Source organism: Camelus dromedarius, chromosome 26, assembly GCF_036321535.1.
Source record: "Camelus dromedarius isolate mCamDro1 chromosome 26, mCamDro1.pat, whole genome shotgun sequence".
Taxonomy (NCBI): domain Eukaryota; kingdom Metazoa; phylum Chordata; class Mammalia; order Artiodactyla; family Camelidae; genus Camelus; species Camelus dromedarius.
Window position 1 is genome coordinate 23669451 of NC_087461.1, and position 235747 is coordinate 23905197.

The following is a 235747-nucleotide window of genomic DNA, read 5'->3' on the forward strand; positions in this document are numbered from 1 at the left end:
TCCTCAGAAATAAAGGTTTCGGTTTTAGAAAGCAGTATCAGAAGATTTAAGAAAATGCGTGTAGTTTGTGGGAGATGGCCAAATATGGGAGGAACCCCAAAACTTAGGCCGGAGGTCAGAACACTTGAGCCCTAATGTTAATTCTGGTTAATTTTATATTGGTTTAGCCTGAATGTACTAAAGTATAAAATGAAGATACTACGTTTTCCACAAATGTGCCTTATGCTACTAAGATTTTTTTTTAAATGTGAAAGTAACAATTGCTATTGCTAAAGCTAGAAAAAAATGCTAAGTAAGAACACTTGGCAGAAATCTTAATCCATTCTATTGGACTTATTTGAGTGTAGTTAAAAATATAAGTAATTTTAACTTTCTAATAATAATAATAATAAAAAGAAACCTTCATTTTAAGCCTTTTGCTATTTTACCAAGGAACCTGACATTTCAGAACAAATATTGGTCAGTTTTTGAAAACAGAGATTGCTTTTAAACTCTCTTTTCCAGTTATTACTTAGAAGCAATGAAATGAGTTACAAAGCCCAGGAATGACGGTTGCTTCCCATCCAAAGAGTATAAAGTAATAAATTTATGAAAAAATAGCAGGTCCACCTCACGGTAGGCCAGTTTGTCTTGTAAAGATACACACTGCCTACGGGAAGCAGCGGAACACGTGGTGAAAGACGCAGCTCCAGAAACATCGGGACTGAACTCGGAGAAGGGGTGGCCCGAGAGCATCTCACGAGGCATTTCTGCTTTATGATTTCATGTTAATTGTATGCATAATACAGAATAAACTCTCTCAGAGAGGGCCTTCTCCATAAATTCAGTCTCAAAAATCAAAGAACAGGGTACAAGTGAAAGTTCCTCCTCAGCCAGCTCCACCCAATCACACTCCTCCGAGGCAACACCGAGAGGTGGTCGAGCTGCATTCTTTCGACCTTTTTCTTTGTAATTCACATACATGAATACAAACAAGACTTTATAGTCTTGTTTTATGAGTTTTTGAAATAAATGAGGCCACACTTTATTGGTGTACACACACACACACACACACACACACACAGAGTATTAAACTAAAACTTGCTTTTTCGCTCAGTAATTTCATAGAGAACTTTCATATTGGTCCATATAAATGGAACTCCATCTTTTTATCTGCTTCATAATGCTCCATAATCTATTTATCCATTCCCCTATGAACGTTTCTGTCTTTTCAATTTTCGCTATTTTAAACACGAAATACCCTTGTGTGTGGTTCTTTCTGCACCTGTGTAAGTATTTCTCAAGGAATAGCTACACAGAAGTAGAATTGCTGGGCTAAAGGAAACAGTATTTACAATTTTTGATAGATCCTTTCAAATTCCTCCCCCTCCCCAACTTACATTCCCTACAAAGTCCCCATTTCCTCACATGCTACACAGCATTTCATATGTTTGGTCTTCATTATGTTTCCCCGTGGTGTGAGTAAAATAATGCCTGATTGTTTGAGAGACTTTTCATTTATTTATAAGCCGTTTGTATTTATTAATTGAAGAAATTTGCTTATATCCATATTGATATAAATGCCTTATTATTATGCCTTATGTGATACCTTATTCACTTATAAACAGATGCTCTAAAAATCATTTTTCCATGAAATATATACTTTATATATTGAGACTGTGGATTGAGAGGACTGCCTTTTTACCTGTTTTGTCTTTTGTCTTACAGAAGGCTTAAAAGTAAATAAAAGTCAATAGATCTGTCTTTTCCTTTATGGAGTCTGGATTTCATGTCTCCCTCACAAAGACTTTTTCTATATTTTCTTCTAAAAAATTGTTTTCCCTCGGCTCCTTAATCCTTCTGGCATGAATTTGTTTATGTTGTGAGGGAGAAATCGAGTTTGATTTTCTTCCTTCTCCAATCGAAAGGCCAATTATTCCCATGGAATTTATTAAAGAGTTTCCCCCCATCACCTTGAAATAACTTTTCTCATATATGCGGTGGATTCCTTTCCATATGGATTCCTGCATATCCATATGTAGGTTGGTCTAACAAGGATTTGAGAGATGTTGCAAAACACCCAATAGACCATAATAAGCTTAATCTTCAAAATTTTAAAACCATCTTGAGCTCCAAAGACTTCCAATATTATTCTGTTTCTAATTTCGGAACATGTCAAGTATCAGAATAGTAATGTGCATGGCCTGGTTGTGGTTCTAATTTAGAAGGCTAATTCAATACTGTTCTATGTTGAGGTTGCCCTTTTTTCTGTCATGGTCCTGCTCGGAAACAGGAGAGCGGTTTCAGGCAGCCATGTTCTCCAGAACAGAGTCTGGCCGATCAGAGCCCTTCAAACATATCCCAGAGCCAAGTGATAGCCAACCGCCAGCAATATAAGGTTACTTGTAAAAGTGATGAGTCTCTGCCATCCACAATTTGAAAAAGGAAAATGTGTCTTCCTTCATGCTCAACTCCTTATGGAACATGAATGAATTTTTTTCACAAAGGAGCAAGTTAAGAGGAGAAACTTCGGTATGATTGCACAATAGGCAGATTCACTCTGGGCAAAAATGCAAAAACTTTATCACTGCAGTTTCTAAAAAACATTAGCTCCATATAAGTGCAGAAAATAAAGTAACTGGCAGTCAGCAGAGCTGAGATCCAGGTGGGTTAATGTCTTCTTCGACTTCATAGATCTTGAGACAGGACCTGAGAGCACTGACTACGACTTCATCTTTTCTCTTGATTCCAAAATATCTTCAGTAACTGCCAATAACTACTGAGTGTTCACTGCATTGCACCCATGAAAATACAGTGTATCCTGGGTCCTGAGGGAAATCTGGAGAACATTTTGTCCTCAAAGTGTGCATTGAAATATTAGAATTTCTTACAGAAATTTATTCTATCTTGAAAATCAATTTGCCGTCACATCAAACAGTGGCCATTTTAATATAATGAAGACTTTTGATCATAGGCCAGTATGACTCTCTGTATTTGGAACCTAATGGACTCCAGGTACTCAGCAGACTTTTAAGACTCAGTTACCACATGTACTCCACGCTGTATCAAGCTTTAGGTTGCCCCCCACCCCCTCCTCAGTCCCTACTCCCTGCTTCCGTTTTCACTCTCCTTGCTTTCAACCTCTGTGTAGGATATTTGAATACGCTCACCAGAGGAATGCATGTGAACAAAAGTGATGTCTGCAACTTTTGTTTACCATGCTTAAGAAGTTGCTTGCTCTCGTTTTTTTTAACTCTTCCTGTTACTAAGGGCTGGGATATGGATGTGGGAGTGGCCCGAATCTGCGGATCAGATAACACCCTTTAGAATAGCAGAGCTGCAAGAGGAAAGGGACCTGGGGCCTTGCAGGGACCACTTGAGTGAGAGCTCCCTGGCCTGAGCTCAGTAGACTTTTTCTGTAAGGAACCAGGTAGTAAATGCTATAGACTTAGTGGATCATAAGGTCTCCATTCAACTCTGCCATTTGTGGCGCAGAAGTAACCACAGATAATACACAGCTATGAATGAATCATGAATAAGAGCTGCTGTGTCCCAGTAAGACTTTGTTAAATGGATGCTGAAGCTTGAATTTTATATAATTTTTCATGTGCCACAAAATATTATGCTCCCTTTGATTTTTCCCCCAGCCATTTAAAGATGTAAAAACTATTCTTACCTTCTAAACAGAAACAGACAGCAGGCTAGATTTAACCCCAGGCTGTGTCTGCTGGCCCCCGAACTCTAGACTGTAATGGGACACAAATAAACTTCCCTTTCTTGAAGTCACTATATTTTTGGGTTTCCTGGCTAAAGGAGCTTAGCCTGTACCCTGCATAATACACACCTGTGCAAAGATGATCTCAATTAACACGGGTGAGCTTAAGAAAAGTGCTTTTAACACGACTAGAGGCTGCCACAGACAAGAACTAAAAAGGGATGACATGAAAAGTGCTGTCTCCTCTCTTCTCCTGCAAACATGCTACATGTGTTTAAAGAATCAGCCTAATTATTTTCACAGTATTTTTGACGCCATGTACGTCTCATTTTTTAAAGGTATTGACATACCTTTAGATCCAGTATTGATATTTGGGTTTTGATGCTTATTTCTTTTGTAGTCATGGCAAATGGTGATTAATTGATAAGAATTACTATTTTTTAGTTCTCCTCCCCCCCTGAAAAAAAAAAACCTCCACAAAATTTGCACTGTTTTTTCATTGTTTTCTTTTTAAAATACTCAACAATAAATATTTATGGGGCACCTGCATGCAAAATCCTGCCAAGAACTGCATCAAATTTGATTTAAAAGACATGATCGTTGCCTAGCTTACAAACCTGTTAAGAAAACACAGGGAAACAAAGATACCTCATCTAAAAAGTTTTAAGAGTGTCTGATATAAAGATTGTTTGAATCAAGTAACTGGCAAATCATCTGCAGAAATGCATGAGGGACCTTGAAGACAATAGAAGAGCCATTTTGTGTGTCTGCTAAATATTTTGTAACCATATTACTGACAATCCTTCCCAAAAACATGCAAAAAGAGATCATTATATCAGAAACTTGAGCCTGATTGAAAAACAGCATTTTCACCTCTTACATCAGACTTTTTCCAGTTTTATGCCAAAAACTTCTGGGTTTCAAGAGAGATTTTTAGGGTTTCCTTTGAAAAAAAAAAATACAGTAAGAGTAAGTAAGTATACTAAGGTTACTGCATGATCTTTCTTCCTTCCCTTGTTGAGGCCTTCCTTGAACCTGCCTCCCCTTTTATACCTTTTGGAAAAGTGAAGGGAGAGAGGGATTGGAGGGGAGAAGTTGCGAGTGACTCTGGCCCAAGTGTCTGGGCCACAGAGCGGCAGGCAGCTGGTGGGGAGGCCGCCGCCAGGGCTGCACCTTGGACTACACTGTGATCCTAAGTGCATCACCGTCTCTTTGTTCTGGTGTTACTGATCTTTGTCATGTGGGCTTTGATGTTGTGGGCACCACAAATCCTGTTTAGATGGGAGCTTGGGCTCTAAGAGATAAAAAAGAAAAAGGTGTTATGCCAATTAATTATGCCATTTAAATAATCCAAATTCTAGGATGAGGGGAGCCGTGCAATAGCCAAAATGACACAATTTTTTTTCTTGGACCTTCAGTAGTGGCCAGTTCACGTCGTAGGACCTTATTTACAACAACAAGGATGGGCCTGGGGGGTGTTGTGCTTAGAGAAATAAGTCAGACAGAGAAAGACAAATACTGTGTGTTTTCACTTATACGTGGAATCTAAAAACTAAAACAGATGCATGAATAAACAAAACAGAAACAGACTTACAGAGAACAAGCTGGTGGTTCCCAGTGGGGAGAGGGAGGGGTAGAGGATCGAGGTATCACTAGTATGGATAAAATAAGTAAGATGCAAAGATGCAATGTACAGCACAGGGTCTCTAGCTAATATTTTATAATAACTTTAAACGGAGTATAATCTATAAAAAAAATTGAATCACTCTGCTTTCCACCTGAAACTAATATTGTAAATCTACTATCTTTAATAAAGACATATGTCCTAATACTGCTCTTCCAGACTCTTATAAATGGGGGCATAATTAAGGGCTTTTTTTTTTTTTAAACTCCATTTCCATCAAGTCTTCAGTTTTCTGGGAGGACTCCGCCTGCCCTCGGGCCTCGGCAGCCCAGCTCCTGCAGTGTTGACAGCCACTTTCGGTCAGCTCGTGGGCGCCTCTGCTGGGACTGGACGGAGCCGCGCTGGGGGCAGGGCTTTGTGCCTCACACCTGCGCCTGGTCCCCTGGAGAGCAGGCTGTGGGGGAGACTGTAAGGATGTTTTCATTTTCACAAGATGCGCGCAGGACTTACAATCTGTCCATGCACTATCCTAGGAACTTAATACATTTAATTCTCATAGCTGTCCTTTGGGATAATTTTATAGAAGAGGCTATCTAGGCATAGAATTGCTCCAAGTGACAAGTTGGTAACTGGTGGAGCCAGGATTTGAATGGAGTGAGGCAGGTACCAGAGCTTGTTTGCTGAGTCACCTGATTAACTGGCGCTACCTACCTAACTGCCCCTTTGAAGGCACATAGGAAAGCTCCAGAGAAAGAGCTTTAAACACTGGCTGGCATAATGGTAGGCACAGCTGACTATCTTGTTGCACATCTTTCGGCTCTCACTCAACAGCAGCACATTCAGTGCCAGTGTGTTCAGTTTTCCTTCTGCAAGTGACCTTTGTCTTGGATGTGGGGAGACTGGAATCTCAGTGTCACCTGGGATGACGTCCCAGAGCTCTGACAGCGTGGTTAAAAAGTCTGTACTTCCGTGACTCTTCCTTTGTGAACTCACACTCGGAAGCCCCTGACTGCTGAATCTTCTGTGGGTTCTCTCAGTTCCGAGAGCATCCTTCCCACTGGGCAAGGAAGTGGTCCAGCAATGAAAAACAGCATGCTTTTGAATAACCTCAGCAATCTGGAATGGTGCCTTTACTGTAGGAGTGGACACAGCATGATTTTAAGTGGCATTTACCTCGAAGTGGGTAAAAACCAGCAGCTTTGATTAAGAAGCCTAAGGGGAGAATGGCGGCCCCTACGACTTCCTGATCCTCTTCTTGCTGTTTTGTCTCTGTTCTGTTTTGTTTTGTCTTGTTTTCCTTTGTCAGGCCTGCCGCTAACATTTGCATAGCCCAAGGCAAGAGTGCAAATGAACGCCCACATACCATATGTCTAAATAGTTAAAAGTAATAAAATCAAGCTAAAACACAGTTAAATAAAACATGTCCCACCCTTCTACCTTGACAAATATACCATCATAATGAAAAATGGGAAATGAAAGTTATGGTTTGGTTGGGAAAATATCAAAGATAAGTTAGTTTAATTGTTATTGCACATGTCTGAGTGTTTTGTCGTTGGGTTGGAAATGTTTAAAAGTGTAATGAAAAAGACATATTTCATAATTTACTATGTATTCCACTGAATTTTTCTTGTCTTCATTTCAGCAAAAATTACTAATGTGTCATTATAATCAATATTCTATCATACTTTGTGTTTTGAAGGATGACAAATAAAATGTAATTCTATTAAAAGTGCCCCAAATTTGAATATATTTTTTATCAAGAATGTACATTAATATAAGTATAGACATTTTTAAGTTAAATTTATTTAATACATGTTTATAAAATGCTGTGTTTACTTCTGTAATACTCAAATTACACATACAATTCAAAAAGAAAAGGAAAATTATAATTAATGAATATAAGATTTTAAATAAAGCTGAAATTTTATTTAATTTTTTTGAAAATTAATTTGAAATATTTTATACAAATAAAAATATTTGCTAATGCTGGAGTTTAATGTATACCTGGTTTTCAAGGTAAAGTATTGGTATCAGATTTCATGAAGAATTTGTGTAGATCTACAGACTTACCAATCTAGGAGTCATAGAAATTGTTTAATATTGCAGAATGTTCTGCGGCGTCCAGGTGCAACTGCTGCAAAGATTGGCTCAGTATTAAATACTCCCAGAAGCAAGAAACGATGCCAGTCCTACTGGGAAACCATGAGATAACGCTATATTGCATTCATAGGATCTGTCAGGTTGATTAATTTGTCTTTTCTTCCTGCTCTTGGAAGCAGTGTTCACCCCCAGTGTTCTTAGCACAACCCAAGCCTTTACAACACTTGGATGTGATCACCTTTTACTTTGAGGACATACAGCAAACGCTGTGTAGAAGCATTTCCGTGGGTCCTGAATGGTGTTAGTTACAGGAAAAGACGTGTAAGTTGAAAGTTGTACTGTACCTGTTAAGCCCTAAATCCCAAAGGACAGAGTCCTGGTGTGTTCTTCAACTTCCCTCCGTGTGTGTGGGTGTGAGGGGGTTTGATGTATGTCCTTTAAAAGAAGGACTCAGAGCAGTGGCCCTTTGCCTGGGTCTAAGAGTGGTAACAGTTTGGGGAATATTTTTAAATTTTTATTTAAAATTTTTTTTTACTTACTTATTTAAAAAAATTATTAAACTAGGGCCCTCTGATGCATCGAAATGAAATCACATTTATGGGAGCCTTTTCATGAGTTTTTCCTCTGATAATCCTGTAATGATTAGCACAAACCACAGTATATGAAATCTCAGAAAGCAGAGACCTTTTTAAAGCCCTTCCTGGGGGCAACATACATTTTTAACAGGGGCAATTATTCCAGAATCATCCTTTAGGACAGAATGTCTTTACTGAAGGTCAGAGGCTTATACACTTGGCAGAAGTCAGTTTTGCAAATTCTTTGTTCAACTTTCAGCAAGACAAACAGCTGACCACGGTCACTGCCCACGGCACGTGACTACCACTTAAATGACGCACTGGCAGGCCCTTGGGGTCTCCAAAGGATGCTTTTTATTTCCCTCAGTGCCGTCCTTTTCAACATGTGGCCTATGAATCACCTTAAGCTGGGGTGTTTGTTAAAAATGCAGGTCCCAGATCCCAACTACACAAGCTCCAAGTGAGGTTTTCTGAGCTTTGGCTCTATCTATGGTGATGCTGACACAGAAGCTTCTCAAACCAGGCTTTGAGAAAAATTACTCTAGAGCAATGACCTTTAAGCTTTTTTATTATTCACCCTTATCATTAAAATATTTTGGGCGGGCGGCTCTGATACATGATCATGTATTTATCAGCAGTATACGTGCACTACTGCGCTAAAACATCACATAAACTATAAGACACAGGATACGGTTTCCAAAAGACAAAAATGAAAACAATATTTTAAAATAATTTTGGTTTATATCTCAATGATACAAAAATATTTTTTGCTCTCACCAAAATGTCATTTTTTATGAGTAAGTAATTATTAATATGATCAACAGGACCATTTTTAGTGAATGCAATGTAATTTGAATTGCTTTATACTTAAAAAAAATCTTGATTGAATGAGGATTTAAAGATTGGGACTCAAATTCAGGTTACTTAGAGACTCGTTTTTAATGGCATCACTGAAAGAGATACTTCAGGACAGAAACAGTCTAACATGGAAGAGGTGGGTTTCTGACTGTGTTTGCTGCCTGTTTTCAGCCCCATTCACAAATTATATAAAGGGTTTGGTTGAAACTATGCTTATAAGGTTTTGAGATCAGTCAATTCTTGTAAATTAGTCACAAAGTGTGACATTTTTACTTTCAAAAATTCAAATTAATAATTTGCTGAAACTCTTTGAGAGATTTTAAAATAGTTTTGAAAATTCTGTTTCCAAGTTTTTAAAATGTGATAAGAGTTTCAACAGGCAATACAGTCTTTTTCAGGAACAAAATCACGCCACGGTGGGTACGTTTTTAATCACATGTCTTTTGGAAAGCAATTATATTCCCAATTATTGTTAAATGTCATCTTTACCTGAAGGGGGCAGATGAAGAGTGTTTTATGGTTTTTGTTTTTAAATAACTGTAAAGTAGATTCTCACTGAGATGAACAAATTACTGCAGTTTAGGGCTGACGTTTAGGAGGTATTAAGAAAATAGTGAAAATCATGAGACTGCCAAGAAATGGGCAAAGGCTGGATGATGAGGAGCCTGGGTTTTATGCCCACTGCTTTCATTTTTATCCTGTAAGAATGGAGCAATCATAAATGCCAGTCGTGGACACCACCAATTCACTGGGGGAAGGGCACGGGGGCCTCTGGGATGGCTGTCAGCCCTAAGTGGGATCCTCACTGTGAGAGGGAACAGTAACAGTAACCAGGGCTGAGAACAGTGGGGCTCTTAGGTGCAAGGCATTGCGCTAGGACTCCCACGTGTGGCACTTCATTTACTACTCACACCAATGTCCTCGGCACAGTCCAAGTATCAGCATTTTTATGAACGAGGAATCTGAGCCCCAGGTCATACAGCTGCTAAGTAATGGGGTCAGGAGTCCAGCAAGTCTGGGGATGACAGCGACATCAGTCATGGACACGAGGGGTTAAAGTGCGGGTCTGGCCCTGGAGCTATTCATTACCACTCAACTCTGCCTTCACAGTCGGATGGAGGAGGTAGTTGAGGGCACCCGCCTCCCTCCGGGGCTGAATGCTGCACACTCAAGAAGACCTCCTTCTGGCTGAAGCTGCCCTCTGCAGTCTTAAATCTGCAAACAGAGGATCTGAAGCCGTCAGCTGGTCTTGCGGAGCATCGATTTCCTGGAGTCTACAGACTTCTTGGCAAGAATCCTGTCTGGTTGTATTGGCTATCATTTACTCCAGAATGTGTTTCTTAAGTTTCTGTGACATACAGAGATGGAATGTTAGTGGCTGGGGCCTTTCCTCGGACTGCTGTAATTATCAGTTGGTGTTTGCTTGGAGGGCTTCCTCTGAGTGAGTCAGTGTATAAGCATGCATCCTGTTCCAGGCGTTGTGCTGGGTCCTTGAGGTATAGTGGTTTCAAAGATCTGTCCCTGATTCTCAGGAAAATTACAACCTAGAGGGAAACAGGTACGTGGGTATGTGGTTCATGTAGTGTGTTGAGATTGCTTATGGGGTATAAGGCTGTGCACAGACTTGGGAAGACAGAATAGGCTTCTAGAAGGAATGATTTGCATTTGGCTGGGTGGAGTGGTGGCCTTTCGTTTGCTCATCACAGAACTTAAAAATGGGTACCATGTGCTCCCTCCTACTCCCCAGCACCCTCCCCTATTTCCTCTTCACAGATTTCCTCCCATCTGCCCCTCTGTTCTTTTCTTTCTTCTTTTCATTAAAACAGAATCCTTTCTTCTCATCAGAAGATGTATTATTAGCCGTAAACAAGAGAAGGCCGAGCAAATCTTCACCACTAGTCCTTACCTAGTATTCAAAGTTCTCTGTTTAAAGTCATTTAAATTTATTACAGTAAGCAGTGCTAGGTACCAGAAAGGTCTAAAACTTAAAGGTCACTGAATCAAGGCACTCCCATCCTTAGCACACAATGCTTGCTTTTTTTTTTTAGAAAGAAGTTAATTTTATTGTTACAAAAAAGGTATATGTGCCTTGAGAAAGCTAGAAAATTAAGATAAAGAAAAATAAGAAAATAAAAGTGCTGATTCCTACCACTGGAGATTATCTTTAATATCTTTTTGATTATGTTTTCAGATATGTCATATATATATATCATATATATATAGGATAAGTATTACCCCATATATATACTACATATTATATATATATATATATAAGTGGGATAATACTTTGCAAGTTATTTTATATTTTGATTTTCTGAATTAATTATCTTTAACTTTATAAGTCAGAAAAATTTCTTTTTGGTGGGGGATTTATTTATTTTAAATTTTTTATTTAATTTATTTAATATTTAAATAAATAATTAGATTTATTTATTTATTCATTCATTTGTTTATTTTTAATGGAGGTACTGGGGATTGAACCTGGGACCTCACCCTAAGCACGCACTCTACCACTGAGCTGTAACCCTCCCCACCTTAAGTCAAAATTTTTCTCTTACCTAATAGTCTATCCACATATAAATTTCCTCAGTTATCCCCTGAATACCCTTTAGAGCTAGTCAGCTCCGACTTGAGTGTAATTCAGGCCCACATATTGAATCTAGTTTTTATGTCCCTCCCTGTTCTTCTAATGTGGAACCGTCCCTAATTCTTCTCCCATCATACGCTGACTTTTTGAATAGACCAGACCAAGGATCCCAGCAGAATGAGTCATCTTCTTAGTTTGTCTGGGTGCCTTCTGGTCCTGCCCTGGAACTTTCCCCATTCACTCTACTTTCTTATGGTGAAAATTAGGTTTAAAAGTTTTCTGGATTCACATTAAACATTTTCACCAGAATATGCCACAGGCGGCGTTTGTGCTTTATTGTGCATCACATGGAGACATGCCATCTGATGGTTCCACCATTCGTTGGGGCTAAATTTGACCACTGGGTTAGGGTGATGAAAATCTGATCCCTTGATGAACGTACACTTATGTTTTACTCCTGTGACTAGAAAGAAATCTTTGTGGTGTAACTTTGGCACCCAGTGAATGTCAGGTTCCCCATAAAGCACGCACTTAATGCTTTTAGCACTAGTTGACAGTCCTTGCCCGGGTCAATAATTTCATTGGGGATTGACAATGATTAAAATCTAATTCATTTCTTCCATTTCTTTTAATAGATGGCATGCTTCTGTAAAATAAAGCTTTCTCTCGTCACAAGTTTTTTTTTTTTTTTTTTTGGTTACTCTGAAATATAGTCTTACTGGAAACACAAGATAAATGTTTAATTTTTCCCATCAGGTGCATGTTTTCAAAGGAAGAAGCTGACTCAATAACTGCTTCCAATGATGAAATATGACTTGGAGGGAGGTACTTTCTCTATTTTATGTATCTTTATCTATTCATGGATATTCACTGATTCAATCAATACCCCTATATCCCTGAAATATTTTTGGTCTGAGAAGTTATAGGTTGAATAATTCAGCATTCAGTGTTTTACACCAAAGTGTTATTTAAAAGAAACCAATACAACAGCCAAATCTACAATGTTAGGAACACTTTGAAAAAATGTGATTGACCAAACAGTGAAAATCCCTTCCATCACACGTGATGAGCCACCAGCCCAGAAAGTGCCCTCCACCAGTTGCGGTCTGTCAGCCTCCCACGATTAAAGCGGACTTGCCCTTGGACAATGAGCTACTGAGACCGAAAAGGAAACATCACGTCAAGAACCTTCACCTGTGCCACAGTTAAGACATGATGTCTCTATCTGGGGAATTTTTCTTTTTTATCTAACACTATGGCTATTGAACTTTGGATTTTTTTTCTTTCCTTTTTAAAAAAGTGAGTTGATAAATAGCTAACTGCTGGCATAATTTCACAGTTCATTACGTAGCACATACATTGAAAAGAGCTTTATATTTGGCCATTATTCTGTCCTCTAAAGTGACGTTAAGCCCAGAAGAAAATAATGGTAAATGTGTGTGAGCAGGTACACGCGAGCGCGCACACACACACACACACACACACACACACACACACACACTGGGAGATGGATTACTACATTGTGGAGTGACCAGCTGTCTCGGTTTTAGCCCTGAAAGTCACATGTCCCATTAAACCCTCCAGTCCAAGGCAAAATGGGGTCATTGGTCACCCTAAGATTGTCAGGTAAGATACAGCTTTGGATTTCAAGCAACAGACTCCGATGAATCTTCCCGGTCTTGACTCAGACGTTTAACAAAGTCTTTAAGTCAGACACAAACTGATTCGTCAAACTGGCAGAAAAACAGCCTTTTAAGTACATAAGGATATGAATTGTTAGAGGTATCAGGAATGCACTAAAGTTCTCTGAAACTGCCAATATAAAAGGGCCATGCATCTCACTATTTCAGAAGAGGTAATATAATTGCTAGTATTTTGAATATTTCAGTCAAAGCTTAGGAAACAGAATAATGTGAGGTACAATGTGCTTGAGTTGATTCTTACTGTGCAATTTTATCTGTAGTTAAATTCTACTTACATGGAAACTATTCGCTGAATGTTACGCTGAAAGGGACCTTGAGAAGGTATATAGAGTCTGTCTTTCCACATCTAGTCAACACCACAATTAGACCATGATGGAATTCTACCCAGCATCTTTTAAAATACCCTCAAAGAAGGGGGTATTCTATTATTAATTTTAAATCTTACCTAAATTTCTCATGCTTTATAGGAGACTAATTTTTTTTTTCTGGTTGATGCTAGAAGTTGTGAACAGCAGGGAATCACCCTTTGACAAGGGTTAGGAGTTATTTTTCAATTTCTTTTCAGTATTTTAATTCTGGAAGCTTTTAAATGTTTTTCAAAGTTTATATTTTCAAACCCCTAGTTAACATTTGCGGCTCCCCTCTGAATTCCTGAAGCATAGATTTGGGTGGATCCACCAAGGGGGGCTTGCAAGCAGAGTTTTTCTTTGGGAGAAAACAATTTCTACTTTGTAATACAAGTTTTTATATTTAAATTATACCACTCATGAAACTGACGTATTTGTAGCGAAGATGGTGTTCTATAATAGCCTATTGTTGCAAATCATTAATAAATTGATGTCTCAAGGAACAAAACTATTAGTTTAATTTGTCAGAGTTTAATAGATTTTGTGGGGTGTCTACATGGTGCTACAGGAATGACATCTGATTGTTAGGATTTATCACTGAAACCTCATTCTCCATCCTCAGGAGCAGAGATGAGCCTAATACTGGGCACTTTAGTAAAAAGAAGTGCTTTGAGCCCATAAAAGGGAAAGCACATGATGCTATGAGACGTAAGTTTTAATTTTAGTCTTTCCTCTGGTTTCTAGAGCTTTGACCTGATTGATCGCATTTGGTGGGTAGTTTAGGGATCCAGAAGTATTTTATTTAGGTGGTTAGCAGTTTTGAGACTGAAAGAGCTAACAGAAGGTAAAGGGTACTTGCCACCTGATGTCGGTGTAGAAGAATTGAAAAAAGTGTCCCCTAACTTTAACGCATGTGCAGTCACCTGGGGATCTGATTAAAATTCAATTCTGATGCAGGGTAGCCCAAGTTCCCAGCAAGCTCCTAAGTGGTGCTGAATGGTCCATGGCCTATAGTTTGAATAGCACGACTTTAAAGAATTCACCTATAGCCTAATTGAGCATTTCTCTTTAACCTAGAAGAAAATAGCACACAATAAGATACTGTCACCAAGAGAGGTGGGGACATGGGTAGGGGTAAGAAAAATACCTTTATGGTGTTATTGGTATAGAGAAATATTTGACTTTCTAATTAAAACTAATTAGGAAAGCTATTGGTAAACTAATTTACAAAATTTGTAAAATTAATTAAGAAAGCTATTTCTATAGCACAATGACTAGAATGTGGATATAAATCTGAACACTGTATACGATGGCAGCTTAGCCCATAATTGCTGAATGTTTCAGTTTGAATTTTAAATCCACATTTTATAACTAGAGTTAGACTTGTTTTACTCCCTTTTAATGAAATTTTTCTCTATTTCATATCATGAAAATACCAAATAACTTTCTACACAGAAACTTCAAATACAGAAATTTGGTATTGCAAATACCATAAACCAAATAAAATTTTATGTTCTGTACCCAAAGTTGACATTTAGATCTTTTGAGCCAGGCCCAATAGCCTTATTTCATGTAGTGCTTCTTTCAATTCTTGGTCATTTATTAATTCAGTAAAACTTATTTATTGAGCAGCTCTTTATTCATTTGCTATAATTTTTGAATTTTCGCCTGATCTGTTAGGATTGTTTGGCTGACAGAAAAAAAAAAAAAACTGATCAAAATGGTTTAAACAATGGTTTACTTCTTTCCTATCTCCAGGAGTCTACATGACATTCCAAGATATCAGGGCTCTCGTGACCTTCTCCCCTGTTGCTTCCCAATGCCTGGTTTTCTGTCCTGAGCATATTATCTGGTCCAAAGTGGCTGCTGGAGTTTCAGCCATTAGGACCACATCCCAACCTGAAGAAAGGGAGAACAGGAGATAAAAATGCATGCTTCCTCCACCCTCAGAGTACCTCTCTTGGTATCCCGTAGGTCATGTGTAATCACGTGGCCACACTTAGCTGCAAGGGAGGTTGGGAAATGTCTTTATTCCAGGTGGCCATGTGCCCTTCTACAACACTGAGGATACTGTTACTGTGAAAGAGGGACTGGCAGACTATGGTTGGTAGACCAAATCTGGCCAATGTGTATTTTTGTGTGTGAAGTTTTATTAGGACGTAACCACACCCATTCACTTCCATAATGTCCAGTGTTGCTTTCACAGTACAATGGACAGAGCTGAGTAGTTGAGAAAGAGACCATACGGCCACAAAGTCCAAAATATTTTCTGTCTGGCCCTTTACAAAAACTGTTTGCTGATTCCTGCTACGGAAGGGAAGGCGGGACGACTTGCAGCCTCTTACATTTCTTAGGCTATTTTCCCCTCCTCTCTGTCTTTAGTCAAGTTCAACTTGTTTGTAAAATCCAACCTCTACAAAGTGTTAAACGGGGTCTGAGCAGGAGTTGCACTTACTGTGGTACGGGGTGTTGGGAAGGCCATTTGAGTAAATTACCAAGATGTTTCCCCACATTGCTGTCTTCTTTATTTTATCAAGATATGATTTATAATTGTCCTGCATTGGGGTCTGACATCAGTCTGGCCTTAATTGATGCAAACAGAATCCACATTAGCTAGTTTAATCAGGAAGGAATTTATTACAGGACGTTAAATGACAGACAAAATCATTAAGAGCTTCAGAGTGTGGAGATGGGAGGTACTAAATAAGTAAACTCTAGGTGGATTTCTCAGAAATGGCTCTGTAAGTATACCGCAGAGCAGGGCCACCAACAGGGCTTCTGTCTTGTCCGTGATCCGGGAGCTGCTCACTCCCCATGGCACAGTCAGGAGCCACTAGTGCTGACTCCAGAGCTGTGACTCACACAGCCTCAGGGGCCCTCACGGTGCCTCTGACACCCGTGGACCTTGCGTGTGGACCTTGACACACGCTGGCAGGAAAAACTTCAGATGTCTCTGGGGGTGGCCTACCAGAAGCAGCAGCAGAGCTGCAGAGGCCAGGCCTCCATCTTACTTCCAAATGCCAAATCTCACGCAGAGTACATCTAATGTGTCAAATCTAGGTTGCATTTAGAATCCAAGCTGCAAGGCAGTCTGGAAAGTGTAGATCTTCGTTTTCCAGTTTCTGTAGCATGAGAAGGCCACCTAGAAAAAGGGGTAGAATGGATCTTGGGCACCAATACCTTATGCCCTCCTGTTCTAGAATGAGAACAGAATGCAACATTTATACATGAGCATCCTTTTTTCTTAATTCTGATGAGTCAGTATGTTCATCTATCAAGTCTCCCTCAACTTGGTCAAACCATGAAAGTTTTATATTTTCAGAAGTATACCAAAATCAGGTGATCTAAGAGTCAAAATACTCATTTTTATCATTGGATCAGTGCCTTTATACATTTTTTTAGCCAGAGAACTTTCTTCATGTAAAATATCCTTTGGAAACATTATATACAAGTAAATAAATAAATAGCTGCTCTCATTTGAAGCAGCTGCAGGTCCTTGTGGCAGAAATATCTTGTGTTCCTTGTGTATTCCAGAGGCTTGCTTAGGTCCCCCCGATTCCCTTGAAGTTAGCTTGGTGCCGTGTGACTGCCTTCTGGCCAGCGTCATTGCCGTGCTGGTCCTCAACATGAGGGTCCGTAGGCTGATACAGTGGAATCATGCAGTGGTAACAGCCAGACCCTGGGTTTACCAGATGGACAAGAAGGCCCTCTGATCTGGGATGAGGAAGAAATCTTGGTGGTATGATGCCACTGAGACTGTGTGCTGTCGCAGCACAGCCTGTCCCTCTTGACCCACACACGCCTGGGGTCCTGCAGTCACCACCTCTCATCACTCCAGCTCCAGCCGCTCTGCTTCTTCCCTCCCTGTTCTCTGCCCACCTCCTAGGGCAGCTCCACTCAGCCGTTTCTGCAGAGCACAATTTGTAAACCTTAGGCTTTTAATGTGCTCTCTCCTCTGATTTTGGAATGTAAAAATACTATTTAAAGAATGAATACTACAAGTAGAGATAATCTTGGCATCATAGAAGGGGAGTGGGGAGGGCAGGTTCTGATTTCCTATCACGACTCATTGAGAATTTATGTTTTTACATATAGAACTTCCACTGCTCACAAAAAGTGTAAAAAACTATTGTTTACAGATTTTCAAATTATTATACATGGAATCCAGTTTCTTTTTCTGGAAAGAGCTTTGTTTGTCAAAGTAATACAATTTGCTGTCATAAGTCTGACTTTTCCATAGAAACCATGTTAAAATCAGGATTAAGGGTACTGATTAAAAGCCCAATTTATGAAATAAAAATGATGACGGACACAATAGAAAGAGTATAACTGATTAGCATATAGAGATAAAGTCATGCTATTCAAACAAATGGGAAGGTGCATTAACCAATCACAGCACATTTTATTTAATAAGGTACATTATCGTCATACACAGTAACTAACTCATCAGCCCAGGAAAGGCGGTCTCAACAAATGGGTCACAGAAGTCAGAAGGGCTTCTCTGAATGACAGACCTTTGAGGGGAAGCTCAGATCACACACTCACTCCGTGACTCATGCAGGGAGTTGATGACTTTCTTTTCCTCATCAAACACAATTCTGTAACAACCTCAGGCATCGGAGATCAAGCAGCTGATCTGCCCGATACATCAGAGGTCGAACTCTGTCTCCTTCAGCGTCTCTGGGGTCCGAGGTATTCGTGCACACTTAGAGGGTCAGGAGCGAAAGGGTGACTACAGATCGAGCTTCTGATCCATTCAGGCCTCAGCTCGGATGCCACCTCCCCGGGGAGAGCTTCCCTGACCACCTGGTCTGAAATAGCCCTGCTGTCCTTCCCCGTCTCTTTCCAGGCCTTGCTGTACCTTATTTTCTTTGTATCACTTGTCACTGATTGGCATTATGTCCTGTTTCTCCACTAGCATATACATTCCAGGAGGGGAGAGCTTTCATTTAGCACCACTGTACTTCCAACAAATGTATGGCCTGGCACTCAGTATTTTGTAGGTTTCCCTAGAGGCTTATTCATAAGTATCATCTGAGATGCTGTTCTTGCTGTTGATTTTCTCTGTTGTTACACAGGAGCCCTGTTGACAGGGTGGCGTGGTGTGGAGGGAGGCATTCCAAGCCCTTCTGTGATCAGGTCTCGGTCTTTTAATGGGCCTGTGACCCTGGGCTGTGACCTTCACACTTGCTTCTCCGTGACCTCCCCCTGCCCACCCTCCCCCCCCCCCCCGCGTTGGGGCAGGATTTCTGGAATGGGGTGGAGGTGGATTTTTCCCTTCCTGCAAGTCACTCCAGCTCTGGCATCACTTCAGTAGATTAAGCTCTTGAAAAACAGTCTCTCTCGAGGGCAGGCCTTGTTGAGGACAACAGATGCACCAGGCAAATGACCGTCTTCTTCTCCTCTTGCCGGAAACAAGAGGGGAATTTTCTCTGCTCTTTATTATGAGAACCTGGTAGGGCTCCTAGAGGTAAAGCCCATAAAAGTACTGCCCCCACCCCGCTCCCTGACCCTGGAATTTTTCATTTTCAAGCTTGTGCACACAGAGCCTCCAGCAATTTGTCAATCACAATTTGGGTTCCCTACCCTGGCTCTGGTTCCCCAGGACATTTTCCCTGGTCAGATCCACCCATCTGTCTCTACAGTTTGGGGGGCAGAGGTTTGCCCTGTGACCGCAGTTCTCTGATGGATTTAAGAAGAGTTGCTGGTACTCAGATTGCTCAGCTTTTTTCTTTTGAGTGGATGGGAAAGATGACTTACGTGCTAGACTGGAAACTGGAAATCCTTCAGTGTTTTTTTTAAATACATTGAATAAGGGCGCTAAGAAGGGATAGCTGTTGGTTGCTTCACTAGACAGGTTTACTGTAGTCTTGCAAATCTGGACTGTGCTTTAATCAGTCACAACATAATTGTACAGGAAGAGATGCATTTTCTTCAACATGATGATGGTCCCTAGTGATTGAATTTTTTACTACACCAGACTGTTTGTATAATACAGAAAGTAGTATATATGTTATGTTACCCACTAGTCAATAACTCCCCAAAATGAAAGCAGCATATAATTCTAAATGTACTGATCATGCTGTAGGCTAGGCTACAGTAACAGATACTTCTTATGGTCCCTACACGGCAGAGGTATACCTCTCTCTCACGGAAACAGTCTGGAGGGAAGCAGCTGCCCAGGATGGATGGGCAGACCACGTAGAGACCTGGGTTTCTTCTGTGCTGTGGCTACGGTGGTCTCCTGTCCACGTGGTTGCAACTGGTTCAGCTCCTTGTCCACAATTCGGCCTGCAGAGAGGGGCAGTGAGAAAATCTAGAGAGCAGGCAGTTTTCTTGTGAGCGATGCAGGACTTGCACAATCACCTCTGCGCACTTCGCACTGGCACACACTTAGTCCAGTGGCCAGCTAGCTGCAAGGGAGGCCAGGAAATGTAGTCTCTAGACGTGTGGCTCGACACGGGGAGGGTGGTCTGAAGATCAGTTAACTGTCTTCTTCAACACTCTGGGACTCTTTGTCTATGTACAAAATAGCTTTGCTTAGAAGTTTAAAATGCATTTCCGGTGAAGGGTATAGCTCAGTGACAGAGTGCATGTCTAACATGCACAAGGTCCTGGGTTCAATCCCTAGCACCACCATTATAAATAAATAAATAAATACCCTAATTACCACCCCCCAAAATAAATAAAATGCATTTTGAAGTTTGACAAAAAGTACCTGTGTTTATAGGTGGTATCAATATTAGTAACTTTTTCTTCTTGAACGTATGTTCCAATGAAAATCTTATTCTAAATACACAGAAGACACTCTGGAAAATGAGCTTTAGTGGTTTTGCTGAGTTTTAAAGAGTGATCAGTATATAATCTTGATGCTGGCTGTTTAGTTAGGAAGGATTGCCTATGATCAGAATATAAAGTGTGTGACTCTGTGTGTGTCTGTGTGTTGGGGTGAGTGGTTTCCGATGAATCAGTTTTAGCATACTGCTCCATCTGAAGAAATATACACTCCAGTAGCCCAAAGTGACTTAAAAGGAATTTTAATATTTTATGTGCATTTCTAAAGAAATGTTTAGGAGATCTGAGTTACTATAACCCACAACAATCATTTAAAAATATTATCTGTCTTCCACATTTTTTCATTCTCCAGAGTTCCTGGAGCTCCCCCAGTTCTCCCTTCTGCCTCCTACCTCCTGCCCCCACATCAAGCTCTTTCTTATTTACATCAATTTGGAATTGAGCTTCTTTTTATAGTTTGATTTCTGCTTTGCTCATTACCTGGATTCGCTCAAGAAAGAACCCAGGGCTGACCCAGAAAGCAGCAATCCTTTCCCTTTTCTTCCTGCATCACCCTATCTCCTAATTTTGCATTCCCCAAATACCAGGAACTAGTCTGGCAAAGAGAGCCTGCCAGAGGTGGGGGAGGAGGGGCAGGACCTGCTGGGACAGAGCGGGGCGGAGGCCGTGAACACTTACACGTGGAAACGGCTCGTTTCCATCACACATATATCATTAAAAAGCTCAAGTGAGGATAATGTGGGCTGCTGTAACTCCAAGACAGATGGAAAATCTCTCAGTTTAAAAATATTCACAAAGCTGGATTTATACAGATGTTCCACCTGAAGGCAGAGCCGGACAAATTAATGCTCACAGTGGACTATGAAACTCTCATCTATAAAGTGCAAAGGGAAGGGAAGGGAACTAAAAATTAACTCAAGTATTGTGTTAAGCTCTTTAAACAATGTTGTGTCATTTAAAACCCCCAATAACCCTTCAGATCAATGTTCTCAACTTGGGCTCTACACCGTGTTCTTGCTAAAGTCCATGAGTGCTGAGGTTTAAAACTGCTTGTGTGTTCACATCAGGAATAATATGAAAATGTTTAACATGATGTAGTGTAAACGCCTGACAAAGAGTTTCTTGAATCCAAGCGTCTGGCATTAAGCTTTTGATTGCAGAAGCATTGGTTTCAAAGGCATCCATTCTCATGTGAATAGATTGCCAGCTGTGTGACAGTCACTAGCTAACAACTAGATAAGGAACCAGGCTGAGTGGGGGGGGGGGGGGGGGAGGCAATTCCCATGAAGTTCCACTCTTAGAAAGTCCCAGATAGTCCTGATAACTGACCCCTGGAGTGATCCCCTTTCCCCTTCCTGCACGCGAGTTCCCACCCTTACATTTTGAATTTGCCAATAAAGAGTGAACCCACAAAACCCTAGTCACCCCACCCTCAGACCCCGATAAAGGCAGAACACCCCCATCCATGCTGTCTCCCCACCCTGTGACCTTGCTGTGTGGCCCTTGGGTGTGCTGTGTACCCACCAGAACGTGTGTGTAATAAATGTTTGTTCAGACTTCCAGGATGCTTGTTGCTGAGATGCGTCTTGCAATCATAATAAGAATGACAAGGGTGGGTCCAGCCACAACATTGGCTCCCACCGGTGCATGCCTGTGGGTGCTCGCCACAGGTAATGTGGGCCCAGGTGAGTGCCCTCTGGCATGCTTAGGGATAGCATCACTGTTAATAGGATGGAACCAACACTAACCCCGTAAGCATATCTGGATCACCAGGAGGATTGTTTTATAATCAAATGCTTACCACCAGAGTCATCCAGTATCTCAGTGTGCTGCTTTAATTGAGGTAGACCAATAAGAAAGGCATAAGGCATGTTTAATATGTAAATAACACATGTATGCCAAGTAGAGTCCAAAAGACCTCACACTGTGTGAAATGAATGACGGTTTTGCGGGAGTTGAGATTCACAATAGGGTTAAGAGGTTTGCGTCATCACCTGGTGTGTGGTAGCAAAGTCGTTCTACAGGACATGCACCACGGCAGTGCCACATTAATTGGTGAAGCTGTGATTTGGTACAAGCAAGGCAACATTGTCACATTGTTAATGCTGTTGCTTTGGGTTGTATTGTTTTTATGAGCATGGTAACAAGTTTACAAATTTGTGTTTATACCAGCGTGGTAAATTGGATTATTCTTCCCCATTCTTCACTCCCTCTCTAATATAGACTTATACAGCCAGGCTTGTGTCCTGTGACTTTCCAGGACCTTTCACTCAAGAAGGTAGAATGTTATAGGAGGCTGGAAAAAGCAACCTGTATTACATGGCAGTGAAACGGGAGCAAAACTGTCACCGTCAATAACATGAAGGCCCCCAGACAACATACATACCTAGTGGACTTAGAGCATTGGCAAGGGGGTTCTGAATCAGAGTGCTGGTCATGTGGACAGGCTGCAAATTCACTGCATTTGGAAAGGTACAGCAAGAAAGGGATGAGCTCAGAAAAGAACTGGCCAGTTTGTAGGCAAAACTGAGAGGAAATGTGGGGAGCCTAGACGTTCCAGCAGCTGTAGGGCTGATAGGTAAAATAGTTTCTCATTTTCAATCAGTAAAATGTAAAATTGAAAAATACCTTGTATTTGAAAGACCTACTAAAATAGCCTCCAGGAAATGACAAAATCCAGGGATAACCCTATTAAGACAAACCTCAGGGCAACATCTGACAGTAGATACTATAACCTGGACAAAATGACTCTGAGAAAAGTGGCTAAGCGGTCCCACTGGAGCGTGATGCATCAGAAGTACTTGTAATTAAGTCTAGAGAGAGACATGCCTCACGAAAATTGCAACTGTGGTTTCTGGCACACGGAACTGGCTGTAGTTAACTGTATCAAGACCCAACTCGTTTCTGAGAGCTTTGTTTGCAAAAGTGTCATCACGTCACATTAAAAGAGACAGACTCCAAAATGGGTTAAAGGGCTCTGGGCTCCCAAGTGTCTGCAGGTAGGAAGTAGATGAGAGAGCTGCTCATGTTCTCCAGTGTGCTGTTCAGATGTGGCCAGGAAGAATGATGGAGAAGGAAGGTCATGTCCAGGCAGAGCGGGGCCATGGAGAACGTGGACTGGAGAGTTATTCCCAGGGATCAAAGCCCAAGCCTAACGGGGGAAACTGGTCAGTGCTTTCATAAGAGGATTTCAGAGGTCCTGTGGACCAGTGGCCACTACACGTCTCCTAGTCTTCCTTCTTTCGCATAAGAGCATTTACTGCTGTTCATTGCCCGTTTCATGAGTGCATATTGGCAAGGAGTCTATTGGTGACAGATTCCTTGTTTATCAATATCTGAATTAAGAAAAGTCACGTCTGGCCTCAGTGTGGAGCACAAGTCCCGAACTTTGAGCCTGGTGCCATGACTGCATTAGGCTTTTGGCTTGTTTTGAGAGGCAGGGGGAGTACATCGTGTAAGGAAGCCTGATGAATAATTACTGTGGGGGAGTCTATGGGGGCCTGCCCTTCTCAGTTCCTCACTTCCTCCCCGTCATAGAGTCACACCTCTGCACTCTTTGCCATGGGTTTTCTGTTCCTCCACGGGAGCACGAAGAGTGTCTTTCACTGCCCCATGGAGGGTGGGCTTAGCCGGAGTGTTAATGAACATGACACAAGATGAGGCTTCCAATGGGCGCGTGATTTGGTTTGGACTTTACAGTCCTGTGATACATCTTTAAAAAAAAAAAAAACAAAACCCTGAAATCAAGGCAAACAAACACACTCACAACCCACAAGGAAACTGTATCTACTTGTAACCTGGTGCTAACTCCTGGCTAGTGCAGCCGAGACCAGCCAAACCCAACTGTGAGTAAGAGAAACAAGTATTTAATTTGTAAGCCACTGAGATCTGGGGGCTTGTCAGCTACGCTGCATTATTCTAGGGGCGGTGGCCTGATACATAAGAAGCAGACACGCCAAGAATTTCATACCTAGCTTTACACTGACACTGGCTCAGGAGCAGTGAGAAAGCTTTTCGAGTCAACACTACTACGGCTCTATTTTTGAAAAAGGTTTCTAAGTGTATTAATCAAGTCTTAGACACCCTGCCTCGGAGAGTTCTGCTTTATCCCATTTTATGGATAAGGAACCTGAGGCAACTCAGAGAGGTCAGTGGCTCCTTCAGATCACAGGGTCTGATCAGGGCCTGCCCGGCTTCAGCATGATTTTTCTACTCTCTGCCTTACTGCGTCTTTATCAGTTTTAAGTAGCTTCCCTTTTGTTTCAGCAACTATTAAGGTAACATATTAACTATTAACTTAATTAACATTTGACATAAGAACATACAGAGATCAAAGTAAAGAAGAAAAGTGTTTTCCAGAAAGAAAGACAGAAAGGACAAAGGTGAACTGCCAAGTTCAGTTGATGAATCCTGGCAGAAGAACTACACACAGAACCTGAAGTTACCCAAATGCAGCTGGGTTTTTTCACCATCAGGGGACTGACTTCCCAAGCTCGCGTGTCCCCACTGCTTGCAGACAAGAACTGCTTTCAGGATACTTGACCTCCTGCGAGCATCCACCAGTATTGATACGAACATCAGAGCACACAGCCCGGAGAAAGGCAGCGCTAGAGGACCCCGCAGGATGCGCCCGGGACCTGGACCTGGACCTGGACGGGGACTACTTCTGGAAACAAAGGCGCAGATTCCAAAACAAGGAGATTCCTTTAATGTTCAAGAGAGGTTATCTTGTCTAAGTTTTCCTCATTGGAGCATAATTTGAGTAGTTGCAGATGTGAATCGCAACACGGAGGAGAGGGGAAAGGAACCCCCTCCAGAGTATAATTTTTCCATGTGACTTGGTGTTAACAGGCCCTTTTAAACGTGGAAGAAACTCATGAGCTCCTTGGGGTAGTTTTTCACAAACTGTCCATTCGGAACCCTGTCGTCAGTCAGGCGGTGATGAGAGTCTTGGCTTCCTCCTCTCCGGGTGAGGAGAGGCCCTGAGCTGGACAGACGTGTGAGCAGCCCCAGCTCCTCCCTGCCTGTGTCAAGGGAGCCTCGGGGACCCCACAGAGGCCAGGTGATAACAACACGTGGTTTATGAGCGTTGCTTCCCCCAGGAGTGCCGTGGGAGTGCCGCGTGGTGAAAAGAGAAGGGAAAAGCCACAAGGAAGGAGGGAGGTTAAATCCTCTCCCCCAGCTACTGACGCCCACTTTCTTTCCTTTTAGAAAACTGCTTTATTTCTGAAACATCTCAAAAGATGCCCACTTCTTAATTTACTGATCATCTCTTGGCAAACGGACTTCCTTCTTTCATATGGCACACTGGACACAATGTGAATCAGAGAAGGACCGTTACCCCAAGGCTTGGGGTCTCTTTCAGGAGAAAAAGCACGGTGGTTCCGGCTTGGGAGGTGCAACTCTTTGCAGAGGCCCCCTTGCAGACTCACCGTCCTGGACAGTGACTCTGACGGTTGCAGTTTTCTCTGTTTTGTCACTGATGGCCTTGGCTGGCTTTGTTCTGCAACATAATGAGGAAAATAACAGCTCAAATTGGCATCGATGAAAATCATAGATTTTTTTTTGTCAAAATTGAGACTCCCAAGAATATTTTTATGATGGATTGCTCTTCCCATGATCGTAGTTGCGACCACTTTGTTTTCATCTCTGCCTCTTCTCCATCCTCCCAACTCTTCCCTGGGAGTGCTGGTCCAAGTGCTCGGTGTGGGGGGAGCAGGGACAGAAAAGGAGGAGAGCTGTGAGTTCTGGAAGGAGCCAGGGTACCAGTCTTCTTCTCAGTGTCAGTTTTGCAGTAGACTTCCTTTAAAAACCACGTCGAGCTTCTAAGATGTTTGAAACAAACAGATACGAGCAAAATGGACATAAACATGTATTTTGTCAATTTTAAAACCTATTTGAGTTTGTTTAATTCAGTGAAACATCAAAATACTTCAAAATACATGTCTAATATTTTTTATTAAATTAGACTGTTTTCTCTGATCTAAAGTTAGATGTGAAGCGATTACAATAATTGTTAGATACTTGACATACTGAGGCATAAATCAGAAATTAACACAGAAATGGGATATACTTATGTCTTATGTAGGACACTGCATGTATCCTTATCTTCAGTAGCTCATTTTGGGTAGATATATTAGTTTCTTTTTATTTTAAACTTCTTTTAAAATTAAAAAAAAATTGCTTTTTACGAAGTATTTTAACAAATGTATTGTTATAAAAAATAGAGCTTTTTTATTGAAAAATAGCAATTACTCAGAGGTACATACAAAATACATGGACCTCCCTGACGGCAGTTTGACACTTTGATGTGTACTCTACCAGATGCATTTATATGGAGCTCTAACAAGCTTTTCTCCTCTACTTTTCATTGGTACATAATTGACTTCTTTCTTCTAAACAATTATATAGTATTGCATGTACTAAAAATGTCTTTAACTGTCCTCTATCAGTTGGGTGTTTAGGTAATTTCCAATTAAATTTCTGTTGCAAACAATATTAAAACAAACATCTGTGTACATACACATTTTTACTCACCTTGAAAACTTTTTGTAGGAAAGATTCCTGGAATCAAGTGGTATAGTTGATTAGACTCTGGGCATTTAAATTTTAGTAGGTGCTGTCTAGCTCTCCCCCAAAAAACTTTACCAGTTTTCAATTACATCAAAAAATAGATAATTTTTTTTCTAAATACATTTGGATTTTTGTACAGTTATATCATTTACCAAAAAAAAAGAACATTTTAAATATTTTCTGTCCAGTTCTTGTATAATTTTTTTCTCATTCTGTTTACTAGGACTTCTGATTGAATGAAAGCGATGGTATCAAGCATCCTTGTCTTGGTCTTAGTTACAGTGGGACTGTTTCTATAGTTTTACCAGCAAATATGGTATTTACTGTGGGTTTTGAGAGATATCCTTGATGAGAGTAAAGGAGTTGTTATGGGCTGAGTGTGTCCCCGCCCCAAATTCACATGTTGAAGCCCTAAGCCCTGGTGTTATGACATTTGGAGGTAGAGGCCGTTGGGAGGTAATTAGGTTTAGATGGAGTCATAAGGGTGGGGCTCCCATGATGGGATGAGTGTCCTTCTAAGAAGAGAAAGCTCTCCCTCTCTCTGTGTGCCACGTGGAGACACTGAGATGGTGGCCACGTGCCAACCAGGAGGAAGGTCCTCACCAGAACCAGAGCATGCCGGCACCCTGATCTCAGGCTTTTATCCTCAAGAACTGTGAGAAACAGATTTCTGTTGTTTAAGCCACCCCATCTGAGGCATTGTGTTATGGCAACCCGAGGTGACTAATACAGGAGTTTGCTTCTGAATTAATCAGGGTGCCCGCAACTGCAAGTAAACAGGAAGCCCCACGCAGAGGGGTCCAGTCCTTGACGGCATTTGTTATCTCCCTTAAGAACTTCAATATTCAATGAATCGTATTTAGTGACTGAGTTCTGATCGTTCTTCTATAATTTAACATAAAGTCCAAGAATGGATCAATTCTGTCCAGGCAGTCATGTTTCCTAGTCCCTCGGATAGTTTCCTGAGCCTTCAGACCCCTCCCCCAAGCCGGCATTTCGCCCCTCTGCTGACTCACTTCCTGCACCTTGATCTCTTCTCTGGCTTTGTCTGTAAAATAATTCACACACCGTAAAATTCATTCTTTTATAGTGTACAATTCCGTGTTTTTTGTGTATTCACAGAGTTGTGCAGCCATCACCCCTAGCTAATTTTAGAACAATTTCAGTACCCCAAAAAGCAACCCTCTGCCCATTAGCAAGCCCTCCGCATTGGCCCTTCCTCCCCGTCCTGCATCCCAGTTTCCTGGGAATCACTAAACAACTTTCTCAGGATTTGCACTCTCAGGACATTTTACACACATGGAATCATGCAGTATGTGACCTTTTGTGAATGGCTTCTTTCGCTTGGCAGGATGTCTTCAAGGTTCATCCGTGTTTTCTATTGTTGCTGTTTTTTGAATTGTGGTAGGAGCAGTTACATTAGAGCTACCCTCTTGACAGGACTACAAGTGCACACCACAATACTGTTGTCTACAGGCACAGCGCTGTACAGCAGGCCTCTAGAGCTCATTCATCGTGCACAACTGAAATTTTGTGCACACTGATTAGCTTCTCCCCACCTCCCCCACCCCCAGCCCCTGACACCCACTGTCCTATTCTTTGCTTTTATAGATTTGACTATTCTGGATCCCTCATTTAGGTGGACTCCTGTAGTATTTGTCCTTTTGTGACTGGCTTATTTAACTTGGCATAATGTCTTCAAGGTTCATCCATGTTATGGTATGTGTGAGAACTTCCTTCCTTTTTAAGCTGAGCAATGCTCCGCTGTGCATAAGTACCGCATTGCCTTTATCCACACTGATAGCACGTAGTGGGTAGATGTACTTCATCTCTTTCAGTTTTTAAATAATATTCCATTCTACTGCTATAGCACGTTTTGCTTATTTATCATCAGGTAATGGGCATTTGGGTTACTTTCCCTTTTACCTTTTGTGAATAATGCTGGGATGTTTCAGGAGTCTTAAAAGGGGAAAATCCCAAGGGTTTTGGTTCAGTCATTCTTAGGGGTGCAGGAGGGCAGAGGGTGGTCAGGGTTCCTCTGGGTCCCTCCACTCCATCCTCCAACTCCTGCAAATGGACTTGCCTTCTTTTCCTTTCTCCTTTGCTTTCTTTCCTGGTAAATCCTTGTTTACTGCTGTGCCTCATGTGGACTGCTCCCCACTGTCTGCCGTGTCTTCTGTTCACGAAAATCAAGAGCAGTGAGCCAGATGCCTTCTCCAGTCACTGGTGAGATACTGACAACGTGTTCTTCCTTCTGCAAGAGTTTGCTGCTTCCCTTTGTCCGTACTGTCTCCCCTCTGTCCCAAGTGAGCCTCTCCCCAAACTGAGTAGGATTCTCAAGAATGTTCAGGATTCCATCAGCTCTCCTTTTTCACTTCCTGACTGCCCGGGAGTGGAGAGCTAGGAACTCATCCAAATGGCATAATTCATTGGTCTCTCTCTTGCCCCAACTGCCACTTTTTAAGTATTATAAGAAGTTGGCCTTCTGAGTGCTGGGTTTTTTTCCTTCTGTTTTTACCTATTTTTGCTCATTTCATTAGTTTTAAGGGGAAGGACATTTTGCAATGTGGCATCACTTTTTCTGGGAAAGTCTTTAGGTGATTCTCCAAAAAAAGACTACAAATTATTTATTTAATTGCTAGATAACAGTCCACTGAGTGAATGTAACATGATTTATTTAGGAACTCCCCTATTTTTGGACCTTAAATTTGTTTCCATTTCTGGCTATTATAAATAATGCTTGAAGGAGCAATCTCTGTAAAAATCTTTTTGTTTTGAGATCATTTTCTTAGGCCAAACTGCCAAATGTGTAATTATCTGACCAAAAACTGGATGATTTTTAAGATCCTTGGAACATCTATGCCAAATTATGTCCCAGAAAGATTGTTCTAATTTGCACTCCCACCAGCATGGATTAAACATACCTCTCTGATTGAATTTTTGCTTTTACTAAAACAAAGCTAGTCAATAAAACACGCAATGAACTTCTTGTTGTTTACAGTACTGTGGGTTAGAAAGACCATAGAAATAATTGCAATTACCTTAAAAGGCATAAAGGTGTGACAGTGCTATTGATATTTATCATTATTGTTTTTAATATGAGTACTTCTAAATTATTTATTTCAACCAAAAAAGTAGAAAGACAGTGTGTGGAGAAAAAGGAACCCAGCAGCACTGTTGGCAGGAATGTAAACTGGTGTAGCCACTCTGGAGAACAGTATGTAGATTCCTTAAAAAGCTAAGAACAGAGTTACCATATGATCCAGCAACCCCACTCCTGGGCATATATCCAGAGATAATTCCTAACTTGAAAAGATTCATGCACCCCAGTGTTCATAGCAGCACTATTTACAATAGCCAAGACATGGAGGAAACCTAAATGCCCATCAACAGGTGACTGGATAAAGAGGATGTGGTGATATACATATCTATATATACACACACATGATGGAGTAAAGAAGGAATGAAATTATGCCTTTTGCAGCAACATGAGTGGACCCAGAGATGATCATATTAAGTGAAGTAAGTCAGACAGAGAAAGACAACTATCATATGGTATCACTTATATACGGAATCTAAAAAAAATGATACAAATGAACTTATTTACAAACCACAAATAGACTCACAGACATAGAAAACAAACTATGATTACCAAAGGGGAAAGGGGTGGTGGGGAGAGAAAAATTAGGAGTTTGGGATTAACATATAGATACTACTATGTATAAAGTAGGTAAACAACAAGGACTTACTTATAACATAGGGAACTATATTCAGTATCTTGTAATTCTTTATAATGGAAAAGAATCTGAAAAAGAATACATATATATGTATATGTATAACTTAATCACTTTGCTGTTCACCTGAAACTAAAACATCGTAAAACAACTATACTTCAAAAAACAAACAAACAAACAAAAAGTAGAAAGACGCTTGTTGGATCAGTGTGAGCTAGCAAGTTTGGGTATAAAATTAAGTAGATTTTTCAGAATCTTGACTTTGTGCCTCTTTTTCATAGTTTCATCAAGGGAGGCATACCTACTGAGAAATAGGATACTGCATATTTTTAAGTGTACAATTTGATAAATTTTGACATATATACACACTCATGGAAGCATCACGACCCTCAACAATAAACATTTCCATCACCCTCAAGGTTTCTCTTGGCCTTTTGTATTCTTTCCAGATCCTTTCTGCACTCCCATTACCCCGCTGGCTTTTTGTCACTAAAGATTAGTTTGAATTTATGGAGTTTTAAATGCATGAAATCATAAATTATCTGTTCTTTTTTGTCTGGCTTTTCTTTCAGTGAGCACAGTTGTTTTGAGAGTCATCTACGTTGTGTTTCCAGTTTGGGGCCATTTGAAAAAAGTTGCTGTGGACATTGTGCTGTAAAGCCTTTGTAGAATGTATGCTTTCTCTTCTCTTGGGTAGATACTTAAGAGTGGAAAGAGTAGGCATAGGTAAGCTGAAGTTTTAAAGACACTGCCAGGCGGTTATCCAAAATGGCTATAGTATGTCACGTCCCACCGCAAAGTGTGAGTTCCACTTCCCCCACATCCTCACCAACGCTTGGTACAGTCAGTCTTTTTGCGTTTAGAAATTCTAATTCTAATGGGTGTGTAGTGGCATCTCACTGTGGTTTTAGCTTGTCAACTGGGCTACTTAGATGCTGTAGGAAGCAGAAGAGGTATATGAGGGAACTCTCATGTCCCTTTAGAGTTTGGTGACATTGGGTAAATTATTTAATATCTCTGTGCTTTGTTTTCCTCATCAAAAAAATAAAGATGATGAAAACTGTACTGCATACTTTAATAGAGTTGTTATTAAAATTAGTGGACACTGTGAATGTAAAATGCTTTGTAGATGACACAAGTATTAGATATTATCATGATGATGGTTAAATTGCTGCATGATTTTAGGCAAATCACTTCAACTTATTTGAGGATTACTCTCCAGCTCTATAAATTGAGAGGCTAAATAAGGTGACCTCTAGGTTTCCTTCAAGTACAAAAATGCTCTTGTCGAAAGAGTATACTGATGTTCTAATACCACATGTATATAACACAGTTATGGAAAAGTACTCTTTAATGTGGAAAAAATGATAGCTAAACATTAAAAAACCATGTGTGCTTTGTAATTTCTTATTATCTTAGCTATGCCAGATTTTTAGAATTCTACCACAGATTTCTATTTTAATGTGTCCTATGTGGAAGTAGTAATAAGTCATTTCTTTATTTCTGTAATTAGTCTGATCCAAAGATAAAGCAATTTAGCATTTACACAGAAGCTCATCTTTTGTATTCCAAGTCTTCAAAATAATGTGATAATTTCACTAAATATCATGCAGTCAGTTCAGAGTATTTTTGCAAAGTTTAAAAAACTATCTGTTTATTCAGATCAAGAGCCAGGCCAAATTTGGGGATGATAAAAGGTCTAAGAACCACTTTTATTTGGACTTGTATATAAATGAAATCATTTAAAGGAATACTTCACTGAAATTTAGAAGGCCAAAAGAACTGTGGTCTAAGCTGTTAGAAAGATGCCGGGCTCCTGATGTTAATAATAGCTGTCAAGCATCTGTTTCATTACTTAAAATCAGGTAAACAAATAATGTGAAATTTGATAGAATGGCATCTCAAAGTTGATTGTCAAATTATTAAGAGATTGAAGAATATAGCCTGTTGTACCTAATTTCATGTATTTCTTGGTAGGTGACTCAAATACATTTTTATTCCCTGTTGACTTCAGTGACTTCACTGATATATTATCTTACAGTTTAACTGTGTGGTTTGAAATTACTCAACAGTAATATGATTTTTTTTTGCCTTGAATACACTATAATTTATCCATATTCCATAAGGTTTAACAGTCATATATTAAATAGAAAATGGGTGGCGGAAAGTAGGAACTGATTTCTTCCTTCGTATTCCCCAGTAGTTAGCAGATTGAAAGCTCACAAAAAAGCATACCATTGGTCCTCATTTCTGTTTAAAACCTCTGTCATTCCAACATTTTTTCCCCACCATTTTTAACTGAATGTATTTGACATCATAACATTGTGTAAATTTAAGGTGTACGACTTGTTACTTTGATACATTTTTATAATGTAGTGTGATTGCTGTCATAGTAGTGTTTATTACATTACATAATTATAATTCAATAGTTTATTACATTACATAATTATAATTCAATATTGTCGTATATATTTATTATATTATACATTGGATCTCTTTGGCTTATTTACTACAAATTGCAAGATTGTAGTCTTAAACAACATCAGTCTTATCCCTGACTCCTGTCCTCTGGTAATAGCCACTTCACTTTCTGATATTTAAGAGTTTGACTTTTTTAGATTCCTCATATAAGATTAATCACACAGTACTTGTCTTTCTTTGTCTGACTTATCTCACTTAGCATAATGCCATGTTGTCACAAATGGCAGGATATCTTTCTTTTTCATGGCTGAATAAAATTCCATTTTGTATGTCTACCAGATCTTTTATTTATTCATCCTATGATAAGCATTTAAGTTGTTTGTGTATTGTGAATATGGGAGTGCATATATCTCTTTGAAATACTGTTTTTATTTCTTTTGAATATATACCAAGTAGTGGAATTGTTGGGTCATATGGTAGATGTATTTTTAATTTTGGAGGGAACCATAGTGATTGGACCAGTTTACCTTCCCACCAACAGTGTGTAATGGTTCTCTTTTCAACATCCTCACCAGCATCTGTTGTTTATTGTTTTCTTGATGTTAGTCTTTATAGCAGATATGAGGTGATATCTCATTGTGGGTTTGATTTGAATTTCCCTGATGATTAGTGATACTGAGCATTTTTTCACATGCCCATTGGCCATTTTGATGTCCTCTTTGGAAAAATGTCTCATTAGATTTTTCCCCCATTCTTTACTGGATGGTTTTTTTTTTTGTTATTAAGTTATACAAGTTCTTTATATATTTTGGATATGAACCCCTTATCTGATACACAGTTTGCAAATGTTTTCTCCCATTCTGTAGGTTTTCTTTTTGTTAATTGTTTCCTTGGCTGTGTGGGAGCTTTTGGAATTTGATGTAATCCAATTTGTTAATTTTTGCTCTTATTGTTTGTGCTTTTAGTGTCAGGTCGAAAAAAAATCATCTCCAAGACCGTTATCGAGGAACTTTTCCCCTATGTTTTCTTCTAGGAGTTTTGTGGCATCAGGTCTTATATTTAAATCTTTGATCCATTTTGAGTTAATTTTTGTGAGTGGCGTGAGATAGGGGTAGTTTCATTCTGCTTCTTGCACCTCTCCAGTGTTCCCAGCCCATTTGTTGAAGGGATTCTCCTTTCCCCATTGGGTGTTCTCGACTCCCTTGTTGAATATGAGTTATCCTGTATGGTGGGATTTAATTCTGTGCTCTCTCCTCTGCACTGTTGGTCCATTTTTGTGCCAGTACCATATTGTTTTTATTACTGTAGATTTGTAGTATACTTTGAAGTCAGGAAGGTAGGTTCTTTTTTCTCAGGACTTTTCCTTTGACTGTTCAGTTTCATGCAGACTTTAGGATTGCTTCTTCCATTTCTATAAAGAATGTCTTTGGTATTTGGGGGGGTGTTCTGTGAATTTGTAGATAGCTTTGAGTGAGCATCGATATTTTAGCAGTATTATTCGTGAATGTGAGATGTCTTCCATTTGTCTGTCTTCTTTGATTTCTTTCAGCACAGTCTTGTGCTTTTCATTGTACAGAGCTGTCATTTCCTTGGTTAAATGTATTCTTGAGTATTTCGTTGTTTTTGACACCATTGTCAATGTTCTCTTCATTTTCTTTTCAGATGTTTCATCATTCATGTCAAGGAATGCAACTGATTTCTGTATGTTGATTTTATATCCTGCAACTTTTCTGAAATTGTTGCTTAGTTCCAACAGTTTTTTTGTTTGCTTGTTTGTTTACTGTTTGGGATTTTCTGTATATAAAATCCTAGCATCAGCAAACAGCAACAGTTTTATTTCTTCCTTTCTAATTTGTATACTTTTATTTTTCTGTCTTGCCTAATTGCCCCAGCTAGACTATCAAAAGATATATTGAATAGGAGTGGTGAGAGAAAGCATCCTTATCTTGTTGCTGATATTACAGGAAGAGCTTTCAGTTTTTCTCCATTTAGGATAAAATGTTGGCTGTGGATTTATCATATATGGCCTTTGTTATGTGGAGATATTTCCAACATTTTATTTCACCACATATTCATCTTTTTCTAGTTCCTGTCCTCTATGACAGGGCTTGATGTTACTGGACTTGTTTTTTCCAACAGTTGTAAAATTACAGTGAGGGCTCCAATTCTTTCCCCCTCCCTGTATTCACGCCTTTTGCCCTCTCACTGCCAGGTGGGTGGAGTGACTGCCTGTCCTTTACCACTGGGCTTAGCCTGGTGACTTGTTTTGGCTAATGGGATGTTAGTTGACTCGACACAAGCGAAGTCTTGAGAAGGTCATGCAAATTTGTGACTTGCTTGCCAGCACCTCTGCTATCACCACAAGACTGTCTTTGAGCTAACTTGCTAGAGGACGTGAGAAATGTGGGCAGAGCCAAGTCACCCCAGTCACTCCTAGTCCCCTGGATCAGACAGTGGCCAGCTGACCCTCAGTTGTGTGAGCTAGTCCAGCCAAGATCAGCAGAGCCGCTAAGCTAATCCTTTAGTCACCCCAGATTCAGGGACAGTGAACATTTAACATTCTCTGCCAGTGAGGGCGGAGAAGAAGTTTCATACCCATGTTGTTTGACAGGATGGATTCCTTAATATCATCAGATCTTTTATCAGGAAGGATAAAAGCACGAGTCAGAGTTTGATGCTTTTCTGACTTTAAAAGTCAGATAGGTTACTTAAAGAAAAATGGAGTTTCATTATTAGTTTGAGGTGCAGTTAGATTATATAGTTCTTAGGCAGTGGTTCTCAAACTTGTCTGCATATTACAAGCACTGGGGGAGTGTTCCAGAAATACCCATGCCTAGGCCCCATCCCAGGCCCCATCCCAGGCCAACTGAGTTATCATTCCTGGGAATGAAGCCCAGGCTTATATATTGTTTAAAAGCTTTCCCGGGTTTTTTGCACTGCCTTGACTGGCAGAGGCAACCCCAAGAGGAATGATTGCAGTATATAGGATATGGTGCTGAAAATTTCAGTCTGACCTCAAAAAGTAGACTTCTTAGGAAAAAAATTGGCACTGGGTCACTTCTTTGGTTACAGGGTGCAGAACAGAATGGTTTTAAGATATGAAATATACAAACTACTGACTTGAGGACTTTTCTCCTGACACAGATAGGAGTTAAATATCTTGTGAATATTCCCAGCATTTGTTTTAATCTAACCATTTCTACCTGGTTTATACAGTACAGCACACAGTTCAGCCTTCCAGAGCTGTTCACTAACAACCACTCTGTAAGCGTCACATTCTCTGCTTCCCCCAAGAACGTCCTAACCAGGGCTGAAACATAGAAAAGTACACAGCCCCTGGAGATCAGAGCTGAAACAGAGATCCCAGGTTTGGAAAATGTCAGTGGTGGTATCTTCCCCTACAGCAAGTTGAGCCACTGTTTGAACACTTTTAATGGTAGTGTTGCTTGCTAGGGGGAGAATTCTAGCTCCAAGTCTAGTTAGACCTGGGTTCAAAATCTGCTTTTATCACTTACTAATTTTAGTTTTATTATTTTAAAAATGGGAACATAATAATGGTCACTTGCTCATGAGGCTCTTGGGTTATCAAATAACATAATCTGGGAAAGTGTCCCCCACAGTTCCTGGCACATGGTGGTTAAATGTGCTAGTATTATGTGTTACTTGGCACATATTAAATTAAAAAAAAAAACTCAGTGAGTGCTACCTGTAATGATGATAATCATTGCTTTAATTTCTATCATATTACAAGGCAACTGATTCTGTTCTATTCTACTGGGCAGCTTTTTATCATATTCAAGCAATTATGTATTTTCTCAGAACTTCCAGTGATACTAATTTTCTTTCATGGAATAGCACAGAATAACTTTAAAATTTCCTCCAACTGAGGAGCCTTCAGTGATTTGGAGCAATGTACCACGTTTTGTGTTTTGAACATTTCTCCCCCTTCTTTTTCCCCCCGCTTCTTTTGGCAGGTTGCCTCTGCTTCATTGCATGCAGTCTTAAGAAAAAGATAAGCCCAGTGAATTAGTTTGCTCAGGCTGCCCTGGGAAAGCAGCACAGACAGGGCGGCTTAAACAACAGAACTTTCTTCCCTAACAGTTCTGGAGGCTAGAAGTCCAGGATCAAGACGTCCACGGGGTTGGTTTCTTCTGAGGCTTCTCTCCTTAGCTTTCAGGTGTATCTTCATGCTCACATGGAATTCTCCCTTTGCAGACGTCTGCGTCTAAACTTCCTCTTCTTGTTAGGACACGCGTCATATTGGATTAGGGCCACCCTGATGACCTCATTATAACTTAATTGCCTCCTTTTAAGATGCTCTCCACTTTTAGTCGTCTTCTGAGGCACTGGGAGTTAGGACTTTAACATACGAGCAGGGAAGCAGGGAGGGGAGGGCACAATTCAGCCCTTAACACCAAGCTCCAGACTCTTCTCCTAGGACTTTGAATCCAGAGCATAATGACCAAGGAAAGAACAGGACAAGAGCTGATTTTCTGTGGCAGGAGTGTCCTGAGGGTCTTTCTGTGAGATTCCCTAGGGCTGCCTTGCCGTGATTTCTGTCCTTCTTGAGACCTGGTTCTTTTGCTTTCTCTCCTTTTCTATGAATAACTCTAATTTTATTGTGATAAATTTCTTTCTTTTCCCCTTTAAGCTAGCCAGAGTCCATTTCTATTATTTGCAGCAAAAAGACTAACTGATACCTTCCCCTAAATCTGCTCCCCAAATGTATTCTCTAGACAGCTGGTACTCAGCACTTGGAGGATCCTGTTACCAGAACCAGCAAGTTCCCAATGTGAGTTGGACCTAAAGAAAACTCTCTAATTGTGTACGTGCACCTGTAGATATGTTGCTTTACCATTGGACTAAATTATGTATATGCTTAGTACTAATCTGTTCAAAGAACATGTGCTGTGAAAATATTAGCAGAAGGTGCTCCATGATTTTTTGAAATTTCTGTGTATCATCGAAAACCCTTATTATAGACAAATAATCTTTTTTTGTTTGTTTAGTTAACAATTGTGATCCATGATGAATACCAGAAAAAAGGTTGAGTTAGAAGCAGTTCTGCTGGAGCACAAGTTCTATGTGCAAATACAGGTACTGCTAAGAAATAGAAGGTTACAGCTGAAGGTCAAAGCCATAATGCTTGATCTGCAGGGAATAACTGGTGGCTCTGACAGAGACTGCTAAATATATTCACTATCCATTTTCTCTCTTTTTTATTGTATTAGGCTATTTTAGCTGGGCACATGGCCACCCAGATTAAAGGTGGCATTTTCCAGCATCTCTTGCAGCTAGATACAGCCATATGACTGTGCTCACCTGGATGAGATGCATACACATCATGTGTGCAACTTCTAAAGTTTGTGTCTTGTCCTTCTGTTTTATAATTATGGATCTGGTGGCTCCCCTGGGTTACGCAGACAAGGGTAACACTCTAGCAAAGCACTAGCCATGAGAGAAGGAGCATGGACATCTGATGTTTGTATGAGACAGAGCCTTGGTACCAGCTTGGATGTTTGTGTGATACAGAAAAATAAGCATCTCTCTTCTTTCAGACTCTGTGTTTTGGTTTGACTTGCAGCAGTATCTATGTCCTAACTGCTCTAGTGACCATTAATATGTTTCCTTGATTAAATGTTAAGTGATAGTGGAAAATGGGAATATAATCAAATTATAGGCATTGGTCATAAGTTGTATTTGTAAGTGTGCTCCATGAACAAATAAACACCATGTATAATACTCAGTTTTATCACATGTTTAAAGTGAGAGGAAAGGCCTCAACTTCAGTGAGGGATGTCAGATTGTATATTTCAATTTCTCATTAAAAATGTCAGTAAAGACCATTTCCATGACTTCCAGTGCTAAAGGAACATGTGTTCCAGTCTAGTTGTTATTGTTAATAGCCCAATTCTATCACCTCAGAGCCAAAAGTAACTTAATTTTTAATGTTGAAGATAAGAGAATTTCTTAAGAAAACCAAACTATGGTGCAAGCAGCTCTATCACTGTATATATGACTTTTCAAACACCAAGTATTCAATTTTCTTCCTTCTTCAGAGGAAAAGAAATAATGATCTCATGTTGGGCACATTATAAAACCACATACACATGCTGTAACAGAAGTGGGACTCCTTTCCAGAGTCAAATGCAACCGAAGAATGGAAACCATTTGCCCCTAACTCCCAAGTCAAAGCATAGAACAGTCCAGCTTTTGAGTGTGTTATATTCCATGATTTAGTCTTTGACAGAATGCTGAAAGTAGTCCTCAGTTGGAAATTTCTCTGTAATTTCAATCCAAATATCCAGAATCATTTGTCAAAACCATAAAACATTTTCTGCCAGTTGTGATGATCTATAGTTGTGACTTAGAATTTTCTTATCTAGTAGAATAAAGAAGGAAAAATAAAACCATTTGGACATGAAACCTGACCTAACACTTCAGCTATTTATTTTTGAGATTGATGTAGATTTTTGGTAAAAAGATTACAAATGTGAAAATGTCTCTAACAATTACATATGTATTTTCTTTAAAAATCCTCATGTATCTTTTTAAAGAAATTTACCTAAAATGGATGGTCCCTGTATATATCCACTGTTCAGTAAGAGGATCTTGTATTCCAAAAGTTAAAGAAAAGGCTACTCTAAATCTTCTTTTCTCTTGAGTTTACATTCTCAGATTCCTTAAAATCCAGATTCTTAACTGGAATCCATGAGTGGATTTATGGGTCCATGATATGGACAGAAATGACAGGCACCATTTTGCGGTTACAGACCCATAGCTTTCATCAGATGCACGTAAGTGTGTGTGACCTCTAAATAGATTAAGACACCGTAAGGTATTGAATGATAGATACTAAATAAGAGTCTAATACAACCCTCGCTCTACAGCATTAGGAGATTAAAGCAGCTTAATCCTAATGGAATGACAAAAGCAGACATCTGTTCCAACAGTACATGGTTTTCAAAACCTTGCAATTTTCCTCAAGTGTACAAAATCTTGCTTGCTCTCTGTGATACTGAAGCCAGAGCCTTGCAGAGGCTGCCTCACGGAGACTATAACCCAAGGCTGGGATAAGAGCTTGATGTTTGCTGCATCAGTTCCAAAGTCCAGCTGTAAATATACTATAGTTGAGAGATGGAGCAGTATAATCTTTTCAAGTTTGAGGAAACAGTGATGCATAGCCAAATACTTTGAACTGTTTGCTTGTTTAAGAAGAAATCTATTTCAAGATTTGCTTACCACTAACTCAGACAACTTTTTCATCACTAAGGCCTTTCAATTCCATATCATGTGTTTCAAATTTAGTCTGCATAACTTATTTTTGTTCTACTTTTCTGTCAAAAACAACGTGGAAATCCCAGGTTATATAATTGAGGTCTTGGAGAGGCAATCTACATCTAGCCAACCAAAATAAAATGAAAGCTATTATCATGAAACATGCTTAAGGAGGTCTATCCTTTGTTCGCTTAAGAGTGCCAACGTTTGTGATCTTAGAATGAAGTCAAAGGAAACTAAAATGGGTTTTCCTTAATGCAGCCATGTGCAAAATCGCTCTTTATCATGACAGATGATCTGTAAAAATATGTGTGGATTTTCAAATACCCATGAGAAGAAATCAACTTAAAATATAACAGGAATGTATTATTTTTATAAAGTACGTGGAAGCTGAAATCATTCTGTTCATCTTCCTTATTTAAGTTTATTATCATCCACATTAGACAAGTCAAGTGAAAGACTCTTCTGCAAACCTTCTCTTTATAGGGCAGACACTGAAATGTTAATTTCTTCCTTTGTCTTTCCTTGCAACAGGTTGATCATGCAATCTATTTGAGTTACTGCTAGAAGGGAAATGTTGCATGACTTTGAACTAATGCCTCTTCTTCCATTGATTTTTAAATTCACATACGTGGATGTTCCAGCAAGAGAAGATCACCAGCATGCAGAGTTTTGAAGCTAATGATAAGAGTCCACAAGGAAATGGTTAAGTTGGCAGTACCTGGGGCATCTTAGACTTCTTCACAGAGTGGTCCAAGAAGGGAGTAAGAGGCTCTTCTGATAATCACCTAATAGAATAAAGAAAACATTCCTCTGTCGGGTGGCCATACAGAAAGACTGACCATCACTGGACTGGCTATTTCTATAAAATTGCCACAAAAATGCTTAATAAAGAGAAAATGAACAGCGTATGGACTCTAGCTGAGACTTCATGGAAACACCCAGGGAAAAGAAAAAACAGAGGGCATCTCCCAATGTGCATGGAAGAAGTAAAATGTTTCCCTAAATCTTTATATCAATGTCAACATTTTGGACGGAAATACACTCTTAGAAAAAGATTAGTTCTGGTTTGCTTAGAAAGAATTTTCCCAGCGCATAATCCTGTGTGAATTTTTAATATGTAGAGTTTACATTGTCAGTCAGTTCCATTTGGTTATTTTCAATACGATTTCTTTTTGACCTATGAATTATTTGGAAGTGGGTTTTAAAATTTCTGAATATATTGATTTCTTGGCTATCTTTAGTTACTGATTTTCTAATTTTAATGCACTGTTTTTTGTTGAGTAGTGCCTTGTGGTCAAGAATATGATCAATTTTTGAAGATGTTCAATGTGTGCTTGAAAATAGTATGTATTTACTATATTTTTGTAGGACTATGTACATATACAGTGTATACACACATATATCAATTATGTCAAACTTAACTCTGTTGTCCATATTTTCTCAGTTCTTTCTAAGTTTTGGTGTGGTCAGTCTGTCTTTGAGAAAGGTATGTTAAAAATCTTCCAGTGTAATCTGTAATTGTAGATTGTTAATGTCTCCAGTGTGTTTCTGCTTATTTTTTTGCTGCATGTATTTTGAGGTTATGTTTTTTAGGTGGCCACAGAATCAGAATAATTATGTCTTCATGGTGAATTTATCATTAAATAGAGCAGCCCTTGATCCTTACTTTTTTTTGCCCTTAAGTCTGTTGCATTTATGTAAGCTTTCCTTTGGTGAGCATTCATCTGGTGTGATCATCAGTGGTTGCCCAACCAAAATCCATGTATCCCTCTTCCTTCCAGTGGAACCTCTGTTTTGTTCAGGTAGCCATCTATGTCTCTTTCACACAGCTAAGCGTCTCAGTTTGATTGTTCTAAGGGTGAGTCCATTCTGTTCCCCAGTTGGTTGGTTATTAGGCATGAAATCCAGTGCTGGCCAGAATGAAGTGTGCTGGTAGGTAGGAAGCCTCCGGGAAAGCGTCCTTCTGAGCAAAAGCCATGGTCTCTCATCACCACCTGCGTACTGCTGTTTGTGGCATCATCCCTGGAATTGCTGCAGGCATCTTGCTACAAGCCTAAAAGCCAATGCAGAGCAGGGAGAAGGAAAGCACCCCAGTCCTTTGTGCAAACATTTGCCCAATTTCTTTTTACATATCCTTTGAATTTTCTTGTGTAATTTTTCATTTAGTGCCTTATATAAATTGACAAAAGTTGGGTTGCTTTGGACCCAAACACGTAGGGCTTTAAAAAAAAAAAATCTGTCAAAAGGTACATTCATCCATTTACATTCATTTAGTTATATATCTGCTCTTCTGTCATCTTGTTTTGCTGTTTTCAACTTCTCTGCAATTCCTTTCACTTTCTAATCTTTTGTTATACATACTTGGTTTTATTTGCTTTCTTCCTTATAATTTTTGAAAATTCTATTTTTCATTATGCAAGCAGTTTTTTTTTTTAAAATAAGAAAAACCCTTGCTGTTCCATGCCAATTTGGTAAAAGCAAAAATTGATGCAATCTAAATGTTAGCAAGAATTAAATAAGTCATTATACATACAAAGAATGAGTTGTTTATAAGCAGTTGAAGTGGTAATATTGATATTCACCTAGAAAAAATGTTAAGACAAACTGCTGGATGATAAAAGCAGTTTATAAAACTCTGTGTACAGTTGACCTTCAGTGACTTCCTTTACTCTGTTTCTATTCCAGTTATGTTTGGCAGAGGTTCTGTTATGTTTCTGACATGTAAATCCACCTTTCCCCAGTTTCCACAGCTAGTTCAGGCTTTCTACCATACTTCTATTCCTTTAGTCCTATCATTGGCCCGAGTGGTGGTATAAGAATTAGGGTTTCTATTTTTCTAGGAAGCCTTTTTTTCCTTCATAAATCCATGTTGTGCTTCATCCCTTCAATCAGTATTAATGGCCGTTTACTAAGTGCCACATATTTAAGTGTAATTCTAAGGCCAGATGTTTACATGTAACTATAAGATTATGTAATCTATAAACTAAAAATAACCAAAGGAAAAGACTGGAAGATAGGTGTCTAGAAAATAAAAGCCCAGGAGGGTAGCTTTGACCAGGAATGAATAAGAGATAGTCTCTCATTCATGCATTGGCTGTGTTTCATCTGAGTACTAAGTACTAACTAGGGTACTGAGTACTAAGTACTTAATAGGGTAAACACAGCAGAATGATGTTCAAGGAAAGTAAAAGAGAGGAGTAAGTCTGAAGTTACTTGTGACCTGTGAGTGTTACTCAGGAACTCACCAAGAGAAAAATCCTGCCACTTCCATACCTTAGAAAACCAATAGCTTTATTATCTGCTTCAGTTTCCTCCTTTGTAAAATGAGGTAATAAATAATGCCAACCCCCGAGATCTAGTCTGAGGACTGAGTGAACACAGGTAAAATGGGGTAACAATTATACCACTATCATATATTATAATGGTATTATTATGTATTAGATATATAACATGTGACAGTGATATAAAATATTATATAATATTAGATATATCAGGCACTGCTCTACCTACCTTTCATGTTAGCGCCTTCAATCCTCATGACACTCTGTTGTTTTTTGCAGATGGGGTTAAAGAGGCTAACTCTAAACATTTTCTTTAAGAAATAAAAATGTTTTTCTAGAAATTTCAGAGACATCAGGACTAGTCATTATAAACTGGGAAAAACTGAAATTGTTTTTTAAAGAGAAAAAAACACTGTTACTCTAAGAGCATAGAAGTGTGTCATGCACATTTACTCTTACCAATTAAATTCTATTGCAGTTAAAATAGAACTTATTCAGGCAGTAATTACATATGGGACAACAGAATTTGCACTGAAGTGTTTTTAGCTTTATTACAAAGTCAGCTGTTACGTCTGACCCTTTCGAAGATACAGGGTGGGAGCTCTTCTTCCATAGCCCAGACTCCCCGAGGCAGGCATTTTGCTGGCTGTATCCACTGCACACTTTCCCCACTGAGTACCAGCCATGTGGATGGGTGACATGGAGCCACCCAGATTCTAGTCTATATGGCCCAAGGAAATCAGCTTAAATCCATCCTCTTATTTAATTATTCAGGGATGGACACATTTAGTCCTAAGCCAATCTATATTGTCTTTGCCTGAGTAAGTTCAATCAGCATGAAGCCCAGACATCTTCCTTAGTGACTGGAGAAAGGGATAGTCCTCTGAAGGGTGTGGTGTGAGGAGATGAGATTTGGAATTGCTGCTGCCATTTTGCAACCATGAGGAAACCTAGCTGATCATAAAGCCAACATTCAGAAAAGGACATAGCCCAGATAATTTCAGAAAAGTACAATTCAGACCCGGATGAAATTTAACATAAAGATCACTCTTATCTTTGGACTTTTCAGTCACACGAACCAATAAATTCCTTTTATTTTAAAGCCATTTTGAGTTAGGGTTTCTGCCCTTTGCAACAGAATGCATCTTAGTCGGTGCTGGTTGTGGTGTCAGGCAACAGGTTTGCAGGGAAATATATGAAATCCAGGAGTGGTTATTTAACCAAATGGTAACATAATCAGTAATAACTTGGTTTTTTATTAATGCAACTGATTGACTACTTTCAATGTCTTTTAAGTCTAGCCTACACTTACTATCTTTCTCACTTTTGATGTGGTCCCTCCACGTTTGTTCATTCTTGGTGATCTGGCTGGACAGCCTTTCTTAGTTTCCTAATTTGCCTTTCAGAACTTTGCACAGTTCTGTTTTGCCAATTTGGCAGGCTTTTCCCTGTCCCGCGCTCGCATATAGTCTGTTCACCTGCCAGAATTGTTTGTTTAAAGACCATCCAGCTCTTTGGACTCCTTTCTTCCCATCAAGTCTTTTTTTTGCCAATGCCCTGAACTTGCTGAAATTTGCTTTCCCAGAGCTGATTATTTTTTCCTCATCAGCGTCTTTCCTTTTCCTTAGGAAAGGAATGTTACGCTTTTTAAAAAAAATTACTTTCACAGAAGTTTCCGTTCTCTTTTAGTTCTTTACTAACTCTGTCATTATCAAAAATTGAATTAGAAAGGATCTTTGCCTTATAACGCATTTTGTGACAGGTAATTAGTGGTTTTTAAATCTGTTTCAGTTTGTGGGTGACACGTTTTCTACAGCAAATATCAGGATAGTTAGAAACCTGTCTGATTACCGCATGGGGGTTAGGATATGTGTCCTCATGTGGTTCTGTGTGGGATAAAAATACTAAAGCAGCTGTAAATACGTATTTACATTGTTGGCATATCTTAAGACGCTATAGTAACGTGTTTTGAAAATGAAAAATTACCACCATGGTCCCAGAAGCCAAAATAATGACTTTAGTTTTAACAATTCCCTCCCCTTCCCCAACACACACACACTGGCTTTATTTCTATGTGTTCTTGGGAAGGAGAAACCCAGAGGTTTAAGAGGTGGCCACAGAATTCTTCTGAAGGGGAAGAAGATAATTTTTGTAAAAGCAATTTAAAGATTATTGATTGTGGAAAGGTAGCCCTAGGATTTGTCCTGGATGGGTTCAGAGTGAGAATTAAATGGCTCTGTATCAGGGAAATAAGAAACTGCAGTGAATTATGAGCGAAGTGCTGTTATGATGCGCCCCCACCCCCAGGCCGTCGTATGCACATCTCCTGCAGTGTGACTTGTAGCTCGCTCTGTCGAGTGGGAACCTTGTGACTTGCTTTGACCAGTAGAACACAGTGGAGAGATGGTGGACCAGTTGCTCCTAAGGTTCAAGAAGCCTTGTGTGCTTCTGCTTGTTTGCAAGGGACCCAGTCCGACCTCCTATGAACAAGCCCAGGCTAGCCTCCTAGAGGACAGGAGATGCATGGGGCAGATTCAGGGCAGCCCACTTGTCCCAGCTGAGGCCCCAGGTACGTGACAGCCCAGCCTATGAAAAACATAGCTGATCTGCCAGTGACAGCAGAGCATGAGGTGCTCAGCTGAGTCCGGTCCAGATTGCAACCCAGCAGACTCATGAACTAAATAAATGGTTATTTGGAATGGCTGGTAAAGCAACAAAAGCTGATAGATACAGAAATATTTAAATTTCTGAGGATAGCATCATGGTGGCAGGGGGTGGTGCTGGGAACGGGTGAGACTCTGGGAAAGGAACAGAGATGGTGAAGGAGACAGAGCCCAAGAAGGCAGGTGATGTCAGTGAGAGGTTCGTTGTTTGTTTTTTTTTTTTTTCCAATTAAAATGTGGTTGATTTACAATATTGTGTTAGTTTTAGGTGTACAGCAAAGTGATTCAGTTATATATATATTTTTTTCAGATTATTTTCCATTATAGATTATTATAAGATGTTGAATATATTTCCCTGTGCTATACAGTAAATCCTCATTGTTTATCTATTTTATGTATAGAAGTTTATATCTGTTAATCCCTTACTTCTAATTTATCCCTCCCCCTTCCCTCTTCCCTTTGGTAACCGTAAGTTTGTTTTCTATGTCTCCGAGTCTGTCTCTGTTTTGTATATAGATTCATTTGTATTATTTTTTAGATTCTACATACAAGCGATATCATATAATATTTGTCTTTCTCTGTCTGACTTATTTCACTTAGTATGATAATCTCTAGGTCCATCCATGTTGCTGCAAATGGTATTATTTTATTCTTTCTTATGGCTGAGTACTATTCCATTGCATAAATATACCACAGCTTCTTTATCCAGTCATCTGGATAAAGTTGCTTCCATGTCTTGGCTATTGTATATAGTGCTGCTATGAACATTGGGGTGCATGTGCCTTTTCAAATTAGAGTTTTCATCTTCTCAGGACATTTGCCCAGGAGTGGGATTGCTAGAAGTTCTTGATGGGGAAAATGTCTGGAAGACAGAACTTAGGTTGGGATCACAGAGTGATACTTTCTTCACTTCTGCCCTAACCCCAGAATTTTCTGCAAATGTCTCTCACTCATATGTACCTTGGACAAATGCCATTTTTCAGAAATCAGAGAAAACAAGTTGTGTTGTACATACCTGTGATCACAAGGGGAGGAAGGGAGGAAGGAAAGGGGAGTAGTTGCCAGAGGTGAGGCTGGAGAGAACCAAACATTTAGAGGAAACACACAATGACCAGAATTGTGGAGTAACCTGGAAGAATATGTCCCGCTCAAGAATTCCTGGAAATACTTGAAGAGTGTTGAGTTTTTCACTCTATGGAGGTTCAAGCCAATTGTGTCCAAATCTTAGTGGTAAGGTCACATCCACAAACCAGAGAACTTTCAGCCACTAGAGGCTGGCATCAGGCTCTGTGGAGTTTCTGTCTACTGTAATGTTTCATATTTCGTTCCTTTTGAAAGTGTGTGACGCAGCGGTTCAGCTCCAGAGTCAGTAAGCACCAGTTTTCATTGCTTCACTGCTGATTTGTTTTTAATACATCTGGAATAAAATGAGAAACTGCTCATCAACCAATGTGAAAAGCCAGACAACAGCGAAGCAAGTGTGAAGTTGAAACCAAATTCCTGGATGTATTTGAAGGGAAGGGAGCAACTCAGGCAAGATGTGGAAGCGGACGGTCCAGCATATTTGGGGGAAGAGAAACAGCTTAGTTTGGCTGATTACAGTGGGCAGTGTTTTGAAATGCCATGTGATGTCTTTTTCCTCCGTAGTATTTCCAGACTCGGTTTTCTTGTTTGTTTGGTTGGTTAGTTGGTTGTTTTTAAAACCCTGCAGCCTTCCCCTGCATTGAGCCAAGAAGCTGAAGATAATGTTTTACAGGGAAAGGGAGGTGGAACGCTACCAAGAACAAAAGAAGTCCTTGCTCAGCATTGAGTTTCAAACTAGATTTTTAACATGAAGTCAGTAGATAAATAGTAGTCTCAAAACAACAGACTTTGAAGCAGGAGTAGGAATTTTCCCAGACTTCTTCAAGCAGAGTTTTTCTATAATGAACCAAAGCTTGGAGGTTTGGCCTCACAGGAAACTGAAGGGGCATACGGTTCTAGAGTGCCTGCCTCACAGAGGAGAGTAAAGCCCCTCTGGTTTGGGAGGAGTGAGCACCTGGCAGCAGCAGAAAGGAGGGAAAGAGGTTTCCATGAATGCCGGGCCTACTTGGGAGTTTGTGGGAAATTAAAAAAAATAATAATTAAGAATGGCCTGGAGCAGGGTCATGCCTCTTGGAGAAATTCCAGTGTTGGAAAAGCACCAGATGTGGACTGGCTGAGGGGACTCGGGGAGCCCCACAGGTCCCCACACATGGCTCTGGGGTGCTGGGGAAGTAGCCAGCAGGTCCCAGCTCCCGGGGAGGGCATGGCCATGCTGACAAGACCCACCTGGAGGCCAGAAGAGGCCAGGGTTCTCAAGTGAAGCCACAGAGGATGCATGGATGACTCCAGGCATCAGCACGGGTGCCATGGACACCTGTCACATGGCCACAGCCACCATCGCAGGAGGCCCAACCACTGGGAGAGGATAAACTCTCTGCAGTGGAACAAGTTGAGGCAGGCTGGTGATGAGGGAGCAAAGGGCCACCAAACTTACCCCAAGGTTCCTCCATGTCTCCCAGGACTCCCACTGGGGAAGGGGAGGATACTTGAGTAGGGGGGAAACTGTGAAACATGTGGGAGCAATTTTATTTTATTATTTATTTATTAGAAATTTTTTTCAGCTTTATTGAGGTATAACTGACAAAAATTATACAAGATTAACATTCAAAAATCAGTTGCATTTCTTTCCACTAATGATGAATCAACAGAAAAAGAGAGTAAAGAAACAATCCCCTTTAAAATAGCACCCAGAGTAATAAAATACCTAGGAATAAATCTAACCAAGGAGGTGAAAGAATTATACACAGAAAACTATAAACCATTGATGAAGGAAATTAAAGAAGACTGTAAAAAATGGAAAGATATCCCATGCTCCTGGATTGGAAGAATCAACATTGTTAAAATGGTCACACTGCCCAAGGCAATCTACAGATTAATGCAATCCCTATCAAATTATCCAGGACATTTTTCACAGAACTAGAACAAATCATAATCAAATTTATATGGAACCACAAAAGACCTAGAATTGCCAAAGCATTACTGAAGAAAAAGAAAGAGGCTTGAGGAATAACTCTCCTAAATTTCAGACAATACTATAGAGCTACAGTCATCCAGACAGCATGGTAAAACAGACATATAGACCAAAGGAACAGAATAGAGAGCCCAGAAATAAACCCACAAACTTTCGGTCAACTAATCTTCAACAAAGGAAGCAAGAATATACAATGGAATAAAGACAGCCTCTTCAGCAAATGGTGTTGGGAAAACTGGACAGCAGCATGTAAAGCAATGAAGCTAGAACACTCCCTCACACCATACACAAAAATAAACTCAAAATGGATCAAAGACTTAAACATAAGACAAGATACAGTAAACCTCCTTGAAGAAAATATAAGCAAAACATTATCTGACATACATCTCAAAAATGTTCTCCTAGAACAGTCTACCCAAGCAATAGAAATAAAAGAATAGAATAAACAAATGGGACCTAATGAAACTTACAAGCTTCTGCACAGCAAAGGAGACCGTAAGTAAAACAAAATGACAACCTATGGAATGGGAGAAAATTTTTGCAAATGAAACCAACAAAGGCTTGATCTCCAGAATATATAAGCAGCTCAAGTGACTTAATAAGAAAAAAACAAACAACCCAATCCAAAAATGGGCAGAAGACCTAAACAAGCAATTCTTCAAGGAAGAAATACAAATGATCAATAGGCACATTAAAAAATGCTCAATATCACTAATTATCAGAGAAATGCAAATCAAAACTACAATGAGGTATCACCTCACACCAGTCAGAATGGCCATCATTAAAAAGTCCACAAATGACAAATGCTGGAGAGACTGTGGAGAAAAAGGGAACCCTCCTACACTGCTGGTGGGAATGCAGATTGGCGCAGCCACTGTGGAAAACAGTATGGAGATTCCTCAAAAGACTAGGAATAGACTTAGCATATGACCCAGCAATCCCACTCCTGGGCAGATATCCAGAAGGAACCCTACTTCAGGATGACACCTGCACCCCAATGTTCATAGCAGCACTATTTACAATAGCCAAGACATGGAAACAGCCTAAATGTCCATCAACAGATGACTGGATAAAAAAGAAGTGATATATTTATACAATGGAATACTATTCAACCATAAAAACCGACAACGTAACGTTATTTGCAGCAACATGGATGTTCCTGGAGAATGTCATTCTAAGTGAAGTAAGCCAGAAAGAGAAAGAAAAATACCATATGAGATCGCTCATATGTGCAATCTAAAAAACAAAACAAAACAAAACATAAATACATAACAGAAACAGACTCATAGACATAGAATACAAACTTGTGGTTGCCAGGGGGACAGGGGGTGGGAAGGGACAGACTGGGATTTCAAAATGTAGAATAGATTAACAAGATTATACTGTATAGCACAGGGAAATATATGCAAGATCTTATGGTAGCTCACAGAAAAAAATGTGACAATGAATATATATATTCATGTATAACTGAAAAATGATGCTGTATACTGGAATTTGACACAACATTGTAAAATGTTTAAAAAATTGTATATATTTAAGGTGTCCAGTGTGACAGCTTCATATAAATATACATTATGAAATGATCACCACGAAGAAGCCAAAAGATCTGTTTTAAACCAAGAGATGCTAAACCAATTTTAATTTGTAAAGTCAACCATCAGTGGAAAGACAAGTGAAAATGTAAGGAAGTTACATAAATTTTTGCACATCTGAGTGAATGCATGTGATTTTTTTTTGACCAGAGTGCATGTAGAATATATTTGAAGGAGAATAATGAGAGTGAAAACTGGGGAGGTAGGTGGAAATTTGAATACTAAGGTCTTCTTTGAAAGAAAGGGAATCTAAGACACTCCTTTCGGTTCCCCTGGTCTCTGAGCAGAAGGGCCAGGGCTATAGCTGATAATGTCAGAATAGATGGAAGGGTTTCTCCTGGAGGGTGTTGTGCTAAGTGACATAAGTCTGTCCCAGGAGCACAGATACTGCATGATTCCACTTCCGGGAGGTTATCTAAACTAGTCAGACTCGTAGAAGCAGAGAGCACAGTAGTGGTTGCCAGGGGCTGGGGGTGGGAGAATGGGGAGATAGATGCTCAGTGGGTATGGAGTTTCAGTGATGCTGCACAGATAAGTTCTAGAGTTCTGCTGCGCACCACAGTGCCTGCAGTTAACAGTGATGTGCACTTCCCACTTCTGAGGGTGGGTCTCCTGTTAAGTGCCCCCTCACCCCCGCACAGACACACATACACAAAAGTGATGAGCAAACGCCCGGAGGTGTTGATATGCCTGTTACCTTGACTGTGGTGCTAGTGTGACCAGTTTGGTATGTCCAGACTTGTCAAATTGTGCGTGTTAAAAATGTGCAGTTCTTTGTACATCAGTTAAACCTCAACAGAGCTGGGGTTTTTATTTTTTAAAGAATAAATTAAGGGTTTTTAATGCTCATAAGGAATTCTTCATTCTTTCTCTGAAATATCAGCCCTCTGCTTAAAGGGTATAAGGAAATATCCTTTCGAAGTAGATTATTAACCATATCATCCCCTCAGATGAAATCCCCACCATCCAGAGTGGAGGGAAGGTCCATTTGAGCACCTTTGAGCCCCTGAGCAGAGTCTGCAGAGCCTGGAGGAGGTGGACCATGATCTCGGCTGGAGCACATCTGTCTCCCCCATTCACGACACTCCTAGGCAGGGAAGAAAAGACTCGCCTTTCCTTCACACCCTTGACTTTGTTGTTTTAGCATGTATTATGCTCCAGTTAAGAGAATAATCCACAGAAATCGACCTCCGAGATTACCGTGTGGCCACCTGTCTTCTGTTTTAACTCAGCATCACCAGCTGATTGCTTCAAAACAGGAACAAAATAGTGAAGGTGGCCCCATAATGTTTCACAGCTTGTGAGTGAAGATCAGGAAGGACTGTCAGAGCTGAAAAAAGCAACACATGTCCTTCAAAGCCAAATCCAGGTCCAGCCATGACATCCTCCTCACGAGTGCACAGCATTCGAGTGAGGCAGGGTTTGGTTGGGGCCACCATTTCTCTGCCGTGGAGGCATGGAGAGCTGGAGGGGAGGACTGTGCAGAAGCAGACAGAGGCATCTGTAGGCTGCCCGGGAACTGGTCTCACCATCTCTGTGCACCTGTCTGCATGTACATTTGGGCCATGTCCAGTCCACAGTGCAAACTGACCACATTCTCATGACAGCTCCCACCCTAGGCATAGTTCTCACGACTCTGGCATGAACTTTTCAGAGACCTTCAGCCTTGTTTTCTCTCTAGAAGTGCTGGATTGTACACCGGAGTTGCAGAAAACTCACGTTTGCCTTTTAGCACAAGCTTAAATACCCAGTGGAACTTACGAGAGTTATGTTCATTTTTTTAGACCATTTTGGTACTATTAGTGGCACAGTTATAAGACCTTAATTATTTTCCAAAAGTATGACTATACCTTCTTAAATGCCTAATTTGCACTCACTGAATCACACACTAGGAGAACTTGGCTCATTCAGAATTAAAAATACACTGAACAGACTGCAGTCACTTGAGGGGATTCTTTGTCCGCGAGTCAGTCAGTGACTGTGAAACGGTTGGAAAGCTTAACAGAGTCCCACTGAAGACTCTGGTGGACTCTGTCTCACGTCCAGTGACTCTGCTGGTGCAGGCGCCCAGACTACCTTTTCTTCTTACAGATTTGAATTGTTAGGCTTAAAAAATAATTGTATCCAAGCCAGCTGTTCCCCTCTTGGGTGTATACCAAAGAGAATTGAAAGCAAGACCTGGAATACACGTTTGTAAACCCATGCTTATGGCAGCATTATTCACAATAGCCAAATGATGGAAACAACCCAAATGCCCACCAGTGCAGGAACAGATAAACAAAATGTGGCATACGCATTCAGTGAAGTGTTACCGACCCGTGAAATGGAAGGAAATTCTGACACATACTCAACATGGATAAACCTTGAAGACAACATGCTGAATGAAATAAAACAGACACAAAGGGACAAATATTGTATGGTTTCACTCATATGAGGTTCCTAGGGACGTCAAATTTATAGAGACAGAAAGTGGTAACCAGGGGCTGGAGGAAGGGGATCTTGAGGGGTTAGTGTTTAATGGATGCAGAGTTTAAGCGTGGGAAGATGAAATATTCTCGAGATGGATGGTGGCGATGGTCACACAACAATGTTAATGTGCTTAATGCCATTAAGCTGTACACAAAAAATGGTAGAAATGGTTAGATTTTATGTTACTTAAACATATGGTGTATTTTACTACAAAAAAATTTTAAAATAACTGTACCCAAAATATAAAGTTGACTGGAGTCTTCTGGGTGAATTCCATTTGAAATTCATATAAATTTGAATTTAAAAAGCCATCATGCCAATAGAAAGAGCGTGACTCGGAGATCTGTCAGGACGGGGAAAAGCACTGAGACAATATGACTGATGATCTGGCACAAGCCAAAGGAATAATGAAAACTCACATAAATTGAAATAGTATTGATAAAAGAAATCCTTTAACTTGACCAAGTGGATAGACTGAGACTTAACCGACACAGTACCAGTGGCCATATGCGACTAGCACTTAAAACGTGGCTAGTCTGAACTGAACTGTGCTGTAAGTGTAAAATACACACCAACTTCAAAGATTTAGTGAAAAAATGTAATATATCTCACTAGTCATTTTTATATTGATTAAATGTTTAAATGTTAATATTTGGGCTACCCTTGGTTAAATGAAGCATATTAAAATGAATTTCACCTGTTTTCTTTTTATTTTTTTATTATAGCTACTAGAAAATTTTATTTTATTTGTGTATGCATGTATTTTTGTTTTTGAAGTATAATTGACATATAGCATTATATTAGTTTTGTGTGTACAACATAATATTTTGATATTTGTATATATTGTGAAATAATCACCACAATAAGTCTACTTAACATCTGTCACCATACATAGTTAAAAACACTCTTTTTCTTGTGATGAGAACTTTTAAGATTTACTCTCTTAGCAACTTTCAGATGTGCAGTCCATTATTATTAACTATAATCATGTTGTGCATCACATCCCCAACCAAGACTGATTTGTTTTATAGCTGATAGTTTGTACCTTTTGAAGTTTGATCCATTTTGCCCACCTCAGCGCCTTGCCTCTGACAACCACTGAACTGTTCTCTGTATCTATGAGCTTGGTTTTGTGGGGTTTTTTGCTTTTTTTTTTTTAATTCCACATATAAGAGAGATCATATGGTATTTATCTTTCTGTCTGATTTCACTTAGCTTAATGCCCTCAAAATCCAACCATGTTGTAGCAGATGGCTGAATATATATATATAATGGCTAAATAATATTCCATTGTATTTATTTATACCACATTTTCTTTATCCATTCATCTACTGATGAACACTTAGGCTGCTTACATATCTTGGCTATTTAAATAATGCTGCAGTGAACAAAGGGGTGCGTATATCTTTGCAGATTAGCATTTTCACTTTCTTTAGATGAATACACAGGAGTGGAATTGCTAGATCACATGGTAGTTCTAGTTTTAATTTTCTGAGGAGCCGCCACACAGCTTTTCATGGTGGCTTCACCAGTTAACGTTCGCGCCAGCAGCGCCTGAGGGTTCCCTTTTCTCAACCTCCTTGCCAACGCTTCTTTCTTGTCTTTTTGATAACAGCCATTCTGATGGGTGTGAGGTGGTGTTTCGTTATGGTTTTGATTTGCATTTCCCTGACGATTAGTGATGTTGAGCAGCAAATTTTAAATTAAGCAGTGGCTCGTCTTGTGTTTCTGTTGGACAGCAGGTTCTAGAGGAGTGTGGGGTGGTTCATGGTATAACAGCACAGAGGTGGAGTTCATTTCATGACTGCAGGCTCCTTTCCTAAGGTGTAAGAAGAGGCCAACGTTGTTACTTTTAAGACTTTGTCAGCTCTGATACCCTTCTCATCCTATTCCCTAGTCTTAACCCTCTATAGGAGGCCCAGAACAACAGATTGTTTATGAGTCTCATTCTTTACTATATTCTATTCATTGTACCCCTCCCAGATTAGTTTTTAGGAAACCCTTGTATACATATTTTTTCCCCTAAGCTCAAAATCCAGTGGCTATAGTCCGGGAAGTTTGCAGGTTCTGGGCTTCCCAGAGATTCTGAATCAGTAGGGTGGGGGCGGGACTGAGGCACTGCATTTCAACAGACACCCCAGACTGGTTTTATGCAGGAGGTCTGGGGAACACTGGCCTGTAGGATTAAGCTCGGATCCCTCAAAGTAATTGTCAAGTCTCTTTTTACCTTCATAGGCCGGTTAGTCCAATCTGATGGAGGGGGAATGGGAAGCACATACCTAGAGAACCTTAGGAGGAAACTAGGCCTCTGACCTGAGCAGCTTTGATACTCGCTTAGCTGAGGGCAGGAAGATGGCCCTAAAGATGTCTCCAGCTCTGCTATTTTATGACCCTAAACTTAATTATGATTACCTACATCTTCAGAGTAATTTTTCCAAGCTTCCGCCTGATTCTGGGGAAGTCAGCCTGTTCACTGCTGGCATTTTGTAGTGCTGACATCATAATAGGATTCTATGTGGACCAAATGGTTTTGACATGTGTGTGCCCTTTGTCACAAATCATTTTCCTTGGCTTTCTATTGATTAGCTCCAGGCATCTTTAGGGACACCAATGTCAGGCCTTAAACAAACTCTTGTTCTAATAGATGAAGATGCTGACATTGCAGACTGGTGAGCTCAAGGCCATATCTGGCTCACACAATCATTTTGACTTTTTCTACATGGTTGCTATTATGGACTGTGTCCCCCAACCCAAATTCATATTTTGAAGCCCTATATTTAATGTGGCTATATTTGGAGATAGTCCTGTGAAGGAGGTAATTAAGATTGCAAGAGGCATAAGGGTAGGGCCCTAACCCCATAGGACTAGTGGCCTTATGAGAGGAAAAGACACCAAAGATTAATTTCTTTGTGTGTGCACAGAGGGAAGGCTGTGTGAACACTGAACACACAGAGACAAGGTGTCTGTCTGCAAGCCAGGAAAGAGGTCTCACCAGAAACCAACCTATTGGCACCTTGACCTTGGACTTCCAGCCTCTAGAACTGGGAGAAAATAAACATCTGTCTGTGGTGTTCTGTTATGGCAAAATAATTGCCAATACTTAAAATTTGGGAGATGGCTTATAAAAATCTGAATTTCTTTTGAAGAGTTATAAGATCTGGCAACAATTGGCTAGAGATGAGTAGTAATTTGTATGCATTCTCCATTTCTCCACAGTCTCCACCACTCCCTTTTGTCTCCCAGACATGGAGGCTAAAAGTCAATTGGCAATTGTGTCAGTATTTTTTTTTTAATCTAGCTCTTTTCACTCATTTACCTTACTTGCTTTATTTACCCTAGTGGATTTAGGTTTGTAACTGCTAACGTAACTAATCTATTGACAAAGTTCAATATTTTTTCCCATTAGTGAAATAGGATTTGCATTTATAACACTTTCTTGTCTGAACTCCCTTTTGATACATTGTCTTTCTTTATGAGCAAGCTAACTAGCTATGGATTCTGAATATATATGAACCATACTGATACACACTAATATAACTTTCAATCATGAAAATAAATTAGGACATAAATCTAAACTAATGGCAAATCTTAATTCTCAACATCATGGGCCAATTACATAATTTGCAAAGGATGTCTTTTATCGGCTAATAAATTAGAGTGGCATGAACGGGCAAAAGAAACGCTCCCTTTTGTCTTGACAGGTGCAAATAAAGAATAAATTACTTTTACTTGAAAATTTGAAAATAATGGATTGGGAGTATAAAGATTCCATCTGTTATATGACTTCAGGTCAGCCAGGACAGTTGTGCATCAGAAACATATTGAAGTATTTATTAACTTTACATCTTGCATTTATAGAAATTAAAGCATAAAACATTTTAAGAGTCAGAAAATGTAATAACCATTTGTTAGAGAAAATGGGAGCAGAAGCTGGAGACTTGAAAGCTAGACTGAGGGGAAAAAAGCAGGAAAACAATTGCTGGAATGAGAGGAAATTAATGTAACAATCAGAGCAGAAAAAAATAGCGCAAAGGAGAAAAACACGATGCTTTGAAGGAAAACAGAAGTCTGTGAAACTGTACTACATTTATTGGTTGGGAGTGTATTTCTATTGGACTAATGCAAGCAGAATATATAAAGAGAACTAGTAAATCTCAGGCATCTATAATAATAAACAAATGAATGGCTCAAAATCATTCTTTTCTTTTCAGAATAACCATATTGTATAAAGCAATCTATCAATGATCTTTTGAGTTTTTTCATTTCTCTACTTTCTATGCTCTTAGAGTAGAATTCAGCTGTTTAGACAAAAAACAAAGTTCAGAATTTACATACGGGCTATTTCAGTATGCTTCAATTGCACTGTACTATTATTAGTTGTAGTTGAAGCTATTACAAATGTGTATTTTGCAGGTTAAAACTATTTTATAGTGTGTGTAGATGTTGAAGCGACCATTCTTATTTTGTTAAAAACAAACAAAAAAAACCCCACCTCATTTATTTTATGTATGGGTTGTGTCTCCCACTTGTAAACTGAAGATCTCGCTTTTAAAGTTACCATTAGGAAGTATATCTGCCTTAGAAGTTTCCAGAGAATAAAAAAGTAAGATTCACTGGAAGTGTTTTTATTTAAAGAAAAGTAATTCATGTTCATTGTGAAACAGCTTAGAAAACACAGACAAGCAAAAGAGACAACAAAAATCACTCTTCTTCCACTGTTTAGAAATGACCACTTCTTTGAACAATGAGTTTGGTGTTTGCAAATCGGGTCTTCTTTCATTGTGACTAGCTACGTGTGTGTCATTTTTTAATGCTCACAATGTATACACTGCGTCAGAACCTGCTTCCCAATTTGACAACACCTTATGAAAAGCTTCCCATGTCATTAACTATTATTCTACAATATGTTTTCATGGTGTGGTTGAACCATAGTTGAATCAACCAGTTTTCCCCCTAACATTTTTGCTATTATAAACAGTGATGTGGTGAACATTCGTGTACATGAACCTTTGGGCATCACCCAGAAGGCTCACAAAATTATAAAGCCTTGGGTGTGCATTGCCAAATTGTCCCTGCAGAACAATTGTGCCCATTTAGATAGACCCTAGTTTTTTTTTTTTTTTTTTACTGAGTTATAGTCAGTTTACAATGCTGTGTCATTTTCCAGTGCAGAGCACAATTTTTCAGTTATACATGAACATACATGTATTCATTGTCGCATTCTTTTCACTGTGAGCTACCACACGCTCTTGTATATATTTCCCTGTGCTCTACAGTATAGTCTTGTCTATCTAGTCTGCATATGCCCGTCAGTATCTGCAAATTTTGAACTCCCAGTCTGTCCCTTCCCCCCCGGCAACCACAGGCTTGTAGTCTATGGACAGACCCTGCTATGAGACGAGATTAGCTTTTTCACCACTTCTCCTGTCTTTTCAGTGAGATCACGAGTAGGAAGCACCTGAGACAGTGCCAGCGTTTGGTAGCATCATATAAAATGTGGTTCTCTTTCTACTCCTTTCTCACTGAGGAAGAGAACATAGGGGTTTGGGGGGGCACTTAATGCATTTGAGGCAGTGAAGTTCCTCAATAAGTGGGTTTCCTTTTTGTTTTCACTGAATTATGAGAATGGACATGGCCTATTCCATTCCAAGTCTTCTATGGAATGAGATTACACATCTTCAGTTATTTGGACTATGAAATTTTCTTTATTGTTTTTAACCTAATCTCATTAGATGGTTATCTGTTTATCAACTGCTGAATTTCTCAATTTCCTAAACAGAAATAAATTTTCCAAATATTTTGAATCATTGTCTTTCAAGTCCGTGCAAATGGCTTAGAGATGCATTATGATAACACCAAAACCTATCAAAATAATAGGCTTTGCAGTGTCATTCCTAAGAAATCTAACCCTCCTTCACCTTCTTTAAAAAGAAAGGTTAATTTAGCACAAGTCATCCTGAGAGCAACGAAAGAGCAATGACTGCAAACAGCAGAATGATCGTGGCTAGGATTTCTAAAAGGAAACCTGCAAACTAGAGACAGTGAAAGATCAAAGAATATCTGTTTAAAATTCCTTCCACCTTAACCTCCTTCCAGACTGAAACAGCCCGCTGTCATGGAGCACCTATTGGATTGCCAGGATGTCCTGGGGAGGAATAAAACCTAGAAAAGAACCTCGTCACTGAAAACTGAGAAAGAATTAATGTCGCCAGCTTTAAACATGAAAATAATTACAACACAAAACAATCTTACACAAAAAGTAATGCCCCCTCCCACCCCAAAAAGTGAGTGCTTTCCGAGCACGGAGTAGCAAAGAAACAGTGTGATGCTCTGCGTGTTTGTTCTCTGATCGCTGTGGCTGTTTTCACTCACTGCTTTTGACATTTTTCTAGTAAGATCAGAGTTTTCTGTTACGCCATTTCCCACACACACACACACAAAGCCAAAAACTGACCTTTAAATTCAGCTTCTCTTTTGTTTACTCTAAGTGTACTGCATTTCTGGTACTTAAGAATTATATACAAAAAAAAAAAATCTTAGAAATACACAAGATGATTTTCGTGTTAATTTCCTTCTTCTGTTTCCAGAGCTTAGTTGCTTTTCAAAAGACACTGTTGCTTTTGTGTCATGCATTTATTCATCATGCAGAGGAAGCCCTAGCTTGCTTCTACCAAGCACATGGGAAACAAACAGTCCTTCTCCACTGCTTACCCAGTTTTCTCTGTGCTGCTGCTCTGCTTTGTTTGTTGCTTCTCCCCACTCCCAGGACCCACTAATTCCAAGAATATTTAAAAATCTTAAAATGATGTTGAAAGCTTCCTTTTAATAATAATATAGCAATAATGTATTTATTCATTTTCTATAGCTGTCATAATCCATGATTTCTAGATGTTTTTAATGTTAGTGAAACACAGCTAGCCAATGACTTTAACATTAGAACCATTTAGAACATCAGAACATTTAACCTACCATTGAAAGTTAAAGGATTTACACTATTGTTTGAATTCAGTTCTTCATTAGCGTTAATACTGTTTCCTTGTTTCTAGTATCCTCTTTTATAACCCCCTTTGAAAAGCAGCAAAGATGGTGTTTTACAAAACCTTCGAATTCTCAGAAATGCCTTATCTTTTTATCAGAGAATCTATCACTGGTATAATTTTCATCCTGTACAGGCTTTTCATTTCATACAAATTATTTACATTTAATTCACTTAAGTTTATGATCTTCTCCAAATTATGACAGTGCTTAATATTCTTCAATAAAACCTTGCAGCCTGCTCTTTAAAAGCATTAACTGGGATTGTCGGTTTACGGATGCATACAAAGCTCTTTTCCTAACTAATTTTAGATGCTGGGGACGGTTAGTTCCCAAACATTTCAGCACACCGAGGTTACACATGTGATTCTTTTAAGTGGCTTCTAATGTTTCTATAACCTGATAAAGTACCATTAATCCTCTGTAACCACTTTTTAAAAAGTACTTTGTGTGCTGAAAATAAGTTCAGAAATTGAAAGCAACTTGCAACTTTTTGTGAAGTAATATTATCCTTACATCAGCATAAATTAATTCTTTCAATAAAAGTGTTGGTGAATCCTGTGAGGGAAATAAAACATCTTATTGTTTATGCTTTAGAAACCCGAGAGTGAAAATCTCACTCATTGCTTATGTTTTTGTGATCTGCATTCTCTGGTGCAGTGACGGTTCTGCACTGTCTTCTCGGGTGTTTGATAGGATTTAAGAGAAACTTGGAATGACCTCAGGATGTCCTGAGCCCAGCTGCTCAACTCTAAGTTCTATTTAATAACAGTTTGTGAAATCAGCACATTTCCTCAGAGCTCTCCCGTGGGTTGCAAGTGATCAAACAAACAAAACCACAATGACAGAACAGTTAGATTGGTTTAACAGAAAGGGAATTCTAAAGACATTCATGAGTGACTATAAAAATGCACACTGGGAAGGCCATGTCTTTTATTAAAACCATCAGAAATACAGAAGCATTCCTGAAATATACATATGTGCTCTACACATATATTCTCAATTCCTGGAAAATTATCACAAATAAATTGGCTTTACAGGTGACTACGTGGCATATCCCTAAAATAGAACAAAAATGCCCATGCAGGTTTTGGATAAACAGCATCCTTTGCATTTCTAAATTCCTGTGTTTTCAGGCAAACATTTGTCTGTCTGTAAAGGATTTGCTACAAAATGTTTCCCAATTTAGGGTTCCTGGGCATGGGAGTGACATGTTCTATGTTGTGTAATACTTGGTAGCTTGTAATGTCTGTTTGAGTTGTAAGTGTATCTCGCCTTGTCTATAGCAAGAGCCAACCTGCGAATGTTGGATATGCAGCCAGCCGCGGCTTCCTGGAGATCGTGGTCAGAGGACCCAATCATGTCCAGCAGCAGCTGTCACACATGGAGAAGGAGGAAGACAAGGGAAATAAGAATGAAATCATTACTCTAAACACGTACAGTTAGGCTATGAAAACAATGATACTTTGGACATATTTTTTAAAGTCACAAAAAAAGTTCAAGAAATTCCACTGAGGCAAATGCCTGTATAAATGGAACTTAATCAGATGCAAGAATTTCTTTTTTTTTTAATGTATTATTACTTAATATTATTTAGCATGCATTAACACAAATAGGAAAACTACTCAATTATTGTGAACTATTCAAACAACATCGGTAAAGTTAAAAGCTCCTCTTAACCCTCGTCCAGTCCCATTCATCACACTGGTTATGCTTTGCGATTGGTCCTATAAGACCATTCTCCCTACACTTACAGTTCATATATGAACACAGAGCAGCTCCTATGATTTTCTTTTATCTTATAGATGCAGAAATTTCTCATGAAATTCTTACCTTTTTCATTTTTGGAGCCAAACTAGACCTGTTTCTCTCTACTTTCTTTGGTCATCTAACTGCTAGGGATTCTGCTTTGAAATTTCTCTTGCATCTTTTGTGGCTTTTCGGCTTCCCAGGACAAGCCAACAGCATCTCGTGCTTAGGCTCTTGGTGCATCCTCTTATATTTAATCGCTCTGCATTCCAGTCCACCCAATCATGCCACAACCCAATTATATCGTTCCCTTAATAGAGACTTTCACTGACTCCCAATGCCAGCTAACTAGAGCCCAGTCTGCTTACCTGCCCTTAAAGAATTTCTGAGCTCTGGCCTCAGCTTACTTTTCTAGCCATTCATCTTTCTCCTGTTCCATCCTGTGCCCCAAAGTCCACAAGGTCATGCTTCCCCTCTTCTTTTGTGTTGATTGATGCCATCCCTCTACCAAAGATGCCCTCCCATCTCCTTCTCTTTCTAAATTTTATCCACCTTTCATGACCCAGTTAACTCATCTACAAAGACTCCACTGATTTCTGTCAAATGAAATGCCTTTTCTCCCTCATCAGGACTCTGAGAGCCATTTACTCAAATGTCTGTTGCTACACTGATATTCTTCTTTTCCACAGAAATTTGGATGAATGCTTTCTGTCCCTTAGATTGTAAACTCAAGAAGAAACTTACAATCCATAGAGTGCCTGATACACAATAGTTGCCAAATAAATATCAAATAAATGAATTCTAACTTTAAAAAACCTACCAGTTATGCTTCTAATAGTTCTCATGAAAGATATAAAATTTAATTTGAATTGTATTTTTCATGCAGTAGCATTTGAGGACAAATGTAGATAATGTCATAGAATAAGGATGTCTTGATAAGCAAGAAATATTGTTAAGAAAAATATTGTGAAACTTCTTAAATATGACAGGCTTAGGATTTTGGCTTTTATTCTGTAAGTAATAAAAGGAAGTTATTTAAGCATTTTAATCAGGAGAGTGGCATGGTCATATTTGTATTTTATTTTTTATTTTTATTTATTTATTTTTTAAATACACTTTATTCTTTTAGAGCAGTTTCAGGTTCACAGCAGAATTGAGCAGAAAATACAGAGAGTTCACACATAGCCCTCCCCACCCACACATAAATACTCCCCTACCCTCAGCATCCCTCATCAGTGTGGCATATTTGGTACAATTGACAAACCAACGTGGGCACATTATTATCAACCAAAGTCCACAGTTTACATTAGGGCTCACTCTTGATGTTGTACATTCTGTGGGTTTTGACAAATGTGTAATAACATGTAGCCACCACTATAGTATCAAACAGAATAATTTCATTGCCCTAAAAATCCCTTGTGCTCCATCTATTCATTCCTCCCTCCCTCCCTCTCCCCAAACCCCTGGAAACTTAAAAGACAGATCACTAAATGAAAGAAGCCAGTCTGAAAAGTCTACAAACTGTACGATTCCAACCAAATGACCTTCTGGAAAAGGCACAGCTACAGGAACAATAAAAAGATCGTGGTTTCCAAGAGTTCCACATTTGTATTTTAAAAGGTAACTTTTATGACAACTTAATAGAATATGGACTGTAGAGGGAAGACTGATGGGCGCTGCAGTACTTCGGGCCAGAGGTGGTAAGGACTGAGTAAAGCAGCAACCAGGAACAGCATGGAAGGAATGGCTTCAAGGGATATTTAAGGACTAAACTCTTCAACAATTGCCCAAGGACAGGTGGTTATCCAAACAGAGGAAACTAGAAATGGTAATCTCACAGCACCCAGAAACAGCCATTCCAGGTAGAATAATGAGTCAGCTCAGAAAGCAAAAATATGAAACATTTAGAAGGTTGTACATGAGAAGACCTTGGTCGGGCTGTAATGAAGGCTGTCTGGCTTCTCAGCCCCTTGGCCTCTTCATTGTCGGTGATCTTCACACACTTTGGCCCCCACTTTCGGGGCTGCTTCTGGGCCCTGGATTAGGGCACCTGATGCCACATTAGAAGCTTAATTCGCACAAGCAAATGGGGTGGAGAAATAATCTGGTGTCCAACCGCCCTAGATACGTTGTTCAGGAAAGTGGAGGAAATGGATTGCCAGCTACACAGAGCTCACCTAAAGCCCGCCTCGCGGGGCCAGCCAGCCTCGCTTCTGCTCTGGTCCCCATCTCTCCTTTGATAGGTTTTGTTGTTGATTTTTCAGATCTGGGAAGGGGTGAAATGGAGCTCTAGCTGTGAGCCCCAACTCTCTGAGTGAGGAATGATAGAGCCGCCTTATGCTGTTCAGCTCCTTTGTAGAAAAGGCAGCTCCAAACAGTAGTCAAGGGCGTGGGCTTTGGGTCACAGCTCCTAGGATTTGTGTCCTGACTCTTCCACTGATTGGCTGAGTTACCAAACCTCTTAGTTCTGCCTTCTCGCACATCTAACAGGATCACCTACCTCTGAGGGTCATCGTGAGGATGAATGAGACAATACACTCCTTTAAAAAGTACGTGAACATCTATATTTCCACACTCTTTCTGTCTTTGGACCTTTGGATACCCGCTCTCCCAGCCCCTCTTGCCATTTTGTCTGACTGTTCCCTGAGTCCTGTATGGACCCAGGTACACAGTGTGTGAGAGGGAAAACTGGAGAAGCCCCAAGACCCAGGTGTGGAGATTACACCAGACAGGGCAGAGGGTTCCTTGTGGGAGAGAGGAAAACAACAGGTGGGGAAGGAGAGGAGGAAGGCGGAGAGAGGGAAGAACTTCCACCCTGCTTTGAAGGGAGAGTTTGGAGAGGTTGGCATGGGGGGTTGTTTTCGGAGCAGCTTCAGAGAGAGACAGCCACACCGAGTGGAACAAGATAAGAGATTTTAAAGAGCTTAACTGCATGACTGTGCTCCCCATCTGCAAGAGTGAAGCAAGGATTACAGTTCCTTTCAGTTGCTCCTTGGTGGCCAGGCTTCTGTGTCTCAGGCTGCATGTCCCCGCCACGAGTGGACCATGAGGAGCCTGGCTTCATAAGGATTGCGCATTTGAATCCCATAAACCCAGGGCCCAGGACACAGTGAGTGCTCCATAAATGCTATTCATTATCACGGTGATGACTTCACCAGTCCTGAGGTCTGGTTCTGGCATTTATTCCCTGGAGCCCAGCCCTGGTTAGTTCGGGAGGAATGAGGAAGCAGGGATTTTGACCCCGCGGTCAGTCTGTCCCCGTCAGCACTTGCTCCAGGCCCCACCTCATCTCTAGTTGACCTCCGTGGGTACCAACGGCCCAGGCTTCATTTGGCATCAGCCGTTGCCGCCAGCATCGCCTCGCATGGCTCCCTTGGAAAGCAGCCCCTTGGCCAGATGCCTGCCCCAAATGAACCTGTGTCTTGCCCATACTCTCCCTCAGACCTGGTTGTTGTTCTGCAGTCCCCCTCCAGCTTTCCAAGATTCAGATGCCTTTATCCCAAACCCTTGATGCCAGTTACGTAATTTCACATCACATAAACCAATGAACGGTGAGTGTGAAATGTACTAGGCACGATGTCTGGCATGCTGTTGGCATCTGCTCTTTTGACAGAGAGCCTGTGGCATGTTGGCCGTTCTAAGAGTCGGCCAGAGAGGGCTGCTGGGAAGAGCGTGGGCTGTGCAGTCACGTGCTTTATGTTAGAACATGATGTTTAATCAGCGCCAGCGCCTTTTATGACTCAACTCCGTCAACGACTTTGTCTGTTACCTAACTTCTAGACCTGAGTGCATTAAAAGGACTACTACTTTTGGGGAATTAATTTTGCCCAAGTTTCCTGCATTGACCACGAGGTTTTCTTCTATGTCCCATATTGGTGGTTAGTGAATGTTTGTCCTCAAAACTTGATCAGTGGAGCCCAGCAGTCTAGTATTTTAAATGACTATATAGGCAAGGATGAGAGTTTTAAAAATAGATGAGAGGACAAAAGTATGGCTTAGAAAGGTAAGTGTGGTGGGCAGTGAGAGTTTCTTCCTTAAACATAGCTTCAGTGACTCACTGGCCTCAGGCCACTGGTTACCTAACGTTTGTACAACGTGAAATGATTTTATTAGCTACCAAGCTTACTGTGTGCCAGACACTGTGATTTATTCTTTATTGGTTAATTTTGTCCTGCTCTGGCCATTTTCTGTAGCCAGGAACATTCTCAATCAAGGGTACAGAGTTGGAAGTGTAAAATTGTCTGCGTGCTCAAGGAAAATGAATGGCTTGATACTTGAGAGGCACTCCTAAGGACCCTCTGTTGGGGCTGCTCTCTCCAAATTTATTTTTCCTAAACTTTATTTTGCTGTCAATGAATGCTACTCATTGCATTGTTAATGCACCCAGAAGCAGTGTGGCTAGTGCTGCTTTACAAATCAAATAAGGTTGTGCTGTTTTCCCAAACCATGCTCTGCATATGTCTTAGTTTGGAGTCAGGTTCAGAAATATATGCTTTTATTTTTCTTAATAGCTTCACAAGCAAACTAGGGCACTCAGAGGAATGCTTTAAAATGACTATAAACAACCACACAACGGAAACTTAGTGCAAAATCCTGCATTTGAGGGGCGGCTCACAGAAAGCGAGAATCAGTGTGTTTTCAGATCACACACATGGCAAGGGAAAGTGGTTTGTGATACTTTGCAATAATTGCTTAAAAGAACTACTTTTCTTAGAAAGGCAAGATGCAAACTGGGCACAAATGATTATGGAACTGGTATGCATTTTTTTCCAGTATATATATTTTTTTGATCTGTACACTTTTTCCAACCATGAAAACATTAAAAACCTTATAAGGAGGAAAAACACCTCAGGTTTACCTTTTTGAAGTATTCGTTCCTTCCAAAAACTCTCCTCTTTTTAATCCTGCCCCTCCCCCAAACACACCCAGAGACCTTAAATTTATTGGGAGTTTCATATACACACTGAAGGAAAACCAGCTCCCTTGTTTTAGAAGTTAATTGCACAGAGCGCTTTAAAACGTCATTCAAACACATAACTTTTTACAATGTTGGCGTGAATGAGAACGTGGGGAGGGGCAGGGAGAGTGGACTGTGGGTCAGGCTCGCATGAATAACTTCCTCCAGTGGCAAAGGCTTTGATCACAAGGCACGTGCCCTCAGAATGCAGCTGTGACCCAAGCTTCACACACCCTGGAAGGTGAGACGGAGGTAGCAAGGGACTCGGTGTCTGCATCCAATTTCTACTTTTATATCTAACAGTTCATGACTTTATATAATGTTTCGGTTTTGTGAAAAGTATGTACCAATTTGAGTGATAACAGATTTTCTTGTGGTTTGACTCGACATTGTTTGGGCGAACCCAGACTGGAAATAGGAGTTTTCATTAGAGCCGGAGGAACACTGAAATACCTGCATGCACACCAAGCTTAGTGGGTTTTCCAGAAAGATCTGGAGGTCCCAGAGCTGATTTGAAGGATCCCTTGTTTCCCAGACATCGAGGTGAGGTTTGCACGACCCGGGAAGAAGCAGTGCCTTCGTGACTGCGTCCGCCCTGCACTGTGGCTTCCCGGTTGTCCAGGTTGGCTGGCCTCTGCTGCAGGGAGTCCCAGATGTTTCTCCCCATCCCGACTCTGAGCCTTGGTAATTCATTTCATGTGGCAGCTCCCCAGTGTTGTGGGCCTCAAAACACATCTTGCATTTGCTGGTTAGGGCAAAACCTTTGATTCTGTTTGGTCGGGGAGTGAATCAAGGTCCTTGCCTTCTCCTGGTGTCTGCCTGCCTCTGGGTGACAGGAGTACATGCCACGTGTTCCGAGGTCCACGCCCACAGGGCTTGGGAGGTGGTCTGCTGGTTCCATCTAGTGCCTCACCTGTATATGTTGTTCACCCCGGAGTAGGTCTGTCCTCTGGTTTTCCTTCCAAGTGTCTTTCCATTAGCCTTCCACTAGGGAGCTTTTGTGCCGAGACACACACAGGAGACTAGAGTGTTGGGTCTGGAGTACCGGGAGGCAGGAATGGGATATTTAACAGAAAGAGCCCTAACAACCTTCTTCTGAAGAGGGCTAGGAACAGAGAATGACTTGATTACCGGCTGGTCAGGAGCTGCTGGAAGCCCGCTCTGCGCTCCCCACTAGAGGAGAGGAGGCAGCAAGTCTCCGCATGCCCTGGGCAGAAGCTCCTGGTGTCACGTGGAATGGCCTCAAGCTGCTCTTCAGTTTTGATTCCTATCAAATACAAAGACTATCTGTGCGGACGGGGGTCTCCTGGATCCGCGTGCTACAGAAATGATAGGGTAAGTAAGGCTGGAATAAGAGAGACACGTGGATGCTCTCATGGATTCTGGAGTGCAGTGGCTGTGAGCTCACACTCTGGCTTCAGACAGTCTGGGTTTGTGTCCTGGCTTCTCCTCGCTGTGCATGACCTGGGGTAACTCTCCCTGAGCCGCAGTATTCTTATCAGTAAAATTAGGATTCTCAGCAGTGCCTTTTTAGTAGGATAGATGTAGGGGCTCCATGAAATGATGACTGGAAAGTGCTTGGACTCCATGCTTATAAGTGACCATCTTTGTTACTGCTGTTGTTACCTGGAATTGAAGGTTGTTTGCTGTTGAGTAGAGAGATTAAAATAAAATTGACTGTCCGCTCACCTTCTCTGCTAGAGTTTCAATTGGACTGATCCAAATAACCCATTTTGGTCTAATTATATTGAAAATTAGTATGTTAACAGGAGGCTTGTGGTGTCCTGTTAAGTGAACAAAACATAAGGCAAGGATGTAGCACTAAGCCAACTCTGTGTTCATCAAAATACACGGATCAATTCCTATTGAAATTAGGGTTTCCTCCTGAGCCAGTCTCTAGTCCAGAAGGAGATCAGACCCCCATGGATCAACAGAGGCATGAAGTGGAGAATTAAAATGCAATAAATGCCTTGGAGCTGGAATATATTTGCAATGGGAAATAGAAGTTGGATAAATATGGAAGTGGTCAGTGGAATTTTAAATATTCACAGAATGGTAGGGCTAAACAGTGTAAGTTATTAATTTATATTATTAAAAAACAGATCCCACCCACACCTCCAATGTTATTAGAGTAACTGAACAAAACTACCTTCCTCTTGCAAAAAGATTATCCTATAAACTCATTTGCAAGGTTGATCAGAACTCAGATGCATTTTCAGTCAAGTATTCTTGTTCTTCCTATTGGATTGGAAGATGCTGAAGTAAAAAAAAAGAAAAACTCAATCTAAGGGAAAGAATGTGGAGAAGACCATAGAGAAGTGAAATAAATTGATAATATTTTTAATCATTAATGTTCGTCTCTTCCAGCCTGACCTTTACAAGATCTGATCAGAAAAAGATCAGTGTTCAGCCCATAGCTGCTCCCAGAGGAAGGCAAGGATGAGCTGGGAAGAGGTACAATAACTACGTGGTAAGACGGAGGGGAATGTGCGTGGGGAGGCCAGCTGTGGTAATCCCGTGTTTAGTATTATCTGTAATACCTCTGAAAAGGAGGCAAAGTTATATTTTTAAGGTTTTTAAAGCAAGGCCTGGCTCATAGTAACTGCTCCCTAGTTGTTAGCTGTTATTACTCCAATAGAAAACACACTTTAGGTGCCATACACTCATCGTGACCCTGGTAACAAGTGACAGTGACAAAACGTGTCCAGTACTGGCTGGCACGGCTGACCCTCTTGTGAAGGGGTCAGGCTGCTGGGCACTGGAGGCTGAGTCATGTGTGAGGGGGCCTCCCAGAAGGGGAAGAGGCCCTCAGGAGAAGGCCAGTGGGACATGGTCTCTGAGTCCCTGTCAAGTCCTGCTTCTGTCATAGGTTCCAAGAGTCTCTTCTGGAGAAACAGGGGAGCCCCGGGAGACAGGGTTCACAGCACTCGGGGCTTCTGGCGGCTGTCATATGGACCAGGGACTGCGGGTCCTACAGAAGCACGGAGGAAGGAACAGACTGCTCTGCATTTCTGCTTTGGGTTGCACTATGGCTCTCCTCTGGTTCTTAGTAGCTCAGAGAACATTTTCTTGGGGTAAAATGATCTAGAAATTCATCAACATGTGGTGAAGACAAGACCAACTATGAGTCAGAATGTGAACTGAGCTTGTCAATGTTCTATTTGAAGGTTTAAGTGTATTAAAAGGATAATAATATCCTTCAGGGGTTTATCGGAAAATGTGCAAAGAAAGTCAGCCTCTTAAGATTTACATGTCTTCTCTCATTCTTGATTTTACAGTTTGCCTGGGTATAGAATTCTAGGTTGGAAGTAATTTTTGAGAAGTTGGAAGAGTTTTGAAGGCATTGCTCCATTTTTTTTTTTTTTTCTTGCTTTCAGTGACTGTTGCGGAGTCCAGAGTGATTCCTGATGCTTGGTTCTGTGCAGGCTCTGTCTCTCCCCCCTCCCCCCGCCGCTCCTTCTCTTCTGAAGATTACAGAATTGTGTGTGTGTGTGTGTGTGTGTGTGTGTCTGTGTGTGTGTCTGTGTGTGCGTGTGCGTGCACGTGCTTAGCGTTCTGACGTTTTACAGAGCTGCCCGCCGTGCCCAGTTTTACCTGCCATATGCAGGGTGCTCGATGGGCCCTTCTAGCCCAGCCATCCGTGCACTTCACTGCCAGGAAGTCCTCTTGAATAACCTCACTCCATCTCCTCCTTCCCACGCTCCCAGTTGTCTCCTCTTGGAGCCCGTACTCCACAGTGACACGGTTGTCTAATGTTTTCTTACCTTTCCTATTTTCACCTCTTCATCTTTTTGCTCTGCTTTCTGAGAGATTTCTTCAACTTCATTTTCCAACTCTTCTACTGAATTTGTGCATCCTAAATGTTCTTTTTTTAAGAGTCCTGTTCTGGATGGATGCAATACATCTTATATCACTCTGAGGATATTAATTTTTTCTTCTTTGTGCTGCACTCTGTTTCTTCCAAGGATTGATTTTTGGTTTTTTGTTTGTTTCTGTCTGTTTCAGTCTCCATCTTACAGGTTCAAGACAACCTTTAGATAGACATCAGTTACTCATGGGACGATTGGGAATTTTTAACACCTAGATGGGGCTTGTTGGCTTTGCGCTTTACTGCAGGGTGATCTGAATGGTCTCAGGGCCACTCACAGCTCTGCTCTTTATGAAGATGCCAGACTGAAGGGATCGGAAATGCAGCCCTCACTTATATACCAAGTTATGAACCTGGTCAGGGGCTGGGTCTTCTTGAAAGAAAGGATGCCTTTTTGTTCCCACAAAGGTGTGATCTGCATTTCAAGTCTGATGTTAGCAAAGCTACATTTGCCCAGAGGGAACGTCTTTTTCCAGTTTACACAACGGCCTCCCAAAGGCCAGCAGAAGCCCTGGGAAGGCTGGCTGAAGGTCTCCCCAGGTCAGTGTCTTGACATCTCTTGTCTTGAGCTGGTCAGATTCTACAAGGAAGAGCTTTTCAAACTCCAGCTAGCAGAGTAAGGGACTGGCTTCCAGAGATTTCTGAGTGAGCAGGGAGCTCAATTTCCACCTTCAGTAGAGTAGCCACACCTCATAGTGGCTGCTGTCCTTCAGCCCAGAGAGCTTGTTTTCCCTCTGTAGACAGATGGTGGCCTGGGAAGGGCAGTGACTGTGGAGCAGAGTTGGGGTAGGGCCTCCAGGTTTCAAAGGGAAGAAAAATTAGACTCAGGAGTTTAACCTGCTACCTTACTTGGAATAGTCCATAGGTTTCCTCCAGACTCCAGGAAAAAAAACTCTCTTATTATCAACTCTGGATACAGTGCCTGCATTTAACTTGGGTTATCTCCCTTTGGGAAGAGACTGGAAGTCTATGTGGTTGTCTGTGTCCTACTGTTATAACAGTTTTGTGAGAGAATATTTAGAAGTAGATTTTTTGGAGAGAAATTATACACACACACACACACACACACACACACACAGTCATTCCTCTGCATCCACAGAGGATTGACTTCAGGACCTTCCACAGATACCAAAATCCATGGATGCTCAAGTGCCATAGTTGGCCCCCTGTATCTGCAGTCCCACATCCATGGATTCAACCAACTGCAGATCATGCAGTACTGTGGTATTTATTGAAAAGAATCTGCAAATAAGTGGACCTGCACAGTTCAAACCCATTTTATTCAAGGTCAACTATGTGTGCATGTGTGTGTCTGTGTGTATATACATATATGAGAATATAAGTTGTATATGTGATGTATGTTATAACAAAGAGAATGGAATGAAGTCAACTTCACTGTGACTCCTCAAATTTTAAGTCTCTAGCTGTGACCTGAACTCAGACCATGTGACTGCCTGGTGGACATATCCACTTGAATATAAAAATAGACATTAAATTTCTCATGGGCAAAGCTGAATTCCTGATCCTGCCATCTGAAACCTGCCTCCTCACAGCCTCCTCATCTCGATTCATGCCAACTCATCTCTCCAGTTGCTTGGGCTGAAAACCTTGGAATATCTTCTTCTCATAGACTTTATTTAAGACATGAACAAGTCTGTTGGCTCTACCTTCCAAATGTCCCCAGAACCTGACCTCTTCTCATTATCTCCACTGCTGTGATCTGAGCCACTATTATCTCTTGCCTGAACTTAACAATTAGGCCAAGATTTCAATATGCACAAAAGTGTGGAGCTGACTTTGAAGGTACAGCCTAAAGAAAACGAAGTCACTCAGACTGACAACTTAGGAGAATCTTTCCTTCTTTTTAAGAAGAAAAATCAGAGGACAGAAAAGACAAATAAGTGATCCACTGGGAGAATGAGAACCTAGTTTAGAAATGGAAGTGGGACTTTTTCAGAACCTCCACATGCAATACTTGACTAGGAAGTTGTTGGCATATCTGTGATGTGTATTCCCTCCCATCACTCCAAACCTTTGACTTTTTATTTTTTTGCTCTGTACACAGTGACCTTGTAAGAATGTTCTTGTTTTGTTTGTTGTTTTCTGGGAGTAGAAGGTAGTGGGGAGGATAAGAAAAAGGGGTTGAGCCCCAAGCCTAGGCCAGCTTCATGTGAGACAGAAACAACATGCTTCCAAGAGTGAGACGATCCATGACCCGAATCAAAACCTCAGAAGCTGGACAAAGTGTTGAACTTGCTCCAGATGAAACCATGTCACGGCACGGAAAGCAGAGGGGGTCTGAGTAGTGTTTCCTATGTGATAATGGGAGTGGCAGCCCTAGCCAACATCTGAATATGTTTTTGTAATATTAATAAAATTGTGACTTAAATGACATTTCATCTTAAAATAAGACAGAACATTTTGACCCAAACAACGTCACCTCTACCCTTAGACCTTGACCTTCTGAGTTCCATTGATCTTCAACTCTATCGTACGTTAACTAGTCAACGTTTCTAATTGTTACACCTGGGCCTTATTCATACCAGCAGCCATTCCATTTCTGCCGGTAATTGCTTTCTATCAGAAAACCTAACTAAGCAAGTCTCCAACAAAGACATAGAAGTGGCCAAAAGGCACATGAAAAAATGCTCAGTATCGCTAATTATCAGAAAAATGCAAATCAAAACTACAATGAGGTATCACCTCACGCCAGTCAGAATGGCCATCATTAAAAAGCCCACAAATGACAAATGCCAGAGAGGGTGTGAAGAAAAGGGAACCCTCCTACAATGTTGCTGGGAATGCAGTTTGGTTCAGTCACTATGGAAAAACAGTATGGAGATTCCCCAAAAGACCAAAAATAGATCTACCATATGATCCAGCAATCCCACTTCTGGGTATATATCCAGAGGGAACCTTAATTTGAAAAGATATAGGCACGCCAGTGTTCATGGCAGCACTATATTTACAATAGTCAATACATGGAAACAACCTAAATGTTCATCGACAGATGACTGGATAAAGAAGATGTGGTATATTTATATGGTGGAATACTACTCACCATAAAAAAATAACAAAATAATGCCATTTTCAGCAACATGGATGGACCTGGAGGTTGTCATTCTAAGTGAAGTAAGCCAGAAACAGAAAGAAAAATACCATATGATATCACTTATATGTGGAATCTTTAAAAAAGGACAAACAAACTTATTTACAAACCAGAAACAGACTCACAGACATAGAAAACAAACTACGGTTACCAGTGGGGGAAGGAGATGGGAAGGGATAAATTGGGAGTTCAAGATTTGTACATACTATCTAATATATATAAAATCGATAAACAACAAGTTTATTCTGTATAGCACAGGGAAATATATTCAATATCTTGTAATAACTTATGGTGAAAAAGAATATGAAAATGAATATATGTATGTTCATGTATGACTGAAGAACTGTGCTGTACACCAGAAATTGACACAACACTGTAAACTGACTATACTTCACTAAAAAAAAATATATACACACACACACAAACACACACACATACACACACACACACACACACGAAGAAATTCTAGGTTCTAGAAGTGACAGAATGGGATCAAGAACACAGGAGGTACTTATCTCTCTTCATGGTCTCCTGCTCTGGACCACATTCTATTGCCCACCATGTCAGGTGCTTTTCTGTCACTGGGTTTAGCTCTCTTTTCTCTACCATTCTCCTATCATACTGATGTTACAGATTGAAATCCTAGATCTCAAGCAGGCTTCTGGATGATGCAGACAAATTGGTACAACAGGATACACATCCATGATGTCTCATTTTAATAGGCTCTCAACTCTGCCTGGCAATCCACATAGGTATCTCTCTCCTCTACTCAACTTTCTTTTTCTACAGTAGCTATTTAAAATCTTCTCTACTCTTGTCAAATTACCTAACCCACCACTTCACGTCCCTCCTTCTCAGTATGTGCCTTTGCTCCTACTTGATGGATCACAAAAAGAGAAGTTGTCCAGCTCCCTAACATCAGACTCAGATTTCCACTGCAAGTGTGCCCATCCTTTCCTCCTTGCCACCTGTCATGCACAAGAGCTGTCTCTTCTCCAGGCCAAATTCATCTCCTTGCTCTCAAGCCCTGTATTCCCCCACCTCCCCATTGCCTCTGAAAGCTTACTTTGCCATTATCCCCACTCTCTCTGATATCTCCACTGCCTCTCCTCTCTTCCTGCTCTTGTTTAAGCATGCTCTAGTCTCTGCTTTCTCAGACCAGAAACCCAAAAAAGAAAAGGGAAAACCACCAAAACCCCCTTCACCTCTCCTAGCTCTCATTCTTGCTCCTTCTTCTCAGCACAACTTTTCAAAGAGTGACTTTCACTTGCTGCCTTTCATTTCCTTACTTCCTTTTAAAGGTTATTAGGAATCTCGCTGCTTTGAATCCAGAGGACACTTTTGGTTCTTGTCTTTCTTCACTTTTCAATAACATTTGTCCCATTGGTCCAGCCTTTGTGCTTAAAATAACTTCTTCTCTTGACTTCTTTAAAAATAGCACTTTCCTGATTTGTTTAGATTTTTTCCCCTTTTAGTACTCTCTATGCTGCTTTTGTGAACTCCTCTTTTGTTGCCCATCATTGTATAACTCAGGATATCATGTTATGTCCTCAAGCCTCTACACACCCTCCCAGACAAATGTCATTCACTCTCATTATTTCATGAACCATGGCTCTCAAATTTGCGTCTTTAAGGCTTCATAAACACACACATATATAGCATTTATATGTTTGCATGTGATATCACATATCATATATAATTTATATAATATGTGATATATATAATATATATACACATATGTAAATATTTATAAATCACATCTTTACTTTATGTCTTCCAGGATGTTCAAAGCCAATTTCAAACCACATAAGGCCATTAGCAGATTTTTCAGCCTAAACTTTGCAGGCCAGGAGGGAGTAGCATGATACATTTAAAGTGCTGAAAGGAAAAAACTTCCAACTAAGAATTCTCTACCCAGCAAGGCTATCATTCAGAATTGAAGGAGAGATTAAGAGTTTTCAGATAGCCAAAAGCTAAAGGAGTTCATCACCACTAAACCAGCCTTACAAGAAATGTTAAGGGGACTTCCTTAAGCTGAAAAGAAATACGCTAATTAATAACAAGAAAACATACCAAAGTAAAAATACTACTAGAAAAGGTAAATATATAGTAAAGGTAATGAATCAAACATTTATAAAGCAAGTATGAAGGTTAAAGACAAAAGTAGTAAATTTAAAACTTCAATAATTAGTTAGGGCATGCATAAAATAAAAAGATATAAAAGGTGACATAAAACATATAAAGCATGATGGGGAATAAAAATGTAAGTTTCTAAGGATGTGTGCAAATGTAAGTTATCAACTTAAAACAGACTTAACCCATTATATATGTAGGATGTTATATGTGAACCTCATGGTAACCACAAAGCAAAAATTTATAGTACATACACAAAAGAAAATGACAAAAGAACCTGAATATAACACTAAAGAAATCCATCAAATCCCAAAGGAAGAGATAAAGAGAAGAAGAAAGGAACAGAGGGAACTACAAAAAAGATAACAATGAACAAGAAGGCAGTAAATACATACCTAGCAATAATAACTTTAAATATAAATGGACTAAATGCTCCTATCAAAAGACACAGAGTGCTGAATGGATGAAAATAAAAGGGCCAACTATATATTGTTTATATGAGGCTCACTTCAGAAGTAAGAACACACACACTGAAAGTGAAGGGATGAAGAAAGATATTCCATGCAACTAGAAATGAAGAAAGGTGGGGTAGTTATACTCATGTCAGATAAAATACACTTTAAAACAAAGACTGTAATAAAAGACAAAGAAAGATGTTACATAATGATGAAGGTGTTAATCCAGCAAGAAGATATAACATTTGTAAATGTATATGCCCCCAACACAGGAGGACCAAAATATTTAAAGCAAATATTAATGAGCCTAAAGGAAGAAATAAACAGCAATATGATAATAGTATGGGACACTTTAACACCCAACTTGTGTCAACAAATAGATCATCCAGAGTAAGGAAACATCAGCTGTAAATGACAAATGAAGCCAGATAGATTTAATAGATACATACAGAACATTCCACCCAAAACCAGCAGAGTATGCAGTCTTCTCAGTGCATATAAAGAATTCTCAAGGATAGATCACATGTTCAGCCAGAAAGCAAGTCTCAAGAAATTCAAGAAGACTGAAATCATATCAAACATTTTTTTCTGACCACAATGGCAAGAAATGAGAAATCAATTGCAAGAAGAAAATTAGAAAGACCACAAACATGGAGATTAAATAATTTGCTACTGATCAATCAATGGGTCCCTGAAGAAATCAAAGGAGAAGTAAAAAAAAAAAAAACCTACAAATGAAAACAGAAATAAGACATAGCAATTCCATAGGATGCAGCAAAAGCCATTCTAGGAGAAAAGTTCCTAGTGATACAGGCCTACCTCAAAGAATAAGAAAAATCTCAAATAAATAATCCAACTTTATATCTAAAGGATCTAGAGAAAGAAGAACAAATGAAGCCCAAAATTAGCAGAAGGAAGAAAATCATAAAGATCAGAGGAGAAATAAATGAAATAGAGACTAAAACTACAATAGAAAATATCATTAAGCTAAGATGTGGTTCTTCGAAAAAACAAACAAAATTGACAAACCATTAGCTAGACTCACCAAGAAAATAGAGAGAGGGCTTAAAAAAAAAAATCAGAAATGAAAGAGAAGTAGCAACTGATAGCAAAGAAATACAAAGGATCATAAGAGACTACTATGAACAATTTTATATCACATTAGTTGATTATATCAAAACAGAAGAAATGGGTAAATTTCTAGAAACATAGAACTTTCCAAGACTGAATCATGAAGAAGTAGAAAATCTGAATAGATCGATTACTACTGAGGAGACTGAATCAGTAATCAAAAACTGCCCAACAAACAAGTCTAGGACCAGATGGCTCACTGGTGAATTCTACCAAACATTCAAAGAAAATTTAATACCAATCCTTCTCAAACTATTCCATGAAGTTGAAAAAGGAAGAAACACTTCCAAACTCATTTTATGAGGCCAGTATTACCCTGATGCCAATGAAAGAAGAACACTACAAAAAAGAATAAAGGCCAATATCCTTGATGAACATAGATGCAAAAATCCCCAACAAAATGTTAGCAAACCAAATCAACAATACATTAAAAGAATAATACACCACGATCAACTGGGATTTATTCCAGGGATACAAGGGTGGTTCAAAATCCATAAATCAGTCAATATGATTAACAAATTACAAAATGAAGGATAAAAAAAAATATCATCTCAATAGATGTAGGAAAAGCACTTAACAAAGTTCAGTATCCATGTATGATTTTAAAAACCCTCAACAACATGGATATTGAGGGAAAATACTTCAGCATAAATAAGGGCTTATATGACAAACCCACAGCTAACATCATACTCAATGGTGTATGGTGAAGAGCTCAAAGCTTTTCCTATAAGATCAGGAACAAGACAAGGATACCCACTCTCATTTTTATCATTACAAGTCTCAGCCATAGCAATTAGGCAAAAAAAAGGAATAGGAGGCACCCAAATTTGAAAGGAAGAAGCAAAACTGTCACTATTTGCACATGACATGATACCATATTTAGAATAAACCCTGAAGAGTCCACCAAAAAAAAAAAAAAAAACCTGTTAGAACTAAAAAATACATTCAGTCAAGTTGCCAAATACAAAATCAATATAGAGAAATCTGTTGCATTTCTATACATTAATAATGAACTAATAACGAAAGAGAAATTAAGAAAACAATATCATTTATATTGCATCAAAAGAATAAAATATCCAGGGATAACTTTAACCAAGAAGGTGAAAGGTCTGTATACTGAAAACTATAAGACACTGATGAAAGAAATTGAAGAATAAACAAATAAATGGAAAGATATTCTGTGCTCATGGATTGGAAAAATTAATAGTTAAAATGTCCATATTACATAAAGCAATCTACAGATTTAATTCAATCCATCTCAAAATTCAAATGACACTTTTGATCATAATAGAACAAATAATTCTAAAATCTCTATGGAACCACAAAAGACCCCAAATAGTGAATAGCAGTCTTGAGAAGGAACAACTAAACAGGAGGTAGCACACTCCCTGATTTTAAAGTATACTACAAGGCTGTAGTAATCAAAACAGTATGGTTTTGCATAGAAACAGACACACAGATCAATGGAATAGAATGGAGAACCTAGAAATAAATCCACACATATATTGGCAATTAATTTACATCAAAAAAGCTAAGAACATATACATGGAGAAAAGACAGTCTCTTCTATTAATGGTGCTGAGAAAACTGGACAGCCATAGGCAGAAGAATGAAACTAGACTATATCATACACCATACACAAAAATTAATTCAAAATGGATTAAAGACTTGAATGTAAAACCGGAAACCATAAAATTCCTAGAAGAAAACACAGGCAGTGAGTACTCTGACATTGTTCTTAGTGACTTTTTATGGATCTGACCTTAAAGGCAAGGGAAACAAAAGCAAAAATAACCAAATGGGACTACATCAAACTAAAAAGTTTCTGAACAGCAAAGGAAACTGTCATCAAAATGAAACATCAGCCTACTGAATGTGAGAAGATATTTGCGAATCATATATCCAGTAAGGGTTAATATCCAAAGTATATAAAGAACTCATACAACACAAAACCAACCTGATTAAAAAATGGACACAGGACCTAAATACACATTTTTCAAAGAAGACATACTGATGGCACATGAAAATATGTTCAATATCCCTAATTATTAGGGAAATACAAATCAAAACCACGATTAGATACCACCTCACACCTGTCAGAATGGCTATCATCAAAAAGACAAGAAATAACAAGTGCTGGTGAGGATGTGGATAAAAGGGAACCCTCATGCACTGTTAGTGGGAATGTAAATTGGTGCAGCCACTATGGAAAATAGTTTAGAGAGTCCTCAAAAAATTAATAGAACTACCATATGACCCAGCAATTTCACTTCTGGAATTTAGATTATCTAAAGAATACAAAATCACTAATTTGAAAAGATATATGCACCCTTATGTTCATTGTAGGTTATTTATAATAGCCAAGATATGGTAACAACCTAAGTGTCCATCAGTGGATGAATGGATAAAAAAGAAATAGTATTCCACTGTGTTCAGTCATAACAAAGAATGAAATCTTGCCATTTGTGACCAACCACATGGATGGACCTAAAATGTATTATGTTAAGTGAAGTAAGTCAGAGAAAGACTGTATGATTTCACTCACATGTGAAATCTAAAAGAACAAACAAACAAAAGCAAAAACAAAACAGGAACCCACAGGTACAGAGAACAGATTGGTGGTTCCTAGACAGGGAGGGGGTTGGTGGGGGCAAAAATGCGTGAAGTGGGTCAATTCCATGGTGATAGACTGCAACTAGACCTTTGGTAGTGATCACTTTGTAGTCTACAGATGTTGAATTATAATGTTGCACACCTGAAATTTATGTTATATGCCAATTTTACTTCAATAAAAAATTAAAAAGATTGAATATGTAGAAGTTAGCAGAATAGCCAATGTCAGAATTTCCAGCTTCTGGAGAAGACAAAATGGGATCAAGAGTACAGTGGGGAGGAATAGCCTGGAGAAGAAATACTGAAGTATCAGAGAGAAGATGTTTATACTGAATGTAGCTACACATAAATTTATAGGTGTGGGACCCAAGTTGAGATATTTTCTGCCTATAACTTCAATTTCATTTTTAATGTTGAAGGCAAGTTCATGTGAGTAATATTCCTACTAAATACAGACATGGGTTTATAACTGATAATTTCACATAGAAATATTTTAAAACAATAAGAGATATGCACTCTTTATTAGAAACAGTTACCATCCCACTTCTGGGTATATGTCCAGAGAGAACTCGAATTCAAAAAGATACATGCACCCCAGTGTTCATAGAAGCACTATATACAATAGCCACAGGAAGCAACCTAAATGTCCATCGACAGATGACTGGATAAAGAAGTTGTGGTGTATTTATACAATGGAATACTACTCAGCCATAAAAAGAAGAAAATAATGCCATTTGCAGCAATATGGATGGACCTAGAGATCGTCCTCCTAAGTGAAGTAAGCCAGAAAGAGAAAGAAAAATACCGTATGAGATCACTCATATGTGGTATCCGAAAAAAAAGAAAAAGAAAAAGAAAGGACACTATGAACTCATCTACAAAACAGAAACACACTTGCAGACTTAGTAAACAATCTTATGGTTACCTGGAAGGGTGGTGGGAGGGGATAAATTTGGGAGTTTGAGATTTACAAATGTTAGCCAGTATATATATAAATAGATTTAATAAAAGTTTCTTCTGTGTAGCACAGGGAACTATGCTCAATATCTTGTAATAATCTTTAATGAAAAAATATGAAAATGAATACATGTATGTATATGCATGACTGGGACATTGTGCTGTGCACCAGAAATTGACACATTGTAATTGACTGTACTTCAATTTAAATAAAAAGGAAAGAAAACAATTATCTTAATTACATAATGGTGTTTTCCATGGAAGGATTTTATTTTGGTTTGCAGCTTTGCTCTAGAAAATGCTAAGAATTTATAAAATCTGATGTAAATCTGTAAAATTGAATTTTATCAAGCTAAGGAAAAATTCTAAATTTTAAAATTTAAGAATAAGGCTAAGCCAATAATTACTAAATATGGATATTTTAAAATAGATTAAAAAGTCCACAATATTCCTCAATATTGGAATCAGTCTAAATTCTTAATGTTATCTTGTTTGCATTTACATTTATCTCTAGAAATTGGCACATTATTAGAAAGAATTCAAAATCAAAAACATGTTAATATTTAAAATACTTTATTAGATACAGAATTCATCTCTCATGGGAGTAAAAATGGAAAGACTTCCAGAAGAGATGAAGCCAAAGAATTGAAAAGGCAAAAAGAAACCCTTTAGTTAAATAAACCACTTTCCCAATATTATTTTGATTTCTTTTTAGCTTTCAAAAGCAGATTAATATGGAAAAATAAAGCACGAGGCTGGAGAAAAGAGCCACAATTTTTCTTCTTCAATGTCAAAGAAATAGCTTTCCCTGCTCCTACTAAATTGGAACTAAGCTCATAAGGTTGAAAATAAATGACTAATTTCTTGGGAAATAATCTTAAGGGAAAGATTCTTTTGGCCCAATAATTGCTTTTCTTAAACTCCAGTTGACTTAACCTCATTCTCAAGTCCTCCTCCATCTTCTGTCCATCATACCTTGTTGGTATCAAGTACACCTTAAAAGTCAGGCTTGTCGCCTGCTACCCATTTGGGGAATGTCTTCCTTCTCTGGTAGTCTGTGGGCAGGAATAAGTCAAAAGTATTGTGCTTTCTTCATTTTTCTTTTAAAAATGTATTTCTGATGTCTAAGATCTTTAAAAATGGGACCTTAAATACTACCACAAAATTTCACAAAGTAATGTTTCTACTAACTCTGAAAAAAAAAACCTAATAACCCTCCAAAACATTTTAATACATAACTAAATATTAATTTTCATCTTCTCTTTTTGCTAAAACAACATAAGATGGTACTTCTTAGTCTCATCCGTATAAGAACCTCAAATTTCAGTGAAAGAAACTGAATGAGTTTTATAACAGGATGATCCTTCTTCCTCTTCTGGCAAAGACCATGTTCATTTGAGAACCCATCTTGCATCGTTTTTCCCAAGTTAGCTGTTCAGAACTGCAGGGTTGGCTCTAAGCAGAATATCTAGGCCAGAGATTAAATAAAAGTTTTTTTTCAGCAGTGAAATTCTTTTCCTTTCTTTTTTTTTAAAAAAATTTACCAAGTATGAATTGATGTAAGCATTGATATATATCTAATTTCCAGGCTTAAGCATATTCAGAAGCAAAATTTACATAAATTTATCATAAAATACTGAGTAGCAAGAGCAATATAATTTTATTAACCCTGGAGCTATCTTGGAATATTAATAAGAATATTTAGGACTGGAAGCTGATATTGCAAGCTGGACTGATGATATCTACCCCTACCAGGTGCAGATGTGTTTGTTCAGTCATGTGTATTTTCTCTAATTTTAATGAGCAGTGCCCAGAGCTGGAAGAATGTTTAACTTACTGTCTAGGTGAACTATATAAGATAATACCTCTATAATTTTTCGAAAACTGTTTGTTTCCACTTAAACAGAAGCATTCCTTAGCTGTTCATTGATTCTTAACAATTTTATTATAAATGTAGTTCTCCCAAAAGGATAAATACATTAAACTCTGAAAAGTTCTGATACATTTCTTCCATATCTGAAAAATGGTCATAATAAACTTTATATGATTTAGTGATTTTTTCCTAAGAATGTAATTTTACTTTTTAATAGATAAATTCATATACTCTTTCTAAAATTCTAAAAAGACTTAGGAATAGAAGGTCCCAGGAACCTTCGAAAAGTAGAAGAACTCTTTTCCTTTTTTCCCCCAAATAGAACCTTAAATCTTCTATGAAATGCACGTATTCATGAACATACTCTTGTAAGATAAAATAGAACATCAGAAGAGAAAGTAGGGCGTGGGGTTCTAGGACCCTGCCTGTTCCTCCTTGTCCCCATGTGGACCTTCAGGGTACCTTCTCCAATTCCATGATACACAGAAAACCCCTCGTCCTCATAATCTTTGGCCTCTCACAGCAGGACACCTCCCCTTGCTGCTCAGTCCACACAGACCTTCTCAGTCCACACTTATCCTCCCACAGTTGCCTCAAACCACTGCCTGCACCATGATCCGAAAACTGTCTTCCCCCGAGTTCTGAAAGTCTCTGCCAGATGTTTGGAAACACACAGTTTAAACACATTCTGTTCAGTTTTAAGTGAGTGATAGCCTTGTTTATATTCCCCAGATTTCAAAATTTGTATTTTTAGGCTTATGAAATTTCAAATTATATGCCAAAATGATCCATTTTAGGCAGCACAAATGAAATAGTTGTATTTAGGAAGGTCTTTGGGGCCCCTCTGAGATGATCCATGTAGAATATTGTTTCCATGTTGCAGTGACCTGCCTCAGAGTCCTCCTGGGACAAATGTGATGCGTCATGTTCCCGAGCCTGCCCCAGGACCAACACAGAGTTCTGATCAAACACTTTTATAATCCCTTCAACCTTGCTTTAAAGTCAATTTGGATACGAGGTACTACAGTAGCTTATTGTGTCCACACTCGTTTTGTGTTCATCTAGCTCTCCCCAGTGTTTATCTCACACTCCCGGCTAGGTTCTCCATTTAAGTTTGCTTTTCTCTATCACGTTTCTTTGGGTGTGTTGAGCACAAGTAGACAGGTCTTTCTTTGCTTGCTATATCAGTCAGGAAAAGATGCTTCTGGTTACCTGTGATGTGATGTGGGGAGCACTATGGGGGTGGCACAGTCTAGCCCTTGAGGAGGAGAGAGGGTGAGGAGCGAGGCACGTGGTGGCCGGTGGCCCAGGGGAGGAGGACCCAGGGCAGAGCAGATAGCTGCCCAGCTTTCCGGCTGTTACGTGGCCCCATGGCCCCACACTCATGGACTAGGTGGGGGGGAGGGGGTCTCCACAGCAAAGCCGAGGCAGGACACAGGCTGATGCTCAGGCAGGCTTTTCTCAGTCCAGCATCCCCCAGCCTCCACCAGAAATGACATCCTGCAAGCGTCCCACCACTATAGATCCAGGGAAGGTGGGGAGGGCGGGTCCCCCTTGAGAAGGTAGGGTAGAACAGTAACAGTGACCAACAATTTCAACCAACAGTTAGTGCTTACGACGTATCAGACGCCATCAAAGTGCCTTAGATACACTAATTCATTCAACACTCTCAACAAACCCAGGCTTAAATATTACTACTAATATTTGAGTGTTACAGGTGAAGAAACTGCAGCACAGAGAGATTAAGTCACTTGCCTGAAGTTATACAGCTTAGTAAAGCCAGGATTTGAATGCAAACTCCAGGTCCCATGCTTTTACCCATCATGAACACTGCCTCCTTTGGCATAAGCGCCCATGAAGAGGGAGCTGGTCTGGCTTGGTCCCTGGACACCCAGCGTGGGCATTCCCTGAGGTGCAGCTGGTCTCCCTGGCTGTTGGGCCATCATGCCCATATGCAATGCTGCCAGCTGCCTCCATTTGCAGTGGTTCTACTCAGTGGGGCCTCTTTGTGTCTGCAAACCCTCCCTGTGGGTCCCCTGGGAACGTGTGGCTCCCCTGCAGAGTATATGCAGTCCTGGGGTCCAGGCCGTATCTGTGGTTGATGTTTTAGACATTTGTCTCCACCCATGGTGTGCCATGGCCCCTGCGCCATTTTGGACTTGCAGTCAAGCACACCCAGGGCTTCTCCTGCAGGCGAACCCTTTCCTCTCACCTGTGTATCCTCAGGGGCTGAGTCAACACTATTTTGAAGTTAAGGTGCTCTGCATAATTCAGCTCCAGCCACAAACAAGGCTGAGGAGGTTTTTAGAATTACTCCTCTGGTCCTTCCACTCATTTCCATTCATACCCCTTTTTACATGTACTTGCTTTATTTTTCTCCGGTACGTGATAAAACTTATGAGCTACTCTTCTGCACTCTTTGGGGCACAGTGATGCTGGGTATCTGTGGTTTAATATTCCTAACAGCTTACTTGCGTTCACAGACCGCACTTCATTGTGTACACTGTTGTTCAAATTGTTCCATAAGATTCTCCAAGTACAGACCCTTGAAGAATGTTGCCGAGGAATAGCTGCTTCCCCTCTCCACTCTGTCTCTTGCCCCTGTCCCCTGGTTAGGTTCCCTGAACGTAACAAGCCTTACCTCTTTCCCCATCATATTATTATGCCTCATAAACACACACACAGACACAGACACACACACACACACACACACACACACACACACACTTTTCTTTTGAACTGCTTTGGTGTAGAACTTTGTCACAAGCATCCTAGAAATCTATGTAATGACCAGTTTGCTCCTTTTGGGGCAACGAAGGATCCCAAACTATCTGTGAGCACGTTTCATGAATTACCCAAATATACTTAACCAGCAATACTATTTCCCCCTCCAGCTTTGTTGCTTCACACGAAGGGCAAAATGACTTAATGGCACATTTCAAGAGGACACGTCCACACGCAGGTCTTACTCTCCATGAGCCCATGGTATGTTAGTGCCCTCGTGTAGTAAAAGTAAACATCTCTTTTTCAGCCTATCCACTTAGTCTGACATAAGCAGTTGCTGTGAAAATTATCCTAATGAGCATTAGAGGAATAAGTGATAGAAATAATTTTTTAAATTATTTCAGTAAAGTCAGAGGGTGTGAGAAAGAATCAGTGCAAAATGGCTTTTCCAGTTTGGCAGTGGCTGGTGGGATCTATGATGAAATGTTGACCTTAATGCAGCAGACTGGACTTCTCCTTTGCCCAGCCTTGCTTTTTGAAGTTTTCCGTTTACCACAAAATACATAATGAAGGGCAGTTAAATTCACTCTGAACCCCCGGCTACATGACCATGACATATCTGGAGGTGACTGTGAGGTGCATTCCCGAACGTGGTGCAGTGCCTTCTAAATTTACAGCCTGATTTCCTGCTGCCAGTTATGACTGCCAGATGCTTCTGACAGCGCGGCCAGTTTGTGGTGTCCCGAAAAATCATCAGCAATTTGAAAACATTAGCACCCGGCAATAGTCATGCTTTGCCCCGATTGCCTGTATTTATCACCTCACTTTTCCAGGGTACAAACTAAAAAAAAAAAAAAAAAATCAAAGAGAAAAATTAAACTTCTCTAGCAGCAAGGAAAATATAGAGCTGAAAACCAACTGTGTTAGAGGAACTCGGCCCTTTTCTGTAATTGTTCACAAATTAAACAATTTGAGCTCTGGGGCTTTGTGTGGCTACATGGAAGAAAAATATTGCCATACGCATCCCTCCCTCAAATTTTCTTATTTGGTGTTCATATCTGCAGAATATTTTGATATTAGGACTGAAATTCAGGACTGAAAATGGGAAGAGGTTGACTGCTTCATTCAACGGATACTTATGATGAACTGTGCCTGGGAATCAGAAGTGGATGAGACAGGCCTGGCTCCTGCCTTCAGGGGAGCCCGCAGTGTCCTGAGACCAACAGCTCTGTCATTACAGCAGAGAAGAGACATACAAGTCTTGGGGGAGCATCGATGGGGGCGGGGGTCAAGTAGACATCCCCGAGGGACAGGAGTGAATCTGAAGCCGCACAGATGGACCTGAACAACACAAGGTGTGGTGTGGGGATCTGGAGGGGTCCCGGGCAGAGGAAGGGCAGTGGGGCCACTTAGTAAGGACTTGCAGGCACAGAGGGGCCAGCAGAGGAGTGGCATCCAGCCCCCCAGCCCCCGTGCTCCCTTTGAACATCCCAGCTCTTTGCCAGAAGCAGCCAGTGCTTGCCAAGCCGTGTCCCGTGAGCATGCTAATTTGAGTCCAGGATAAATGGTTTTCACATAAAGAGCCCCAAATCTAGTGGTTTAAACAACCTAGAAGTTTGTCTTCCCTTATGTGATGCTGCAAGTGATCCGGGGCTGGTAGCGCCTCTCTGCCATCTTCAATGTGTCGGCCAGTCTCTGAGCCTGAAGCTGCCCATCGGTCCCTATCCCTCAGGAATAGGGAGGGGACCCGAGGACATGCACACACCCCCGATGCAGGGCAAGAAACACAAGTTGCATGCATCACTCCTTCCCACTTTCCATTCCTGAGAACTTAGTCATAGCGTCACACCGAGATCCAGGCAAGGCTGGGAAACGTACTCTGTGCTGCGCTGAGACCATCATCAGAGAGGGGAGGATGGATGTTGAGGGACACTTAGCAGTCCCTGCCACAGGGAGGCTGCGGAAAGAGGGCAAGATGGTGGCAGAGAGGCGGACAGGACTCAGATCATGCAGGGTCTTGCTCCAAGCAGAGAAGACCATGTTAGTGTTTTTAAAAGTACAGGGGCAGATTTATGAGTATTTGTCACAGCAAAGGCTGGATCAGGGTAGACACAAGCCAAGGTTTCCCAGTGTGTGTCTTATTTAATTGTCACATGTCTTTGTTTACCAATAACCCAACTTCTGCATTCCGAGGCCATCTATCTGAGTCATATGGTCTCTGAAGAAACTGCCTGAGAGCTTACATTTCAAACAGAAAGTTCTTGGTGGATATAGACAGAAACCTGAAGTGTTCTATATCTGTCAGCTTTGTACTGTCAGTGACCCTAGGATGCACTGAGTTTACACATGATCACAAGTCCCAGCAGACGCACAACCTAAGGTGCGTAGGTGGGCGCACCCACACAGCGGTGTCTGTAGACACGAGCACATCCTGCATCCTGGTCGGTGTGCAGGAGACCCAAGCCGCTCTCAAGGGTGGCACAGACTGGCCGGCAGCCTCTCCGAGGGGCATCAGATCCTGCCACAGATGCAGGGCCCACCCGCAGGAGCAAGGCGCAGATTCTATCCACGCTGGAAACGTGGGATGGGGAGCTGCTGTGTGAGTCTGGGTTCAGCTGGAGGAGCACTTTAGGAAGACACCCGCCTCACACCCACAGCCTCGACCTGGCAGAATGCTACTCCTGAGGAAAACAGGAGCAGCATTCACACGCACCCACCGTCAGGCAGGCTCTTTGCACATATGAGTGTGCACACGAGTTCGCTTTCTGTACATTCATTCTTGTCATTTCATCCTCAGGGAAAATACTGTCATCCTTCTAGAGCTGATGAGGACACAGAGCCCAGGGAAGCTGGGTGACTTGGCAGCTGTACCCGCAGCCAGGATTCAAAGCCAGTCTGTGTGGCACCAAACACATGCTCATGTTCGGCCAGGATTCAAGGCCAGTCTGTGAGGCACCAAACACATGCTCATTTTCCTGCACCCCATGTTAGTTACTTAGTAAGTAGTTTTCTCCCTCGATTTATGTTTTCTAAATTGCATCAGTGAACTAGCTTTGGGACAGCTGTCTAAATTATACGTATTGTTATTATGTATCTATATGATCTAAAGTGAATTTTTTCCCCAAACCTACCTAAATTTGCATACAAATCACTGGCTATCTACTACAAAAAGTACCTCAGAAAGTTTGCATGTTCTCATGCTTGAAAAATGGCTTGTGTCCTGACAGCTTGTAAGCTGTCTTCATGGTTCACTATCAAGTCATTCTTTTTATGAAGGGTCATTACTTCTTTTGGCATTTCAGTGAAGATGAAAAATACAGGTAAGCCATACTGGTGGCTTGGATTTCATTATTAATGATAAGGGTTATCAATTGATTGATGAATAATTAGGTTCTGATTAATAATCATGTATTAATTTAATCGAACAATTATCAGAGCTAAAACTTTTTAATGGTGCAGAAACATGGAAGACTGATTTAATGAAAGTCAGACCTAATGAGAATAGCTTAGCGAGTCACGACTAAGGCTCAACATAAATGGGGCTCCTTTCTCTTAGCACAGGGCTTTTGAGACTTGTCCGTGTTTTGGCACATGTCACTGGTCTGTTCCTCCTTGTTCCTTCCTGTATTCCACTGTATGAGTAAACCTACGGCTGTTTATCCACTCCCTTTTTGAGGGACACTTTGATTGTTTCTACGTTTGGGTGATTATGAATTGTGCTGTTTTAACTATTCACAGAGAGGTGTTCGTGTGCACCTGTGTTTCTGTTTCTCTTGGGTAGATTATCCGGGAGCGGAGGTGCTGGCTCACGTGGTAAGTGCATGTGTAACTCTGTGAGAAGCTAGCAGACTCTTTTCCAAGGTGGTTGTATCGGCTTGCGTTCTCATCAGCAGCGTGTGAGGGTTCCGGTTCCTTCGCATCTTTGCCAGCACTTGGTGCTGTCAGTCTTTTGCGTTTTAGCCATGCTGATAGGTGTGTGGTGGTTTCTCATGAGGTTTTGATCCCTTTCCCCTGATGGCTGGTGGTGCCAAGCATCGGCATGGGCTGGTTTGCCATCCGTGTGTCTTTGCTGAAGTGTCCAGATATTTTGTGAATGTTTAATTGAGTTGTTTACCTTCTTTTTATTGAGTTGTAGGAATTCTTTATGTAATTTTAATAATACAAGTCCTTTGTCAGATATGTAAAAAGAAAAAATACATATATAATGAGGACTTGCCCTGGTTTTGCAGAAAAAAGTTGGACTCAGTGTTGCTTAAGTCAGGCCCTTGAGTCCCCCTTCCAAGTCCCAAACTGCCCCACTGTGAGGCTTTCCAGGACTTGTACAAGCAAAACTGAGGGCACATTTTGGTGCAAGGAAGGCACATTCTTCCAGATTGATTTCCAGATGTATGATAATGTGTTGACAAAAACACATAATTTCGCTTTAAGCGAATCAGCATCCTTGCTGCTCCCCCAGTCATCGTGAGGACACCACATTTCCATCTGCACTGCCCTCTGACCATGCGCCGGCGGCTCTCCCAGACCTGTCTCTAGGTGATCATGCAACACATCTTGGATGAGTGTTTCTGCCCTTCTTTGGCAAAGATGACAGTGTTCAAAGAGGCTTTCATTTTTACATCTCTGCACGCAAATTGGAATGAAAAATATCGGGTCGACATCCTGACAAGTAGTTTCATTGGCAAGTGCCCATCTAAGAAAAAGTACCTTAGACATTTATTTTCACAGAAATTTGATCACATTTCCCCCAATCAGAAAATCATGGTCTAGTGAAAATATTAACATCTGCAGTAGTTCGTGTGCATATTTTAAGTTACTTCTCAGAACAAGCAGAGGTATGAATAATAAGCCCCACGTTGTACAGAGACCCCCTGAAACTGCACGTCGGCTTTCCTTGCTGTAAATGGAGCATTAGGGGTGCTTTTCTGATTTTTTTTCCTACTCTGGCATGCAGACTTTAAACCTGGGTTATAAAGAATGTTAGCTTAAACTTCAGAAATATTTTTCTTAACGTCTACTCACAGGTAAACAAAGACCTAGAGAATGAAGCACTTTCTCCCAAAAGCATATCGCAAACTAGGATATTACAAACAAGTCCTGACTTGTTAACCAGAAGGATAAGCCATTATGTTTGATCGCTCCTGAACCACAGACATCGTTGTTCTGATTCAAATCTGCATACTCTGTAATTAAGTTGATTTTAAACATGTAACTTTTGTTGAGCACCTGTACTTTTAAATTTGTGTCCAAAGACATTTCAAAGGGCGACATCATACACCGTGGCAGTGGGTCAGAAAATACAGAGAACACAGCCCCTGTGAACTGAGGACTTCTGTATTTTTTTTTTAATAAAAAAAATACTGATTGATCCCGAAGGAAGTGAAAAAAAGGAGTCTTAGAAGGGAATGTTAATGCATGCATATTTTTGGTACATTAAAGACTCCAACGTGCTAATTCAAGCACTGTTTACTTTTTGTATATAACAGGATTGCTGTCTTCAAGGGAAAAACAGAAGATATTTTCTGAGTGCCAAAAACTACTTATTCATGAAGTCTGAAATACCATTATTATTATTACTATTAATTCTTACGTCCAGCATCTGTGAATAGCTTCTTATACGAGAAAACCATTTTGGGTCAGCTGGAGGCCAAAAGTAATGAGCTGGCCTCCTGCCTTTGTGTATTGAGTCCAGTAGCTGCCAATTAATAGAATTGATTTTTTTTTCTTGTTTTTGTTCCTGGGATAAATATCAGAAAATGAAAATAAACAGTTGTTGGTGCTCTTCATAAACCTCCAATGGAAAGAATGTATTTCTCACAAGTTTAAAGACTGACAGCGCCGTGAGTAACCAAACAATTACGAGAAGCCGCCCGGTGTATTTCTGTGGTTTTGCAAAGGGGCCAAGTCGGAAGGAAAAGACATTCCCGGCATTTTCTGAAGCTAGATGAATACAGAGAAGAAATACAGATGAAACATGGAACTGCTCTCCAGAACGCCTGCCAGATTCCTCGACTTTTTGGCAGACTGATTGAATTTGGCAAATGTAGCCAGTAGCAATCTTTTCCATTAAAAGGAGCAGCATATACTTTATTTTACCATACTGTTTGTGCATTTTTGACCCTCCCAAACTGACTCTCTTTTTTTAGAAAGTGATTCTTTCTGCAGAGTTGGCTGCAATTTCCTTTATTTGAAACGGATCATTTATCACCAGAAAAGCTTCAGGGCACAGCTACTGTTGAAGGCTCCAACAGATCTACAGCTCGGCAGGAAAAGTGACTTTTTCTGAGACCAAAAGATTCTTTGATGTGTGCCAACAGTGTCTTATGCCAGGCTATCACCTTGATAGCCAAACCTGTTTAAATTTGATGGGTCCCGGACCGTACACTTTAGACAAGATAAGTTACCCAGTGCGTCATTTTCTTTTTGTGTGTGTGATCAGAAAAACTGTAATGCAGCCGATGTTCCTAATTTTGGTAACACGATTAAGTTAAGGAGAAGAACTCTCCAGCCCTGAATCTAAATTTCATGGACTCCAATACTCTTTAACCCTAATTTTTTTTCTCACCCGGCAGTGATTTTATTGTAAACTTACTAGGATGTGTAAGAAACAATCTCTAAAAATATGATGTTCAAAAACAGAAATCAAGGCCACGGTTTCTGGCTTCACCCAACTCAGGAAGGGAGGCTCACACCTGAGAGGTCTTAGATGCAACTTGGATGGAAATGACTTTTTGTTTTTACCTTTCATTGGTTTCCACAAAACTAAAGAAAAATTTAAAAATTAGAGCATTCACCTGTTGCTATGAAGTTTTTGAATGCAACACAATGGGCAGTTTTGGGGTTTTTAAAAAGCCAAAAATTCAAGTAGCCTTTGTACAGCTGACAGTGACTTGGGTATACTATTGTTCTGATGTTATTTGCCATCTAGCACACTCTTTCTTAATCATTAAGTAGCAGCTAATTTAAAGCAAGGGAAAAACATTAGCTTGGTATGAGAGCCAGATAAACCCTGTGGTTTCAATTTAAAGTTTGGAGCCAAGAGTGACAGATATAAAAATAAGAATCTATAATGTGCCAAGTTTAAAATCCCAAAATCAACATGTGAATGCTTCACAGGTTTATATGTGCATAAAATGAAGACTGTTTTGCATAGATTTTTAAATGGTGAAGAAGTATCTTAAACTTAGGTTGACAGTATAATAATTTAATCACAAAGTATTTGACAAAAAAAGAGCCAGAAGTTACTGTTTAAATTTCAGAATGCTAAATCCATACCAGCAGTTGGCAATAGCTAGGTCTGGAATATTTTCAATAAAAATTATAAATAATTACCTCTCACATTTTATAATTTACATCCCTTTAACTCACAAAGCTTGCCTTATGAAAGAGTCCTTTAATAAAAATAAATAATAAATAGAGCTGGCCAAAGCTGTTAGCAGGAATTTATAATTTTAACAAACAAGGCACAACATTTTAAAAGTGTGGGGTGAAGTGGCCTCTGTACATCTTGCAATGATAATGTCATAACAACAGTATACGTAACTCTAAAACACTGCCAATAACAGCATGATAATAAAAGACAGTGAGTGTCAGTTGACCTAACAATTTCTCATGTCGTTTGGTCCAGAACTCTAAATCATGGCTTGTCACATGAGTATACACCTTTACAAGTATCTTCCCAGCTCACCAGGAATGCTCCTAACTGTCCTTGTCCCTCACCCCCAGCGGCAGCCTTGGGAGCCATTTTTAAGACACCACACTGCTTTCTTGTCCCCAGTTGATTGGCCTAAGGATGAGTACTTTTCCCAAACTGAGCCAATCAGATTCCTTTCCCTGAGATGTTTGAATTGAAAGTGAAAATAATATGTGACCTCCCTGGGTGACCGGAGAGTAAACCTCACGGCAACAATGGAGACAAATGTGGAGAAACGGAGCCGAATCTGAGAAAGAATAAAATGAAACAGATATAGAAAGGAGGAGAGAGAGCAGATGAAAGAAAAGATGCTAAAAAAAAAAAAAAATGCCAGGGGCCTTTCTCCAACATCTTCTGAGGGCTCTGCTTTCTGGCTCGTGAGATCTGTTCAACGTCCATGTATCCTGTTTGGTGCCTCAGCTTCTTCAAGTTGTTCGTGCTGTTTGCAATTCATCAAATCCTGATGGATCCTGCATTGTATCTGCGGGGCACTGGGCACATCACTGAGACTATTGGACTGAAGCTTCCTCATCTTTAAAATGGGGACAGTAAAGCCTGCATCCCAAGGTGACTGTGAATACAGTGAGAGAAGGAATAAAGCACCCAGCCCAGTGGCAAACACTCGGTAACCGGCTGCTTTTTGAAGAAGAGATTATCCTATAGTATGTATTTTACAAAATACATACAACTATTTATATTAACCAAATATTAGTCTAAGAAAAGCACTGTAGTCTCTTATTATTAAGCCTAATAGTCTAATATTTGCTAACTATTCTTTTAACAGGTAACTCCAAATTATTTGGTGAAATTTAAGATGAGAATGGGCATGCCAGCACTATGATCATCACTATGGCTGTTTCCCTCTTTCTAGCAGGGGAAGATGTTTGTGAATGGATCCCTAGTTCTTCCTATTCCCTTAATTTCTCATCCAATCTGCAGCGAAGCCCTGTCCGGGCCGCCATGCTCTCACACACTGACCAGCTCACCAGCGCTAGCGGGCTCTTTGCTTCCACTCTCTGGCCAGCTCCCTGCATGCCTCCAAGAGAGGTCTTCTAGAGCCACAAATGGGAGTCATGTCACTGTTCTCATGACATGTTTTTGATGGCTTCTCAGTACACCAGAATAAAATCCCAATTCTTTCTCTGGCCTGGCAGTCCCCATGCCATGCAGCCCCCATCCAGCTCTCCTGACACATCTGCGTCACTCTCCATCCCCTCTCGCAGCCTCAGCTGCCCTGCTCTTCTCACAGGTCCTCAGAATCTCTACGCACATCCCAGCTTGTGCCCTCTGCACATACTTTCTGTCTGTAAATCCTTCTCTCTTCATTCTGTGTGTCTTGCTGAGCTGCACCTGCTCCAAAATGCTTTCTCTGACTTCCTGGTCTAAAGTAGGTTATCCCTCTGTGACTCTCCATGCAGCCCAGTTTGTTTCCTTCATAGCATTCGGCAAACTGGTAATTATTTTGTCCATGTACTTGTTTTCGACCAGATCCTTCTAATAGTGCCTAAAAGGGGTATGAAACTCTTGGTGTTACCCTCTCCTCCTGAATTCTGGGAGTGGTGAGAAGAAGGCCAGGTCCTGCCTGTGTGCAGAATCTGTATACCCTACCTTTATTCTATTTCTGTGAAAAAGGAGTACCCTTTCGAAGGGGGAGTCATTTCCTGGACCAGCGCTAAGCATACGTGGTCATTCTTGACTACACTTTTTAAGAGGTTTTGCCTCCAATTAGCAATGCATATTTTCCTCTGATTTCAATAAATTAATAACCAATATATAGGATGGAGTAGGATGGAATCACCTCTTTTTGCAAATAGTTATCAGTCTTCTACCATTTGAAGCAGTAATTTATTAAGAGGGGAATTCAAATGCATATGAAATTACCTTTTAAAAGATTCTATAAAAACATGGCCCATTTCCAGATTAACTTCGTAGAAACCAAAAAATAATTTCTCACAGTAAAATATTTAAATAAATTTAAATGATAAACTGAAAGGGAAAGAAAGTCAGATAATTGATTAAAATTCTGAATAAAAATATTTTTCCAAATTTTACATTTGAACTTCCATCTGGCATGATGTCAGTGGAGTAAAAGTACATAACTTAATTTAACAATTACTAAAATCAATCATACACATACCCTTTGAGCTAGCATTTCTTCTCCTCAGCATATACCCAATCAGTGCTTATGTCCACCAAAAAATCATGTCAGGAATGCTCACAGAAGCACCAGTTGTAATAGACCCAACTCATTCTCATTCTAATAGGTCCAGGATTCTAAAAAAAAAGTTTCATGTTCAAATTGCCCATTCACAAATTTTTCAGGAGCTGGATAAATACTATATAATTTGTGACCAATGTCTGAAATGATATGTAAAATAACATATTCCCTAGAATAAGCTAGAAATTGGCATGGAAAATAAATTAGGAAACCGTATCTGGAATAAATTAGAAACTGGTGTCATCATTTAAAAAAAAAATAGGCTGAAGCCACTTGTGGAGTATAAAGTCTTAAAAATAAAATAGAAACAGCCTATCTGCACACAAATCTGCACATGAAAATCCTGAGGGTTAGGAAGAGATTCAGCTGAATGAATAATAATAGTAATTTGTCTCCTTGGAAACAGTTGTGGAGAATGAATACAATTATATACATTTGTAGCAGATAAGCACAATTACAGTGGATGCTGTGGTGTGCTACACAGCCTAACAGAGCGGAAGAGTAACTGGCTGATGGAAAGTGATTTTTTATATTTATGATCACCTGAGAAGTAACTATAAAATTTAGCTTCTACACTTAATGAATTAATTAAGCATACACGTAGTATGAACCAGTTCTTCAAATTCCAGGATATTAGGACAAAAGGGTGTCCTCTCCACTATGAAGTCAGCAACGTTAGGGAAAATAAAAGATTACTTTATACTGAGGGTGGAAGACTTAAGGATTTTCTTGGTTAAACGGCAGCTTGGAATAAATATATGAAATACCTAAGAAGAACTTAGAAAAGTTACGGTGACCACATGTTCTGATCTCAAATCAGGAATTTTAGCAATTCATATAAAAAATTTTATAAGGGTATAAAAATTAAATCTAAGTCAACTTTGTAGAAAATGTTAAAACTGTATCAAATTTGAATAGCTAATAAAGGCAGTCATGGAAGAAATCGTTCAGAATTGTTTGATTCCTTTTTCTAAGTTTGCGTCAGAGCGTGTGCCTTCCCGAGCTTCTCAACCTTTACTGTGGGTATGAATCATCTGGGGATCTTGTTAAAATTCAGGTGCTGATCCAGCAGGGCTGGCAGATGGTCTGAGGTTGTGCATTTCTCACAAGCACCCCTGTGCTGCCCAGGGTCTGGGACCTCACTTTGAATAGCAAGTCCTTAGCCCTCCAGGTGAGGGCAAGGAAGGGCCCTAGACCCATCACCTCCTGGCCACAAGCAGTTTTTTCCATCAACAAACATTGCATGTTTTTCTGCTGACAGGAAGAAGGGTCAAGAAGCACTGTTCTAGGGGACAATCTTGCAACATATACTTTGATATCCTTTCAAGAGCAATTAAATTAATTGCATTGGCCAGGGGTCTGGCATTCTGGGTCAGATCTTATATTCTTGTTTTCAAAGCTTCCAGCTTTGAAGATAGTATTGTGAAGTAGGTAACACACAAATTCGGTCTTCTCTCAGCTAGAGGAAATTATGTTTTTAGAGGATTACCAGAAAGTCCTCCTCCTTGTCTTGCCTCTGAGACTGTCTCCACGCCTGCAGGGGGGCTGCAGAGTGGAGCACCACCACTGCCTGCTGGTGCTAACTGCACGAAGACCAGAGCCACACTCTCCCTGCTCAGCATGCCATCACTCACTGGAGCATTCTGAGTGTGCAGTCTTTTTTGGGTGGATTCAGCTTTCTGTGCAGTACAGCCATCATCTCTACGGTTCTCTAATCTTTTCCTTTGAAGAGGCTGACTTTGGAGCATCAGGGGGTGACAGATGTCAGTGATGGTCTGGCACTCTTGCCATGGAAACTCTGGTGGATCAGTGGTTCTCAAACTTCTGTGTGCTTCCCCCTCACTTAGGAGCTTGGTTCAAATACAGTTTCCTGGGTTATTATCCATGGAGACTCTGTGTCAGTTGATTTAGGTTATGGCCCAGCAACCTCCGTATTTTTAAACAAACCCCATATTGCTTCTAGATGGGTGGACTGTGGACCACACTTTGGGAATGCTGCTGTAATGGACCACAGTACATTAATGTGGCCCAGGAATAACTGGGGGGGGGGTCCCTAATACCATAATATTGGGTAAGAAGATATGAGAGTTCTGACCCATAAGAAGTCATATGACTTTAAGAAAGGACAGTATTATTCATGATATGCTAAGAGGCCTGAGATTTTTGTCCCAAGTTTCCAGGTTTAACTTCAATTTCCAATTTAATTTCTTTTACTAGGGACTTCCCCTTTTATAATGTCATAATTAATGCTATTTATAGTACCTAGAAGTATGCCCCTTGGTGGTGGGAGATGTTTTTAAAAGTAAAAATAATATATATGAAAGGTGATTGTTACAAAGATCTTGGAATTTTGAAATATAGCTCATGTAGACCTAGAAACTTGTTACAGATTAGTGAAAAGGTTCTCCCCCCCCCCCCCATCTACCGGGTCCCAGGCTTCTTTATTTAAGCACAAAGTGATTAGCGATGTGGGGATTAAAATCAAGAGCATCATTGAACTTCACCTTCCCTCCAATCAGTTACCCCAAACTCCCTGCCCCACACCCTTTGTGTTCCCAATTCCTTTCTTAGTGACTGAAGAACTTAATCCCAAAGCCCTGGTACAAACCCCAGGGTTCTCTCCCTAGCACTCCCCTTCCTCTGCCCTCCACCCCATTCCTGGGAAGGGTAGGCACCTCAGTTTGAATGCATGGGAGAGCCCAGAGTGGTGACAGACACCAAGGGAAAGGCCTCACCCTCAGGGAATGGGACCGGGGAGCACAGTGCGGTGAAGTGAGGGCCCCCGCAGCCCGGGGTACTAAAGTGCGCACTGGTGCCAGAGGAAAGGATACTGGTCCCCCTGAGCAAGGCGACCCAGCAGCCTCCAAATCCTCTCGTTGCGAACAGTCACTGCTTGATCGTTTGCCTTTCTGGCGACGGTTGCAGAAGCACGCTCGGACCACATCCTTCTCAAGCCCGAGCTGCTGGGCGATGTGGCTGATCTGCTGCGGGGTGGGTTTGGGGCACTGCAGGAGCATGCTCTCCAGGTTGCCTCTCACTCGGTTCTCGATACTCGTCCGCTTTCTCTCCCGGGCCTGCACGAGGGTCTCTGCTTTGCATACCCCCTGTAGATTCTCGTCGTTGTCGGCTTCCTCCACCCACCTCTGCAGCAGGGGCCACAGCTTGCACACGTTCTTGAAACTGAGCTGCAGAGCCTCAAAATGGCAGATGGTTGTTTGGCTGAACACTTCCCCAGAGAGAGCCCCTAGGGTGAGCCCCACATCGGCCTGGGTGTATCCCAGGGTGATCCTCTTCTGCTTCAGAAGCTTGGCAAATTGTGCCAGGTCCTTCTGAAGAGCTTTGATGTCCTGGGACTCCTCGGGGCTTGGCGCCTGCTTCTCCTTGTCCAGCTTCCCGGCGCCAGCCGGGGCGGCCCAGGGCTCGGGGAGGCCCCCTCGGAGTTGCTCTCCACCCCAGCTCCCGCCGCGGCCTCGGGCTGAGGGGGCTCCAGGCCGCCTTGGGGCGCCAGCCCCACACCAACCTGAGGTCCACAGTAGGCCATCCCTCCACAGAAGTCATAGGGCGGGGGTCACGGGGGAAGCCCCCACACCTCGGCCCCCGGCCCAACCCCCGGCCCAATTACTGACCCACCAGGAGGCCCTTGGAAGCTCAGCCAGGTCCGAGGATCAACCCAGCCTGGCTCTGGCCCTCCTGGCCCATCGCCTCCACCGCCCGGCGGTGGCGAGAAGGCGAAGTCCAAAGCCAGGTGTCCCGCCATGGGGAAGGAAGGGGCCCCAAGCCGGGGGCCCAATAAAGCGAGGGCTCTCCAAGGGACAGCTCAACCCCTCTCTCCCTCCCCAATCCCACCCACTAGCCTTGACCTCTCGTGAAAAGGTTTCAATGAAGCCCAAAGCTCATGTATTTGGGAATTATAGTTTCAATTTTCTTAATTCTAAAAAATGTCAAGTATACACACACACACACACAGCATAAAATACCACTCATATTAACTAAATCAGCCAGTATTAACTAATATATCATTACTTTTGGAAAAAATAGCTACATACATTAAAGTCTAGGTAAAGATGAGAAATGTAATTTTTTTAAAGCACAAAATCATCTGGTTTTACCTTTATATACTATAACTCTTTCTAGTAATAATATTTAATTGGGATACATTAAGAATATGCAAATGCTGCAAGGCAGCAAGAGAGGCTGGAAACCATGAAGACTCGGGAGAAAAATACAGCATTTGGGACATAAGTGAGGAGAGAGTGTGAGGGCTGTGACGGCAACAGGCACCGCCCAGCGTAAAACAAGCATGTCTGCTGCCACGTCCCACTCCTTCCTCTGCCTTCCCACACAGCTGCTCTGCCTCGCAACGCAGTTCCCCGACCAGACTTAGTCCTTCACACCAGCTCTGAGCACCGGCGCCCACTCACAGGACACTGCAGCCCGTCCTCACCGGGGCGTTAAGAGAACAGACTCTGGAGCCAGATTTCTTGAGTCCTTTCCTTAGGACCTGGGTGATCTGGGGCAAGTCACATAACCTCTGTGGGACTCCCTTTCTTGATCTGTAAAATGGAGACGATGGCCATTCCCATCTCACTGGATAATGGAGAAGATGGAAGGAGAGAATATATGTAAGTGCGCTTTTAGGGAAAACAGAATCAGCACATCGAAAGCTGAATAAATGGAAATGATACTACTTTCCTTACTATTGAGCACCTTTGCTACACTTAAACGCAGCTCCCTTTTTCTCCTTTTCTCACTTTAGCTTTCAAGAAGGGTTGGGAAATTCATTTTGCTGCGGTTGGGGTGGTGGTGACCTGTCAGAGGTGAGGTGTATTCATTATAGTGAAGCAGAGCTGGCATGGATGAGAGAGACACCAGTCTATTATCTCAGACCCTCTTAGGCACATGCAATTTCTCCCAAGGGCTCCCCGAATATTTTGGAAGACCAGTGATCACCTCAAGGGGAAAGGCGTGGCCTGGAGCTCTCCAGGGAAAACTCAGACCAAGATAAGTGCTTTAAAGAGTCATTCTGATACCAGATTTTTATCTGCATGTAATTTGTCAGAACACAGAGAATTAAGATTAGCATCCTTAATTCGTCCTGGAGAGGTTCTAATTTTGTAAACTTTCCTAGCAAAGTGCTAAACAGATAGATATGAAAAGGAAGGCTCCTATTAGATTTTATAAATAGAACAATTAAAGGGCGGCATGGCCTAGTGCAGTAAGTTTTGATTCTTTTTAAAGCAGCCAAAACTTTTTTGAAGCAAATCTCATGCCCCATTTCAATATACAAAATGGGAAAATTAGCTGCTGTAATTGAGGTAGGTGACTACTCCCTGCCTGGCCCCCCATCCCAGGGCCTGAGTACCAGGCACTGATCTCCCCTGGGAGAACCCTAAGGGTCTCTGAGACACAGTTTGAAATTCACTCATCTACTGGAAACAGCACAAAACTAGACATCACAGTCATAAATCATGTTATACCCTGTGTTGATTGTGTGGTTTTTAGGGACTTCGCTTACCTGGCCCTTAGTTTCCTCACCTACAAAACACGTGTTTAAAAAACAGCTAACTCACCTCTACCAACTATCGCTTTCTGTGAGTGTGTTATGTAAGAGAAAATCTAAAAGGAGAATAAGAGTTCTGCTTCACACCAAGATAGGGCAACAGCGACTGGATTTACCTTCCTGTCTCAAGTAATTTGAAAATGGGGGGGAAAAAACACAAAAACAAAAAAACCCAGTGGCTTTCCAGTGACTGGACATCAGACAATAAAGCACAGTGATCTCTGAGAGAAGGGAAACATAAAATGGTTAGCCCTATGGTTGTCTCAGCCTACTGCCTGGAGAACTTACTGCTGAGAGAAAGTCTGCTGTCTGGAGAGAGTTTACAGATTGCAGTGCAGGGAGAGAACCCACACAAAGCTGGGTGTCTCCCTGAGCTGGGAGATAAGAGCTGGGAGTCTGGGGAACCACGAGGACCAGAGTCTTCAGGGAAAATTCCTGGGGAGGAGGGAGTTTAACACACAACTCTGGGGCTCTGTAGCAAGTGTCCCCCCGAGTCTTCAGTGCAGTACTCACCATCACCTGTGTGCAAGGAAATGACTTGAGGAAGGAAAAGGGCCACCGGGAAGATCAGATGGACAGTCTCTGAAGTCCACAGCCAGTGAAAAGTAGTGCCCAGTCCCACCCTCAGGGTGGAAGACATCATAATTTATGGGGTGTCAGGTAGAGCAACCAGAAGGCTCTTGCTTCAATAGTGGGGAAGAACTAGCACTTCTCTGGTTTTCCTAACAAAGTATAAAATCAAGAACTGAATGGATCAACTTGTTTCAGAGTAACATAACTGCATGCCAGAGCAAACCTCAAGAATATTTATAGGAATACAAAAAAAGAAAAAAGATATCCAACACCCAACACATTAAAATTCACTGTCTGACATCCAGTGACCCATGATAAAAAGAAAAGTCAATCAACTGATAGCAACCCAGAAATGATACTGGAACTGGATTTCATACATACAGGAAGTCGGAAGGAAGACTCAACATGTTATGTAGAGACACGAGTGATACACAGAAAGACCCAAATTGAATTTTGAGAGGTGAAAATTATAGTATCAGAAATGTAAAACACACTGGATGGAAATAAATGCAAATTAAACATTGCAAAAGAAAAAGATTACCGAACTTAAGGACGCAGAAATAGAAATATCCCAAATTAAAACACAGAGAAGGAAAAAAGAATAAAAAAAATTAACAGCACCTTAGGGAGCAGTGGGAAAATTTCAAGGAGCCAAATACAGGTGAAATGGAGTGTCCAGAGGACAGCAGAAAGAGAAGGGGAGAAGGAACGTGAATAAATAAAGCCTTGAAAATTTCCAAGTTTGATGGCACCTAGAAGCCCACAGATCCAAGAAGCTCAACAAACTTCAAGCACAAGAAACGTGAAGAAAACAACACCAAGGCACATTATAATCAAGTTGCTCAAAAATCAGTGAACATAATAAAATTTAGAAGTCAGAGAAAAAAGACATACGACATACAGATGAACCAACAGAAGGAAGATAGCAGATTTCTTCTCAGAAACAACGGAAGTGAGAATAAAATGGAGCAACATGTTTAAAGTTCGGAAAGGAAAAAAAGTCAGTGTGAAATTCTACACCTAGAAAAATATCTTTCAAAAACAAAGACAAAATAAAGTCTTTTTTTAGACATACAAAAGCTGAAAGAATTTATCATCAACAGAACGTACTACAAGAAATGCTAGAAGTCCTTTGGGCAGAAAGAACATAACACCAGATGAAAACCTGCACTACAGAAAGGAATAAATAGTACTTTTTCCTGTTGATTTAAATCTCTGTCGAAGATAATTATTTACAGCCCAAAACAAAAACAATGTATTGTGCATTTTGTATTATATGTAGGTGCCAAGTGCACGGCAACAGTAGCACAAAAGCTGGGAGGACAGAAATGGAAGTATGCTGTATGATTCTCAAACTATATGTTTGTATGTATACTGTAGCTTGAAGGTACACTACTGTGCTGAATTAAATGTGTATACTGTAAAGTCTAAACCAATCGATAAAGTAACAGCAGTGAATCACAACTATAATAAGGTAACAAACAGACTAAACCAGAATAATAAAAAAAATTAATTAACCCAAGAGAAGACAGAAAATGAAAAAAAAGAATAGATGGGAAAAATAGAAAACAAGTAAGATGATATGTTTAAAGCCAATCATGTCAATAGCACATTAAACATAAATAGCTTAAAACCCCCCACAATTCCCCCCAAAAGGTAGAGACTGTGATTTGAATAAAAAAGCAAGCCTCAACCATATGCTGCCTGTAAGTAGCCACTTTAAATAAAGATACACAAATAGGTAAGTGGATAGAAAAAGCTAAAGAATTTAGCATGCTAGTACTAACCAAAAAAAAAAAAAAAAAAAAGCAGTAGTATTTCTATTAGTAGCAGAAAAGGTATATTCCAAAACAAAGAATACGACCAGGGATAAAGATCATTTCATAGTGATAAAGGAGTCATTAAGAGGACATACTATTCCTAAATATTTATGTACCTAATAAGAGAGCTTAGAAATACATAAAGGAAAAAAAAACAAAAAAACTGATAGAACTGCAAGGAGAAATTGGCAAATCCACAATAATTGGTAGAACAAATCATCATAAAATCAGTAAAGATGGAGAATACTTGAACAATAATATTAACCAACTTGACCTTATTAAATTTTATAGGGCACTTTACCCCAACCACATTAGAATATTCATTTTTTTCAAGTGTACTTGGAACACTAACAAGATAAACCATATTCTGGGCCATAGAACAAGTCTCAAATGTTTTAAAAATATTCAAGTAATACAATGTGTATTCTCTGACTACAGTGGAATTCAATTATAAATCAGTAACAGAAAGGCCACCGGAAAATCCTCAAATATTTGGAAACTAAATATCACACATCTAAATAAACCATGGGTCAAAGAGGAATCAAAAGGGAAATTAGAATGTATTTTTAACTGAATAAAAATGAAAACAACTTTTTAAAATTTCTGGGATGCAGTATTAGAGGAGAATTTGTACAACTAAGCATATTTATTATAAAATAATAAAGGTGTCAAATCAGTTACCTTAGTTTCCACTTTAAGAAACTAGACAAGAGAAAATGAAACCCCAAAGTAATTAAAAGATAGGAGATAATAAATATCACAAAGGAAATCAATGAAATAAAATTGGTTGTTTGAGAAGATCAATAAAATTGATAGACGTCTAGCCAGATTGATCAGGATAGAAAAGAAGACAAAAATTACCAATATTAGGAGAGAAAAAGATACCATAACTACAGATTCTATGTCTATTAAAAGGATAAGGAGGTGGGAGGTTATAGCTCAAGTGGTAGAGCTGCATACTTAGCATGCAGGAGGTCCTGGGTTCAGTCCTCAGTACGTCCTCCAAAAATAAATAAATAAACCTAATTACCCACCCCCCAAATGTTAAAAGGATAAGGGAATATTTTAAACAACTTTAGGACAATACATTCACAATTTAGATGAAATGAACTAATTCTTGAAAGACACAAGATATGAGTTCACTCAAGAAGAAATCAATAACCTGAACAGCCCTATATTGATTAAAGAAATTGGATTTGTAATTTTAAAACTTACAAAAATGAAAACTTTAGGTCCAGATGACTTCACTTGTGAATTCTACCAGACATTAAGGAAAAAATAATACCAGGACTATAAAACCCTTCAGGAAAATTGAATAGGAAGGAATATTTCCCAGCTTACTCCTTGGAGCCAGCATTACCCTGATAGCAAAACAGAGAAAGACATGATAAGAAAATAATACTATAAGAATGAATATAGAGTCAAAACTCTAAGCAATATTTCAGCAAATTAAGTTCAACAATGTATTAAAAGGGTAAGACATCATGACAGAGTGGGTTTATCTCAAGAATGCTGAGTTGGTTTAACATTTGAAAACTAGTGTAATTCTCCGTAACAACAAACTAAAAAAGAAAAACCATAAGATGACATCAATAGATATAGAAAAAGCAGTTGACAAAACCAGCATCTGGTCTTGATAAAAAATTCTCATCAGAGAAGTAACAAAAGAGAACTTCCCTAACCTGATAAAGGTTATCCAAGAAAGACCTACAGCTAGCATTAAACCTAATGGTGAAAGACTGAGTGCATTATCCCAAGACAAAGAATCAGACTAAGACCTCTGCTCTTGCGGCTTCTCTCCAACACTGTACAGAGTTTCTGGCCAATGCAATCAGGCAAGAAAAATAAATGAAAGGCATCCAGGCTGGAAAAGAAGGTAAAGTCTTTATTTGTAGATGACATGACTGTTCATGTGAGAAGTTGGCAAACCACAATCTGTTTTTGTATGGCTTACAGAATGAAGAATGGCTTTTGCATTTTTGTATGGTTTTAAGTAATAATAACAACAACAACAACTACATCCTACAGCAACAATAAAAGAAAGAAGGACCTCAGCAGAGACTATATGCCATCCATAAAGCCTAAAATATTTAGCATCTGGCCCTTTAGAGAAAAAGTGTGGCTACCCTTGGACTATGTAGAAAATCTGACGGGATCTCCAAAAACCTACTAGAATAAATAAATGAGTTTAACAAGGATGCAGGATTTAAGATTAATACACAGAATCAATCATATTTCTATAGAATAGCCATAAACAATCAGAAATCGAAATTTTAAAAATATTTACTGTAGCATTAAAAAACATTGATTACATAGGGCTACATCTGACAAAAGTGGAAAACCCATGTGATAAGCGCTACAGACTGTAGCTGAGGGATACGAAATAAGATCTAATTTAATGGAAAGAGTCCCTTTTATGGGTCAGAAGACTCAATATTGTCACAATATCAACTTTCTCCAAAAAGATCTATAGACCTCATGCCATTCCAGTCAAAATCTCAGGAGGTATTTCCTCTGGAAAATGACAAACTGATTTTAAAGTTCATATGGAAATGTAAAAGAACCAGAATAGCCAGAACAACTCTTAAAAGGCAGTAAGGTAGGGAGACTTATACTACCTAACTTTAAGGCTTATTAAAGCTATGGTAATTAAGACAGTGTGGTACTGGAATCAATATAGACAAATAGAATAAGGGAACAAAACAGATATGTATTCATTGATTTTTTTTCCCCAAAATTGCAAAAGACATTCAGTGGAGAAAGGGCAGTCTTTTCAATAAATGATGCCCCTATGCTCCCCCCAAAATGAACTTCATTTCATACCTAGCATCATAAACAGAGATTTACTCAAAAAGGATCATAGACTCAAATGTAAAACCAAAAGCGTAAAACTTACAAGAGAAAACATGGAAAATCCTTGTGACCATGTGACCCTGTGACCAGATACAACATCAAAAGAACGATCCATTTTTAAAAAAGATTAACTGGACTTCATCAAAGGTTAAGAACATCTACTGCTTAAAAGGCATAGCTAAGAGAATTAAAAAGACTAGCTCCAAACTGGGAGAAAATATTTGCAACTTACACACGTGGTAAAGGACTTGTATCGAGAATACATACAGTACTCTCAATGCTCAATAAAAAGGAAACAAACAACTAAATTGAAAAATGATCAAAAAACTTGAACGCTTTACCAAAGGCGTTATGGAGCTAGAATATAAACACATTAAAAGATGTTCCGCATTGTTAGTCATTAGGAGAATTGAAATTGAAGTCATGAGATACCATTTCACACTGATTAGACTAAGTCTCATATAAAATAATGTCTAAAATAAAAAGACTTGACTATACCAAGTGTTGGTGGGGCTGCCCCCGTACACTGCTGGCAGGAATGTAAAATGGCACCACTACTTTAGAAAACAGATTTGGCAATTTATTCAGAAGTTAAACATACCTATATCGTATGATCCAGCCATCACTCCTAGGTATTTACCCAAGAGGAATGAAAGCACATGCCCACACGAGACTTGTACACAAATATTCATAGCAACTTATTTGTAATAACCCAAAATTGGAAATAATTCAAAACTCCATTAAAAGTGAAAGGATACATAAATTGTGGTATATCTATTCAATGGAATACTACTCAGGAATAAAAGAATGAACTATTGATACCTGTAAGAGCAGAGATGAATATGAAAATAATTAAGCTGAGCAAAAGAAGCCAAAAAACTGCATACTGTGTGATCCCATTTATGTTAAGTTCTAGAAAATGCTAATCTATAAAAACTAGTCTGTATTGATAGAAAGCAGATCAGTGGTTGCCCCAGGACAGAGACAGGCAGGAGAGAGGGTTTACAATGGGGCAGCAGGAAACTTTGGGGGGATCACTTTCTTGATCTGATAATGATTTTGTTTGTGCATGTGTGTGTATAGTATACACATATATATGTCAAAACTTACCAAATTGTATACTTTAATTATGTGCATGTGTACGTCAACTATACTTTAATAGAGCTATTACATTTTTAAGTTAAAAAATAACAATGAAATAAGGAAAACATGTGACATGTATAACATTAAACATGATAAACTAAATTCTAACTTACTGGAACCCTTAAGTAATCATAAATTTCTTTCTCACTTTAAAGGAAAAGTGCAAGTACCATAATAAGAAAAAAGTCAATGGGAAACAAGTCTTTCCATGGCTCTCTATGTGGTATTATATTCACTGACACCTAGAAGTCCTCCTAATTAATTTAACTGCATATCGTCAAACAGGCTATTCTCAGCACTCCAAGGAATATCTGAAATGTGAGGAAAGTACTCAACCGTAAGGTTATGTGAAGAGTTTTAATTAACAGAAAATATTATAGTTCAATCAAACATGAATTACACAGACTTGTATATGGACAATGAGACTGCCTGGGGGAATCTTGGTACCTAAAGCCCATTTACTTGACTCAAAAGCATTAGTGGTGTTTTTCTTTCCCTGCACCAGGCTTCAAAAACCAAGGGGTGTGTTAGCTTCTGGGTTCATCTTCTGTCACTGTGGGATGCCACTAGGCGTGCCAAGTCTGGGAACAGCCAAGGGACTCTCTTAGCTCTCCCTAGATTGCCTCCTCTCCCCTCCCTCTGCCACCGCTGGGACTGCTCCAGGTCGTATTGTAGGCAATCTCTTCAATTTCCTGCCTTCCAGAAAGTTATAGGTAGTTTCTATCTGCCGGCTATAGACGTGTGCAAAAACAAACGGAATGTCACCATGGGGAAGGGAGCTCCGTGCCTCTTACGGTCTCACCGTCTCTCTATCTGATCACTTTCCTGTCTTAGGAAAGGGCTTGTCTTGCTCAGTGTTCCTGCACTTCTTCCCCTCTTTCTGTCACTTTCCTCAGTTACAGTTTTGTTGTCATTGACAAGTAACTTCGCTGTATCTCCTAGACTTCTCATGGTTTCAATATTGTTGCCAACACTTCTGCTTCCACATTCAGGAGGTTTTGTAATGATACAAGACCCTGGGCTGATACTCGGGGAAGGATGTCTGTGTGAAATCATAAAGAGAAAAAGGACTGAATCATTCCTATCCCATGGTACTCGTCAGAGCAGGGCATTTATCAGATGTTCCTGGAGAAGAGATTCCTACCTGGAGAGGTTCTACCACAAGGATTATTTTCCATCAGAACTGAATCAGGAAGTCCTTGTTGACTGCTTAGCAGCGTTTAAACACAAACCCTCGGAAACCTGTTCTTCCTTTGGCTTCTCGAACTCCTCCTGGTTAACTGCTGATTCCTGACTTTGCTTTGACAGGTCTTTTTCCTGCTTCACATGCTCTGTGAGTGAAAATGTAGACCTTTCCCAGGCTTCTCTAAACTCTCTGCCAAAAGCATCTCTACCCTTGTTCATGGCTTAATAGCTCTCCACTGATACTTCCCGAACCTTCCCCTCTCCCCTGTCTCCAGACTTGTGCTGTCCAATAAGAAAACCACTAACCACCTACTGAGAACTTGAAATGTGGCCAATCCAAATTGAGATGTATCATACGTGTAAAAACACACACTAGAGTTTGAAGATTTAGTACCCCCAAAAAGATAATGTAAAATATTAGTATTGTGTATCGGTTATATGTTGAAATAATAATATCATGGATATACTGGGTTAAAGAAAATATATTACTGAAATTAATTTTACCTGTTTCTTTTTTATCTTTTCTTATATTGGAGGGACTAGAAAATGTAATATTACATATGTGGCTTGCATTACATTTCTACTGGACAGCACTGCTCTAGACCTAAAATTCAAACTGTTTAAATGGAACACGTTAGAAACTGAACTCAGTCTATTCCAGACCCTCAGGCCTGCCGCTTCCCTGTTACTGTAGGATAAATGTCAGTTGGCATGACACAGATGCATAAAGTCAGCTGCTACTGTTGAGGAAATTGTACAACGAAAGAGCTAACTCTAGAATAAATTACATATAAACAGAGTGACAGGATGCCTCTGGTAATTGTCAAAGAGCCTGTCCACATTGCTCATGGGCAGCTGCTGCAGGAATGTTTGCAGGACTCAGAAATAGCACTGTGCAGTCCCTCAGTATCCGAGGGGGACTGATTCCAGGACCCCTACCGATATGAAAATCCATGCATGTTCAGGTCCCTTATATAAAATGATGAAGTATTTATACATAACCTATGTACATCATCCTGTGTACTTTATTTTTTAATGTTTTTATTGAGGTATAGTTGATTGACAATATTATGTTAGTTTCAGGTGTGCAACATAGTGATTCACAATTTTTAATTATACTCCATTATAGCTATAATAAAATATTGGCTATATTCCCTGTGCTGTACAATATATCCTTGTAACTTATTTATTTTATATGTAATAGTTGGTACCTGTTAAACCCCTACCCCTTCCCTGCCCCTCCCCCTTCTCTTTCCCCATGGTAACCACTAGTTTATTCTCTGTATCTGTGTCTGCTTCTTTTTTTGTTACTAGTTTGTTTTATTTTTTAGATTCTACATATAAGTGATAACATACAGTATTGTCTTTCTCTGTCTGACTAATTTCACTAAGCATAATACCTCCTAGTCTATCCACATTGTTGTAAGTGGCAAAATTTCATTCTTTTTTATGGCTGAGTAGTATTCAATTCTATGTAAATACCATATCTTCTTTACCCATTCATCTGCTGATGGACATTTCAGTTGCTTCCAAATCTTGGCAGTTATAAATAATGCTGCTATGAACATTGAAGTGCATGTATCTTTTCAAATTAGTGGTTTTGTTTATTTTCTGGATATATGGCCAGGAGTGGAATTGCTGGGTCATATGGTAGTTCTATTTTTAGTTTTTTGAGGAATCTCCATACTGTTTTCCATAGTGGCTACACCAATTTATATTCCCACCAATAGTGTACAAGGGTTTCCTTTTTCTCCACATCCTTGCCAACATTTGTTATTCATGGTCTTTTTGATTCTTACTTGGACAGGTGTGAGGTGATATCTCATTGTAATTTTGATTTGCATTTCTCTGGTGATTAGTGATGTTGAGCATCTTTTCATGTGCTTACTGGCCATCTGTATGTCTTTAAATCATCTCTAGATTATTAATAATACCTAATACAACATAAATGCTATGTAAATGGTTGTAAATACAGTGTAAATGATATGTAAATAGTTGCCAGCAAACGTGGCAAATTCTAGCTTTGTCTTTTGGAACTTCCTGGAATTTTTTTCTGAATATTTTTGATCTATGATTGGTTGACTCTGTGGATGTGGAACCCACAAATACAAAGGGCCAACAGTAAGCATTTGACTAGCAAGGTGGTGTAGCAATTAGGGACAAAAACAGCCAAGGATTTGCCAAAATAGTGGATAAAGTTCATATGCATTTGAAGTCAGACATGTTAGCTACCCGGGTGACACATTCACTGTAGGGACTTTCGCCACCCTGATGTGCCATGTGTTTTCTTGCATTGTCTTGGCTAATGGAATCTTCCTTTTCACCTAGTCTGAGACCTGGCATTATTTTTGACTCAATCCTTTCCTTTCTTCCCCACGTCCAAGCAACTACCAAACCCTGCTGATTCTGCCAACACCTAGGACACCACAGCCACATTTTCTTCCTCAGTCAAGAAAACCAAAGAAGAGAGACACAGGTCCTCATGCTTCCCCCACAGCCTCACAAGGGAGAGCCCACCAGAAGGCCAGCCTCTGTATCATGATGGAGTGGCCTGTAATAAACTTGTAAAATACCATTCTTTACAGGTAGAAATGCCAGGTAGCTGGAAACGCAGGTGGGCGGGACAGAGATGCTCTCAAGATACCTTAGGATGACCTAGGAAAGGGTCTCAAGGGCAAGAAAATCAACTTTCCTTCTTTGTTTTTTTCTTTCCTGTCCCCTCGCTCTAATCATTTTTATTGCTTTCTTTTTCTGATATATATAAGCCGTGTAGGTGGGTGAACACAGGGTCAACAGTCTTCATAGCAAAATACAATTCATAAATGATTTTGGATTCCCTGTTGACTTACATTAGGAGAAATAATTGAGAGTTACACATCCACCTGGCATGTGCGTCAAGTGAACAATAACATGTGAACCTTACTACATTTGAAAACTTTCTGAGGAGTCCAGAATTTCTTTCCTCAAAGTAACTGGCAATTGTCTAAGAACGTTCTATGTCAGACCCTTTACCAAGCTACTTAATTTTCATAGCTTCATTAAAAAAAACAAAAGTCTTTAGGTCGTGCATGTTAGATTGCCCCTGTTCAATAACAGAATGTAAAATTTTAAATTAGAAACATCTCTTTTGAAGTGTGAACATAATCACGTAGGAGTGATGGCATTTTTTACCATTCTTCAGCAACCGGAAGTTAACATTCCAGTATATTTTTTATAATTAACTTAAAAAAATAGTGCTTATTTTAAAGCATGCTTTTTATGCCAGCTTTTTGCTTGAAGAAACTCATTTGGCCTAACTTATGTGCTGTAAAAATGGATTTATAATGGAAAGGTTGACACATTTAAATGTAAATTGGGTTTAATTTCAGAAAAATTAACATCTTATTCTTCAGCTGTAATAGATTTAAAGGATAAGTTAAAATAATCACCTCAAAAAATTACCAATTGGCATTTTAGGAGTCTTATTCCTCCTAAGAGGTTTCATATTCAGCATATATTAAGTTGGATGGGATATGATTAACTGGCACTTTTATTAACTTTTGTCTGAAAGATAGAGCTCACTTTGGGCCTACATTTCAAAGTGTAAATGTATCAGGTTGTCATAGGCTCCAAATTGAGATAATAGACAGTAAAACTATATTGTGCAAGGAAACAAGCCATAGAAAAGAACTAGAATTTTAAATCAGTTTTTCCTAATACATGTAAGCTGTTCATGTACTGCTGATTTTTTATATTGATCACCATCAAAATATTCCATTCAGAAGCTCTTGGGTGTTTTCAGTGTATAGATACATCAAAGTCTATGTGCAGAAACTTCCCTGCCTGGATATTAGTTAAAGGCAAAGAAGGTTTGATGCGCAGGTTTTTTTTTTTTTTGGAAGAAACATGTTCTTCGAATTGGTTCTTTGCTTAAGGCCACGACTGGCCTGACTGTCTAGTTCTGTTTGTCAGCTTCTTTGCTGTTCAGTTGGTGCCTATATTTTAATATTTAAGTGCTAGGTAAATAGAATATTAAACAGAATTATGAATACCGCTGATTGTTCATGCACTATACATTTTCTTTCATCAGATTCAACTTATGGAGCAGCCACTTATTTAATTGAGCACATTATACATTCTTTGATTTAGAAAACATCTATCTCCATGCAACTTTTCTGCAGCATTAACCGTGAGAACAGTAACATATAGCTCATCTGCAGCTGTGACCCAACAAGGGGGCAGTTTTGTGTGTTCAAAAACCCCATTTAGTAAAACCTTAATATTACTTGCATGTCTTTCAAAACAACAACAACAACAACAACAACAACAACAACAACAACAACAACAACAACATTGACCCCACTTGGACTGAACCACAAAGCTCATCAACTTACCTTCACTGCGCCGTTCTCATGCATGGTAATGCAGTTATCAGCATCTTCTGAGAGCTGGTACAAGGCTTGGGCCGTCGTTCTGTGCACGTTGGTGTCATTTGATTTCAGGTAACGCACTAACAGACCCACTGCCCTGTGCTCACCGAAGGCCTCTCTGTTCCTGCCCCACATACAGCAGCGGGAGATAGCTTCTGCTAGATGCTGCCTCAGTTTGTCATTAGTCTGCACAAAGAAAATGAATTGTGGTATGTGCATCATAACAACCCTGTGAGATCATATTTATGCTCTAGAGGTTTATTACCCACTGGCTATTCAGGTGGTGTCTTGATGGGAAGTAGTATTTGGGTGGGTCACCAATGGATCAGGGTTCAATCCTGCGTTTTCTTTTTATGAACTGAGTGTAGTGTGTGCACCCACAGGTGGTCAGGTGTCTGACATGAGTTATTTGCCTCCTTTTGAGTAAGTCTACTCACAACACAGAATGACAGATCAGCAAGTGGTTTAGTAATAAAAGTAACTGAGTAATATTGGACATTCTTAAGGGAGCCCGTCGGTTGACTGGGATAAGAGGCTTCATTCTACTTCTTCTACGTCAGCAATTCCCCTTGGTCCCCAGAGGGAGAAAACAGTGCAGTAAACAATGACAGGTTCTGAGTCTGCCACTTTCCTTTCTGTGCTCTTTATGCAGACTGTATCCTTCTTTTTATATATAATGACCTCCTATAAGTATAACTGAATAATGTTATAGTTTTCTGTTTATTAATCATACCGATCTCTTGATTCAGGCCATACCTTGGTGTCCTTAACCGAATCTGGCAGATACTCTTAGGAACTTAGTATTAGACTGGCCCTAAAAAGTGTTCTAGACCAAGCAGGCATCTAATGATTGAATTTCTGCTCTGTGACTTTTCTGCCAAGTGGTAGTCCAAGATATGCTCAAATACCTCTGGTCATGGTGAAGTCATTATCTCTCAAGGCTGCTTGTTCTATCTGGCACAGCTCTGGATAAACAATACAGTGATTGCCAAAGTCTTCCAGCTCAAGAATGCCATCAACCCATACTTGCTGAGCTGGGGCAGGCTCACTTAACTTCTAAAGTTGGCGTGAACAATTGTCTTTAGGCTCATGGCAATGATGATGGCGATGAAGATGAGAGCGAACACTTCCACAGTAACACTTACATTTGCCACCACTTTACTTGCCAGCGATAAACGTAAAATAGCCTCTATTTTACAAGGATCTTGCATATTAATGTTTTACAGTTTAAAATACACTTTCACGTTATTAGTCTCACAGAAATTAAATGAGTTCACCAAACTCTCATACAGCATAAGTGATGGATATTAAACCTGAATTCAGATCTCTAGATTGATTTTAAGCTCATTGTTTTTGCCACTACACTGTGGTATCTTAACTTAATGTGCATTTTAAAATAAAAAGATGTGTTACTTACTGTATTTGCTATTTTGGACAATAAAGGGACAACGCCATAATCTGTGATAATAGCTAAATTTTCTTGATCTTTTGCTATGTTGGTAATAGCAGCACATACACTCGCCAGAACCTCTCTATTATCTGATTTCAGTAAACTGACGACAAGTTCCAAACCACCAATGAAGGAACGAACCATTTCTCCAGCATCCTAGATAACAATAAAAATAAAGAATATATCAAAAAGAAACCTACACTTACCATTTTTTTAAAAGCAGAAAGTAATAAAGCTGTGGAATATACCTTTGGCATGACAAACAAATTCAGTTTAATTTATTTATATATTACATATGACTTTTATGCATGTATGTATAAAATACGTGTGTGTATACATACACACAGAGACAATTCAGTTTAGACAAATATTTATCAAACAATTACGTGAGAGTCACTGTGATAACTACCAGGGATATAGAAGTTAACAAAGCACAGCTGAGTCTTATTTTTTTGCAGTAGTGATATCTCATTAAATCATTACAGAAACCAAATTAGCTGATACTGAACCACTGCTCCTAGGGGAAATATTAGGTTCCTGTGAGCGTCTGGCCACATTGTCATCAACTGATCAATACTTAACCTTGTTTTATGTGTGTGTTTCTGTTTAAAGACATCTCATTTCATATATTGTTCATTCATTAACATTAAAATCATGGACGACGCGCTGTAACTCATGCCTGAATGAAGCTTATCTAATGTATTTTTCTCTCATCACAGCCTTCTTGTACTTAGGAACATCAGACAGCACTATGCATGGGGGCTATTTTAAAGAGTGAAATCACCAACTTAAAAAACCCCACAAAGTGTGGAAAATGTGGCACCAAGTAGACTGCAAAATGGATGCTTATTGATGGTGTGAGAACTGAAACAAGAATGCAAGGCACTGTCTTGTTCAACCACAGCTGTGTGCATGTGTGTTGGGCATATTTAAAATTTTCACTTCTCTGTGCATGTCCAAGAATGACTGAGAAAGTGCTGTGAGTGTTGCTTTGGGAGTTACAAAAAAATGTTAGCAAGTAGGTGAATTCCCAGACAGATTCTGTGAATAATGTAGATTGACTGTGTATAGTCTTTTGCCATCATGTTGCTTACAGTCTAGTGGGGAAGATGGCCATTAAGAAGTTACACGTAGAATGAGTAGCATGAAAGGGGAAGAGGTAAAGATATTACAAATGCATATAACAAGGGCCGTCAGCTGATGTAAAGATTCAACGATTGCCTTGGTGATATTTGCAAGCTATGGCTTAAGGGATGAGAGTAAGAGGTGGTGATGGTTTGGATGAGAGTGGTGGTCTAGGCCTGGAGAGAAGGGTGTGGATTTCCGAGGATTAATTGGAGAAGATAAGGATGAGTGATTTGGTGATGATCCTGATGCGCTGATGTTGGAAAGGCAGGGTTTGGTTTTGTTCTCTTTTGGTGGGAAAGGGTGGTGTTAGGTAACGGAAGACCAAATTGCCAACAAAGTACCCACAAGACATATTATAAGCTACTCAAGAGAAAACGAGAATCAAGGTGCTAGTATCCAACCAAAATGACCTACAAGCATGAAACTGTGTAAACACGGAACACTTCAGGGAGTGATGTCAACAGAGGCCTTTCCTGAGGAGTCTACTTGAGAATGGGTGTCAGACTTCGAAAAGACTAGAGACCCTGACAAAAGGGTGGCAGTTTTCTTAAAATCTTTCAATGACTTCATTTCCTTCAGGATAAGGTCTAGCTGACATTCACAGTCTCAATGCCGCCCTCTTATCTCATTTCCTAGTACACTCTCACTCTTGCATCAACTATACTCCAGCCTCTGGGATTACTGTTGTTCCCTAAAGGACCATGTTTTTTGATATCTTTGACCAAGTTATTTTCTTTACCTGGAGTTTAGCCCTAGCAAACTACAAACTCCTACTTAGCTCTGAAAACTCTGACTCATCTCTTAATAGCAGCTTAAATAATGGCTCCTCAGTGACATGTCTCCTATCCCCCGTCTCAGTGTTGGTCACTCCCTCCCCTCCATATTCTTGTAGATGGTTTTCTCCAAAACCCATTTCCTCATTCTCTCATGTTTGTCAGGACTTGCTTCCGTTTGGTTGTCTAATTCTCACACACAAGCATCAGGAGAGAGTGCCTCTAACCCAGACGTACTTCTTGACTGGCCCAAGCCTATCTGACGTCTCCTTCCCCTTGCCAACTATTTGCTTGGGGTGGGCTAGATAGCCCAGTTATGGCTAATGAGTTCTGAGATGATGACTCCTAGGAATCTTCTGAAGAAGTTTTTCCATTTATAAGAATACCTAGAATGACAGAACAGAAAGAGGCCAACAGCCTGGGTCCTCGAGGACATCGTTCACCTGCTGAGTCAACTACTCTGATCTGGTTATTTAAAACCAAAGGCATCTATAGTTGGTTGATTTCATCATATGTAAGTCTTTTCTTTTGGGTTCTCTCCCCATTAACGTGCGAGTCCTTCAAGAGCAGAAGCACCTGGTCTCTTTCTTTGACTCTCACTTTGGACATCATCTGGTGTCTGTCACTCAGAGGACTTTCAAATAAATGTTTGTTGAATTATGACAAAATAGAAGGAATAAGGGGACTATAACTTTAAGATACTTAACCACTGTCACAAACACTAAAAAGAAAAGTGTGTCAGCTATGTAGGATGGGATATAAACAGATAATATCAGTTAGTCTCTCATTCTAGTGACTTCCTGATTCTCTCGCTGCTTTATCAGTGGAGGTGGTGAGCCACAGCACCGGGGCCGTCCTGGGAACAATAACAAAAATGACCACATCTGCCTCTGATCCAAGAGCTTCCTAAGATGCATGGTATGAGACACAGGGAGCCAAAGTCTCAATGAGGTCATGAGCACAGCTCACCGAGGTCTTGTAATGTTTATAATCTGTGGGACAGTGAATGTTAGGCTCCAGCCTACAGGCCCCTCCAAAGTTTGTTTGTTTTGAAGGTAAGACTTCTTTCTTTCCTTCCTTTATTTTTTTCTTTTTAGGTTTAATGATTTTAAACACATGACATCTTGCCTCACATAGTTTCTATGGAAAGGGAGACAGTATATTTGAGGATGGAAAAAGTAATTACTCTACCAAAACTGTCTCTCACTAATGCTAAGCGACTGGGCAAATTCACCACATTTTCCACCTTCTCACATATCTTAAAAACTAGTCTTTGCCAGTTTCACCAGTGGTACAATATTGGTTACAGACAATTCAAATTTTCATCTGTAATGGAAAAAACATTAATAATCATAGTGATAATACTAATAATAGTAATATAGTAAGAGCAGCCTAATTTTTTTTGGCAGTTTACAAAGGACTTCCACATACACTATCTCATCTGATCTCCACAGCTCTGCCTTAAGGAGACATGACATCCTCATTTTACAGACAGGAAGGCTAAGGGCTCATGCCCAGTTAGTGACAAAGATAAAAAGCAACTTTAGATATCCTGATTTCTCATTTAGTGTCTTTGCACAGCAACCTGTGTGCTTGGCCTTGGAAGTACTAACAATTGTAGTTGTCACATTAAAGCTAGTTTATAAACAGTCAGAAGAAGCTTCCCAATTTAAAGGGTTAATAATTCCAAAAGAGGTGAAGCTATTTTGCCAGTGACATTTCCTAAGACATACAAGAACCATAATTGAAAAAATTAAAAAAAAAAAAAAAAGAATATGAAACACTTTCATACTGCTGTTAAAGTAACGTTTGAATGGCTGAATAGGTAGGAAACGGTGTCGAGTTCAAATTAAACAAAATTAAGTCAAATGCACCAATAAGATGAAAATAGAAAGTAGCAAAACACTTTTGGTTAAAATTCAACTAACAGGAAAATATTAAGACAGATTATTATTTACAGATTAATGAATAAAACAGAAAACTGGATGTTTGGCATAAAGCAATTAAACTAATGGGCATGAAATTCTCTCTCTTGCCTCCAGCAAAAAGAACAGGCAGTTTTCTGACGAGGTGAGATACACATAGTGCAACCGTAAAGTGCATACAAGGCCTTAACAGGACTCAAGGCAAAAACTTGTGACCGGAAGGGCTATAAAAAACACTGCTCTCTGCCATACAGAGACCACACGATGCGTAATATAGTATTTGAGAGAGATTTTAAAATAGCACATTGCATATAAAAAATTTCAAAAATGCTACATTCATATTAGAATAGCATGTTAGAGAAACCAAAACTGAACAGGCAGATCTCGTCCAAAAGGTATATTCAATAAATTGCTTTCAAATTCTAAATATACCCACATAGACTCAAGGAGAGCAGGCGGCGTGTGGCTCTATCACAGTAAGATCCTTGTTCTATTCCTAGTAGTTAACAAGTCCTACAGCTTAAATATATACAAATACATATATATATACACTCATACATATATATACACACAGACACATACATATATATATGTATATATAATATCTCTGATTTAAAATTACCTTATAATTTCTAATGTAGTTCTTCAAAAATCAAAAGTAGAACATCAATTATTATTCCTTTCCTTCTGAACTGAAGGAAAAATAAATTAATTTCAGGTAAAATAAATGATTCAGTGGCTCACAGTTTAGATTTGTGTGGCAGAAAATGTATTAAACTTTGAAGGTGGCTTTACCCAATTAATTTACAAGCTAAATTTTTAAAAACTTCAATGGTTCTGATTTTTTTGTACTTCCTTAGCCTAATTTAAGATAATTTGCTCAAATATCACAGTCAGCAGCGATTTTCCGTTTTACTTTGTCCTGTGTTGATTCTGCTTTAGATGCAATATTCTGTTAATGAGGAGGCCTGAATTGTGAAGCACCTTTGTGCATCCAGAGGCTTATGTAGGTAATTAAATGACATTCTTAGCCAATGATGTATTTGAAAGTCAAGTTTATAAGTATAGATGCTAAACAAATACAAGTCATATTATCATAAAGTAGCTGCTATATGTAAATCTGTGCATATATATACATATATACTTAATTTTAAAATATATATGTTGAGAACCGTTTCTCACCTGTACTCAATAACCCATAGATTAAGATGGGTAAAACAATTTCTGATTAATACCCAATCAGATGCTTCTGAACAGTGAGTTGTGTAAATCAGGCTAAGAACAACACTTGAAACCATAATCTTGACTGAAAAAAAAATTAACTACATGAAATACTGCACTTCCAAAAAACCCCCCAAAAAACAAGGAATCTCCAATTCATGAAGAGATTGCTTTCCAAAAGTTTACTTGTTGGCTCTGTTATGTCACATTTTTTTCTATAAATATATGATTAGCTTCCCAGTTCATCAGATCAGAGTCTCTTTAACTCATAATGAACCTGAGATGTAACATTCTACTACCTGCAGCTAATCCTCACTTTCATGAACGTTCCTTCTAACATCTGAAGCCAGATACCTGTTCTTCATCTTCTGTGTTGTGGACCTTTAATTTTCATAGTAAATGGTTTCCACTGGTCTCCCCTCTCATTTCTCAGAGTTTCTCTGAAAACACACCCAGAGTTTAACACAGTTCTAGATGTGGTCTGCCTAGAGCAGAGTGTGGCAGAATCCTTACCTCCTATGATCTCGACACAGAGCTTCTGCTCGTGTGGCCAACTGCATGCACTGTTTCAGTGGCTATAGTGCCCGATTTGTTCATGTTAAGCTTTGCAGTCAGCCAAAATCCCTATGTCTTTTACAAGTGAATTACTACACAACCAGAAGTCTCATTCCTTGCACTTATGTGAGTCCTAGCTACTTTTCATTGCATAAATTGTGTTGAACAATTTTCATGTGAATGGGATAAGCTTTTAGATGTAAATCTGACATGGTGAAATTTGTCTATCTCTATGTAATACTTTGAGAAATCAAGAGAGCCATCTGGGATATTTTGAGGTGAATAATTTATCCAAGCATCATCATGTTTAAAAAAAAAATTCTGTAGGGAGGCAAAAAAAAAATCTAGTTTTTAAGGCAGTAGCTCTCAAACTTTGTGGCACATGAGAATTACTCAGGGGAACTTCTAACATTCCATCAGCTCAAGTTGCACCCTATCCCACTTAAAGCAGAATGTACGGCAGCAGGAGCCAGCATCTATAAAGATCTCTAGGTGATTCCAGTGTGCATCAAAGTCTCGGAACCAGTGGTTTAAGAGTTTAAGTCACATAGTGGGAAAAGCTGGGGACATAGCTCAGTTTCATCCCTATCAGCTATGTAGTTTGGAGCCAGCTACTTAACTTCTCTAAGCTTCAATTGCCTCATTTGTAAAATGGAGCTAATAATAGTATTAATCTCTTGAGAGTTGTTAAGAGGATAAATATAAAATATATAACAAGGTGCCTGGCATATAATAATAGCTGTTATTAGTGTAATTTTCTAATTATTTTGAGTATGCACTTGTTACCAATAGTCTGTACAACTAAAACATCAACTTAGTTGAATTGAACTTGCAGTTTATTTGAGTCCACATATCATCCACCTGGGTGAATGTGTTCAGTGTACATGACTCAGGTAGCAAAAAACATTTCACTATGTAATCAATCCTATTTTGAAATCCAAAGAAGAATGAGTCGGCAAAACTATATCTTTGGCTGTGGTTAGATAATATATCTATGTTTATGTATATCATTTAAACCACTTTCATTCATCCATACCTCCATCCATTTATTCATCTGGCAAACTAGGAGCCTCAGAAGTGTAAGATGCTATTTCACACTGTAGGATTCAAAATAAGTAAGACCCAGATCAGTAGCTCTCAGCCTTGGTTTCATATTATAATCGCCCGAGGTAATTTTCCAGAAAGATGAATGCCTAGAGCTTAGTCTCAATATACTGAACAAGGGTAAAGCTGTTGCATGAGAATCTTTTTTTTTTTTTTGAAGCTCTGAAGATAATGTGTAACCAGACTAGAGAATAACCAGTCTGCATAATTATCAAATTGTGTTGCTGTTACTTCCAAAATACTACCATCAGTATAAAAATGATTAACTCAGTTAGCCCACATTTGAGTCCAAATTTAACAGTAAACAGAGGAGAAGCACTTGTGGAATGGTAGAATAAGGATCTGATCCTCTATAACAACAGTGGGGACACTAGCCGAAAAATGGCAAAAAACAGCATTTTGGGAACTCTTGAATTTAATGAAAGGCTTGTAACAAGGAGTATTTATTCAAGAAAAATGGCTGAACCTCAGTAAGAACAGTGAGCTTTGTGGCATTTTAATTTTCCTATCTTCTCCCCAGCTCTGTAGTAGCCTTGAAATCCAATGGCCTTGCAACCATGGTATCTGGGAAACCTACAGCCTGGCAGCCACAGGAAGGGAAGAGTGGGTTTGGGGCTCCCCACAAAGCCCTGTTCCAACAGCATGGTCTCTATTTGATCTGAATGGCAACTTCTAGGAAAAGCTCCAAAGGCTTGTCTTTACCTCAGAGCTCATTCAGTGAGGAAAGTCCTATCCTCAGGATGTGTCATAAAAAACAAACAAACAAAAACAAACAAAACAAAACAAAACAAAAAACCACCAGTGGCAATTATTTAACATAAAATATGTTTGAGAGGGTAATACTAGTTGGCACAAACAAAAGGTTAACCAAAAAAAAAAAAAAAAAAAAAAAAGGCAGGAAAATCTTGGAAATGAGATGTCTATAGAGGGCTTTGAAAAACCCAGCATATTCCTGGGGATCTAAAATGCAACATGTAAGTGCAGGGCTATGCACATGCTCAGAAAAGACCTGAGACAACCATAACTGTTCACCTCTGGCCGACCACGAGGCTCTGCACAAGCAGAAATGAAGGGTAAGACAGACCAGCAGGCTGTTGGAGTGTTCAATGTGTGCCATAAAACACATACAGAGCCCTCTTCAGAGGGTGAGGAATCTAATGATGCATAGTGTTTCAGGCCATCTCTGCCAACTCATCAGCATGAGCTAACTAAGCAGAAACCTCAGTGGCCACACTGAGAAGGAATATAGGTGTTACAGAATTAGTCAAAGAAAGTCCCTAAAACAATAGCAAAACTACAACAAGTAGCAACAACAAAACCCCCAAGAAGGGGGGAATCTGATTTCCAGATTTCCTAAATTATATTATTTTAAATACAAGGCTTATAACAAAAAGATATGATATATACAAAAAAAGAGAGAAGTCTGCCACAAAGTATGCCTCAGGGAAAGAAAGCAGGTAATAAAATCTGACTGTAAAGGAGGCTGGACCACACTGGACTTAGTAGACAAAGACTTCACATGAACTATTATCAACATGTTCAAGGGACGAAAGGAAACCATGCTTAAGCAGTTAAAGTTTGAGAACAATGTCTCAGGGAGCAGAGAATGTTAATAAAAAGGTTTATTTAAAAAAGAATCAATTAGAATTTCTAGAGTTGAAGTTCAGTAACTAAAATGGAAAATATACTACATGGGGCCAACATCAGATTTGAGCAATGAGAAGAAGGACTCAGTGAACTTGTAGATAGGTAGGTTCAGATTATCTAGTCTGAGGATCCAAACAAAAATGAACGAAGAAAAATGAACACATTCTCAGAGACCTACAGTATACTGTCAAGCATATCAACCTACATACATGGGAGATCTGGGAGAAGAGACAGAGAGAGGGACAGAAAGTATATTTGAAGAAATAATGGGAAAAGCTTCCCAAATTTGATAAAAATACTTTAACCTATATATTCAAGTATCTTAATGAATTCCAAGAAGAATAAACTCAGATACACACCTAGACACATCATAGATAAACAGTTTAAAGACAAAGAGAGAAGCTTGAAAGTTGCAAGCTGTACTTGAAAGGTGTACATGTCTCAAGACGTACAAGGAAACTTCATTAATACCAATAGCTGACTTCTCATCAGAGAGCATGGAGAAATTACCAAGATGGTGGACTCAGAAGTTCCAGACACTTGTTCTCCCATGGAAATGTTAACTAACGGGCTGACTAAAGTAACTTTATAGGAACTCCGGAAACCAGTTCAGAGATCTATAGCAAATAAGCAAACACTGAAACAAGAAAGAGTCACATTCAATACTTGAGGAAATTTCCAGGCATTTTTACTTGCATATGTCCCATCCCCTTCCTGGCAATGCTACAGTGTGGTCAGGAGGAAGCAGACCAATTCCCAGTTCCCTCCCTTGGCCAGAACAAGAGGAGTGCAAATGATTTGCAACATTCTAGCCTGTGTATGAGCTACCTGAGAGACTGGTTTCTGTCTCACATGCCTAAGAACTTAGATGGGAAATTGTGGCAGACTCTGGATCTCAGGTGGCAGAAGCTATGGAAGGCAATGATAGGCATTGTGGGGCATGAAAACTGCAGGAGGACTGCAGACTCACATACACCTTGGGGCAAGAGATTATAAGAAGAGGAATAAAATAGAACATCTAAGGCCCCAAGAAAAAGCTGAGGTGAGACTCTTTGGGAAATTAAGACTTTAAAAAGCAGATTTTTAAAAGTGGATTCACAGGCCAAGATAAAACATACGCTCAGAAAAAATCTGAGATGCCCTTACACCTTTACCCTGGGTTATTCCAGCAGGAATGACAAGAGTGACTAGTGAAGGTCTTCCAAGCTAATCTGCAGCAACTAGGAGAGGTGGCTGTTTTTTCAAATGCCCAGTTTTCAACAAAAGTAGTCACAAGATATACCAAGAAAAAGGGAAGCATGGATCATTCAAAGGAACAAAATAAATCTCCAAAAACCAACCCTGAAGAAACAAATGCATCAGACTTAAAATGTATCAGGTAAAGACTGTAAAACATCTAAAGTATGATCAAAGAGCTCAAGGGATACACAAAGAATTCAAAGAAACAAGGAAAATAATATAGAAACAAAAGGAGAATATCAACAAAAAAGATAGAAATTATTTTTAAAAAACCAGAAATTTTGGAACTGAAAAATATAATAACTGAATTGAAAAATGCACTAGAGGAGTAAAATTACAGACTCAAACAAGCAGAAGAAAGAACAAGTGAACTTCATTTGAAATTAGTAAGTCTAAGGAGCAAAAAAAAAAACAGAGAGAGAGAGACTTAAATGACACCATCAATAGATCATTATATTTATTATGGGAGTCCCAAAAGAAAAAAAGGGGGGGGGGAGGGCAGAGATATCACTTGAAGAAATAATGGCTGAAAACATTCCAAATCTGAGTAAACACATGGATATACAAACCCAAGGGGCTCAGTATGCTCTGGGATAAACCTAGAGAGACCCCTGCTGACTGAGACTCTTTAAGATCAAACTGTTGAAAGACAAAGAGAGGATCAGTAAAGCAGCAGAAGAAAAGCAGCTCCCACCGCCAGGGAGCTCCCAGCGTGAGTGCCAGTGGGCTTCTTCACAGAAACCGCGCGGGCCAGAAAGCAGCTGGGTGACATATTTAAAGGGCTGGGGTTAAAAAAAAAACAAAAAGCAACAACAACTATCAACTGAGAAAGTCTGTCTTCGACAAAATTGTCCTTCAAGAAGGAAGGAGAAATTAAGAAATTCCCAGACAGCCAATAGCTGAGGGAGTTACCACTATTTCTGCCATAAAAGAAATGATCAAGGAAGTCCTTCAAGTTGAAATGAAAGGATACTAGACAGCAACCTGAAGCCACACAGAAGTATAAAGTTCTCTGATAAAAGTAAATAGAAGAATTGAAACAGCAGTGTTATTATAGTAATTTGGTTTATAACCCCATTTTTTTACAAGATTTAAAAAACAAATTCGTAAGAATAATTATAAATCTGTTATTGGATATGCAACATATAAAGATATAATTTGTGACACTGATGACATCAAGGGGAGTGGAAAAGTGGAACTGTAAAGGAGTAGAGTTTCTGCAAGTTTTTAGCATCAATTTAAGATAAACTGTGTCGTAACTTTAGGATACTACATGTACTACCCATGGTAACCACGAAGAAAATGTCTATAGAGTATACACAACAGGAACCAAGAAGAGAATAAAAGTGTATCACTACAGAAAATCAGCTAAACACAAAGGAAGGCACTAATGAATGAAATGAGGGACAAAAAAGCATAAAACATACAGAAAACAGGTATCAAAATAGCAAAAGTAAGTGCTTCCCTATCAGTAATTACTCTAAATGTAAGTGGATTCAACTCCCCAATTAAAATACACAGTTGGGCAGAATGGATTAAAAAAAATACAAAGAGATCCAACAATATGTTGTCTACAGGAGATTCACTGTAGATATAAGGACACACATAGGTTGAAAGTAAACATATGGGAAAAGATATTCCATGAAAAGCCAAAAACTAAAAAAAAAAAAGACATAGAAGGATGTAAAATAATAAAAGGGTCAGTTTGACTAGATACAATACAATAATTATAAACATTATATACCAACATCAGAGCTCAAAAGTATATGATGCAGATGTTGACAGAAATGAAGGAAGAAATAGACAGCTCCTCAAAACAATAGTCAGATACTTCAGTGCCCCACTTTCAATCATGGATCAATCAATAAGGAAATAGAGGAATTAAGTGAAAAACACTCTACCCAACAACAGCACAATATACATTTTTCTTAAGTGCACACAGAACATTCTCAGACAATATTTTAGGCCTCAAAACCAGCATAATAAAAAAAAAAGATTGAAATCATACAAAATATCTTTTCTGAGTGTAATAATTGAATGAAAATAGAACTCAACAACAGAAAGAAAACTGGAAAATACACAAATACATGGTTATGAAACAGTGCACTTGTAGATAACCACGGGGTTAAAGAAGAAACCACTCTATTTCCTAAAGAAGAAAACTGAAAAACAGTAGAGAAAATCAGTGACACCAAGAGCTGGCTATTCTAAAAGGTCAACAAAATTAGCAGATCTTTAGCTAGACTAATGAAGGGAAAGAGAGAGAGAGAAGATTCCAATCCAAAATGAGAGAAGGGACATAACCATCCATTTAGGGAAATAAGGATTGTAAGAGAAACAATTGTTTGCCTACAAACTGGATAACCTAGAAGAAATGGGTGAACTTCTAGAAACAGGTAACCTACCAAGACTGAATCATGAAGAAATAGAAAATATGGACACATTTATAGCTGTTAAGGAAACTGAATCAGTAATCCCTTACCTTCCAACAAAGAAAAGCCCAGGACTGGATGGCTTCACTAGTCAATGTTTCTGAACATTTAAATAAGAATTAACAACAATCCTCCTCAAACGCTTGCAGAGAATTGAAGAAGAGGTAACACTCCCAAACTCAGGGTAAGAGTCTAGCATTACCATGATGCCAAAGCCAGATAAAGACACCACAAAAACCGAAAACTACAGACTAATATTGCTTATGAATATTGACGAAAAATCCTCAACAAAACACTAAAAAACCATATTCAATAAGGATTATACACCGTGACAAAGTGAAATTTATTCCTGGAATAATATGGTTCAAATCAGTAAAAAAAAAAAAAAAGAAAATCAGAGTGCTACCCGACATGAACAGAATGAAGGCTAAAACCCACCAAGAGCGTGTCATTTGAGGCGGAAAAGCATTTGACAAATTTTAACATCCTCACGTGATTAAAAAGGAAAATTCAGCAAACTAGGAGTGGAAGAAAACGGTCTTAACATAATAAAGGCCATATAGGAAAGACACACAGCTGACATCATGCTCAGTGGTGAAAGACGGCAAGTTTCTCTCCAGGATTGGGAACTAGACAAGTATGCCTGCTTTCAGGGAATATAGCCAATATTTTACAGTAACTGTAAATGGAATATAGCTTTTAAAAACTGTGAATCACTATATTGTACAAGTGAAACTTTAAAATATTGTACATCAACTGTACCTCAATTTAAAAACAAAAAAAGCTGTATGCCTGGAGAGAAGGAAGGACACAAACTTGCAATGAAGAACTGGGGTCCCAGGCAGGTGTCTGAGTCAGTGAATTTTGAGATGGCACAGTTTCTGACGGTGACAGATGCAGGATGTGACCCTGGGCATTCTCAGCTGAGGTGGGGATGATGATATGATTAACTTAATGGACGAGATTATTAGTTTAATCAAGTAACTGGTGACTGATAAACTGTACTTTCAAAGTGGTTAAATGGTTTCCTATGCAGCTAACTGTTGGCACAATTTTGTATAGAACAGGCTATGTCTTTAGTGGTAACTTTCTGTTTTGTACGTTACACCTCTGACAGTTCTATCCCTTCCTAAGCCAGCAACCTCCCTCGGAGCCCTGTTTGGAGTCGGAGTTGAGAAGCCCGGAACGGAAGAGCGGTAGCAAGGCAGGAGGGGGGTCCGGGTGAAAGCCGCAGATTTGACCTGGGGATAGCGGTCCTTTTCAGCTGCGATGTGAAGACAACTTTGTAACACCCTCACTTTTATCTTGGCCCTTCATGTGCCCACTTGGAAATCTGGCACACAGAAGTATCTGCAATACAGTTCACTTTAGTTTATAGGATTTTAGAAACTGGGGGCCAGATGAGGAGCATACTTTGAACTATTTGGTGGCTTAAAAATGATAGCTGACCACAAATAGGCCAGCCCCCCAAACACGGATTACATTTTAACAGGTTTTCAATGTGTTTATAAAAAAAAACAATACAGCCACTTTGGCACACCGTGGACAGCTACACATTCTACGGCCCGAACATGACCACAGTGGATCTCCTCCGCGTTTGTGGCAGAGTTCTTAGTACGAAACCACAGCCCTGCACCCTTTTTCCCCAGCTTCTCTTTGGCTTCCTGATTGGGCCTGGCTCACCGGGCAGCTGAAGTTAAACAGAAGGTGATGTCAGATTCCCGTCCTGTTTGATCAGCTGTGCTCTGTCCCACCTGTACTCAGGCAGCTGGCCTCATCACGCCTGGGGCTCAGCGTCTGGAGAAGGTCGCCCAAGCTTGTATCCCAGCCGCACAGAAATGAACCTTCTCTTCTCTTTGGGGGGATGATCTCAAGTATCTCCTGATTGGCTTCTCTGTTTGGGGCAGATCCTTAGGCCGCTGGTTTTGAAATTACCAGAGGTTTTTTTTTCTCTCCAAGATCAAAGTTCAAAAGCAGACATTACTTTCTAAACAAGTAGCAAAATTAGATTCAAGAATGTTATGGGGGTGGGGCGGAGGATATAGGTCAATTGGTAGAGCGCATGCTTAGCAAGCACGAGGTCCTGGGTTCAATCCCCAGTACCTCCACTAAGTAAGTAAATAAATAAACAAACAAACAAACAAACAAACCTAAATACCTACCCCCTCAAAAAGTAAAACAAAATAAAATAAAAATTAAAAAAGAAAAGAAGGTTACAAGGCCAGTCTCATGGGTGTATTACTGATTTGGAAGACAGATTATTTGTTTTCTTCCTAGTGCTACAGCTGACTTATTATATAGAGTATTGATTTTAAAGTAAGAATACCTGTTTCCCATCTAATTCACAAGGAAGTGGTGATTATAAATTAACATGAATTACGTGGGTCACTTCTTATGAAAAGGCCAATAAATATATTTAAACTTTTACTTTTTTCTCAATGAAAACTTTAAAAAGTCATTAATGAGAAGAAACAGAATTAAGGAAATTACTTTAAATACTATCTTACAGCATTCACAAAAAGAAAATATTTAAAAAGCCATGATTATTTTAAGAAAGAAACATGATTCATGAATGCTGGCAAAAGGCTTGAAAGTGATTGTAAGTGATGTAACACAATTATACATTCCTTATGAATGTCTGTAATTTTTCATTATCTTATTATTCATGGAGCACAACTTTGAGTTGATTTTCTGCAGCAGAGAATTTGGGTTCTTAAGAACAAAGGATTTAATACATGGAATTTTGCCAGATTCAGTTGTTGCATTCTTTACATCACAAGATCATAACACTGAGCACCTGTTCAACCACTGTTTTTCTCCAAAAATATGTTTGATCATTCAGCTGGAAAGGAACAGCTTTTCACTTCCATTTACAAATCTCTCACACTTTTCACAAAGCAGCTCTCTCTGCAACCAAACTCACAGCTCATGAATTTTACTAAATAACATCACTGCAGAGGTCACACCTTAAGGACATCCTTCCTTTTAAGTAATCTTAACTAGAAAATAGCAACAAAGTTTCCTTAAGCCTTAAATGCTACCCTTTTAAATAAGACTACTCAGAAAGACATGCGGTGAATTTTCTGTAATTGGTTCACTTTAGTTCAGCCTCTGTTTTTAGCTCTTGATAGACCGAAGAATATTGAGTCTTTTTTTAACTGAAGATGCTTATTTCCTGTCTTAAATATTCTTTCAAGTTTTATGTAAGACCATAAAACAGACTCTGATTTCACACTCTGATCTTTCAATCATGTAGGGAATGGACAGATAATTATTAAGCTGGCAAAACATTTCTTTTTTACTAAGTACATTTTCTTTATCATTGATAAGCAATCAAAAACCGTAATATACTGACTTACTTGAAAATAAGGGGAAATTTTAAGCTTTCTAATTGAGACACTGGTCTCCTGATAGAAGTATCAATACTTTTTACTACAAAACCCGCACATTCCATTTGTCTGATACATCTAATCACAACATAATTACAATGCAAATACAATGCCAACTTACACAGGGACTCTATTTGCCACAGTCACCCACAATTCATTAGTGAAGGCTTTGATTCTGCTACTTTGTTGTCTAGTTCATTTACTGATGGGTAGCTTTAAGTATTTCCCAGCAAGAAAAGTGGCAATCCATTCACTAGAAGTAATTTTCACATCTCATTTTCTTAACAGATCTGAAAATGTGTTCTAATGTATGTGCTGTTAACAATATAAAAAATAGGTAACATCTGTTCTGAGCAGTTGACATTTCACCATATCCACTCCACATGGACACATGCACAGCGTGCTTAGATTTCACAGTGCCTGACAGATGTGCAAGGACCCTTAAGTAGCAATAACTTGGCTGAAGGCACGTCTTGTGCTTTCTGCTCATTGGCGCTGCTCTTGGCGGTAACTGACAATGGCTGGTTTCTGCCGCAGCACGGTCAGTGCCATTAATCCAGACAAAGAAGTTATTTATTTCAAAATGATGCCAATGCCTGTGATTCATAAGTTAAATCTAAAATGACTTGCAAAAACATCTTATGTGAAAAATGCGGAAATGCTTCCTTACAAAATAAAAGGAAATTTCTCCTAGAAAGCTGAGTCATTAACTTACCTGATGGGGGAGGGGTGGGGAGGGGGAGGAAGAATTGGGCCAAAATACCTGGCAAGATTCTTTCTGGTTCTGTTATTTTACTGCAAGCTGGATGCTCAGCATATTCAAAAAACATTCCCTGTCTCTACTTCCCCTTAGAACTTGTAATCTTATTAGAAAACAATTTTAATTCACCCAAAAACAATTAACTATACAGAATGCTACTTGAAGATGCTAAATTGAATATAATCAAGTGATTTTGGATGGTGATGTAAAATAAGACACATGGAATCCTAAAAGAATTCCAAGTACACATAATCTCCATGCATACAGATACTTACATGTATCTTTACCCATACTATTTCAGCTTATCCAAAAGGAAGTTGATTGCAAAATAGGTTGTTATATTTTATGTACCACCGAGGAAGAGAAAACACCACCCTTTAACCTATGACACAGTGTCAATTATAAAACACATCCCTGGGGAACTGTGCTTTCTACCAGTAGATCAGAGATAGATTTATCTTCTCTCCCTATGTGAAGAAACATTCTAGAAAGGCTCAAATAATGGAAGTTTTGTCTCATGTAACTTCACTCTGTTTTTTAACACTGGAAACTTAGTTGCATAAATACTATGCATTTATGTTAAGATGCCAAAAAATGGGCATACAAAATGTAATGTGTGCCTTCACGGGGTCTGGCAAACAATTAGTGCTAAATAAATGTTGAATTAATGAAATTATTTGATATGCCTAAAGATTGAATTAAATTATTGCTAACTTTTAAACAAATTGAAGTATAGTTGATTTACAATGTTGTGTTAGTTTCTGGTATACAGCATACTGATTCAGTTATATATATATATTCTTTTTAATATCCTTTTTTATTATAGATACTGAATATAGTTCCCTGTGCTATAGAGTAGGATCTTGTTGTTTATCTGTTTTATACTTAGTATTTTCTATCTGCAAATCCCAAACTCCTAATTTATCCCCACCCCATACCCTCTTTGGTAACCATAAGTTTATTTTCTATGCCTATGAGTCTGTTTCTCATTTGTAAATAAGTTCATCTGTGTCATTTTTTTAGAATCCATTTTTTTAAGAATCCATATATAAGTGATATCATTTGATACTTTCTTTGTTTGACTTCACTTAGTCTGATAATCTCTATGTCCATCCATGTTGCTGCATTTTTTCATTGTTTTTTTTATGGCTGAGTACTAGTCCATTGTATATATATACCATACTTCTTTATTCAGTCATCTGTTGATGGAAATTTAGGTTGCTTCCATGTCTTGGCTATTGTAAACAGTGCTGCTATGAACACGGGTGCAATCATTGCTAACTTGTAATTTTATTCTATTCATGTATTACCATGAAGCTCAAGGCAAAATGTAAATTTAAATGTAAATGCTTGTGAGGTATAAACCCAGTCCAGTTACTATTTATTAAAACTATAACATGTTCTTCACCATCATTTTATACTATGTGACTGTCTTCCACACTTATCTAAAGGCAGCCAAGGGAAGTAACAGAATTTGTGTCCCCTTGGGTATAATGTATGGGTGAAAATGAGATAAAAATTCACTCTACCCCCAAATTACTATGTTATAGGTTAAAAATCGAATAAAAAACAAAACAAACCCTTTTCTATTCTTGAGTTGTGATTAATTCTTGGTATAGGTATTGAAAAAAAATCAACATTTCATGGATTTTAATTATTCATTTGGTTTAGTGTGAAAAGGATTCATAGATAACAGGTAAAACATTGTTTAACGCTTGCAAAAATAAATACAGCATGTCCCAAATTTCTTAGTGCAGTTTATGCTGTACTTAACTTCAGGAATACAAATACTTCAAAATTTGAATAGAAGAAGAAAATAAGAAATAAGACATTTCATTTTCACTTGTTTAGTCTTGTGAATTTTGAAAAATATACTTTTTAATTTTAATTTTTTAGTCTGTCTCATTGGAGATGGCAAACACTGACTGAACCAAAACATTCAAGTTAAAATTTTACTTCAAAGTTTCCAAAACTGAACAAGTGTTAAATAATGAAACTTTCAAGTAATTTTTTAAAGCTTTTTTCTTTAAATAGACTATTTTTAGAGCAGTTTTAGGTTCACAGCAAAACTGATCTGAAGGCTATGAGATTTCCCATATACCTTTTGCCCCAGCAGCTGCATAGCCTCCCCTATTATCAACTTAACGGTACCTGCCACATGGTACACGCAATGGTACACCAAATGATATTTTTAAAAGTTTGTAGCATTTACTTCTTTGACATTCTCAAAGCTTAAAACAGCACTCAGACTTTTAGAACATCTCATATTTTTAGGAGATTCAGGGGGTTTTCTTCACAAAGGAGTCACACAGAAAAGTCTTCTTGGAAATGAAAAGAACCCTGTATAGATTTGCTTGTTGACGTGTGTGGCAGCTCTGTTACAGTGAAATAGTAAATAATATGGGGTTAGAACTGGGTTCACATCGTAGCTCAGTCACCATACTTGTTATGTGATCTTGAGCAAGTAATTCAATATTTTTGAAGACATAGTTTATGCTGTTAAGGGAAAAAATCCAACCTATTAACTCCTAATAGTGGTTATCCCCGAGTGCTGAAATTACAGGTAAGTTTTCCCTTTGCCTTTGTTTTTAATTAAAAAAATTTTAATTGTGTTAAAAAAAAAACTCATAAAATCTTTGCTTTACTTTCTAAAACTGGCATAGTGAACATGGACCCATATGCCTTCTTATATAATTCTTGAGGTTTACAACTCTCATTAGCAGTTACTTTCCAAAAACAACTCTCCATTATCTGCACATCTTAGACTTGGGGTATTCCAAACAGTAGCCACTAGCTACATTTTTGAAAAGCTATGCCTCCTCCTCATCTGTTTTGAACTGACAGCTAAAGATGTTCATCATAAATTTAGTCATAAATGGTGTATTTTCTGATGTATATGAAATCAAAATTCTGAGTCTGCATATTTAGTTAATTCAGTTTATGGAAATGTCTTCTATATTACATAATCAGAAAAGCCAGTGCTCACTGTTGAAATAATCAGCCAAGTTATACTTACTGTCAGTTAGACATAGTGTTTTCAATTTTTTAAATTATCATAAGGGTATTAATTCAGAGCCCTCTGATAACTTTGCTAACTGAGTTTGATAAATTCACTTCTCAATTCGATGGCTGGTAGATGGACAGACAGGAGAGGTTGGTCATGTGTTTGTTGCCTCGATGAAATAAGAAGTTGCCATTTTCAGTATTTCTAGATTATTCTAGATTCAGTATTACCAGAAGTTTTTCCTCTCACAGGATTCACCCTTGGAAATTACGCATTCTAGACTTGTCCTTTTGCTTGGTGCTCCAAAGCCTTCTCCTCAGAGCAGTGTGCAAGTAGGAGTAAGGAACACTGAGAGCTACCCTTCCCTTCTCCCTCACTCCCCCTCTTCCTTCCTTCCCCCCTTCCCTCCTCTTTTCCTTCTCTCCTTCCTTTCTTTCACCATCTGCACTGTACGCACACCCTCGTTACTTCACTTCTCACCCCAGTACCAACTGACTTAAAGTCTCACCTCTTGGTTGAAATATCTATAACCAATGACCCCCTAATTTCCATATTTAATGTGATCTTTTCAGCTTTCAAAGGTAAATGACCTCTTAGGAGCAAATGAACACTCTTCTTCTTTCTCGAGTTTGTTTTCTTTCTTGGCTTTCTTGAAACCACCCTCTCTTGATTACTTCATCACTCCTAGGTCTTCCTCTGTGACTTTCTGTCATCATTGGCCTTCTCTTTTAGCTCCATGCCCTCTGTGTTGCATCTAGCCCTTAGAACCTCAGCTCCCTCCCACATGCTGGTGACTTTCGGCCCCAAATTCCCTCCTGACACCCTGATTCATAGATTTAAGTGACTGCACATCTCTATGTAGATGAAAGTAAATCCCCCATCTTTTCCCAAAATCATGTACTTCCCGTGTGTGGTAAAGGTTATTAATTCTTAGTTGTCAAAGTTAAAATACAAAAACAAAAATTCAAACTCTCCCTCAACCTCCTTCTCACAGCCAGCATCCAGTAACTCCCCAATTTCCAGTTCTGTTCCCCAGTTATCTTATATTGCCTCTTCTTCTTTACAGACGCTGCCCCTGTATTAGGGCAGATTCTAATTACTTTCATCTGAATCACTGTATAGCTGAATTAATCACCCCCTCACACATGTTCTAATTAGTCAGCCAGCTTTTGTCACTTCCTCGTTCAAAACTCTTCAGATGTTCATGTTGTCCAAGTGATAACACATACAGAAGTTCTTAGTAAGGGAAGTGAACAAGCAGAGAACTTCATGGATCTGTCTTTCCCCCAGGAGTGCTAAGAAAGGGAGTGAAGTTTCTTCTTCTTGAGAAGAGTTCAAAGACACTAAGTTGGTGGGAGTGGAGAGCAGGCAGGGGGCAGGTGTGGTTCAAGAGAAATGGTACCAATAGGAGCTTCTTAAGGAGGCTTGGATCCAATCTAACCCTTGGAGCCAAGGGCCAAAAGATTGACAGATTGGGTTGTTTTTAAAGTTTGAGTGTAGTTCAGTTTAGATTGCTAGCAGATGAGACCAGTTGGATATCCAGGACAGAATCCTGGGCAAGAATAATTAATGTAAGAATATTGGAACATCTCTTAAGGGCAGAAATAGATAAATAGTCAGATTTAGATTTGAAGTCCATAAGAATAAAGGACATAATTTATACATAATAAGAGCAGTAAGTAGAAGTGTTATGTAAACACAATGGTATCTCAACAATGATAATATTAAATGCTCTATTTAATTTCATATTTTCAATGATGACTGAACCAGTATCTCTAACATCCTTCTCCAGGGAAGTAAAGACTTACAGTATGTTTTCACCTATTACCTTCCACTACCTAACATGCTTTGAATCATCTGGTAGTTTAGATTCAGACTGTTACTCTTATAATACTATCTGCTTTTATTTTATGCCATTACTTTTAAAGAAATTCTTTCTTATTAACTTGATAAAATCTGAAAGCCATATTATCAACACAAATTCATTTTTACTTATAAAGTCTAATGATTTATTTGTTCATCATTGCTTCTATAACTCATGTTGTTCTCTTTCTTAGAACCTTTTGTTTTGCTGGAAAAAATTCTAAAGTTTTTTGTTTTTGTTTTTTCAGAAAAGGCGCATTTCTGACATTTCTAAAAGAACAATGTCTTTATTCTGTCCTTACTCGACGCTCACTGGAACGCTAGCTTTGCAGGGTAGAGAATTCCAGGATAAAACATCTTTTCCTCCGAAGACAGTGAAGCCGTTGTTCCATTTTCCTTCAGAATCTGTTGTGAATGATGTTAAATCTAATATTGGAGTGATTCTTGTTCTTATCTAGCTGTTCCCTTTCCTTTAATTTCTGGAAACACCAAAATTGAAATTGTATTTAGATATAGATACCTTTGTTTTTTCTGCTTGGGACTAAGTGGATCTTTTAAATCTGAAAACTAGAATTTTTGTTCAACTCTTCAGCTTACAGAAACCACTCCACCCCTTTTTTTAAAATGACTGTTTCCTCCTTCCAATTGCCCTCTTTCTTTTGGTATGTTTTTAAGTTCTATTTTCTTTTTACTTTTACTTTACATTTTAAGTTATTTACTAGACTTTATCTTCCAGATAATCAGTCATATCCTAGATTCATACATAACCTAGTATTTGTCTCTTTTATTACAGTCATTGTTTTGACAAATATGTTTTTAATTTTCAAAAGCCCTTTCTTAATCTGTGAATATTTCTTTTTTATTTTAGAATTTTGGGGCATAGTGGTCCCCACTGGGTCAGTCTGAGGATATTAATTATAAAAATTTAGTGTTACCTTCTGTTCTTTATGTTATCTGTTTCCTCTGAAGTTAGTTCTGCTTGTTAGTCTTGGCTTGCCTCTAACACCATTAGCCTTCCAGAAGTACTTGGTGATCCTCAGTTGTTCATATGTATGAATGAAGGACTGGGCTGATTAGTTCAAGTAACTGATAGGGATATTCTTGAAGGATGTGTTGCAGTCTTGCTCCAGTAGACTTCTTTCTTGCTTCCTAAATAATATCATTTATATTTGGCATTTAAAAAGTTTCTCTGGACCTTATATAATAGGAACGATATTGTATTTCTGCCTCAGAAACTTGTTTTTATTTTGCTCAATATGTTTGTGAGATGTATCAATACTGAGGAACACACTGCTGCAATACATTCATTCTTCACTGCTGCATTGTGCGACATGTTATGACTGTACTATCATCCTGTTGTCCATTCTCCTGTAGGTTGACATTGGAGGTGTTTTTATTTTTCCTTTTCTCTTGTTATAAAAAAAAATGGTTCCATTAACCAGTTTGTAATAGGTTTCCTCTACTATTAGTATATATCACAATTCACTTTTTACAAAAGATTACTTCTGGTCACAAATATTTAGGAAGATATTTAGAGGCATGTTAAATTTGTTATAGGAATTAAATGCTTTAGATAAAAATACTCGAGAGAAAAGAAAGTTTCTTTTGTATAGCACAGGGAACTATGCTCAATATCTTATAATAACCTTTGATGGACGATGGTGTGAAGGTGAGCGTGTGTGTGTGTGTGTGTGTGTGTGCGCAGCGCTGGGACGTTGTGCAGTACACCACAGATGGACACATTGTAATTGTAATTGACTGTACTTCAATAATAATAATAAAAAAAAAAAACTCAAGAGAAATACCTCTAGCAACAAGGTTCTTAAAGGGAAATCTCTAAACCTGTAGAAAAAAAATTTTAAGTGAAGATAACAAAAAGAGATCGTTAAAGAAAATAGTAACATTTACCAATGAAGAGCTAAGACTTCAGAAACTTCCAGTTGAGTCTTTTGGTGTGTAAAAATTTTATCCATAGATTTTATAGCCAGTCTCTATTGATGGGTGAGAAAAGTGGGATTCATGAAATTATGTGACTTTTTCAAGGTAACGAAGAACTTAGTGAAATTTCATTGTAGGAATTTACACTGTAAATAAGATAGAAGTGATCCTGGGCTTCTGAAAGCAGCAGTGACACAGACAATTTTATTTTCACCCGAGAGATAAGAACAGTCAGCTTGCCTTCACCTCAATTTCCCTGGGGTTCCAGCCAGTAGAACTGGGGAAGCAGTGCCAGCTTAGCCTCATTCCATTTGACATTTAAAAACTGACCAGGAAAAGGCACTGCTCAAAAATTATTTTGGCACAAATGTTCAGCACTCTTGTTCCCCCCAGATAAAGCTGACCAAAAAGAAGTCAAAAGCAATGAATGACTTGTGGCGACATGATTCAGTGTGGTGTTAGAGATTCTAGAGCAGATTGTTTGCAGTCTGTTCTTACCTTCGCATTCTGGATGCAGGGACAGAGGGCCCAGGCTGCACTGGCCTTCACTTCTGGGTGAGGATTTTTCAGCAGGGACCACAACAAACGAACTCCATCTAAGGAATCAATTATCCTATTGTGAAACCAAAAAACAGAAGTATAAACTGTAATTGGTACATGAAAATAAAAATTTAAATGGCGTATCTATTTACAATTTACAATTCTAATTATTTTTTCTCCTTTTGACATTTGGCTTAAAGATTAAAAAAAAAAAAAAAAACTGACAACACCAGGGACATAACATGCTGTTAAATTGTCAGCTCTCTGATTTCAGTTTTAAACTCATGGAACTTGCTTTCCATGATAATCATGATTCACATAAACTTAAAATCATCATGTAATTTTTAATTAGCTATACACAGACTGTTACCTAAATATAAAAATACTGGTTTTATTCATATAGTAATATCTAAATACTTTCCAAAACAAATATTTATGCCTCAAAACTGTGCAGTTAACTTTTTTATTTGGTCTGTGTTTAACTGACTTACCGTACTGTATGACATATTTTAAACTCCTCCAGTCCTAATCTAGCATTAGGAATTAAAATCATTACACCACAGTGCATCCTTTGTTGGGCATGCATAACACGTAACTTGTTTTCCATGTGCTCCCTTCCCAGCAAGACTAACACTGCAGACTGTGTTATAATTACTTAAACACACTGTAATCAAAATATCTTCTTGACTGGCTGAAAAACGAATTATCATCAGAGTCATCTCTACACCATCTGTCTTCTGTTTATATATCAATCAGTCCAGGGAGTATAACCTCACATTAAGGTCCACCGAGTACTTGCAGTTGAGAAGGAGGCCAAACAGAACTTAATATCCTTTACAAACATGGCTTTGTTCAGAAAGACATGTTAAACTCAGAGTAGATGAAAAAAGATAAAGAACATCAAAATTCCTTTGATTTTTAACCTCAAGTTAAATACATGTAGTATTTAGCCACAGATAGAACAAATACTACAAGCTTAGATTGCATTCAAATTTCTTCCTGAAAACTGACATTAAAAACTACATTTCTTGATGATCTGAGATGAGTTTGCCAGCAAAAAAATGTATTGCTCCAAAGGTTCCAAGTTGGATATAAGTTTTGCATAACCTTATAAAACAATTGGTAATGCAAATAGCTTTTAGTAAGATATAAACTGTCTCTTTAAAAGATAAAAAAAAAATGCATTGAGAAAGTATTTTAACCCAAAGTTTAATAAACAGCTTTCAAAACCTAAAGCTTTCTATCACTATCATGTGGAAGGAAAATAAGGTTTTATTTCTCAATTTATAGAAAGTACAAAGAAAGATACTGAATACTTCACAATGAAGTATTTACAAACTTATAAAAACTTACTGGTTTACATTTGCCTCTGAAACATAATTAATGGAAATCCATTTATGTATTTTTTCACATGCGGTTTCTCAATGAACAATAGTGAATGATGATCTGTCCTGCTCCCTCACCAGTGTGGCAATAATATTTGCATTAGTAATATTTAGCTCTTCAGTGCTGGATATAACTTGTCATTAGAGTGGAAGTCATTTGGATGACATGCATTTTCCATTAAAAAGGGTGATAATTCAACTCTGAACTCCCCCCCACCACCAAAATTTCACAATTAACTATAAAAAGTCACTATTCATTGCAAAACTAGATGTCTTGTCCTTGACCCTCACCCCAAACCCTAGGCAATCCCTTCGCTTAGTTATAATGAACAAGGATTGTGACCCCATTACAGATGTCTTAAAAGACACAGCACAGTACAGAGTAATAACTTTGAATGAGGAAAACATTTTTGAGGAACATGTGCAAACAGAGGAACTGACAAAGTCAGGGGTAGCAGACTTCAGAGTTTAATTTTGTCCCCACACCTCTGTATCGAGTCATACACTGTGGATTTTTACTTCGAGTAACTCAGGTATCTCTCCCCTATTTCTCTGTTCTCCCTGCCAGCTCCAAGTCCTGGTCTTTACCGCCTCATAGCAGGATTGCTACCATACTGCCTAACTTGGTTTTGTGTCTTCAGTTTCTCTCAATTCCAATCCATCCTTAAAATTCCTGTGAAATTAATCTTACTAAAGGAGTTTTTAGAGCTTCTAAAACATCTCCTTGGGAGCAGGGCCCCAGGGACATTCATTCTGTGCATCACACCACTGAGCATGTTCAATCAACGCCTAGTGAACAGTTCACAACTGAAAGATCACTCCCAGGAGAAAAAGCTTCCAGCAGCTTCCCACTGCCTCCATGGTGTTAAAGCCCCAGTTCCTGAAACCAGCATTGACCATTTCCAGTGAGCTGGTTTATTCCTACATTCAGATGTTTGCTCATAAAACTCTTTGGCCATCTACTAAACCCTTCGTGCTAAGAATACAGAAATGACAGATACAGTTAATTCTTGTCCCCTGGGGTAGTTATGTTCTAGCAAATCACTGCAAACAGTGAATTGGTAAATACTGAATCATTGCTCCTGGGGAAATACAAAGTTTTATTCCTAAGAGCCTCTGATCAGAATAATTTTTGTTAACTAATCAAAACAAGACAGCCTTTGCTTACTCCTTTCCCGATGAATCAAAAATCTTTCCCAACACACATTAATTTTAATTTCATACTTGGAAGTAAATGTTCAAATTCAAAATCTAACCAGTAAATTTTCACTTGTAGTTGCCTCTAAGTTGAACGTGCATTTTCATAGATCTTTACAACTTTATTAATTTTTGCATATACCGTGATGGGCTTATACGTGAGATTAATTACACCACTGTCCATTTTCAATGGGTCTATCTCCTTTTGTACAGTTCTTTAATTTGATTAGATCCTGCTCTGAATTCATTTCCAGCAGGGCAATAGTTCTTCCCGTTTTTATTATCGATAGAATTTTACATTAGCTCTTTGACATTATGAAAACAAAACTGAATTATATGTTTTCAAAATCTTCAACTTTATCATAGGAATCAAACTGTGCCACTGACAAAAGACCGGTTCTTGAAAGATGAATACATATTCATAGTCTGGCTATTTAAAAAAACACAAAACACCCAAACAAACCAAAAAAGACACAGCTGCTTGTTATGGTTCTCAGTTTCTTTTGTTATATTAATGCTTGCCAGGATTGTTAAGGAGTCTGGCTGGCTTGCCTGTGTGTTGAGGCCACATATATGAATAAATGTGGACAGTTTGCATCCACAAAGCCGGCATGGCTAAGTTTGCAGAATTTCTTAATGGCAATGCCAATACATCTATTTTGAAACCATAGTTTTGCACCTTTTCTAAAAATTTCACCATATTTGCTGATAATTATGCTGAAAAATACTATCATCTGACAGTGGCTCAAACTAAATGTGTTTAGCCTAAAAGAATGTAATGTTCTTAAGCCACCTTATAAGATGAAACTGAAAGCTATAGGTTTGGAAACCAAGTTGGCAATTCAGTAAAAATGGAAGTATAAATGGGTGTCAGAATTAATGATGCCTGTGAAAAACTATGATTGGAAAAGAATTTTACTTTTTTTATAAAAATTCTCAAAGTTTTTATGTTTATCTTCACATATTCTTTTAAAGAGGCCATGGGAGACCAAATTAGGAGAAAAGATGTGAATGCAGCAGTATTTCATGTGTGTCCCAGAATTTCCTGGTCTTGGTAAAGTAGAACGCTAGTCTAGCCTTTTACAGTTGTGTAAACAATGTTATAGGAAAGCTCTCAAAACTTTCCCTCAGAAAAATAATGCATTGATACAGTAAATATTGAGAGCACATATCATGGGTCCAGCAATTTTTGAGGCAGTGAGAATTTTACTATCTTGAAAGCAAATGGAAATCCTTGCTCTCTTGGAGCTCATGTTCTTTTGGGAAGAGACAAAGAATGAAGGAGAAATCTGCGTAGTATATGAAATGTCGATAAGTGACTGGAGAAAAGTAAGACAGAGAAGGGGGACACTGGGTGGTGGGGTGGAGGTGGAGGGTGCATGGGAAGAGTGTCAGTGAAGCTGTCATCTGAGCAGTAACCCTGCAGGGGTTGGGGAGCCAGCTGCAGGGAAGTGTTCCAGTACCTAGTGCGGTCCTTGGCAGGGAGAACTAGCCATTCTTAAGCATTACGTGAAAGTTGCTCAGTCATCATGACATTCATCAGATTCCGGTGTTGGCCTAGAGGACATCTACTCACACATGCTCATCATGCAACGAGAAAGCAGATAAAGCTCCTTAACCAATGCTGTATAATGTGTTAATTCTATAAGCAAATAAGAGAGACTTTATCTTTTCTTCCCTTTACGAAAAAAATGCACATGGTTGAGACAAGTGCATTAAAGGCAGGTGAGGGAAGGTTCAACCAAAGCAGAGAGTAAAATGAACCACTGCAAATGCTAATATGGATGGTCACCGTATGACAAAGACACCCACCCTTGGACACAGAAGAAGAATAAAATGGTCCGATGTAACTGTAAGTACCCCCAAATATTTGGAGTAGTAAAATAAACTCTTTCCCTAAATAATCAACATTTAAATTTATTATTGGATAAAGTTACATTTATACCTGTATTTGGAGTGGTTATGATCGTTATTAAGTAGGTACTCCTCAAGATAACAAAATAGGAATCAGTTGAAGAGTAATCGGTGCCTAAGTGTGTATCCTGGTATCACAGAAAGAGCATAGACTAGATCCTTGTACAGCATGCACGCAAATGCCAGGGCCACCACTTACAACCTCGGTGTTGGGCGAATATTCAATCTCCTGAAGCTTGGGCTCCCTAAGCTGTTAAAATCAGGATGTACTGACCCATCATTAGTGAGATACCCAACATAGTTACAAGCAGATATGCAATTAATAATAGCTTCATCCCCGAAGTTGATAAATATGCAGATAACATTAGATTGAGCTGTGGTTCTATCTATATACAGTAATTAGGCTAAGTCAAGATTTAGAGTATTTAGACATTTCATTTAGAGTGTACTATCAAGTTACTCGTACATACTAGAAATATATTATAAATTATTGAGCCACAACGTTCTGATTTTATCCAGGCACACAGCCGCACTTGAGTGCACGGGTACCGTGTTACAGTAGAGGTAGAAAAGACAATCTAGTATATTTGGGTTTAAATAAACTTGCATTGACACCCTATGTGTTCTATGAAATAACTGGTTCTAATTTAGGCAACAAAGATTTCCCATACACTAGTGACAGAATATTGTAAGAAATCCACATTTTAATTGTCAATTTAAATCCCTATCTCAACTTCATCAGGAGTATCTAAATTATATGTTTATAGACTAAGGCAAGTGAATAAGGAGTCTGCAGGCCAGGAAGGTGAGTGGGCAGCAAAGAGAGGTGTCTCAGGCAGAGCTGGGCCTCAGACTGAGTCATGAGATGATCAGCATATTTGGGGGCTGCAAGAAGCATGGCAGGGTTTGAGCACTTGTCACACCATAGTTAAAAACTGGTTTGAGATATATAGTACACAAGAACACTAGCCATGAAGGAAATACTGATAAATTTAATTTCATAAAATTAAAATTTTTCTGCTCAAAATAGCCTCACAGACATAGAAAATAAACTTACGGTTACAAAAGGAGGAAACAGGAGGGATGAATTAGGAGTTTGGGATTAACAGATGCACACTATACATAAACTAGATATAGCACAGAGAACTATATTCAATATCTTGGAATAACCTATAATTGAAAAGAATCTGAAAAAGAACATACACACACATACACACACACACACATAACTGAATCACTTTGCTGTACACCTGAAACTAACACAACATTCTAAGTCAACTATACTTAAACTAAACTCTAAAAACAATTTAAAATAAATTTTAAAATATAAAATATTACTGGCTCTTAAAAAAGAGTTTCTGTTCAAAAGACAGCCTTAGTACTGACTGGGAAAAATTATTCCACAGCACATAAGTCTAAGAATAGGTTAGTGTCCAGAATATGCAAAGAACCTCTGCAAACTGCCTAAAAAAAAGACAAACAATTCAAATTTAAAATGAACAAAAGACTTGAATAGACTACATAATAATACACACGTGTGAGATAAGCAGATGAAAAGTTATTCAACATCATTAGTTATCAGGGAAATACAAATGAAGTCTACAACGACATACTATTTTATCCTATTAGAAGGACTAATTTTTTTTTAAAGAGCAACATTAAACGTTGGCACTGATGGGAACTTGTAAAATTGTACACCCACTATTGCGTACTATTTGGCAGTTTCTAATAAAGTTGATAAATTTCTACCCTATGACTCAGATACTGCACCCCCAGAATAGGCAAAACTAGTCTTAGTGATGGAGGTCAGAAAGTGGGTGCTTAGGGTGGGAGTGGGGACGGGCTGGAAGATAGCAGGAGGACACTTTCTTGGGTGAAGGACATGTTTTATATCTTCTTTTGACTGGTGGTTACACGAGTGTATACAATTGTTAAAACGCATCTAACCAAGTGATTGTCAAAGTAACCTGTAATTTTGAATAACAACAAAAAAAGTCAGACAAAAACAAACACATACTATTTGTTTCCATGTGCTTCCAAATAGAAATAAAACTAAACCATACTTTACGGGGAGACATTCTCAAATATAAAATGATGAAAACAAAGCAAGATAGGAATTACTATACAAGGGAGGAGAGGGGCTCTCTCCATGCGGAGAGAGACGGACGGATGCTGGGTGGGCTGTGACAAGGAGGGGCAGCCAGGGAGTTTTAAGGGTAATGACAATATTCTACTTCTTGACTTGGGTGGCAGTTACAGAGTCTTCCCTTTTCAATAACTCACTCATGTGTGCCTTTACATTATGCACTTTCCTTTATGTATATTATATTTCACAAATTGAAAGGTTTTAAAATGTGTTTTTAATTTCATTGTAAATACACATACACACACTCTCTCACAGGAAATAATACTGAATAGCTAATTTATTCAGCTATTAAACTAAGCATACATCACAACTGGCTGGATGAGATATATAATAGGGATAAATAAAAATCCACATAATCCTCAAATGAAACATTCCCAGAGCTTGTTTTATAATGAGAAAACTAAGATTCAAAAGATTAAATGATTCACACAATTACTTTTCATTTGGCATTTTAGTATCTCAGTTGAATCCATATGCTTCTAAAAGTATCCATATGAAAAATGAGTAACACAAAAAAATTTTTTTAAAGGAAGGAAAAATGTTCTTATTGATACAAATATGTAAAACATATATTTGTTTCATGTCTTATGTAAACCCTAAAAGGTCACAAAGACTGGTTTTGGGGTAAATGAAATTTTGGGGCAGCCACAGAGAGACTAAATCTCTTCTGTATGCAAACAAGCATAGTTTTACTTTTTTTTTCCCTTTTAAAAAAGAACAAATAAACCCAATGTTAAAAAAAAAAACTATGTAAATGTAACATAATTATGTTTAAACCACAGAAGACAGGAAATTTAGAGTTACAGATTCTGTGGTAAGTTTTAATTCTATCCTTGTGTATATGTTTTATAAAAAAGAGTCTTTTCATTATATGATCACATAACACTAGGCCATGTAACAATCAATTCAGCAAATATTTGTTTTACAATGTGTGGAAGGAAAATATTTTATAGGATAAATTGTAGGAAATTACTACATTATTTAGGCAAATTGTTATGTAAAATTTCTTAGGGCATTTATAGAATATTAATAGAAACATTTTTTCCCCCTGATTATCTTCTAAAGAACATGAAATTAAACTCTTTTATAGGCAGGCATTTATATTTGAAAGCTGACCTTTAGGCTTAAGGTTATTCTGAAGTAATGAAAAACTTAGGACATTAGAATTTTAGCATGTTTTGAATCATGCATGCCCGGCACTTTTTATAAAAGAACAGTAGAAACTGAAGTAACTATGGTGGGAAGGTATAGCTCAAGTCATAGAGCACATGCTTAGCATGCACAAGGTCCTGGGTTCAATTCCCATTACCTCCTCTAAAAAATATAAATAAATAAATAAATCTAATTATCTCCCCCCCTACAAAATAAAAAAAAAAAAAAAAAGAAGCTGAAGTAAATAATGAAGACCCACAGGTTCAGAATAAGTCCAGAAAACAACCCTCATTATAACTACTGGCATTTGCTAGGGTTCCTGAGAACTCATATATCTGAAATTTGACTTTTCAAAAGGAAAAAATGGCATTTATCTCGCTTTTCCTGTATAAACTATATTTCAGGTTAACCAAATGATTAGCAATCCACGCTAAGATAAACCTAGTAAAAGTATTAGATTATGAAGAAAAAATTCTCAAGGCCTCCAAGCAAAATGATCAAACAGCTTACAAAGGAAAAAGAATTAGACTAACATCAGAATTTTCCCAGAAAAGGTGTGGAGTAAGCCATCCATGGAGCGGGTTTTTTTTTTTTTTTTAATTCAAGAAAGAAAGTGGGAACCAAGGACTTTATATCTACTAATGCTGTCCTTTGAGAATTTACAGGAAAATAGCTTCACTAGGGTACTGTCCACGTGTGTTTCTGCAAAAGGAAGCAGTCCACAAAGTGAAAAGGCAATCAGTGCAACAGGAGAAAATAAGCCATATATTTGATAAGAAGTTAATATTCAAAAAAATATAAGGAATTCATATAACTCAATGGCAAAAAAACTCAAATAATTCAATTTTTCCAATGGGCAAATAAACTGAGGAGACATTTCTCCAAAGAAGACAGGCAAAAAGCCAAAAGGTACATGAAAAAATGCTCAACAGCATGAATTTTGAAACTTATTCTCAGAGTAAAAGTTGGTTCAATGTTTGCAAGCCTGGAAATATCATTCACCATTATTAATAAATATGAGGGAAAAGTCATCATGGAGCACGGGGGGCATAATCTCCAGAAATGCTTAAAAAGGCCTTTGACAAAATTCTACACCTATTTCTGATTTTAAAAAACACACTCATTAGGAATAAAAATAGATTTTAAAAAGTATTATATAATATATATACCTTAGTCCTCAAGACATTATTTTACCTAATTTAAATAAAAAAAAACCACTAGAGGCATTTCCACTAAAATCAGGAACAAGGCAAAGAAGCCTACTAGCTCCACTACCATTCAGCATTGCAGTAGGGGATTATCTAATGAAATTAGCCAAGAGAAATCAATTTAAAGAACAAGAATTTATAAAGTAGAAACTTCCTCTGCACCATCTGAGAGCAGAGCTCAGCAAATTTTTCTTTAAAGGGCCAGCTAGTAAGTATGTTAGTCTTTGCAGGTTACTCAGCCTCGGTCACAACTGCTCACCTCTGTATAAAAGCTACAAAGACAATATAAAATTGAGTGAGTAGGAGTATGTTCCAATAAAACTTCATTTACAAAAACAGGATTTGGCCCACGTGCTGCAATACATCAACAGCTGTGCTAGACAATTAACGATAAAATGAACTCAACAGTAGGAGAACACCATTAGGTAGCAGCGTATAGAATTAATATACAAAATTCAGTAGTATTGAATTTTAATCCATTGACAAACAGTGGCTGACAATCAGCATAATGGCAGAAAACTTTATATAACTGAAGGCAAATTACCTCCAGATGAAGTCTGTACATATCAAATAGACATTAAAAGTCAACAAGAAAAGAAAATTCAGCATGAAATGAATAAGTCTACTTTTTCATGAAATCTAATATGTCAGGATACCAGTTGTTCCACTGTAGGTCCTAGGGGAGGGCATGATTAACAGCAAACAACCTATATTGTCTTTAAAAGCAGGAGTCTGAAGTACTGAAAAAAGTCACAGAGTTTTATGAAATCATTGGGTTTTCTCAAAGTCACTTTTGATTCAGTAGGCAAACTGTTATCATTAAGATGTTTCTTTTGTTTCTGTTTGGGTTTTTTTTGTTGTTGACAATTTCACATTTTCTTTTCTTTTTTTAATTACTTGGTTTACATTGTTGTGTTAATCTCTGGTGTAGAGCATAGTGATTCAGTTATACATATGTATTCCTTTTCATATCCTTTTTCATTATAGGCTATTACAAAGTATTGAATATTGTTCCCTGTGCTATACGGTAGTACTTTGTTGTTTATCTATTTTATATATAGTAGTTAGTACCTGCAAATCTCAAACTCCCTTACTGAAAAACAGATAAGGGAAGAGAATTGTTCATGCATTCTATGATGCAAAGTCAATAAAACTCTGCTGTGAGTGTATATGTTTATCCTGACATGCAATCTAAGGTTTAGCCAGAGCCATGGACAAATCATTAAAACATAAAACTGATAGTTATTAAAACAATTTCCTAACTTATGAATTATTTAAGAATTATACAGGGGAGGGGTATTTGTCATTTTCTTACCATTTAACTTAAAGCTCGAAGACTCAATAAATCCTCCAGATCTAGCAATAATAGCCATGTCTGAAATACGATGCCGCTTGGATTCTCACCAAACTCAAAACGCTGTTTTCTGAAACTGACTTTGTGCATTTATAAAAGCATTTGTGGGAAAACCATATTTACATGTACAAAAGGATTCATCAACCTTCTTGCTGCACAAGAAAGAACAGTTTAGTCTTTATCTTTTGAGGCTTCGTCATAGAGTTTGACACTTGTGACCACTTTCTCTCCTTAAACACGCTCCTCCCTTTGTGTTTTCGGTAACACACTCTTCCACTTCCCCTCATGACTCTCTGGCTGTTCCTCTCAGTTTCTTTCCAGGTACCTCTTCTCTGGTCCAGTCATTCTCCCTGAAAGATCGGGTTCAATAGGATTCTGGTTTTGCCCTTTAAATTTTCACTTTCCTTTCTTTTCCTCACAGTCTCACATATATTCATCACTCAAGTTACCAAATATTCGTAATAGCCTATGCCCAACCCAAATTTTACCCTAAGCTTTAGACATGAATATCCCATTGCCTCCTTGAGTCATTAGCCCAGAGATGTCCCATAAGAACCTCAACGTGTACCCGACCATAACTGACCTCATCATTCGTGTATTATACACTAAACGTTTGCTGAGTGCCTACCCTGAGCCTGGGACTGGGTTACACAATGACTATATCATGATGAACAAATTGATTTTGTTTCTCCCCTGGTGAAGTTCATTCTTCCTTCACCTGTGCTCCAGCTGAATTCCCGGTATCCGTAAGTGGTACCATATCCATCAGAAACCTAAACTCCATCCATGACTCCGCCTTCCTCTCCACAGCTCGTGCTCAGTCACTCACCTTGGCTGATCGGTTCTCTCCCTTTATCTGCCTTTCATCTGTCGATTTCTGTATTCTTTAGTACCTTGTACTCCATAGGCTTAGTTTAAACCGCCTTCACCTCTGGCCTGCAGTGATCCCCTGAACAAGCTTCTCTGTTTCGGGTTACACTTAAAACCCTTTAATAACCTCCAATCAGCTTTAAAACAAAATCCAAACTTAGCATCGCACACAAAGGCCTGAGTTATAACTGCCTGTTGACATGTCTGTCCCGCACCCTCAAAGCCCCGATTGCAGGTGAGAGTCTAAAGTGAGTTAGTCACCATTTAGGGGCCTCTTGTTCTCAATTTGTACCAAGTTAAATAACATGATTAATTTGATATAAGAGAAACACAGGATGAAGGGACTCGTCTACACGTAAGCATCGATACTCTGACTTTAACTTTGTATTTTTGTATTATTGGTTTAAATTGCTACCAATTAAAGGTATTGCTATGTGAACAACACTAGTCAGTATTTACCTAGCACTATTACATAGTAAGCACTTTACGTATATTAATTCACTCAATCATTTCAACAATCCAGTGACACAGGTACCATGATCGTCCCCATTTTATGCATTTGGTAGTTAAGGCACCGAGTAGTTTAATAATTTGCCGAAGGAAACATAGTCAGTAAGTGGTGAGACTGGCATCCCAGGCTCTGGTTCCAGAATCTATATTCTTACCAACTATATACTATTCAGAATAAAATGAGATTGTGCAAAGTATTAAACAAGAATTTTGATTCTTGAAAGGTGATACACATAGATACATATAATGTACATATATGTGTGTGTGCATATCTCTATGTGTACATATGTGTGTGTATATATATATGTATACATAGAGACGTATATACATATATGTGTATATATATATTCATCATATAGACTGTATAGAAAATACAAATAAGAAACTAAAAAAGATCCCAAGTCCTACCATCCAGAAATAACCAGCATTAACAGCTAATATAAATTATCCCAGATATCTCTTTATACCTATAACCAGATAAAAGAATGTATGGCTAGGTAAGAGAGAGAGATGATATGGATGAATGGATGGATGGATGGATGGATAGATAGATAGACAGACAGACAGATAGATAGATAGATAAAAATACTGTTTTAAATACTACCTTTTGATTTATTTATGTGCAAGATGATAAAATTCGCACACCTACTCATCCACCCTTTCCTTTTTCTTTTTGTCAGTTGTACTAGTACATCATCGTTATCAATGTTTATAACATAGATGATTCCCCTAGTGCTAATTCCTCCATTGTTTTGATCGATTGCTGGGTATGTTAAGTCCCCCAGCTTCAGCCCTCCATCTCATCCAAGGGAACATTTTGGCTCTGTAAGTCATGATTGTGGTCATTTGTATGTAAACGCATTTTACTCTTTCATCACTCATGCATGCCAATTCTAAGAGGTGACACTATTCAATGACTCCCCAAGAGTTTCCCCTAACACCCTCAAATAAAATCTTTCAGCTTCTGGGGCCACTTACATCATACTTTCGGGCTCTACTGCACAAGCACCGACTGCTTTGGTGACATTGACAAGCAGAGCTTGGTTTGTTCCAACAAGGAGTTTCACCAGTGGTTGGATGCCGCCACATTTCCGGATAATGACTCTGTTCTCCTGTTCTTGGCAGCACTCTCCCAACGCACCAACCACATTCACAAGGACTTCTTCCGGCTGGTCAGTTAAAAGTCCCACCAAAGTTTCAATGGCTTTGTATTTGCGGAATCTAAGTTCATAGGGTGGGAAGGAAGGGAAAGAGATGGACAGTGTTATTTTTAGTATAAAGTTAGCTGATAATAATGAGTGATAACATCAATGGCTAAAATTTACTAAATGCCGACTATATGTTCATTCAATCTTTACAATAACCCTGTGATGTAGATAATATTATAATCCCCATTTTCAAAAGGCTAATCTGAGGCTTGATCAGCAGTGAAGCCAGCATCCACACCCAACCATCTGTGCCCTGAAGCACCGTACCGTACAGCTTCTAGGAAAACTACAACTTCTTTTAAATCTTAGTGTCAACAGTCCTACAATTTTAAGGGTTTTGCCCTAGGCTACAGGGACTACTTTACATGAACAAAGCAAAATAAACCATTTTTGTGTTAAATAGAACATGTAAGTTTCCTGTTAAAGAAAATCATCCGCCTGAGACAGGGAAGAGTTGCCCCAGAACATCCATCATAAACTGTGCAAACTCTAAAAATGCACAAAAAGACAGCTTCAGAGATTAAAATCAATCGAATGGTCATAAAATTTATACATGCTTTAAAATTCAATGAAATCGTATTTGAAAAATGACTACTTTTCTGGACCAGCTGGTTAGTTGGCATTTAGGCGACTCATCTTGTCAGAATGGAACCACTTCCATCTCTAAAGACTCAATGGAATATTCATCCCCTCACCTTGATAGGTCTCTGCAGGAAATATCAGGGATGCTTCTCATTTAAACGGCTGCCCAAATGCAAAACAGCCCATTGGCACAGGGAGATTATGTCAGCAAGCCCCTTATTCCTACTGAGGCACGGAAGATCATTGCCAGGTGGTGAGATGGGAAGTAAGGGTCTTCCATTTCTAAGAATCTCTTAACTCTGCCAACTTAGTCCAGAATGTACATCTATGAAAACTGCAGGAGTAGCACTAGAATCAAGTCTTTATTCAAGTAGCATTACAACAGAAAAATGTTTTTTGATGGACCCATTTTAATACAGAACATTGAATGCCTTCTCTTACTTGGTTGCGTTCTCTTTGCTGATGGAACATTTCCATATTGCCCCCGTGACGGCGGCCAACCGTTCTTTATTGTCTGTTTCACTGAGCAGAGAGGCCAGGGGTTTGAGTCCTCCATGCTGCCTCATCAGGTGACGGGTTTCCTCGTCTTCAGCACACTATGCAAAAAGCCAAAGCAGAGGCTGTCACTGGTCAAGGTGTGGCAAGCTTTCAGCGACTGCTAAAGAGGCCGCCATTCTAGTAACTATGAAACTTCTTTTTGGAGAGTATCATTCTCTGAAGGAGCCTCTAAATAAAACATAATTCTTGTCTATGCTGGCAGCTATCTGACAGCGTCTCTCTTCCTTTCTGTGGTTTTGGCAATGTCTAGCAGTTTCTACATACTTAGCAATCCTCCCAAGCCAGTCCAGGGGTAGCCTAGGCGTCTACCAAGACAGAGGCAGAGGTCAGTAAGAAACCTAGAATACCGCATGCAAGGATGGAGGGTTTCAGCAGTAATGTAACCAAGAGTCTTGGGAAAACATAGTAGATGAGTGAGTGATAGGGATTCAGTTAGATTTTCAATGACCCCAAAATCTAAGAAGTGAGGAATTTCCCCCAGTAGAGTTTCTATGCCCAGAGCAGTGGGTTATACCAACAGCAACTGATGTTTTATTCAAACATGTTTATCCATATGTTTGTGTCATCCTTTGAAATAAATATGTACTACATAGATGTTCCCAACTGATTATCCTTCCCAGTTTGTAGAGCCAAAAGATGATAAATTTGGTATAGGTTTGCTATTATCCTAAGCATACAGTTGGTCTTTAAGGCCATGTGATGCCTATCACACATCATCCCTGAGGGCCACTACCAAAAATCCTCATCATGAAAGAATTCAACAAGGTAGCAGGATACAAGATTAACATACAGAAATCAACTGCATTTCTTTACACTAACAATGAAGTAGCAGGAAAAGAAACAGTCCCTTTTAAAATCACATCTAAAACAATAAAATACTTAGGAATAAATCTGACCAAGGAGGTGAAAGACTTATACATGGAGAACTACAAAACACTGATTAAGGAAATTAGAGATGACTTGAAGAAATAGAAAGATATCCCATGCTCTTGGATTGGAAGAATCAATACTGTTGAAATGGCCACACTGCTCAAGGCAATCTACAGATTTAATGTGATCCCTATCCAATTACCCATGACATTTTTCACAGAACTAGAACAAATAATCCTAAAATTTATATGGAACCACAGAAGACCCAGAACTGCTAAAGTAATACTGAAGAAAAAGAATGAAGCTGGAGGAATAATCCTCCCAGACTTCAGACAATATTACAGAGCTACAGAAATCAAAACAGCATGGTATTGGTACAAAAACAGACATATGAATCAATGGGACAGAATAGAGAGCCCAGAAATGAACCCACAGACCTATGGTCAATTAATCTTTGAGAAAGGAGGCAAGAACATACAATGGAGAAAAGATGGTCTCTTCAGCAAGTGGTGTTGGGAAAACTGGACAATGGCATGTAAATCAGTGAAGTTAGAACAATCCCTCATACCATACACAAAAATAAACTCAAAATGGCTTTAAGACTTAAATATAAGACAACACACTATAAACCTCCTAGAAGAAAACATAGGCAAAACATTCTCTGACATAAATCTTAGCATGTTCTCCTAGGGCAGTCTACCCAGGAAATAGAAATAAAAGCAAAAATGAACAAATGGGACCTGATTAAACTTATAAGCTTTTGCACAGCAAAGGAAGCCATCAACAAAACAAAACAACAACCTACGGAATGGAAGAAAATATTAGCAAATGATGCGACTGACAAAGGCTTAATTTTCAGAATATATAAACAGCTTATACAACTTAATAACAAAAAAACAAACAACCCAATCCAAAAATGGGCAGAAGACTTAAACAATTCTCCAATGAAGGCATACAAATGGCCAATGGGCACTTGAAAAAATGCTCAGTATCACTAATTATCAGAGAAATTTCAAATCAAAACTACAATGTGGTATCACCTCACACCAGTCAGAATGGCCATCATTAAAAAGTCCACAAATGATAAATGCTGGAGAGGGTGTGGAGAAAAGGGAACCCTCCTACACTGTTGGTGGGAATGTAGTTTGGTGCAGCCATTATGGGAAACACTGTGAAGATTCCTCAAAAAACTAAAAATAGACTTAACATGTGATCCAGCAATCCCACTTCTGGGTATATATCCAGAGGGAACTCTAATTCAAAAAGATATATGCACCCCAATGTTCAGAGCAGCACTACATACAATAGCCAAGACCTGGAAGCAACCTAAATGTCCATCAACAGATGCCTGGATAAAGAAGCTGTGGTATAGTTATGCAATGGAATACTACTTGGCCATAAAAAAGAATAAAATAATGCCATTTGCAGTAACATAGATGGACCTAGAGATCATCATTCTAAGTGAAGTAAGCTAGAAAGAGAAAGAAAAATATCATATGATACCACTTATATGTGGAATCTAAAAAAAAAAAAAAACAAGAGGACACTAATGAACTCATCTACAAAGCAGAAACAGACTCGCAGACATAGTAAACAATCTACAGTTACCGGGGGGAAAGGAGTGGAAAGGGATAAATTTGGGAGTCTGAGATTTGCAAATGTTAGCCACTATGTATAAAAATAGATTCAAAAAACCAAATTTCTTCTGTATAGCACAGGGAACTATATTCAATATCTTGTAATAACTTTAATGAAAAAGAATATGAAAACAAATATACGTATGCATATGCATGACTGAGAAATTGTGCTGTACACCAGAAATTGACACATTGTAACTGACTCTACATCAGTTAAAAAAAAATTTCTTCTGTATAGCACAGGGAACTATATTCAATATCTTGTAATAACTTTAATGAAAAAGAATATGAAAACAAATATACGTATGCATATGCATGACTGAGAAATTGTGCTGTACACCAGAAATTGACACATTGTAACTGACTCTACATCAGTTAAAAAAAAAACAGAAAAAAAAAACCAAATCCTGATTGTAACACACCAGGAGGCACCTGCTAAATTTATCTTCTATTAGTGACTTTCAGTTCTGGTTGAGTTGCAACTTTTAAAAATTAATCACTATTTCTAGCCAACCCTGAATGATTACTCATATGACTATATATGAGTGTATATGAGTAACCATTAAGATTACTGTATAACCTTATACTATGGAAGTAGTGTGTGTGTGTGTATATATATATATATATATCTTTATATCCTCATTATGAGTGAGTTGTGTCCCCTCAAAACTCGGATGTTGAAGTCCTCACCCCCGTACCTCAGAATGTGACAGAGGTAGTTAAGGTTAAATAAGGTCACTGAGGTAGGCTGAATCCAATATGATTGGTGTCCTTACAAGAAGAGGATATTAGGACACAGGGGAAGGACCACATGAAAACAGAGGGAGAATGACAGGTGGACATGAAGACGCCAGCCTGCAATCCAAAGAGAGAGTCCTCAGAAGGAACCAACCCTGCTGACACCTGATCTCAGACTTCCAGCTTCCAGGACTGTGAGGAAATAAACTCCTGCTGTTTAAGCTCCCCAGTGCGTACGGTTATGGCAGCCCCAGAAAACTAACACAACCCTCCACCGACACGAACCCCTTCTCTGACTCCATCGTTCTGGTGCACTCTCCCACTTTGCACATTCTAAAGTGCATTCCTCTAGGAGATCTACTCTGATTAGGCAGAAACAGGTGCCAACAGCAGCCAGCACATTTGCCCAGGCCTTTCTTCCGGTTTACGATTCTACTCTGTTTTCTGATACACTATGGAACTTACAACCCACAAAAAGTTAGTGAAGATTAAAATGAGCAAATTAATAAAAGGTAAAGCAGGAACACACACTCACTCATCCATCATGTCTTGGTAGGAGATATATTTCCCAAGACCACTGTGTTGGATCAGGATGTATGAAAGGCAGTAGAGAGGCACCATGTACGTATTTGGCTATTTTACACTAAAAACATCATTTTAGCAGACAGGACATGTTTTATAGAACTGTAAGTAATCAAACACGTTGAAGCAGGTTTCTCTCTGACGTTTCCAGGCATCTATTATTACCAAAGGGCAGTGGCTTTCAAACCTATGTGTGCATGAAAATCCCTAGGGGTTGTTTAAAAACGCAGATTCCTAAGTACCGTCCCCAGAGAATGAGACCTCATGAAACACCACCTGAAACTCCACGAAGAACTCCAGCACAATCCTGAGTCACCGTACCTGGTAGATGGCCATGGCGCAGTGCTCCTGCAATTGCTCATTTTCACTATTTAGGTTCTTTACTAGGTTCTCAATTATCCTTTCTGCTTTGATGGCAGCTCGGCAGTTTTCCTAGGAAAATAAACTTCAATATTTACATGGGTATAACACATGAATATAAGCATCAATTCATATTTATTAATAACGGCGCTGAAGAAACTTTCTTAGTAAATAAACACCATGGTCTGAAATTAACATACTGGTATAACAATAGGAGAATTTAGTCAACATTTTCCAGGTACCAATGTAACTAATGATCTTTTTTTAATGATAAAAGAGCAGGAATTAATAAGAACATAGACAGTACAGATGATACAGCTGAAAATTGGTTCTTTAAGAAGAAAAAATAAGTTGATAACTGTCTGGTGAGACTAATTAAGACACAAAGAGAGAAGGGACAAATAACCGTTTAAGGATTGAATGCATCACTGCAGACCCTGCCCATGCTAAAAAGGTCAAAAAAGCATACCGAAAAACTCTGAGCCAATATACTGTTATGTTTTGTTTCATTTTTATATTTTTTTATTGAAGTATAGTTGATTATTAGTAAACAAACACTGTGGTCTAAGCTTAACACACCGACATAACAGTAAAAGAACTTAGTCAACATTTTCAAAACTACATCATCCAGGTACCAATGTAATTAATGTTCTATTAGTTTGAGCTTCTCTTTCTAATAGAATGGTGACTTCTTGGGAAAAAAAAAAAATCCTTAGCAGTCATGATAACTTTAAAAATTATTTTCTGGCTAAAGAAAGTCAAGGTGAAGAAAGCAAGGGAAGGAGAGCTGGCCTGGGTACCTCTGAGGCACATTCTTGCAACGTCCCCACCACCGGGATTAGCATGTTTTCATGAGAGGTCTTCAGCAACTGAGCCAGCAGATGGATGCCGCCCGTCTTGCGAATGGCTTCTTTGTTCCCGTTACTCTTACTGCAGCTCCACAGCGCCAGTGCCCCACAGCGAGCCAGCTCCACGTCTTCAGTCTCATACAGGCTTGAATAGGCGGGCTCTGTCGCGTTCTGCTCATGGTCAAGTAGAGCAACCTAGGCGAACGGATAAACACGACACACGTGGGAATCTGTAAATAAAACTGAGCTCATCGTGCAATAGCCCCAGGGTCGCGACCAAGCTCACCTCCATCAAAAGTAAGAATCCTTAGAAAACAAAAAATTAACTTTCATACTACATAGCTGCCAAAGAAACAAACAGAACCTTCAGAACAGTTTCCTTCAGCTTTGAGAGAATTAACCTTTCCTTCCCATGAGAAATTTAATCCCCCCAAGATGGCGTTTTCTTAATACGGCTCTTCACATTCACGTTAGTGAGGTTCGCAAACCACATCCTCAGCCTTGGTGCTAAGACGAGCAGGCTCCCTCAAGCCATCAGAGCGCTCCACGAGAACTGAACGGCCGGCACACTCTTCAACCAGGAGCCTCTTTGGAGGACAGAGCCCTCCGCCTGTGCTCCCGAAACCAGCTAAACCAAACAGCACAGCTGGCAGGACCCTCTCATTTCTTTGCAGTAACGGAAGTCCCGGAGGCCCTTAAGGGAGAGGCCCTTCACACGCACGCAGCAGGCTGTCAGGCCGCCCCTCAGAGAAGGCGAAGCGAGGCCTCCCAGTGCTGTCTTCATCCCACGCACGTCTGCTCATTCTCTCTCCTACTTAATTGTGGCCTGCAGTCATGACCACTCAACCACGATCCCCAGGTTCAGAGGGAATAGCCCAGACCACATAGTGTCACGGATTCCCAGTTCCCAGGGGGGAGAGGATGCTGGTTTGAATCAGGTGGACACTCCGGGTCTAATTAGTCATGGCCCAAGAACGGACAGGCGTGAAGAGAACTTAGCATGGCTTTTGGGTACCCACTGGGCACAGAAGATGGTAATGCACAGAAGGAATTCTAAGACAGTGGGTTTGAACACAGGGCAGTCTACAAGTACCTGTCTACTACAGTTATTCCCTCATTATCCGTATAAAGTCCAAACTCCGTAGCTCATTGGAAAAGGCCCTGTGCGATCCTCAGGGTCCCGGCCTTCACCTCCCACCGCTCAGCCCGTCTGGCACTGCGTCCAGCCACGTTCAGCCACGTGCACTAACCAAGCTCTCAGTGCTATCTCCCAGCTCGGGGCCTTTGCAGTACGCCTTCCTCTCCCTCAAATTCTTCTCTCTGGTGTGTCTGCCTGACAGACACCTGCTCACTTGTCAAGGCTCAGGAGGGGTGACCTCTCTTCTCCCCAGACTCTTTTTTTTTTTTAATTTTATTTTTTAAAGTTTTCTCTCTATCCAAATTTATTTATTTTTATTTTTAAAGGTTTTTCATTGAAACATAGTTGTCTTACAGTATTGTATTAGTTTTGGCTGTACAACATAGTGATTCAATATTTCTATAGATTACACTCCATTTAAAGTCATTATAAAATAATGGTGTATTTCCCTATCCCGTACAATAGATCCTTGTTGCTTATTTATTTTATACATAATAGTTTGTGCCTCTTAATTCCCTGCTGCTATTTTGCCCCCGTCCAATGGAAACCACTCATTTGTTCTCTGTGAGTTTCTGTTTTGTTATGTTCATTTGTTTCGTGATCCCCCCTCTCCAAGGAGAGTCGATGGATCATCCCCTCCTTAATTTCTTCCCTGTTCCCAGCACTGACTTCCATGAAATGCCTAATATGCACCATTATGCTTTTATTCTCGCCTGTATCCCCGCTGCCTTCACATCCCCACACCCATGAGATTGTGACATCACTGTGGTCAGGGACATACATTTATTTGCATTTCTGTTTACATTTATGTTTATATTTATATTGCTACCACCTTGTTCTGGTGGCCCACATTTCCACAAGTGTTTGAAGTGGTTTCCAGTGAAAGGGTCAAGGGCACTATACCTACAGAACACATGGAATCTGGCCCCAGGACTAACAGCTCCGGGTCTGGCAACATTTTCCTCCTGGATGCATTCTCCCTGTGTGCTAAACCTTCGTGTCTTCTGCCCAGTCTTCCATCAGCTGTGCCTCTCCAGAGACTGACATCCACTTAGGTGCCCAGACCCCACAGTGGCCAGGGCCCTCCTGCCTGCTCTGATCCTCCCCTCCGTGCCCTTGCTCTGGTGCCATAGCCAGCCTGTTGCTTCATCTCTGCCTTGCATGCTCTCTCTCATGTTCAGGTTTAGAGGGGACTCCTGCCTGTATGTCACCTGCTTCCCTCCCCCACACCTAGCAAACCAAAAATGGACCCCCAATCCTGGCCCCTCCTAGGTGCCTTCTCAACTCAGCAACTACAAGTTTACTATTAGTCTATCCCTCACTGGTCTTTCTTGTTCCTAATTTAGCTGTTATTTAAAATTAAATTAAAACCTCTGTCATTATTTTGATTAAGCTAGCACAACAGTCCAAATTCCAGGCCCCCAAACGTGACGCATAAGATGCCCATAAAAACATATGTTAGTGTTATATTACATTGTTCATTCATAAAATTTAATGGGAGCAGTTTCAGTGGCCATCAGCCTACTGTATGATTTTATTATTTAATCAGAATTCTGATAATCATAGTAATAATGACCTTTTCCCCCCAACATTTTATTATGAAAACTTTCAAACATACACAAAGGGTGAGAGAATTGTGCAGCAACACCCATGTACATCCACCACCTAGACTCTGTAACTAACATTCTTCCATATCTGCTTCATCACACAGCTACCTATGCATCCATCTGTCCAGCCATGAGTCCGTCTTATTTTTGCGGCAAGTCATTATAATGTCTAGTGCTACAGATTCCAAGTGAACAGCACAAATACACAGAATCTCTTCCAGGAAATTTCTGAACACGTTTCACTGTATACACATTCACATAAATCTGTATTAGTTCAATAGATATTTATGAACCCTTTATGTGTGCAAGGTACTGGGCTAGGTGCTTATCACACTAAGATGAAAAAGACACATCTCTTGTCCTAAGGAACATGAAGTACGGAAGTGGTGACGATTCTGCATGATGAAAGCTGTGACACAGGATCTATTGAGGGTGAAAACGCACTTGCAGGTCGTACTTAAGATGCTTCCTGCAGGGGCATGGGCGTTGAGCACATGCTAACTTGTCTCCTTCAGTGATAGTTATTGAAAGAATCATTTTTTTCAGATTATAAAAGTAATAGACAGCAAATTGGTAAATGCAGGAAAACAGGAAGGAAATTTGGTAATCGTTTCAGAGAAAAACCTTGGTGGACAATTTTGTGTATTTATTTCAAGTGATTTTGCTGTCTCTGTTGGGTATCGTCTTTAAAAGTTGGGATAATGGGTACCATCAGTTTTTAATCCTGTAACAATTTTATATAATATTAAATGCACAATTACTCCTTGTTAATAAACTTCTAAAACACAATACTGACAGCTGACAACAGGTGCTTCTTAAGCATATATACTGCAAACTGTCTTACTAATCTCATACTGTAAATACGCTTTTTTCAATTGTCACTCTTGTAAGTAACAGTGAGATGAGTAAGAGTCTGCAGCTCCGTCCCCGTGGGGGACATTTCCTCATAGTGAGGTCCCCACAGCAGAGGACATGGGCTACCAGACGGTGTTCCACTGCAGAGGGTTACCATCCTGTCACCAAGCTGCCCACTACATGAGTGTACCCCTGCCCAGGAGATAGGCGAAATCAACTTCTATTTTAAAAAATTTGTATTTCATTGAAAAATGAGGTTGAACACATTTTTTGGCCACTTGCCAGTGTAAATACACAAAAATAATTTTCAAGGACATGTTATACAAAAAGAAGATTTCCCAGAACACGCCCAGTGGCTGTCATTTAGTGTCCGGGAGGAGCCAGGAAGGACAGTGGGGAGTTGGGGTCTCGGCGGCGGCTTCTGGGCCCACCGCCGACGTCGGCGGTACTTACTCACCAGTTTGGTGATGCCCCCGTGGCGTCTGACCGCCCGCCGGGCTCTTCGAAACTTGGCAACATTCGCAATTGTCTCAGCTGCCAGACATTTCAGACACTTAAATGGAGAATCGAGTATATTAACCATAACTGGTAAACCCCCAAGTTCAACAATATTACGTCTGATTTGAGGATTATGACTGATTTCCTTCAGGATTTGTAATGAACCAATCTAAACGAGAAGAGAAAGTTATAGGTGAATGAGTGCTTAATGCAGAACCAGAGCTACGTATATATTTCTAAATCCCAAGTCTACCTAAAATCCTCCCCCAATTAAGTTTCTTAAGGGAACAGTTTCTATTCCCAGGTGTGAGACATACCCTCCACATTTTCCTTCAATTAAGTAAACAGACATTCATCATTTCAGAAGCTCAGGCCAATGGAAAAGAACCAGAAGAGGAGGAGGAACGGCAGAGAGCTGACAAGAGCAGCTAATCGCAGAAGAGACAGGTAATTAGTGTAACAGCAGACAAAGACAAATGACACGCTTCAGGAAGGGCAGACACCCAGCACTGGGGAGAGAAGCACGTGCAGGTACCAACGAGGCTCCCCTTCCATCATCACCGAGCCACTCACCTGACATTTGACTTCATCCGTTTCAAGTAAATTTATTAAAACTTCAAGGCCTCCAACATTCCTGATCGCCAACTGGCAGGTCTCTTGCGCTAATTTGAAATCCTTCATCGAACACAGTGCAATCACTGTAGCCGTCTGATTTCCTCTCTGCAAAGACACAAGGCCACAGAGGTTAAGTAAGATCACACTCCCATAGAAACGGACTAAATAGTGATGAATCCAGGAACTGGGAAGCGTGGGTCCCCATCCACCGCACATTCAGTTTTTTCAAGTTCTCCGAGTGGGTTATAATTTGTTAAGTGAATTATGTGGAGCCAATGCACAGGGTGTCATAAAACATTATTCCAATTAAGAGTCCCCGTGCAAAGGTGGTCTGTCTGCTTTAAACAGCTACAACACTAGGTGGTATTAGCGTATTAAATAGAGCCGGGGGCAAGCCCTGAGACGTGGGCTGGGGAATGTCAGTTTTACGTGGAGGTAATAGGCCGCCCTTGAACTGTGAACTGTGCAATGCAAACTGTGTCAAAATTATTCCTGCAGATGTACACAGAACCGTCTGGACCAGAGAAAGCCTGGAGCCAGAGAAACCACGTGCGGAGCAGGACAGCGATGCACATTGGGACTGCGCGCAAGTGGAGCAGGGGCTGCAAGGCTGGGAAAGAGGCAGCAATTCCAGTAAGACCTGGAGACGGACCCGACGGGTGGATGAGAGAGAAAAAAACATGGTTTCACTGTGGTGAGCGGACTGCGGGCCCAGCAGTGTGCAGATCAGCTAATCACCACGTGTGAAGAGAAGCGGGGAACTGCTTTTGTAAAAAATCCAAGAGATTTTAAAAATGTAAATGATTGATTAGTGAATCAGGCCTGCCAGGAAGTTAAATCAGAATTTGTTGCAGGAATTCTTAAGCAATGTCCACTGATCATTAGAGCTTTGAAAATCTTTGAAGAACAGAGCATAGTACATACTACTTCTACTGCTACTGACAGTGATTGGCATACGAGTCCCCATGTAAGCACCGAATTAGTTCAGAAGACACAAAAGCAGTATTTCTAATGGAGCCAAGAGGAAACTATTTTTGTAAAAGGTGTTCATAAAAGACAGCCTTGGATTTCTACCTCAAAACATAGTAGCAATAGCCTCAAATACATCTCTCTCTCTCTCTCTCTCGCTCTTTTAAGGAAAAACACTTTCAAATTATATTTAAGATCATTGGCTAATCATTACTTTATATTGCTACATATTATATGTGCATGTATGTAGATAAACACTTAGCCCAAAAATGGAAATTATATTCAAGCGGCCCAACCCCCTCCTTCATATCACACACATGCACACTGGCCAATCCTCTTGTGAACTCAACACAGTATGTTCTGTTTAAAATAAGAAACTGAAGTGGGATAAGCGAAGGGCGAGCGTCAAAAAGTGAAGAAGGAAATGTTTAGACTTCAGACTTTCTTCTTACTCCTTTCCAGATCATTCCCTCCACATCTCTAAAAATGTTATGAATGGCACTTCTGTTTTTCATTCTGATTTTCCCTCTGGGTAATCCAGGCTGTCCTCTGTATTCAAGATTATTTAGAATGACGAGAGCCTTAATTTTATTACTTACATTTAAAATAATAAGCTTTGTTCCTATAGCTGTTAGTGTCTTTTTCTCAATATCAAGAGAAATTCTAACATCACCAATTTCCCCACAGTTGGTTTTAACACATGAAGCAGTAAGTCCTCTATTCATTACTGAGCGTTTCATAAACTCCCTTGCTTGGGGGCACAGGACCCCCGCACACCAGCATTTTCTGTTCCTCTTTTTAAAAAGGCACATATTTTGTAAACCAAAAAGAAGAATCTAAATGCTCATCTTAATGAATTAAAGAAAACAATATGGAAAAAAGAAAAGCAAAGAAAATAAGAGAATTCATTAAACAAGGCTCCTTTTCTGAATTTAAATGGTGAAAAGGAGGCAGAAAGTTCCTCCTGGAGTACCCGAAGGAACTGAGCTAGGTTCCGACATGAAACATTTGACAATGGAAACCAAGAGCCTCAGGTCAAGAGAGCTCTCAGGCAGTGGCTTCAGACTCATGTGTGAGTAGAAGGCCAGAAGTCAAACAGCATGTGATGTCTCAGTCGAGCCGAGAGTCCTCCCAACCCCAGGTCCAGCTCCCTTGAGGAGGAGAGCTCTGTCCTGACATTCTCGGTCGTACACAGTGGAAAACCTTCTGGACTGCTGTTCTTGCATTCTCGTTTCTTTGGTAGCAATTTTCCACTTAGACACTCAGCACAACCATTGCTTCCTATTTCAAGTTCTTTTCATTTTTCTCCTGTTAGACTATTTCCATCTTTTGAGCTTTATTTCATTACTTACACTGTAACCAATCAGATACATTTTTCAGTCAAGAAATTGCAGCAAATGCCCGAAAGGTAAGATTGTGTATTTTTCTGAATTATCTCTAGGCTGGTGTTGAGGCCAAATGATGGAAAATTTACATTTATCATTAAGAAGTTAGATCCTTATAGAAAAAAAAATATTTTTCTGTAAATCATCAGCCTTTTCTGAAAATCTGGAAACACATTCATAGGCTTGAAGGATTTTTTTTTAGAACAGTTTTATATTAGGGAAAGTTAGTTTTTCCACATTTCAGGATTTACTTCTCCTCTTGTCACTGACCACACTCCCCAAAGGATTATAAATCTTTCAGAATGAATACCAGCGGACGGGAGCCAAAATATTCAACGTACAGAGCCACAAATGTTAGCCAATTTGCTATTCTTTAAATACCAGCTATGTCAAAGGATTTTCAAATGTTCGTTCCACTTTGACCATAAACATCTTACTGAGGAGAAGCAGGGCAGATATGCAAATATGCTCCTTCTTCAATTAAATCTCCCCCGAGAACGAAATGAGTTGCCCGTACTTCTTTTCACATTTTATCACACATTTGCATTTGTGAGGTTTTAAGAGCTGGAGAAAACAGAGTAAAATATTATGTTCCTAGCTTCTGAAGGCTTTCAAAGAATGCTTCCAGTCAGCTTTTCCACATCTTAAATTAACGCAGTCCCTTCGCTGGTTGTCCTCACCCCGCCTCCCTCATCCTCCTCAGGCATCTCCAGCTCTGCCGGCTCTAAGGCATTCGGGAGCTCACGCTCCCTACCACGACCAGGAGGCCCAGTTCACGGTTGCCATCCGACTCCAAACGTGAGATTGAACTCATGTTGCTTTCTCTCCGTTTTCTCAAAATGTCCTCTTGAAAGATGAATAGAGGACATTTTTAAGAGTAATGTTTCCCCTGGCATTAAATAAAGTCTCTGAAATGAATTAGTCTTACCCACCTGGTGTATAGAGTAATAGCCCCCCTCCCCCCCGGTACTGCTGAGAAGGAAGAAATAAACGTTGACCACGTTGAAACGAAGAAAGCACGCAAGAGTGAAACAGAGCGCAAGCTGCCGGAAACCACTGTTATATTTTTTTCATTCAACGAATTTGCTTACTAATTACTTAACTATTTGCCCAGCCCGATGCCAGGCACTAGAGGCATCCTGATAAATGAAAACAGGCAGGGGCTTTGCCTTTATGGAGCTCACAGTTCAGTGGAGAAGAAAAATTTCATCCAAATCAATGGAAACTTTAAGTCTGAGAAGTGCCTTAAGGAAGAGGGACATGGGACCAGGGAAGCCCACAACAGGGGACTCTAACGGGCGGGGGCATCAGGGAAGGTTCCCGTGAGGAAACGATGCCCAGGCTGAGGTCGCGGCTGAGAGCAGGTGGAGGACGAGGGAGGTGACGAAAGGCCCGCCAGTGACGGGGACAGCGCACCGGAGGAGTGGGGCGCGGCGACAGCGGTAAGACCTAAAGAAAGGCCAGATGGCCGTGACTCAGAGAGCAGGCGGCAGTGTGGTCCCAGATGAGCTGAAAATCTAAGTGGGCAACAGTCCCTGCTGAGCCAAAGGCTGGGCTGAGAACTTGCACCTTTATTTCAAGATTGATAGAAAATATTCAAGGGTGGTTGGTTTTGCCAGGAGGGAGAGGGCTACCGTGAGCTCATGACATTGTTAAAGGTCATTCTGCTGCTGGAGGGTGCAAGCGTGGACAAGCGGAGACCCCTTGGGTACCTGCGGGGGGATAACATGGATTAGCAGGTCGAGGTGACTCAGAGTGTGCTGCAAAGGTTTCCAGTGACTTGGTTCAGAAAAGGATGCAGGAAGCTAGTCGATGGCACTTTGATGGCAAACACGCTCACAGGGTCATCCTTCGGGACCTCCTGTCGGAGTCCTGTGTGCCAGCAGGGGGCAGGAAAGCAGGCAGTGGCGTGATGGGGATCAGAGGCCTCCCTTTCCCTGTTCCCCTCCGTCTTCAATCAGGAGGCAGTGGGTTAGACCCAGTGAGGTGACACCACCAGCCATCCAGCTGGCTTTCAATGGTCTCAGCATTCTTTCCTCCAAACATGCCACTCATAGAGCCATGAACCCTGCCAACGACTGTTTATTAATGATGACAGAGGGGCTGGCGCCCCAGCGCAGAGTTTGGCTCAGAGATCCTGTTCATCTCCCAGGAGCAGGAACGGTAAAAAGCCAGCGCCCCAAGTGAGTGGCACAGAATCACGTTCAGTCAAGGTAGTAAAACACATTGCTTTGCCTTCTGTTTATTTGCAAACTGATTTCATGCTGATGATTCAGCACTTGTACACCTAGGGCTCAAGAGATGAGACGCGAAAGGGCTCCAAGGAAAAAGAGAAAATCGTGTTCCAGAAGAAAAAAGAAATTAGACTCAGATTGTTGGACTGCAGGCTTGCTAAGAACTTTTTTTTTTTTTTAAATGAGGAATGGGTAAGGAACAAGGCAAGGATTCCCTCACATTCTTTTTAAATCGCCATGGAACATTTACATAAATTGATGACTTACTGGAATGCTATTGCAATAAGGAAAAATTTGTAGGAAATGTAGCAGTCTTCCTAAAAAGACTCAGAAGAATGAACTGAATAATTATGATTATTAATAAAAATAGTTTAGTAAAGTGGTTGAATACAAGAGCAATATTCAAAAATGAGTAAGTCCCATATGCTAAGAATAACAAATCAAAATGTGTACTTTGAAAAGAAGTTCCCATGCCCGTACTGGCAAAATAATAATAGCAAAAATATCTATGAGTGAATCTCACAAGAAACGTGTTGTAAATATACGGGGCAAAGCTATTCAGTTTTACTGAAGTATAAAAGAGATGAAATAAGTGAATGGTCGTACCATGTTTCTAAATAGGATAATTCAATGTTATTAAAATTGAAGTTTATCCAAAAATAATTTATAAATTAATGTAAGCCAACCGAAATCCCCACAGCATTTTTGAGTTGTTTTTTTTTTTTAACTTGAGTCTCAACTCATTCTCAAGATGATCTGAAATGGAAAATATGCATTTAAATTTAAAATATTTTAATAAAACTCTCTAGCCAATCAAATATTAAAATATACCAAAGCTACAGTCATTAAAAAGGCATGGAACTGGCATGGGAACATCCAAATAAATCAGTGTAACATAAAGAGATCTGGAAATAAACTCTTACAAGTGAAATTACAGTACTTGACAAAAGTAGCCTCTCAGATCATTGGAGGAAAGAGCGGATGAGCCAGTCACCTGATTCTGAGATCTGACAAACTGAGAGAAACTATTTGCAAATAATTATAACAAAAGATTAACATGCATCAAGAATCAAAAGACAAAAAGCCATACAGGAAAATAGACAAAGTACACAATACAATGGCTACTTGACATATGAAAACATTTACAAACCTCACTAGCAATCAGGAATATGCAAATTCATACAAGATATATTTTCCCCTATAAAATTTTTTAAAAGGCTGAAGATTGGTGAGAGTTTATAACAGTGAATCTCAATCCTAGGTGAGCAGTTTTAATACCCTAGGGAGATTTTAAAGATTATCAATGCCCAGAACCCATTCCAAACTAATTCAGTTCAAACTTCCATGAATGGTATGTGAGCATCAGTCTTTGTTTTGTTTTGTTTTGTTTTGAGGAGCTGCACTGATTTAACACTGTACCCACAGGTGAGAACCTCTGGTATATTATTGATACAGTGTAAATTGGTGTTTGCTTCCTGTCAGCAGTATCACAAAATTTTTATACATAAACCAAGCTTGGTTGATCACTTTTCATAATTTCCCTTTAAAATAAAAATAAAAATTAATGCAGTGCCTCTCAAACTTTACTGTGCATATATTCTCTTTTTTTAACACAGCTTTACTGAGGTATAATTGATATACAAAAATTCTACATATATTTAGTGTATACAATTTGATGGGTTCAGACATATGCATATACCTGTGAAACCATCACCACAATCAAGACAATGAACATATCCGTCACCTCCTCAAATTTCCTTATGCCTCTTCCCTTTTTTGTTTTAATAACACTTAACATAAGATCTGCACTCTTAATTAAATTTTTCAAGTGCGCAAACAGTATTATTAACTACAGGTATGATGCATTTTGCATAACTGAACTGTTATACCCACTGAACAGCAACCCCCCCCCATTAGAACTATCAACATTTTAAATGTGCATACTCTTTGACCCATGCAGTTCAATTTCAAAGAATCTATCCTACAGAAATAGTGTACATATCCAAAGAATATATAAAAATATTTGCTGCAGCATTGTGATAATAACAAAAAAAAATTGATTAGGGGAGACAACCTAAAAAAGTTATCAATAAGGGAACTGTTAAATAAACTACTGATATATGTATAATGGAATACTATGTAGCAATGAAAAGGATTGAGGCAGATATGAAAGCTCACCAAGGCGTTACAGTAACTACACAAAGCCCAATGTAGAATCACAAACAGTATGACTTCATTTTAGGTATAAAAATTACATATGTGTATATATATAAACAAACATCTGGAAGAGGCTTTTCACTTTTATTCTTTGCATGGCTTAAATACTTATAATGAGCATGTGTGAATATATTATTTTATAATATTTTAAACACAGAAGAGGGTGGGGGATGGGCCAGGAGAGGAACACAGAGGTATCAGGAGACCACCACCAGCCAGGATCCAGCTTAGGATCTGCAGCCCTTGCCAGCAGCAAAGGCTAGTGGACCAAAAAGGGACATGGAGTTTAATATTTTTCCTACAAATACACAATTTATAATCATGATTTCAGAAGATTTATAGATGCATGTAAAATGTAACATCATTTATACCAAATCTGGTACCACTTACTCCTCAATGCTCATATTTAGAAATTCCTCAGCATGCAAACCTCTGTAACAGGACTTCAGTGTGTGTTTTTAAAACAAAAAGTAAAGCAGTCTCGTGTGTTCTACAAACTGGGAAGTAGGCAATGCTTCTGTTCTCCACTTTATTTAGCCTCTCAAATAAATTTGAGGGGGAAAGCATGCTTTGAGGAACAAAAACATATTGTTGCTGCAAATACATCAGGCAACAAATTTCCTGAAAAGATCTATTACGTTTTCAGATCGTTACATTAAGCTGCCTTAGATATCAACATTCTTTCCAATCAGAAATCTTACGAATACCTAGATGGGCAGCATGTATCACATAATTATGCTCTAGCTGGACCAGTTAATCGTATGCACTCGTGAATGAATGAATGGAATTAAAGCTGAAGAGACTGCTGTAGAGATGTTTCAAATTGTCATTTTTCACTAGTTAAGTTGATGTGGTCATATAATGCTAGCTAGTGGTGGTACAAACTTATGATTCGATAACGGTTTTGTCATACTCATCTAATTATCTTTGCTTTTTTCTCCACTCTTCATTTAGGATAGCCAAGAGGCAAAGAGAGTTTGAAGCTCAAAAACTGAAAAAAGTTATTGTTGTATTTGTAGAGATCAGATTCCCCTTTGGAGATGAGGTTCCCCTCCATTACTTCCGCCATCTCCTTTGTAACAAAATTAAAAGAGGACTAAGTCTGTTTCAGTGGGCATTACAAACATGCAAGTCACACACATCTCAATTAACCCGAGGAATTAAAATGTGTTCACTTCTTACACTGCATCATGTAAGAAGACTTCCGTGCAGGCTCTGCTGAGTAGACATTCCATTAGATGATGGGATTTATGTACCTTCTGATTGCTAACATTTTTGTTTTTAGGTACAAAAGTCCTACTCTTTTTGTCTTGGAGACTGTTTTTAAAGTGAACCCACATCAGTGTAACAACATATGTATTAACTTACAAGAATTGTTTCTCAGGGAACTGGTCCTAATTTTTCTTTTTAACTACTAGACTTCATTTGGGTGCACAAGCAGTGGCCATTGTTTTCCATTTATGAAAGACTTTTTTTTAAGATTCTTTTTAACATAATAACACCACACTATCACATTCTCCATCTCTTTAACTAAAAACCTAGCACATTCTGACGCTGCTTTCCAAAAATGAAGACTGAATTCTTTTGTTAAGAAGTACTCCACGTGTAATTGGTTTCCAACTCACAGGAGAGAAAGCAGGAATGCTCAAGTGCTGGGCGTTCAAGCCCCCTGAGCCCTGAACTTCTGCACAGGAGGCCTGAATGACCACAGAGCCCTGGACGCCTCCTCGGCCCACAGCCACCTTCTGTGCGGCCCGGAGTGGAGCAGGTCTCGGCTTTTCCTCCAACGAGACAGGGATCACACTACCTGCCTCTCCAAACCCAAAGCCAAGTAACGAGGAAGGAATTTAATTAACTGGATTGATTGCCAAGTACATCAGATTTCTGTGATGAAAAAACATTCCCAATTACGACTTCAAAGAACTCTTTAGCCAATTAAGGTTGTGAGTGCACGGCGGGGTGTGTATGTGTGTGTGTTAATCAGTTCGTGGAAGATCAGTAAGGAACACGAGCCCCACAAAAGTGATCTTTGACAAAGGTTTTCAAGTCTGAAAAATGCCCTTGCCAAGAACCCCACTCCAGAGAGGAAATCCAAAACATTCCAGAGAGGGAGCCTGGAAAGCCTCTTCGGAAGCCTCCTGGGATTTCTGATCTGAATGTCTTCTCGATGTCGCTCTGACGCAAGAGTCCCGGGCACTGCTGAGCCAGGGGAACCACCAAATACCTTCACTTTTCACGGGCTGACAGTTCTCAGTTTGTGGCTACATCACAGAAAAACAACTAGCAAGACCTCAGACTCACATGAAAGGTGGAATCGACACACGCTTGGTCACATGGAATAAGTTAACTGGGCCCTACAGCCCAATGACAGCGCGGGTGGAGGCAGAGGATTCACATGTGGTGATGCCCTGCCGTGATCATAAGCTGCCCTCAGCAGTCCACACCAGCCACTCTCTGCCGAATGACCTGCGTTCAGGTAGCATCGTCATCCCCCTAGAACTTGGGAACAATGATTGCCCCAATATCATACTCAAAGCTGATCCCATATTTCTGAATTTACATTAAAAAGCCCACCTCGCCCCAGTTTCCATATCTAGCTCTTCCCAGTGTTAGTGTGTAGGAGCTTTCAATCAGAGGGAAAATTACTTTAAAAATAAACATTTTTCTCTTTTTGCTTCAAACTTTCCTAATTACTTATCCTCCTTTAATTAATCTTTTTAAGCCACTAACTGGTTGCACAAAATTACCGAATCAAATGTTACTTTCTTTGAGATTAATAAAAGGACCAGTGAAGCAAACTGCTTGTAAGATGGCAAACTAATTTTTAAGGAATTTAACATAAAAATTTTGATCCAGAAATATTAGAAATATTGCCTTAGCTGTACTAACTTGAGTGAGAGGCAGCTACCTTCTAATTGGCTTGTAAGAGGCCACATTTGTTCATGAATAAAATAAAAAAACACGAACAGGCCACCTGCTCCACAGTTTTTTCTAAGTCTCGTTCATCCCTCTGGCTCTCAAAATGGTAGCTCATTTCTAGTGAATAATTGGAGCTTCAGTCCTTTATTTCCAACTATTGTATGGGCATTTCTATTTGCATATTTCACTCTCTTCAAACTTAATCTGCCCCCAAACCAACCCTCCTCATAAACCGGCCTGCCTTCTTTCTTGGCCATGTCCTTGCTGCTTCCAAGGACACTTACCCTATTCCAAGCCCTCAACACACTCTTATCAGTGCAGCCTCTGTCGCTGGCTTCCAGTCTTCCCACTGGGATTCGTTTTGCATATCACCTGCTGGTGGACTCAGCTTTCTAAATCAATGCTTTCATCACCCTGCTTCACCAGCTGGACTCTGATCAAAATCCCAGGTGCAGAAATAGGCACCCCACAGGGAGGAGGAGTACCTGGGGAAGTGGCTCTGGGGATTAACCCTAGATTCCTCCATTATTGCAGCAAGCACTCAGGTGCAAGCCCCGCTGAATGAAGCACATCAGAGTAGGGCACACCCCTCCAAACTTGCTTGCTAATATCCCAGCGGAGCCTGGAGTTGACGAACAGATAGCTTATCCTCAATGAACGGCCCTAGAAAGTGCCTACAGGAGAGACAAAGCACGATTCTAGACCCAGCCTCTGAGATCCTTTCCAACTACCCAAAAGCGAACCACCCGTAGTCTAGTCTCCTCAACTTTCTCTTGGATTTATTCATCCTATAGTATTAAATTCCATCGTTAATCCACATAGAGATGGATTCCAGCAGGCTACAACTATGGGTCCAGAAATCCATGCTTCAGTTTAAGGATACTTACACTAAGGTGTGTGAAATTCAGATCTACTTATAATTATGAACTTTCAACATTTTGTCTCATGTTACTAAAAGGTACCTATTTGTATTCATTTATATTGTTGGAACACTTGTGGTGAAGAAGTATTCCCCATTTCCAAACAACAAAAATTCTCCAACTCTCCTGTTTCACCAAGGGGTTCCATACATTTCCGATTTAGAATTGAGTGAAACTTACTGTATTTCTAGAGAGACTCACAGTATTAGTGTGGGGCGTATACCTTAACAACCAGCTCCCCCAGTCGCTGGGACTGAGCCAAAGCAAAACATCTCAGTTGTGAGATTCTGAAGCCACAATGGACAGGGGAGAAAAGAAGATTCATATAATGCTGGCAGGTGCAGCAAGGAAGCCATCTATCTACAAGGAGGCTGGAAGAGGGAAAGGAGGGGACGGGAGTAAAAGAAGATCGGGAAAGACATCCCCAGCAGAAGGAACCGAACGACTCAGGCTCAGAGGGAGGAAAAGCGGTTCTCAAGGAGCTGAGAGCGGAAGACAGCCTGGCACCTGGGGAACCTCATTCTGTCCCTGGCACACCTGAGCAGAGGGCGGAGAGGCAAGCCTGGGCTCACTAGTGAGACACCCTGTGAGATACAGAAATGAGTTTAATGTGGTCTCTCCACTCAAAGAGTAGCTGATAAGACAGGCTGCACCACAAGGGGTAGCAGAAGGCAGAATGGAAGCGCTTCCCACTCAGGTGGCTGAAAAAGGAGTTTATTGCTTCATTTAGAATTAGGGTGCAAAGTCACCAGCTATGTGTGTGGGGGGAGGGGAAGCTGGAAGGCTGATGAGTAAAAATGCAATATAACCATTAGTTTAAAAATTAAACCGTGTTCTAAAAATCCCGATTGAAAATATATATACAGATGTAAAACTTGCAAGTTGAAAGGAACGTATGTCAAAGCCAAATAATTAAAGACTAACTCCCGTTATGATGTGCCAAGATCTGAGCTCATAGCTCTGGATAAATACTAAGCTATATCATTCATTGACTTGTCGGGGTATTAATGAGCTCATCAAAACTTTTTCAACAATTGCAGACATTGCTGTACTTGGAAAATGGTAAGTGGAGAGTCAGTCAAGATTAACATTTCTCTGCTGTTTGAAATCTACATTTAAGGCATGATTGTGTAAATTACAATGTCAGGTGTATTTTTCTGAGATTACCTAGAGACATTCGATTTTGCATTTCATGGGCTTTTAATATCCTTTTGTGTCTCCATATAAGAAACATTTATCTGTGTCGAAAACCTTGAAATCATTTGTAGATATACTGTTTCTTTTATTGGCTATGTTAAGAATATTTACCTGTGGGAACTATAATAATTCCAAGCAATTTATTCTCTGGCCAAAAGTATCACATTTGCACATGATTTATTGACGGGTAACTTATGCAAGCTTAGGTAGCACTTCATCAATACGTGTTTTCCTTAGCTGCTCTGGGACAGCAACAGCGCATCCCTTTTTGGCCTGCTGTTCTGTGGACTTAGGCTAAATAGTTGAAAAGCGCAAGACAGCTATTCAATAATGAGACTCTTCCCAGACACACTGCGCCATGTTCGCGGGGAGGATGTTTTTCACTGTTTATCCACTAGCTGCCCCATTAAGTCCTTGGGGAGAAAATTCTTTCTGCTCTTACCACCAGGATCAGTTACCCTCTTTGGCAAGTGGGTTGTTTTTGACCTTATGATGGTAAGAGTCCCTCGCTGTATTAACTCACTGTATTTCTTCCTTCTATCGGTTGCCAGAATCTCAAAGCAAAAGCTGAGGATCGCCTGTGCACGTCACTAAGCCTCCCCGGCTCACCTGGTCTACAGTCGTAAGATGCAACAACAGTAATTACATTGCCAACAGGTGCTGAGCTAGGCCCTTTTTGCTAAGCTCTCAACATGTGTTAGATTTCATGTAATATTTACAGTAACCCTAAAATGTGGGATCTTTTATTTTGCCATCTTGACCAATGAGGAAACCAAAGCTGGCAGAGGCCCGCCAGCGCCCCCAAGGCCACTGAGCTAGTAACTGGCAGACACCCGACTCAGCTGAAGTCTTTCTGACTTCGAAGATCATGCCTCTAACTGCTCCTTTATCCTGCCTCCTGGCCCAGCTGACACATCTGCCCTTTTGACTCTTTGATTCCTTTTGCTAATGAAATAAAATTAACAGACCAAAATTCTTTGCATAAACACCAACACATCTTCCAAAAGGCCCCGTCCAAGCCCCAGTGCCTGTGGCTGCAGTGCTGGGTGGCAGAGTTCGCTGCCAGTTTTTCCCTGCATGACACGCTCTCTTTGAGTGGAGATCCCGGGCAACCCCGGGCTCACAGGCCACGCAGGTCACCCGAGCCCAGACGCTGCTGCCGTGTGTGCGGGGCTGGCCGCCGTGCTGACCGGATGGTTTGTGCACAGAGACTCCCGCCAAAGGGGTGCGAGACCGTGCGGCCCAAACGCCAGCCTATGCTCCACACTAGTGTTTCCAAGTTCCCAACAGATAGGAATCTTCCAGATTCCTGACTGAAACACTGGAATCCCAGAAATTCTCAGGAATTCCTGAAATCCTCAGTTATTTTGTATTTTTTCCTAAATTTTACTTATGTTATTCTACAACTGATGATGATAATAGCAAACTGTTTCCATAATAAACAGCACAGCACTTTTTGTGGTAAAGATTATAAACATTTCCAAGGTTTTCTGTATTAAAAAAACTATATATATTTAAATTGCAATAACATGTAAAAATGATCTCCACCTGCTATTTGATAACAGAAGACACTAGAAGAGGGAACATTAACACAAAATAAATACTAACTAAAAGCCATTTTAAAAATTGAAAGATATTAAAATATTTATCATTTATAAGATATTCTCAAAATGTAATGATAAAATATACAAATCATTAATTGTTCTATCCAGCAGTCTTGACTTTTCTTTCATGACAAATATTCCAGATGTTAAAAATTTCCTTTCATTTTGCATTGACATTGGTCAGATTGTTAAGAGGTTTCCAAAAGCATAGCCAAGGTGGGCATTAGGTTTGCTTCGCATACACTCATTTCCCTTTTTAAGGATGCAGATACGTTATCTGCTTGCCCTGATTCTGATCTGGCCGTTAAATCTATGTTGTTTTTGCTAATTCAGATTTTAGATCAGCTTCTGATTTCAGGACAGAGGGTTGCACAACCCACAGTCACATCTTCCTCTCTCTGCACTTCTTCCATTAAATCACTTGAAAAGAACAAATTGTAATATATAATACATATAACATAGTGACTATCCAAACACTGGAAAAATGCCAGGGCACCTCCAAATGACGTCCCACTCAGAGCTAGCAGGCTCAGCAAGGCCACAGGGGATCACAGGTCAAAATCTTAAATTTAACAACTTACTTCGCTTCACAAGTTTGTTATCTCTTGGAACACCACTAACAGGGTTTGTGTAAAGCATACGATACATATAAGCTTATTACTCATTTTTGCAAGAATGACTCGCCATTAGCAGCAGATACACACTTAGAGCAGGCGGGAGCAGCGAGCAAGTCTCCCTGACTAGGCTGTGACCACCGTTCTCTGCCCTGAGGTCTGCAAACGCCTGCCTTCAACTCTGACTCTGCTGCCGGAATTTTCTTCTCTCTTTTTTAAACTTTACTGAGGGATAACTGACACATATAATTGTTTATCTACATCGTACAGGGTGCTGGTGTGATACGCACATACACTGCGGAGTGATTACCAAGATAATTAACTGTTCTTACTTCCCGTGGTATCGGTAGATTCCTCTGAACCAATAATTTCTTCAGGATGATTACTAAATTTTACTTCTCAGATTTTAATTCTCTCTAATTTCCCAATTTCTTGATTAAGTTTTCTTAGGATTCAGGAAAATGTAAAATTTGTTTCTGAGAAATGCTGGGAATTGCAGCTGAGACCGTGTCCATCAGAGGAAGGGGCCATATTTTTCTTTTAGGAAAAACTTTTTCGACTTACTTGCACCTACAGGACTGTGTGCATGCAGAGGGCCTTTGCTGAATTCACAAAAATGTGCACATAGGCTGTTTTACCCGTCAGCTGGGAATGACCTCAAAGGCACAGGAAAAGCATCCTTTAGCAATTTAGGAGTCACATAAATATCTTTAAATAGGATGAGCCACTGGCAAACGCAGGAGGACAAGATGCTTTCACAAGTGCTTCCGGGATGTAGCTTCAGACACGGCCTGGACATCATCAGGGTCCACATCCAATAACAGAAGTCAGTATTCGTCCCAGTTTGGGTAAATCATTTTCCTTGCCCCACCCCACATTCAAAGACTTAAACACAATGTCTTATGGGCCAGTTTTTATGTAAAATGTTTTTACACGTGATCTTAAAGAGAGTCACAGAAATGGACCAATATTGCGTATTTTAAGCACCTACAATGTATCAGACACAACATCACATGTTTCAAATGTGTTTTCTTAGTCCTTAAAATAACCCCATAGTGGGTATTACTAATTTCACTCCATGGGTTGGGAAAATTAAGGCTCAAAATCATAACTCTTTAACAGTCACACTGCTAGTAAGTGACACAACCTAGAAATTAGTCTAGGTCCAACTTCAAAACTCCTTGCTCTTTCTACCACACCAGACTGCAAATCATAAAATGTTGACAAGTCACAACATCTGCTGGTGGTCATGGCCCACTGACTGCTCCCCAGTCAGGGGAGAGGGCTGGTACCAGGCAGCCTGGCTGCTCCATGAGGACAAACTTCATTATCCTCAGGGTGATAAGACCTTCTCGTGTGCACATTTAAATAGTAACAGAGATACTACCTTACTTGAAAGAAACATATAGTAAGCTTGGAAGCAGAATATACATTTTTTAGGAAAAAATTTAAAATAAACATTGCAAACACAGTGCAAAAGGTCTGTCTCTCACCTTCAAATATTTCACCAGCTTCTGAATTTGCCAGTATTCTGATGGCAAATCTGCATTTGCTTCCTTACGACGTTCAGATGGTTCTTCATCTTCCTCACTCTCTGAGGCGCTGTCACTAATAATGTCCTCAACCTTTTGAACACTCTTACTAAAAACAATAACAACAACATCATAAAATAAGTATATTTATGCTACAGCATGGACATGGGTATAAGGTTACTATTTCAACAACATGTCCATAAGCAATGTATAAGATACTAACATCTTCCGAGTTCTGGAAGCTCTCTGTTAAGACCTATATGAGGAGGTGAATAAATGCATGAATCTATAGCAGGTGCAGTTTAGTATTATTGTTATGGATGCAATAATAATAAAGAAAAGTAAGAAATGACAAGGGTATTAGGTAAATGACCTAAGATGTTTCTGTACAATAAGGCAGCTGCTTGTCAGTGGTTAAATAACTTAAATAACTTGTGATTATTTATATTTACATTTGTTCTATTTATTTACTTAAAAATGAATTTACAGTTAAAACTTCAGTTCTCTAATCGCACTGGCCACACTGCAAGTGCTCAATAATTGCACATGGCTAGTGGCCACCATGCTGGACAGCTCAGAAATCCACCACTTCTATCACTGCAGAAAGCTCAGTGGGACAGGCTGCCAGTGCCCGAAAGGAAGAGGCATTTGCTCCCATCACAAAGGGAGTTCCCTTTATTCCTCACTGCTCTAGAGGTTTCTAACCCAACATCAAGGTCACGGACACAGGCTAGCTCACTCAAGCCCTCCAGACAATGTCTAATTCATCCTTATTTCCTTTCTTTCTCTGCCTCCTCTCCTCTCTCCATCACCCCATTGTGCTCTCTTCCATAAGTCTTTTCTAGTCTTTTCCACCTGGAAGCATAGGAGGAGGGTGGCTAACTGTCAAGTTCCATTAACTTTTAAGGTCCTACCACTCTGTTAATTTCTCAGGTCTTGCAGCACAAAGAGCTCGAATTCTTGTACTTTCAAAAGCACAGGACGGTGCAGCTGTGCTCCCTGCGCCACAGCGGGGTGGAATCCTGAACGGAAGTGCCTGTTCCAATTTAACAAGCCCACATGAGCTGAGTTTCAGGTTTATGTATTCGCTTGTCCGAAAGATGTCAGGAACACCTGAGCTGGTTACAGAGGAAAGTCGGGTAGATCAGATCTACTCAAGAAACGATGTAAACGCCTATGTTCGCAGCAGCAGCATTTACAGGAGCCAAGACATGGAAGCAACCTCCGTGTCCATCGACAACGGATAAAGAAGAGGTGGTAAAAACATCAAGCTGAGTGAAAATGAAAATACAGCTGGTACAGCCACTGTGGGAGACAGGGTGAAGGGTCCTCGGAAAGTCAGCGACGGAGCTGCCATGCGGTCCAGCATTCCGCCCCTGGATGTATATCTGAAGGACAGACTAAGGTGAAAAAGCCATTCAGTGGTGGAAAAATGGCCTTTTCATCAAACAGTGTTGGAGCAATTGGACATCACTAGGTTAAAAAAAAAAAGGAAGAACCTTGACCTTGGCAAGGGTGTCACACTTTATAAAAAATTAACTCAGAATGGATCCCAGTCATTAATGTAAACTGTAGAACTATAAAAGCCCAGGTTTTTTTCCAAGTGTGCGTATTTTATAACGTGAAACTCCTGCCATTTCTTCCCACCACCGTCCTAAAATAAAAGTGGCTGAACCTCCTCCCCCAGATACGTTGTTTTTGTTGTCAAACTGAAAATCGATAATGACAAATAACATGTATCACTTTAGAATGGCAAAGCCATCGGTCATCAGTACAGTGAGGCTCAGAAAGACGGCGGTTTTGCTATGACACAATTATTCAGAGGCAGGAGATCAGCTAAGAGCCCAGTTCTGCTCCCACTTACTTACCTGCTTTTTGCATTAAATATATTCATTTACATAGGGTTAACTAATATCAGTAGACCGATGTATTTAAAGTAACTTCACATTAAAAGGATATCTTGTAAATCTACTTAAAGAAATCTACTACTCCCATTTTTACAGCATTCCTGCTAACTGTCAATATGGATATCTTAGGGCCCTAATAGGAACAAGTAAGAACACCATTAACTGGCATTCACTAGCCCGTGTCGTGTAGGGGGTGGCCTTTAACAACGGGCCAGGGTAACAGAAACACACCGAAACTGTGCTATTCCAGGCAAAATAGATGGTCTTGGCTTTTCAAGTCTTCCTCCATGTTTTCCTCCTTGGGTGTCTCTTACTGAGCTTCTTTTCCTAAAGAAATAGTAACTTTATTAATTACCTTATGCTGATGAATAGGAAATTAAAAATAGAAACGTGGATGAATATTCCATCCTTTTCATGTACCCAAATGATGTGCTTTCCTGACACAGAGACTGACTCTGAGCTCCGGCCTCCTCTGACACCTGAGACGTCCCTTTTGGTCCTTTAAGCACCGCTAGTCACTTTACATACTGAAGAATCGCTTTGCCCAATGTTCCTTTGTACTAGGTCTCCACAGGCTGCCGTAACTGGGAAGGCCCTTCCTTCTGTGATTTCTGTCCTGGAGCAGAGTTGCCTGTTTCTCTACCTCACCGCCCCTCCCCCATCAACTTTGCAGCAGGGCCCCTGCCTGGTTTTCTGGGTCTTCCCAAGCTTAGCATACTCCTTGGCACATACTGGGTCTGCTTTAAATACCCAACTAGTAAATTATTAGTTGAAAAAGTAAGCACATGGGAAAAGCAGGCTTTTATAATTCCCCTCCCAGTTAACAGGCAGCCCATGTGTTTGTCATTTTCAGACTCTTTCCAGTCAGGCTCCAAAGGTCAAACACCCCAGAATCAATGAGAATCAGAGGAGCAAGCAGCTTCCTCCTTCCAGAAAACCCTTGCCTTCTGTCAGCTCTCTGAGTTTGCTTCCAAATTACCATCACCTGTGGTTCTAAGACTCCCTGCAGCTGAGGGTCCCCAGGTGACCAGCTGGGAACCAGGTCTTAACCCAAGAAGGGGACAACACAGAATACTGAAAATAGATTGCAACTTTTAAGCCTACTTGCTAAACTGTAAAAAGTGGTCTGGGCGTCTCTGCTTTGGCGTTGACACTGGTCCTTAATCTTTGCTTTGGCGCCGATTTGGAGGCGGCGGACTTGTACGTTTCAGACATTTCATCAAACCAGTGTCCGCCTTACTCAGGACCTTCCCTTTCTGTAGTGTTCACTTGGAGTTCTGTTACTGACAAGATGCTACCTCTATGAAATTTTCCCTCAGTAACTCCATGTAATTTAATCACATAACTTAAAAATGAGTTCTCCTAGCACTCCCTTAACCTGGTCCCTACCACAACATTTGCATTTCCCGAGTGACTCCTCCACGTGTCTCAGCATCTTTTCCAGGTATTACTTGCCCTGATCCACCATCTACGTGAGAGGGAACCATGCTCTCCCTTCACGGTGCTCTGGGCACACACCCTGTTGGATGCCGAATCTTTCTGCTTGGAACATGAAGAGAGGAGGAAGGAATCAACTTGCATTACGGATGGAGATGTAAGCATCTACTCTGTATTTTCCCCTGACGAAATAAAGGTATGTGAAAAGGTAGGCAAACATGTGGTTAGCGAGGATGCCTCAGACAACCCAGCATGTAAATGTCTACATACCCTTTGGCATCAACAGTGCTCTTCCAGTTTAAGCTTGGCTCTAATCTCTTGGTCATCTGTTTCTTCCCCAGATTAATTCTGCTGCTCTCCAGTGCACTCCTATGGGAAGCGGTGCTAGCTTTACGCAAGGTGGCGTCCTCCCTCTTCCTAGGTGTCTCATCGGGCTGGTCCTTTTCCTTTTGCTGTCCTTCATTGACTCTAACCTTCTACAATTTAAACAGCAACAACAACAACAAAAAAAATGACCACCCTTTTACAATGATAACACTTCTGAATTGTCTTGTGCTATCTGAAAATTAACCCCAGGGATAGAAGCAGACAAAGAGGTCTCGAGATGCTCTAACTTGCATTGCTTAGCAACACAGATTGCATCCAGGCAACTTCAGGACCAACGCCCCTGCTGGAGTTGGGCTGACAGTGATGGGGCGATCCTAAACTCACGTCTGCTGCAGCGCACCGCAGCAGGGCTGGACCGCCTCTCTCCTCACCACCACTGGAGAAGAATTACACTCAGACCCCACGGTGACGGGGACGCCTCTTAGTCACATTGCTGAGACCGAGGGTAAGGCGAACATCTTGCAGATGGCCAGAGATAAAAGCCACATCACAGTCAGAGGAAGAAACATAACAATTAAAAGAGACTTCTCATCAGAGACAATGCAGTCCAGAAAACAAGGGAGTCATATCTTTCAAGTGACAAAAGGAGAGGGGGGAAAAAAAAAAAATCTGTAGGAAAGCTGAGAGAATTCACTGCCAAAAGATTTGGGCTAGAAAAATGTTCCTGAAGCTCTTCAATCAGAAGGACAGAACATGGATCAAAACAATGTGGAAATGGTCAAAATAAATATAAAAGGCTCTGATGAGGAGTTAGCATGTCAAAGCAAAATGTATGACAATAATAGTGCAAAGGACAGAGAGAGGCATCTGAAGTGCACTGCTGTAAGGTTCTTAAACGATCTTGTGAAACTGCACAGTATTACTTAAAAGGCAGACGTGATCAGTTAGAGAGATATATTAAAAGCCCTGGGGCAGCAAGTAAGATACTTTAAAAAGGAGTGTAATTGATGGAATAATAGCATAAATAAAATGGAATCATTCTAAAAGTTCAATTAATTCAAAAGAGGGAAAAAAGAACAAAGAACAAATGGGACAAATAAAAACAACTAGCAAAATAGTAAATTTAATTCAACCCTATCAGTAGGTACACTACATGAAAATGATTTAAAAACTTTGATTAAAAGAAATCGTTAGATTGGATGAAAAAGGAAAACCCGACTATTCGTGGTCTAAAAGAAACTACTTTATCTATAAAGATATAAATACACTATAAGCAAAAGGCTAGAAAAAATATTCCATGCAACTAATATCAAAAAAGCAGGAAAGGCTACGTTAAAATCAGACAAAATGGACTTCAAAACAAATAATAGTATCAGGGACAAAGAGAGAGAGAGCCAATTAGCGCCCGATTCTAACTGCGCGTTCACCGAACAGAACTTCAAAATATGTAGGGCAAAAATAAAACTAACAGGAAAAATGGATAAATCCGCAATTAGGAGACTTCAGAACTCCCCTCTCAGTGATCAACAAAATGAGCAGAAACAAATTAATAAGAATATAAAAGACCTGAGGAAAACCATCAGCCAACTGGACATAACTGACATTTATAGAACACAGCACACAGCAGCAGCAGAGTACACATTCTTCTCAAATGCACAAGGCTAAGTCACCAAAAGGCACCACATTCTAAGCCATAAAACAAGCATCTACCAATTTAAAAGAACAAAAACCATACAGAATATCTTCTCTTAATGCAAGTGGAAGTGAACCAGAAATCAGTAAGAGGAAGATAGCTGGAAAGTCCTCAGATACATTGATTTGCATGAAAACATATTAAAGTCTATGGGGAACAGTTTATATACCGTTTATAAAGAAATCTATAGCATAAAACTTCATTTAAAGAAAAAAAGTCTCAAATCAATGCCAAGCTTCCAATTCAAGAAATTAAGTAAGATTAGATTAAACCCGAAGAAAGCAGAAGAAAGAAAATTAGATTAAAATCAGAAATAAAATAGAAAGCAAACAATAGAGGAAATCAATGAAACAAACAGCTGTTCTTTGAAAAGATCAATAAAATGGATCACTTCTTTCCAGACTAATCAAGAATAAAAAGAGAGGAGATATAAATGGCCAATATTAGGAATGAAAGAGGGGTTATCATTAAAGATCCTTCAGACATTAAAGGATAAGAGTGGAATGCTGCACTTGATGGCAATAAATTAGGTAAGTTAGATAAAACATACAAATTCACTGAAAGACACAAACCACCAAAGCACAACAAGAAATCTGAATAGTTCTACAATTATTAAAGAAATCAAATTCTCAGTATAAAACCTTTCAACAAAGAGACCTCCAGGTACAGATGGCTTCATTGATAAATTCTATGAAACATTTAACAAAGAAATAAGACCCAATCTACACGAGGAATTCCAGAGAGAAGAAAAGTAGTGAATACCTCTCAGTTCACTTTGAGGCCACATTACCTGGGTACCAAAACCAGACAAAGACATTAGAAGATAACTACTGATGCATGCCCTTCATGAATGTAGATGCAAAGATGCTCCGTAAAGTGTTCCCAAACTACATCCAGCAACGTCTAACACAGTAAGAAAGACATCATGACCAAGTGGGATTCATCCCAGGATTCAGTGTTGGTTCAATATTCAAAAATTAAATTAATGATCATATCAACAATCTGAAGAGGAAAAATCATTTTATCATCTCAAGATGCAGTAAAATCACCACCTCCACATAGCAATGGGCTCATCTCCAATGGCATAAGTGGAGGCCACGTGGGAAGCAGGTAATCAAGCCCCACCCCTTCCTTGCCAGGATAGTGTCAGCAGAGGCCCAATGGGGAGACCTAATTTCCACCCCTGCCCAGTGGTAATGAGGCAGATCCTACACCACGAGGTTCTCAGTGGAGACTAAGTGGGGAACTTGGGTTTTACCCACACCCTACAGTACCCCAGACCTCCACCAGTGAGGTATCAGAGAAAGCCTGCTAGAACAAAAGATTTTACATAAAATCCAAAGTTTCACAACATAATGCCAAAAATGTCCAAGACACAATAAAAAATCACTCATCGTACCAAGAACAAGGTACATCACAACCTGAATGAGAAAGGGCGATGAATAGATGTTTATACCAAGATAAAATAGATAGTGAAATAATCTCAGATAGATGTTGGAATAAGATTTTAAAGCATCCATCGTAAAAAAAGCTTCAATGAGCAATTACGGAGACTTGAAACAAATGAAGAATCAGAAAGTCTCTGCAAATAAACAGATGATATAAAGAAGAACCAAATAAAAATTTTGCAACTGAAATTTACAAACCAAAATACCTCACTGGATAGTTCAGCAACAGGATGGAGAGGACACAGGAGAGAATCCATGAACTTGAAGACAGAACAATGGAAATTACCCAATGTGTTTGGGAGTTTGAGTTTTGTCAATGTTAGCCACTATACATATAAACAGATTAACAAAACAAATTTCTTTCTTATAGCACAGGGAACTATATTCAATATCTTGTAATAACCTTTAATGCAAAAGAATATGAAAACAAATATGTGTACATATATGCATGACTGAGACAATTGTGCTACACTCCAGAAACTGACACATTGTAACTGACTGTACTTCAATTTAAAAAAAAAATAGAAATTACCCAGTCTGAATAACAGAGAAAATATATTGAAAAAAAAATACAGAAAAACCCCAGAGTCTCAGGATCTGTGGGACCACAGCAAAAAAATCCAACATTCATGTCATCAGAGCACCAGAAGGAAAGGAGAAAGGAGGCCAGACTGAAAATGCATTCTAAGAATGTCTGAAATTTTCCCAAATTTGGAAAAAGACATAAATCTAAGATTTAAGAACTTGAGCAAGCCCTAAGCCGAATAAACCCAAAGAAATCCACGCCAAGATACATAATAATCAAACTCCATGAAACTAAAGACAAGGAAAATTCTTAACAGCAGTGACAGAGAAACAGTATTTTACATATAAGACAAAAACAATTAATAATAACAGCAGATTTCTCATGAGCAACCATGGAGGCCAGAAAGACTGGGACATTTTTCTGATGCTAAAAGTAAGGAACTGTCAACCCAGAATACCATATCCAGTGGAGATATTCTTCAGGAGTAAAGGGGAATTCAGAATGTTCTCAGATAAAGGAAAACAGAGAATCTGTCACCAACAAACCTACCTAAAAGAACAGGAAGTTCTTAAACAGAAAGAATATGACAAAAGAAGGAAACTGGCAACATCAGAAAGGAAGAAAAATACAACAGAATGAATGAAAGTATGGGTAAATGGAAAAGACTCATTCTCCTCTTCAGTTTTCCAAATGACATTTGACGGTTGAAGCACGAATTATAACGTAGTCTCATGTAACACGGGCCTCACGTGGTTATCAATGTGAAAGAAATAAACACAAACGAGGGGGACTTGAAGGGAGATATGGTTTCTATACTTCACTCAAGTGGTAGAGCGTCAGACCAGTAGATAATGACAAATTACATATAATACAATACCTAAAACAACCACCTAAAACTCTATACAAAGAGATACACTCAAAAACAGTCTGGATAAATCAAAATGGAATTCAAAAAAGATGTTCAAGTAATCCAAAGAAAACCAGGAAAAAAAAAAAAACAGCAAAGTGAAAAGCAGAAGGAAGAAACAGAAGCCAAAACTAAACTGGCAGACGTTAAGTCCTAAGGTATCACTAATTAAATGTAAATGATCTAAACACAACAATGGATACCTCAACAGATAAAGTTTCAGAAAGTGGAGTTTAAAATGACTCAACTATATGCTGTCAGCAAGAAACTCATTTCAAATATAATGATACAGGTAGCTTAACGTAAAAGGAGGGGAAAAGGTATACCGTGCAAACGTTAGTTGAAAGAAAGCAGAAAAAAGAAAAAGAAGGAAGAAGAAGAAAGCAGGAGTTACTACATTAATAGCAGAGTAAGTAGACTTCAGGAAAAAAAATTACCAGGCACAGAGAGGGACATTACATAATGATGAATCGGCCAGTCAAGAAGACATAATCCTAAATGTGTATGCCGAGGTGCAGATACAAACCCAGAACTAAGAGAAGAAACAGACAAACCTACAATTATAGTTGGGGGATTTTCCTCCCCCTCTCAGCACTGATAGAAAATCAGCAAGGATATGAAGAACTCAGCCACAGCAAAAACCAAATTTATAAGATTTGTCATCCCCAGTGTGTCCTCTGACTACAGTGGAATCAAACTAACGATGAATAACATAATGGGAAAATCTCCCAATGCCAGAACACTAAACAACAAGCTTCTAAATAATCATGGATCAAAGAGGAAGTCTCAAGGAAAAAAAGTTTTTATTGAGGTATAGTTGGTTTAAGGGAATTTTTTTAAATACACAATACTGTATCAAAATGTGTGGTAGGCAGCAGTGCTGTGGGGGAAATTTATAGCACTAAACACTTACATTAGCAATGAAGAAAACTCTCAAATCAACAGTCTAAGCTGCCACTTTAAGAAACTAGAAAAAGAAGAAATATAAACCCCGAACAGGCAGAAGGATGTAGAAACAGATGCACCTCTGAAGCGTCGACCACCATGGCGAGAAGTGTGGGTGCCTGACGTCTCTCCCGGCCCTGCTCCCGCGGAGGTGCTCACTTGCTTCTGAATGTCTTTGTCCAAAAGACAAGCAGCTTCTCTATAGCTGAACGCAGACTTAAGAGAATTCCATCAACTACTGTGAGTATTTCTAGGGTATGACCCTTTGTTTTGTATCTTCCAAGTAAAATATTATTCATTCACACCTGAAATCAGTGAAGTTCCTTTCAATGCAAATATGACTAGGTTAAATTAAATGTATGATTTTTAAAAAAAAAACCTAGAGAAATAAGAGTAAATGAAATGCTAGCTAAAGAGAAGAAAAGAAATAATAAATACTAAAGTGAGGTAGAAAAAAAGAAAAATAGAGAAAAATCAATGAAACCAAAAGCTAGTTCTTTGAGAGAATTGAGAAAACTGACAGACTTCTATCCAGATGGATCAAGAAAAAAATCAAACACAGTGAGTGACTTGTATCAGAATGAGAGATGTAACATACATCCACAGATTCTACAGTTACTAAAAGTTTTCTCAAGAATACTATTAACAAGTTTGTACCAGTCAATTCAGCAACTTAGGTGAAAGGGATACATTACTTTAAAGGCCACCTGCCAAGCTCCTCACGAAGACAGACAACCTGCATGACCCTGTAACTAGTACGGACATTGAATTTGTGGTTAAAACCTTTCCCACAAAGAACACTCTAGCCCCAGATGGCTTCACTGGTAAATTCTACCAAACATTTAAGACAGAAAGAATACCAATTCTACACAAACTCTTCCAGAAAATTGAAGGGGAGATAAAACTTTCCAACTCATTCTATAACTATTACTCTGACACCCAAACTAGACAAAGATATTGAAGAAAAGGAAACTACATTATTTATGGTCTTACACAAATGCAAAACTTCTTAATAAAATATTAGCAAATTAAATTTTTAAATATATAAAAAGGATAAGACATCCTGAAATAGTGAAGTTTGTCCCAGAAATGTAAGGTAGGTTTATCACTTGAAAATCAGTAGAACTCACCATGTTAAACTTAAGGGGAAAAACCTGATTAATTAATAGGAACAGAAATATCATTTGATAAAATCCAACATCTATTCCTAATAAAAGTTCTCAACAACTTGGAATAGAGGGGAACTTCCTCAGCCTTATAAATTTCACCTGTGAAAACTCTATAGCTAATGTACTTAATAATGAGAAACTGAAAGCTTCCCATTTACCACCAGGAACAAGAAACCATGTCTATCCAATTCTGTACTGGAGGTTCCAGCTGGTGCATTAAGGAAAGAAAAAGAAATAAAATGACTGAAATTGGAAAGGAAGAAGTAAAATGATCTTTATTCACAGACAGTATGATCATCTATATATTAAAAAAAAAAAAACCTGGAATCTATAAACCAGACAGAACTAATACTGACTTTGGCAGCAATCCAGGATATTAAATCAATATACAGAAAGTCAAGTGTATTTTTACATAGTAGCAACAAATAATCTGAAATTGAAACTTTAAAACTACTATTAACAATAGCCCCCAAATAGGAAATGTTTACAGATGAGTTTCACAAGAGATGTTTAAGACCTGTGCACTGAAAGTTACAAACCACTGCTGAGAGAAATTAAATAAGATGGTGAGACATACTAAAATATACTAAATAAGTGGGGAGACAAACTGTGCTCCTTGGGTTACAAACCCCAATATTGGTAAGCTGTCACTTCTCCCTAAATGGACCTATAGATTCGACACAGTATCAATCATAATTCCTTCAGGCTTTTTATGAAGAAGTTGACAAGCTTACTATAAAACTCCAATGAACATACAAAAGGTGCAGAATAGCCAGCAACTCTGAAGAACCACAACAACATTGGAGGATTTACACTACCTGACTTTAAGATTTATTATAAAGCTACAGTAATCAAGACAGTGTGGTCCTGGGATTAAAAATAGACAAAAGGATTAATGGAACAGAAATGCACCCATATGAATGGACAACTCATTTTTGACAAATGTATAGAGGCAATTCAGCAAAGAAAGGACAATGTTTTCAACAAATGGTGCTGGAACAAGATATCTACATGCAAAAGAAAAAAAATTAACTTTGATCAATACCTCATATCATATACCAAAAATAAATTAAAATAGATCATAGGCCTAAGTATAAAACCTAACATTTAATAACTTCTAGAAGAAAACATCAGAGAAAATCTTTGTGATGCTGGATTTGGTAAAGCTGTTTTAGACACAACACTATAAAAAATTAACAAGTTGGACTTCAACAAAATTAAGGACGTTTGCTCTTTGAAAGACTTCGGAGAATGAAATGTAAGCCACAAACTGGGAGAAAATATTTGCAAATTTGTATCTTAAAGAATATATAAGCCTATAAGTACGTATGTATTATGTATGTATACATCACAACTCAGTAAGAAACCAAACAACCCTATAAAAATGGGCAAAAGAGCTGAATATGCATTTTACCACTTACGATATGTGAATGGCAAATAAGCACATGAAAGGATGCATTCAAGAAATAAAAATTAAAACTCAGTAAGATGCCAGTAGACACCCATCAGAATGTCCAAAGGACTGACAATACCAATTACTGCTGAGTTTGCGGAACACCGTAACTCTCACACACTGCAGGGGTGAATGCAGAATATTACAACTTCTTTGGAAAGCGGTTTACCAGTTGCTTAAAAAGTTAAACCTGTAAGAAGCTGTGACCTTGCTGTTTCACTCCTAGGTGTTACCCAAGAGAAATGAAAGCATGTGGTCTGTAAAAAGAAGCATCCAAGAACAAAATGTTAAAAATACAAGAGCTTAAAATTTTAAAGATTTGTACAGTGTTTAGAAGACAAAGTATAGGAAGTGGAGGGGGGTGAGAGAAAAGAAAATCAGATGATCAATTTCAGAGGCCCCCAAATCCAAAAAATGTTTCAAAGAGAGAACAGAAAGGAAAAAATGATTAAAGATGTAATCCAAAAATATTTTTCCAGTCCTGAAGGACATGTCATCATTAATGAAAAACAAACAAAATCCAGCACCAACCATATCATCATGAAAATTATAGAACATCCGGAGAAGAGAAAACCCTAAAGGCTCATTAGATGGGAAAAGCCAAAACAGAAAGGTCACACAGGAAAAATGCCTTTAAAATTCTAAGTAAAAATTATTTTCAAGCTATCATTATAGAAACAATAACTGAGAGAGAAGAATAAAGATATTTTCAAACATGCTAACCCTCAATTTTTTTCCCTCCTATGGGCCTCTTTAATTCAGGAAGCTCTACCAAAATGATGGGGTGCACTAAGAAAAAGAAAAGTAATCAGAAGGGAATTTCCTCAACATGCTAAAGGCCATATATGAAAGGCCCACAGCTAACATCGTATTCAACAGCGAGAGCCTGAAAGCATTTCCCCTAAGATCAGGAGTGAGACGAGGAATCTACTTCTGCCGCTTCTACTTAACATAGTCCTGAAAGTTCTAGCTGTGGAATATGGCAAGAAAAAGAAACTAAAAACATCTAAATTGGAAAGGAAGAAGTAAAAGTACCTCTGTGCACAGATGACATGATCTGACATGTAGGAAACCCTAAAGATGAGAAAAAAACTGAGTTAAATGAATTCAGTGAATTTGCAGGATTCAATTTTGAATTTCACATTCAAGAATAGATCTGATTTTAACACTCAAAAATCAGTTGTATTTCTATAGGCTAAGAGTGGACAAGCAAAAAGGAAATTAATAAAACAACTCCATTTATAATAGCAACAAAAAATAAAATATTTAGGAATAAATTTAACCAAGGACGCAAAAGACTGGTATGCTGAAAACCATGAAACACTGCTGAAAGACATTAGACACAAACAAATGGGAAGACATGCCATGTCCATGGATTACAAGACTTATTATTTAGATGGCAGTGCTATACAAAGCAATCTACAGATTCAGTACAATCCTTGTCAAAACCCTAACGGTGTGTTTTACAGAAATGGTAAAACCAAGCCCAAAATTCTTATAGAAAGTCAAGGGACCCCAAATAGCCAAAACAGTCTTGAAAAAACAGGAACAAAGTTCAAGGACTCACACTTCCTGACTGCTAAACTACTACAAATCTATAGTAATCAAAACAGTATGGCACTGGGATATGGACAGACATACAGACTGATGGAACAGAACTGAGAGCCCCAAAATAAACCCTTACATCTATGGTCAGTTGATTTCTAAGAAGCATGACAAATCATTCAGTGAGGAAAAAACAATCTCTTCAACAAATGGTGCTGAGAAAACTGAACATCCACGTGCAAAGGAATGAAATTGGACCCTTACACTAAATTCTAACTCAAGAGGATCATAGACCTACATTTGACACCTAAAGCTAGAAAATTCTTAGTAGAAAACTTAAGGGCAAGTTTTCATGACCTTGGATTCGGCAATGGTTCCTTAAATATGATACCCAAAGCACAGGCAACAAAGAAAAAATACACTAATTAGGCTTTATCAAAACTTAAAATGTTTGTACACCAAAGGACATGCTCAAGATGAGTAAAAAGATAACCCATAGAATAGGAGAAAATATTTGCAAATCTGTCTGATAAAGGATTAGCATCCACAATGTATAAAGAATGTCATCCAACTCAACAACAAAGAGACGATTCAGTTTTTAAAATGGACAAGGCACTTGAATAGACATTTCTACAAAGAAGACATACAAATGGCCAATAAGTGCATGAAAATATGTTCAGGATGACTAATCACTAGGGAAATGCAAGTCAAAACCACAATGGGATGCCATGTTTATGCTTACTACAAAGTCTGTAACCACACACACACACACACACACACACACAGAAAATAGCTCATGTTGATGAAGATGTGAAAAAACTGGAATCCTCATCCTCTGCTGGTGGAAATGTTAAATGGTTCAGCTGCTATGGAAATGGTTTGGCAGTTTCTCCAAGAATTAAACAGAGAATTACCATATGACCCAAAAATTCCACTTCTAGGTAAATACCCAAAAGAATTGAGAACAGGGACTCAGCCTGACACTTATACACCAATAGTCATAGTATTTTTTAGAATAACCAAGAGGTAGAAAAACCCAAGGGTCCATCAGTAGGTGAACAGATAAACACAATGTAGTACAGACATAGATGGACTATTATTCAGCCATAAAAAGGAATGAAGTTCTGGTAAGTGCACACCACGGACGAACCTTGAAAGCATTATGCTAAGTGAAATAACCCAAACACAAAAGGACAAATATCATATGGTTCCACTTACATGAAATACCTAGAATGGGCAAATTTATAAAGATAGAAAGTGGACTGGAGTTTACCTGGAGCTGGGGGAGGAGGAATGAAGAGTTCTTGCTTAATGGGTACAGAGTTTTAGTTTCGGATGATGAAAAAGATGTGGAAATAGGAGTAATGGTTGCACAACATTGTGAATGTAATTCATGCCACTGAATGATACACTTAAAATGGTTAAAGTGGCAAATTTTATATTTTATGTATATATATATTTTGTGACAATGACAACAACGATGAAAAACTGGAGTCCAGGAAACAGGTGCTCAAACACGAGGGAACAAAAAGAACTCACACGATGATGACAAACAGAAGTGCCAGGACAAGGGCAACGGCAGCCTAGCAAGAAAGCAGACCTGACACGTTACTGCTTCCGGGATCTGGGGAGCTGCCGTCGGCTTGCTGGTTGGCCTCGAGCACCCGCGCGTCACATTCGTGTTGCCTGCGTATCATTTCTCACCCACATCAGCTTCAACCAAAATTTTATTTCATAAAATATTATACTGACTGATTTCAAAACCATGGGAGACACGAAAGCACAGCTCGTGCGCACATGCAGTGGGCACACGTTAAGAGAATCCAACTAGATAGTAATCACAGGATGCCCAAGAAAGGATAAAAGTAACCCAAACATCTAGCTTTCATAACAGAACTGAGTCCTTTGTTCTCAGTGTAATTAATTCAAATGGGAAGATGAAGAAATCCTGGCTAGAAAGCACTTTGAAACATTATACCTTTCACCCAAAGAAAATCAGAAACATTCTTAAATTACTACGTTTACAATATTTCGTATTTTATATTATATTGTGGAGACACTGTAATACTTGAAGGCACTGTCCGAAACTAGACAATTATTCTCTGATTATTTTTATACTATAGAAAAATGTATTCAAGAAATATAATGCTATGAAAGTTCAAAAGAAACAGTAAAACTTACTTGTTTAGACATATTTTCTGAAAATATTGCTGATTTTTCTCTTAAAAGTGTGACAAGGTCTTTATAAATTTCACCTGTTCTCTCATAGTTAACTTCCTCCTCATCATCCGTTTTGCCCTTTGGGAGAAAAAGTTTGGTGCTGTGATTAATGGAAGAGCAGCAGAGGAAGCTGATCACTACATCACAACCCACACACACGTACTGTTTTCTTCTCCAAAGGACCCACGGGTCGTCTTCATACATGAAGTGGACAGGCAGGCCCTTCCCTCTCAATACTACTGCTCACCCAGCGAGCCTTTACCGAGCGCCGCCCGGGTGCACGAGGGGCTCGCTGCCACTCGGCCAAGAAGCGAAAGCCCCTCCCTCCTCCCTGCTCCGGTGGGACACTGCAGTGTGACTCCAGGAGCCTTCGACGAAGTCATCAGAGGCCTCAGGGTTAGAACATGACCTGTGTTTCTGTTCTTGTTCTGCGTGTAGCACGATTGCCAGACTCATTTCCTAGGATCAGGACCTCCGGGTAACCACCTGTCTCTCCACCCCCCGCCTCTGTCTCTCTCCTTGTCTCTTCCCCTTCCTCGTGTCACCTTGCTTTCCTGTCCCTGTGGCTCTCCCTTCATCGTGTGTGTGTGTGTGTGTGTGTGTGTGTGCGCGCGTGTGTGCACACACATGTTTCAAGCTGCCGTGTGTTACATACATAACTATATGTAAAAACATATATATACATGTGACTGTAGTGTGTTATACATTTTCTTGTAATTGTGGAATAGCTTTATGTTCCTTGTCCTTCATTTTTTTTTAAACTGAGAGGAACACTTGGATGTTTCCATATCAAATCAAGTTGTAGGCGCGTCAGCAGCCTTCTGCAGAAGCAGACTCCTTGCCCTACTCTGGAAGGCCAAAGAAAATCAGTCCTTTTTTAAAAATTTTCTTATTTTCTTTCTTTTTTCTTAACAGTGTAATTCAATTTTTAAAAAATTACAAAAAAGCAAAAATAATGTCTAACACACGAACACATACACACACGTGTGTACACACATATATACATACACACACGTATGGGAGTGCAGTTGAGGGAAACAGGAAGGAATTCACAAGTAGGTTCAGAGATACTGGCAATGTTTTCGCTCCTAAGTTTGATCTCTTACTTTGCAATTGGAGATTTCACTTTTCTAAAGTGTCAAAACAGGCGGAAAGCAAAATCATATTAGGCTGTCTGCCTCCTCTGGGCAGAAGCAAGCCCAGGGTCAGGCTGAAGAGACAAGCACCAAAAGCCGCGTCAGAAGAAACACCGCCACGCAGTCAGGACACGGCCCCAGCATCTCGGTAACAACCCAGGCCAAGGCATGACAATGCTCCAAACAGTCCCCGGGGGTTGCAGGGTCCCCATTAAGGACTTGGGTCCTCCCTGCAAAATTTTGCCTGTGAGACCCACATGTGCACTGAAGACAACCAGGGGCAGGGCTGTGCAGAGGAGAAAGCTGAGCTCCTTCCAGCTAAGTTCAGTGAACAGGTGTGAGCCTGAAAGTCATGTTTTTCAGTCCAGATTATTCAGAAGGCTGTGTGCTGTCTCTCAGCTCGCAGCCCGCCCACCACGCCCAGCTTTGGGATGCTCGGGCTGGGAATCTGTCACACTGCCTTTCTCCTGGGCCAGTGCAGGTGTTTCGGCCCGGGGGTCAGGGGGAAGACCGGGGGGCCAGGAGAGGAAGAAGGGACATGCTCTCAACGGTGTGTCCACCGTTCCTGTTGGAGCCACCCCAGCAATGGCCCCTCACCCCCCCAGTGGCAGCTAATCCCAGTAGTAACAGTTAGTTCAAATTTCCAGGCACTTTTCACAGTTCCAGAACCAGGCTCAGCATGACCCCTCAGAAATACAGTAGCAGCCTACCGGCACCCCATCCACTGAGGTCTGGGCCTCTGCCCTCTGCCAAACCCGCCTCCGAAAGCCTGAGGTGCCCGCACTGACTGGGTAGTACCCACTCCTCAGAGGTCTGGAGCCCGGATGCATGGAGACCCCCTGAGTTCCGAGGGGACCAGCGCAGCCTGGAGGTGACCATTCCTCAGATGGGTGGGCGCCAGTCCTGTCCCATCGGGGCCTCTCCTCTGAGCCCTGAGGGGCCACCCCCAGTGCAAGCAGGGTCCACTCTTGAGAGGTTTAAGTCCCAGCTCCACCAGGTCCCTTCCCCGAGATGCCGAGGCACCAGCACAGCCTGGCAGGCCCCTCCCCAGGCATCTGGGTCCCAGCTTCACGGGCCACTTCCTCCAGGCCTCCACATTTTGGTAGCCCCTCCTCCTCTTCCAAGTGTCCCCTCAACTCTTAGGGCAGAAGCAGCAGTTACTCTTCTGTAACGACCTTCGTGCTCCTTTTTGGACTTTTCTTTCTTCTAATACCTGTGTAATTAACCAGTGAACTGACTACGTTAAAGAGCTTTTCACTTTAGGCAGTGGAACGGGCCCCTTCCAAGGCCATTCCTGGAACACCGACGTCAGGACCTGCAAGGGGGAACCCTGGGCTAATTCTGAGACAATTTTGGATTTGCCCAGCAAACCCACAGCAAAGGGGATCTGCTTGAATCCCGCAGAACAGCATTTCATTTTCTGTTTTCGGGCTTCAGTCCTGGATACATGCCTGCATTTACAGAGACCAAGCTCAGGGCCAAAGCCAATGCTGTTTATAGAAAATCACTTACACCATTTAAAAACACTCCTTCTTTGCTACAAGTCACGCACAAAATTTCAGCATCGTGTGGTTTCACCAGCACATAACAAATTTCCCCTCGAAGTTGTCTCCAAGGTGGGGCTCGGCATCCATTTGAAAATTCATAATCTGAAACCAATTATCAATCAATTAAAAGGAGCTAGCTCCGTAACCTCAAGTTGTAAAATACATTGGCTTCCAAAAAATAGTTTTCCAAAACTTTAAGTTTTCATTTTCATAAATATTTAACGTAGCTATGGAAGCATTTTAAAAATATAATTATGAAAATATGTATAATATAAAATGAACCTGAGGTATAGTCGATAAATTCCAAGACTGTTTGTTTTCCTTTTCCTGAGAATCGTTTAAGCAGCTCTATATCATTCTTAAAAGTCCCTGGGTTTAATCGTATTTCTCTGAAATAAATGTTTAGAAACTCATTTTAAATACTTTAAAAGAGTCTACAGAGAACACATGAAAACATTTCATTGTATCGGATGAATATCTCTTTTTCTGTATTTAAAATAGCAGATAAATTACAACAATAAAATTGCAGCTAATCTTAGCCATGTTACAATCTTATCACACTGTCAAAAAATCAAAAAATTAGTGATTCGTCTTTAATGCAACATTGAATATACTCATTTAAATATTCACTTCATCCTAAATGATAATGCTTAAAATACTAGAAAAGACTTGAAGAATTAACAAGTTTTAAACCTGACAAACTACACATGATAATTGCATTATAATTTAATAATTTATCTAATAGGTTAAGAGACTTTGAAAATGAGAAGGCCACTTAATGTCTTCAGACTCAGATGAAACCCCACTAGAATGTGTTGGCCGTGCTGAGAATTTTAATATTGAGAACTAGAATTATCCACGCAATGAGTAAAATTTTATTCTAATGAAATGTAACGTTAAATCAATAGCAACCACTTTCACACTTTACTTTTCTTGCGGTTTTTTTTTTTTCCATCTAAAACTCTGAAAGTCCTTTTTATAACTGGTATTCAGAAGTTTCTTTCAAGAAAAGACTCACAGCGAAATATGTTTCAGAGTATGATTGAGCAGGTGCAGATCCAGCTGCTTAAGTAGCATGGCAATCTTCATCTTAGTCTCACTTGCCGGATCATCATCTTTGGTGATTTTATCAAGAATACTTAATACAGATGAGTCTTCACTGATTTCATCTATCACTTTATAATCCAAGCCCAGGATTTTTGCTACAGGATTTCTGTTAGCTGACAAAAAAAAGTAAATTAAAAAAAATTATCCTCTCATCTTCTACTACAAGAAACATAGACTAACGAACTCTCTGAAGCCCATCCAAATGTTTCCTTCATTCAGCTTTCTCTGATTGACTCAATTTGAATTCATCCCTACTTCTCAGGTTCTACTGTACTCAGGAACTTCCATACACTTCTCGAGATGTTCTATCTTGTACTATAATATCCTCTATGTATGTCATCTCCCTAATAGGACAGAAGCCAAGAGGGTCTTTTTTTTTTTAAGTTGACTGTGGGGCATTGTTCAGAATAGCCATTCAATTAATACATTCAGAATTGATTTGAAGAAAGAGAAATACTGGTCTCCTTAGAAGAATGATCACTAGAACTGTGTGTGTGCACGCGCGTGCACCAGTGAATAGTGTTCACAAATACCTTCTCTCCAAAAGCGCAAGTCTCTCTCAGTCTATAGATCTACTGCCAGTCTTTTCCACCTATTCGAACTTATATTTTCAATGCCTTTTGGTGTGAGAGTTGGAAAAACAACTCTAATCAGTAATTTACACACATACCAAAATTACAGTGAAAAACTGAAATATCAACTCGTGAGCAAGACTGGCAGAGCTGTGAATGTTGAACCCAGGGGTACCGAAGGCAGAATTTGGTAAAGGCCAAAAAACCATATGGTTGAAAATGAGGGAGAAAGGGGCAAAACTTTGTTTAGAAATGAGGAATTTAAGGAAAAAGATTTCCCACTGAATGAATGTAACTGTTCCCAGAAAGCTGTGTATTCCACAACGAGTAGCACTGAGATACATGGAAGTCAGGTGATTATGGGCTGAAGGCAGAGCCTACACTCATTTTAAAGGAAACAGATCACCACCCATCACAGCAGTGTGAGGGCAGAGGGTGGATTCCCAGGCTGGCGCTGGACATCTGTCTTTGCCGCTGGCAGGAACCTTAAAGGCTCAGGCCTCAGGTCATTCCAGAAGCTAGGAAGGTTCTCTTTAAACCACACTCCAAAATTAGAAACCTAGAAACTGACTAAGGGTGAAGCATTAGGCCTTTCATTGTCCAGCAGAAATCTGATACAAGCGTAACATTTCAGCCAGGAAAAGTTAATGACACTTCAATGAAATTGAACATAGGGCTTTTTACTTTGTAGGCGAAACAACTTCTTTCAAGAGACTGTAACAAATGAGTCCCCCCCAGATCATGTTTCTGAGAGTTCAAATCACAGACTAGAATGTAAATATCACCTTCAATACATGCTTGTGCTTCCTTCAGCTTTGTACTTTTGGCAATAAACAGGAAGCGTGACAGCTGCCCAAAGCTCCTAATTTTAATTTGCGGTACAGAGAGAAATAGCAAAGGCTGTCCGTTTTTATCAACGTCTTCTGAGTTGACTGTTGTCTCACTTAAAAATGAAAAAAACAAAATTTTTTTTTAAAGCTGAAGCTTACCTGGATGCCAGTAGCAGTTAAATGTAAGACATTTCAACAAATTATTCCCATGGCTCATGATAAAACCCAGAGAATATAAAAGCCCCTTCTCAGAAGCTTACCTATTTCCCACTTTCTTCCACACTCAGACCCTTAATTCCCCAGACTTATTAGCAACCGTACTAAGCAGCAGGGATATATCCAGGAAGAAAAATGTTAAGCAATTTCTTGAATACCGACGTGAACTCAAACAGAATTTTTGGTTTTGTTTCTTCTAATAATGCATTGGACATCTTTTTTTTTTTTAATCACTGGTTCTACAGAACCATTCATGTTTTGTGGATTTCTAATGTTATTTTATTTATAAAATTTTTACACCACAGTAATTGGTGGTTAGGAATTTTCTTGGCTACTCTGTTTTTGAGCAAGAAAGCTATGGAAAATGACAAACTAGATCCTCTCTGTGGATTATTTTCCCACTCCAAGCCTCCAAATTTGGTTTACCTTAGGGTAGAAAGTAGTTTTTCTAAATAGGATTTTCCCTGATCAGAAATTATCAGCTCTCCTAGATTGATGTTTCTGTCCTTTTTAGAGACCTTTTCAGGTTGGCATGTAAAAAATATTAAGATGTTTTTATGGTAGTGATATTTCTATACATTTCTACCAGTTAACACCGTTAATTAAATGGCCTAGCACTTTTTTAATTATTATATTCTGATATCCCTGCCAGAACTTCCCACATCTTAAGACATGACCTAACATATCTTAAATTGTAACGCAGATACATAGCTGTGAAATGTTGACAGTTCATCAGAAAAAGTAAATCTGACTCAATCTACTTTTAACACTATTTCAAGGGAATACGAACAAGAAGATAGGAACTGTGGGAAGCACAGTAATGACTCCCCTCAAAACATCCATGCCCTAATCCCTGGAACCTGTGAGTATGTTACCTTACGTGGCAAAAGGGACTTTGCAGACAGGTTAGATTAAGGATCTTGAGATGGGAAGACTATTCTGGAATATCTAGGTGGGTCCAGTGTAATCAAAGGGTCTCTAAAGAGGCAGAAAGCAGGGTGAAGTCAGAGAAGGTGACGTGACAATGGAAACAGGGGTCAGGGTGGTGCGCGGCCATGAGCCAAGGAGTGCAGGTGGCCTTGAGACGCTGGAGAAGGCAAGAATGAATTTTCTTCCAGGCCCCAGGAGGAACACCGCCCTGCCCACATTCATTGGAGGTTTTTCACCACCAGAACTGTAAGGTGATAAATCTGTGTGCTTTTGAGCCATGAATTGCATGGTAATTCGTTCCAGCAGCAACAGGAGCGACCACAGGGACTCGATCGGTCTGGCCCCTGCTCCATCCCCAGTACTTCAAAGGGTAACCACGTGCACAAGGTGTTCAATAAATATACGAGAAAGAAATTACAGAGCAAACTGTTTCCACACTGGCCAGTGACGTGCGTCGCTTACAGAATGTATGTTTTCCCTCAAAGCCTTTGGAATCGTGTCCTTAGGACTGAGGAGGACACTTCTGAAAGGCCTGTACCTGGGCTGGCGGCTCATGCTAAGTGGGTGATAGGAGGACTAACTTACGGGCCGACTGAACACCCGTGGTATCGAGCTGCTTAGCTTGGGAGAGTGAAGCTTCCACGGAGCCCCAGGGGAAGTGCTGGGCACAGGGGACATCACTCCCTGCTCAGCCTCCCACCGGCTGGAGCAAGAGGAACTATAACTCCAGCCGTAGGCAGGACTGTTGAAAAGCAGCTTCTGCTTCTGGGCTCACAGTCTCCAGCGCCCGAAGAAAGAGCTCTTTGGAAGAAAACTGCTACACCCGCCTCATGAAGGTCAAGAAGAACGAAAGAAAGAAGAAATGAAACCCACTGACCTGATCAAGGGACTTCTACACTGCAACTGGGGGAGGGAGCTAAACAGCCTCAGTTTAGACGACCCTGCAGGGGAGCGGGAAAATGTCTGATTTATTAACCCCTAGTGTCTGGTTTCATGTTCAGAACATAGTAGCTACTCCATAAACGTGTGTCTGAGCAGTAACATAGGAAATAAAGCTATAGTTGAGAAACTCTCGTCATTCTCAGGGATGGACAACAAAGGGTTCAATAACAAACCTTAATGCTGTGACTTAGAAATTTTACCAAAATACAATTATTACTGTCTCATAAAACAACGCGATTTTTAGGTTGGAAATCATGGAAATCAGCCCTTCGACTATTGATCAGAAAACTAAGGACCAAAAAGGTACGAAGTGTGTATTACTTGCAGGGAAGAGGGCCCTTGCTCAGGCATCCTGGCTTCTCAACCACACAGGACTCGCACCAGCATCCGATTTTGTCCCAACTCATATCACGGAGACACAGCAGACTCAGATTCACAATAAACATAGAGCAGTATTAAAACAGACACGATTTAAAAATAATAGTTCTCCCAGAGAAGGAGAAAATAGCTAACGATGTTTTCACAAATCGATTCTGAATGCTTTCCCAGTTAGCACATTTCCCAGGCTACATTCTGGAGACCTGAAGCACCTCAGCTCCGTAGTGTCACTTGTCCTTCGTTTGCAATGGATTTGGGTTTCATTCGGAGGTGTTTTAGGAAGATTATTAATCTCATCCTGTCTGATGAGAACAAAAGTGATTGAAAATGGTGATAAAAAGAAACCTATGGTTTCCATTAAAATCAAAGTAGAGATATTTTTTCCCCAAAACTGAACGTGGAGAGATGATATTACAGGATGAACAGCTGTACATTGGGAGTGATTCTAAAGGAAACGAATGAATCATGCAAACGTGAAAAGTTCTGTGCCTGTCTGTTCAATTAATGACCATCTGCGCAAAAGGAAAGAAGACAGCAGGTGAAATGGAAAACCTCTTTCTGTGTGACTGAAGGATCGGTTTCAGTGTCAATTGCCGATGAGCCTACTTGAGAAGAAGGCTGATCAAACTTTTATTGACCGCTTCAGAGAGTGCATTCAGAGCTGCATCAAATGAGAAGAAAGGCCACAAGTACGAATATAGTCCTCCAGATATCTGCAGAGATCAACAAAAATGGGGGTAGCTTATCTACTTTAAGAGACTTTCCATATAGATAAAACTGACTTGTTTTGGAGCAAGAGGGATGAGAGAATGTGTATGCCCAAGAAGAGTCTGCCTTTATTCTAAAACATCCAAGGACATTCCTGTTTGATGGAAACACGTCCAGAGACTCCAAGCTTAAATAAATCCTCCGTGATGACTTGGCTAACAACATGGACTTAGAGATATCACCCCTGACTGAGAAAAGAATGGCTTCCCCCACTTTAAATAAATGAATAAATGGTGTTCCAAGGGTCAGCAGCTAAGCAAAAAGAGTGCCTATGAACCAGAGGGCAAGGAAGGAGGTAGTGGGGCTGTTTTAATAATACATTCTTCTGGCCATTGAGGGCATCTCTGGTTTACATCACTTGTTATGTTGCTGGACATAGCAAACACCAAGTGGCTGTGGGTGGCTGACAGTTCTTTGGTTTAGGAGATATGGTCAAGACCTGGATGAGGAAGAATCTGGTATTTTCCATTATTACCAAAATCTCAGCTGTATCCTTGCCTTCTTCCAGGCAGTCAGTACCTATCTGGTTTTCATCAAAACACAAATGTAACAGGCACTACTATCAGACCCCTCTTATCTCTCCCAACATCAAAGATACCAGTCAACAAAGGTCAGAAACAAGAATGATGGCTGGAAAAACTGTCCCAAGGAAAAGTTGCATGGTAACTTTGACAGAAGGAAGACAGTCACGGGATAGTTGGTTCAAAACATAGGTGGTGTCAGAATGGCAAAGCATCCTGCTTAAGAGGGAACACTGCACTAAAGACTGTATGCAGAGACATAAAAATGGAAATAAAGCAAAAAGAAACTGAACCGGGATAAAGAAAAGGCAAAATGTCTGAGGTGTGTATAACAGCCCCCCTAACTAGGTCACAGATGTGGTCATGTCTGTGCTTGGAATATAAAATTAGTACAGAGGCAAGATACAACAATCTTGATCTCTTCTGACATTTGCTTTAAATCCATCTTTGTACTAAGCGTTCATATGTTTTTAATTGATTTTGCAGATGAGTCCGTCTTTCCAAGGTCAGAAGAAACAATGTGTGTTACTCCACTAAACTTAGGCGGGAGGAACGAAGCCCTTTGGGAGAAAGTGACCAAAAGCACAGTTAGAAATGAAATTAAAAATTAATTTTAAAATATTTCAGAGAATTCAGAGAGGAGGTAGACCATGACATCAGAACTGAAGAGCTCTTGAGATGCAGTTCAAGAATGGTTTTGTGATTCTAAAAATGAAATTCTAAGCATATCCTCACAAATAATCCCAAAGGGAGAAAAATGGAAAAGGCATCTATGGGAAGTTTTGACTAGTTAGAGAACTGTTTTTGATAAGATTAGACTTTAAAGTTTTTTTTATATGATAAGATCAGACTTTAAAAGTTTATGTGCAGAACCAAAGTGGGACTGGGGGTAGAAAAGAGGCTCAGAATGTCTGAAGTGAAAAATAAACTGAGGTTGACCCTCCCACCCCCAAAATAGTACACATGAATTTATATTTATCATGTAGAATTATATGTATAATATATTTTATGTAAGTATAATATAATTATATAAATTTATGTGACATATAAAATATATATTTAGCTATGTTCCTAAGAGATAAGAAATTGGAAGGTTCTCATTTGAGGGCAATGCTAATTATTAATAAGTCTTTCCCTTATATTAAGTGGAATTTACCTCTCTCCCTCTGCCGCCCCATAGATTTAACAGATTTAAATCTCAGAAGGGATTTTGTCTAGGATTGGAGGTCACAAAAATCAATGCCTTGTGGAGTCTGGCAGGTCACATGAGTGCAAAGACCAGACATAAAGGAACAGCGTATGTTGGGAGTGTGGTGACCTGGAGAATGAACTCCTTATCAGAAGAAATTCAAATTTAGAAATTTGATAAACAGTTGTTGGCCAGAAAGGGGAGGGTATAGCTCAGCGGCAGAGCATATGCCTAGCATGCACAGAGTCCTGGGTTCAATCCCCAGTACTTCCATTAAAAATAAGTAAGTAAAAAACTAATTACCTCCTCTCCCTCCCCCAGAAAAATGAAATTAAAAAAAAAAAAATAGTGTGTTGGCAAACAAAATATCCTTAGATTTCACCCGAGTGCCTCCAGTTTTCTTTGAGATTTCTGAGGTTCACAAAGGCTAAGTGACTTGCCCCAGACCTACAACCAATCAACAAAAAAAAAAAAAAATGTACAACTGAAGATGTTAAGTTCTCGAAGCAATTCACTGGCTTACCTGACAATATAACCTGATCCAAATGCTGAGGGGTCCAAATTTGTTTTCCATTCCAGTGGTTCTACAAAAACATATTTTGCCTCTTGAGGGTGTTTATAGATAAAACTCTCCACAAACATAACAATTTCTGTCAATACTGCTTCATTCAGAGGGGTGACTTCCAGGGTCCTGGTCCCGTGTCCCGCAGCAGACCACTGCATTGACCGTGTCAGCGCCACACCCATGGGATCCTTAACGTTCAGATCTGAGCTCAGCACACACTGTATCAGAGCAGAACCAGTTAGAGGGAGAACCAGCATCCCCCTTCCCACCAGAACACTTTTCATCTTCCAGGTTTTAAGCTAGTACTTGCCCAGCCCACATTCTGCTTCTTCATTGTAGAGGCCGATTTTTCAATTATCCAAATGCTCTTCAATTCAGTAAAATAGTTCACTTTCCCTGAACCAGCTCAAGATAAAACTGACAAGGACTTAAGGATCTTCCTGTAGCTGCCTGCCCTGGAATAAATACCTTCTTTCTCATTTTCCTAGGCCTAAGAGAATTCAAAGAGCCGGGCAGAAAATGGAAACAGAAAAGTCCAAGAGTGGAAAAAAGAACTGGAAAATGTTGGCATCAAGGCCTTGGGTTCACAGCTCTGCTGGGGCCAGAGGTTCGGTGAGCAAGGCTGCTTCAAGCTGGGTCACACACTGCTTAGAATTATGCCATTAAACTGGATTCTGTTATTCTTTGTCATCATCATGCATCTGCATCAGCACAATGATGATTGATGAGAATGATTCTGGGAGCTCTGAAAGTCCCCCGAGCGCCTTCTGAATGACTAAAAAGTAGAATCAGAACATGAAGTGGAATATAATTTTAATTTTTTCTGAAAATTGGTGTAACTATATTGATCCTATTAATCAAAATACCTGAGCAATCCAAATACTGTGCTCTCTGCCCGTATATCCCACCTGGACTATCTTATTGCCATTTATAACTTTCTTAAGAACAAATGTGAGAACGAATGAGCATCTTTTTAGCCTGTTTATCTAAATTGGTTATCAAAAGAATGTAGCATTATAAACTTGAAAACAGAAATTGAAATAAATTTCACTTTAGCTAAATAGAAATTATCCTTTAAAAGAAGATATTTTAAAACATAACATTAGCTGTCACAGTTAGAAAGCAAGTTCTGACATTAACACATACTGGATATTTAAAGGTTGGTTTTTTTTTTTCAGATATTCTATACTTGTTTATTTCCTCATTTGTAATAACACTGATCATTAAAACCTTTCGTCCGGAATATCAGAAGAAAGGTTAAAAAGTTAAAGAATATAATTAGCTTTCCCCACATCATTATCACAAAAGCTCAGTATCAAGATTCTACAGAAAAGATTTGGAGATCGTGTTTTCCGTGCAATATTAAATCTTGAAATCCAGTAACAGAGACATTAGATTGGAGGTCTCTGATTGGGCAGTACTGGCTGCTAAGAAGCAGTGTGCAAATATTTCATTATCAAAATGATAGGCAGGGGACACTGTCAGCATTTAGTAACGAGGACCAGGAATGCCAGATGTCCTGCAATGTGCCGGGCAGCCCCCAGAAGGGAGAATTACGCTGCATTCTCCAGCATCTAGTAGGTAAATAGCTTTAAATAATTAATACCCAAGCCTACAACCTATCTCCACTTGACAAATAATCACAAAGGGGTTTTTTTCACAGTTTTAATATGCACTTAATTTTCTAGGGCTGAGACTGTCATATAAATCAAAAGAAGGTTGTACATATTTCATTTTATCTGCACCTTTACCAGGAGGTCAGCATTTTGTAAAATCATGACATTGACTGAAATGCTAGTCATACAGTTTAAGTTTGGAGCTACTGCACACACAGTAATTCTACACAAGGCTGGAACAACTGATTACTTCATTATATATTCTAATATGGTGGTACCTGAGCACTTAGCATGCTGATACATTACTATTATCTTCCTTTATCTCACAGTTAGAGCACTGTCGGTATTTAAAACTATGCACATGGGTAGGATTATTTTCTATGATTTTGATTTCAGAATAGTAAAGTGGGCATTACACAATATTTGTTATAAGACAGGAATTGGATCAGGTAAGTTTGAGAATAGTATATATATATATACAAATATATGTACATATATGTCTGTAAAAGCACTAGTGAAATAAAATGTATACAAAAAATGTGCAAATTTGTTATGTGCATTTGTTTTAGTATTCCAGTGTTTTATTTCTATTGCTAGATTTTGAACACATAAGCATGTACTAATGTTTATGAGTGATAATCTTGATCTCAAACTGATGAGAATAAGTCCAAACAGGTTTATCTTATATAGAAAGGCTCAGGTGGACAGTTCTATTTATTTATTTTACTTCGTAATTTTTTCGGGGGAGTGGAGGTAATTAGGCTTATTTATTTATTCGTTTATTTTTAATGGAGTCACTGGGGATTGAATCCAGTGCCTCACGCATGCTAAGCACACATTCTGCCACTGCGCTGTACCCTCCCCTGGTCGTGTTTGTTTTTAATCCTAAGTACAAACTTGTTTTGGTTTATAAAGCTGTATTGTGTGCATCGTTTCCTTCATGCACCTCTTTAAAGAAAACTGTGAAATTACATAAGACTGTGGCAGTCAACATACCATATAGTAACTTCCTGAAAGACACTTAAAAAGGAGCTATGAAACGCAGAAAGTTCTTCTCATCATGATAAATATTTTAACGACTATGTGTAACATACCTGACTCTAGTAAAATTGCTTTTCTGAGTCTAATAAACCAGGAGCTGCGGCAATGGACAGGCTTGATTTAAGAAGACTGGTTAGCAGAAGGTCCATGAGGATCCAGAAGGCAAGTACAATATTATTAGGGAAGAAAAACGTAGAACAAAATCTCAAAGAAGCAAAGAAGATATGTATATAAGGGCAAAAAAAAAAAAGGCGTTACAGGCCTAACTGAGCTTTCAAAAGAAAAAATAATCTTGGGTTTTTTTATCTAAGTATGAGGAATTTCTAATGGCTTCTTAATTTACCAAGAGACCCAAAGCTAGAGCATTTATTCCACTAATTCCAGTGGTGTTCCAAAGGCGTACAACTCTGGTGAAAATACAAAAACTAACACTTTTTATCAAGACAGGCTGCTCTGAAGTTTCCACCCACTGTCAACCCACGAGTCCTTAAGGCCTGAGAACCATGGTTACATTGAACACATATTAATACAGAGTACATATCTTTGAATTAAACTTTTGAAATTTAACAATTACAAGGAAAAAAGTTTTGTGCATGTATTTGTTTTCATAAATTGAGAATCATTTTACACTCATTTTCTCTACTCATCCAAATAGATGTAATAGAATTTATTTTTCTTTTTTAAGGATCCGTTGCTAGCCTCCAGTATCATTAATAAAATGAAACTCATTCGTGAATAATTGCTGTAACACTTGAGCAGAAGCAAAACCAAACTCTTTTATGAGGCTCCAGAAACACAAGCATCCACTGTGGGACCTACACATGTGGCTGGTAACGTGGACTGGGAGAACATGCATACCCTGGCATCCGGAGGATGAAGAAGCTAGTCAGTGAGACCCTACAGAAAAATTAAAGTTTCAGAACTGACACGAATCGAGCCTTGAATCAAAGCAAACTCAAACCGTGTGCGGAGACACGCGATGATGGCACCAACCGGGCCCTGTTACACGACAGTCCAGCATTAGAGCTCAAGGATACATTTCCAGGGATGACGGAGAAGGGGCAGACGGCGAAGACGGTATAGGGAAATGGAGGCAAAGCTACAAGAGCGGAGGAGAAGGAAGAGGGAACGAGAGGCAGTGAGGAGGCCGGAGAAGTAAAACAGAGAAGGAAGATGTGGCTGTGGTCCCAGCAGGGTGGGGACGGGGCGCGGAGGGGAAGCAACAGGAGGTCCCCAGGCCCGGACTGGAGCAAGGTGTCCGCGGGGAAGCAGGGCCTGGATGGGGATGGGAGACCCAGGGGGGAGGGGGGATCTCGGGGGGCAGGGCAGAAAGGGAAGCCGGGAGTGGGACAGAAGCGGGGCCGAAGAGCGCCCCCCCCCCCCATTTCTCGATCCACGAGGACGGCTGCAAAGACTCCAGTGCGAGCCGAGCTCGGGCAGCAGGGTCGGGGTCCCCGGGGAGGTGCGAGCCCCTCGGCTGCCGCCCAGCGCCTGCGGGCCGTACTCACCTGCAGCGCCCAAAGCGCCGGGTGCCCAGCGCCCCGCACCCCGCCCCGCGCAGGCCCGCCGGTTGCTAGGACGCCAGGTAAACAGCCGGCGCCCGGGCGGCTGCGCACAGCGTCCCGCCCCGCGATGGACGCGTTCGGAGTCCGGCCCCGCCGCAGCCGCGTGCGCCTGCGCCGCCCCGCGCTCCCGCCCGTCCCGGGTGCCCGCCGCCCCGCGCTCCCGCCGGTCCCTGTCGCCCGCCGCCCGCTGCCGGTCCCGGGTGCCCGCCGCCCGGTGCTCCCGCCCGTCCCGACCGCGCGTCCCCTCCCTGGAAACCGGCTTGTCCGTCCTCCTTCCTGGAGGGCGCGTCCCGACCCGCTCCAGCAGGCGGGAGATGTTTACCATGGTTCCCGCGCAGTTAGGCGTTTCAGCGGCAACTTTGCAAGGTAACAGAAAGCAAACAGAGCATGGTATGGTTGCAAACAGCGCTTTGTGTTTCTCCGCCGGCTTCCGGACAGGTGTCCTGTCGCGTTCCCTGCGGTGGTCTGTGCACCTTACATCTGCACTGATTTCTCAGGAAGAGCGCAGGGCTTCTCACCAAATATTGGAGTCGCACGTTTTTTAGGGTTATACCCCGCTCAAAAACACAGCCTTTCTGCAGAAACGTTGAGAAATGAGAGAGAAAATTGGCCTTTGGGGATCTTTCCTTCTCTTTTTTAGAGTATGAAAGTTAGGAGTGAAATCCATGTTGTTGATCTTTAAGGGTCAGGGTTCCATATGATAGCTGTTGATTGAGGGTACACACTGAAACCTGGGGTGGGGGTGGCACCCATTCCCACAGCGTATTATCTCCAAGCTGGCAGGCAGTGTGCCTTCCATTGCTTCGTTGCTGCTAGGACCACAGTCGAAAGTGGAAACAAGCCACATTGGAAATTCTAAGTGCCCTTTCACTGAAAGCTTTTATTCTGGATGACCAGCTGTAAGAAAAGATGCAGAAGGTGGTAGCAGGGGCGGTCTATGTATGGCCCCAACAAGACACGTCCCCTCTTTGCCAACACTGATCATACCTATTGCCTCTGCTGAGTGGCAACAAACCTTTAATATGGCACCACCACTGGGGAGGCTAACCAGGCCCTGGTAGCAGGGCAGGTTCATCAGGTATCTTCTGTCTTGGAGGTGGCAAAGAGATTCTTCCTTACTAGGACTAATACGTATTCTAAATAAGGGGTTGCCTTCCCTTCCCACAGTGATTCCGCTGGCGCCACCACTCAAATGCCTGATTCATCAATGTCGTACCCCACACAGCATTGCCACAGAACAAGAGACTCAGAGCAAACAGAGACACAGCAATAGGCTTATGGCTATAAGAGCCACTGACCTTCCCAGAAACCACGTCACCCAGAGGCAACCATCCTGTTAGGACAGTGGAATGGCCTGTTGAGGTCCCAGCATGGCAGGACACCTTGCAGGGTTGGGTGCCCACCCACCAAGATGTGGCATGCACACTGAATTAACACTTACAGGAAGTGCATTTCTCCCTAGAAACTGGGATTCCTGGGTGTGCAAAGCAAGGACTAAACCTTCTCACCATAACTTTTCAGTGACCCACTGCTTGTGGAATTTGGGCTTCCATTTCCCACGAATTTGGGCTCTGCCGGGTTGGAAGCCCTAGTTCCCACAGGGGAATTGCTTCCATCAGGGAGTGCAGTAATGGGTTCTGTTGAACTTGAAGCTATGGCTGCCACCTGGCTACTCTGGGGTCTGCATGAACCAGCAGAGCTACAGCAAAAAAGAGGGAGTAATGCTAGCTGGGTCACTGAACTGACCAGGATTACTGTGAGAGCCGGGATGCTGCCACCAGAAGGGAGGATGTTTGCAACCGAGGGGCCCAGGTGATTCACCTGGGCAGGTCTTGGTACCCCTGTGCCTTGCAGTAATGATAAATTGGAAATCACAGCAAGCACAGCCTGACCAGAACGAGGCAACTAAGTGCTCAAACGCCCCAGAAATGGAGGTGTGGGTCATCCCACCAGACCAGCATCCCCACCAGCCAGAGTCCGAGCCGTGGGACATTTAGAATGCACGCTCAGCTTCTTTTTTACCCCCCACATCCAAATTTTTATTTAGTTGATAATCTCCCTTACACACTAAATTAGTCTTTTTTTCCCATTTTATTGACATATAGTTGACCTAAGCACTGTGTAAGTTCAAGGTGTCGTACAGCATAGTGATTTGACTTACGTACACCATGGAATGATTATCACAATAAGTTTAGTGAACATGTGTCATCTCATATAGGTACAAAATGTTAGAAATAGAAAAAAAAAATTTTCCCTCAATGAGAATACTTTGGGTTTACTCTCTTCACAACTTTTGTGTATAACATACAGCAGTGTTAATTATATTTGTCACATAAGTACTTACATACCTTATAACTGGAAGTTTGTACCTTTGACCACCTACATCCAATTCTCCCTTCCCGCCCCCACCCCACTTCGGGTAACCAACCAATCTGATCTCTTTTTCTGAGTCTGTTTGTTTTTGATGTATAATTGACCTAAAACACTGTGTTAGTTCCTGGTACACAACATAGTGGTTCGAAATGTCTATACATTTCAAAATGATCACCAGGATAAGTCTAGTTACGATACGTCATCATACAAAGATATCACACAGTTATTGACTATATTCCCCGCACTGTACATTTTATACCCATGACTCACTTATTCCAAATGTGGATTTTTGTACCTCTGAATCTTCCTCACCTACATCTTCCCTCTCCTCTCTCTTCCCCTCTGGCTACCACCTGTTTGTTCTCTTCATCTATAGCTCTCTTTCTCTTTTGTTCAATTTTTTTTTTTTTTTTAGATTACGCAGATAAGTGAGATCATACAGTATTTATCTTTCTCTGTCTGATTTGTCTCACTTAGCATAGTACCCTCTAGGTCCATCCATGTTGTCACACTTGGCAAGATTTCATTTTTTTAAATGACCGAGTGATATTCTTTTGTATGTATATACACCACATCTTCTTTATCCATTCATCTATTGGTGGGTGTTCAGGTTGCTTCCATATCTTGGCTATTGTAAATAATGGTGCAGTGAACATAGGCATGTATACTAGTGTTTTCATTTTCTTCAGTTAAATACCCAGGAGTGGAATTCTGTTTTCAATTTTTTAAGGAAACTCCGTACTGTTTTCCATAGTAGAGGCACCGATTTACATTCCCACCAACAGTGCACAAGGATTCCCTTTCCTCCACAGCCTCACCGACACTTATTGTCTTTTTGATAATAGATATTCTGACAGGTGTGAGATGATTATCTTACTGTGGTTTTGATTTGCATTTCCCACATAATTAGTGATGTTGAGCATCTTTTATGTGCCTGTTGGCCATCTGTATATCTTCTTTGTAAAAATGTCTCTTTAGACCCACTACCCATTTTTTCATTAGGTCGTTTATTTCGTGTTGAGTTGTATGAGTTCTTTGCACATTTTGGATATTAACTTCTCATTAGATATATCATTTGCAAATATCTTCTCCCATTCAGTAAGCTGCCTTTTCATTTTGTTGATAATTTCCTTTGGTGTGCAAAAGCTTTTTAGTTTGATGTAGTCCCATTTGTTTAATTTTACTTTTGTGTCCCTTGCTTGAGGAGACAGATCCAAACAATTTTGCAAAGACCAGTGTCAGAGTGCATACTGCCTGTGTTTTCTTCTAGAAGTTTTATGGTTTCAGGTCTTATGTTTAAGTCTTTAATCCATTTTGAATTTATTTTTGTGCATGATGTTAGAGAGTAGTCCAGTTTGATTCTTTTGCATGTAGCTGGCCTGTGTTCCCAACACCATTTATTTAAAAAGCTGTCTTTTCCCCCATTGTATATTTTTGCTTCTTTTGTTGTAGATTAATTGCTTATATAGATGTGGGTTCATTTCTGGGCTCTCTATTTTATTCCATTTATCTGTGTGTGTGTATGTGTGTGTGTGTATACATATATAGTCAGTTTACAATGTTATGTCAATTTCTGGTGTACAGCATAATGTTTCAGTCATAGATGAACATATGTATATTCTTTTTCATATTCTTTTTCACCATAAGTTACTTATAAGATATGAATGTAGTTCCCTATGCTATACAGTATGAATTTGTTTATCTGTTTTATATATATTGGTTAGTATCTGCAAATATCAAACTCCTAATTTATCCCTTCCCATCCCCTTCCCACCACTGGTAACCATAAATTTGTTTTCTATGTCTGTGAGTCTGTTTCTTTTTGTTCCATTGATCTGTTTGTCTGTTTTTGTGCTGGTACTGTACTGTTTTGATTACTGTAGCTTTCTTTGTAGTATAATTTGAAATCAAGGAGCGTGGTACCTCCAGCTTTGTTCTTCTTTCTCAAGATTGTTTTGGCTATTCTAGGTCTTTTGTGTTTCCATACAAATTTTAGAGATATTTGTTCTAATTCTGTGAAAAATGCCATTGATATTTTGATAGGGGTTGCATTGAATCTGTAAGTTGCCTTGGATAGTATGGTCACTTAAACCATATTAATTCTTCCAATCTGTGAACACAGCATATCTTTCCATCTGTTTGTGTCACCTTCAGCTTCTTTCAGCAATGTTTTATAGTTTTCTGAGAACAACTTCTTACCTCCTTAGGTAGGCTTATTCTCAGATTCTTTTTGATGCAATGGTAAATGGGATTCTTTTTGTAAGTTCTGTTTCTGATGGTTTGTCATTAGTGTATAAATGCAACTGATTTCTGTATATTAATTTTATATCCTGCAATTTTACTGAATCCACTGGTGAGTCCTTGTAGCTTTCTGGTGGTGTCTTCAGGATTTTCTATGCGTTTGTAGATAGTGACAGTTTTACTTCTTCCTTTCTGATTTGGATTCCTTTCATTTCTTTTTGTCTAATTACTGTGGCCGGGACTTCCACTTACTATGTTGAATAAACGTGGTGAGAGTAGGCATCCTTGTCTTATTCCCAATCAGCTTTTCACCACTGAGTGTGGTGTTAGCAATGGGCTTGTCGTACATGGTCTTTATTATGCTGAGGTATGTTCCCTCTATACTCACTTTCTTGAGAGTTTTCATGATAAATGGATGTTGAATTTTATCAGAAGTTTTTTCTGCATCTGTTGTGATGGTCATGTGATTTTATTCTTCAGATTGTTAATGTGTATCACATTGGTTGAGTCACAGATGTTGAACCATCCTTGCATCCCTGGTATAAATCCCACTTGATCATGGTGTGTGATCCTTTTAATGTATTGCTGAGTTTGGTTTGCTAATACTTTGTTGAGGATTTTTGCATCTATATTCATCAGTGTTATTGGCCTATAATTTTCTCTGTTTGTGATATCATTGTCTGGTTTTGGTATCAGGATGATGCTGGCCTTGTAGAACGAGCACAGTCAGCTTCTTCTTTGTATCTTATCTTCACTATTTCCTACCTGTAGTCTCACTCTAGGCTTCAGGTGAGAAAGGACAGTGAATGGAGAAGAAGGAAAAGACAAGGAATCTTCTGAATTGTCTGCCTGTCGTAAGCTAGCTTTGCAGTCTCTGCCTTAAAGCCGAAACTGGCTCTTTCACTTGTGTTTTTCTTGGAATTTCAAAAATCTTGCAGTGTTGGTGCCCTTCCAGCTGTGTTTTGCTCCATCCCCAAAACAAGCATCTTGCTTCTGGCTATATTCTTGAGAATCTCGCAGTTCATACATTTACTCTCTGCTGAGGTCTTACAGCTGCCATTTCACCTCCTCCAACCCCACCAGTGTATTTTTCCCCTACAGCCAAAATCTGGCACACGGGAAGCACTCACATTATCTGCCCATCAAGCTCGGAAGTGCAGGTCAGTCCCATCACGATAGATGCTTCCCTCCACTTTGCGGCCGGAGCCACTGCACTCTGCCTTCTTGCATCCCCCAGGCTCATCCACTGTCTCCTTCCCCACTCACAACCGCACTGGGCAGAGGACACACACTAAGCTCTCTAAGTAGTCTCGTTTAAGTCCGCCTCTCTTCTTCCTTCCTTCTGAATTGAGGTTGGAGGTCAGGCGAGTAGAAAAGAGAAGGCTAGCACAGCTCTCTCCAGAAAGCTCTTCCCTGGAAATCTACTCACTTCTCTTCTATAACTTCCATATGGGTGAGTCAGGAAATTGACTTTCCAGTTAGATCCTTTACTACTTCTCATCTCAGCCTAGTGCCTCACCCTGGATTAAATTGTCTACTGTATCTTGAATCCTGATATCTTGAATTAGTGAAACAATGTTAAGACATTATTTCTTAGGTATATGTACAAATTGTGGATGGTTACACAGCAAATCAGTAATATACATTGCCTTAGAAAGTGAATGGATGTGGAAAAATTATTAATGTTTTTGTTTATGCACCTTATATTTTGATGTGTTACAATAAGCCTGTGTTCTTATAGTAAATGATTAGGACTGTGTAAGAAACAATAGACATAGACCATGTGAGCAAATTTAAATTATATATGCAAATTAACTAAAAATTAGGCCATATATCACCTATCAAAGGCCATTTCATATATCTCAAACAAAATTATTTTATATGTACCAAACAAAATGACTTTGATTCTGAGGTAAAACTGTAGGATTGCCTTAAACATTTTGGCTTGAAGCAGTTTCATGGAGAATAAATGTGTTCTCTGATCTTTATCATGTATTTACATGTAGTGCAGTTGATTGTCCTTTTGACTGGAAAATTTGAGTGAGAAAATTAAAATGACAGAAATCTCAAACTGAATTTTGGGGGGACTAAGGCAAGCATATTCTGTGCTTCAGTACTGTCTAAATGAAAAATTTAAAAAAAAAAAAACAGAAAGGTACATTCTTTTATCAGTTTGAGCCACACCTATAAAACTGGTCTGGAGAATTAATTAAACCTGTGTGCTACGTCACTAAATTTCAGTCAAATGTGAGCATTGTATACATCCCCAAAACCTGCTGAAATGACAGGAAAGATAATGGGAGGGAAGACGTATCAACACAATGTGAGTAATCGAAAACAGAAGTGTTGAAATAGCTTAGGCGAGAGGAGAAAGCTGAAGCCAATGAAAATAAAACATTTGCAAAAAAATAGACCCTGGAAACACTCAGAACTTGGAGGCATCTCTGAAGGTGCAGAGGGGACTGAAAACAGGAAGACAGCTTGAAAGCCTTTTTCAGCAGGGAGCTGGACCCCTGTATCCTTTTCCCCAACAGGAAGGTTTGTAAGTTGGGGCATTAGGAACACCTGAGAACACAGGACTGCAGTCGTGGAAACTAAGTAAATGTGTGCTGCCTGACTGCCGACAGTCCCCCCGCCCCTTCTTCTGGCCACCTTCCTCACACTGGCAAGCTGACTTCCATCTCCAGGCAGAAGAGCTGAGACTGGTCAGCCTGGAAGCAAAGATCTACAGGTGCTGACATTCGAGAGTTCTTCCAACCCAACATCCAGGTGTGGACTAGGGGAAGTGTGCAGGGAACAGGGGGCAGGAGCCATGGTAACAGAGTGGTACCCTCTTCTTCCAGAATAAGGAGTCAACCACAGTCCAAAAAGAAAAACCAGAACGTAGCCATTTAAACATGTCATTTAGACATTTGGAAAGGTTGAGCATTATCAAAGACAAGTAAGTGTCTTGCCCATCACTCTGATTTTTAAGGAAAATGAACAAACAGCCCAGGATCCAGTCAACTTCTTAAGAAGAACCAAGCAGGTCCAACCACTTTGTGGAAAGTGTGCTCTGTCATCCAGGCCTGGCTCATCATCACAGAGACGTAAAGGGATCCAGTCCTGATGAAGACAGACCATCAGAGGAGGGAAAGCTTCTGTGACAGGTGCCTGGTGCTGCGATCACGCAGCATAATGCACCGCCCCCCACCCCCACCCCGGAACTCAGCGGTGTACATGGATTCAGACTCACACTCACACATGTTTTAAGTTGGTGGTGGTTTCTCGCAGTTTGCCTCACCTCGGTGAGGGCTGAGTAAGTGACTCGGCTTCAGGCGGTGAGTCTGCGCCACAGGCCTCAATCTGGAACTCAGGCTTGAGGGCAGTGGCCACCTGCGGCATGTCCTTGTGCTGGTGAATCACTTCCGCGGACGTTCCAAGCCTCTGACTGCATCACGTCAGCTGACATCCCATGGATCCAAAAAGTCGCGTGGCCAAGTCCAAAGTCAAAGGGTAGGGAGTTATTTTTTGCCCACCATGAAATCGTGGCAGGGGTGTAGATATATGCCACCACTTCAGCCGAGCAAAGAAACCACTGGAACTAATAATCGAGCCCACCGGAACACCCTCTTCATTACGTCACTCATCATTCATCAGCTGTGTTCTAATTTTGGTCTTCATTCCCATCACCTTATCCTATTCCCTGACCTCTAGCAGGAATATCTAGGGTTGTATACAAATAATTTTAACAAAAGCACTATAATCACATATTTAAAAAAGGGTGTCTAGGATGAACAGCCAGAATTAATGGTTAAGTGTTCTGATTTGCTTCATTTTTATGCCATTCTGCTGAAACTTTTCTTAATCCCTCTGTAAACCATTTTATTCCAAATCTTTCTTTTTTTCTTCTCAGCTCTCTCTTTTATCTAAGTAAAAGGACAGAATACTGTTAAAAAGTGCTTAACCCCATTTTATGTCAAGTAGCACTTGGTCTCCTTTCTGGATTTTTAAAAAGTGGAAACTCGGAGCAAAATACACTGGAATGCAGGGAAAGTTATTTGATATAGAAAATGTGTAGTCTAGCCAAGAGGTGATTACTCCAGAAATCCTCATGGAGAATAAAGGATTTAATGTGAGACTTGATATTTTGGAAAAACAAACTGAGGATTAATAATATCCGGGTGATGTCTCCCAAAAACACCAAAGGAAACAGTGAAGACGTCTTAAAAGAATGGCTTCCAGATGCCTAGTAAATCATGTGCCTCTACCAAATGAGAACATGGCTAAGGGAGGGTATTACTTATTCTGAGAAAAGAAGCTTTCTTTGGGTGACTAGTTGTCTTTTGCCCTTCAACTTGGCAACGTTATTAAAGTGATAAAAAGCCAAGAGTTTTATCCTTTTCGAATAATGAAGTGATGGATACGTTATTTGCGGTGAAATTCAGTGTTACCATCCGGTGTGATTTATTTGTTAAAAATAAATAAATGAAGTGGGATTTTATGGTGAGACAATTTGTCTATTTTGGTGACTGGAATACACCTTGGAGTCTAGTAAAGTGGAAGGAGGCTGATTGTAAAAAGGTAGGGTGAGAAGACCAGGATGAGGCTTTGTGTATCAGAACGTTTTCAGATATGTATATTTCAGAAAGAATTTGGAATCTGGAAACTGATTTCCAGGAACCATCTACACCCACAGCAGACCCTTTGGCAAAGTTCACGTGTTCCCCAGTTTGGAAACCACTTGCTTGGTTCATGGATGGAGCACCCCATATTCCTCTGCTGTTTGAGGTCTTAAGTCACTCCCTCCAGTACGCTCCAGGATGGATTTGCACTGATCAAAATGCACCAGAACCTATTAGCTTTCAGAGTCGGGGTCCTGAAGCATTTATGGAGGTCACTGGCCTTGGTTTTCTGTATCAAAATCTTCCTTTGACTTTTGTCAGTGATCCGTTTTCTCATCGCTTAGTAGTGTCACCTGGCAGGTGTTTGTGCTTGAGCAGTTCTTCTCTGGGTTCTGTCGCTGGATTACAAAAAGCAACAGCGGCAGGAACAAAACTAGTCTCCAGGGATGGCAAACAGATCGTAATCAGATATTACAGAACAGAAATGAGAATGTGTGCATTTCCTCTGAGGGATATTGCATTTACTCAATTACATTTCCTACAGAGGATTTAAAGCACAAATGGGCCATTTCGCAATTTCCATGGATACTAAGTGCTTAAAGCAGAAAAAGGGGGGGGGGGAGGAAGTCTGAATGAACCAAATTAATCTTCTCTTTCCTTCCTAACTGGCAAATCAGCTAAAAGTAAGAGGCAGAAGCACAGATTAATAAACCACGTGCCATATATTGCTGGTTGTCATTTGAGGAAACTATATTTTCTGCTGTTGTGTTGATTACCTAAGTGTTATAATAACATCACAGGGGCACTTTGGGATTAGGAAAGCCATGAGGGTTTTTTTCCCCTCCTTTGCAAAAGTGTCCACTTCCTTAGCTTCTGTAAACTCACCCTGTATTAGGTAAGATCAGATTCTGGTGTGAGAAATGGACAGTCCAAAAACAGTGGCGTACAGAGGACAGAAGTTTATCACAACAGTAGTCTGGAGGGAGCGGTCAGGTCTGCAGCAGTGGTTCAACGTCCTGAGTGATCCCAGCTCCTCCTCTGCTGGGCAGGACCAGTATGTCCAAGGTCCCCTCCATCTCCAGCCATCAGGACGGAGGAAAGCATGCAAGGGGGCAGAGGTCACGCACTGGCTTTCTTTTAAGGCAATTGCCACACCACAATTCTACTTATATCTCATTGGCCAAAATTAATCATATGGAACATTTCTGCTTTTTACATTTTGAAGATATCATAATGAGTACAGGGAATTTAAATTTGTTATCTCTTCTTAGGAGTGGGTTCTTTGATCATTATAAAATTACCCCATTTTTTTCTAGTAATGACTTTTGCCAGAAAGTATATCTTGTCTGATTTTAATAGCAGTATACCAGTTTTCCGTTTGGTGTTTTCCTGGTGTATCTTTTTCCACCTTTTTACTTTCAGCTTTTCTAGAAACTTATATTTTAAATATATTCATTGTAGCAGAGAATGGTTGAGTCTTTTTTTTTTTAGAAATGCAGTCTTACAATCTTTGTGTTTGATGAAGGCATTTAATTTATTTACATTATATGAAATCTTATTTTTGCTTTCCATTTGTCCCATCTTTTCTATGATTCTTTTTCCGTCTTCTGTTGCCTTCAATTTGAACTGATTCATTTTTTCTAACTCTATTTTATCCACTACCGTTTGGAAGTCATGCGCTCTGATACTTTTCTTTTTGTTACTACCCAAAAAATAACATACATCATAACATTTCAAAGTCTCGAGTTAATCAGTATCATTACCCACCTCATTGTTGGAATTGTATCCCCTTCTGGAATAATACGCTGTTCTGGTCATGTGTTTAAATTCTTTTTTTAAACTCCGTAAAACATTAATATTGCTGTTTTATACAGTCATCATTTTATATTGTTTGTATTTATGCACATATTTGCCAATTTCTCTGCTTGCCATTTCTTTTAAAAATATAATTATTGAGGTATGATTAACACAGTAAATGGCACATATTAAAAATGTACAATTTGATAAGTTTCAACATGTGTGAAACAATCCCTACTGTCAAGGCTGTGAGCATACCGTCCACTCCAAAAGGTTTCTCATGCCCCCTTTGAACCCTTCACTCCTGCCTCTGTTTTATTGCTGGTGGTGGTGTTTCAGGCAGGAGTCTAAATCCAAATCATGTTACTCTGTCGTGACCATCAGTGTACATGTCTCTCCATTTCTGTTTGTATCTCAGACTTTGAATGTGAGATCACTTTCCTTCCGCCTCTAGGACACTCTAGATTTTCCCTTAGTGAAGGTCTGCTAGTGGCAAACCCTCCTCAGTTTTTGATGGCCTGAGAATATCAGCCTTTTGGCTTCATGCAGAAGAGGTGTATTTTCTAATAGAGGTGTAAGTTAAAAATAATTTTCCCTTTGCACATTGAGTATATTTCTTCATGGTCTCCTGGCTTCCTGTTTCGCCATCAGGAAATCAGCTGTCTGTGTGGTACTCCTTTGAAGGCAGCTGTGTCTCCTGTAAGGGTCCTCTTTGTCCTTTGGTGCTCTCCAGTTCGACTGTGATTTTTCTACTTGTGGGTTTTCTTTGCATCTGTCCTGCTTGATTCTCACTATGCCCTTGAATCTGACAGAAGATCCTTTTAAACAGTTCTAGAACGTTCTCAGCCATTTTTATCCTCACATATTACCTCTGCCCCCTTTCCCTTTTCTTTCTGGAGTCCCAGTTAGGCACATTTCTACTGTCTCCACCATTTTTTCTTAACCTGCTTTTCCCATAGATTGTATGTCATTTCTGTGTAACCTTTTGGATAACTTCTTCATGACTGTCTTGTCTTTGAGGTCACTAATTCTCTCTTCAACTGGTCTAATCTACCGTGAAGCCCATCCATTGAGGGTTTGTTGTTGTTGTTGCTGTTCATTTTATTTATTACGATTTCATTTTCAGGTGCTCCGGTTCTTGCTCGTATTTGGTCATTTTGTATAGTTTATTGTTCTCTGTGCAGATTTTCAAACTTTTGTTTATTTATACATGCTAACCACAATTATTTTATAATCTGATTATAACAATATCAGAAGTCCTTTGGTTTTCTTTTTGTTATTTTTATTCTTGCTACTTCTCACTCATGGTATCTGTTTCCCTGTATGTTGAATGGTTTTTGGCTGTGATCTGCTCATTCATTTCTTTGGAAATTTGTTTTTCAAGGAATTCTTTGAGAACTGGGGAAAAAAAGCTTCCTCCAGAGAGGATTGGCCTGTACTTCTGCCAAATACCTACAGTACTGTATATCTAAGACTACTTTAAAGTACTGGTATCATTTTATATATTTGGTCTGTAATTTTTCATTTAATAATATATCATGAAATGTCTGTCATTTTTGATAAATTTGTCTACTCATTTTTAATGCTGCATAATGTTCTATAATAAGGATATATTATAATTTAATCCTTCAACTGTTGACTTATAAGAAGATCTCACTGAAAATGTACATCTTTATATACATAACTTTACATACTTGCATAATCACCTCTAATTTTATGTATATGCATAGCCTCTAATTATATATATTCATTTATTATTTAATAATAAGTACTGAATATATTCATTTCAATTATATGTATGTATTCATCCCAGAAAGTAGGACTGCTATGGCAAAGAAAATGTGTACTTTAAAAATGTTTAATGCACACTACACATGCTTTCCAAAAAGATTCTATCCATTTACAGCCCACCAATATTTACTTGTGCCCTTGACAGCACTGGGATGTTATCAATCTTTAAATTTTGCTGACCTATGAGAATGTTATTGTTTTAATCTTCTAAGATCTTACTACTAATGAGACTGAACATATACCTTTCTTCTGTTGACCACTTGCTTTTCTCTTCCGTGTGATTGGTCTTCATTTATTTTGCCTTTTTAGAATAATTTTTGGGTCATTTTCTTATTTGTAGATTTGCTTTGAGCCTTACAAATTTTAATAGCTTTCTTTTAAGCATTTGATCCAGGAATAACTTTTAAAATATAAATATGAACTAGCATAAATTAGAATTGAAATGTTTTTCATAATAGATACTGTTCTTGTGGCAAAGATGTGCAGTGAAGAATTGTTCTAAACAGTATAGTTGTGACGGTGCCCTCTATCTGTTCTTTGCTACTTTTAAGTTTTACGCCATGAATATTATAGTGTTTTTTTGTGACTACTTTTAGAATCTTTATTTTTCCATTTCCTGTTTCTGGCCTTTACTTAAAGTGAGTGCTTTACTTGAGATGAGTGGATATTTGAGTTGAGGCAAACAAGCCTACCAGTGAGTAGTAACTGAATATTTTATTGTTGAGAAAATTAAATCAGATTGCTTCCCCCATCTTTTTTAAAAAGTGTTGGAGCTATTTCTAATCAGATTTCTAATGCTTTACTAGAGATATACTTATTTTCAGAGACTTTATAATTTTTTTTTTAATTTCAGGTGTTTAACGTATAACTAGTTTTCACCAGATGGTTCCATATTCACTATTTATCTAAACCAGCAATATTTATATTTAACAACTATTGTTGGAGAGAGACTATAGCATTGTTGGAATTTTAAGTTTTACTAATGCCTATTTTACTATATTGGAAAATGTCTAGGATTTCAAATGACTATTCAAATCTCTAGTTCTTATGAGATTCAAACTTGGCTTCCTCAGTCAATTCTTTGGGATATCATTTTTTTGTAAAGTCATTGGGAAAGGCATCTTGTGACAATTATAAAACATTAACTGTAGCTATTGATGGTTTTTAGAGGTTTTTATAGTGTGAGAGGAACTGGTTGATTTTGCATACTGAAATAACCTGCAAGTTATAAAAAGGTTTTTATTCTTCCCTGGGAATTCTTTCCTTAGTGATACAATACACATCATAGAAAATAATATAACATCAAAGATTTTTTTAGCTTTTTTGAATTCATAGCTTATATATTGCATTTAAACCAGAAGCATTCAGGACTTTACCAACTCAAGGTAGATAAGCATTAAGAGGAGGAATGTGTAAATTGTCTTAAAAATCAAATCTATATTTTAAGAAATAAAATTGGCTAAGAATCAGCAGGATTTAGAAATTATATTTCTCAGAATTTTCCCAAGGAACTTACTCTAAACAAGTTAAACAAACATGTAAATGCATCTGATTCAGGACTGATTCAAAAGTTAAAGAGAGAACGTCTTAGCAAATTTTGTATTTCACTGAATATCTGATTAAACCAATTTAAAATTCTTTGGCATTTAAATAATAGCAAATATTCTTCCTCATTTATTAGTTTCAGAACATGTCATTTAAGGTTATAAAAGTTGAAATTGTATTTTTTAAAACTCAGATCCATTTGATCATTGAAAATGAATAGAACGAGACAGGATAGTAAGGGGAAATGATACGGAATTGCTGTTCATGAATCAGTATGAAAATGGTCAGAAAGAATAAATGGCTACACATAATCGGCTTTCTCCAAATAAGCTACTGACAAGTAAGAACTATAAAGCCTGGACTTCTCAAATTAAGTGAAACCATATTTAATGGTTATATTGTAAGAGATGCTAGTTCTCAAAATCGCTGTAATTAGGTTATTTGGAACTTGATGCAGCCAAGTCAAAGTTAACCTAGCTAAATTATCAAGCAGCTTCTGGAATTCTCTGGATTTAGGGGCAGGATATCAGCCAGGGCCAGAAGAGACCAAGGGCAGAAGGGAAGCAAATACAGCAAACAGAAGAAGAATTCAGGAATATTTATACAGGAATCAGGTCAAATCAAAAGGAGGAACTTGGTCTTTACACTAACGATAAATCAACAGAAGAAGAAAGTAAAGAAACAATCCCCTTTAAAATAGCACCCAAAGTAATAAAATACCTAGGAATAAATCTAACCAAGGAGGTGAAAGAATTATACACAGAAAACTGTAAACCACTGATGAAGGAAATTAAAGACAACTTTAAAAAATGGAAATATATTCCATGCTCTTGGATTGGAAGAATCAATATTGTTAAAATGGTCACACTGCCCAAGGCAATCTACAGATTTAATGCAATCCCTATCCAATTACCCAGGACATATTTCACAGAACTAGAAAAAATCATAATAAAATTCATATGGAACCATCAAAGACCAAGAATTGCCAAAGCATTACTGAAGAGAAAGAAAGAGGCTGGAGGAATAACTCTCCCAGACTTCAGACAATACTATAGAGCTACAGTCATCAAGACAGCATGGTATTGGTACCAAAACAGACATATAGACCAATGGAACAGAATAGAGAGCCCAGAAATGAACTCACAAACTTTTGGTCAACTCATCTTCAACAAAGGAGGCAAGAATATACATTGGAATAAAGACAGTCTCTTCAGCAAATGGCGTTGGGAAAACTGGACAGCAGCATGTAAAACAATGAAGCTAGAACACTCCCTTACACCATATACAAAAATCAACTCAAAATGGATTAAAGACTTAAACATAAGACAAGATACAGTAAACCTCCTAGAGGAAAACATAGGCAAAACATTATCTGACATACATTTAAAAAATTTTCTCCTAGAAGAAATAAAAGCAAGAATAAACAAATGGGACCTAATGAAACTTACAAGCTTCTGCACAGCAAAGGAAACCAGAAATAAAACAAGAAGAAAACCTACGGAATGGGAGAAGATTTTTGCCAGTGAAACCGACAAAGGCTTGATCTCCAGAATATATAAGCAGCTCATACGACCCAATAAGAAAAAAATAAACAACCCAATCCAAAAATGGGCAGAAGACCTAAACAAGCAATTCTCCAAGGAAGACATACAAATGATCAAAAAGCACATGATAAAATGCTCAATATCACTAATTATCAGAGAAATGCAAATCAAAACTACAATGAGGTATCACTTCACACCAGTCAGAATGACCGTCATTCAAAAGTCCACAAATGACAAATGCTGGAGAGGCTGTGGAGAAAGGGGAACCCTCCTACACTGCTGGTGGGAATGCAGTTTGGTGCAGCCACTATGGAAAACAGTGTGGAGATTCCTCAAAAGACTAGGAATAGACTTACCATATGACCCAGGAATCCCACTCCTGGGCTTGTATCCAGAAGGAAATCTACTTCAGGATGACACCTGCACCCCAGTGTTCATAGCAGCACTATTTACAATAGCCAAAACATGGAAACAGCCTAAATGTCCATCAACAGGTGACTGGATAAAGAAGAGGTGGTATATTTATACAATGGAATACTACTCAGCCATAAAAACCGACAACATAATGCCATTTGCAGCAACATGGATGCTCCTGGAGAATGTCATTCTAAGTGAAGTAAGCCAGAAAGAGAAAGAAAAATACCATATGAGATCGCTCATATGTGGAATCTAAAAAACAAAAACAAACAAACAAACAAACAAAAACAAAGCATAAATAAAGGACAGAAATAGACTCATAGACAGAGAATACAGACTTGTGGTTACCAGGGGGGTGGAGGGTGCGAAGGGATAGACTGGGATTTCAAAACTGTAGAATAGATAAACAAGATTACACTGTATAGCACAGGGAAATATACACAAAATGTTATGATAACTCACAGAGAAAAATATGTGACAATGAGTGTGTATATGTCCATGAATAACTGAAAAATTGTGCTGAACACTGGAATTTGACACAACATTGTAAAATGATTATAAATCAATAAAAAATGTTAAAAAAAAAAAAAAGAATAAAGATTTTAACTCCAAAAAAAAAAAAAAAAAAGAGGAACTTGGGCCCGTAGAATTCTGCCAGCACGACCAAGATTAGAGGGAAGGTGGGTAGGTAGAACTCAGTGGGTTACACTTTTACCCCAGCCCACTTAACTATCAGAGAGATACTAACATTAAAAAAAAAGAAGAATGCAAGAGAGCCTTACCTTGTAGTCAGCCCCAAGGGGACATCTTCAGGTACCCTGAGAAGTCTTGAAAATATATCCTAGTCTTAGTAACACTGGAAAGTCAGCTTCTATAACTGACCTTAAATTTTATGACAATAAACGTGTAAGTCGCGTTAAGTATTGTGTGTGGAATACCTTACGATTTACTCTTATTTGTGTAGTGAAGGCGATCATACAGCTTTCTTTTAAAAAAAAACTCTTCATCGTTTATGCTAAATATTTATGAGGAGCAAATTCAATGACTATTTCCAATCTGAGTATTTAACATGATTCATGTGTCCTTGACAACATGTAAGGAAAGATTCTAGTCAATTCTACACTTTTCTTTGCAAAAGTATTTAATTAATTCAGCTCTATAGTTAAATCAGTACCTACAAAGTTCAATAAGGCTTGGAATTCAGTAAGTAAAACTCTATTTTGGGAAAATGCCACTTTGGGGGGAAAATGTTGTGGTCTTCTCCATTTTCAAGTTGGCATGGACAGTTGATTGAATTAACTTTGCGTTGTCTATTAAACATTAATTCAGTTGAATCAAGAACCAAAATACTAACAAAATACTTATATCTGCAAAAGTTAAAATTGTGGATGTGTCAGTCAATATCACTTTCTATATTTAGAACTAGAAAGTGACATCAGCAGCCCTCAACAACTTATTTACTGTCATGCTTTTGGTCTCCAAACACATCCGTGGGACATGCGCACTGAACTTCCACCCCCGAGAAGAGAATCCCAAACATTCACTGCATACGTATGTCTGTGATTACTTCTGACCACAAAGACACTTTCAAGTGAAAGTGAAAAATAAGAATATGTAAGGTTTGTTTCTCTGTCCTGCAGTTTGTTTATCGGTGCGCACATACACATTCATATCAAATTCACAAAAAAGGATACAAAATTGTATGTCTGCAACGATTACAACTATGTCAAAAATGCCTGTGAAAAAACAGAGGGCCGGGAATCCACTAACATTGTAGCAGTAATTGTGTTAGGGTTATAGAGTGAGTGTTTTTGCTTGTTTTTGTCCTGACTTTCCAAGCGCTCTGCAATGTGGACACACTCCTGTGATTCTTTAAAGGTCTTCTGCTCCTGTGTCTTCTCTGTTGAACACTCCCAAAAGAATTTACTCAAAAAATAAGTAGTGATCAGTGTGCAGTCTATTGAGTTTGGTAGGGGAGGAGGAAGACATTCACTGCTCATCCCACATCCGAGGTGGAAAGCTCGTCTGACGCGCTCTTTTCTGGAGCCCCTTCTGGGCTTTAGCACCAGGAGGGCTCTTTGTTCTTCCTCCCCCGCCTCCATCCAGCACCTCATCCCTGCAGTCTTACTGCTCCGGTAGATCTTTGGCCTCCAAGGTGCCAAGCCTCCTTCCCCTTCAAGTTTCTTTCTCTTGAAATTATCTGGGAAGATTTAACTATGCCTTACCCTCTGCTTCTAAATTTGCTTACCAAACCCATCCCCTCAAGGTGTTCAGAAGACAAAAGAATTCTGCAGTCACCAGGAACCACCCTCATTATGTTTTTGTGGGTGTAAACTGGCCTGATTTTCCAAGAAAAAACTACAGTATAGCAGTCTCTCAAAGTGTGAAATCTATATACCTTTTGACCTGAAATCCCACAGTTAGAAATTCATCCTGTGGAATTAGCCAAGAAAGGTCAGGAAAACGTACATGGATGTTCACTGCAACAGTGTTTGTCATAACAAAAAACTGGAAATATCCATTGTACCCACTGGTATGGCACTAGTTTAAACAAACACAGTGTGCCCATGTGAAGGACGATTACACAGCTATTAAAATGAGTGAGCAAGATTGTATAGACTGATCTAGAAAGCTCTCAAAGTGTTTTTTTTCAATTCAAGATATTAAAAAATCTGGGAGGGGTATAGCTCAGGGGTAGAGTGTGTGCTTAGCATGCCTGAGGTCCTGGGTTCAATCCCCAGTCTCTCCATTAAAAAAATTAAAATTAAAACTAAATAAAAAAATTTTAAGGAGATGTTAAAAAAAATCTTTAAGTATTTTTCAGAGGGCAGTGCACAGGCTACCTGCTAAACCAAAGACCCTAAAAAGAAAAGAAAAATGTTTATGGACCAAAGGCTCAACTTGACAAATGAAGTTTCTTGGGTTTTCTCAGCGTACAGACAGAAGTGAGGGAAGCAAGGCTGCAGAGGTCTTACTAACCCGTCCAACCCCCGTGATGCAGCCACATGGTCTTCTTTTGAGGGATGGCGTTAGTGGTACAGGTGGCTGATGTGACACCACAGAAGGTAGTCACAAAAGCAAGCAGGTCCCACCTCTGCAGCCTGCCCTCAGGTTGCCCTGGGATGACCCACGTGGGGCAGGACCGTGGCCAGGACCGGGGCTGAGACCTGCCACAGCAGGAGGGTCTGGTGACTTCGGCCATGCTGCGCTCTGTTTACTGCTTTGGGCTCCTATATTCCCATTTTGGGGGGAGAGGCCAGATGGACCTGATTTCTCTGGTGAGTCACAGTCAAGTGTGACCCATGTTCTTTAGTTTCTCTCGTTATATCCCTTTTGAGATGCTGAAACATCAACCCTACATTTTAACAAATAGCACCTGGACTTTCTCATCTTGTTTCTTTGTGGAGCAATTGCAAAACACTTTAGTAAAAAAGATTTATGACAATCCTTGTGTTTTTTTCCATTTTATATGTCTGCTCAATTCCATTTTTTAAACATTATAGAGAAAGCCACTGGTGGAATCACAATGTCTAGAAATGTTAACTTCTCCGTAAAAATCAGGCCATTCAAATCTTGTTAAACTGATACTGTATTCACTGTGCCTCTTAATGCCCACTTTCATTCCAAAGGACTTATAAAATGAAATCATCAAAAAGTTCCCAGCTGCACAAGTCTTTTGAAACTTTTCTGTCGTAACGGAGTCTGCGTTACACATTACAAAAACACGCAAGGGGGCTTAAAGATAGTTTAACAAAAAGACTAGGAAGGGGGAATATCCAGGTGGCTTTTTAAGTGTGGAACATAATAAAACAGTGTTTGGAAAGTATTATGCCGAGATGTAGTAACTAGAAAACAAGAAAGTCCATTTATAAGCTGAAGTGTAACTTTCAGTCATAAATAGAAGAAATGCTGAGAATGCAAGGGGGCAAAAAGCAGAAGCACTTAATAAATAGGAAACAAATAGGCTAAAAACCTTCAGATATAGAAGAGCAGTATGACAGTATGTTTTGGACCCATCCATTCTGAAGCCCTGGCCTAAGGCTGCGAGTTAAATACTTTTATCAGTCAGAGTCTTCTCAAGGAAGAGGAATCACTTGAGTATTTAAGACAGAATGACCTGATGCAGGAAACTGGTTCGCCATGGGCAGGCAGAGCTGAAATGCCCAACAGCAGACAGGGAGAAAGCCCAGAGGTTAACACTTGCAGAAAGCCACCACCATCCCTGGGCCAGAGTGAGGATGCAAAAGGTGAAGGTAATCAGAGGGAAGCTGGAAGTGACCCACTGTTGCACCAGGTGTTCCCGGGGACGGAAGGGGAGCAGGAGAAGTACCCTGGCTTCTCCCTGCTTCTTCCCCCATCTCCCACTAGCGTGCGCCCTGGCCACTCCTAGGAGCTAGCCTGCAGGGTTCATCCCTCCCGCAGGGCAGATGGGTCCAGGACCAGCACAGAAACTGTCTGCATTCGCAGATGCACAACCTTCCTACTTTATGTTCAGGGGAGAACGTCCCACTGGGAGGGACGTGCATGGCACCAGGATGACCACGGGACCCTGCCCTGCTGCACGACGCTTTGCTCAAAGCGAGTAGGTTCACCTCGACCGCTCCCCGTGTCTTGACACTGTTGCTCTGCTGCATTACTTAGAGTAATATTTCAGGCTGGCCATACACATTTTTTAAAGGGCTCATTTGGCTTGTAGTCTGGGTGTCCTGCCGTAATTCATCCACTGGCCTTTGTCCCGAGCACACTTTATAATAACCTCAGAGGCAGGTTAAGTGGAAGTCCAGCTGCGCAGCTGTCCTTGACACCAACCAATGAGAGACACTGAGGGATCAGTGGGGCATTAAAACATCTCCAGAAATGTCACTAGCAGAGGGGGAAAAAAACCAGAAAACAAACAAACAAAAAACCTTGCGTTTCCCAAAATTTCTGCAAAAGAAATAGATACATGCTTTATCTTGGTGGAACATTTGAATCCACTTTCAGACACCGCCTCCCTCCAGGCCCCAAGCCAAAAAGCTGTTCTTGGAAACAAACAGAAGACCAAATCCAAAAGTAAAGGAAATCTGTTGGCTCCTATAATTTTAAAAAAAAGTCAAGATGACCTTCAGGCACGTCCTGATCTGCAGCCCAGTGAAGGCCTTCCCCACTGTCAGCTCACGGTTGCAGGGTGACTACCAGCAGCCTGTCCACAAGGAGCCAGAGAGGGCCTCTTCCCCCAACACAAGATCTCTAGGGTCCCCCACAATTATTGGCCAGGCTTGGGCTTCTTGGGAAATACAGTTTCCTTAAAAATTTAGTGTTTCCTCCCCATTCATCCGGTCGCTAATGCATAACTTAAGGTGTTTGAGATAGACACGGGGTGGGCGGCTCAGGTCTAAGCCTACTCTCTCTTACAGGAAGTGCCCTCCTTCCTGCTTCCTCTGGCACCAGCCTCAGCTGGTGAAGGACAACGAGCTTTTCCAGGCTTGAGAGGCTACCTTCCAATCTCTGGGCCTCCAGACACCATGGACGGCCAGTTCCGTAGGAAAGCATCTCTTAGCGAAGCCAGACAGTAGAAACCTCAACCATCGTGGCAGGACCACATATCGGTCCATTTAAATTCGAAAGGAAACATAAAAAGATACAAATATATTATAAACATTTTATTTTCACTCATCCACTCACCAGCGTTTTGGTCGGAGGCCAAGTCTTTTCTTCGAATGGGTCACTTCACACATTAAACCTCAGTCATAATGCATTCAGGCATTAGACTTACAGTTCCTTTTATTCTTGTTTTCTTTTAATGTGGAGTGAGAATTTAAAGATCTTGCAAAGTAGCGGGGAGAAAAATCCTTTTACATTTTTACAATTTCCACCAATTTTTACAGTTTGAGAGCAATTCTTAAGCAGTTGACTTTTATCAGGTCTTTCCAAAGCACTTAACCTAGATTTTGAAGGGAAAAAAAAAAAACCCTCTATTGTCATACTCGTAGTTCACTGGTTTCTGTAATTCTGTAATACTTAATTAAATTATATGATTACAATAAGCATAACTGGCATAAATAATTTTAGGAAAAGGCACAAATAAATTGGGCAGCCATAAAAGTCAGTTGGTGGGAACAGGTGTGCTCGGTGGGTTGAGGGTAGCACCTGTACTCACAAACATTCTGAGTTCTGTGGGTTTCAGTCGAGATGTCTTACAGAAGAATGGAGCATATTAAGTGGCCAAGCGATCAGTTCAGCAGACGTTGGTTAAGACAGCAACTACTGCATTACATTCCCTTTCTGCTTTCAGAAAGGCCACCTGCATCCTAAGTTTGTATTGCCCACGTACGACCTAACTCAACATCACAATATGTATTCAAAATTTCCAAACTCCCAATCTTTTTCTTCCAGAGGATGGTAGAAATGTGCTGAGTCCCAAAGTACAATAGGAAACACTTTAATGTGCTCTTTGCTACAACATACATAGATCGCCAACTTTCCTGCTTGGGATCAATAGAATCACCCTCATTAACCCTCCAGCCTACCTTCTCAGTTTGAACAGTTCCATGTTTTAGAATCTATTTTTTGTCACACCACATTTTATGATAAGAAATTCTACATGAGTTATGCTACTTTGGTTGCAAATAATAGAAAAGATTCAAACTAGCTTAATGAACAAAGAAAATATATTGGATCATGTTGAAACTCCAGAGGAAGTAGCAGGTTTCAGGCAAGGCTCAGAGATACAGTGTACAGTTGTGTAGAATGTGCACTGCTCAAAGTTGCCTGGGCAAGGGGATGAGTGGGTGCTGAATCCAGCTCACTATCCATATGCCTAGGCATGGAGCCAAGTCTACCTGAAGGAAGGGGTGCTATATTTTTCAAAGTACCTTATGTCCCAAAAGTGAGAGCCATGTTAATTCAACAGTGTCAGCCAAGGATCAATTTCTTTTCCCCTATCTGTTCCACATTTCCTTGTGTCAGCAACATCCATAGGTTGGGTCCACTCGTGCTTACCAGTTGAGGACCACCATCAGTAAAATTATCCTTTTTCTTGTCCAGTGGGAGGCATCCCCTCATCACTGAATAGGCTAACCTCATATTGAATCAACCTGGGTCATGCATCCATCACTAAACCAATCACTATGGCAATCAACTGAAACACGCTAGTTGGCTAAGGTAGAATTTACATCTACCATTTTGCTATTTTTCTTTCCTATGTCTTCTTTTTTTATTTCTCTATTTCTCCAGTAGTACCTTCTTTTGTTTTAAACGAATATTTTCTAGTACACCATTTAAATTTCATTGTTCTTTCTTTTAGTGTATTTTTTGTTTTCTTGTCTTTTTAGTGTATTTCTTTTAGTGTGTTGTTTGTTTATCCATTCACCTACCTAAAATATCTCGTTATTTTAATTTGTATCTCCCTAATGATATACGGTGTTGAGCATCTTTTCAGATAATTATTTGCCATCTGTAATCTTCTTTGGTGAGATGTCCAGGTCTTTTCCCAATTTTTAAGTGAGGTCATTCATTTTCTTATTAAGTTTTAAAAGTTCCTTGCATATTTTGGATAAAGGTCCATTACCAGATGTATCTTCTGTAAATATTTTCTTCCAGTCTGTGGTTTGTCTTCTCATTCTCTTGACACTGTCTTTAGCAGAAGTTTTAATTTAATGAAGTCTACCTTGTGAAATGTATCTTTCAAAGACTGTGCCTTTGGTGTTATAGGTTGAGTTTTGAGAATTCCTTATATATTCAAGAGTAGTCATTTGTTGTATATGTAGCTTGCAAATATCTTCTCCCACTCTAACTTAAAAAAAAAAATCTTAACAGGGTCTTATGTAGGGCAAACATTTTTAAAATTTTGATGAAATTGAGTTTGTCCATTTTTTCTTTTAGACATCAAGGCTTTGGTGTCAAATTTAAGAACTCTACATAGATGCCGAAGTCATCTCCTTTTTTTCCCCTAAAGGTGTTTGTAGTTTCATTTTTGTATAAGGTGTGAGACTTAGATCAAAGTCTTTTTGTTTGTTTGTTTTTTGGATAAGACTTAGGTGAAGGTCTTTTTTTTTTCTCTTAAGGATGTCTAACTGCTCAAATACCAATTGTTGAAATGCTATCTCTCCTCAATTAAATTGCTTTTGCAACTTACTCAAAAATCAGTTGAATAATTTTTTGGGGGGAAGGACAATTTTTTTTTAATTTATTTTTACTTAGGCAAACTTGGTTTATAACATAAGTTCCATGTGCACAACATTGTATTTCTACTTCTGTTTACCCTACAATATGCTCACCACCAAAATTTTAGTTTCCATCTGTCACCACACAGTTGATCCCCTTTGCCCATGTCACTCAGCCCCCACCCCTTTACTTTTGGTAACCACTACTCTGTCCTCTGTATCTACTGTATCTACACCAGACTTTTTTTAATACGTTAAATCCAACTGGTGCCATTGAGAGCATTAAGGGAGCATTCAAGAGAATTATCTCAGAATTGCACTGTCTAGATTGGGACCTGTTGAATTTGGTGATAATATGTCATCCAAGAAGAAACGACCCATGTGCAGCTGGAATGATGAAATCGGGGCTTGTTTGTAAGGATGAAGAATCAAACTTGCTACTTTCACCGCTTTTTAAATTTTTTATCGCTTTTTAAAAGAGAATTTTGCTTTCTTCCCATTGCTCAGTAGTGTTTACCCATGGCTTTATTATGATGAAATAAAAATCAAAATTAATACCTGGCATATTTCTCTCTAGGTTGTGTGTACAGTCATACACAGAAAGAAGAATTAATTTTCTCTGTATGATTCAGAAGTTTGCTTGTATCTTTTTTATTCTGCTGTTACTTGCTTAGGTTGTGAATGAAAGGGTGGCCTTCAGAGAGAGAAGCCTTAGCTGAAATGCTCTTTTTTTTAATTGAAATATAGTCAGTTTACAATGTTGTGTCAATTTCTGGTGTACAGCAGAATGTTTCAGTCACACATATACATGCATATATTTGTTTTCATATTCTTCATTATAGGTTACTACAAGAATATAGTTCCCTGTACTATGCAGAAGAAACTTGTTGTTTATCTATTTTATATAGAAATTAGTATCTGCAAATCTCGAACTCCTGATTTATCCCTTCCCACCCCTTTTTACCTCTTGGTAACCATAAGTTTGTTTTCTATGTCTGTGAGTCTGTTTCTGTTTTGTAAATAAATTCATTTGTGTCTTTTTTTTCTCTTTTTGTAAAAATTAAAGTATAGTTGATTGACAATGTTGTTAGTTTTAGGTGTACAGCAAAGTGATTCAGTTATACACCTATTTATATATTCTTTTTCAGATTATTTTCCATTATAGGTTATTACATGCTATTAAATATAGGTCCCTGTGCTATACAGTAGGTCCTTATTATTTACCTATTTTATATATAATAGTGTGTATCTGTTAATCCCAAACTCCTAATTTAACCCTGTTTTCCCTTTTGGTGACCATAAGTTTGTTTTTCATGTCTGTGAGTCTGTGTCTACTTTGTAAATAAGTTCATTTGTATCATTTTTTAAAGATCCCACATATAAATGCTATCATACAATATTTGTCTTTCTCTGTTTGATATACTTCATTTAGTATGATAATCTCTAGGCACACCCATGTTGCTGCATTATTTCATTCTTTTTTATGGCTGAGTCATATTCCATTGTATATATATACCATATCTTACTTTATCCAGTCTTCTGTCAATGGACACTTACGTTGCTCCCATGTCTTAGCTATTGTAAATAGTGCTGCTATGAACATTGGCATGCGTGTATCTTTTCAAATTAGTGTTTTTGCTTTTTTCGGATGTATGCTCAGGAGTGGAATTGCTGAGTCATGTGGTAGCTCTATTTTTAGTTTTTTTGAGGAACTTCTATAATATTTTCCTTAGTGGCTGCACCAATTTACATTCTTACAGTGTATTAGGTTTCCCTTTTCTCTGCATCCTTGCCAACATTTGTTCTTTTGGTCTTTTTGATGATAGCCATTCTGACAGGTGTGAGGTGATATCTCATTGTGGTTTTGATTTGCATTTCTCTACTAATTAGCGATGTTGAGCATCTTTTCCTGTGCCTGTTAGCCATCTATATGTCTTTGAAAAAAGTGTATATTCAGGTCTTCTGTCCATTTTTTTATTGGGTTTTATAAATGCTGTTGTATGAGCTGTTTATATATTTGTTGGACAGTAACACCTTATTGGTTATATTATTTGAAATATATTCTCCCATTCTGTAGATTGTCTTCTTATCTTGTTGATGGTTTCCTTTGCTATGAAAAAGGTTTTAAGTTTAATTAGGTCCCAGTTATTTTTTTTTTAATTGTTATTTCTTTTGCCTTAGAAGACAGAGCCAAAAAAATATTGCTTCCGTTTATGTCAAAGAGTGTTCCGCCTGTGTTCTCTTTTAGGAGTTTTATGGTTTCAAGTCTTACATTTAAGTCTTTAATCCATTTTGAATTTGTTGTTGTATATGGTATGAGGAAATGCTCTAATCTCATTATTTTACATGTAGTTGTCCAGTCTTCTCAGCACCACTTATGGAAGAGATGGTGTTTTCTCCATTGTATATTTTTGTGTCTTTTGTCATAGATTAATTGACTGTAAGTGTGTGTGTTTATTTCTGGGTTCTCTGTTCCATTCCATTCATCTACATGTCTGTTTTTATCTCAGTCTCATACTGTTTTCATTACTGTAGCTTTGTAGTACAGCCTGAAGTCAGGAAGCATGGAAACTTAAGCTTTGTTCCTTTTTCTCAAGATTGTTTTGGCAATTTGGGGTCTTTTGTGGTTCCATCTGAATTTTAGGATTATTTGTTCTAGTTATGTGGAAAATGTCATGGGTATTTTGATAGGGATGGCATTAAATCTGTGCATTGCTTTGGGTAGTATGGCCATTTTAACAGTATTCATTCTTCTAATCCAAGAACACGGGGTATCTTTTCTCTTCCTTTTTCTTTTTTTTAACCCATCTTCAATTTCCTTCATCAGTGTTTTATAGTTTTCAGAGTATGGGTCTTTCACCCCCTTGGTTGAGTTTTGGTTTTTTTTATGTGATTTTAAAAGAGATTGTTTTTGACTTTCTCTTTCTGAAAGTTCATTATTAGTAATAGAAGAACAACAGATTTCTGTATGTTAATCTTGTATTCTGCAACTT

At 39.4% G+C, this 235747-nt stretch overlaps 1 protein-coding gene and 1 pseudogene across 5 annotated transcripts; both read right to left on the reverse strand.

Moving 5' to 3' along the window:
- Positions 1–61317: 61317 nt before the first annotated feature.
- ODAD2 (outer dynein arm docking complex subunit 2) lies at positions 61318–208324 on the reverse strand. Of its 5 annotated transcripts, XM_031444555.2 has the most exons (20): positions 208242–208324; positions 204035–204294; positions 198523–198680; positions 197077–197278; positions 196341–196447; positions 196024–196160; positions 193337–193453; positions 181413–181618; positions 179937–180032; positions 177760–177907; positions 162166–162312; positions 161552–161761; positions 157447–157689; positions 156608–156718; positions 152343–152497; positions 151090–151332; positions 138334–138448; positions 114825–115013; positions 113372–113593; positions 61318–61761 (listed from the first exon to the last, which is right to left on the reverse strand). In XM_031444555.2, exons 2-20 carry the CDS (start codon positions 204256–204258, stop codon positions 61573–61575), a joined length of 3219 nt encoding a protein of 1072 aa, XP_031300415.2. In that variant the 5' UTR covers positions 204259–204294; positions 208242–208324; the 3' UTR covers positions 61318–61572. The 5 variants fall into 5 exon arrangements, with proteins under 5 accessions (XP_031300415.2, XP_031300414.2, XP_064335612.1 ...); XM_031444554.2 differs by lacking the exon at positions 208242–208324 and having other exon boundaries at positions 204035–204941; XM_031444556.2 differs by lacking the exons at positions 61318–61761; positions 208242–208324 and adding an exon at positions 100019–100451 and having other exon boundaries at positions 204035–204941.
- LOC105100610 (POU domain, class 5, transcription factor 1-like) lies at positions 98541–99701 on the reverse strand (annotated as a pseudogene).
- Positions 208325–235747: the final 27423 nt, after the last annotated feature.

What these genes read in the sequence shown, in the direction of transcription:
- ODAD2 (XM_031444554.2), bottom strand. Translation starts at nt 204,360, where the DNA reads ATGAAAAGTGTTCTGGTGGGAAGGGGGATGCTGGTTCTCCCTCTAACT. An exon ending in CAGAAAATATGTCTAAACAA is followed by an intron (nt 181,619 to 193,336) that starts GTAAGTTTTACT and finishes TTTAAATTGTAG; the next exon opens with AAGGTTAGAGTCAATGAAGG. An exon ending in AGCTGGTGAAATATTTGAAG is followed by an intron (nt 162,313 to 177,759) that starts GTGAGAGACAGA and finishes GTGTCTTTGCAG; the next exon opens with AGAGGAAATCAGACGGCTAC.